Raw genomic sequence first — 215,158 nt, forward strand, 5'->3', positions numbered from 1 at the left:
ATTGTACACTAAATACAGATGGAAATACATTTACATTCTCATCTATAAAATGGTGTTCTGTTTAAACATTTTTATTTATAATACTGAGTATTGTCAAATGTAACTTAAATACTAGGGATGCACCGATACCGATACTGGTATCGGGTATCGGGGCCGATACTGTAAAATGTGTGTGTACTCATACTTGTAAAAGTTAACCGATACCATGAACCGATACTAACTTATTTCATTAATCAGAGGGTGGCTTGTCATTTTTGTTGTAGTTTTTTTAGATTGGCCACTAGGGGGACATCCCGTGCTAAACAGGAACAGGGTTAGACGAGTGAGACTGGCAGCTCCAGATAAAAAAAGAGAAACTGGAGGCTGCTGTAGCTAGGCTAAACAAAATGTCAGCAGTGTGGACCGGAACAGCCAACTTTAACTCAGGTTTTGGAAAAGCGATGAAAAATGTCAAGAGAAAATCCACGGGCAGTTAAAATAACAGAGGCTCTGACTCATTTTGTCGCTCTGAATGACCAGCCAATGCCAGTCGTGGAAAACATAGGATTCTTCTCAGCATACTCGAGCTGCAATATGAAATTCCCAGCTGCCCACACATCAGGGAAATAATGGTGCCAAAACTTTCTAAAGAGGTAAAGACAAGCAGTGTGTGCGCGATGTCAGTCCTTGGTTTAACGGCACAGTGGACTGATGATCCACGGGCAGATGGGGAGTTCATTCGTCAATGCCAAATACTTTCGTTATTTTGTTTGTTTGTTTACAATATGGACACTCTGCAACAATTTAAAAGTTTATTCTCAAACCTAATTTGTATTTATTTTATTCCAAACAGAAGTGTTTATTTATTATTCCGAAAGCTCGAGGCAGTGCCAATAGTTCAGTGATATTTTGTTAAATTACAATCTGGAGACTCTGCAATAATTTAACAGAAGTGCTTATTTTTCACTTGAAATTTTTTTGTGGTAATTTTTATTAAGATATTATTTATTATCGCCAGAAAATAAAATAAAACCTGTCTTCCAATTCATTGCATGTATGTGTGTGTGTGTGTGTGTGTGTGTGGTAGAAGTATCGGTTTTTGTACTCTGTATCGGCAAGTACTCAGATCCAAGTATCGGTATCGTATCAGTTTGAAAAAATTGGTATCGTTGCATTCCTATTAAATACTCATTTGGATATCAACTTTCAAACAAAGTATTGCCAAATAAAATATGTCTGTCCTGAAACCTGTGAAACTCAAATAGGTTTTAATCAGTTTTGGATCACTGAAAACTCTCTCACCACCTGCAACAGTCCCAGGCAGTGTACAAAATATAAGCAGGATAGGTTATAATTATAATGTATTATTATAACAAAATAAATAAGTCTGTAGAATAAAACCCTGTCTCCCAAACCTCTTACCGCTGCTGCTCGGCATCAGCTAGGAGCGCGTGCATCTGGACCAAACCAAATCAGGAAATTAAGAGGGGTGAGGCGGTCGGAGGCCACGTTGTTGCCAAAACCAAAAATAAAAGTAATGCTAGGAAACAAACATGTTTCTAAGGACCTTGAGGCAAACATTATTTTATGGAGACAGGTTAATAATGTTTTTTCTGCTGTTTTCTAGGGCCCCCGTCAGTCATGGGCTCTTAGCCAAAATGATCGTCATCATTTTGATTATACAATTTGAACAATATTAACCTACTAAGCTTCTACCTAAGTAGGATTATAGTCTTTATTCAAGTCGAAAGTCTATTTACTTCTTATTGTTATGTCTAAACTCTTTTGTGGGAGCACTTTTTGAGTGATAAGTCTGTCACAGGACAGATGACTGCACACATGCTAATGCTTACAGCAAATAACTCTTCTCGTTAAAAATGTGAAGTAAATTGCTTTTGGCTGGTAAACTGGATTACAACCTTTCAAACACTTATCTGTATGTGACTTAAGCAACCTCAGCTTGCTGTCTAAGGCCGTGTTCGCACTAATATGTTTTTGTTTGAAAATGCATCTTTTTCTCTCCGTTTTGGCCTTCCGTCCACACTGAGACATTGTTTTTGGTCAAGGAAAACAGACCTTTTTGAAAACGCTCTCCAAAGTGGATACATTTGAAGACACCTTAGCGTTGCAGTCATGTGATCAATTCAACTAAGATGGCGGACGGCATTGTACAGCAGTTGTTTTGTTTGCTCTCAATTTTGACAGCCTTTATAAAGATTAATATCAGTTTGTAAATGCTCCAGATAGCTCCAGATAAAACTCAGCACTTTTCCTTGACATTTTGCGTGACTTTTCAAAGAACCAGAAAGTAAATAAATGGCAGACAGAAATGACCCAGCTCAATCATCTTACTTTTCACGCATGCACAGTATAGGAACGTAGCGTTTTCAGTGTGGAAGAAAACAACTGAAAAAGATAGTGTGGACGCGGAGCGTTATTAGACCAAAATGCAGTTTTCCAATTTACCTGGATTAGTGTAGACGTAGCCTAGGACTCCTGCAACTGGAGTGTTGTTTTTGGTGGAAAAGCCTGGTATTCAGACCCAAAACCTACAGTTCTTCTAGTGAGTCTGGCTCTAAAAACAAATTAGTCCCTAAAGACTCCCAGCATAAAAAACATGACTATGTTATTTACAGCATCTAAAACAAAACAAACAAACAAAAACAAATGGGTGACATCATCATGGGTGATGGCTACCTCTTTCTTTCATATACAGCCTGTAATCATGTGGCAATAATTTGGTTGGTTTGGTTAAGTTTTTTTCATATCGGAGGATAGCCAATGGGAAACAATTAATATTAGCAGAAATGAAGGAAAAAAAGAGGACACACAGGTTATGACAAATAACTCTGATTCCAAACTGTCATCCTTTTTATTTACACAAATCAGAGAAAAAGAGGGAAGACACAGGCCCGTTTAATAATCGCACACGTCTCACATCACAGATTACAGGTTCCATTAATGTGAAAAGTTTAGCACGACACACAGGACACGCATCACTTCACAGCTGCTAATTCTCTTTTCTCCCGTGGATTTAGTATAAAGACATGCTTCATTTTTAGAGCTCAGCTCTAATGCTCTCATAATAGTATAGTTTTCAATCACATCTTTTTTAAACTACCTTCACAAAACCATCACAACAAGCACATTTTAAACAACAAACTGCACAAGTTTGTGTAGAAGTAGCAAAAAGAGGAAATAAACAAAGAAATAAAACTCCGATGACTGTTATGCAAAAGTATTTTTCAGAGAGTCAGTAAAGCTCATTGAAATTAGTTCCATTTAAGTCTCTGAAAGTTTGACTTTATAGTATGATTATGAGTTAAATCACAGTTTTATTTTCAGTGGAAGAAGGGGGCTGGGGGGATTCTACCACCGAAAAGCAACATGAAGTAATTGCACAACAAGACCACACTTTATCTATGTTTCGAACTTTCGAAATCATTCTTTAAAAGATTTGTCACATTATTCAGACTCCACCACAAACACAGTAAAGCATTTGCACCCCCCGCTCATCGTGCGGTGCGTATGTTCTTGTACTGGCACAGAAGCAGCTGCTTGAAGGTGTTCTTGAAGGTGGCGTTGCAGAGGGCATAGCAGGCTGGGTTGATGGTGCTGTTGATGTAGCACAGCCAGTAGCCAATGGTCCACAGCGTGTTGGGGATGCAGGTGGAGCAGAATGTGTTGATAAGCACCATCACGTTGTACGGCGTCCACGTGACGACAAACGCAACCAGGATGGCCATGATGGTGCGTGTGACCTTTTTCTCCCTGGAAGAAATTCCCCTCTTTTTCCACTTTGCCACAGCGTTTTCACTCATAGCGCGCATTGTTACCTGAAAAATGACAGAAGAAGAAGAAAAGAGTTCTATTGCTTCTTTTTAGCGTGTTTGTGTGTGTGTGTGTGTGTGTGTGTGTGTGTGTGTGTGTGTGTGTGTGTGTGTGTGTGTGTGTGTGTGTCACTCCTGTGTAAGTCCAACATAACCTTCCACACCTGTGTTGGTACCAAATGAGCTGTTCTGAGTATTTCACAAACTGCTGGGATTTTCCAGAACAACAACATGGAAGTTTCAACCACACAAAAATGCTTCATAGAGCTGAATGAATGCAGTCATGCTAGCAACTCTGTGAGGCTGCCATCAGGCACAAAGATCACTTAAATTAAATCTAATATCATTTTATTCCTTTTTTTTTCTTCACCACGGTTACCATCTTCATTTTTATGGTTACCAGTTTACTTGAATAAGATGAGTGGTATTTGGTTAGCTGCTACCTATCTGCTAAGTTACATCAACGGACAGAACATATCGACTATGTTTGTGGTGTTTAGTAATTCAATTTTACTAAAATGATCTGACTAATAATATGTCCTGTTGTGCTGTTAATTACACCACCTAACTACTTTGTGCTTATTTGAGTTAAATTCAGTTATTTTGTTAAATTTATGTTTGATGCACCCTCAGCACCTCTTTGTGTGTACATTAGCTAGCATTAGCGTACAACTCAGCACTGGACTCTCTTGTCCTAATACTTAATCAAAAAAAAAAAAAAAAAAAGATTGTGAACTTCTAGATATTTTCTTTATGGTCCAGATTATAAACTGTTCCAGATGTATTCTTTAACCTACTGACACCAAACTTATGATGTCTCTAAAATAAAGACAACTTCTGCTGAGCTAATAAATATGGTGATAAAAAAAACTTTTAATTAACAACAAACTAATTGACATCACCAAACCCATGACTGCTTTAAATTGTAATAAATCTGGCCAATTAAGGATGAATATCTTTTGATTACCTTAAACAGAGTTTTCGTGACTAGCATTTGAGCGTCAGCTGCTGAGTTTTTCCGAGAAGATGGTTGGGCTTCATTTTTCCCAATATTTGAGTTTTTCCGTGACGAAGGTGGAATGTCAGCATCCTTGGATGTCGAAGCCTGAATGCTATCTGATGTGGAGTCCACCTGGTTTGTTTGGTCTTCCTTGCACGGACCGATTCCGTTCTGTTGCTGTTTCTGCTGGAGCATTTCCTTCTCCTTGCCATCTGCAGCCTCCTCCTGAACCTTTTTTGTTGCAGTGGTGTTCTCACCTCCTTCCTCCTGGCTGTTAGAAGGAGCTTCTCCCAAACTAGTGCCTGAGGTCTTCCTGCTGTCTTTCCTCATGCGGCTGCGACTGGCCTTGGAGATGCGCCAGTAAAGGTAGATCATGATGGCCACAGGTAGGTAGAAAGCCGCGATAGCCGTCCCGAAGGTCACCGCTGGGTTGGAGAAGAACTGGATGTAGCACTCATTGGGTTTCACAGTCCTTCCCCCAACTATGAACTGCCAGAACAAAATTGCAGGAGCCCACAGGATGAAGGACAAGACCCATGCTGCTGCAATCATCAGCCCTGCTATTTTGGTGCTGCGCCGCACTGGGTAGCTAAGCGGTTTGGTGACACAAAAGTAACGGTCAAAACTGATGATGAGCAAGTTCATGACTGAGGCGTTGCTCACAACATAGTCGACAGCCAGCCATAGGTCACACACCACTGCTCCTAGGGGCCAGAACCCAATCACAATGTAGACGGTGTAGAGGTTCATGGAGCAGACACCAATAATCAGGTCTGCGCAAGCCAGGCTGAACAGGAAGTAGTTGTTGATGGTCTGCAGGTTCCTGTTTACCTTTAGAGGAACAACATAGAGGAGGCTGTCAGATGCTAATCTTTTTTGTGCAATGTGATGTGTGTTTTCTCGTTTCTATTAAATTACCACTCTGTGCTGGGTTGCACATGTTCAAGTCTTATCTGTAAGTCTGGCTGTGCTGTTCAAGGTGTCCAGAGATGGATGTTTGAATCACACTCATTAATCATGAAGGATCAAAACAGGAAAACCCCAAACCTTTATAGAGAGCATGACCAGGATGTTTCCGATGACAGTGATCAGACTCAGAGATCCTGCAACGAGAATGATGAGCGCTATCTCCAAAGTCGTGTACGGGCTTCGAGAGAAAAGGCCAGTGCCATTGCTGACACTGATGTTGCTAGTGTGGGATGAATTGAGAATCTCCATGCTGTCCAGCATCCCTTGCATGCTTCAAGCTTCGTTCACATATGTGCAAAACCTGAAAAGAAGAGAAATTATAAAACACAAGTTTTTAGCACTATAGGTTTTTTTTTGTTTGTTTGGTTTTTTTTTTTTGGGGGGGGGGGGGGGGGGGGGAATTATTCAGCGTCTTTCTATGTGTAGATGCAAAATCATGCAAATTTGCAGCATAATTTGCAGCATGTAAATGAGTCGCAGGTGTTTTTGTGCTAACAGCTTGCTCCCGGTGAAAAGAACGGACAGGTGTGCAAATAAAGGTCACAGCAGCTTTGTTTACAAAGTCACAGCCACATCTCACAAACAGGAATAACATCTTTGATGCTAATGGAGATGCTGACATGTTGATTCTGAAAAGTGAACAGTTTCAGTAGAATTATTGTGTTCATTAATTTTTTTAAGAACTCTTTCAAATGGATATGCTGCAGTCTTTCCCAGCCCTCACTGGGCGACAAGCTGGGTACATACTGGAGTCAAACATGCTTGTCTTTGGGCTGTAGGAAAAATCTGGACCACACTGAGAAAACACACACTGTCAGCAGGTTTGAAGCCAGAATCCAGATAACAGACCACTGTAACAGATCGCTGTAAAGCACTGCAGCACCACGGAACAATATCAAATCTTTCATGTTGGTTAAACTTTGCTACATTTTATCCTTTGCTAATATTTATTTTATTTTTCTCTTGTATGTTTAAGCTATGTAAATCTCAAAGGATCTAAAAAATAGTGTGTGTGCCCACAAAACAACTTTCAAATGCCACAAAAAGAATGCATATGCAAGTGTGCATGAATCTCCAGCTTTGAGCTTTGTGTGTCTGGCTCCCAGAAATCTTAACCAATCCACTCTTTCCTGGGAGGCTGAACGAGGACATCTACAGTTTACAATTTTCAAAAATGCCCTTAGAGAGTGTCTAATCTTGGCAGGAGAGTTATTTCACAAAGATCAAATTGGTCGCTTCATGCTGCAGGTGTCTTTTTCTGCTCCTGGATATGTAAAAGGGACTGCCTGGCATATTTGGGTAACATCAAACATGTGTGTGTCCACATGAGCTTGTGTGTTTGGCTCTTTCAGACAGATGTCCAAGTAAGTCTTAATAGAAGCTGCGGTTTTTATGTTAAGACAGGACAGATTCTCTGAGGCTAAAGAAGTGTTATCCTCAGACTTGTGTCTGCAGTGAGAAAAAAGGGAGGATGGGGGTCTTTTCTTTGGCACTGGAACTGCTTGTTCTGCGAGTTATGAAAGCCTGTTTGGGTGAGCGTACAAACAGATTTCCACTGGGGCCACCCACGCTCAAGATTCAGGCGCTCGTGGTGCTGTCAGGTGATTTAGATAAAAGCATTCAGTAAATAACAGATGATATGCATATGGGGATACCGCTTCTTTTAAATTACTACCGAGCCGTGTATTTAAAATTACCCCGGGCAGGCAAAACATACCAATTATGTATCTCAATTGTTAAGCATCATTACTGTTACTATTATATTAAAAATGAAGAAACATCAGAAATAGTGGCAAAACAACGTGATTAACTAGTCTGTTCTGATCAGAGAATCAATAAAAAGATACTTAGTTGAGACCACGAGGGTTGGTGCATACTGCTAAAACCCTGTAAGTGACTCCATTAGGCCACATGATAACATCATACTGTACCTGAAAGATGTTTCCTTCCTGCTCTTACAGCCAGATTAAACTTTATTACAGCATCGTAAGCGCCATTGCTTACTCATTAAAGACCCATTCCGGGTCTTTTCGGTCACAGATACAAAAAGAGCGTGTGTGTGTGTGTGTGTGTGTGTTTGTGTGTGTGTGCCTGTGCGTGTGTGTGTGTCTGTGTGTGTGTGTGTGAGAGAGAGAGAGTTCAGAGCCTAACGATGATGATTTGTAAAGTCAGAAAAATTTAAAATTGATGCACATCAAAGGGAGGACAACAAAAGGTAGGATGTTACGTTTGAGTGTTAAGGACTGACTTTGGCTCAAGGTCAAATTTATGATCATATCATTCATCAATCACTTCTCATTAATGAATTGAGAGCAATGAACTGACAGTGGCCCTTTTAAGTAAAAATACTTGTACTACGGTACATAAATATTATCATAAAAGTACAGTTAGCTTTATGGACATGCTGATGGGAGCCTGTTCTTACTTTGTTGTTAAGTCAGTTATATTCATAACAGCACACTGCATTTTAAAAGCAGTTCACGTGTTTTTTTCTTTAAAGAGTTTTTAAAGAAAAATATGAAGTCTCTTATATTTACAGAAAAAGTGCACGAAATGTGATATTTGAAAGTGAAAAAAGAAATGACTGCTTATCTTAAAAAGAAGCTGCAAGCAGCCTGCCCTGACTCAATACTCATTTCTTTATGGGCCCCCATGATAAAGGAGCCCATAAAATTTTTAATAGGTCAGCTGTATTCTATGAACAATAAAGATATCTCTATCTATAAAAAGGTATTTTTGGTTACTGCTTCATTTCCTAAGAATAATAAATTCACATGTTTAATTTGGCACATGCCCTTCCGGATGTGACCCTCTCCTTTGTCCGGGTTTGGGACCAGCATTAGGACACACTAGCTTGTAACACCCCGAGGCTGGTTTTGTGCCTCGTCCCTGTCAAACTGGGGATCTGTTTCTGTAAAGCAGTTGTGTCAACCACTACACCTCGTAGCCACAACAAATGTCCTGTATCTATAGAAGAGCAATAACACGATTCTTGGAGAAGAAACTCTCTCGACATGCCAAGCAACTGGTTGTACAAAGGTTCACAATACTTAAAATAACTGGATGCATTATTTTAAGTAGGTAGGTTTTGACATTAGGTATTCTCTTGAAGTTGTACTTGAATGCAGCACTTATGTGTCAGTCAGATCTGTTTAACTTTATGGTTTTATAGCTTCTAGTGAACAGCTACATAGTGACTCTACTGATTAACCGAGTAAATTAGCTTAATTATCAAGTTGCTCAGTGGGCTTAGCCAGAGATTTTCCACCGTGATGTAGAGTTCGCTAAGGAGATTGTTGCCTCCTCTCAAGGCCATCCTCACTTCTTCTCTCTTCACACTAATAAGACCTACATTACTGGATCTCCCTAATTGGTATGCAGGGCTACTGGAAAGAGTCACAGAGGCAAACCATATTTCTTTGACAGGCACAGAAACATAGTAATTAGATCCAGCAGATGCTGCCTGCAACAGCTGCACCGGTAATATGGTTCTAGGATACAGTCCTCTGACTGGGCGAGCTCGGTTTAAAAAAGTCTTTGATACCATGAACGATACACCGGGCAGCTGCAGACTTACTGCTGGATGAGAAGTGGAAACAGTAGGTTTGTTTGCAGAGAAAAGAGCAGGTATGGAAACACGTCTGCAACTGCAGATGTTTCACAGCGTTTACGGGATTTAATGGCTACAGGGATCAAAGTGTGGTAGCTCCGTTTTATATTGATCTGTGCCATAGTTTTATTGTTCAGTTCTTTAGAAGACAAACAACCGTCTAACTGTAAAATGCAACACCACACTGAATGTTTAAACAGGATTTTAAATTAAATAAATACGTATAGCACAAACATTTTCAGTTAGTTGAATTTGTAAGGTCAACATTTCATGAATTTAAAAAGTGTTTTTTTTTTTTTGTCACCGTCACGTTTCGCAGCAAATGTTCCTTATGTTATGGCACTAATTCATACTTGTTTTTTTCATCTCAGAGAACTGTGTCTTGAATGTGAAAAGTGGGAAATTTCACATCAGCCTGAGTTTCGGCTTCACAGAGCGGTGCAACTGAGAGAAGAGAAAACCACTGAAAGCCCAGTGTAGCACTGAGAGTGAGCCTGGTAGCACTGGTGGGAGAAAACACAAAAATACCACAGCAACTAGAGAGTGAAGGTTTATAAAAATAAAACTGAGAAGTTTCAAGTTGGTGAGTTAGAGGAAATTTCCCATTTAAACAATTTGTTTTTTTGTTGGTTTTTTTTGTAATAAGGGGATTCCTCGGGAGCGCGGAAACCGGGGAATCCAGAGTCTGGATCTGATGCTGAGTGAAGCCTTTTGTGTCAGGAGAGAAATTAAGATTAAACATCTCCTAAAAGGTCTCAGGGGAACAATAGACGCCAGGTTTACTTTGCTCTCAATCCAATCTTTATCAGGAAACTGAACTGAACAACAAGCCATGGATAAAATGTCAATCAATATATTGATGTATCATTATAATGCTTTAACATTTCATGTGAGACTGTTTATTTAAAGAATATCCTCAGCTGACTTTGTTTCCTTTGAATCAAAGTGGTTATAAATTTTTTTTACATCCCAGTAAAGTTCCCGTGGGAATAAAAATTTAGGAAAACATTTCCCATCTATTGACTCTACCGCTGCCTCAGCGAGCAGACATTAAATCTGTTCCATGGAAGTTTTTCCAAGTTTGCATAATTTTTCTAAAAGAGTGTTCTTACCTGCAGCAGTTTGGTAGAAATCTGCAGAAAAATCTTATCTTACCTCATCTGCAGAGAACGACACAGGTGAGCTGTTTTGAAGTCATCCATGTTACTCTCTCTTCTCCCGACACACTGGAGCGGAGAGCAAAGAAGAAAGTAACCTGACATTCATGACGCTCCTCCTCTGACAAGAACCAGTGTGTGTGTGTCTGTGTGAGAGAGACAGAGACAGAGTTTGTTTGTGTGTTAGAAATATAGACGGATAGAGTAGGGAGGGGTTTGTGGGAGCTATTAGTGACTGTGGTGCTGAATCCCTCAAGCTAGGGTTGCAAGTTTCAGTAAGCAGGAGATGGAGACGGACGGAGAGAGAAAGAGAGATGTTTGTTTCAGGACCGTGGAGAGCACTTGCCTCTGTGGCACAAACACATCATATTCTCCAGAGCTGTAGGCAATCAAGTGGAGAGAAGTATGAATGGATCTGGGATGAGATAAAATGGTAAAGCACTATTAAAAAAAGAGGACAAAGAGAGAGGTTCGCTCTGTTACTCTGTTGCTGCAGGACGCTAACCTTTCAGACTGTTGTTTTGACCTTTTAACCAAACTGGTGACGCAGACTGCCCCAGTTGGTAGATGACCTTACTTTGATGGAATTACCACTGAGGATAATGGTCCCTCTCCACAAAACAATACAGTAAATGAAACAAGGACCGTGCTATCAAATAAACCAGAGTCCTGCGTGTAACATAATTGCTATGAGAAAATATCAGATGATTTATTGTGGTTGTCCCATCCAGACTTCGAGCCCAACCACAGAACATTTGAAATTCTGTGTATCATCACAGATGTATTTTTGTTTGTTTGTTTGTTGTTATTTTTACAGTTATATCTTTGAAAACTGCATTGATAAGGACATAAGCGCCACCTCTACTATTTCTTCATTTGTCAAGAACACAAATCAATATCATTGTCTGTCTGTCTGTCTGCAGTTGGGTGTGTTTGTTTCCTGTCTCCTATAAGCCAATTTCTCCGGTTTCCAAGAAACTCTGGCATGTTTTATTATCTTGAGTAATTTTAAATATTAAAAAATATATATATATATGGTGGTAGGTATGGATCATTTCATCTTTCATCTTTTACAGCAATAACAAATTTCCACAAAAAGCTGATCTTAAAGAGGATGTGTAGGCTAATGCTAATTTTTAGCATCATAATTTTATCCTTGGCCTCAACTAGAGCAGCTATGCATGAGTTACAGATCAAAATAATCCTTCTTGCTTGTACAGTGGAGTTTAGTGCACCTGAAACAAGTCATTTGAGTTCCCATCTCATTCCCTTTAAGCTAGCTTGTTTCTAATTAGCTGCCACTGAGAAACAGAAGGTTTGAACAGCAGGTAGGTGAGACTTTGGTTTTCACGGAGTTGTGTGGCTGAGATGACCATACTAGGGATATCTTCACTCTGAATGAATAAATTATAGTTAAGATAGAAAAAAATGGTGAAACAAAGCCTTTAGAGCTCTCTGATAAATGTTTGGCTCATATGGATAGTTAGAAAAAGACACAAGTAAAAGCATGAAATATAAACATTTAACCATTTTTATTATTTTTATTAATTTTTGACAATATTTAATCTTTATTTTAAAAAATGTTATTTTTTCAGTATGACCTGAATACAAGCAGAGACATTATAATAATGATACTTGCAGGAAATTATTATTTGTAACTATAGCTGCATATTTTTAAACAGTGCATTGATTTTTCTGATTTGAAAAAACTGATGAAGACTCAAACATTCAATTCAATTTTATTTATATAGCATCACAAGAACAGTTGCCTCAAGGCACTTTAATTTTATAAGTAAAAGCCCTGGAACAATACAGTGAAAACAGAGAATCATGTAGAAGGAAAAACTCCCTTTTAACAGGAAGAAATCTCCAGCAGAACCAGTCTTAGGGAGGACAGCCATCTGCTGCGACCGTTTGGGGTTAGGTGAGGTAGACAGGACAAAGACATGTTGTGGAAGAGAGACAGAAGTTAAAAATAACTAATAATCAAAAGCAGAGCAGTGTATAAACACAGTGAGTGAAAAAGGTGGCATTTAATGTCATTTACATTGAAAAGATTTTGAGCTATCATCAAATGCTAACTTGATAATATCAACTAATGATTAGAAACTACATGTAATTGAAAACAGCTGATAGACATTTATTGAAAAGCTGGACTTGGAGAACAATACATAAGAAGACAACACTTTCACACATGTGCAGTAAACACACTGCTCAAAAACGTAAACGAACACACCAGATCTCAACAGGGAAAAAAATAATGCTCTATACTGATATGGAGTGGTTGATGTGAATGTGTTTGTAAAGACTTGGCACATTCACATACGCTTGGAACATTGTTCTGTTGGGGCATCTTGGACTAGAACTGGGCTAACTTTAGCTACGTGTTCATGTGTTTTTAACTAAGAGGATCTAACGTTCAGTCCTGTGAAAAACTAAGCACACCCAAGTACATGGTAGAACTGCCTTAAGCACTAATGACTTGAATTAGTGGTTTTCTGGATGACTTTATTAGCCTCTCCAATCACAGTGGACGAATTTTGGTCCACTCTCCTTTTCACTTCAGTTCACTGAGGTTTATGCACAGCGCATCGTTCCAATGAGGTGAATTTATTGTGACGTCAACTCATGGAGCAGTTGTGTCACTTTATTAAAATACGCATTGAGACAATAGGGAGGTATTGGTCTTTTCCCCTAACACTGGGCAAAACTATCCTGGTGTGTGGTTAATTTGGACCTGAAACACAGACTTGAAATCAACCTTAATAAACAGGAAATGAACCTTTATTTGGGTGCAGCAGAAAATCCAACAGGCAGCTGAAAACGTATTCCATATATTTTTTTAAAAAGTGGGAAGGGGGTTTAAACAGAGCACAAAGAAAACAGCAACAACATGACACAATAAGTAATTGATACAAACTGAAGCCTTAAATACATGCATGAGGTAATCAAGGGAAGCAGACACAGGTGGAAAAGAAGACACAGATGAAACTAATTAACACGTCAATGAAGTAAAACCTTACATGCCTGTACATACACATTAAATAAAAATAAATTAATAAATAGAAATATTGGTGTATTTTACTGTTTATAGTAACCATTGGTACATAGTCCAGTATTCTTGCTTGTCTGTCTTCATTCAGCCCAATATTCTTTCATGAAGTATACATGTATGAAAGGAGGACAGAAAGAAACCATAGTGGATCTGCTGCTTTAGGGTATATGATATTACACACATGCTGTTATTATGTAACAGCATGTGTGATAAAAAGCTACATACATTGTCCTCTCGCTCTCCCCTCTCTTGCCAGTTCCCAAACTTCTAAAAATGTGAATCTTGCTATGAACCGCTCATGCATGCAGTGAAAGAACAGAAAACAATGAGGCTCCTCTCCCTCCTCGCCTCCTCACAATATGAAGAAAAGCTCTGAGACAGCAGGAAAACGAGGTCATCTACTTGGAGCCCCAGCAGCTATTTGAATGGAGAAGGGTCACACACAATACCATGCATTTTCTACTGCATTCCGCTCATAGCAAAGATGCAGAATGTATGTTTTAAAAGTCAAACGGACTCGTGATCTCTGGTTAATTGCATGCTGCCTCGTGTGCTAATAGCATAATGTTCATCATGATCCGCGGACATTTACTGTAAGTCTTCACCAAGCCCCGAGCAAATCGTGACTTTCTAATCTCCTCTGCTGATTCATTAAAGAAAGGCTATAATTCATCAGTGCGTTTGAGTGCAGTTGAGATTTGGGCCACTTGGATTATTGTCAAGCGCTGGCACTGATATGACCTGTACATAAATTAGTGCTGGATTGCATATCTTGTTCTTTACCATTAGCGCCAATCACACAAACTACAGCTTGTGTAATTGGCGCTAATGGGACAGACAAACAGCTACACACAAGATGTTCTAAAACAAATAAATGCTTCATGAATTTAGGAGCTCTTCCCTGTCTCCTCAAAGTACGATCAGATCCCTCAAACACGTGCCCATGATTATTTTGTGTGAGACTAGAAAAGAAACAAAATAACAGCAATATGTAATATTTAGAATCACACGTGTCATTCGGTTTTACCGCAGAGATTTCTCTTCTGGCTATAGAATTTTTTGGGGGGTCACGATGGAGGAGCGTGTGACTCTTATTGTACAAAAGCCTTTTATCGTTTCTTGTGTTTGAGAATTCTGGAAATATCTTCTGAAGGCTTTGCACTGTGACGCTGTTATTGTAGCAAGAGAAGCAGAAACTTCTCAGATAAATATCAGTTCAGAACTTCCAACGTGTCAGCAGCATGTAAACACAGAATATATCAAATGAAAGATGGGAATATTCTGGCTCCATGCTCACAGCTGCTGTTGACTTATTCCAACATTAAAGTCTGTCACTGTCCTGTTGTTGAGTTTTGGTTTCTGCTTTGATTTTATTCTTGTATTCTTGTGTTCCCTGTGGTTTGCTTCCCTCTATCTTGTCATCATGTGCTTTTGTCCTCCATTTTCCCGTGTCTTTGTCAACTTGTGTCAGTGTTGGTTAAGGTTTGCCTCATGTGTCTTGTTCTTGTTTTACTCCCGTCATCATATCCGCTGGCCTCCTTAAACCTTTGTTATTTCTCAAATTTGTGCCTCCCATGTCTACTTTGGCCTCCTGAGTGTGAACTGGAAAGGAAACTTTCATATTTGAGGATGTGTCAGTTCCTAAAATGCATCAGGAGGACAGAGGAGTGACGAGGCTTGCCAGAGGAGCTGTAATTGAGGTTGCATAGGTGTATCCTTTGTAGAAGTGTTTTTACCTTCAACGTGTAGAAGAGGTCCTGTACAAATCCCATATTTTATTCACATTAGAAAATACGAAACATACCAAATGTTCAAAAGGAGAAAATGAACAATTTTAAGAAAAATGTGAATTTGATGGTGTAAACACGACTCAAAGCTGTTGGGACAGGGCCACTGTGTATGTGCATCCCCTCTTCTTTTAGCCTGTAAACATCTGGGAACTGAGGAGACCAGCTGCTGGACTTCTGGGAGAGGAATGCGGTCCTATTTTTGTGTGATGTAGGATAATAACTGTCAACAGTCCTGTATCTTCTTTGTCGTGTTTTTTTTATTTCAAGATGGGCCAAGTGTTATCAGTTGGTAAAAGGTCTTGACTCCAGGCAGGTCAGGTTCTAATAGCTCCAGTAGGCAGTTTAGCATTTTCTTGCTGAAATATGCAAGGCCTGAAAAAGACACTGTCTGGATGAGACCGTAATTTGATCCAAAACCTGTATATACCTTTCAGGCACCAATGGTGCCTTTCCAGGTGTGTAAATTGCCAGTTCCATGGGTACTAATACACCCCCATGTCATCAGAGATGCAGGTTTTGAGCTGAGCACTGATAAAAGGTGGATGGTCTCTCTACTCTTTAGTTTAGAGGACACAGCATCCACGTTTTCTAAAAAAAAAAATTTAAATTATGATTCATATGACCAAAGAACAATTTCCACATTGCCTCAGTCCATTATAAATGAACTTTGGCCCAAAGAAGACAGCAGTGTTTCTGGATCATGTTCACATATTGCTTCTTCATTATATGACAGAGGCTTAAACTGTATTTGTAGATGGCACGGTGAACTTTGTTCAAATACAGTGATTTCTGGAACAATCACAGGCATCCAATATTGATTTTGGGTTTTGACCCTTGCACACGCATTTTCTGAAATGTTTGACATTAGTATGTACTGCAGATAATGAGATAATTCATTAAGGAGCATTATTCGGAAATTCTTTGAGGGTTGGTGAACATCTGCCCATCTTTTCTTCAGAAAAACTCTTTCTCTCTAACAGAAACTCTTTCTATAACCAGTCATGTTACTGACCTGTTGCCATTATAACATAATTAGCTGCAAAATCTTCCTCCAATTGTTTCTTTTTTGTATCACCTACTTGTCCAGTCTTTTGTTGTCACTCCTCAACTTTTGTTTTGTTGCTGTCATCAAATATCAAAATGAGCTGATATTTTTCATTGGGTCGTAAAGAAAATCTCAGTTTAAACATTTGATGTTTCCTTTGTTCTACTGTGAATAAAATGGGTTTATAAGACTTGTAAATCATTGTATTATTTCCATTTTAAACAGTGTTCTAATGATTTTGCAATTGGTGTTGTGGATGCTCAACTTCATCATCAAACGTTCTCCCATTTGTTGTGTGTGTATGTGTGCCAAACAACTTTCTAAAGGATCCTGAGTAATCTTCATAAAAACACAGATGAAAGTTTTTCTTTCTATTTAAACATCCCTATCTCCCTCACCAGTTCTGAGCTCCTGCTGATTAGTTGTTTCTTGACTCTGGTGCCACCTGGAGGGCTGATTGTGGAGGGCCAGCAACTCCTGGTCCTGCCCCCTCTGCCTTCTTGATCTGCAGATGACTATCATGTAGAAGTGGGTGAACCATGCTTCACCTTTTAATAATAATAATAATAATAATAATAATAATGGATTGCATTTATATAGCGCTTTTCGAGACCCTTAAAGCACTTTACAATTCCACTATTCATTCACTCTCACACACTGGTGGAGGCAAGCTACAGTTGTAGCCACAGCTGCCCTGGGGCAGACTGACAGAAGCAAGGCTGCCATATTGCGCTATCGGCCCCTCTGGCCATGACCAGTAGGCGGTAGGTGAAGTGTCTTGCCCAAGGACACAACGACCGAGACTGTCCGAGCCGGGGCTCGAGCTGGTAACCTTCCAATTACAAGATAAACTGCCAACTCTTGAGCCACGATCGCCCCAAATTGCCAGCAAAGTCATAACACACAAAGCAAAACCAGAAATATTTGAACATTTAAGTGTGTTGTGGTGTCTTGGGTTTGTGAATTAAACTTTCACAAAACTAATTCATGACTTCCTCCTATTCTGTGGCACAAATATGGGGTTAATAATGTGGTTAGCAAGAGGTGAGGGTCTTTCTTTGGTTGTGTGTGTGTGTGTGTGTGTGTGTGGGGGGGTGGGGAGTTGTACCACCACATGCAGATTTATGACTGCCAATGAAAAGCTTGTGGTGTTTACATAATACCAATGCAATCCGATGTTGTCACCAGTACATTAGGTAGTTACTGATTATTTTGCCATTTATTCTTGATATTTAAGGCTCTTTGTGCAAAAACACAGAAACCTGTTTAACACATATACGCATGCAAACACAATAATAGTCTCCCTCAGAGTCCCTGATCTCTGTGGAGCAAAGTGAACGTGCTGACACGCTCACTTTGCACTCAGTTTAAAAAGTTCAAAGACTTCCTGTTCCTCGCGAGTTACACTGACAGGAAGAAAAAAAACATGCCACACCTTCCTCTGAGAGCCTGACATATGTTTTCTGACGATTATTAAAACAGGGGGGTTTTCCTGTTGATTTTTGCACATTGTACATGCAAAAGGGGAATCTTTCCATGATTACTTAGTGTAGACTGGAAAAATGATGGTTCTAGTTTGCATGACATAGCCATCTCCCAAGGAAATCACATGTAAATTGAGGATATGAATTCTAACCACATCTGTACCCTGTCCCATCCTGTGTATAAACAAAATGATTACGCGTACAATGGTTCACGAAAGGTCGAGCTGACATTAGGAGAGCAGGATTTTGATTTCATCGCCCTCCGTATTCACAGGTCTATGCATGTTTCAAATTATTAAATTCAAAATAATGGCCCATAAAACAAACTCCTAAACACGACTAAAATCCTGTTTTCATACTTTACTCTTTTCCTTTTTTTTTTTTAGCTGCACAGATTTCAGGTGCTTTGGTCACAACACTCATTTGAATTCTTGGATGTGGTCATTGGGAGAGGTCAACCACAGGGTGTAGCCCTCATTTGTGGACCTAAGCTTATCCGTCCACCACCTGACAGCCATGTAAGAGGCCTGACGGTGTCCCAATGATTGTCCCATTGTCCCAATAATTTCTAACTTATTTATGGCGAAATCAAATCGCATTCACAATTCAAATGCTGGTTATTGAGAAATACTTCAGACTGTCATCGACTGTCTCCTCCTTTATCACCTGTAAGACCTATAGAAACTAGTAGGAGGAATTCATATATTGTGTTTTTAGGTTTTTGAAATGTTGTTTTTTTGTTGGAAGAAAAGACTGTAGTCTTTATAAATAGATTTGACATTTTTCACTGTAGACCTTTTTCATTTTGACATGCAGAGTAGGGGAGGCTCAAGTGTGATAATTCAATTTGATTAAGCGTCCTAAAGAGCCATGACCATAAACCACGATGCACAAATCCAGGACCTACCCACGAGTAATATCCCTGTGGGTTCCCTATCATGACCAGTCAAAATATTCGTGGTGAAAATGATCTCTAAGGAATACAACTGATAATAGAAATTATATGGACAAAAGTTTATGAAAGGCAAAAATCTATATCTATATCTATATCTAATCTATTTTTCCCACAAGCTTCATATGCAAACATGTTACTGAATGTCCAGAACTCACGACAGAGGCTTGCAATGCAAAACAGCCCCGACATCACAGGCAAAGTGTGAATTATTCTGCGCTCTCTCACACACAAACACTTCTACATTGCATAGTTCCACAAAACAAACAAGTGCCACCTAATTGCAGCTGATTTGCCTAAATTATCATGTGATTTTCAGACACTACAAATGTTTGCAACACACCAGAAAAACTCTCCAGCTTCTCTTTTTTAAGACCTGACATGAAATCAAGAGCTTTTCTGTCAGCAGTGTAAATGCATGAATTCATTTCTAAGAACATATTTCACTTCATAATACAACGTGAAGTTCTTTGTGTTAGTAAATTAGTATTTGCTAGTTTCATTTGATAGTAATTCAAATTAAGAAATGTTACTGTAAGCATGCTATCAAATTCGTGCAAAGATATTGTGGATGTCACAATCAGAGGACGTTTATTTATAAGTTGTTTATCCTTGCTCATGAAAAATGCACAAGGTCATGGGAGAGTCTGTCATCAACAGTCAGGTCACAGATAAGTGTGACCTCACTAAGAGTGCATCCAAATGTCTGCAAACTCTACATTGCACCTACTCTGGACCCCAGCAACATGACCAACATGCCTCAAGAAGACTGCATGAATGAAGAGCAGCTGCTTGAACATTACCGAGATGCTCTTCATACAGAGTCCTCGTGGCATACAATATGCAGAAATGTTAAGATTTATCTAATAAAACATGTTTCCTAACCAAATTTTAGTCGTTATTTTGACATTTTGTTAATTGAAATATTTGCACTCTATTTGCAATACAAATGGTTGAGCTACAGCTGGTATAAAAAAGTTTACATACACTCATCATAGGCATGAATTTCATGGTAATTTGGAGCTATTTGTGATCTTTAAACAGTTCTTTTTCCAGCGTGGAATGATTGTACAGGAGACATCTTTAATGACTTCAAAAAAACAAGAAGTGAAATTTGAGTTTTCCCTAATCCACATGGTCAAAAATACACAAACAGGCTAATATAATTCCATACACTTTAGATCTGGATGAATGTCCCTTAGCGTTTGCATCTTGCACCAAACACTATCAACAAGCTTCTGCCATAATCCTGGATGGCTATTTGATCACTCCTCTGCTACCAGAATTGGTAGAATTCATTTAAACTGGTTTGTTTCTTTGCACATACCACACTTTTGAAATGTAGTCTACAAATTACCAATAAGATTGAGGTTGAGTTTTTCCGTCTATTTTGTCTTTGTGTGACAGATGCAAAGCAATGGATGGAACCCTTGGTCACCTTTTCTGGTCTTGCCCCACACTCAGGAGTTTCTGGGCAGAGATATTTAATATGTATAACCGGATTTATGACTTAAAATTAGAGCCGGATGGTGTACTTGCAGTGCTAGGCTGCTCCCTAACTTCATTGGCGCTCAGACGTCTTCTTCAGAAAGCCTTAATGTTTGGCATGATTGTAGCTAAAAGACTTATTCTTAGAGCCTGGAAATCACCATCTCCTCCACTGTTCAGGGTTTGGCTACGTGAGATGATTGCTTGTTTGTATATTGAAGAGGTTCGTTATTGTTTGGCTGACACCCATTTTAAGTTTGTTGAAATCTGGGGCCCTTTTCTCAATTATATTAATGGGAATTTAACATAAACTTTAACCCATTTGACTGCACTTTGTGTTTGTGTGAAACTGCACCTCTGCCGGACCCTGATTCCTTCCTGGACATGTTTCCCACATCTTCTGGTCTTGGTGAACTCTCTGTTGCCCTGTCTAAACTCACACAGAAGATCATCTTTTTTGGACAATGGTGTTTCTTTTGAACTTTTGATTCACGTGTGACGTTATGTAACTTTGAACTTAAAATCTTATAAATAAACATTTTTTTTAAAAAAAGAGAGAGATTGAGGTTGAGGCTTTGAAGTAGTAGTAGTAGAAACTTAATGTTAGCCTACTTTATCCATTCCAAAACCAGTTTTTTGTGTGCGTTTGGGACAGGGGCGTAATTTCCAGGGGGGTTATGACCATTTAAATGGAATGTACTAGTATCACTGGCAGCAAAACAACCCCAGAATACAATGCTACCACCATCATGCTTGAAAGATGCCACAGTGTTCTTAGGTTTGCAAAGCTCACCTTTACTTCTCTGAACATGCATCATTGTGGCCAAATAGCTCAATACTTGTCTAACTAACCATAGTACTTTTGCCCAGAAGGAATTTGGCTTGTCCGTGTGGGCAACTGCAAATGTTAGTTAAACTTTAAGGTTCTGATTTTGGAGCAGGAGTTTCTCTCAGTTCACAGTGATGTAAAACTTGCTTTGCTGTGACCAGTGACCCTGGTTTTTCAGCAGTCTCCAGTTCATGGCAGGCTTGAGACATGGTGGTTCCTAAGTTAACTTGAACATCCTAACCCATTTCCTCTCATCTGAGGGTGACAGATTGTCTTTTTTCAGACTTTGGCAAAGTGGTAACACATCTGAACATCTTGTACTTATGTACAGTTGTTTGAACTGATGATGTTAGGATCTGCAGTTGTCTGGAAATGGCTCCTAGAGACTTTTGTGACTTGTTTAAATCTGCTATTGTGTCCAATTAGTGTTGTCAAGCAAATCCTTTTTATGCTGCAATAGAAAATAACAGCTGTAGTCAGTCATAAGCACAAATAAGACACCTTTGAACCTTTAGCCCCACTTATTGAAAGATTTAAGTGAGTGTATAAGCATTTATTTGAGCCTCTATGTATAATTTTGACCCTGTATGGATTAGAACATTTTTTTTAAGTCTTTAAAAATGTCTGCTGTACAATCAATTTACCCTGGAAAAAGAACAATTCAAAGAAATCCCGAAATTGCCATGACATGCATAACCATGATAAGTGTAGACAGATCAGTGGTACATTGACCACAAATGTACCACTGTAATTTATATTTCTACTTTTCTAATTCTAAATAAACGTTTTTTGTTTTCTTTATCTAAATAAAAATTAAGTAAATTACGAATAAAATCTGTAAATTCACATTTTGCCTCAGTACATGTTGAATTAATTGTGTGTAATGTGAATTTAAACTCACTTAGGGAACGTTTCAAAATTGTTAAGCAATAAAGCGTTAATGCTTTCGAGTTTTGACTTTGTCTCGTGGTTTTCTTTCTTTTTCCACAGTGGTCACTTCCCAAAAATAAGCTTTCTGCTTTTTAAAAGAAGAAGCTTGTTGCGTTTCGCGCATGCGTAGTTTGCAGGTATGTGAGCGGAACACAGGAAGCGAACGTTTTTCGGACTGCTCCGCAGATGGTGCCGTCTGTTTTGCTTTAATGTGACTGACTCCACTTGCTTGACCAGTCGACTAATTTAAACCCAAGACGAAGATATCAGAAACGCGACACTTTGCTTTTTAACTGATATCTGAGAAGCCTCGGCTGATAAATCCGGAGCTTGAGTGCGAGGTTAGGGCGTGTTTGACTCTTAACTGTTAGACAGACTGCCCCCTCCTCCTCCTCCTCCTTCTTCTTCTCCTCCTCCCCACTGGATGCTAACTCGGTAGCCTTTGCATGTCGTTGCAGTCGTAGTCAAAAGTTGTGTTTTCGTGTGCGTTTATTGTATTTATTCGGAGGTCCGTTGAGGAGCAGACAAAGATGGGGTGTACGCTGAGCACGGACGACAAGGCGGCGCAGGAGCGGAGCAAGATGATCGACAGGAATCTGCGAGACGACGGCGAAAAGGCTGCCCGGGAGGTCAAGCTGCTCCTGCTTGGTGAGAGAAAGATGGACGGACCGAGGGAGGGACGGGGACTGGGTCTGTGTGTTTCTGTGGGACTCTCGTTGCCCAGGCGTAAAAACAACCCGATGAAGGTTTAAATAAGTTTTTGTAGCTGCTAAAATTCAAGTTTTACCCAGCCCATGAAGCAACAGAGGCAAAGGTGGGGAAATGTCGGGGCTTTATTTGAATGGTACGGTGGTGTTAGCTAAAAAAAGTTTGAGCTAGTGGAGTTCCTATCTTTTATCCCTTGTTGAATTAACTCTAATTGTAACTGTGCTGTTAACTAACACTAGATAAGAGCACACTGATTAGTTGCTTCCACAGAAGCAAACCGCTAATACCCAGCGGTAAGTCGGTAAGCTAATTTAACTAAGCAATTAGCTGCTTAGCTAGTGTAACGCCTCGGTGCTAGCTTGGATTTGTTAGCCGTCAGAAAGCATCAATAACTTTCTGTAAACAAGTGTCTGTGTTGCTGTCTTTCGTGACTCCGACTAATAGCACATCTTTTAATATGGCTTAAAGTGCAATAGCTAGCTAGCTCCCTTCCTGTTTCTTCATGACGTAAATCAAAAAGAAAGTAGACGTGCCCTAGATCGGTTATCTCTACAATCCAGCAAATATTTGAAACTAACACTTGTGAGCAGTGTTAAAGTTGTTATCTGTTGGAACAGCATTAAAGTATGTGCGAGCTTCACTATTCAACAGGTCTCGAATAATACGCCCCCCCCTCCTGCGAGACATGTTTGCTCTGCTGAAGCGTTGTACACACAATTTAAACCCTCTGTATCTATACTTGTTTGTGTATCTCTGTATGACTTGCTCTTATGTCATCCAAAACTGCATTACCCAAATGCTGTGTGTGTGTGTGTGTGTGTGGGGGGGGGGGGGGGCATTAGTGCTGCCATTTGAATATGTTGGCCTACCATGCAAATATGTTCAGAAAATTGCATACTTAAACTACTAATGCTGCTTAAAAAAATGTTATGGCCCAGCTTTCAAATTATGGGATGTAAACCATAGATAAGCTTCCAGTTAACATAACCGCATGTCACATTTCTCCAGGATTATTTCACAGTTTTAAGGAAAGCTGCCACACCTCTCCATTCTTCCCATTACATGACCACTCTCGCCTATCTCAGCATGGATAGATGGGGTAGAGGTTGCATAGCAACCTATGTGCAGCCGGGCTGACAGTAATGCACGCACAACAGAAACGGTTAGTGCGTGCTAATGGGATGCCTGCCACAGCCATGCAGTCTGCAAGCTGTTTTTGAAAATGCAGTCTTATTCTGCGTCTCGCAGCTAATCTCTGCTCAAACAGGGCTGTGGCACCAGCTATTCTCCAGCATGGCTTCGCAATCCCATACGTCCCGTTGTCAAGCCTGTGCGTCATTTGAGATGAAACCTTATTTGAATTTTCATGGTGCTTTTACCTGTCACGATTCCCACAACCACCTGCATGAGATGCAAGTTTGGTTTGTGGATTCATCATCTAATGGTCTGGCTAATCTGTTTAAACACAAAGATGTTTTACATCCACATTTGTGACGTTGAATATCTGGTATAATGTTCACATCTCTGAGGGAGACTGATATGTTCTCACTGCAGTTTGCTGCTCTGTAATGCTTCCCCGCTGGGGATGTATGCAATAATACAGTAATCAGCAAATGACAGGCTCTTGCAATCACTGCTTTGAGTGGGAGGACTGTCTTAATTGTAGAGTTTTTGCAAGCAGCTTAAATGCAAATGTGAGACAGATTTTTATTTTTGTCTAGCATTATTTTTGCAAACAAATGACAGAAAAAGCAGCATAGGTGCAAAAACTGCAGAGATATCTGCATTTTATAAGTGTGTATTTTTTTTCCCCTGTCATCTCGTCTCTGTGGCAAAACATTAACCATTTTACTCCACCAGTTTTTGTCATAATTGGTTTCTATTATCCCTTCAATTTCAGCAGCTCAGTCAGGCGCAAGCGTGTTTGCAAATTAAATTTAAGTGATGTTTTCAGTACTGGTAGCTCTATTGTGTGTTGCTGTTTTCATCTGGGATGATGAAGTGGCAAATCGCTCCAGCCACTGGGGAACTAAAAGTCCCGGGAGGGGTAAGCTAATTAAAATGTTGTGTGCTCATCTTAAAACATGCCTTAATCTCAGATGGAGTTGTTGAGCTTTATGTGAAATGAAACAGCATTGTATTTTCTTATATTTTGATATGTGTCACCTAAAAGGCAGTAGTGGTATCACACTGCCTTATATACCGTAGTGTTGTAGTCATACATAAATCATTGGAGATGCAGAGTCCTGCCAAGCTGGTATGGGATGAATTTCTAACACAAGGAAGTTTAAGCTGTCTATAATCTCATTGACGAGACGATCCAGTTAATTAATCCAATTGCGCTTTGTGACTCAACTAAATCTGACCTCAGACACCGCTGTGGGTGTTCATACACCACAGGCAGAACTCACTTAAAACTTGAAAAAAGTGCATTTAACAGAAGCTAGTCTGGCACCATTAACTTATCTTAGTGTTTTAAATGTAGGGCTGCACAGATACTCGAAATGAATCATGCAGTTTGGTGTTTAAAGGTAAACTATGTGTGTTTATTTCACACTGGTTGGCATTTAATGTAATTTTGTAGGTTTGCACCGTACCTGCTTCTGTTTTGAAATAATTAACACGATTGCTGTAATTTTCTCAAACTTTTGTTCTGTGTTTCAGGTGCTGGGGAGTCTGGGAAGAGTACCATTGTTAAACAGATGAAGTAAGTACGAATGAATCAGTAATACAGTTTAGAATACATCAAGCACTAAGATACTTGATGTATTTTTTTATTAAAAAGGGTAATCACAGTATACCAGTGCCAATCTCAGTGAATTCCCTTATGATGCATTAAGAGTATGGATTATCTAACGCAACTGTGATAATTAGAAATTATCACATGACACTCAGTTTAATGTTTGTGATGGAAATATTTGTTCTTTTTAATGTTAAACATACAGTATAAAATACACCATGTGGTGAATAGGCAATATGTGGAGCACAACCATTTCCTTCCCGCACAGGCAACAAAAAATGTTCAATTTTAATGGGTGTGTCATCCTCATTCTACAACAGGGGTGGGTAATCTCAGTCCACAAGGGCCGGTCTCCCTGCAGGTTTTAGATGTGTCCTCGAACCAACACAGCTGATTTAAATGGCTAAATTAGCTCCTCAACATGTCCTGAAGTTCTCCAGAGACCTGGTAACGAACTAATCATGTGATTCAGGTGTGTTGACCCAAGATGAGATCTAAAACCTGCAGGACACCGGCCCTTGTGGACTGAGATTGCCCACCCCTGTTCTACAACATGAGAGACACACACAGTCAAATCTGAAGAAGAAGAAATAATCTACTCTCTAAATTATTCCCCATTCTTTCAGGGCAAAGATGTTTTAACTCTAGATTTAAATATCTGAGATTTCTTCTTTTTTTTAAAATAAGTGCAGTTTAAATGATACACCTTTGTTTTTCTACACTGTAAGGAAATGCAAGTGTAGCAAATCTAAGGAGCCTTTTTTGACCATAATTTTAAACATAAAACATTAAAAAAATACATAAAAAGCAGCAAGTCATTAACCAGACTGTCCCATAGTTAATTATTTTTAATTCCCCCAAAAACATCCAGTAAAAAGTAATTGAGTAGAGGCTTATTCAAAAAACAATTTAAAGTTGTTCTGTTATTATTTTACCTAATATCTGTCATATATGCTGCCAGAAGCTCAGGCTTCAGACTGTTCCAGACACACAGTTTAAGATATTTTTTCTGCTCTTGGCTCTGTATGATGTCAGAGTGGGTATTCCTAATATTGTCATCTCAAGCACACCACTCTGGCTGTGAATACATAAGCCCCACATACCTGTCGTTTAGACCTTCAGTTTGTGAGGAGCAGCCAATCAGAGATAAATGTCCTCAAAGGGGGAGGAGCTACAATGCTTAAGATGATCTGAGAACCTGCATCATATCTCATCGAAAAATAAATAAGGATTATTTTCAACTGGAAATGATGCGGTACTACTCTAAAAATAGTCTAAGAATAAACACTAAAGAAAATAGAGGCATACGAGCTTGAATTCGAATGTGATTTTAATAAGTACGGTTAATCATTCAAATTATACAAGTGATCAGTAAAAGTATAACTCTCTCTATATTTTTAAGTCTCAGTTTGACAGAGCTTTGGTACCAACTTTCAGCCCATTGTTTAACTGAGAAGGCTGCTCCACTAGGTTAGTTCACACATTGTGTCATTTCTATTAAAATAAAAAAGCAGCCACCAGGCTCACTTAGCTGGTGAGTATTAGGCAACTAATGAGCCAGACATTTCCCTCGGGAGCTGAGGGAGACCTAAAACAGAGCTAGAACAAACGTGACTCCAGATGAGCAGCAGCATTTACTTGTATCTCCTGGATTTCTAAAGCAGTCGATTGCTTGTTTGGCCTTGTTACAGATTTTAATAGCAATCTCTAACATGAAATGTTCCATTATTTAGACATTTTTATAATCTATTTTGATATGTTAACTATCAACCAGTTTACCAGCATTTAAAGAACAGATTGAATCCCATTGTTTGTACTTATTGTATGAAATTAGAATTAACTGTGGCACGCCTGCTAATGTTCTCTCTGTGTTTCAGGATCATCCACGAAGCAGGCTACTCAGAGGAGGAGTGTAAGCAGTACAAGGCTGTGGTCTACAGCAACACCATCCAGTCCATTATTGCCATCATCAGAGCCATGGGACGCCTCAAGATTGACTTTGCTGATCAAGCCAGAGCAGTAAGTGACAGAAAACACAGTGTTTGGTAACAGCGACTTAGTCATTTGCCTTATGGGCAGGGTTCTTTGCATTGCAACCTTCTAGGGGAAAAAAGGATAAAAAAAAAAACTGGTCTGTGCTTAATATCACATTTAAGTCTTCTTAAAGCTAAAGCTCACTGTGATGAGGACTGATTACCTCAGTCCTCATAATGAAGTGAAATGCTGCCTGTCAAAAGTTTCAAATGAGAAATCTGTCCTCATATGATGATGCAAAAAACCCCCAAAACTGTGGTACAGAAATGGAATATATAATATTTACAGTATGTATAATGTATACATTCCTATATAAATATTAATATAAATTCACAAAATAAGAATATATCCCAACTATCTACAGAAATTAAGAAATATTTAAAGATTATGACCAGGACAGTGGGGTGGGTGGGGGGAGTTTAGGAAATTTAAATAGAAGATGTGCAAAGTCCATGTAATACATCCAGTGTGCAAAGTTATTATAGCCTCATTTATAATAAACAGGCAACATTTCTGTTTTTCTCTCTCACTGAAGACTTCGTGGCCATTGTTTTATTTCTGTTTTCACAAGTCTAGTTTATTAATATCTTGTTTGGCAGATATTTTTTTTTAAACAGACTCCTCTTTCTTTTTGCAAATCTGTTTCTCCTTTTTTTTTTTCCTTTTTTTTTTTTTTTTCTTCTTTTTTTCCCCTCTTGGCATAACAAAAGAGCTAGTCATTGTGTCTGCGTGACTGGCCTGGCTCTCTCATCGTGACCAAGTTTAATCCTGAAGCCTTTCTTTTCTGATTTTATGCTCTCTCAAATATCAAGGTTTTTGCCTCTGGCGTTTAGACACTGTGCCCCTTTTGAAATCTAATTTTATGTAAGTATTTAAGTATAACAGGTGAAAGGACTGGGAAAAACACAGTTAATTAATTATTAATTTAGCACTTTAGTTTGCACGGCCCATTCGGGTAAGGACTAACGACCATAGATGAATTGTGATCTTTCTAAATATAGAAAAAAATTAGCAAAACAAGTCTAGTAAATCTTTGTTTCTATTTGATAATGAGTTAACCTTCTTTAGGCTGTTTTCAGTTAAGTGTCTCTGTCTTTAGGATGACGCGCGGCAGCTGTTCGTCCTGGCGGGCTCAGCAGAAGAGGGCTTCATGACCAGTGAACTGGCTGGGGTCATCCAGCGGCTGTGGAAAGATGGAGGAGTTCAAGCCTGCTTCAGCCGCTCCCGAGAGTACCAGCTCAACGACTCTGCAGCATAGTGAGTAGGATGCACGGACACGCATACTTCAAATAGCAGGGGACTGTCCTTGGAAGAATAACTCCCGCTCTTACGTCAGTGCTTTAGCTTGTTGCCAATCTTTCTTTCTCTTGTTGATTTTTCTCTTTCCAAAGTTACCTAAATGACCTGGACAGGATATCCAACAGTGCTTACGTTCCAACCCAGCAGGATGTGCTGAGGACCAGAGTCAAAACTACCGGTATTGTGGAAACACACTTCACTTTCAAGGACCTGCACTTCAAGTGAGTATAGCCACCATCATTGTTTTAGTTTTGTTTAAACACAGCAGTGTCTCGTGGTGCTCCATGTAAAGTCTACACTGACTCACATATGCCTGCCTTTATTTTTCATTTATGACTGTTAACCTTTAGAAGCCAAAACGGCTCATAGCTTTAAAAAAAGATAGAAAAAAACTTCAGATGCACTAATACTAAACAATTTAGACCAAACACTGTGACAGGAGTGCCTCCAAGAACCAAAATGTGACATGTAGTAGGTAATGGTTTATGGCTTTCTTATAGCCATCAATTCTTTCCTCATTTTCATAACTCATAAAATCATTTGGTGTCAAAGGTCTCTCATTTGCATTGTTATAGTTTCGGATAGTATAGGATCAGAATCAGCAAATTCAGGAGTTTGCATTTTGATAGACGATGCCCTGCTGTTCCTATGTGAGGCAACCACTAGTAGTTGATGCCTTGTTCATGAAAGATGAAAAGCTGCGAGTGGCCGGCCAGCGTGTAGTCTTGTCACCTAATATCACACTGAATGCAAGAACACAGTAGCTTCATACTCTTGGAAACTAACTGAAAAAGCGGCTTTTAAAAGCTCTGACAGCTGTCCACAGTATTTTACACATTCTGAAAGATTTGCGTGTGTTTGTGTGAAAATGTCATCACCCAGACCATGTGAGTGTGTGAGAGTTGCAGTTATTTAACAATATCTTTCTGTGATCTCAGAATGTTTGATGTTGGTGGACAGAGATCAGAGAGGAAGAAGTGGATTCATTGTTTTGAGGGCGTCACTGCCATCATCTTCTGCGTGGCTTTAAGTGACTACGACTTAGTGCTGGCTGAGGACGAGGAAATGGTAAGAGCTGTCTGACCCCGGCACACTCTGCCCACTAGTACGTCTCTGATCGGTAATCACTGTGCACTTCTCCTCCCGCTCAGAATCGAATGCACGAGAGCATGAAGCTGTTTGACTCGATCTGCAACAACAAGTGGTTTACAGAGACCTCCATCATCCTCTTCCTCAACAAAAAGGACTTGTTTGAGGAGAAGATCAAAAAGAGCCCCCTTACAATCTGCTTCCCTGAGTACGCAGGTGAGTCATATAAACAAACACTGACATGCAGAGCTGGTACTTTATACATGCAAATAATGTCCTTTGTGTGTTGGCGGGGTATATAAATCATTAAGCCCAACTATGTATGCAGGATTTAGGCTTTTAATCGTGGATTTGTAATGATGTGTAGAAAAATTTAACCTACTTATTTAAACTGTTGTTGTTTTTGTGTAACATGACTAAGTCATATTTGCATTCCTTTATACTGTCAGAATCCTGTGATTATTGCTTTTAGAGCCTAACTTGTTTTGTAGCTACACAAAGGTGTGGCAGGCCCTGTAGATGACACAGATGTTTTATCCCACTGCTGTGCTCTGGAGCTGTGTGGGCTGCTTCATGTTTAAACAATGCATTTTTGTCAGGTTCACAGATACAGATTAAATAGCCATGATTTTGATATGAATCTACACTAGAACACCACATCTGTAACATCATGTCATCATCTATTTATATCGATGTGATGTAAGGATCCAGAGATTCAGTAGAAGATAAGTTTTAACCTTTTCGTCCCTAGGAGGCTCGTTGGGTCACGTTGTATTTATTGTGAAAGGACATTTTATGGTTTCCAAATATGGTACACTCACTCAAGGGACCATTTCTGTGCCTAAAATAGATGTGGGGTTTGTCATGTTTTATTTCTGGTGGTAAAGGTTGAATTTTTAGAACCAGTTCAGTAATATTGGTGTCACACTTCTCATTACTTTGTGGTGGCCGTTTACTTCCTTATTTTACACACTGATAACTCACGTTAACTTGGAAAAAAAAAACAAAAAACACACTCAGCTGTGATACTAAGCGAAGGTTTTTCAATTCATAAAGCCAGATGTTGTTCATTTTGACCTCAGTATTGACTTTTAAGTAAGAAATTTTAAGTAATAACCATAAGCTTAAAGTACAACTTCATTTTTTTTAAAGGGGGCTGTGTAAAATATGAATGAAAACAGAATGCAGCGATTTTCAAATCTCGTGAACTTCTAAAACTGAGAATAGTTATTATTTGAGGAAATATACTGGCTTATTTTAAATTTGAAGGCACATCTCAAAAAAGCTGGGATAAGGCCATGTTTACTACTGTGTGGCATCACCTCTTCTTCTAACAGTGTGTAAATGTCTGGGTACTGAGGAGACCAGATGTCTGTACTGTGAAGCGGAACTTTGGCTTATCCAGTTAAATTGAGTGTTAACGCTGAGTTTCCTGTATTTCAATCAGTTTCCTTATTGCATGTAGTGTATGACATTTCAAGCACACGATGCTCTTCATCAGACCACTGTACTGGGTGCATTGCCATGGTAACTGATGCTGTGAACCATATTAGAGATGGATATGTATGAAATCACCACCTACTGACCAGTCAGTCCTCCAAATAATTGTTGTCATTTCTGGAAGATTCCTTAGATGCCTGTGTACTGAGACTATGAGGGACTAAAGTCTTTATAAATTCTGCAAATAATTTATTTAATGTTAATAATATTATTGTTCCGTAAGCATAAATATTTGTAGGCTGCCTTTTGTACTTTAAATCAAATTTTTCACCTATTGTAGCTTTAAGCCCACGTTTGGATTCTGTTTTTAATATTTGCATGGTACACTCAGAATGTTAATTCTGAGTGTACCAGAAGGCTGCAGCTGAAAGAATAAAAACTAAAACAAACACAGAGTTAAACATTAATCTGATTGAGCACTCGATTATAATCCATCAGGTTCTCCTGTGTTTTATTGATAGAGCTGTGTGTTAACTCACAGTTTGCCTTCCTCCTTTTCTTCAAATATGCAAGACTTTTATTAAAATATAACAGATTTCCCATTTTACCGACCAAAACAGCTAAAGCCCTCACACATACAGTGCTGTTAATACTAACTAGTGTCCAGCGTCTTTCCTCTCACACACGTAATCGCTGATTTGCCTGCAGCAACTGTGCCACTTTCACTTCCAGTTAAACACATCATACTTTCAGTATTGTCTTACCTGTTGGTATTTTACTTGCTGTATAGTTTTATCTGCCTTTGTGAAGTCAGCCACACTGTTGCCAGTCCACTTATCTGTAATTGTGACTTGTGAGACACTGCCAGTGCCAGGGAACTCCAAGGAACTCCAGGGAACTCCCGGGATCCCCCGGATTAACTGCTTAAGCAGGACTTGCGGTCCAACAGAGGTAGCGCATATGCTGTCCTCTCCAGTCTAAGGATGACCTGTCTGCCCGCAGGGAGCTCTGCTGTCAGATGGAGGCATTGTACAGCTTATCTGTGGGACAGTCTTGCTTGTAAAGTTGTCAGGACTTTTAGAAGACCTCTCTCTAAGACTACCTTTTTTTTTTTTTATATACCCAATCATCAAAGTGATTGACTTGTTAGCAAAATTGTAATACACATGTTTGGTTTTGGGGTTTTTTTTGTTTGTTTGTTTTCCCCCGCATTTTGTTACCCTGTCCTAACTTATTCAAGACATGTTGCTGCAATCAAACTCGGAGTGATCCTAGTTTTATCTCATCTGTTTCTATGTTTTGAACAAAATTAAATGTGGGCTTGTGAGATCTGCATTTTCTTTTGGAATTAGCATTATAGTAAAACATGCTGTTGCCCTTCTGTTATTCTCCGTGACCTGTCAGGTGAAACCCTTGCTTGAATAAATGTCAAATTATAAACAAAGTCAGCCGAGAAGTAAATATTCTGCAGCCAGGTTGGAGAAAAACGAGGGCAGCAATAAATCCAAATTGACACTGGAGCAGCATTTTTGGAAAGCATAATTAAATTGCAGCTTGACACCAGGCTGGACCTGCTATTTAACGGCCTTCACGGCCGGGTAGTGCATCCTGTTTATTTGAGACTGAGCTCAGGACAGGTGCCTGTTGAACATTGAACCACACAACACTGACACTCAACCTGTACGTCACTGCAGAGTGAAACAACTGGAGGTCAGAAAGGAACAACTTTCACAGGGCAAGTTTTATAGTTTTAAGTAGAACAGTGTGCACAGTCATATTCAGTTGATGAGAAACTGAAAAATAAGTGCATCTATGCATTATTTTTTTAAACTTATATGATGGCAGTGAAGAAACGGAACAGCTTTAGATTTCATTTCTCCCTCTATTTCCATTTCCTCTTTATCCCCACCCACTTCACAGGCGCCAACACCTACGAGGAGGCCGCAGCATACGTCCAGTGTCAGTTTGAGGACCTAAACAAGAGAAAGGACACCAAGGAGATCTACACCCATTTCACCTGCGCCACCGACACCAAGAACGTGCAGTTTGTGTTCGATGCCGTCACTGACGTTATCATCAAGAACAACCTGAAGGACTGTGGTCTTTTCTAAAAGGTGACGTGTCATGTTTTGTCTGTGAACAGGCCTCCGTATTTTCTGCCACATTTTCTCTTCTAACCAGGTTTTGGTTCGTTTGTTTTTCCCCCTGTTCAGGCAGCTTGGTGTCCGGTTTAATGAGTGACTTTATTCAAGAGGAGTGGAGGAAGCTTGGACTGATGTCACTTTTAACCCCTTATTAACTTATGTTCATCTCTAAAAGTTTAAAAATGGTATGTAGAGAAAACATTTTGTGTAAAATATTTGTACAACTGTCTATGGCCAGGGATTTTTTTCTTCTATTTTTAAAATGTGCTTCTTTTACCTTATTTTTATTTGTATGTAAAAAGGGGGGCCTTTGCTTTTTCTTTTTTTTTTTCCTGTGCATCACATTTTCTTTTCTTTTTTGTAGTTGCTCGTGCCTTGCATGCCTTAGTTGCAGTGTTTTTTCTTCATTGTTTGCTTGTTTATTTAGATGCCACCATTTAACTCTTCTCGAGTCCCTTCAATTCATACTATATTTGTTTTTTAATAATTCTGGCCACTTCACTGTTATATATACATATTTTTGCCTCCTTGTATAAAACAAGCAAGACCAATTCACTCTGATGCTGACATACTGTGAGAGCTGTGTGGAAACTGATGTGTGGTTTGCATGGGTGATACGAGCGAGGGCAAATGCACATGTGAGCGATGGAGTGTGTGTGCGTGCGTGCGTTTGCGTGTGTGTGTGTGTGCACAATATAAAACAAAGGGACTTTATTCCTCTACTTGTCATCCTCTTTCAAAGTTTTATTTTTCTAAGAGACCAAAAAGGAGCTCCTCTCACGAATCAAAAAGTGCACCTTGTCGATGCGCTGCTACAAACATTCCCGATTGAACCATGAAGGAAAGGGAAGCTTTGAAAAGAGGATGCCAATGGTGGCCTTGTAGCAGACAGTAGGACCATATGTAGATCTGTGTTCAGTGCATAGACACAGTTGATTTGGTTACAAGTGCACTGTTACTCATTATGATCTGTGAAGGTTTAAAGTTACATGCCCCGCCCCCTCCTTCTCCTCAGCTCTGTTTCCATGAGATGGGGACTTTAGTGGACTAATCTCCATGATTTTGCTAATAAAAGGGTTGCTATGTTGAAACCATGGCAACTTATGCAAAAAAACATGTTTGCCTCCTGTTTTTGTGTGTGTGTGTGTGTGTGTGTGTGTGTGTGTGTGTGTGTGTGTGTTATTTTATGAAAAGTAAGAAGCATTTTTAAATGCTTTTGAGAAATGTAGACCTTAAAAACCCATAACAGATGTTTTATCTCACTGTTTTGATCATTGTTTAAGGTTTTAAACCCAAGGGGGAAAATACACAAAACACAGTCTGGCTGTGTTTTTTTTTTTGTTTTTTTTTTTTTTCCTCATTTACATTGTAAATTACATGTGTAAGAGTTTTAAACCGTTGACCGTAGTTTTCCAGAATGAGGGGGGGGGAGCACATGCAGTTAAATAAGGCATGAGTGTATTATGAAGCTTCAGCTTATCTGAAATCAATTTGAAAACTGAAGAAAAGGACTCTGGAGCAGAGCTGATTTTCTTAGAGGGAACCTGCAGTGTGGTTTTACACAGGGCAACACTCAGCCCAGGCGTTCACAATCTCTGAGAACATGACCACACCCACTGAGCACCTGCAACACAAAACAGAAGAACAACCTGTCAGCCCAGCAGCCAAAAGATGAGGTTGTCACACTTTCTCACCCTGCCAGTAGAGATGACGCTAACAAAAAGAAAAATTAGCCAGGATAAGATGAGCAGGGGTGTGTCCAGGATTTTTAAAATAGGGTGGACCAGGCAGGGGGGGTACATGAAATCAGAATATTTACCATAAGTATTTAATTGTACAATTTAAGTTTAAAGAGCTAGTGTACAAACCACAATTTTCAAGCTCATATGCAGCCCTGTGTCCTATTGCACATTTATTATGTGAAAAGTTGGGAAAGAATTAAACAACATCCTGTGATAGTTTTGTTTTTTGTATTTAGACTTTTTTACATAAGTCAAAGTTAGAATCCTGCTAAAGTGGCTTAATAGCACCCAGGTTGTATATTGAAATATATTTAGAAAACCTTGTTTGAAATTGCATATCAAATTTCAGGGGGGCTGGTGGCACCCCATGTCCCCCCCCCCCCCCCCCCCCCCCTTTCTAGGCATGCCCCTGTATGGAGAGAAATTTGCCCCAAAAGGGTTGCAAATGCATTCAATATTATACACAAGCGTAAACTAAGATTTACAAATGTCTACAATGATTTGTGTGTAACTTCTGAGGGCTCACGAGGACCTGCTTCAATCCAGACACAAATACAAAGTAATTTGACCACATAAAACTATTTTACAAATGCGCACATCCAAACCCGAACAGACACTACACAGTACCCTATAAAAGGTTACTATATGGTTTAAATAATCTTATGGACTTCTGCTGGGAAACGTGAGCACTCTGCTGCAGATGGGGGGACACCATTACTGTACATTACTGCAGATCATCCTCTGGAGTGAGTATGCTTACTAATCTCTGTATATTTTGAAGATATATTTCAGGTCAAGTGGAATATCACTTTGATGTTAATCTTACCATCCTCTAATGGAAGCAGTCTAACATGTTAGCTTAATGAATAATCCTGAACATTTCAGGATGTGGCAGGCTACTGTGTAGTTTCTGTAATTGGTAAATCTGTGTTTTCTAGTAAAAGGGTTACGAGCTGTTTCGTTTATTTAGAAAGGGAAAAGAACGTATGTAGTGGAAACACAGATGTCCAAGCTTTACACTGGGACATGAATGCATCTTACATTTGTGAGTCTGTGTGAAGTTTGCAGCGATAAATTTACCCCACGTGATCTGTGCGTGTCAGGCGATTCGTGCACACGTATTTAAGGTTTTAAAGCGAGGGGGAGATGCTACGTGTAGTTTTAGACGTTTGTACGCACAGAAAGGTTTTCGAAAGTCAAAATGATCGGATTCGTGAGCTGAACGTAATAAATTATGCGTAAATAATCAGTATTTATTCAGGTTTGAATGTACGCATTTGTAAAATAGTTTTACGTGGAGAAACTGCTTTGCATAGCGTGTGGATTAACGCACACACAAATCATTGTACACATTTGTAAATCTTTGTTTACCCTTGTGGATCATATCCTATACATTTGCAACCCTTTCGAGGCCCATTTCTCTCCATATCCCTGAAGTAGAGAGAAATGAGTACCTCGTCATCTGCTGAGCCACTTCCTTTTTGAGGGTTGTCTTGTTTTTGCTTCTGCAATGTACCTGTCGGTGGTTTCTTCTCAACTGGATAGACTGAAGTTTAACTGACTTTGTGTTACTGTCAGGGTGAGTAGGATCCAAATGCAGACAGGATGTGGCTGATGGAAAAACCAAATTCTAAAACAACTGTGAACCAGGAACAAAGCTAAATATATCAAAGAATACACAATGTTAGTATAAACATTAAACAAACCAGGGATCACAAAGAATATTGCAATAAACTGAACTAGAAAGTCCAAGACTCAGAACAGAAAGATAGATAGATGGATGGATTCCTCCGGGAAATTCAGTTTCCAGTGGCAATAAACAATAATAATAACAATTAGAATAAAAAAATAAAGGGGGAAAAATAAAATATGAATATATGTATAAATATAGCATATATAGAAATATATAAAAACAGCATATAAGCAAATTGTACTGTGAATTTTTAAGCTGTGTATGTTCCCAAAATCACTAAGAATCCATAAAAAGGGGACAATTTAAATTTAAATGTATTTCTTTAAAAGGAACAATGCAGTTTAACATAGTTTCAACATGGAGCATGAAACTGATGTGCTGCGCATATAGTTTATAGATATTTCTAATTTCCAAATCTTGAACCTTGCCGGGCCTTTCACATTCACAATGCATAAACAAAACTACAATATTTAATTAAATTATTAATGGCTTTTATTGCCTTAAAAACATACAGAATATACTACAGAAAACAGCTTCCTTTACAAATATACTAGGCTATCTTTGGCACAGTGATCAGTGAGTCTGTGATAGTAGTTAATCTGTCAGAGATGTGTCTGTTTTATTAAAGAAACGACTATAATATATCCTAATATTAACAGCTCAGCATAGGAAAATAAAAGCAACAACTAGCCCCATCTAGTGTACACTGTTAGTAATAGCATGTAACTAATAGACTGATGGCTGCTTGATGGTTATAAAGGAGACAAGGGGAAAAATTTAATCAGCAGTTTGGATATAATTAACAAAGATTGCTTGTGACAAAGATGCATTGGGCCTTCATATAAAATCTCCACTGGAAAGCCCCCGTGATTAGGGCTAATTAATCTTGAACTAGAGCGAGAAAGTGATTTTCTATCAAGCTGTGGTAATTTAAAGCATGAACTGAAGCCCAAAATTATTTCCAGCATTCACAAGCTGATCAAAGGAATTAGTTTAGAGATAGTGAACGGATTATCAGAACAACTGTCACATTCCAGTCTCTCTCCATATTTATATATTTAATAGACAGCTAGATGATGGCAAGGAACATCCCACAAATGGGTGGCAGCAGCAGCAGTGCCAAGGCTGTCTCCTATCTTGCAGACTTAGCTAAGCCATCGCCACTCAAGCACAATGATAGGACATTAGCTGAGAGGAAACTATTTTTGGGGAGGCATTGTGTGATTTAAAAGCTAATTGCAGGGTCATTTAGCTAATCCCTAAAGTCCTCCCGGAGAGATCAAACGGTGTGAATAACTTACTCAAAAACAAGGTATGTGTTTAAGGAAAAAGAGAAGGAAGGAACAGGGTGCCGGAGCAGACCACGAAGGGATCAAAAACCAGATGAGTGCTATAACCAGCACATTTTATATAAAGTTTGGGAGACTTGGACGTATCAGTGTGAGATTCGTAAAGAAAAAACTTGCATTTAATGTAAAATATTAAGCCCACTAAAGCCAAGGAGAGGTTGTTTGCAGGACCACCTAATCTAAAATAACTGGTGCAGTTTCAAATCTCTGCTTTTGAGTAACATTTCTGCACCGAGCCGACACTGACACCACCACAGATCCACAGAAGCTAATATGATCTTAATCCTGCTGAATTTCCAGCCTCCTTTGTCTGGTTTGGTTTGGATTCAGTCTGGATTTTTTTTTTTTTTTTAACAGGTGTACTCTGGCGTCGCAAGTTTCCCTTCATAATTAAATCTCATTGTGAGCTCGAAGAAAAAGCAAATGTGATTCAGTTGCCAATTCCCTAAAGCCATTCAGTCTAATTAACTTATTCTGTGTGTGTGTGTCTTGCGTTTGACTGTGAGTATGTGTGAAACAGATTTTTAGCTCCACTACTGTTCCTCATAGATGCGATCGTGTCATGTGCATGTGTAATTTTTAAAGTGTAAAATGCATATCCCCAATATTGTTACAGTCTCATGTTTGCAGATGCATGCAGACACCCCTGGTCCCTTTTTTCCTTAATCAGTGGATTGAATAAAGGTGATAAATAGTGGAGGAGACTGTGTGCGAGTGCCTGTGTGAAGGTGACCCCTCTCCCCCTCTGTCCTCGCTGAGCAATAAAAACAACTTAGTGTGCATTTTTTTTCTTTCCCCCGAATAGCAAATGCACAAAGCAGAGTCAATGAGGGAGGCGGTGAACTAAATCCATATAAGCTCTATTGAAATTCCCCCTCTGAGTGCGCAGGCTGCCTCGTGTTATTGTATTTTTGCCTTCTGTTGTTGGCAGTCTGCTTTAGGATGCTCATTACTTTCTGTCTATAATGATGATATAAAGTAATATCCGCATCTTTCTTCTTCCTCCCCCGCCCAGCATGCACAAACACGGCCACAAACGTGTTTACAGGCCGCCTGAGATGGCCTGTGTGGATGCCTTCAGGGTGCTGATTCACTGCTAATTCGACTGTTTTCTTCTGTTATTTGGACAATTCGGAGCAAACATCAGCATCAAAGTGACACTCAAGAAAAAAAAAGGAGTATGTGTTCCTCCTCTTCAACCTCCTCCTAACACTGAAGCTGTGTCATTGTTCTCGAGTGGCCATACAGACACAGAGAGCTCCTGCTCTACTTTAGCATCCTGTCAGTACAAAAAAAAAAATCTTGAAGTGCCAACGAGCTGCCGAAAGTGACTCCAAATTTAGCTGCTCGAGCTCAAAGCTTCGACAGCTGATGGCTTTTCTCTTTGTTCTTCTATCGCACTTCTGTTCACAAAGAGAAGGTCCAAAATAGTGAAAAACTCTGATCCAGATATAGATATATGAGCACAGGGGAAAAATTTAGTGTATGATTTATCCTGCCTGCACAAATATACAACTTATGTAACAAAGAGAGCGCCAGAGCAAGAGACTGCTCCACATTTGTATTCTCTTTGAAGGCAGCGTGAGCTGGTTTCATAATTTAGTGCAACCAGACCCAATAAATGAGCTGGTGTTGGAGTGAAAATGAAGAGTTTCAGTCCAGGCCAGAGGCCTCATGATGCTGCAATTCTGACGTCCACCAGTAGAGCAGAGCAAAAGCAAAACTGGGATTCATTTCCCCCATGGGTGTCTAGTCTACTAATCCAGCCAGTTTTCTGGATTATTCAGTAATATTTCTCTACTGCGATGGAGAAAATGAATCTAGTCTCCATCATCTGCTTAGAATTAGTGTCAGAGGCCATTTGAACATCTGTGTGACCTAAATGCTAAAAGAAACCCAAGTATGTAAAGATAGAGTCCACTGCTCCTTGTGTTTTATTCACTGGCTGCTTTCTGTGTACAGTAATGTTGTTTTGTAGGGAGAATGCTCACATTACACACACACACACACACACACACACACACACCACACGTCCAGAGTGGTAAGTGGGACCATCCTCCTCAGTAGACTCAGACCAGCAGCTCTTGACTCATGCATTAAATATTGAACGCAACTTTACTTCACCCACTTTCAGAAAGTCATGCAAGCCATGAAAAAGTAATGGCAACAAACGGATTTGTCGTTTTGTGTTGAACTTGGATTTATGTCATCATAGTTATGTAACTGTGACCAACACAGAGATGGCGAACTTTTAACAAAACACAAGTCAGGATGCGACGTTTTTTTCTTCGCATTATAACATTTAAACAAACAAAAAACAAAAAAACATAAAAACAAAAACAAAATTTTGTTTCTGCTCAACCACCCATGCAATAAACCTGTTATGTGCTGTGTGGATGAATTACAAAATTCCAACAATGAATCCACGAGGGATGAAAAGCGCTTTTTGAAGCGCAATATTTAGGAATGTATGTTCATGTAATGGACAATTCTGCATGTCAGAACCAGGTTATTGATGCACGAAGGAGGGTGTCTGTATGGATGTGTGAGGGAGGCGGTTACTGACCAACTACAGCAGTTTTACTTTAAACTGCGTATTAGTTTAACCATAGTTTGGCACACCTCTGTGCAGGTTTCCCCGCGTACTGTGTAGATATTATATTTATATTTATTTAGCAGAATAAAATCGGCATTAATAAAGCCTTTTGTTACCCCAAGCCTTATATAAATAAAGCCTTTTATTAATTCTCTCTATTTTTTTTTTTTTACTTAGTGTTAATAAACAACCATTAATCTCGAAATCACCACATCCCAGTGAACCTGCTGTCCCCGGTGTTGTCCCGCGTGGTAATGCAGCCTTTGGGTAGTCTTTACAAGCTTGTTGCATATGTTTTTAGAAAGGGAATATTCTGGCAAAGTCCACAGATATATAAATTTTGCAGCGCGAAACCTGCTGTTTCTCACACTCCCCAAACGCACTTGCGTGTAAATTGCGCGTGAGCAAGTTTATACAGGCTATCACGCAGCGTACCATATTTCGTCCTACATGTGTGCGATCACAGTGAGCCCGAGGAAGCGCCCCTGGCAGTGTAGTAAGAGTGAAGCGCCTCCTGTGCTATTTCCCCTCCTCTCCATCCCTTTACGCCGAACCAGAACCATTCATCTCTCCCCTCCTTCAGGCTTCACATCCGGGTCATCCGCCAGGATCTGTCTCTTGCGTCTGTGTGTCTGACAGAGTGATAATTATTTCAGTCCGCTGCCGTGCTGTACTGCAGCTCTCTGCCCGACTGCGCGACTCGCAGAGCGGACACTGCGCCAGCGTGCACCGGTGATGATGGAGCCACGAGCGCCGTGAAGCTGCAGCCGCTCGCACAAAAGGCAGAGATGAGACGGTAGGAGGCTTTTGCAGGGGCTAGCCCGCGGTGATTAACTCGCCCTAACGATGTCGAAGAGCCTCAAGAAGAAAAACCACTGGACCAACAAAGTCCACGAAGCGGTGATAACCCGGGGGAAAGAAGGCGAGCTGGGGTTCGAGCTGAAGGGGGGCGCGGAGAACGGCCAGTTCCCCTACTTCGGCGAGGTGAAGCAGGGGAAGGGGCTGATCCAGAGCGGCAAACTGGCCCAGGATGAACTGCTGCTGGAGGTCAACGACATGCCAGTAGCCGGGCTCACTACCCGGGACGTGCTGGCCGTGATCAAACACTGCAAAGACCCGGTCCGCTTCAAATGTGTCAAGCAAGGTGAGATATGCGCTGGACGGGAGAGGGGCCAGGAGCGCGGATCCGCGGAGAGGCGTGCGTGTGTGGCGTGTGTGTGTAAATGAGTGTTGCTGGTTTGATTAAGATGTCATTCGTGCAGTCATCTGTCAGTCTGCATTAAAGCGAGAAGCCGGTGTAAACACGGACCTTTGCTAGGCTGCGGGCCTGTTTTGTTGCTGAAATACAATTACGAGCCGTAATGAAGGGCTCAGTCCACCAGGATCAGCAACTATAATGATTACATCGCAGCCAGGAGCAGCCGCGGTCTGTTTATCGCTGGTTCGATGCCTCCAGGCTGGAGGGGGTGTGTCCGTTTAGGCTTGATGCCACAGCCTGCGGTTTTCTCCTTATTTTGGTCGAGGACGCGAGGCCTTCGCTGTGGATCAAATGTTTTTTTTCTTCTTCTTCTTCTTCTTCTTCTCTCTCTTCTCTTTGCTGGCTGCTGTACAGTCTGAGCAGACAGACACGCTTCACACAAACAACTGCTGCATGCCAGCCCAGATCAGTGCTGTTATTCCACGATACCTGCACTCCCATGAAGCTTTCATATTGATCACCCCCTTTAAAATTTCACTGCATGTGCACATGTGGTGCTCATGAAATACTCAATAATTGTGCAGGTCATGCTTAGGGTAGCTTTGAGGGTGTTTTGATTAAAAAAACAAAATCAAAACCAAACTGTAGCCTCTGGAGATGGAGGGTTGTTGTGATGTTCCAGTGGATTTCTGGCAGCAGACTTGACTGAGTGACCTGCTTCTGTCAGCCAGTGTAAGAGCAGTCAGGGTGTCTGCGCAGAGAGAACATTGGATAGAAGTTAAAAGTGGAGGAGATGCTTATCATCGCACCCTCTGAGGTTCAGTTAAGCCCCAGTAAGTGGCTAAAAAGGGCTGCGTTCCCAGCTGCGAAATAAGCCTCAGTGTAGCTTGAAATCCAGCAGTTTTTTAATGTTATTTTTGGACATTGCCGAGCATGTTTACAGAGGATTCGCCTGCTCTGTCTCAGTCCCTGTGTTTCCATGGGTTGCATCAATGTGATTGATTACTGAGTTAGAGCTGCTGACAGAGTGGGAGTGTGGTGTTGTGATGTGTGAGGGGTTAAAATGCTAATGTGCCTCTAACAGACAGGTCTATTCTCTTCCTCCCTCACTTATGCATTTAAACATGAGTCTATGCGTGTATTGAACTTCCCACCTCTCTGCTCTCCAGATGAACGTCGTCTTTGCCGAGAACGTCCTTGAGCCCTCTGCTGTTTGTGCACAGCTTGTTGTCCCCTTCACTACATATATTTTTTCGCTCCCTCTCCCTCTTTCTCTCACTGTCATATTAGTATTTGACTTCCGTCCAGTGGAGAGCGGAGTATATTTATGGCAGACAGTTGCTGACACACTCACGGCCCGCCGAGGAATCATCTAGAAGGAGTCCAGCCGCTCGACTCAGAGGCCACACACAGCCAAAAGAAAAGAAGAAAAAAAATCCGAGATATGGATGTCCCGTCTGAGTGCACAATCACGTCTGCCCGACCGTGCAGACATGCACGCACTTACACGTTTTAACAGGCTATTTCCAGTCAGGTACACTGTAGAAAGCCCCGCTCCAGTCCCAGAGGGAGCACTGCACTGGCAGAGAGGCCTGATGGACCTCCACGTTGAGGTGACTCTGCCGTCACCTCCTTCATGTGCCTACATCACAGTTTTTTAGGAACTACGGCATTCAGACATGTTTTCACTGTGCTCTCATTTAAATCGATGGGACGGGGGAAGCCAGTCATGCAGATTTTACTGGAACAAACATGCATATTTGTTTCCCCCAAAAAATATCTGTGTTGGCAAGTTTTTTTGTGTGCATTGCACCACGCAGGTGTGAGTTGTCATTTAGGACGTATCACTTTCTAAAAGTGTCCATAAACAACATGTGCCAATCAGTCAAACTGCTTTCTTTTATACAGAAATTATTTAAGTGTGATAGCTGGATTGCCAACAAAGAAACAATTTCAAGTGCACATCTCAGGGGAGTTGTTATTTATTCCCCGTCTATGTTTGTGTGTGTGTGTTTAGCTGCTTCAAGATTCTCACCCCTCTGTCTTGTAAATGAATGTGCTGTAAATAAATCTCACCATCAAAGCAACAAACTGCACCACAAAATACCAACAAAGCATAACAATTTCTACATTTTTTTTAAGCAATACTCTGGAACTTCCTGGCTGAACGGATAGCCGAGTGGTTAGGTCAGTCACTGCGTGGGTTCAAATGCTTTGTGTCATCTTCCGCTCTCTCCTAATTCCACCCTCCACCCCCCTAAAAAACCAAAAGCTTAAAACAAAGGGCCTTTTCACTGATGACACTGTGTCGTGTCATAGCTGGAGAGTCACGGATGTTATAAGAAAACGAGTGAGTCCACGCCGGTTCACTGTTGGCGTGACACGAAACGAGGCCTGTTATGACCACTAGTGTGTTGTTGTTGAGCTTAAACTGCTCGTTTGTACATTAGATGTTGCTTGTGCCCGTTTGCACCTAATGATTTTGATGTAGAGCTCTCCTCCATGTTCATCACCTCATCCGGAGCGAGCGTGAGTGAGGTGCAAACGGCTGCTCGACTCAGTGAGGCAGATTTATAGAAGTGCCATGAAGATCACAACCACAGAGGTGTTAGAACAGTATGGAGTGGAGAGAAGTGTGAATAAGTGTGTGTGTGTGTGTGTGTTTTAGTGTTGTGTGTGTGTGTGTGTGACAAAGTGAGAAAGACAAAGGTGGAGTTTTAAGAGAAGAGTGTGGTGGAGATGTGAGAAAAGACACTTGGCAAAATGGACTCAGTTCCCTCTTGTTGTTATAAATGAATGAATGAATGAATTATTTATTTATTTATTTATTTATTTTACAGACGACATCTGGCAGGTTCTTCATTCTTAGGCTACGTACACGGGTATTTTTTGAAAACGGAGATTTTCCGTTTTCGTTTTAAAAAATAATCCCGTCCACACGTAAAGGCAGAAATGAAGGAAAACGCTGCTGGGAACATGCCAAAGCAGCAGGTGGCGCTATATTCCTAACAGTGTAGAAATGCTGGCCAATCAGAAGTCTAGAAGCCTCGTGGGAAATAGTAAACAAGGATGGGGCATAGAAGCAGAACCGAGTTGTATGTTTGTAGGGACAGTAACTGTGTGTGTATATGTAAGCATTTAAACACTGCACAGAGTACAATTAACAGTAATAGTATTGTAGAAATTCATTTCACCGAAACAATAACGTGGCGCACAGTGTGACGTCAAAAAATGCGCCGGAGTTTTTAAAAATCTCCGTTTTCAGTGACCAAAAACGCGGTATACGTGTGGACGAAAGGTGCAAACGCATAGAAAAATCTGCGTTTTCGTTTGAAAACGCATCGTTTTCTCTCCGTTTTGGCCTCCCGTCCACACTCAGGCGGCGTTTTCCTCAAGGTAAAACGCAGCATTTTGAAAACGCTCTCAAAAACGCATACATTTCAAAACGGAGCTGTCCCGTGGCAGTGTGGACACTCCAAAACGCAGACTTTCTAAAACGTTGACGCATTTTATTCATGTGATGCAGTCATGTGACCAATTAAACAAAGATAGCGGAGTGCATTATACAGCAGTTGTGTTGATTGCTCTCAATTTTGACAGCCCTAAAAAAAGATTAATATCACTTTGTACATGCTCCAGATAGCTTTTCTTCAAATTCTTTAATTCTCACTCGCCTTTGCGCATGCGCAGGACTGGAACGTAAGGCGTTTTGGGCCGTTTCAATGTGGACACTGAAAACGCTAGTGTGGACACCGAGCGTTTTCAGAAGAAAACGCAGTTTTCAAATCTATCCGGGCTAGTGTGGACGTAGCCTTAAAAGCAAAATAATGTGTTTAAGTCTATACCTGTGATGTTATCTTTCTCCCCTCACCCCAAATCAGTTGCAACAGATGGCTGCCCCTCCCTGAGCTTGTTTCCTGTTAAAAGGGAGTTTTTCCTCCCCACTGTCACAAGTGCATTGCTCAAAGGGGTCATTTGATTGTTGGGGTTTTCCGTATTACTGCAGAGTCTTTACCTTACATCTTGAGGCGACTGCTGTTCTGATTTAGTAGAAATAAAAATTGACAGCATGCTGAAAATGTTCAGTAATGTTTGGAATCTCATTAATTTTCACTGCTGTTATCAGTTTTTTGGGGAAAAAAGCCCCTGAAAAGTTATATGACTAAAACTTAATATGATAAACTTGGAGACAAACAAGACAAGTGGTAATATCAGCTGTTTTGGGCACCTTTATTCTCTTATTCAGATTCAGGCTGAATCTACAACAAGTCCTGATATAATTTACATACCAATAAGCAGAATATCAGAAATGCCCTTTTCCCTACCTGAAGATTCCTCCATATAAGAAAAGAAACCAACGCTGTCACTGCTTGTCTCTCTGAAATGTAATTTTCTCCCCTCCAAATGCAGTATATGTTTTTGGCTCGCGGAGAAAAGTGTGGAGGTGGAAGACCCCGGGATGTTTTATGCAGTTGGGTTTGTGAGCACAATATGTGTTCCTTCTGAGGGAAAACAACATGAATTCAAAATGTTAACATGGCCTTTAACATCTAAGTGGAGCACAGTCAGCCTCCGTCACACTTTGCAGCACTCGCCCACAGCTTATACGGGGCAGGCCAGCAAGCTCGCAGTTCCTTAATGAAACTGTTAACTGGGATTCTGCAGACAGCAGTAAAAACATATGTTCGTCCTACTGATTGCATAAATTTGACGATCTGCTTTGTGAAGTTGACTGTTTCAAAGCTGCAGTTTACAACAAGAACGCGGGCTCATTTGATCCCGATTTTGCTTCGAATTTGTTAAACATCACATCTTCAGTTTGACACAAATGTTTTATTTTAGATGTTTGGTTGAGATGAGCAAACATTCAAGAAGTCTTAAATGTGCACCTGTTAACTGTGTATGCATAGGCGGAGTGATTATATGGTGCCTAAACAACCTATCAGCAAATAAAAATGATACTTATTGAAGTTTCTGTGTTGTGTTAACATGAATTTTGCACTGCTCAAGTTCAGACATGGTGTGATGAAGACCAAACAATTGACCCATTTCTTAGAATGAAGACTTCTTTGTTTCATAAGAATAATAGGGAAATGAATAACACCAAAATAAAGTAAAATATAGTAGCGTTAGCCTTAAAAATCTTTGTATTAGTAAAAATGTAGTTTTTTAAAAAGATTAACCTTAATTTTTTTTAATCCTTGAAAAAGAAAAACATGCAAAAAGCTGAGACTGTGAGGAAATATCTTTATTTATCAAAAAAAGGGATATTTTCAGGTTTTACAGCTGTGTGCAGACAGGGAGCTAGGCAAACCTTCGATTTGGTGGGTGTACTGGAATTTAGACTTTCCTTGAATAAATGAAGTGTGTAACAAATATTTTATTTTACCCCTAAAATCTTTTATAATAGTATGTTTGTTTTTGTGTAGCGCTATCCATTTCTCCACAAACAAACGCAACAGGCTGTTAAGCTATTAAGGATATTGTTGTATGCGCTAAGCTTTTTAAGCATGTTTTCCAGTTTATTTCAGAGCAGAAAAAAACACACATTTGAATATTTTCATGAGTCTTTTCTGATGTCTTATTGCAATTTTTTTAAGACTCTAAAAAAGATATATTGATCCCAACACAGCACGTGGGAGAAATTGGAAAGCTTGACAGGCTTTCCAGGCATGGTTATGGTTGCTAAGCTCAGACTGAATAATCACTCTTTGGAGGCGTCGATGGTCACAAAGCACAAATCTCAAAGCTACTGTCCAAGCAAGGCCATTTAAAACTGCTTATATAAAAAACTAAACAAAATAGAAAATACAGCCACAGCAGTGTTGCAGCACAAAAAAGCTTAATGGTTGTTCAGTTAGCTTTTAATCTCTCTAAAATCTACACTTTGGGTCATTTTCTGATGTTGTCAAGTTTTCTGACTTGGCTGTCCAAGTGCTGCCAGTCCTCTTAATGATGTAAAGTACAGTATTGGGGGACAGATGGAGCAGAGGGAGAGAAGGCGACCTTCTTCTGCTCTCATGTCGCTTTGTTGATGAGAAGCTTGAAGAATCAGTGCATAACATCCTGTCTGCTCCGTTGGTATTAATAACTCACCAAGAGATGAGTTCTGTCAGAGGCGGAGGATGATTTTATTGAGGCTAGAAGCTGCTGGAGCTCAGCTCAGAGGATCAAACCCGAGCTCAGCCAGCCAATGACCAAATATCTAACTGGTCCAGTTAAGTGAATTAGGTCAATGTAATTCTCCTTAGCGTGGACACGCTGCATGGGACTGCACTGGGACTGTGCTGCAGCGTGTGTTTGTGAGGTGCAGATAGAAGCGGTGTCTTTGTGTGAAAGGCGTGACTGAAAGAAGGTTTTTGTCAAGTGATTTTCCCTAAATGTCATTCGAGTCATGATGTGATCAGAGTTTTTAAGAACCGTGACGCCAGTTCGCCCGCCGTTCGGTTATTCTAATGTCAGGATGTGACTGGTTATGATGCCAGTTTTAGCATTTTTGCAGAATCTGTGACAGCACAGAGATTTTAGTGATGGATCGATGTGGCAATGCGACCATATGATGCTGTGTGAGGCTGCATTTCATACTGGCTGAGATAAACATCAAATTCTTATGATTATTCAGGATGAGTGCGTCTGAGTGCTGGGGGGGGGGGTGAAATATGCTGAGAAAGGAATTAAGTGCGAGTATGTAAAATGTATGCATGCACATATTCATTGTGGGAACAATAGAAAGTTATCTTTGTGTGCAAGATTTCAGCAATGAATCATCTCTTTTGATGAAATAACATGGACACAAAATACAAAGACGAAGTTGATTTTGGGGCATATTTGCTCTGACGGTTGTTTTCCTTGTTTGTTTTGTTTATATGACATATTACTTGACATTATGTTCATTGTTTATTTTACACTGAACTCTGGAAATTGGTTTTAAAAGCATGGCTGTATAAATAAATCTTAATTTGTGGGTGTTTATGTTTTACACCTTACACCGCTGGCCACCTAGTGGAGCTTCTTTATCTTGTGACAACCGCAGTGAAAGTAATGTAATCAGGCTGAGGTGATTTTGCTTCGTAAGAGAAAAATGTTGTGCCTGTGTGAGATTTTTTTTGTTTCCTTTTTGGTCTTTTACTGAATCAGCAACACGCTGCAAAATCCTCAGTAAAAGTAAAAGTTATGAATTACAAATATTGCCTAAATGCAAGTATATTAGGATACAACACCTACAAAACCTAATAATACAAGAAAATATTCTGCTGATTGAATGAACATTATTGCGCAAAGCTTCTAAATAATCCCTGATTTCTTTATATTTTGCTTCCAAGGAGACAAACAGACTTTCTTCTATATCTTCTAAAGAGGCCCTGAGCAATACTTCTCCAGGCTTTCTCAATGTCTTTCAAAGTTTTTGAATATTGGCTCCTTTTTCACTCATTTTCAGTACAGTCCTTGTATCTGCCCATTTTCAGAGGATGTATTGTTTTTTCTACCGTTTAGGGTACGTAACACTGACCTATGAATCGTTCAAGCATAAAAAAGGCACCAAAATCACAGGAAAAAACAGTGTTGTGTCCGTATATAACAGACAACTTAAACTGTATATTTATTACTAGCAGTCTGTGACAACAATGAATTAAAGGATTATTCTATTCTATTCTAGCCTGTGACAAAAAACTCATAATTTGTTCCCATTTCTTTATTTGAATCTATGAAGAATGACAAAAAGAAAACTTGGCATATTTTGGCATGGTGTGCAGTGCGTTCTTAAAGAATTAAAGGAAATTGGACAAGTGGAGGACAAAAGAAGTGGAAAAGCTAAAATCTATCTACAGCAGAAAAACAGCATCTGAATGTCATGTCCTTAAGAAATGATACCGGATCTGAGAGATGCATCTGAATCTTTGGTTGATCGATCTACTAGCAAAGCTTTATCAGAAAAGATGTAAAAATGCCATTCTTATGCTATTCACAAGGAACTGGGCTGAAAATCACTGGTAACAGATCTCTTTTGTTAAAGAATCGAAACAATTTTACATTTTGGCTTCACATTGTCATCAGTATGTACTGAGAAACTCAGGAGAGTAGATACAACAGTGAGTGTTTACAGCCATCTGTAAAACATCATCGAGCCTCTGCCATGTTTTGGGGCTGCATTTCAGGCAGTAGTGTTGGAGAGGTCAAAATTGATGGAATTATGTATGAAGAAAAGTGCAATCAGATCTGCAATTCTGGCGGGCGCTTGTGTATGTGTGTCTGATCCATATTGGTAGCCACTGGTTTAAGCTGTATGAACCAATCCATATGTTTTTCATATGAAGTTTTAGTTGGCTCTCAAATGTTTTGTGGTCTAAAAAGTACACAGAAATACAAAGTGGCATAAAATGGAAGTCCTCGAGTGTTTACATTTGTACTTAGACATGTATACTCACTACACTCTCCTACTGACATTCACGTGCAACCCCTGTCACTTTACTCTTTTTCTCCCACTGTCTCAGTCAGCCGGGAGGTCTGAGGGTTTAATGAGGCGACTGTACAGCTGAGAGACACCACCACCTCTCACCTCCAGAGGTGGAGGCAGACAGCTCATCAGAGCTGCCGCATGTATTTAGAGTCACTCGGTTTGTCTGGCTTTGCGCGTACAATACCTCTCTGTGTGTTTTATAAGTCAGCAGGTCTGCTTTGAAAATGATATCTGCTGTATTTAGAAAACCTTCTCAGGGAGTCAGGTCTGTGGTGAAACAACAGCTTCCCTCCTACTTGCACTGAATCATATCTTATTCAGTCAGGCATGGCAGCACAGAAGGCAGCGCATGGTTTTCATTCATTGACATAGTGTGTATTAGCCAGCAGCGCTAATCTGATAGCTTCACTGTGGGCTTCAGATCTGAATGAGAAGGATTATAAAAGCTGGCGTCAGGAGCTGCTCCGGCTGCTGCACTGAAACTGGTGGATGGCTACCAACAATGGCGTGTGATTTTCTGACTTTCTAAAGAGGCTCACTTTCATTCCCGAGTTGAATAGCTTGAAGTGGAGCCAACTCATACGCAGAGTACTGTGACACGCTTCATGCACTATATATATAATATGTGTAAACGTGTTAAAGCCTGTTTTTCATAACCACACCTCAGCTGTTTTGAAAACCCTCTAATTTTTCTGCTCTGCATCAGTTTATGCATATGATCATGAGTTCATTTCACAGTTGTACCTCCATACAATAAATTAGTGGGGGAAAAATCCCTTTGTGTAAGGCTGCTCTGCTTAAATATGAATTTAAATTCCACCGCTGACTCAATCATGCTCACTGCAGCAGCAGGCAGCTTCCTGTTCTACTGGAAGAAATCTCGGCTGACGTGTTAAAGTGCTTCATTTACATTCTGGATCGTTTCATAACTGTAGCTAATGCTTCCTACCAGTAGAGGACAGCAGCTGTCTAATCAGTTTTCAAAGGAGCAGCTCTCTATCTGCTCTGACACTCTCACAGGAAGTCTAGTTCACTTCATGGTAAAGTTTAATAGTAGCAGACTGAACTCCACTGAGTTCAAAAGTGTTGCATTCAGCTGTTTGAGATGAATGTGCAAGTTTCTATGTATAAAGGTGAGCCTGTCACTGACTAATTCAACATAAAGAGCATCAAAGATAGCTAGAACTGTAAGTTGTGTCCAGTGTTGGTCAAGTTACTTGAAAAAAGTAATCAGTAACTGATTACTGATTACTTCCCCCAAAAAGTAATCCCATGACTTTACTGATTACTTATTTTCAAAAGTAATTAGTTACTTAGTTACTTTTTAAAAACACGATTTACAACCTGAATAGGTGATAAAGCGATAGATCTTTCAGCCCAATTCTACTTTTTCTGCATAATCCATCACACAAAATGTAATCAAATGGAAAAGTCTCTTTTTTTAAACTTGTTTTATCAGTTTTAATCTTTTAACTTTATGCATCAAGTAAAAATGTAATTATATGCACCATTCTCTGACTGGAAGAAATTAGTTTAACATTTAAACCTATTTTCTGCACATTCCAGCACATAAAATAAAATATTTTTTGTGTTTACACTCAGTCTTTCAAATAGATGCAAGTAAAACACAGCAGAAAATAAATAAAGTCAAAGACTAGCGGTCCTTTTGCTCTATTTTCACCTGTAAAGCAGGAGTGGGGGTAGGCGGAGGTTTACCCTGGTGCAGGTGTGCCGCAGCGGTCAGTGGAAGAATCTGCAAGTTTCTCTGTGAATTTCCCATTACGTCTTTGCTCACTCGGTGCTTGTTTAGGGGTTTTTTTTCGCTGCAAAAATTAGTTTTCTTCCCACGCACAATGGACACTAATGTTTTTGTCACTTTTTATGGAATCAAACTCAAAGTAAGGTCAGTACTTTCACGCTTTAAACGCTGCACGCTCATACTCTCTCCCGCACTCGATATATTATCCATTGTTGATCTGCACACAGCTGTTGTCACGAATGTCGCACTCCTTTACTCATTGTCATGAGACATTCTTGCAAAAAAATCACGGTTTTAGTAACACAGTAACGCAGCGTTCCTACAGGAAAGTAACGTTAAGCTAATTACCGTTTTTTCGATAGTAATCCCTTACTTTACTCGTTACGTTACTCGTTACAAGTAACGCGTTACTGCCCATCTCTGGTTGTGTCTTTTAAATTGTAAAAAAGGACCAAAATCATGTTCTTATAGGGTTCAGAGACACAAGTTTCCCACCTGAACTTATTTAGTCTTCTAGTTACGAAAGTTAAATCCTTCTCTGAGCTCAGGGGCCAAGATCCGATCAAACTCATACAGTGCCTTCTGATATCTGAAAAATGCCACTAGACACAAACCTTTTCCCAGAAGAGACATTCTTTTGGTTACCCTGAATGATCCACAACACCCAGCAGAGACAGACATCTGTCTCTTTGTGGGGGATTATTAAGGAAAATTGAAAATGGTTCACATTAAATTCACTGAAGCAGAAACCTAGCCTGCTAAAAAAAATTCTAATAATATCTATTGTGACAGGGCTGAAACCTTATTTGAGAAGATCTTTGAGAATAACTCAAACCTTTGCAAAAAAAAAATTACCTTGGATGACTCAACCTGTCAGTACTTTACTTTGTTATGTGCTTTGTCATTTTCTAATTTTGACTCTTAAAATTGTGCTTATGGGAGAGACTAACAAGGATGCTGTTTATACATGGTGTTTGTAAAGGTTTGATCAATCAGAAGGGAAGATGCACTTTATTGGCAAAAGTATTTGCTCGTCTGCCTTCACATGCATATAATCTTAAGTGACATCTCATTGTTAATCCATAGGGTTTAATACGATGCCAGCTCAACCTATGAGAGCTTCAACTCTTATGGGAAGGCTTTCCACAAGGTTTTGGTGTGTTTACGGGAATTTTTTGACAATTCTTCCAGAAGGGTGTTTGTGAGGTTTGGATGTGAAGGCCCGGCTCACAGTCTCTGCTCTAATTCATCCCAAAGGTGTTCTGTTGTGTTGAAGCCAGACTCACTCATCCATGTCTTTATGGACTTTGCTTTGTGCACCGGTGAGCAGTCATGTTGGAACATGAAGGGGTCATCCCCGAAACCTTCCCACGAAGTTGGGAGCATGAAATTGTCCAAAATGTCTTGGTGTGCTAAGCATCAAGAGTTCCTTTCACTGGAACTAAGGGGCCGAGCCCATCTCTTAAAATATAACCCCACACCATGCTCCCCCTCCACCAAACTTTACACTTGGCACAATGCAGTCAGACAAGTACCGTTCTCCTGGCACCCACAAACCCAGACGATCAGATTGCCAGGCTGAAAAGTGTGACTTGTCACTCCAGAGAACACACCACCACTGCTCTAGATCCAGTGGTGGTGTGCTTTGCATCAGTGGATCCAATGCTTTGCATTGGTGCTTGGTGATGTAAGGCTTGGATGCAGCTGCTCGGTCACTGAAACCCATTTCACGAAGCTCTCCACACACTCATCTTGAGCTCAGCTGAAGGCCACATGAAGTTTGGAGGTTTGTAGCAACCGACTCTGCAGAAAGTTGTTGACCATTAGCATCTTCTGACCCTGCTCTGTGCTTTTAGGTGACTGAGTTGCTGTTGTTTCCGAAAGTGAGGAAACTTCACAACTGGACTTGTTGCAGAGGTGACATCCTATCACCGTACCACGCTGGAATTTACTGAGCTCCTGAGGGGGTCCAATTCTTTCAAAAATGTTTGTAGAAGCTGTTTTCATGCCTAGGTGATTGAGTTTATTCACCTGTTGACATGGAAGCGACTGGAACACCTGAATTCAATGATCTGGATGAGTGAGTGAGTACTTTTGTTAATATAGTGTATGTTGCTGTCCTTTAACATTAGCATTGACAAATGTTCAGTGTAGCCTGGTCAGACCAAGATATTAAGTGTATTATACTTAGCTGTATAATACACTTAATATATCTTTTAGTCCTGAAATCTCATTTGTAGTGTGAGCTTGTTTCCCTTTACAGTGACTCAGAGGTTGTGTCTGGCCTTAAAAGTATTTTCCACCTGACTTGTTAGGGTCAGAGTTATGGCCATTTCTCGCAGACTTTATGAGCATGGTGTCTATTACATTCTTGTTCATATAGTTCATCCTTGCAAGCTGTAATGGAGAAAAGAAAGGAGCAATCAGGTCAGTACAGTGGAGTTGAATTCAATTCATTTTAGTTTAGATTTAGCAGCATGAAGGGCCCCTTAATCACTACAGACAGGGTTTATTAGACTATCAGACCATAGCAGCCAAGTGATGCGTTGGAGAGCAGAATCATTATGATGCTCAGAAGGTGGCCTTCTCTCAGCCACAGTCGCAATTATTAATTTTTTGTATTGACAGGGAACACACCCATGCTGGTTTTAACCCCTCAGGGAATCGACTGCTGCACCCCAAACTGATGAGTTTCTTATTACTCTCCACCGCCTCTGGGGTTTCTTCATATCTCACTCTCTCTGTGTTTTCTACCCATTATTGTTACTCAACTTTCCCACATCTGTGAACCAGCGGATGAAGCGCTTGAGCCGTGCACATTTTACCCTGTTTTTGTCTTTTAATTGGTCTTTCTTTACTTTCCATTAAGAGGCATGCTGCTTGTTTCCGACTGAGTCTTTGGAGCGCTGCTTGAATACAATGAGGAGTGACGGGAGAAAGAAAGCAGTACAAGTCTGACAGAGTTTTTTTTTTTATAGTATACGAATCCAATTGCCATAATTACCACAAATTTGATAGATGTGTATCTGTGGAGTTGTATTAGCTCAACGTCGCCAAGCAAAGAACTGTGAGGATATATTGCGTATTAATGTGTCCACCAAAGAGCTACAGGTGGGTTTGCTGCACCTTTTAAGTGTTGACCGCTATGCATTCTGTTCTTAGGCAGATAATAAACCCCAGCACAAATAGATAAACAATCCTTCAGACATAATTTTCCACACAACGCAGAGTGGAGGGGTGTTTGAGCTAACTGCTAACAGTGAGGTGTAACTGAGCATGGCTACATGAGGAATTAGGAATGGCAATTCCGTTAGCTCTACCTCTTTTAGTCCTGAAATCTCATTTGTAGTGTGAGCTTGTTTCCCTTTACAGTGACTCAGAGGTTGTGTCTGGCCTTGATTATGGCACCGTAGAGAAAGACATTGAGGAACATCATCATTAAGACTAGTCTGAGGATGGGGGGAATCAATATTAAGACCTTTAGGAGAGACGCTCTGTCATTTACTATTAATAATGGGCCCTGCAGCCTGCTGTAATAACGCCATTAGGAGTACTGGAAACTGATGCTTTATCCACAGCTAAATGGCCTTTTTACAATACACCCACATGTGGCGACTATAAATGCATACAGTATCCAGTATCATTCTCACACACACGCACACACTGTATCACCACCTTTTTCTCACACAGCCCTTCCTGTGCCTAATTGGGAGGGTTAGACAAGAAAAAGTGGGCCAAGTCCGATCTTAGTATTCTTTAACTGGACCACAGGAGATGTGGACGAAGACACCATGAAAGTAAAATGTCAGATATGACAAGGAGATAAAAAGAGGTAGAAAAACAGAATGATAGAAATGAATGTAAAGAGGGAAAGAAAAAAAAGGTACTGTATGTTCTTTAAAGAGACAGTAACACACATTTTGGCTTTTTTAAAATTTAGTGTTCACAATGTAATGGACTTACGTTATATGTAGCAAATGAAAAATATACTATAAACAGCCCAAAATAAAAGAGCAATTATTACTAGACCTTAATTGGTTCTTTCTTCTTTCTTTTTTTAATCTGAAGTGTGTAGAATTTGTCATACTAACCCCTTTTTCCGTATATTATTTGGGGGTCTTAGTCTGAAAGGAAACATAAGAACGGAAATTGACTGTATCAAAAGTAAAGACTGTAACTGAAGATCAAAGCTCAACCTTCAGGTCTCTAAAGGTTTGGAAACCATGTATTTGAGTTAATTTCAGTTCCTGCAGTCGAAAGTAAGAGAAAGGTAATAGCATGCTGTGCTAAGCGTGGCCTATGCAGTAGCTGATATTTTACAGGTCAAAGTTTAGGACATTTTGAATGTGATGCAAATAATTGTGGTGGCCTTTTTCAGAAATATACAAATGCACTGTAGCATTTTATGTTATCGCCTTTGTTGCTGTTACTGTCCTTGAAGTTCATCATCTGCTAAATAAAAGCCAGCATCTTCAGTTTAACTTCACATTTAATGCCGTTCAATTCAAGTTTATTTATATAGTAAAAACACTTTATATTGTAAGATAAAGACCCTATAATAATAGAGAGAAAACCTCAACAATCAGACGACCCTCTATAAGGAAGAACAAGACAAGATGTTTTCTGAGCATTCAGTTAGCAAACAAACATGAATAACTTAGGTTTGCTGTTAGCCAAACCTAACTTAATAATATATTTATTACATTGTATTAATTAATAAAGAAAACACTGGACATGTTGTTTGACATATGATCTTTATAAATGGACAACTACACATAGGGCTGTTCGATATATATCGCATGACGATATAAAAACGTCTATTGTTTCATTTTATGCTATCGTTTGTTTCGTGGTGTCGCAAAATAAACTGTTTACGGCAATATTTTCTCATCGTTTTCATGGTCACTGTAGTGGCTATATTAATTCCTTAAAGTTCTCTCTTTCTCTTATATTTAATATAACCACACTACAGACGGACAAGCGCCTGTTTTTATGCGTTGTCGTTAGCAACAACGACGGTAAAACCATGCATGTCCGCTTGTTTATTTTCCACATAAACCTTTCACAATAAAGCTCAAGATCCTGTTGAGACTTTCCAAAATAAACTGAATCACGTGAAAGATGCAGATTGTTTACGGATGAGAAGCAAAAAAGAGTCGTCAGGTGCTCAAAAAATAAACCTTAGACTCAAACGTTAGAACAGGCTTCCCCCCGCAGCACGCCGTGTAATAAATACCCACAAAGAAAACAGCAGCTATATGTCTAAAAATGTGTAGTTTCATGCATCGGTTAACACTCGACTCCAGGTACACGACGCCCAGCTGGAAACACTTCAGCAACCCGAGATTCACAAAATTTACAGAAAATGTTAAATTTTTGTGATTTATATCGTTATCGGATGATAGATGTTTTATATCGGGATATAAGATTTTGGTCATATCGCACAGCCCTACCCACACATGAATATTTAGAATCTGTAGGCAAGGAACAAGACTTCTGATACTAGGAGTTTTCTAGTTTTCATATATAGTCTGTAGTATTGACTAGTCAAATTTAAGCAAGCTTTGGCAGAGCAAAAGACAAAACGCACTAACCTAAAAGCAGTCTCAAATCTCAAGATGTTTCATCTCTTTTAAAAAAGTATAGTTAGGAAGTCTTGGACCAGATATCTCCTGGCCACACGGAAAGCTCCAAAACATTAGCTGTTTGAGTTTAGCTCATTAGATGATAGCTGATGGATTGTCTGGCTTTGATTTTCCTCTTCCATTTTTAAAAAATTTCTTTCTGTTCATGTTGGTTCCTGACTAGAGCTTCATTTGTGCTGTCCCCCCTAAAAAACATTATAGGACTACCTTGACTTTACCCTTAATGACAGATTTTGACACCTCGGTATATATCAATGAAGATGTAAATTGATGACCATTAGAACACGTTCTGGGTTTTTCCAAGGGTATATGGGAAGCTGTATAGGCAGAGATAACCTTCACTAACCTTTATGCACATCTGGCCATTTTTGTTCTGTAAGCAGGCCTGAAATATGACAGAAATTGCTCAGGTCAGAAATAAGAAATAAAGGTTACCTAAAGCAGGCGTCCAAGGGGGAGTGAGTTAAAAGAAACACCTGCAGTGTTTAGTCCGTTTAAGTTTAACTCTGGTTTGTTTTCCACTTTGGTGCGGTTTAGATGTGAACACAGTAATCACACTCAGGTCCAATTGGAGGAGGTTTCGGTCTAGTTTCAAATGAACTCCATAGCAGTATGTTTATGGGGTGAACATAATCTGACCCAGCTCCCAGGTGTACGTTGCAAGTTTAAGCTAAACTCAGGATACCATAGATACCATAGATCAAGAAGGTCAGCATGAGTTAGCGACTAGCTGTGGAAGATGTCCAGAGCACACCATATTTATTCTTCAACACAGCCTGAACTCTCTTAGCTTTCTTTGCATTTCTTTATGCAGTCTTCAGGGATAGTTCTCCAGGCTTCTTGAAGGACATTCAAAGCTCTTCTCTGGATGTTGGCTGCCTTTTTTTTTTTTTACTGTACTCCCTCAAGATGATCCCAAACTGCTTCAATAACGTTAAGGTGTTGGCTCTGGTTACTTGAAAGTCAGGGTCCAACTGAGGTCTCTGTTGATGAACCTTGCATGGTTTTTTCCTGTCAAGGTGGTGCAAGCTGCAGCGCTCAGCTGCTTGGTCAAAGCTTGGATGAGGAAACAGATTTTCTTTTTTCACTCTTTTTATTTATGCATGTTTATGAATGTTCATGTCTCAGAGGTGCAGCCGAATATGCGATTCCTCCTGCCTTACAGTTTTTTACTCCTCTGTGACCTGTATGACCTCTTGTGAGAATAAAGAAGCATTATCGATCAGCACGTCTCTTTTTGGGTTTCGTTCTCCATGACAACCTCTCTGGTGCAGCAGCACCACTTCACCTCAGCTCTCCTTACATTCCTCTGACCATCACAACAGATTTTACCCATTTTACTCAGTGTACTAGTGTGTGTGTCTGTGTGTGTGTGTGTCTTTGCCAGTAGGATTTAATCAGGTGTGGTTTGTCCTTAGCATGAAATATGAGAAATTTCTGTGTTTAAATGTAAACATGTCTCCTTGCATTTGTGTGTGTGTGTGTGTGTGTGGATATACAGTAAGAGTCCGAGTGTGCACGCAGGTGTGAGCTCCTGAAGCATAACTGTAGGGTTGTTTGCAGTTAAGAGTTTAGCAGTTAAACTTTGTGAGGAGAGAAGCTCAGAGAATCAATGTGGCAGGACTGTGCCTGCCTCCTCTCTCAGCCTCCCAGGAAAGTGGGCATGTCGGGTCTAATTATGCCTTCCCAAATCAAACAAAATGGCTCCCATTGGTGTCTGCATCAATATGCTCCCTTCTCCAAGCTCATATTCATACAAACAGTGCAACCCATTAGCTATGCCATGTAAACAAAAGTGGTGCTCAGCAATTTGTGTTGTGCATAACAAAGTCTGAATAAAAATCTTTTTATTATCTGGCCATTTCTTTTAGGCTTTAAAAAAATATTTAAATTTCAGCATGCTGATGTTTAACTGATCCTGACTCACACTATAAGCTTAGACCAATAAAAAATACATTTTTAAGCTTTATTCACAGAGGTCTTTGGACTCTAGATTGAACACATGTTGACATTATCAATAAGCAACCTTTGACTTTGGGAGGTGATGATAGATGTTTAAATTTAAAAAAAAAAAAAAGAAGCTCAGAGATACTGAAATTATTTAAGTTATGCTGATTTTTTTTTTTTTTTTTTTTTTTTTTTTTACATCTAAGATACGTAACACAAACTATGGAAGAGGATATTTTCTCAGAATTCTGAGAAAAAAGTCAGAAGTCTGAGATTAAAGTCAGAATTCTGACTTTTTTCTCAGAAAAATTCAGAATTCTGACTTTTTTCTCAGAAAAAGACAGAACAGAGAGTATTGATAATACCATGTATGGCTTATTCACGTGTGCAGTGGTGCAAAGTCCAAAGACTTTCAACAAATAAAGAAATGATGGGTAACTGTTACCATGTATGGGAAGCTGACAGTGGGTATAACTATATATATTACATGTATTACATAACTGTTTACTAATATATCAGTATATAGATATGTAATGTTAATATTAGTGGGTGTATACACATGGACCAGTCTTTTTTTCACAATTACATTAATACATTAATGTAGAAATGCATCTTCTACAGCATAGGTGTCAAACTCTGGCCCGCGGGCCAAATTTGGCCCGCAGCCTAATTACATTTGGCCTGCGAAGCCATACCAAATTACTATTAGAGCTGGACTACTGGTATTATACAGCTAATATATATATTGTTTAGTATTAAGCTTTGCTTGTTCCACATTCAGTTTTTCAGCAAAACGTGTTTGAGTCCATAAGAAAAGATTCATTCTTATATCTAGAGGAATAAATATATTTCAATAAATATTAACGTTAGCCCGCGACTTTGTTCCAGTTTTGAATTTTGGCCAACTGTGTATTTGAGTTTGACACCCCTGTTCTACAGCATTATAAGGGACACATACAATAATACATCATAGTAATGATTAAACTGTGTTTAATCTGAAATTCTGAGCAAACCTGAAGCTACCTGATTAGTTTAACTTGAACTTGAGGTTGCATTAATATATTAGCTTATGTCAAGTAAGTCCACATCTCTTTAAAAAGCATTTAGCAAAAAGAGGTATTGTTCATGCAAAATATCAAATTTACATCCAGCTATGAAAGAAAGTAATCTCTGTGACCTGTGGTATGCTCTACGTTACAGTATGAGGTAAATCTGAGTCTTTTTCTGGTTTGACTAAAGAATATCTGCCTTCTGATTTTTCTGTAAGCTTGTGGTTTGCATACTTCACTAAAAAGTAGCTGTTGCCTGGAGGAAGACTGCTTATAAAAATGAATAAATGTTGTTTAAGTGTGACCTTAAGGTGCTGAGGGAATCGTGGGCAGGGTTTGCAGTTCATCTATAAGCCTCCGTGACAGAAGTTGTAGTACTCTCAGTTCCACAAAGCCAGAAAGACGAACACACAGAAAGGGTTTTTTGTTTTGTTTTTTTAGTAACTAAGATAAGAGAGATTGGATGGACATTTTGACTAGTGTTGACAAACATCACTAAGTGTATATATGCAGCGACATCTGGGAACTGAATGTGTGGGTACAGAGCTAAGCTATATATAATTAGGAAAATCTTACTCATGAATAAATTGCACTTTTAAAGATTTTAGACTGTGAGAGAAAATGTTCCATCTCACAAGGTCTATCAGGAAAAATGTGACCTTCCTCAGAGAGAGATTAAAAACCTCAGCAGCTGTCCGTAACACTGGTGAGGTGATGTCAGGCATCCTTGTTTCCGTGAAGTGCCGGAATTGAAATCACAACGAGCCTGTGACCTCTGGAATTGGTTGTTCCAGTGTTTACGTCAGTAATTAGTGGAGGAACAGAGCCTTAGGTTTTGCTGTAGCCTGCTGAGCGTTTATTGATCCCCAATTAAATCTTTTTAAGCTTTCATCATATATAAACAACGGCATAAATCCCTACAAATGAAATACTGTTACTACAGAGCTTGGTACAAGTTTAATAAATCATTAATGTCAGTGAACTTAGCTTAATTAACTGTTGTTCCAACTTGGAAATGAGATGAGCAGAGGATATACATTCTTCAATATAAAATATTAGTGAAATAACAATAACAATTTTTATTTTTTATTTTTAATTTGGAGGCTTGGGAAGAGCACATTCAACAGCACGCTAAGATGCTGACTGATATACTTTTAGACCTTTATATGTGTGGGCACTCATAGAACAGTTAATATTTTAGCTGTGTACTAAGACATTCACCTTATAGTCACACGATGAATACACTAAAGAAAAAGGATGCAACAACTATCGAGCCATTATAGTTATTTATAGTCCCAATCCTCTGTACTCGGGGCCTCGCGTGTTATCACGCAGGCTATCACGACAGGTAAACGGTTAAGAGCTGTTTCCAAGTATGTTGTGTACATTTGGTATCACTGCGCTCAAAGGAGCTGTCAGTACAAATGAAAAAAGGGCATCCTGAGGCAGTAAAAACAAAGAAAATCTTCAAAGGGATAACAGAAATATTAGGAAGGGCAAAATCAACAGTTTTGATACAAGAACGCTTGTGAGCTTAGAAACATGGGGGGAAAAAGCTTGGACTTGAAGTAAAGAGCATTGTGAGTGGTCATAATCATGACAGGAAACTTAGTGTTATCAGAACAGGCAGCCAATTTAGGAACACTCCATTAGGAAGGCTTATAATTATCCAAATCTATGATGAAGACATAGAAATACAGAGGGATCACCACAAGATGCAAACGTGTTCAAAGAAGAAAAGGATAAGATTAGAAATAGCCAAAAACAAAAAAACAGCCAGTAAGATAACTGTGGAGAAGAAAGTGTGGAGAAGGCTTTGACAGGTTCTGATCCTGAAGCGTACTACATTTAAAAAAGTACAGCAGAGGCAGTATGATGCAGTATGACGCATGGATCAACATCGCTTCTTTGGCACTGGGTCACGACTCACATTTACACAAGTACATTTTTTGAAGTGAACAGAGTGTCACTTTGTGCAAAGTTCGGGCAAATGCAGCAAACTTCACTGGAGGACACTTGAGAGTACAGAAAGGCAATGACCTGAAACATAATGTGAATGCAGCTCAGGAGTTTTTGAAGGTCTGAAAGTGGAATATTCTGCAGTGACCAGGTCAGTGACCTGATGTCAACCCGATCTTGCTGCATTTCGCTTGCTTAAAAAAAAGAAAAAAGATCCACAAACAACTAAAGACAGCTGCAGCAGTGACCTGCCAAACCCATTTTTTTGCTGCTGTCCGTGGATTAAAGACATCAGATAGTCAAGTTTTAACATTTCTGCCTTTATTTATTACGATGTAAAGCTTTCAAGTTACATTTTAGACCCTGAAAATAGTCTGCTGTTGACCTGTATGACCTCTTGTGAGAATAAAGAAGCATTATTGATCAGCACGTCTCTTTTTGGGTTTCGTTACTGCTGTTGTGATGTGGCACTATATAAATCAAATTGAATTGAATTAATGTTACAAACTGTCTTCCTGGTTCAGTATTTTGACAGTTGCATAGTCCTCTTGTTGTCAGATTTGATATTCATATCCTTAACGTATAGCTGTTGACAGATTTGTTTACTTTTTTTAAAATGCATTTGCAGTGGCAGCCTTGCTTTGATCAGTAAAGACGTTGTATTGTAGGACAGAACATTTGATGGTCTTTCATTTGAACACAGATATGTGAAGGTGGTGTTTTTTTTCCATGTGAAGACACTTATTTAGGCATGTAGAATTAGAAATATTGACGTTTAAACACCGAACAAGCTCTCTAATTTGGGTGTGTGGCGTTAGGTAAATCAACAGCTGTGCGGACAGATCTGGTTCTTTTGTGTTGCTAAGCAACAAAGACATTAGATTATCTGATGTATGTGGCCAACTATCTATACGTCTCTGTGTGTAAAACTGAATTCTGCTCGATTTTCAGGGTTTCTTTAGTAAAACGTGAAGCTGTCTGCATGGTTAAACATGCAGTTGATTCATACTCAGCTGGAGCCATTTAGCTCACCCAGCAGTAGCAGAATAGACATGTTTTAACGAGATATTGAGCACAGGAATTAAGCAGACAAGCCCTTGTGGAATTTTTAAGGGCACTAGTGATTATGAATAAAATGGACAGTAAATTTAGTGCTCTGTACAGTAAACTGGGAGTGATTTTGGACTCGTCTAATCACATAATGAGGCGAAGGCTGCTGTGGTGGAGGTAGTGCCAGCAGCTCCACCAGTAATGACAGATGTGGGCAGAAGGGAGGAATTTGTTTAAATTAACCTTTGTGTTTAAATGTTTGTGCATGATTTTGGGGATCATGTAAAAGAGAATCAATGGGCAGTGTGAGTCTGTGTAGTCCTGCGCTGATTGCTGTCTGCTTTGATTGATGGTGTTGATTGATTGTGCCGTCGTCCTTTCTACCCCGCTTTCATGCTGCAGTTTTTGGAAATCTATAAAAACTGCCTTTCCCAGAATTATTTTCTGCTTTGTTGAAGCAGTCAGGCACCAAACGAGTTCACTGTGATGTTTACAGCATCAAGTTTAACTCTGAGACTGGTAAATTTGTTCTGTTTGAACAGTCACACCAATAAAGCTTCTTCAAATACACCCCTCCTCCACAGTCAGCTGTGCCTCGAGCCAAGCGCTCATATCACGAGCGTGTGTTTCTGTGTTGGTGTTTGTTTACGTCTCGTGTTTTGACCAAACCTTGCTCAAGACGGCGCTCGAGGCATCTTCTGCAGCTGTGAGCTCATCAGCCCTCCGTGTGCGGATGAGTGAGTGTAACCTCGCTGTGACATATGCTGCTGCTGCTGCGCGTCACAGTATTTCTCTCTAGTCTAGGCTACTTTGACACAAGGTCAAACAGAGAGAGCATCTGGTGGACGGGAGATGGAGAGTATTTGAGGAACGTCGGGGAGCATCTGGGTGTGCTCATACACGGAAAAAAATACCGACACACACTCTACAAATGCTTTCACATGCATAAACATTTATCTGATACTACCACGTACTGTCTCTCTCAGTCTTTTGGAGACACACACACAAAACACACACACACACACCAGTGCAGTAATAGCAGCAGCAGATAGGGGCTGCTGCAGGACTGTGGAAGTCATCCGGCCAATCCGCTGGTAGGTTTTTGTGGAGCCCGGCTTCACACTGGTACATCTTTTCCTCTTTTTTTCCTCCCGACGGTCGTCGTCTCTCGCCATCTATCCGTGTCATTTTACATCTCCCATCCCCCCAGTCCTTATCTTCTTCCCTGGGATTAAAATTGGCTGCAGCTGGTTACTGCTGTGTGCTGGAGCAGCAGTGGAGAAGCAGAGGCAGGAGGCGAGTGAGTGTGGTTTCACCAAGGCGGCAGAAGATGTGCGGTGGATGGTTGCAAGGCTAGAGGACGCCTGGGAGGACAGGCTGTCTTTGGATATATACCTGTAGAGAAAGGACCGCATCTGGGCCAGGTACTGATGAGGTGCCCGGCTTGCACAGCTCTTTCTCTCGGATGTCTTTCTCTCTCTGAGCATGTATCGGTGTGTATGTAGAGATATATGTATGCTGGTGTCTGTGCATGTCAGAGATATGGCCTATGCATGAATGCATAGCTGCGTGACATCATGGTAAACCCATCTAGAACAATCACTGTCTAGTAGTAATGCCAATCAAGATTTCATCCTGTCTTCCATCTATTCCTTTGTTTTCCTCTCCTCTCCTCATTTCCCTTCCTTTCCTATCCTCTCCTCCTCTCCTCTCTCCTCTCCTCTGCTCTCCTCTCCTCTCACCTCGCTCTTTTCTATTTGTGAAGCATTTCATGGTGCTTCGTGGCCTTGCTAAAATGGTGTCAGTTTACATAAGATGTTAGACTAAAAGGGTTGATCATTTGAGAATTACAGTGTCACCTGTGTCAGGAACGTGTATGCATGGTTCCAATGTAAAGAGTTTCCTATGAAAGGCAGACACTGCCTGAATCTTAACTGGTATCCTGAACGCTGTCAACTCCATTTGGCAGGAGGTCACTAGAGTATGCATGAGTGAGGAGGGATTTTTGTCATTTGTAAATGCATGGCATGTAACCTCATCCCTCCCGCTGTCGGATGTGATGGTTTTGCATATCGAATGCTGTGTGGAAAATAAGTTCCCCTCCTCTCATCCTCCTGGGCTTCTTTGGTTTCAGATGAAGGGAGGAGAAACTATTCATGGACATTATCACTCACACACACACACTATATGCCGCATAGATATGTTGGCCTGCTCCTTAGCCTTTTGCCCTTATTTTGTTTGTCATTTACTTTTCTTTGTTTCAGCTCAGTGACATAATGAAAAGGATGAAAGCTCAAACAGCACATAATCATCAGAGACAGAGAAGGAGAAATGAGGATGTTTGAGCTTCTGTCCTCTGTAGCCTTTGTCACCCAACCTGCTGACACCGCACATTTAGACCCAAGGGGATCACTGGTTTACACAATTGCTCTAGTAGCCTTTGCTGTTTTGCTTTGTTGTGAAAATCATTGCAAGCCATTTTTTTCTCATGACACTACAAAATTGGGTTTTGTTCTCTCTCCCCCCCTTTAACATGCCGTTTTCTCTTTTATTGCTCCTCAAGGAAGTTTTATACTGTTAAAATATTCCTCAGTGTTTCTCTTTGTTAACAGCTTTGGCAGTCTGTGCATTCTGTATTGGTGCGCTTCGGCTTTTTGTTGGAAAATATTAAAGAAAATTACTCAAACTTGAAGATGAAGAGCTTCTGAAGTAGCTGATATTCATGCATTGATGCTTTGTGTCATTTTAAACTTTCAGTTTTCCGTAACGGGTTTAAAGTTGTGTGTTCTTTTTTGTTTAATAACTGGTGCTTGTTCTTCCGCTGCAGTGGAAATCCTTTTGGTGGTGTTTGAAACAGTCTGACTTGGATCAAGAGAAAAATGTCCTTTGCCAGTTTGTGTGTGTTGTCATCAAGCTCTAACCTCTCTCTCTCTCTCTTGCTCGTTTTGTGTTTTAGGGGGGGTGGTTGACAAGGATTTGCGGCACTACCTCAACCTGCGCTTCTCCAAGGGCTCAGTGGACCACGACCACCAGCAAATCATCAGAGACAACCTCTACCTCCGCACTGTTCCCTGTGAGTCCACATCACCCTTTATCGCTCTCTTCCACCCTCTGGCCTCCATCACTGCTGCACTCCTCTTCTTTTTCTTTTTTTACTCTTCTTTGATCTCATCCTCTCTGCTGCCTCACTGTATGTCTGTAATTGTCTCTTTCATTCTCTAGCACCATTTCTTGGATATCATTGTCAACCCTCCTCCACCAGCTAACACACCTTGTCTTTCTCTCCGCTTGCCCTCGAGATGTTACCCTCTTATTTTACACACACACACTCATTCTCTCTGTCTCTCGCCGTCTATCGCTCCTTCTCTTCCCTCAGTCGTCCGGCTGCCGAGCTTTCAGCCTGAGGTTTCCACGGCAACCACCCTCTTGTCTTGAGGCTTGCGTTGTGGTGCCCTGCCCCCCCTTTAGCACATGCTAGACATGCACAACATACACAGATTTCTTTCTGTGTGTGATGAATTTTACACGCTGACCAAATGAGATGTTACATGTGAATGTTTTTTTTTTTTGTCTGGATTTTTTGTTGTTTCTTTTGTGGGTTGTTGTCTTTTTTGTTTCCCCGGCACGTATGCCTTTGGCCTGTTGGGCGGCGATGTCATTGTGTGATTAATATTGAGGGGATGCAGGGCCCAGCAGGATCTTCCCGTGTCAATACAGGCAGCAGCTCATGAATCAGGCCTGATGCTTGAGTCTGCAGACTGCATGCAGCGTGTGGATCAGCTCGCTTTGCATGCATGTTTGGTGAAGGGTTTTGCACTCATCTGACATGTTTCATTATCTTCTGTTAATAGGCCAATTCATATTGCAGATTCTGGTACAGACGCATGAGGAAACAGAGCTCGGCTTGACGTCAGCGATGGGTGTTTTTGTACTGGCTGCTTCTACTATACTAGATGTCCTCTCTGCCGGTGTGTTGAGCTGCTGACACAGAAGTGATTGTTTAATACGGTCCCACAGCTGCACAGTTCCTGAGCCTCTCTCTCTCACTATCACTCGATCACTCTCTTTTTTTTCTCCTCTTTTTCCCGCCGTCTTCATCTTCTGCTTTCGATCTCTCTCATGTTCCCCCTGCTCCCCTCCCACCCTCCTCTGCCTCTTTGATTTCTTTTGGTCACCACCTCACTTCATCACATTTTCTCTCCCTTTCAATTTTAACTCCAGGCGGCTTTCTCCTTCTCCTTCTCCTTCCCTCTGCCTCTCCGTTCCTCTTTCTTTCTCAGACTGTTGGCTGTGTAATAGTGCAGTGAAGGCAGACTGACAGGGTGACGACAGAGGTAGTGTGGACTGGCTAAGCTTCAACACTTCTGCCCTATTGAGGCTGAAGGGCAGCACGTGTCTGTTTTGGTGGTTTTGTCGCCACATTGCAATTATAGTCCCCTTCCAGGGCTTTATGGGAACAGAAAGATGCTCATTCTGCGTGATGTGTTTGAGCAGTAATGACATCCCCATAATTAACTGCCTATCACTTAACAAAGCTGATACAGTGTAATGAAGATTATAGAAATTCCAACTCATAGACCTCCTGCACTGCGGCTTTGAATTATCATATGCTGATTATTTAAATGTCATTAAAATGCAGTTGTAATACTGCAGGAATCCCCCAAATTTATTTTAATGGTGAGCACTTTGTACTACTTACGCTGTCTCATATACACTAATCAGCCACAACGCTGAAACCAGTGACGGGTGAAGTGAATAACATTGGCTTTAATATCAGTGGCAGCTGTCAAAGAGCAGGCTGATGAACTATCACTTTGTGAAGTTGGTGCGCTGGAAGCAGGAGAAATGGTCGGGCATTAGGATTGGAGTGACTTTGAAAGTTTCCAAAGTATGATGGTTAGAGGAGCAGGTCAGAGCACCTCAGTAGGGAAGTGTTGTGTGGTGTTCCCTGTATGCAGGTGTTAGTACCTGCAGAAGTGGTCCAACATAGGACAGGCAGTGAACCGGTGAGAGGGTCATGGGCTCACAAATTGCTGATTGAAGGGCATCAGAGGGGCACTTCTGTAGCCGGTGCAGCATGCATGCCATGTCCTGAAAGCTGAAGTCCTTACTGCAGCAGCCTCGGTTCGCCTCAGGTCATTTGCTGCGTGACATTCACCCCCTCTCACCCCTTACTTTTTACTATCTTATCGAATTAAGGCATATTTTCTCCACTATATCTCTCTTTTTTTTAAAATAGGGGAACACAAAATTTAGAGGGAGCTGTGTGCTTATTCCCATCTTTCCAAGTTGTGATCAGAACCGGACAGCAGAGCAGTTAAGGAAGGTGTTCTGATGGTCTGATGATGTGTTTGAGGACAAGCTGGCAGAGACAGTTTGATGCTCTAGGTAGCAATTTGCTGGGTAATCTTGGGTCCTGTCATTCATGTGGAAGCTTTTGTACCTAGGTAAACATTTTTTGTTTTGTTTAGTTTTTTTCCTGATGGCAGCGGCCATCTCTTTCAACAGGATAAAGCCACACTGCTGTGCTCCTCAAATCCCTGCTGTAATTTCTGGAATGCGTTCAACCTTCTGTTGACCTGGCCTTGAGGCCCCTCTCTTCACCTGCGCAGGACTTAAATGACCTGCTGCTTATGTCATAAACCTCAGAGGGTTTTTTTGGAGTTCATGCCTCAGAGCTGTTCAAGGAGACCTACAAAATATTTGAAAGGTGGTATTAGTGTGGCTGATCAGTGTATAGTCAACGCACGATTTCCTGGCAGTCTGAGACTCGCATAAGCAGGCGTTGCTCAACCGTCAGTGACACACCATCAGAAGGGCCAAAAACAAGGTTGATGGTCCTGAGTGCTGCACTGCTCGTGCCCTGTGGGCTGTTTGTTGTTGTGGTTTGGAGCGTTATAAAATCAGTGTTTTTTCTCCCTTGTCTGCAGCGCTCTGACCACGCTGTCAGTGCCGGTCTGTCAGCTTGACGAGCAGACGCCACTCTGCATCACAACACGCTGTCAAAGATGTGGGAGGAGGTGTGTCTGTCTGTGTGTGCGTGTGTGTTTGCGTGCGCGTGTTCATACAGCTAGAAGACTCACATGCTGACATCGACTACTGCATCCTGTTACATCATTCAGCTCAAGGATTGTCCATTCTTTCAGCAAAAATAATGAAATGAACATACTCGTTTACTCTCGGTCATTAATAACCGTATACAGATGCTGTATTGTGGCCTGCAGCCTATTGTGTGTGTGTGTCTGTGAGTCTTGCTTTGTTTGCTTGTGGATTTTTACTTATTTCAGGTTTATTTTGCACATGCGTTCACGCTTCAACAGGCACACGAATGGTAGCAGGACGAGCACTTCAAGGACATGTGCATATTTGTTACTAGGACAGGCGATAACAGTCACTGAAGACTGAGAAAGATTAAAAAAATAAGAGTAAACAAGATTTTAAGTGACACAGTAACTGGTAAAAGTGTCAGGCAGTAGAAACAATATTGGCAGAAAAGGAGATTTTTGGACGTGAAGGTAGTAAAACTTGAGAGAGGTATCCCACATTTCAGGTTGAACCATTTGATGAGATTGCTGCTGTTTGACAGTCTAACTTCTCAAGCCTTTTGAGCTTTTGAAAATTTCCAGCGCTATTTTATTTGATTTTGCAGGGCTACGTTGACCACTTCAGAGCCTGAGCTCTTGTCAGAGCGCCTGCTGTTAGGAATTTAGAGAAGAGTTTAAAATGGTTTTGCTCTCTGCATATTAGCAATGTGAGTGCCTCTTTGATACAACTGCAGGTGAGAGCGTAAGACGGGGAAAATTTTCTAAAGGAGTAAAAAATTGGGAAAATACAAGAGGAGAGGAAGGAGAGAGGTGTGGGTACAGTAAATTGAGGGAGCGAGGGGGGGTGAAGGTGATGGATGTGGACACGAGCAAAGAGGCTCTGCGAGAAGATGGAAAATGGGGAGAAGAGGAGGTAAAGAGGAGGAGATCAGCAGGGGAGAGAGGGGAGGGGAGAAGGCAGTGGCAGAAGATGGAAAGTGAGAAACAAGAGTTGATGCAAGTGGATGTTAAGAGGATGGAGGGTAGAGATGTGGGGAGAAGGTCGGACGTGCAAGGAATGAGGGTAGAGGGAGATATGAGGGAGCCTCGTAAGTAATACCCGGGAGAACCATCTCCTTTCCTCCACTCTACTCAGAGGCATCAGTAAAAGGCTCTATAAATAGCTTGAACAGTGAGCAGCACATTCCTCTACTCAGATAGCCTATAAATACATGCAGCTTCTGTCACTTTACATCCACTGTTCTGGACACATGCTCCCCTGCAGCTTCCGACAGGGAATCCTCCTCAGACTGCAGAGGAGGAGCAGATAAAGATGTTGAGCTGAACGGGGCCAAGATGCTTCAGATGGTGATGGTGATAGGGGTGACGGATGTCTGATAATGATCACGGTGATGTGGGAAATTTGTGGAAGATGAAAGACACTTTCTCACCCTAATGCGTGCAGCAGATCTTAATACACACTCGTGGTAATGCACACCATTCAGTGTTTGGTCATAGTACGCAGGAAGTGATATAGCACATGAAATAAAAATGCAGTAGTGTGCAAAAGAGCCACCGCTCATTTCTTTAGATTTTGCTGGGAGGATTGGAAATGGGTGCAGTGATTTAAACATTTTAAGAAACAACATGGAAATACAGCATTTAAAGCAAGCAGCTTAAAAGTCAGTATTTGATATGACCATCTTTATTCTCCCTCAAAGCCTCTTATAAACTCTCTTAGACAAGATTTTTGTAATTTCATTAAGTAGGAATATTTCTCCAGTTGTCTGTTAAGGATGCTGCTTTAATAATGTTAAGGTCCAGGTTCTGGGAATGTGTTTTCTATCCAGGTATGGGATCGTTGTCATGATATGGTGGACGCTCCCTCGTGACCTTCCTTCTCATTTTGGTGACAGTTTGACCCCAAATTTTTAAGTGTAAATTAATGACCCCATAAGACCTGTTGTAACAGATTTTTGGTCCAGTTTTTGTTTAATTTAGAAAGTCTCAGCATTTGCTCCCTGTTTCTTTGGCCTCCACTTTTCCAGTGAGAGCATTTCTAATGAGTCTTCAGTGAATGAACTGAAGGTGTCTTCATTTCTTAAAGACATGAAGACACTGCCCACCGGCTGTAGTTTCCTCAGATTTTAGGAGGACAAAGTGCACACCATGGTAAGATATGTTTTCATATATATGCTTTGTCCCTAGCACAAATGTTACGGTCGCCGGGCCAATGGCTAAAATTAGTTAAATAGGAACTCTAAATGAGCACTTAAAGCATTTTTAACACAACCTCCATTTACCAAATAGCACACACATTCATAAAAGCACTTTTTCTATACCTGGTCTTCTCCACACATGCAGTGACACCACGATGGGGGCGAATCAGGGTTCAGTATCTTGCCCAAGATTTCTTCAACATGTTGACAGGAGGATCCGTGAAGCGAACCACTGACCTTTCGATCAGTAGACAGCCGCTCCACCTCCTGAGGCGCCCGAAAGAAAATCTTTGGGAAAACCTTCATAAAGCCTGGAAAGCTATTCCTCAAGACCATGTTAAAAAATAATTACAAACGCATCTGACCTCTTGGAAGCAAAATATATATATATATAAGCAATTAGGGAGTGAATCAAGACTTTTGCACAGTGCTGTAGTTAAATACAGCTGTTTTAAGAAAAGCTGTTTAAAACTACTGCTCTCATTTTGTGTTACGTAGCTCCAGCCCTGTCCTTCATTTTACTTTTCCTCCTTTTTAACTGTTTGCACACTACTGAGTGTATTTGCAGTGAAGGCACTGAAGAAAGCTAGAGTGCTTTAGTGCTAAGAAGAGCCTCAGAAAAGCTTGGCAACACTTACAAGGATGGTTAAAAATTAAAATCGGTCACCAGTGTGTGTACGACTGGACAGTGTGCGTCTACCAGCTGAAGCCTCATATTGTAGTTTTCTCTGCTTTCCTCACAGTCATTGGTACACTCACACTTCCGCAACCTTTTGGCTCAGACAGCATGCTTTCCAATGTGGCGATGTGTCGAAGTTGGATTTGAATTCATTATCCTGTTGATAATGTGCAGTCAGATGAACAGCACCTATAAATACACAGGAACAAATTCTGCACCTCTAAATGAACACTCAGTCCATTCATCTGAAACGAGTTGCTCGGGAAGGGGAGATGTCGCTGCCGTTATCTACCAAATTCTCCCACTTCCATCTGCGTTTGATTTTTGATTTTTTTTATTTCCCTCGTTTAATTTGAACGACTGAAGAGAAATCGGTGATTTCTGCATCCAGAAATTTGTTCTAAAATTTAATCACGAAGAGGTTTGCGGTTGGAACGCATTCGTTTTACTTACCAAGAGTTAAATCCTGCTTATAGATTGCTGATTAAATTACACTCATATTTACAAATATGAATGTGAATGGGCCTCAGTTCTAATTTAGCACTGCGGCTGATGATGAGGCAGAGGGGGAGGAAGAGGAGTGATGACAGTTATTTCAGGATGTTTGTCATGATGATAATGGCAAAGTTCAGCGAAGTGATAAAGATAAAATTAATTTCTCGTGTGTCGATCTGCGGGAGAATGATTTGCTCATATGTGCACAAAACGTACTGTACTTATGCGTGAGTGTGCATTTGTGGGGTTTCTTTGTACACAGTTACATTGATTATTCTGTTTGTGTCTTGAGATTTAATAGGCTGGTTTAATAAACAAATCATGGGAGTTTTACATGCCATTCTCTGTTAAGGTTTTGTGTGTTTTTTGACTCTTTATATATATATGTGTGTGTGTGTGTGTGTGCGTGTGTGTGTGTGTGTGTGTGTGTGTGTGTGTGTGTGTGTGTGTGCATATGTGAGAGAGAGAGAAAGGGGGGGAGAATACATCATCCCTCAGGGACTCGCTCCTTAAAGGGGTGATTTGCCTGCTGGCTTGCTCTTGTTAAAGAGCTGGCTGACATGCTTTGATGTGGTTCTGTGCTCCCTGCAGTGTGATTGGCACACTGGATTAATGTTGTTCCACAGATGAAAGGAACTGCATGTGAACGATATGAATTTTATGAAATGAAAATGGTAAATATTGAAGATGATTAATGAATTGGTTATGTTTGCAAAGTGTTTTCCATGTTAAGCTCTGGACAGGTGTCGTCTTACCTCCTTTTTTCCTCTCCTCAGTGTGATCCTCTCACTCAGCAGCTAATCACAAAATGAGTTTTCCTGTTTGTTGGTTTGTTTCTTTGTTTTTTTTGGAAGCGTTTTATATTTATGTTCCCGTCTCCACTCCACCACTGTTGCTTTCTCTCTGTAGTAGTTTAAAGATGTGCGTGATAAGCTCTGTTCATTCTGTGATGGTCATCGCACACTTACACCTCAGTGAGTTCACGTGTTTTACACTGGTTAACCTTTACTTTTGGCCATAAGCATACTCACTGGCCACTTTATTAGGTGCATCTTGCTGGTACATTTGCTTTGAGAGTTTAATTCTTTGAGGCACTGAGTCAGCAAGGTGTTTGAAACTTTCCTCCTTTAGTCCATATTTACATGACAGGATCACGCAGTTCCTGCAGATTTGTTGGCTGCTCATCCATCATGTGAATCTCTTGTTCTACCAAATCCCAAAGGTGCTCTAATGGATTGGGATCTGTTGACTGTGGAAGCCATTTGAGTACAATGAGCTCATTGTCATGCTAGAGAAATCAGATGGCCTGAATTTTGTGACACGGTGCCTTTTCCTGCTGGGTGCAGGCATCAGAAGGGATGTGGTCAGCAACAGTTCAGGTAGGCGGTGGCATTAAAACGATGCTAAGTTAAGTGCACCAACAAGATATACTCCACACCATTGCACCACCAGCACCCTATATAGCTAACTGATAGCTAATTCTGACCCTAACATCAAAATGTCACAGCAGAAATTGAGAATAAACAATTTTCTTTTCTGTTGTTCAGTTTTGGTGAGATTGTGCAGTTTCCTTTGTCTTAGTTAACACGAGTGACACCCGGCGTGATCTCCTGCTGCTGTAGCCCATTTGCACGAGGTAGGATGTGTGTTCAGAGATGCTCTTCTGCATACCTTGGTTGTCATAAGTGTCATTCTGATGCTCAGTTTGAACTTCAGCAGATCATCTTGATCATGTCTGCCTGATTTGCTGCCATGTGATTAGCCGATTACATATTCCTATTAACACACAGTTGAACAGGTGTACCTAACAAAGTGGCCAGTGAGTATACCACACACCGCCTCTGTGTGAGGATTATGCTACCCCCCGCTTTCATCCTTCGTCATTCAGATCCGCAGACTAATAAAGGTGCTTTTCAGCCTGTCGCGGTTGATTTCCATCACAGCAGGAAATTCCTCGGTGCAAGGGTAATTTCTCAATGTCACGCAGACACCGACTCCGCCAGACGCTGATACATCTAGCAAGCAGTTGTCTTTGCAGCAGCCTCTGGATCTGACAGACAGACTTATGGAAGGAGCTCCACACCTGCTGCAGTGTTTAATCTGAATGCACACTGCCAGGTATCATTTAAAGAAGGGATTGACTGCCTGCTTTAGTTTACGGAGGAATTTTGAATTCCCTAGAAAACCATATTTTGTCTCAGTCAGCTGCTCTTTCTGATGGAGTAACTGACAGATGCATTGTGATAGTCTTGGGTTTTAATGACAAGCTAAAAACACACAGAATCTCATTTCATTTTTATGTCCAAACATAGAAAATATGTCAAGCTGAAGGAAAAAAAAAAACACATAGAAAAATACTTTAAGGTGTGTTTTGGTGGTATGCAGAGAGTTGCTGAGATTAGAGCTGATTTGAGTTTAACTTATTTGTTTGGTGTCAATATAAGAGCATATTTGTGTTCAGTACATTACCAGATCCCTTTAATAGGAAAGTTTTGCCCCATGGCATAGTCTCCAGGATCTTATTTTAAAACCCCTTCTAAATGAACACACGCGAGCAATCCAAAGATATGGAGTTTGAACCTGCTGTGGCTTTTTTTCTGCGTGGAGTTTATCTTCTGCCTGCTTATCTGTTAAGGTTATTGGTGACTCTGAACTGGCCGTTAATGTGAGTGTGAATGGGTGGCTGTCTCTCTGTGCTAGCCCTGCAAGAGACTGGTGGCCTGTCTGGGGTGTATCCAACCTCTCGCCCTATCACAGCCAGGAAAGGCTCCAGCCACTCCCACCCAATGCTGAATAAGATAAGCGACGGTGACCACTGAGCAATAGCCACATTAAACAATCAAATATTGTTTAAAAAAAAAACAAGCTTTAATATCTTTGCAAGTATTACTATATACAATGAAAGGTCTCTGAAAATGTTCTTCTTATTGATGCTGTTACGTCTTTGCTGCACAGCAGTGAGTAGAGTAAGTAGACATGTCTGCCAACAAGCAGTTAAAACTGCCGTGGTCCTGCACCGCCGGCAGCTGTCAGTGCAGCATTTGCTTGTGAGACCAGGGACAAGACAATCGAATCGTTGGTGTTTCCCTCCTATAACGTCTCTGGCATTATTCTGATTGCAAAGACACTTTCCTCCAATAGGAAAAAAAATTAGATAGAAAATTATCTAATCTACTCAGAAATGACATTTAACCCGGACTGCTTTAAAAGGGAAAGAACACGCATAAAATATTATTTTGATAACTCTACATGTGTGTACATGTGAATGATTATTTGCAGCATGAACACACTGACATTTTTTCCAATACATTAGCGAATAACTGCACTAATTATTCAGATGGTTGATAAGTCAAGGCTGCAAAAATGGCAGACATTAGCTGGTTTTAGAGCATTTGTTTTTATGTGCCGTTAACAATAAAAAAAAATCTTCATAAGAAAAAATGCAAAATAGTCAATCATATAAAAAATGAGCAACACAGTCTCCAAGTGACGCGGCGAGTTTATAATTTGTGCATCCAAATGTTAAAAAGTCAACACGTACAGATAAATAATCACATAAAAAAAAAAAAACTGGAATAAGTCAGTTAACCAGCTAACGTCCCATCGTTTGATTAAAGATGCTGTTAAGGCTCTTTGACATTTTCAGTACTTGGTGCAAGAGACAGGATTAATTTTTTATTGATAAACGATTTATTTAATACGCTGCTCGACATCAGTAATGATGCAACCTTCCTGAAACTGCCAGGTAACGGAATAGTTCACCATTTTAAAGAATTACTGTTAATCACTTTCCAGCACCAAACGGGTCGACATGACTGATGCAGCTTCATGAGCAAGTCAGTGTAATTTAGAATACGTCAAGCCAATTTATCACTGTGTTTGGTCAACATCTGTCTTCTTCAATCTGCTGTACAGCTGAGAGAATCAGATAATAATAACATAAAAAATATTAAAAGAATACAAGTAAGAAAACAAATGTCAGGTTTAAAAGCTCCAAAATAAATAGTTTTTCTGGGAGTTTTAAAAATATCTGGAGAAATCCAGACGTGAAAAGCAATTTTTTTTCTGTTATTTAGGAGCAAATACAGTAAAAGTCTGATATCCAGATGTTGGTTCTGCACCTCAGAGCAACTCAGAGCATCTGCTTAGCAGACCTCGGAGATCTAGTGGAAAGAGATATGGGGCCACTATCCCGTGTAATGACTTAAAAAAACAATATCAAATCTTAAACTGATTGGGAGTTGATGTAGGAGACTGTGGACCCGAGCAGCTGCGGTCGACAAAGAAAGACAGGCTGACACCTGAATGAAAAAAATCTATTACAATAGTCAAGCTGAGACGAAATGAAAGCATCTCTAACCTTTTCAAAGTCTCTAAGGAAGAGAAATGGCTTCAACTTCACAAGTACCAAAGCTGAACTAAGTTAGCTTTGACAGCAATATTTGTTCATAAAAAGTGAGCCTTGTCAAAAGATCACTCCCAGGTTCTTGGTATCCCAGAAGTCTGGAACAATATAACTTATAACAGTTTTCTCAGTCTATCCATTTCCCCTGTTTTCCTGGGCCTGTAACCTATCCTTGCTGTCACAGGCTGAGAAGCAGGGTACACCTCGCACAGGTCACCAGTCTGTTCGCACTCATATTCACACCTACTGCACGGTCACTTTTATAATCACCAATTAACCTTTGGGAGGAAGTCAGAATTCACAAAGACAATGAAGGACCCCAGGTGGGGTTTCAACCCAGTAGCTTCTTGCTGTGAGGCAACAGTGCTAACCACCACACCACTGTGCCATTCCTGTTTTGTGGTGGTTTGAAATGTCTTTTCGTTTCTCCCAATGTCTTCGGTAAGGAAATAAGGAAAAATCAAGGATAAACAGCCAGCCTAACAACAGATCCACCTACTGCACACCCAAAGCTCAATAATTCTGCTTGTTTTAACCTTTATACAGCCTTAAATGTGAAGTGAGATGTCCATATTATGGAGATCCTCTCTTTTTAAGAGCCAAGAATGGAGCAGAATCTGTTTGAAACTGAGCGTTTGGAGCTGTGTGAAGCTGGAGCTTCTGGATCACAGGGATCATGTATAAATGCACAGCCCTCATTATTTGAAGCTTTCTCCACTGCAACAGTATATATGTGACAGGAAATAAGGAAAAGCTTAGAAAGTCCACCTTAAATTTGGTTTGTCTGTAGCAGAATGAGCAGTGAGTCTCACACCTGTCTCTCTTGCTGTCTCACTGCTGATTGCAGCTAGACTGAAATGTGGAGCAGAGCATCCTTCTGCCCTGAGAGAGATTTACACTGAGACATGACATCCAAGTCTCCTAGTCCTCCCAGCCTGCAGTTCCCTTCAGAGTAAAACCTGTCTGCTCAAACAACAGGTAAATTACTCCGAGGTAACCAGGTGTGAGCTCTGGGTAGCCATGCTGCAAAAGTAATTGATTGATGAAGTAAGAGTTGGCAACGAGCACACACCTGCAGCGGTGCAGAGCAGAAAAGGATCAAACTGAAGACCTCTGACACTGTGACTAGTAAAACGGCTCCACATGCAAAGCGGTGTGTCATACCTGACATAAATATTATTTATGAACAGCTCGTGTAGATATTGCTGCTTGTTACCATGGTGAGTCTGTGTTGCCAAGTACTGATGTGTTGTCGTGAGAGCATACGCTCCTGTCAGAGTGTTGCCATGTTGTGTCGCTGCATCTGTAGCCCAGGCTTTGTAGTGTAAATAAGGATGTGTGTGTGTGTGTGTGTGTGTGTGCTCGATCATACTTCTTCTATAGCCCTGCTGTCACACTTCACATCTGTCAACTGGGAAGAAGAAGAAGGAAGGAGGAGAGTGAATGAAAGAGAAGACCAAAGTGTTAGACAGAGCCTGAAGAAGAGACGAGAGGAGTGGAGAATAATCAAGGGAAAGAGGAGCGGATTAAAAAAGACAGGGAGGGAGTAATGGGGACAGAGATCAGCTATAGTGGAACGAAGAGCGACGAGGTAAATTGGAACAAGAATCAGGAGAAAGGATGGATGGATGGACGGATGGATGTGTAACTGAGACAGTCTGTTGTGGTGCTCTGCTTGCTCTCTGCTAGAAACGACTGTGGGTAAACGGGTTCAGGGTTTTGAGGACAGTGCATTGTCTCTCTATTTTTTGATTACACTGTAACAAGATTGTGTCTTCTGACCTCACCTTCTAATAGATGTAGTTTTTTTTAGCATACAGAATTTTGAATATTATATTAATATATACCCACCAAAGGATGTAGCAGGGTTAAACAGATAAGCAGAAAGCACCACGTGCTAATTCAGTTGAAAAGATGTGCAGCATAATAAGGTGAGAATGGACCTACATTTAGTGTGCTATCACTTCTGTACATGCACGTATAAACCTCCTCGTTTAGCCCACTAGAGGATTATCGTGAAAGAGTGTCACAGCTATTCACCTTTTCAGGGAGTATTTTTAGTTACAGTTAGATTTGGTGTTAATTCAGTCTATGTAACAAATTCACTCAGCTCAGAAACGAATATGAGGTCTGTGAGACAAACAGCTGCGCTTTAGTACAGCACAACTGTGGATTTTAAATTAAACAATCAAGACGTGGCTGAAGTACAGACGTTCAGCTCTTCAGCTTTTTTAAAAGAAATATTAAATTAACTGTTTAGTATTTCTGTTTTTTTCCACATTTATATTGACGCACTCCTGTTTTCAGATGCTTCAAGTTATTTGGACAAAATAATTTTGTCATAATTTTACACATAAGGATTGTTTTTAATACTTGGATGAAAATCTTTTGCAGGCAAAGACAAATGAAGTCTAGAAACCACCGAATGCTGTTTCATTTCCTCTGAGATGCTCTGCTAGGCCTTTACTACAGCTTTGTCTTCGATAACGATAAAAGCACGCTCTGCTGTGTTAACATCAGGTGACTGACTAGGCCGGTTTCTTTGTCTTGGGATTCCGTTTTGCAGCGTTTGGCTGAATCTTAGCAGATGATACGGTGCCGTGCGCTTCACTTTCATCCTGTTACTTCTGTCAGCAGCCGCATCATCGATAAACACAAGTGAAACGTTTGCACCTGCATCCATACGTGCCCATGTCATGACATTGCCTCCAACATGTTTGACCTTTAATGTGATAATGTGTTTCTTTCCTTCTCCATACTTTTCTCTTCTCCATCATTCTGGTAGAAGTTATGCCTGGTTTCATCTGTCCAAAGACTTTTTAAAATGGCACGCTGACCTCGTCTTGACTTGATTGGATGTTGTAAAGGGTTTTTCTTAGCTGGGGAAAACAGTCTGTCACCCTATACTTTGTCTCTGTGGTCCCTCGGACCATTTGGTGCTGCTGAGCTCATTGGTGTGTTCTCTCTTTTTAAGAATATACCAAATCGTTGATTCCAACACTCCTAAAGTTTTTGCTGTATCTCTGCTTTGTTTTCGTTTCCAGCCTAATGATGGCTTCCTTCAGTCACACCAACATCTCTTTGGACGTCATACTGTGTAATACAGTCCAGATGTTCTCGGCTTAATTTTAATGAGGAAACTGGCCTCACCTGGCCATGAAACTGCTTGTCAGCCAATTGCCTAATTACTTTTTTTCCTCTGTAAAAAGGGGCCGTGTATAAAAATTATTTAAATTCCAAAACGGTTAATGCAGTGCTTTTGTAAAAACCCCTTGAATTAAAGCTGAAAGTCTGCACTTTAATCACATCTTGATAGCTTTATTTAAAATCCACTGTGCTGGTGTGTAGAGGCAAAATTTACAGTCCAAATACTTATGAGCCTGACTGTATGCACACAGAGATGATTCTGTGGAACTATGCACATCCAGCTTTACTAGTCTGGGTTTGCTGCTCAGTCCTATTATCATATAAATGTTCTTTGCATTATAACCACAAATTTATTAAAATTACAGTGGAGGATAATGAGTATAAGAACTCTGGAGAAAATAATGACATCCCGTGCTGTGTGTCTATAGATTACAGTATTAACTATTAATAAGAGAGACTCGCTTGACACCCCCACTCCACACACACCTCCTTGCTCCCACACATTCTCGCGCAGAGACCGTATCGTTTGCCTGCCTTTCCCCAACCTTTATTATGTTAATCAGTTCATCGATAGTCTATTTTTAGCCCTGAATCTCCACCACTCTGCTTCTCCCTCTTGGTGACTTCCTGTCTAATTATATAAATATGCGAATGAACACAGTTCACATTCTCAAACACACTTGCAAGCTGCTGTGGATGCACTGCGAGGTTAACCAATCAGCCTTTTACCCCCCTCTCTCGGTCTCCTTCTCTGTTGCTGCCTCTCTCTGTGTTTCTCTGCTTGCCACTCTTCCCTCCACTCTATAATTTAGCAAAGGTCTTTGTCCTCTTATAATCTCACACCCAGCTGAGTTATTTCAGTATATCATCTATTTTAGCTTTTGCTCTAAATGGACTTTCCTTGTTGTGTTTCTACATCGTCTCTCTCTGTTCTCTCCCCCCACACACATCCACAGAAAATATTCTGTAGTTCTTCGCTGTCAGGGTTTGAGGCAGACAGTGTCTTTCCCTCCCAGAGTGGCAGCTCCAAGGTTTTCTGTTTTATTGTGGATTTAAGTCATTTAAGCCATAAATCTCGGTGGTGCTTGTGTTCCTGCAGCGTCACCTCTGAGAGGGTTGGATACACTGGCTGATTGTGATGCAAAGACCATTTTTGGCTCACAGCCGATTTTAACCTTTTATTAGCCAAAAGCATGAAACCCAATCAATAGTCAACCGCAGCAGTGTATTTGGCTGTGTGAGAGCATCACTGCCTCCACTTCGTGGAGTCTGCTGCTATTTTTTGTTTTAATTTGAGCACCTGTGCAGTTGCATCATTTATTAACTCTTTCCCCCATAAAGATGACATTTGATGACCCCTCTGCACTCTTAATGACAACGTTTGACACCCGTGTGTGGATATCAGTAAAGATGTAGTTTGATGATCATTAGAATAGTTTCCGGGTTTTTCCAAGGGTAGCTGCACAGGCAGAGACAGCCCTTACTAACTGGAAATATGATAGAAAAGATTTCAAGCGGTAAATATTTAAAGCATTGTTTAGGTCTTTGTGTCTTCACATGAAAAAATATGAAGAGAAAATTGCCAAAACCAAACTGAAGGAATTTCAGGGAAAGAAAAGAGACTGGTTGCTTTTCTTTACATGCTCCTTAGGTTACCATGTCCTGGATGAATGAGAACCTACACAGACAGTTACGGATTAAATTGTTTCTGCCTTCATTTTTAAAGTTTTCCCAGATACGAAAACTAAAGTTGGTAAGGTTAAGTGAAGATGAAGACAGGGGAAATATGGTAACAGAGGCAGAAGGAACAATGCTTGGATTTTTCTGGAAACGATGTTATTTGTAATAAAAACTTCATAGGTATTTACTGGGAAGAAGGAGGAAGAGCACAGGAAAATGGGTAATTCACTCTGAGCAGAAATGTGTAAGGATAAAGGAGAAACGAGGAAAAGTCGGCCTATCTCAAACCCAGATACTCGATCAATATTTCCAGCTCAGATCCAACAAGACGTACTCCCTCCCTCTCTCCCACTCTGCCTCTCTCAGCTCAGTTGGTGTGTCCACTGAAGGAAGCTGTGGGAGAAGGCTATCAGCAGGTCATCAGTATGCCAGCAGGCTCTGCCTACTCTGGTGTGGGCAGAAGAATAATTTCAATCTGATCTTACAGATCAATAGCTGTACTCCGTGGAAGGCGACCAGCACCACCTGGCCAGCTGGGGATATTCAGCGTCGCACTGCACATGCCGTGGTGGTCCTCCTTTTTCTTCTTCTTCTTCTTCTTCTTCTTCTTTGTAATTGTTCTTTTAAAGCGTGTCTTTGCACCCAAGCGTACTGCAGCTATTTGACTGTTTAAACTCGGCTCCACGAAAAAATATAAACACTCTGGTGTATGCATGGTTGCACATCATTTTGACATCAGTCCATGGCTACATGCCTCAACAGCTGAAGGTACCTGTAGTGAAAGAGGTTTATCTTCAGGGGACATGAGGTGGTAGAAAGAGTGTAAGTGGAGAGGATTGCGGTAGATAAATACATCAGACACATGATTTTCGCTCAGGAGACTGGGATTTGTGTCCTCAGTCAAGCCAAGAATCACTATTGAGTCATTATTTTGTAGACCTCTTGCACGTCTTCTTTTCAGTTTGCTTTAGTATATAAAATATTTTTTTTAAAGGAGTAACCACATTAACGCTAAAGACAGCCTCTCTGGTAATCTGCGTCTGTGTGCCTATGGCATTGTTGACATTGGTGTTAATATCATCTGCGTTATTCCTTTAAGTGTAACTACTGAGTGTAGTTCAAGTGGCATTGAAGACCATTTTCGCAGGCGCATGTGAGGCTGCGTTTAGGGGGTGTTTGTGTTTTTGAAATTGTATCTAAAATGGTCACCTGACACTATGATGCAATCTTGTAAAAAAAAAACCCTCAAAAATACGTCATGTTTGTGGAGATTATGATGATAAATGTTTGTACAGACTGAGTCAGAGATGAGTCAGCCAATGGAGGTGGGGAAGATTTTTATTATACCATATGAAATAATGCAATCCAGTATGAAAACATAAAAACTACAGCCTGAAATAAATTCCCATAAATTCCCATCAATACTTCTGAAGTTGGTGGAATATATATAATATAATAGCCGAGGCAGATTTTCCCTTTCCCAAATGCAGAAATACAGAAGCAAATATGCACATTTGCCAAGAATGAGCATATTTGGACCTCTGCTTTTATTTCTTTTTTTTTCTATGTAAGTATAGCTTAACTGTGGTTGAAGATAACAAGGATTATATATACATGTATATTATTGACATTTTTCCTATTAAGTACAACCAAGAAATTGGACATGTGCTCAGTTTTATTGTTACTGCTAGCAGAATGGTGCTAGTTCATTAATATTTATGAGCAGACATGATCTATTTTTCAGGAAAAAAAGCTTAAATTGTGTATTGTTCAATAGCAAAGCCTCTGCCAAAGTTTACATTTCTGTTCAAGCTTAATTATGCAGAAAAACTCAATTTTTGTAAGTTAAGTAAACAAATTAACTGAATGTTTATTTTATGGATCTTAGAGCTCTTTATAAGTCTTATTGCCCTTCACATCATTGTCAACTAATTCAATATTGATCTGAGTCCATCAAGTGATGGGAAGGGTGATGCATACTCACAGCGATGCACACTGCACTCTCATTCCAGTGGGGTTGTGGACCCACGGTGTCCGACTGAGCTGTGATCAGCTTGGAGATGGGATTATTATGGGCACACTGGGCACTTTGCTAACATTCACAGTCAAAAACGCAAGTACACAGTATAATTCACACATTTAGACGCACACAGAGAGAGAAAAGTACAAAAAAGACACCACAGTCTGTGCGCAGTGTGGCCATGTTTTAAAGTTTAATAGATGTCTGCCGATGTCTGATGTTCTTGGTGTTGCTTCCTCACTCATTAGGTGTTGCCAGGCTGCCATCTTTTGCTCCCAGTAGTGAAGTAAATACAGCTGAGAATGTTCAGTGGATGCAGTACAGGAATAAAGCAGTGACAGACGATCAATAGACATCTAATGATTAAGGGGAGAGTTAGAGGATGCTGCAGCCACCCCTCTCTCTCTGCATGCATGAGTGTGTCGTGTATGAGCCCACAGCACCTCATCTACCTGCTGTTTTAATCTCCCACAGCTCACACTTCTGCTGTGATGCCTGTAAGCATTTTATACCCTCTGTTCATACCTGAGGACATGTACCCAATTTTAGCTTTCCCAAAACTTGCTTTTCAGACCTGTAGACTTGGACGTGGCACAAATCGTACACTTTCTGGTAACCCACACAGCCAGATCAATCCGACTTAGCTGTTACACTGTGGACCCGAGTCCTGGGAACAGCTCAGAGCGGTCTCCCTGTCCGCTCCATACCAATGATTGTTTTCAGGCGTGATCGATAGAGAGCAGGCTTCAACGGCAGCATACTTTACTGAGCCCGAACTGTAAGTCCACTTGGCAGAGACACAAACACAGCACCTCATTAAACTCAAAACTCCCATTGCTGCCATCACAGAGCCGAGCCTCGACGCCGCCGCGCTGATGGAGATCTCCAGAGCACTGATGCAGGAAGGCTCTAATTGCTGCATGGTAATGTGGTGCGTCTGCATTCCTGCTGTTTCTACAATAATCCAATCGGCGCTGTATTGTGTGCTGTGTAAGGAGGTTTGAGTTATGCTTCCTAAAACTGTCATATTGATTCACTCATTACTAAAGAAGCATTGGATTGGCTCGTAGGAACTGAATAATGGTGGTTTGCTGTTGGTGTTTTGCTCTCCCTGCTCTTCTCTTGCTGTCTCTCACTGTCACTCACACACACAATTGTGTGAATGGATTTGGCTATCACAAGTGATGACTCCTCAGTCACCCACTTCTGTTCCATTTCCCTTCCCCTCCCACTTCCTCTCGTACACTTTGTAGCCTCAAATCTGCCGTCTTTTCCCATCCAGCCCTTTTTCTGAGCGCTTTCTCTGCCTTCCTGCCTTTTCTTCTCAAGTGCCCCATTTGGTTCTAATGACCTCTCCCTCCCTCCTCTCCCCTCCTCTTCCTCCTCGCCCTCTCTCTCTCTGTCTCTGCAGGTACCACCAGGCAACCTAAGGAGGGGGAGGTGCCAGGGGTGGACTACAACTTTGTGAGTGTGGAGCGTTTTATGGAATTGGAGCAAAGTGGAGCCCTGCTAGAGAGTGGAACCTATGAAGGTGAGCTCTGGGAATGCTGCTGTGCACAAAATAGGCTTCATCTGCAGGACAGGTACAGGTGCACGGGGAGGAAAAATGGGAACGTATGTTTCGGTAGTACCAGTTTTCTATTTTTAAAATGTTTATGTATATACATACACTGCTCAACAACATGTGTATATTTATTTGATTAATTCGAGGCGTCAGGTGATGTTCAAATAAACAAAATGAGTCTTGTGCACTGATTTTATTCAGTATCATAGTTTCCTCCTGTGGTTGTTCAACAGTTTGTGTGTATGTGTGTGCGTGAGCTGGACGAAAGCCATTTCCAAGTCATGTCAAGTCTGTGCATCTCTGCTTTGCTACACTGTCAGGGATATGTCTACAGATGGGGGATTTGCTGGTTCATTTGCCCAGAAGCAGTTTTATTTTTCTCCTCTGTGTGTGCAACTGAACACATGCACACAAATTGTGTGTGTGTGTGTGAATGTAGGGGATATGGGTGCATGTATGGTTATATGTGTGTTCTTGTCTTCATGTTCATGTCACAAGTGTGTGTCTGCAGCGTACATTTCCCTTGACACCGAGCTTAGTTATACCCACTGGGGGGAACTGTCTCTTTCTGGGTGGCTGCAACTCATTTTGTAATGCATAATAAAATAAGAGAGTGGAGACGGAAGAATCAGAGACGGGATGTATGCCGGGTAATATATCGGTGTAATTTGATTATGGAATAATTTATAATTTCATTAACTCAAATTACTGTTTTTCACAATGTGAAAAAAAGCCTAAATTGCATAACTGAGAGATGGGCTTCATTTCTGTCTTATAAATTAAAGCAAGGATAGCAGTGAGTCTGGGTGTTTTGACAGCAGCATACGCGTTCACTGTTTCCTTGGAGATGCACTCACCTGTGAAGTTTGTTAGCGTTACACACTGAAATGGTCTGGTTTTCCAAAGCACATCTCTGAACTGACCACCATGCAGTTTAAGGTTACTAAAGCATGATAAAGTCTTCTAACACCTGAGATAGAAGAATGCAGTAGACTGTGAGATTTAGATTCAGATAGCTCCTGTCCCAGTTTCTAACCACAGCTAAAAAGCAGCACTGGCTGCTTCACTTTCCAGGGTTACCGCGTGTGACATGGTCCCCTTTTACAAAGCCAAAGCTTCCTAAATGTGGAGAACAATTCAAAAACCCCATTGGATATATTTTGTCAAATTATTTTGTTGTCATTGTTGTTGTGTAGCTGCTCCGATTGTTTTTCCTTTCATTGTTTACACTATGTAAAAGGACAGCTTTCTTAATTCTGTGCTTTTCATGTGCAATTGTCTTCTCTTTGTGTAGAGAGAGAAACGAAGACTTTAAAAAAAGCAGACAACAAAAACAAACTCAGTGCCTTTAAGAGAAAAAAAATTAAATGCAGGCAGTGAAGGAGACTAAAATCAGACGCGGAGTCTGGACACTGTATTCCATGTGGGTGTACATGTGAATGCAAGAATTGGTGCACATAGGAGCTTACGTATGTGATCATGTGAGATGAGTCACAGCTGAAGGTGGATATTGAACTGTACAAAAACCACGATGCCTTCAGGCGTCTCAAGCATTCAAGATCAAGGGAAGAGTTTATTTTAAAACTAACGTGGGGCATGAGGAGGGAACTCTGGCCTAAACTTACCCCAGAATGCCTTAAGTTCTTTCAAGGATCTCTTCTTTAACCTTTCACAGGTGGGTGCTTGCTGCCTATGGGGCTTTATACTTGTGTCTTTGTCTACATGTGCCAGCGGGCGCAGATTTATATTTTTCACAGATTGTGGAGGAAGTGGTGGCTGTAATGCCTGTGCTCCTCCTGCTGCTCGTGTTGTCCTTTATTGCTGCCTCCTTCTCCCGTTCTTTGGTTTATGCTCGGTAGACTGGCGCTCATCTGTGATTAGTTTTTATGTAGTTAGCCATGTCAGTCCAAACAGTCAGCTGACTGTCTGGGCAGATGGAGGCAAACTAGATCCACAAAAGTCATAAAAAGCCATGCTGAACAAATTTGCTCAGCTTATAAATCAAAGTTTAGACAACCTGGATTCTTTCACGTTGCCTAATTCTGACTTTTTAACCATAAAATATACTTGCAGTGTCGTATATTATTATAAAATAAAAAGCTCCAGTTCTTTAGAGCTGTTCTTTAGTTGCTTTTCTTTTATGTAATTTTAATCATTTAGAGGTTTAATTAGAAAAAGTACAAGATTTCTTTTATCATATAAAAGGACATGATCTATCCCAGAGGACTTACTTATATCTACATTTGAGGAGAAACTAAAATCTCCCCCCGATTCATTAAGTGCCAGCCTGCTGCTGCAGATGCCGGTGACTATTATTGAAACCCAGCCCAACTTTAACTAATCTGTTATTCCTCCCACTTACACTCTGATAATGATTCTCCAAACATACTTCCACATTTCTGTCCAACATTACAGTTGTAGCTCAGGAAGAATCAGCTTAATTAGTGAGAACAAACAGCTGGTTTGGGCTTTAGGAGCCAGCAAACTAGTGAGTCAAGTAATCTAGTACAGAAGCAATGCAGACGTGTAATTTAACCGTAGGATGCTGTGCCTGAAAATGGATCTATCTTTTGAAACCAAATCCAGGTTTCTCCTTGCAGAAGAATATCTGTGTCTAGGTTTGTCTGCTTTTATTCAATGAAAGGTAATTAAATGCTTCTGCTAACTTGCTGCTGCTGTTCTGTATAAATCTTTCATAGGGGTTGTGTGTTGAGGTTACACAGAGTAACAAAGAAAGTAAAAAAAGAAAAAAGGCTGAGACAGACTAGGAAGTCTAAGCCCTGGAAATAAACTCATCAGCCACTTTCAAGTGCTCGTTAACACAAATATCTAATCAGACAACATGGCAACAACTGAATGCATTTAGGCTTGCAGATGTGGTTTAGACAAACTGCTGAGTGTGGCATGGTTGTTGGTGCCACATCTCTTTGGCTTAACCAAAAGCCTTTTCTTGATTTCTGCTGAAATTTTAAATGGCAAGGTCAGAAATGAGCACTGTTTAAACACCACCACCTACCCGAGTATTGTTGCTGATCATGTGCACCCATCTATGACCACAGTGTGCTAGTCTTCTAGCTGGATAACACACCTGATCACAAAGCTCATTTCATCTCAAACTGGTTTCTTGAACACGACATAGAGTGCACTGTACTCTCGTGGCCTCCACACTCACCTGATCTCAGACAAATCTGCAGCAGCTGTCGACGCCATCACGTCAATGTGGACCAAAATCTACTTTGAATCTGTGCGACAAAGAATTAGGCCAGTTCTGAATGGAAAAGGAGGTGCACGCTGTGAAAGATTGTGTAGTCGGGTCACAAAACAAAGTGACAGTTTAGGATGAACCTCTCTCGCAGTTTTTCTCCTGTATAAAATGTGACGTTTTACAAGTCTGTAGGGCGTTTCCTCTGCCTTTGAGCGATGAAAAAGGGCGCGACAATGATTGGATGATAAATTTAGTGGACGATGCCAGGGGTGCCTCCTTTTCAGGAGATATGTCAGAGTTAGGAAACGCCGCCAATAGTAAAGAAATGTCATCATAGAGCAGAAAATAATTTTGCAAGTTAAATGATAAGGACATTGATGACACTGACTTCTATGTGTGGGGCATTATTTCCTGTCGTCTTAGTGTTGTTGTTGTTTGTTTAGTCATTTTGTGGTGTCCAATTTTCTTTCTAAGCCGGTGTTTTTGTGGAATGGAATGGGAAATTGAGGGAGTTAGAAAATAGACAGCTTGTTGTTTTTTTTCCCTGGGTTATTGTTTTGGGATCCTTGTTATGTTCTCTGTGATTAAAAAGCCTGTGTTCTGACTCCAGTCATGTTTTCAGACTAACGTCTATCAGAAGGCCTCTATTAAATGGAACTGCATATGCTTGTTCCTCGCTGAAACACCAGCCAGTGGGTAAATTGATTAGACTTAATAGAACTGATTTGTTACCAGGCAAAAACATGGCCTAAGTTATTTCTGCGGCACTGTTCAGACAGATGAATCTTTCATTTTGAAAGGCAGTCATCTGTTCAACGCCACAGCTGTCTGCGAGCTGTGGACCTTCACTCCGCCTCCCAGACGGTGTGTTACATCACCTGGGATCCCACTTTGATTGTGCATGTGGCCTCTAACACAAACGCTGCCTCTCTGCCCTCAGATAACTTCTACGGCACACCGAAACCTCCAGCCGAGCCGTCCCCGGCAGCCCCTCCTCTGAATGTGAGTGAGGCCCTGCTGCCCGGAGCCCGGCCAAGCGCCCAGGGCAAGAGAAAGAGGAACCAGTCAGTCAGCAACATGGAGCAGCGCGCCAGTCTGGAGCCGCCTGAGGAGGAGGAAGAGGAGAGCCCAGTTGTCAATGGCAACGGGGTGGCCATCACACCAGGTACTGTAGGATGAGTAAGAAAAATATGAATTTCCTGTTGATGCATGCCACATTTCTCTTTTACTCACAGCCAAAATTACATTCTGTTTCACAAGTGCCCTGGCCACAAAGACTTTATGTACTCATATTTCGGTGAGGAGAAAATAGAGTTTGAAGGCCTGGACTGTCCCCCGGGTTATTTGTTGCCGTCCTACTGGTATATTTGAGTCAAACCACTGACAAAGGCCAGTTGTCACAGCAGGTGATGCATAACCTGTATTGTCCCTTAAGTGGAAAATTAAGAGTGTCTTTTCCCTCTGAGTCCAGACTCATGGCTGCAATAGCCAAGCCAACTTTATTTATATAGCGCTTTAAACAACAAGTGCTGACCAAAGTAAGGACAGAATAAAAATAAAATAACAAAATACTAAAATTAATAAATAAATGATAATAAGTAAATAGTGTATATATATGTATATTTTTTAAAAAAGGAAAAAAAATGTACCTCCATCAGTTATTCCAACACTGCATGAACCAAAACTCTCAGGTTCTCAATAACCTTATGTTACACAACATGTATGCACAAGGGCACCTCTGTGTGCCCACCATTATCACTGTCCACAGTCCCATTTTTGGCATCAGCTCCAATCTCTCTTTCCTCAAGTTTCTTTGTCTCTCCTTCTGTCATCACGCTCCTGGCCTTTGTCCTTGCTTCTATTAATACCGTGACTTTTCTCTCTTCCCCTGCCACCCTCGTCCATCCTACCTCCAAATTGTTTATCTCTGTGGTCCTGTCCCTCCTGCCCTCTCTGCTTCCCTGTCTCTCTTTGTAGACTTTGTTGTTATTGTATATACACAGTACTTATTAAGCTCGTACTACAACCTGCTTACTGTTTCTACTTGAATAAGTTTGCTTTCCTGTCTAGTATACATACTGAAAAAAAATTAACCAAAGACCAAGTGCACGTGACAGATTAAACAAGACTTTAGCAGACAGTGTCATATATGGCTGATTTGGGCCCAAATACATGACTTGGGAGACAGGAAATTAATCCTAAACTCCAACAAATTACAAAATAAAGGCTGTCAAAGAAGAAGGAATCCAAAAACTGGGTGGAAACAGTGCTGAGGACCACACAACCAATAGGAACGAGGGAGGATGCGTCAAAGAGATGAGACAAATTGAGTCGATAAATACACAAGGTGATGTGAGCAAACAGGAAACACCTGCGAGGTCAGCTGAACTTAAGTGAGAAAATGAGACAAGGGATGTAAAACTAAATAGAAACCACAAGAAACAAAGATTAATAAAATAAAACAGGAAGTAACCGAAGGGCAGGAACACAAACTCGGGGAATGAAATCATGAGAAATGAGCTAAAGTATAAACAGACTACGCAGAAAGATAGAGAGGTGAAAATGTTAACCATACACAAAGAAATAAACTGAAGATATTTAACAGACACAAGATCCAGAACCGTGACAGAGGATTGTGAAACACCATTGATTCTTCTTGAACTGTGAAGGTGATATAGTCAGATATTTTAATAATTTGACCTTCTAATATTTTAGCATTTTCGTTGCACCTTCACAAAGTTACAACAGGAATACTTTAGATTTTGTATTTCTCACCTCGATCCTGTGCTTCTTATCGACTGCCTTAGTTGCCACCAGCTTTTCTTGTCACTCTAAAAATCGTCCCTTATTTCTGACTCAGTACTTTGACCCCTCAAGTCTCTGTCTTACCCTGTTTTTCAATTTCTGACATTTCTATGTTGTTGTTTTTTTCCTCGTTCTCATTGTCCTCAGACTCCATCCCCACCACCGCCCTCCCCCTCCTCTCCTGGGGCTTCATAGCTCTGCAGTGGCTTGGCTCTGACTCATGCTTGGCATGTGTAATGTGCATTCAGGTCTGCATGTGTGTACACGGTGTGTGAGAATAACTCTGTGTGTGTGTCTGTGGTCCACAGAGTCCAGTGAACATGAGGACAAGAGCACAGATGCCTCTGGGGAGGTTGCTGTTGAAGCGTCAATCCAGGCCCCAGCATCTGCTGAGCCTCCAACCGAAGGAGAGGAGGCCCCAAAATCTCCCTGCAAGTCCCCAACCAAAGTTCTAGATGCAGATGAGGAAGAGCTGGGTCCCCTGCCTGATAACTGGGAGATGGCCTACACTGAGAAGGGGGAAGTTTACTTCATAGAGTAAGCAATATCTTCTTATTAAATGAGGAGATTTAATTTTTTGTGTGACATCTATACCATTCTAAGCATACAATGTAACTGTAACTGTTACAGGGCTTTACTTATAAAATAAATAAATAAATAAAAGCTTAAAGCACATTCAATGTAAAGTACTTTGCAAAGTGCAGTTACTTTAAATTCATGGTTTATGTATGGCTGTGTGAAAACTTTATAGCTCTGACCTTGTGTTGAATAATTGATGAAACTCCAGTGCTCCTAATCAGACAGGATACACACACACATAAATATATACACACACACACCACACACAAAAGTTTTGCCCTCTCATCACACCCTTCCTAATTAGTGTCTGAGGGCTAATTACCGGATTAATGACTGTTTAGTTTACCTTAGAAATCCCCTTGTTTCGCAGCGTCTCTGCACACGTACAAACACAGGTCATCACCGTTACTCTGCGCTCCGCTCTTTCTCTTATCTCCTCTGTCTGCGTCTCGCTGACCTCGGTTTGCACCGTTCCTCCTTCCGTTGCCATCGTCTACATCTGCCTCTTTCTTCTTCTCCAGTCACAACACCAAAACGACATCATGGCTCGATCCTCGGCTCGCAAAGAAAGCAAAGCCGCCAGAAGAATGCAGGGAAGACGGTGAGTGCGAACAACCTGATTTAGTTACTTTTTTCTCTCTTAAGCTTTAGTTTATCTGAAGTTCATCGCTTGGTGTTTGTGGAAGTGTGTTGTCTCTGCTGTTTGTGTACCACTGTTGTCTGCTCCAGACTCACAGTTGCAGCCTGTTTGCTCCTCTTGAGTAAAAAGAACACAAAACCACTCAAATTGAGATGTTTGTTAGTGTGCACTGCTCCCAGCTTTCTCCACAGGTTTTGTGGGGGTGTACTCGTACAGAAAGGTTGAAACCCAGACAGACTAAACTGGGCAAATAAACTCTCCCGGTTTAGATTTGTTGCTGAGAATGGATCATTAAGCATATGATTGTCTTGCAAGATGTGCAGAGAGGAAGGTAGTTCTTTCATTAAATGTCCTTTTATTGCCTATCGGGCAAATGTTGAGAAAATAATGAACTTTAGAGCAAAACTGTATGTGCCCTCAGCGAGGGGAAAATGTTTAAAGCTAGTTCAAATTCTAATTTAGAAAAAACGGAGATCTCTTCAGACTTTTTCAGCGTGTAGAAGTGAAAAGGTAAAGAATGTGAATATGAGAAAACTCTTTATAAACTGTAATAGGAGAAATATATTATTTGTAAAACTGAGAGAAAAAAAAGTTTGGCTACTAAGGTAGAAATGATCAAACCAGGATGTGTTAAATATTCTGTGTGTCCAAGAGCAGGTGGATGAGAGGTATATATGTGTGTCTGCATCTGTGGCTAGCAGCACATCTGTGTGATCACTGTGTGAAAGGAAAGCACCGCTTGCTTCACAAGGATGTAAACGTTATAATTATAATTAGGACTGCACTGGTACACAGTGCTTAGCCAAAGGTATTTAGGCCACCCTAGTTGAATAGAGTTAGATCCACTAATTTGTTCAACAAAGTCAAAAGTTTGTAGTTTTCAAGTCCGAACTGAGTATTAAGCTGCTGACGGGTTTCGGATTTAAGATTTTCCAGCAACTTGTAGGGGCTGATTTATTATATTTGCATGAAAAAAACAAAAATTCCTGTCACAAGGATTTGATTGAATCTTGAAGCTGAAGAGCAAATGCACTTCAAGGAAAAACAGGCCTTTTGTCATGTGACGGGCTGTGTGGCAGGCAGGATTAGGAGCACAGCACCAGACTCGTGAGAAAGGAACTGAATTTAAACACGACTGTATTGCTGTCAACAGACCGAGTTAACAAAATAATGATGGAGTGGCACATGGACACGAAACGTGTGACTTTCAAAATAAAACGGGAAGTAACACTGAGACCAGGACTAAGAAACACAAACCACACAGACATGAGGACATTACTGGGGAAAGAGGAAGGGACCATTAAAGATAAACTAGAACACAGACTACAAACAGAGGGCAAGACTATGAGAAACTGGACACAGAAGAGAGCCAGAATCACAATCCACACATTCCAAAAGAGCAAATCATGAGACCACATTGAAGATCCAGGTCCATGATGCCTTTACATTGTGTGAGAACTAAAACAGGGACAGATGGGAAAAATGAACTTCATACACGGAGCAGGGCAGGTTGTATTCAGACGGCCTGAGAATGAGTCGAAGGTGCCAAAGGGAAAGAAATGCTTCAGTTATTATTTTTTGTCATCATTAACTGAACAAAACAACTCAATAATTAAAAAAAAATTAAATTAAATTAAGACCTTGAATAAAGATGACTGGCCTGTAACCATAACTGCGTGCTTCAGAATGTATCACTCCAGTATAAAACACAGTTTATTGTGTTTTAAAGTCTGGAGAGTTCAGCTGCTCTAGTAAAGACATAAATCTTTTACAAACAAATTACCTATGGAGATTTATTGTTGGCGAAAGGGCCAATTTGTTACCTTAAAAAAGCTGGGCAGTGCAGTTTTTAGCAAACATTACTCAAACAGGAGCAAAAAGTGTATTTCTTTGGGATTATTTGCCACTGAGGATGAATACGTTTCGGCTGGTCCAGTGTAGCAGCTCCGAAACCTTTTGGTGTGTTTGACCCTCGAGATATGTTCACTGTCAGGGAGCATTGACCTGACCTGTCACTCTCTGTCTTGAATAAATGTTTCGAGGCCAAAGCAGTAACATCTGTCCAGGAAGGACGAAACTAAGGTCTCAAAAACGGTGTGTTATTAGTCCTCTATAATCTGTTTACGATTTCGTGGCCCTCGTGTTTAGAGCACGAGAATGGTGTGTGTGGACGAGAGAAGAATAAGGTACAGTTTATTAGCTGGTCAGATTAGGTAATTTATTGATTTACTGCCTTCTTTTTATACGTGTCAGCATCATTATCTTTGGGGTTTGTTTAGAAGCAGTTTTAATGAAGCAAAGCAAAAATCGACTCTGACAACACAGAAATTTTTAGGAAAGATTTGCATCCATTATTCTGCTACACATTGAAGCGCAGTGGTGATACAACGTGATGAGATGTATGACGATAAAGTGATCTAACGTCCCTGCTGCTGTCACAGCCGGCCACTGAATTAGTTTGTGATGTGATCCGCCAGAGCAAGCTCTAAATCGATAGCTTCTACCTCTCCTCTGTTCTTCATCCCTTCAGTCCTCTCCCTCACCTCACATCTCCCCCTCTCTCCCCTTTCAGTCTCTCTCTTCAGTTTCTCCTGTCTTTCCTTCACTCTCTGCCTCGCTATCGCTCTTCCTCTTCCCAGTAAAGGCCCAGACTGTGACAGGAATTCTAATAACGGCGCTCAGCTCTGCACAAACTGGCTCTTACTCTCTCTCACACACACACAATAAGTTGTTGGTTTAGACTCTTTTCACGAACATGGCTGACAGTACTTTAGCTTTGCTGTGGAGGATGTCTGTAAAGTTTCTGTCAGATCTGATTACGACTTTATCTTTTAGGAAGGCATCAGGTCCCGTTGTGCTTAGCAGCTGCTACAATAGCTTATGGAGCTCCATGTAATCTCTTACTGAAAATTAGTTTCATGCTCTGTATGTAAAAGTGGACGTAGGCAAAGTGGCGCCTCCCAGTGGTTTGGGAGAAACTCTAATGAACCTTCAAGTCTAACATTTCGGTGTCGCCATATTTTTTTTTTTGTCTTTTTTAAAAACATTTACATACATTGCTGTGCAAAAATCTCGAGCCTGCCCCTCAGGGAAGAAGACTTTCTTTTAGTTTTTTTAAAGTCATGAACAATGGTTCTCCAGACTTGCAGGTCTTGCAAGTAGTTCTTTGGACATTGGTTGCTTTTTCACTCATTTTCAGTCCAGTCCTTGTACCTTACCATTTTCAGAGAAATGTTATTTGTTTGTTAAGCCACTTAGCACTGACCTTTGACTCATTCAAGCGTAAAAAAGGCACTTAACTTAACAGTCAGCTTAAAAAATGCAAAACATAACACAGTTTGTTTGACAGGCATAAAATTGTTTGGGTTTTTTGATTCCCCCCAAAAAACCTGTTAGCTGAAAACTTGGTATATCTCAGGATGGTGTGCAGTGTGTCTTTAAAAAAATTAGGAAACTGGACAAGTGGAGGACAAAAGAAGTGCCAGGGATATTAAAAAAGAGCAGAAGAACAGTATCTGAAAGTCATGTTCTTAAAAAATAGGAAAAAATATTGTGCGAAGACCTGACACAGATCTGACCTGCACCTGGACTTTTAGGTACAACAGTGAGTGTAAAACATGGTGCAGGCAATGCAACACTATCTGGAAGCCATTTGATTGGCAATAGCATCATTGTTAGCATAACAATGATCCCAAACATACATGGATAAACCCCACACCCCACACTCACAGAGTGGGTTTTTCTGGACACAAAATGGAACAAAAAGCAGCCGACATCCAAAGACTGCCCTTCAAGAAACCAGCAGAACTTAATTGAAGACACCCATTTTGGCTCAAGACTTTTGCACACTACTATTTTTCGAGAGGATTGACACGCTAGTAGAGTCACCCTCTAGTGGCCATTTAAGAAACTGCAGTTTTTGACACTTTATTTTACTTTTCAGTTTCTTTCTTTTTGCCTTCACTGTGTGAAGTTGAGTTATCGTTTTTCTTTTTTAATCTTTTGCTGTGCCTGTTTCCGTCTTTGGAGGAAGCAGTTGTTAAAGGAATTTAATGCTTAAGTAATCACTACTGGCAGAGGAATTTGGATCAAAGACTGTTAGCAGAGCGTTTGTGAAGGCCCTGGATGACACATCACGTCCTCTCACAGCACCTATGAATTAATGTCTTCCAGAAAACAGGTTTAGATGCCAGGAAATTTTCTTTTTTGGTATATAAACAGCTAAGCAAGCACATGGGATGACAGAAGGATATGTAGTAGTTTAATCCAGCATCCCCATCCTTACATTACTCGCACTGTTCTTTTTTTTTTTGTTATGGTCTCCTGTAGCTCTTGGTTATATACTGTTCTGCCAGATTTTTGATGTTTGTGCAATACCTTGGTGCTCCCGCTGTAAAACATGTGATAATTTAAAAGCATTTTTTTATTTTTGCCCACTTTAATGGACATGTAATTTTCAGATGATGAAATATGCATGAAAGCAAGGATATCAAATTATGCAAGGGGCGTGAATAAAACAATAAATGTGGGATGGGAACATCAAGAAGAGGTGGTGCTGTTTTTAACTGCCCCTCTGCCTGAAGGATTTCCCAGAGTCTCATAGCCTCAGGCAGGAAACAGAAAAATATTCAGACACACTTTCATCAGTGATTTTTTTTTTCTTCCTTCTTCCCTCTTGTTATTCCCTTTCTGTTGCTTCCACGTCTGGTCTTTTTGCTCCACTTTCCTTGAGCATTTCATATCCTCATTCGCTATTCCCTTTCCCTTCACTTAGCCTCTCTGCGTTCTTTTGCTCCCATGCTGCATTTTTGGCTGAGTTTGAGAAGATGCCTGTTTGTGCTGGATGTGTTTGCACAAATTTACAACCATTGTGTGCATTGTAATGTATGTATTTGCTGAGACTCAATCCCAGAGTTCAAAGGCTTGTCACCTCAGATCTGGTTCTTCTTGTCAGTGAGTCTTTTGTTGCATAACTCAAGCCCATATCCCTTCTCTCGCTCAGAGCAGGAAAAAACAGGACAAGCTTCAAGTCCCTCCAAGAGTTGTTTTCAATTCTGCCTTACATACGCACTCAATCCCTGCGTCATTTTCCAAGTAATCCCAGCGCTGTCGACAAAAACATACTGTTTATTGTCATTCAGAGGCGGGATTTCTCACTAAGGCCAACGTCACAGTGTCAAAACCATGTTTGCAGCTAGCAGCGATAGATGGAAATGGGTTCAGGCTTGCATACAAAGAGCGCTGAAGCACGCTCTCAGAGAGCGACGCTAAAAATGTTACCTCAGAGTTTCATCACTGTTATTACACTGAGTCATGTCTGGACCACGACTATTTCTCTGTCTCGAGTTTTTCTCATCATCTCATTCATCTGCAATCACTGTCTTGACAGCGCTTTTGTATTTTCTGTCTATGCTGTCTAGAGCTAGACTGCAAAATGGTTTAAAAAATGCTCACAGTTCTACTTAGTTTTTTTAAGAGGGAGTCTTCATCTGGGAGATTTTTCCAGTTTTTTAGTTTCTGCTGTTGGTCAGATAATTAGTTTTAATATGTCAGGTTTTACTATTTTGCTGATGCTGCAAACCAAATGATTTATCTGTCATTACAAATATAATTTCTAGTTAAAATGATGTTGAAAATCCTTTTTTGCAGCCCTACATGGAAATCTTGTGGAATTTGTATTTCTTTGAGTTTATTCTTGAAGTCACTGTTGGCTTCTTTGCTGTCAGATGAGTCAGATGAGTTCATTGTATCTGCTCATGGCTTCCTGTTGGTCAGAGAGACGTTTTGTGAGAGGGAAGATGAGTCATCTAATGCAGAGGAATCACAATTAGACTTTATGTCAAGAGAGACAGCAATACACATACACACTAATGAGCAAACACAAGTGAGCCCCCTCAATGCTCATGCTATATTCAGACACACGAGGAATTTGATTTAATGTCAGAGATGACGACACATTTCAGCCATTTTTAATACACACACTTCCCCCACATACACGCATGCACACACCGCAAATATAGACTCGATTGAATGCTTAAAAACACACATAAACACACACACACCCCTCGCTCTCTGTATTGCCGCGGCAGGAAATAGAGACAAGACAGAGCCCTCAGCTCGGGCGAGGGGGGGAAAAAAAGAAAGACTTCCACTGGTGGTTTCCATGGAAACTGTCTCCCTTTCAGTTCAGGGGGAGGGAAAGCGACTAGTGGATGACTTAGGCTGACATTTAAGGTGGCTCGTGGACAGGGTGGTAAGGAATTTAAGGTGGTTTGAAGTATGAATCCATCAGGCTTTTTCACCTCGAGGATGAGAAGGGTCATTTAAGGTAATGGCGGTGCGGCACGGGCGGCTTGAGCAAACAGTAAAGCAGAGGAACGATAATTGAGGCGTGCAGCCCTTTCACCTTGGGCTGCACAGTCAGCATGCTCAGCAGCAGGACACACACACACACAGACTGACACATTCACACATGGATTATTTATATCTACATCGCAGATCTGTTCATAATTTTATTACAGCGCGGGGGGATGATGTCGCTGTATCAGTATCACACGGACCAAATAATTGTAAAAATAATAGGACTGATGGTGGGTGTGTGACTCTTTAAGTGGGTCAGGCTGTGTTTTGGATTTGTACTGTTTAAAAAATGTCTCTTTTAATACCTGAATTATGTGCTCTTATGTTGCTTTGAGGAAATCTAAATATGTTGTTTTATGTTCAGTGTTTTCACAACAGTTTCCACAAATTTCCTCCAAATTTAATGAAACGTTCTTCTGCTTAGAGGCAGAATCAATAAATGACCTCACATTATTAATTAATCTATAAAGCAGCATGTACACACATCGACTGATTGGTTTTTGTTATAAAAACTATTGAGTGTGGAAACTCTTGTGCTTCACAGACGTTTTACTACATTACAAACTTCTTTACAGGATAAATAATCTGTAAAATCCTCAGAAAATTTTGATGTTTTGAACTAAGATATTTTATGTTAATACAATTATAACAATTATATTTTTACAGGGGGATTTTTAAAGTTGACCAAAGAACCTGATCACCAAACAAATAAAATTATTATCAGCCCAGGAACTCGTTTTAAACTTTTTGTGCTTTACAGATTTTGATAGTCAGTGCTAGAAATACATTTTGGTCAGTCCTAAAGTTAAAAACCAAGTCTTGAAACTGTTGTGCAAACGATTGAGGTATAAAGCAAAACCGCTAACCCACACACACACCACAGCCACACACCTTTCCATTACAAATGCAACAGCGTTACACACACTAGGCCCATGTTTTTATTCGCCTCCCTCAGTGCTTCTCTTCTAGCCTCATCTGTAATCTGTGTGACAGTAGTTTCGTTCTTTGTTCATCACCTTTGCTTTATTAGTGGCTGAAAGTGACCGTCTACAGTCGTGTGAAAAATGCATTTTTTTCACTAGACTCCATGCAGTCTTCTGAAAAACTAAGTACAACCTTGCTGCTAGAAATTAGGCAGGTAAGCACCAACCAAGCGCTGCTAATCAAATGCACTTGGTTAACTGATCATCAGTAAGTTTTGGCAGTTTGCTGGTTTGGAGCATTCAGGTGTGGACGTCCCAATAAATTTATCCCGAGGTCAGACCATGTAGTGATCAGGGAAACTCAAAATACCCAAGAGCTAAATCTCAGACTCTGCAGGCCTCAGTTAGCATGTTAGATGTTAAACTTCATGACAGCAGAATTAGAAAAAGAGTGAACAAGTATTTAAAATGTAGCCAAAATACAAACCCAAAAGACTTCTGGAACAGTTGTCAGCACGGTGCTGATGACTTGGGCTTGTTAGACGGCAGCTGCACTTTGAGTCATTAAGTCCACCATTCTCATCGCATGTCAAAGTATTATAGAGTCAAATGTGGGACCATCTGGAAAAAAGCTTAAGCTTGGCTCAAAATCGGTTGTGCAACAGAACAGTGCTCACAAGCACAGCAGCAAGTCTACAACAGTGACTGAAAAAGGAAAGAATCAAGGTGTTGCAATGGTCCAGTCAAAAGTCTGTGGTGGGACCTTAAGCGAATGCCTGCAAACCTCAATGAACTGAAGTGATGTTGTAAAGAAGAGTGAGCCAAAATTCCTCCACAATGATGTGAGAGACTGATGAAGTCGTCCAGAAAACGATTACTTAGAGTTATTGCTGCCGAAGCTGGTTGTATAAGCTACTGAATCATGGGGTGTACTTAGTTTTTCACAGGTTTCAGCTATAAATTACACGAATGAGACTATTTAAGACCCGAAGATAAATAATACGAGAAATAGGATGAACACTTCAAGAGCACTAATGCTAATGAGACATGCTATATATCCGGTATATGTCTGAGTGGGAGGGAAACAGATGGAGTGTTGCTGAGTAGGTGTGTGTGTTTTTCTATGTTAGCTCAATCTTATAGTGCAATTTAAACCCACCCTTGTGTTTCTTATAGCCTCCTGCAAGCTGAGTGCTAAACCAGAAAACCAAAACATCTTGAATTTTGCAAAAACCGGCAGAGGGAGCTCACAACAACATGTTGTACAAGGTGTGTTTGGCATGATTGTGCACCACAGTGGAAAGTTAGAAGTAAATTAGAAGAAAACGGCATTGAGTACAGGAGTTTGTGCAGCGCCTCGACCCAGTTCCTTTATAATAGAGAGAGAGAGATAAATCAGCGAAGGGATGGATGAAGTGAGAAGGGAACAGAACCAGAGGAGGGAGAGGAGGAGACAATTAACACAACAGCCATGGAAGCTGTCCAAGGCGAAAACAAGTGGGTGGGTGAAGGAGACAAACATGAAGTAGTATGTTGTTGATATTTGGCCTTGAAGGATTTGTGCTCACGATAACAGGCGGAGAAAGAAAAGAGAAAGAAGGCAGGCCGAGGTGTCAGATGATTTAAATGTTCTTTTCCTCCCACCCTGTTTTGGGCTGACGTCTTTGTTGTGATTCGCGTCTCCATGAAGAAGCCACCACTGCAGATCGAAGTGCTGTCTGTCTATTAAAGGAGCGCTTGGGAGCGTCTAGCTGTGAGCTCGGAGATTCATGCCGTCTCCCCTCAGTGGTTCAATTTAGAGTCTACCTTCCTTCCCTCAGCTCTCAGCATTGACTGACTTCATTTCCCTTATCTGGTTTTTCTTTCCCTCAGAGCTGCCCTACGGCTGGGAGAAGATAGATGACCCCATCTACGGCAGCTACTACGTAGAGTAAGTTTCCCCGTTGTCTTTGGATAAACCAGCCACTCTGGACTAAAACAGGAAATGCATTTCCATGCGCTACAACGCCTCGTTATGAATTATAAATGACTCAATTCCCATTTCTTTTTCATATATTACAGCTATTTTATTAAAGCTTTAAAGTAAAGCGCTTGTTTATGAGGGCTTTCCTGCAGGTTATATGACAAACACACTTTTTTTGTTGCTCTTTTTATTCAGATACAGTTTTAAGAGGCTGCTGTTTTTGTTTTGTCATTAGCTTTACAAAATGTGCTTATTTATATAATTTAATTGCACCTAAGAATTACTAAAGGAATTATATTTTACACCCAAGTCATAACCATAGTCATGAAATTTAATGCATTATTAAATTTTAACAAACTGTAGCTGCAGTTGCCAGTAACGCTGCATTGTGTTTTTACAGATTTGTATCAGAATTACAGACTAGATAAACTAGCTTTGTGTTGTTAAGCTGTTACAGTGATCATGGTTGCAAACACCTGCCAGACATTAGTTTTACATCCAGCAGAAACATGTTCCACAGATATTTTCTGGCAATTTATCTCCACCCTTCTGCTGTTTTTACTTGAGTAGAGTGCTAATATTTACTAGCAACAGCAGCTGAAAATTTGACTAAGAGCTGGGCTGTCAGCAAGACTAACAACCCTTTCCTTCAACAAGGAGTTATTTAACTCGGCAGATTTTTAAATGTTGGTGATTTAAAACGTGGAAAGCTGCTATTTTATTTTTTTATGAATGAGCACTCACTTTTGGCACTTGAATACCTCTGAATACAAGGTTCACAAAAATCTAAAAATAAAAGCACGATTGCTGTGAACACATTTCTAATAAAGCATTGCACTGTGGTATTTCTGTTGGCTTTCAGAGAGGCTTTAATCTGTCCTTGTTCATAATTTGTGACAATGCACTGTATTTACAGTCACATCAATAGAAGGACTCAGTTTGAGAACCCGGTCCTGGAAGCCAAGAGACGCCTGGAGCAGCAGAGGCAGATGCAGAGCCAGGGACTCTCTGCTCTACCGCTGCCTACTATTTACAGAGGTACAATTCCACACCGTGTGCAGTACTTACATGAAAACATGCTGACAGGCTCACGCAGTTGCACAAATATGAAAATGCCATGACTGCAGAAAGAATGTCTGTAGCACATAGCCTTGGTCTTGAGGCCATCTCACACTAATGCATTTTTGAAATAATTACACATTTTCCCTCCAGTGCTGAAATTCTGGATTGAATACTTTGCATTTTCTTCCTCTTTTCACGGCTTATGTCATAGAGTGGGCTGTTTCACGAGTGTTTGATGGGGCAGATTAACAGTGTCACAGTGTACAGGGTCTAATGGAAATCACAGGCAGTGCGGGGGACAGAGAACATGCCAGCCCTAAGGCCCCTAGTGGTCTAAGCCAGGCATGCGTATGATGACATACTACAGCAGGACATTATTACTCCTTCATCTGAGTAAAAACTGCTTTTCTCCAGCGAGATTATCAGGATATTGTATCTTCAAGTTTCGGCATTAAGAAGAAAATTACAATAGATGCATCCAGTGTTGAATAAATCATGTAAAAGCAAAAAAAATGACTTAATAACACAATGTTCAAAATTTCTAGAAATGAAAATATAGTGTAAATTTGTCCCTCACAATTTTGTCCAAATGCAGAGAAGCCATTGTTTACGAGGGACCCAACCCAGCTGAAGGGCACCTTCCTATCGACAGCCCTGCAGAAGAGCAACATGGGATTTGGCTTTACAATTATAGGAGGCGACGAGCCCGACGAGTTCCTGCAAGTGAAGAGCGTAATACCAGATGGACCTGCTGCTCAGGATGGAAAAATGGACACAGGTAATTATATGTAGCGTGCAATTTTGACAACTGGTTTCGAAATAAATTGAGGTTTAAACAAACTGCAAGCTGTCACCGCTGTCACTGCTGATAGTGTAATTCTGTGTTTGTAGAAATGTTTAAGCACTCCCTCATTACTGTGACACCTCAGTGTTATGGACCTTTATGTTTTTTTTCTCATGGCAGATCAAATACAGAGAGCTTTTTGCTGGCAGGAGTTTGAATTTTTACCTGTCTGTTGGCAGGTTCTGTCAACATGTCTGATTCCTAAAAAATCCACAGAAAACAGCAGTGTTAGTATTCGGTGCATTTTTGAGTTACTGTGTAACTTTTAGCAACAAAAGTCAGAACAAATCCAGAGATGTCGTAGCATAAAGAGCAACCATTTAGATCCCGATAGCAGTGCGCTCAGAGATCTTGGACGATTGGGTGAATTACTTTACGTTCTTAAGTATTCAAGTCTTTTCAAAACTCTCTTCAAAAGTCAAAGTCAGTAGTTTTCTGTAACAAGTATTTCAACACCGTATAGCTTCTAAAGTGCGTTAGAGAGATCATTGTTCCTTAAGAAATATTAAAAGATAAAAAAATATTAAGGTTGTGCGTGTGTGCATCTTCATGTAGAAGATACAATACTGAATAAAATATATGTCAGCGTGCAGCTTAAATTCTACAGTCATTAAACTATAGATTAAGAAAATGTTACCATGGCATGAACTTTAAACCTCTACATTGTGTTAATTTCTCAATTTTTCTGTATAACTTTACAATATGTTACAAGGTGGTTGCGATTCACACACAAAAGTTTTAAGTGTCACTGTTTCCATCTCAACAAAAATATAAGTGCCCCCTCCAGTTTGGTTAAGCCTGGTCTAAGTGGGTGATAAATGCATGAATCCATTTTGGCCACAAGTCCTTAAACTTATCTTGCTGTAGTTTTAAAGAAAAGGACAGTCGTTCCATTATGTAGGTGTCATAAATGATTTTTAACCAATTTTCAATTTGTGGTGCATCAGGCTGTGGCGGCTTCAGCGAGTAGTACTCTCATTAAGTATTTGTCTTCTTTAGTTTGAGTGTTCCCGTGTGAATCGAAACCTTATCACAGTGGAGCGGTTTGCGCATTCCAGTGATCCCAGGAGCTATGCTGTAGGGTCTCCCAGGGCAAATTGGTCCTGGATGAGAGAGCAGAGAAAGATTGATTCTGAAAACCCCCATGATGACAAAAAAAGGGTCCGGTTTACCTATCCTGGGGCCAGGCTCGGGTTAGGGGAATGACATGAACCCAGATAAGTAGTAGCTTCATGTAGTGGTAGCTACACTGTCTTGGCATCAAATGGAGTTGTGGTCCTAAATACTGATTCTAAATATTTGTGGATTTTTATCCACAATGACTTCAGTTCTGGAGATTTTCAAAACTAATGGTAATGGTTTGTTCCTCATGATCCACGTACAGTGCATAGAATAAAGCACTATATGAATATGAATGTATGGTGGAGTGGTCGTAAGAGCACAATAATATATGTAGTGGCAATTCCTTTTGTTTGACAAACCAAACATCCCACAATTAAAAGTCCACAAGCCACTGCTGCACTGAGATACTATTTCGTACGCAGGCAAAAGAAGTCCACTGTCCAAACTTGAAAGTTGCGTTTTTATGGTTTATTTTATCCAGTTTGGCAAGCAATAACAAGATCCATTTTTTTGTTACTTCCTGCTGCTTCTCCTGCTCTGGTAAAAAAAACCATAGGCCCACCCCAGTGCATGCTGGTCCTATACCAGTCTCTTTATTTATAGAAACAAAAATGGCCCTACAGCTCTTACTGACTAATTTAACAAAGTAACATCAAACAAACATTGAAACAAAATATTAACCGACAAATAAACTTATAAATAAATCCCAAAATATAAGTAAACTAACAACAAACCTTAACTAATTTCAAAATAATAAAAAATAAGAACAAATAGCTCCAACAATATAAATGTATTTAGTTGTGAGTTGATTCCATACAAAAAGTAGCGCAGGCTATTTTCTTACCATCAACCATACCTGTAACATACCCACATCTAAAAGGACTTTTACAGTCATATACAAAATACCAATAGGAGGCACAGTTTGTCCTCTGTGGCAAAATATACAGCTCTCTGTCTCGGTTTTTTTATACGAGCATGCGTTATTAAGGTCAATGTCGTTTTCTTCCCGTGATTCCTGTGTTTTTCTTTATTAAAGTCTTCTTCAGTTTCTCTCAAATTCAATTCAAGTCCAGTTATCATTTATTATAAGTCCCCTGTGATGTATAATAAATGGTATTAATATAGTGAAAAAAATTGCCTGTGTACCCCAAGATTCCTGGAAATTTAAAACCTATTGCTATCGTTTCCACATCCACACAAATAAGAATTCATGGGCATCATTTGTCCTTGTTGACATATTTGGGATGCCCTATATTTATGCCCTTGGCACTGTACGTCCCAGACAAGGACTCCAGTTCCCTCTCAGTACACCCTGTCCTCTGTCAGTGCACTGTAACATCTTCCTTTTAATAAGATGGAGAGAAAAAAGGTTTGATTGGCCATAACTGACATCAGCCCACACACCACCTACTTTATTAGGAGATTCAATCTGCCTTGATAGCCAAACAGCAGGAGCACAAACAGTGCAGGTAAAATAATTTGTACACAGGTGTACCTGTGTCAGACACCCCCAGACATGTGTTTGTGCTTTGATTCGTAAACACAAACGAGCAGCAATGCTGTCTCACGTGGCTCGCTTGGTGGCTGGAAAGAACCTCCATTGCTGTGTGTGGAGAGGTACAGATTGGATCCTCGCAGCAGCCAGTGTGTGTTTTCATTCCTGGTGTCCTTGAATAAAGTCCTAAATCCAGTTCATTACCAGTATGTTGTTGAGGATGAAAACGCAGATTCCATAGGTTATTTTAAACTTCACACGCAAAAGCCAGTTTTTAGATTTAGGATAAAAAGCCAATGTTAGAAAAAATCACAGTAAGCCACCGTCACAGGATCAGAGGAGGACAAGCTTCATGTGTGCTCTCTTCCGAACCTGCGAGCTGGCCTCATGCCTGGCACGGCCGGTGCCTAAACTGCTCATTTAGAGCTCATTTCAGAGCTGGGATCCCTCCTTCCTGCTTTCAGCTCCTGCTCTGTGCTTTTATGTCTCTCCCTCTGCCTATCAGTTTCTCTTTTATCTGGATTCTATCTCTTTCTGTTTTATCTCCATCTCTCTTTGTCTCTGCAGCTTACCCTTTATTATGCTTCCTTATCTAACCATGTCATCTGACACTTCTCCTCTGTTTTCAGCCTCAGTGTGTTTTCATCCATGTTCTCTTTCTACCTCTCTGGTTTTTCCTCTCTCCATCCCTCTCTCCTGGTCTGTCAGCCTCCCCCCTCCTCTCTCTCTCTCTCTCTGTTCTGATTTCTGTTCTCTCCAACTTGCTCCTCTACGCTCTGTGACATTGCCAGAGCGCACACACATTCACATTCACACTCGCACACAGTTGCACGCAGACACTCCCTGGCTGAGATTAGCTGGCCTATTTGAGCTGTGCAGCATTGCTCTTAGGGATTGTGTACGATTGTGCATGCGACATGTATGGTGTATGTTTGTGTGTGCGCACATGCTCATGGGAATGTGTGCGTGTCTGCATGTGTGACAGAGAGCGCCGCTAGAAGTGTGAAATAGAGGATTTGAGGCAGCTGTATTTGTCATGGGGCTGTGGATTTAAAGCTGAAATCCATAACTTTCCGCACGTTCAAACTACAGCAGAGATGACGGAGTATCTAGTGTCGTATTTGTGAAGTTATTTCACCTCTTTGTTATTGGTGTGCAGGAAAAAATGTTATCAATCAACCAGGCAGAGCAATCTAAAGTTCTCATACTGAGGAGACACCACCAGCCAGGATGGGTGCGCTGAAGGAAACTGAACACACACATATACACACACAATATTTTAAACAATGGTACTCATGCATTTTGGGTTTTCGACTGTGAGATCAGGAGTCGGAGGATTATAATGCGCAGTGCATGAGACTGTAGGTATTTACACATTTGAATTTTTGAGATTTTCTGTCAATTTGCACGAATCATACTCATCAAGACTCTCTGTCTCACACATACACTTTGGTCGCCTGCTGTGGCAGTGGACTGATACCATGATACCTGTGTGGCACTTTTGAGAGGCGAACTTGTTCTGATGCCACAGAGAGATGAGACCTTTATTTTTACTGCACACTATGTCATACATGAGCCGCTGACAACAGATCTTTAGATTTTTTCTGCCGTGTGACTGAGGCTGCTCCTGTCTCCTCCCTCAGGTGATGTCATCGTCTACATTAATGACATTTGCGTGCTCGGCACGACGCACGCCGATGTGGTCAAACTTTTCCAGTCTGTACCGATCGGTCAGAGCGTGACCCTCGTGCTCTGTCGAGGGTATCCCCTGCCCTTCGACCCCGAGGACCCGAGCGGTGCGGCCAGCGCTTCCCTGACGCCCATTGGACTGGAGCACCGCCCGCTGGTGGTGAATGGCCGCGGCAGCTATGACCCGTACCTGGAGTATCTGTCGCTGAGCTCCCAGCTTCCTGGTCAGGCTCTGGCCCAGGCTGGAGCTTCCCATCCCGGAGACACACATCTGGACGGCTCATCCCTGCCGCCCACCACGCCCGGCTCGGCATCGGCGCTCACACCTCACAATGACAACGTGTCAATGGCCTCTTCTGGGACTGGGGCTGTTGCCGGGGCAACAGCACAAGGGGCAGAGCTGCTAACAGTTACCATGGTGAAAGGAGCAGAAGGATTTGGGTTCACCATCGCCGACAGTCCTACCGGTCAGCGAGTTAAACAGGTGAAGTGTCCCAACGCCGCCTCCTCCATCAGTGACCGACTTCAGACCTGTTTAATATTTTAATTGTAATTTTTATTCAGCGTTTCAGGAATTAAATGTGTTCTTTCAAGTGCAAACTCTCCGCAGTCGGCTAAAATAGTCAAGCTGACTTACAAATTAAACTTGAAGTAGAGTTACGACAGCAGGTCAGAGAAAATTTAATTTGGTCAACGCAACGTGGTAGAAAGAGATCGAGATAAGAAGAACAAAGTGAGCTCACCCTGTGTTGGGTTTGCTATCTACTAATGTGGTACGAATCGAGTCTCCGGAAGGTGTGGAGCAAAAAGGGGGGGAAAAATTCCCACCCTGCATACTTAAATACCTGGAAAGAAGGAACAGATATAAATTAGAGTTGCTGATTGGGAATGTGACAGATGCTAATCCTCATCCCAGTTGTATGTGTACAATAAAACATCTGCACCACAATATACATCTGTCTCCACCAACATGACAGCATCTGTGCTTTTCCCCTTTTGTTTTAACAATTTCTTTGTCTTCTTGAATCGAAGTAGCTCAGATGGCTGTTCCTATAAATCTTTAAACAGTACAACATGTGCGGTGAAGATTTTAGAATTTAGGTCCCACTGTGGGCAATTGCAGCTTTCCACTGTAACCCATTTTTATTGATTTTGGTTTACAAAAGCAGTTTTATGTTTGAGATTGGAAGGTACCATGAAGCCAAGTGTAGTAACGGTGGATGATAATGTGGTGCAGGTGCTAGAGCCGGGCTCACAGGGAGCATCGGGGCTGGTAGAAGGAGACCTGATCCTGGAGGTAAACCAGCAGTCAGTGGCTGCAGCTGGACATGGACGAGTGGTGGAGATGCTCAAAGAGTGTCCTGTGGGAGCAGAAGCAACACTCCTCATACAGAGAGGAGGAACAGGTGAGAGAGACAACATTTACCTTATTTCTTTTGACTGTTTCCCACTACAAACACACTCTTTCTGCAAAAACAAATCTAAATAAATATATAGAACAGAACAGTAAGTTAAACTCAGTTTGATTCATATAGTGTCAAATAGCGATAGTAATTTCAAATGTTTTATTAGAAAATAATATGAATATTGTTCAGAGTAAAATTAAAGTCACTCTTAGACTTTGCACAAAGGTTTTATTCTCAATTCAGGAAAGAAGTTGTAATGTCAGTGTAATGTAGGAGAAGCTACTATCAGGTAAATATTGGGAAAAGGTATTAAAGAAACCTTTTTGTTGTTGGGATGAAATAATGAACAACTCTGACATAATAATGAATATGTCAAATTCAGTTATGTCTTTCAAAAGAGACAATATACCAAACTATTTGGGTACATGGGTTCAGGTGTAAATAACTTTTACACTTTTTTTGTTCTTGTTTATTTTTCCTTTTTCCTCCATTTTGGATACTAGGAAAGCTGTAATGAGTAGTGTATGCCAGGCAGATTTCTCTGCCCAGTCTTAATAAAAATAAACTTACTGAACTAACAAATCACTTAATATAATATTAGAGTATAATATAGTAAATTTTATAAAGATAACCCTTTTAACAGCCAGCACCAGGGTCAGGGAGGTGCAGCCATCTGCCACAACGGCTTGGATTTAAGGGAAAAAGAGGCAGCATACGGAGAGAACAACACAATAAAACATGAATTGCAGGGGAGAGAAGACACAAAGTTAATGAAATGCAATAGTGCCATATAAATGCATAAGAGGCCACCCTGCTGCATTTAGCTAACAGATCCTCGCCGAACTATAAGCTGTAAATGAATGGGGAGTGGAAAAGAAGGGCGTGGACGATCCTCTTCTTCTTCATGGGAGCTCCTCAAGCAGCCTGAGACTTGCACAACTGCTATGAGATTTATCAAAAGGATTTTTTAAAACTCTAATCTAAAATCTAGAGAAAGTGTCTGTCTCTTGAATTTACTCTGGACCGAATCAGTTGATGAGTTTGTAAACTGGTAGTATTTTCCCTGTGATTTGCTCTCTTTTCACACAGAAGAAAATCCAGATGAACTTAAAGCAAGCCAAAATGCGTCATTACAAATCACGTGAGAATGTTCAGTCCGCTCATTGGCCGGATGTGTCTGGGGGCAGAAGCAACAAAATAAGTATATAAATAATATAGGACAAGGTGCTCTGTTTTGGACTATAGGAGAACATGGAGAATTTATGTTGATTTCCCAGCTGGTTGCTTGCCCGTACAGACCTTTGCACATCTATTGAACATTCCCGCATTGATCGTCGTCGATCGTTTTTTAGCTCAAACTTGCAATGTACCCCCAGGTAGTTGGTTCTGATCACATTAGCACCATAAACAAACTGCACTGGAGTTCACCATCTCCTCCAAAGAGCCTCAGTGTGGCCGTTTATTATTATTATGTTCACACATGAACAAACGAAGGGAAAAAATGAATGAGAGTTCAGTTTAAACGGAACAAACACTGCAGATGTGAAAGCACCCTTAAACTGGGAATTTTGCCACAGGAAATGTTCTACCTCTGATCCTGCTTTTGGAAACTTTGGGAACCACCTATCCATCAATTTTCTTAACCACCCGTCCATTTTAGGATTGCCAACGGCTGGCACCTGTTCCATCTGAACCCGAACCAGCTGGATTACAACCGAGTTAGGTCGCCAGTCCGTCATAAGGTGCAAACACAGAAGTTTGCACCTTATGACGTATGGGTAGTTTTGACTCACATGCTTGTCTTTGGACTGTAGTAATAAAAACAGGAAGACTGAGCCAAGACCATCGTTGTGTGAGGCAGCAGAGCTAACCACTGCACCACTGTGATTACTGTTTTTAACCAGAATGATCAAATTGGTTATAGTGAAAGTCCAGCAAGTTTCTCCTCTTTTAATGCCCTCTTTGATCTGTTTAAGTTTGCAGTGGTGACAAAAACAATTTCACTCCAATTAATGCAGAATCACATGTGATATTTTGTTACCGTTCATAACTTTATTAACTTAATTAAAGAAGAGTCCAGTGCAAGAGCAGCTTCCCGCTAAATATAAGCTGGTTTCTGGCTTTGACGTGCACAAACATCGTTTTGCTTTGCATCGTCACCTCCAGCTGCAGCTTTGCAATAGAGAAGTCAAGTAGAGTTGACAGTGAGCACTGAAAGAGCTAAAGAGATTTTGATTATGATAATTTCAAGACCTGTTCTATTTTTAAACACGTTCAAGTAACACGGCCTATTTATTCGGATTTTATTCAGGTCTTAAGATGAGATTTTATTTTTGGAATAATAAATACTTTAGAAGCTGGAAGAATAATTTTGTCTGGTGCAAATTATCTGTTGGCAAGGGGGGAAAAAATGTCATAAAAAGTGAAACAATTCAAATGTATTTCACATTGTGTCGGTTAAGAAAATGAAACTTTAATATCCACCGTGGGGAAATTTGATCAATGCAGGTACAAATGGCTGCAGGACAGATTATTAGAAATGATATAACCTAAGGATGCAATGAACAATATGTTGTTTAGTGTATTTCATATGCAGTGACTCATCCAGTGAATACACATCAATATTACAGATCAGGAAAAAAGTGTCAGCAGATGCCACACTAAGTGTTTTGTGCATCGCACCATGTGTTCTCAGCGATTTCCAAGTGCAGCTTTATCACCAACATGTCATCGATGTTTTCCAGTGAAACAGAACAGAGAGGCATGAGGGGGATTTGACATGGAGGGAATTTTAAGATACAGCACATCAAATGTAAAATGAAGTGGGAACTTGGGATGAGAGGTGGCGTTAAACTCACCGTCAGGTGTAGCGCGACTCTCTGGGCACAGATGGCACCGGCACTGTTGTGGGGAAAGCAGTTTCATTCCCACTGAGGCCACTCATCTTCAGAACAAATGCAGTTATTTTACTGCAATGTGCTTTGGACAGAAATTACTGGAGAGTGTCATCGAGCTGGCAAACAGGATGAACTGGATGGTGTGATGCTGTTTGGCTGAATATACTGACTCTGCTCGCATGGGCTGCAAAACCACATTTTTACCGTTTTGCTGAATACAAATCTAGTTTTATGTTATGTTAGGTGAAGGAAAGTGGGGACAAGAAGAGAATATATGGGGTCTTATTACTGGCTGTGATCTGTTTTCCTGTCTATTGCAAAACTTCCATTGCTTTCTCACAATGGCACAGGCTTTTATCCTATTAAACAAGCGTTTAAATTTGACTTATTTGACTGTTGGCTTTTTGTATTTTGACAAATTTCGGGGCTAGTGAGGTTCCACAATACCTGCAATGAGCTGCTGTTTTCCACGTATAATGCTCCTGCACATGTTCAGTGAAGGGAGAAGACAATCGCACACCCTTGGTGTGAGAAAATAAATCAAAATGGAGTTATAAAGGAGGCGAGAAAGGGGGCTGAGGAGAATTTCATGGTGTTGAAGCTTGAAGTGTAGATTCTTGCAGTTCTGCCAGGACCGCATGGAGTGTGGCTATTTTCCCACTTTTTGTAGTTCCTGTATGTTTAGCCACCTGCAAGGAAATAAAATTGCACAGTGGAAGCTGCATTTGTTGACACGTACTCTTGCTCTGATTCTCTCGGAGGTGTTCAGGTCACAGGTCAGCATTTGACTTGATAATTCCCCCCGGCTGCCTATACCATTTGACTGAAACACACACACTAAACTACACGGCAGTTAAATACGGAGCATTGTTGCTCATGAAAGTAAAGAACAACAAAAGTCATCTTCTGTTGTTTAGCCGTTTAAAGAGAAAACCTCATGAGCTCATTGTGTTTTGAATGAGGCGTGCAGCATCTTTGAAGTTCACATTTTAATGCTTGTTTTTGTCATTATGTCTGTAGTTTCTCCAGAGATAATTTGCCAGGAGTTCAGAGTTAATATGCTTTGTTTCTGAGTTGATATCAAAACAATAAAGAGGAATTATGGCGATGCCCTCGTTTGCATTACCCTTTTCGCGAATTGTATTTAATTAGGAATGAAGTCAATCGGTCTCCTATGCATCTAAGGTTTAATTAATTGAAGTGTGGCACGAATTATGATTGCAGACCTGACAAGCCATCAAAGACATTAGTTCTTAGCGATCCTGATACATCAGACTGTCTGATGTAAGTGCTGCTGGGCAGTTTGCTGATTTTCATGCAGGTCCTGATTGCTTTGAATACATTATTGGCAATAATTGGAGATCTATGAGGATGATGTCTGTATGAAATGAGTACAAATGACTAAAGTGCTTTCAGCACGAACACAGAATACACCAGGGTATGCCGCTGCATGTGTGGACGTATATGTGAGCCACTCAGATCAAATGCTGCGATGCTCCCCGTGGCGGCCCAACCGTGCAGAGCCAACACCTGCCACCTGGAGGTCAGCCGTTGCAAAAACACTGCTTCAGATACAACATTTATGCACACGTTAATGCAGAGTCACATGTAGATACACAGTTGCAAAGTATATCCTTCTGAATAGATATCCTTCTAGATGCTAGGCTGAATGTGGCAGATTACCCCCCCCCCCCCCCCCATTCCCCCAAAGATGCCATCTCCTCACAAACTCACCAGTTTCTGTCAAACAACTCAAGACAACAACCCCACAGGGGCTATCAGCCTGACACACCAGGAAGCTCTCCGGCTCTCTCCGTGCCTCTCTCTTCTCTGCAGGGTGAAAGAGGGGACAAGGTCTTTTACAGTGACTCAGATGTGCAAAATGTCAGGAATGTTTAAACATGTTTGAGTTCTCAGATGAAGAATTTTTGGTCAGAGCATCAGTGAGATTTAGGCTGACCACATGATTTTAGATGTGTGACTGAGTGCATTAGAGCCCTCTGTAACGGAGACACAGTGCTAGACTCCCTCTGCATGTATGACTGTGTGTTGTGTGTGTGTTGTGTGTGTGTGTGTTGTCTGACTGCTTGACTGTAGCGTGGGCACACTGCCAGAGTTGCACGGAGCTCTGGTCATGTTCACAGCTCCGTCCCCTGACATCCCAGTTTGAAGCAGAGCCAACCACAGACCAGAGACATGTTGCAGCACCAATGAGGACGCATACCGAGGCTGGAAAGAAAAAGGTGTCGGGCTGCACAAGCCAATCAGGCTAATCTGAAGGCCATCCAGAACTCAGCAGGCTAGTCTGTGATACTAGCCTGCCAGACTGTTTGACCACTGACTTGTGAGAGAGACCATGTGAAGCCTCCTAAAAGTCATTCATTTGTAATTCATCAGCATGCATACGAGTGCGCCACACATGCTGGTGAATTATATTAGCATTTAAATGTGCTTAAATGTGTCTGTAAGGATGATGGTTCTCTGTAATATGAGTGGACAATTGCCTTGTAGCTCATTTCCTTCAGTGGGTCATTAAGGAAAGTTTTCTGAAAAGGACTTATTAGAAGTTCTTAAAGGCTTCCCTTAAGGCCCGTATTCCCTGCAGAACGTGGTTATTAGTCCCAGCCTCCCAAAGAGCCCTCCCTCCACCGCCGCCACTGTGTAGCACCATGGATAGCGCTCATCAGTGTTTATGGGAGCGTTTTAATTCTATTTCCCTCCTCCACACTCTCAGACACAGCTAGGATGGATGACATTTGGTTTTGAAATGGAAAATATTTCCAGGTTGCAAAGATGCTTTTAACTGGGCAAATGGGGGAGGCGGGATTCAAAGTGGGGGAAAAGTGAATGAATTTAAATTTTCATTTTCACTTCATACTGACATGCAGTGATTTATCGTATTTAGTTGTCCTCGGCTCTCTCGCGCTCTCTGATTTATTTTTATTTTGTTTTAATTGAAAGCTCTGCCGTTCTGTTTGTTGGTACGTGTTCTCGGCTTCATCTCACAAATCTAAAAAGCAGACCGATGTAGTGAGACAGTAATTATTTATGGTTACATTTGACTGTTATTATAGTGATATTGTTATTGCATCCTATTCCATTTGTTGTTAAGGAGCACGACCAGAATTATTGAAACCATGTGCGATGAATTTGAATTTTTTTTTTCCCCTCTTTATTTATAAAGTTTTGCACATGTAATTTGACATATCAGGCCCAATACAGCAAGTATATATATACCGATATAAAGACATATATCAAAACAAATTAGGCCATTAAAATTCGGATGATAACAATAAAACAGAAAAAAGAAAGGAAGAAAAAAGGAAGAAAAACAAAAAAACAACAACCCACGCAAAGAAAACAACAACAACAACAAAAAACAAACAAACAAACAAAAAAATAATAATTTAAAAAATCAACTCCCTCCCAAAACCATAACAAAAGGGAACTGAATTTGAAGTTTTGTTGCCTTTTTTAAACGGTCTCTTCGAGAATGAGGACCACGTCTGTGACTACTGGCAGTCGGTTGCTGCTTCAAAGCGACTTAGGTGTGTCAAGATGGCGGCAATAAGAGTCAGTCTTTTATCACTTTGCAGTTTAATGAGGTTGAGTTGGAAATTACATGCAATCTGTTTGTGATGATACGGATTTTACTGCGATAAATCAATGAACAACTGCAAATCTCTGGCTGTCTACATGCGAAGAAATTCATGTTAAAAAAAGAAACTCACATTAACTGCTTACATTCAGCATCGAGCCAGAGCCTCATGGATCTGAAACAGAAATTCAGAAACTCTTCCACAAATACTGACGTAGTTGCTGCAGGACTTCACTTTGGCACTTTGACGGTAATGCTTGATATATAAGCAGCCAGACTATATAAATATAACCAGAAACCAGCTGTTGCAGAGAGACATGTTGCAGACATGTTGCGTTCACTGGTGTAGACTGACTTAGATGTGTTGGCAATCTGTCTGCATTTATAAATGATGGCAATTATTTGCAAACCTTCACCAATCTTTGGAGACAGGTTGCTTCCCACCTGTGTAATCGCCTTGCGATTGACATGGTCACCACGACTGCTTGCAGCCGGTTGCTGAATGTGAAAAATATTCAGTGGAGTGACCATCAAACACCATTCCCTCCACCCCCAGTCACAAGGAGGCTGCTGTCCTATTTTTGCTCTGATGTGACTGAGCCATTACTGAAAAATGGCAGTGCCACCATATGGTGATGAATACTGCAAAATGTTTTGGCTCATATCTTGGGAATTGTGAGATGTGCAGGAAAAAAAACTTTTGTGTGTGTGGATTTAGTTTAATGCACTGAGGAGACTTGTTTATTGGCTACATTTCCGCCAACCATCATCAGACTCATCACGTCTAGGGGGCACTACAGTAGTGTAAACAGGTTTTTAGTGTTAATTGTTTTTTTGTTGTTGTTGTTTTGTTTTTTTTTTTAAATCAGCCCCAGTGAAGTAGTCACATAATCAGGATCCCTTCACATTCTCCTGCGTGCTGTCAGATGCAAAAACACCTGTAATTCTCAGTTACCCAACAGGTTGAAAGCTGCTGCAAGCAAGCATAAATGCAGCATATTCCACCCGGCGCTCCCTGACATTTCTCAGAAGATCTTAGAAACTGTCAGATATTAAGCACGCTTGGATTCTCGAAAGAATACTTTCCAAGCGCCCACATCAGATGAAGGATTTTTTGTTTATGCGTTTCTATCCTCAAGTGTAAAGATTCAGTCTAAATGTTTGTACAAGGCAGCTACTGTACATTTTCTCCATGTATAAATGTATGTATTTGGGTCTTAGCAGCATAAATGTTCTGTATGTCTTTGACTCAGAGGAGTCACAGGGGAGCTGTGGCGATGAGATTGTTGTTGTGATGTAGAGCTCTCCGTGCTTCCTGCGCGTGGATAATACACAACTTTCACAGCAAATAGCGTGTGTTTGCGTGTTCGTGTGGAGGGGCGGGGGCCTGTGCTTTCGCCTGCAGCTAATGATGTAATTATGCTGAAAACAAACGCAACAACCAAACCCGTTTAAGAAGAGTTACACAAACAAAGTCAAAACAGAGAAATATGAAAACAGCAAACTGCGGATTTTTGTCACTCATTAAGGGAAGATTTCTGATTTTTATCTCATCAGTAGAAAGGCTTGTTCTCAGATCTTCGTTGTTTTGTTTTTTCCCGTGTAGTTGTTTTTGTCGATTCTTCTGTTTTTCCTTAAAAATGGAAGAGATTATTTGAGTTTGTTCTGTGTTAACTTTGTTTTTCTTCCTCAGGCCACATCTCTCCATGGAAGGCCTCTAAACAGGTACGGTGATCGAACTAAATGTGTTTCTGGCTGTGTGTTAGGGGTCAGCACTGGTTGCAGAGACTGTGTTACCTCAAAGGTGTTTGGCTTTTACTTTATTGTAAAAAGAGACATCCTCCCCTGAGCTGCTTATTGCTTTGATCACTTCAGAAGGTACATCGCACCAGCTGTGGGGAAAAAAAACCCTCTTCAGGTTGATTTTTAGACTACCTGTTGCTGGCCTAACAATCTGTTCTCCTTTACATTACACAGCACATTCGGGCGTGATGATTGTCACCGCATTTAAGTTTGATATATGATTGTTAATTTAAATTCATAATAGTTATTTTTCTTTACTGGATAATATCATGTGTTCCTTCTCAACATTATTTTGTGCATATCTGCACACACACACTCACATCCTTCAGCGTTTAGAGAAGAACACAGATTTCCTAATTTTGCCTCGACAGTGAATTTGAAATGAGGCAATCAAGACGTGATTGAAGTGTAGACTTTCAGCTTTAATTCAAGGGCTTTAAAGAGTTACAGCCATTTTACGGTCATCCCATTTTCAAAGGCTCCAAAGTTAACTGGACAAACTAATCATAAATAGAAGATTTTTCTTTTTTTTAACACCTAGATGTAAATTCAGAAATGAAAACACTGACTTCATAAAGGCTAAATGCTGCATTTCCTTCACAAAGGAGGACGATGCATTGCTAGCCTGTACTGCAGCTGCTTGTTGGTCCATAGTCTGATCAGTTAATATCTTGTGACTGTCTCTGCCATTAAATAGCATTTTATTTCTTTATATTAATGGGTTTTTAACGTGAGTATATTTTGGGTCATTATTCATCTGTACTGTATTTATCTTCGTGTAACTTCAAATTAATTCTGCTATTTCAGTCAGCAGCCACATCATCAATAAACACTGACTGTGTGTCGATGCCATAACCTTGCCTCCACCATGTTGGATAGATTGAACGAAGGCCTTGGTTTACATTTCGACGCTTCTCTCTTCTTTCATTCTAATAAATCTTTATAGTGTGCAAAAGTCTTGACTAATGTCTAATCTGATCTTCCTGTTGTTAAATGTAGCCAGTAGTTTGCAGCTCGTTGTAAACTCTGTTTACATGCATGAAGGCATGAACATTTGCATATCTACAGCGAAGTAATCTGACTTGGTTACAATGTTTGGAATTCCCTCTGTGATCATGAACTTTAGTTGTCTTCTGTTATCTTTTATGCTTTTTGGCGTTGCTGAGCTGGCTGAGCTTTTAAAATGAACCAGATCGTAGAGTAAGCACTCGACCCCAAGCTAGTGACGGCTTCCTTCACTTACTTTGACACCTTATTAATCAGCATATTGTGAGTGACCACGAACCATCAGAAAATCTAACCCTCATAAACAACATTGGACCTTTTATCTCCTTAAGTTACCATAAAATAACAAAGACTGACATTTAACTGTCTGGTTACTTTTAAGCCTGTTAAAATGAGAAAACTGTCCCAACCATTTAATCTTTTATTTTTATTAAACCCTGTGAATTAAAGCTGAAAGTCTGCACTTCACTCACATCTTGATCATTTCATTTCAAATCTACTGATTTGGTGTCTGTTGTCTTTAATTCTGTTGCTTTGACATAGCATTCATTACTGTTTGAAAGATCATAATGCCCATGTTCAGCCTATTGTGTTTAGATATGGAAAGTTAAACCCGCAATGCAAAAACAGTCTTTTGTGTCCAGTACTTAAACATTTGATGTGTTTAATCCTGAATACTTGGCAGAAGGAGTTTTGAAGTCTTCATAGCGACATATTTGAACTATTATTTATAGTGATAATTAATAATAAAATAAGTAATAAGTAATTTAAGACAAATAGAAATGAATAGGCAAAACTGAGTTAAGTTAAACATCTGTTGTTGGTGCTTCCTTCTAGTTACCTGACCAATGGGATCCACACAGCAGCCCTCAAGCAAATCTGTCTGGTCCAGTATTGCCGCCTGGTACGCCCTTCCCAAACCAGCCACAGCACCGCACTTCTGTGCCTGACTCCACCGAAGGCTTCGACCTTAACAAACCCGACCCGTATGACCTTTATGAGAAGTCGAGGGCCATCTACGAGAGCAGACGTGAGTACAGAAAACTTTATTTTTTAGTTTAAGGCGGAAAATCGAGCATTGTTTTAACCGTAAGCTCCTGTGTGTCAGGCCCGGAGTACGAAGAGGTGGAGGTGCACCTGCTGAGGGAGAAGACTGGATTCGGCTTCCGCATCCTGGGGGGAGACGAGGCCGTGCAGGCTGTGAGTCCGGACGCCCGTGACAAGGCTCGTATGGGACGGGCTGGACCACACTCATATTTTAACCTCATACACACCAGCCTCATCTGACTTGCACTTAATCTTGTCTCACACTCTCCATCCAGTCCCAAACATCTGACCAAAACAGCCTCCAGACACACACACAGACTTGCACACAAGTGGCCTTCTCACACTTTGCTGACCCTCTAACTGCTCAGTGCCTCCCATACTGAAGTAACGCCTTGCTAACTTGTCCACGTTGTACAACAGCATGCAGTCTATGACAGAGAAAGAATGTGACATAAGGATATAAAGAAGGTGAAAAACTGTTACCATGACCCAAAGGTAGTTTACAAGCTAAGTAAAGCAACTGTTGTGTGTTTCCACTTGTCTTCGACTCATCTCCTTCACCCTAATCTATGCTGCTAATATTGATTGTCTTTGAACAGATTGTCATTGGCGCTATAATAGAGAACACTCCCGCTGAGCGCGACGGGCGGCTTCGACCCGGGGATGAGCTCATTTCTGTGGATAAAAATGTGGTTGCTGGGAAACCGCACAAATACGTAATAGACTTGATGCACGCAGCCGCTCGCAATGGTCAAGTCAGCTTGACTGTGAGAAGGAGAGTGCAAATGCCTGGTGAGGACTTGTTTTGTTTGTTGATTTTTTTTTTCTGTTCTTTTTTGTTTTGTGTTTTTGTCTTTTTTTTTCACACTTAACCAAGATTGGAGAACAGGCTGCACATTTCACTGGCATCAAATTAAAAAAACACAGCTTGGACACAGCACACATGCTAACAGTCTGCGCGCAGGATCTCTGTGTACTTCTCACCCACACGTCCTTTCTGTGGTAGTAGATCATACATACATTTATCCTTTGTTCATTGTCAGCTCTGCAGCAGCAGGCTCTGTGGTTTGTGTCTTTCTGGGTGCGCTTCTCCCGCAGGGGGAAGCGGTTACAAAAGAGTCATAAATGACAAGCAGAGAAGCCAAGTTTGACTTTGACACAGAATCCCTGCTGGGATTGAAGAAGACCACTGTTGTTTTCATTTTTGTCAGTGGCTACATCTTTCATCTTTAGCTGCTTTTGTCGGGAAACTGTGAAAACTCAATGACCGCCGTGAGCGGACTCATCTCGCCTGCTCTCATCCTCTCCTTCAGGTGAACCGTGTCCCGTGAACGGCCGCAGCCCCGGCTCAGTGTCCACGCAGCACAGCTCTCCACGTAGCGACGCAGCTTCAGCTTCGGGCCCTCCGGTGGTCGCTGCCCCGGTTGCCACTTCGCCACCGGAGGGATCTTCCCTGCAAACCAGCGACGTGGTTATTAACCGCAAGGAGAACGAGGGCTTCGGCTTTGTCATCATCAGCTCCCTGAACAGACCGGAAAATGCCACCGTCATCAGTGAGTTACACAATGACTTGCATCTGTCAGGATCCCAGAAGGTCATTCCTAAAGATAAATGGTGATTTTTACATCTTGATGAGCAATAATCCTAAAGATGGTGGCTGTGCAGTCGCCTTTTTAGTTTTTGCTGCTGTATCTATTTCATGAGGAAAAATGCAAATGCATAATTTAATCTCAAACCAACACGGGGCTCCTGCTCGACCAGCATAAAAACTTTATGGTATAAAGTTCGAACATATATAATGACTCCTGTGCAAATTTAGCTTCATATCTCAAATATTTTTAGGATATATTTCTTATGATTTATATATATATGTATTTTTTTAAATGAATTCATTTTTTTTAATTTCACAATGCCTCCTGTCTTTAAAGTCGATGCCTGGTAAGAGATTAGGTCATTATCATAGAATCACTTCCACTAAAGTGCTGTTTCTTATCCCGTCCAGTAGCTTCAGAGCTTCTATTAGTCGGGGTCAAGAGAAATTAATTTGTCTTGTAAGACTATAATTTTTGTGGGGATTTTTTTTCCTCTTGATTCAGCCTAAGTAGTATTAAAAGCATCTTTCTGTCTTAAATGAGGCTTTATTAAACATATGATTACGCTTTGGTACAGGGAGCTAATATCTTTCAGCAGACTGTGGGATTCTTCAGTCCGATTGGACTGATGGCACAGTGAAGATGTTTTGTTCTGAAGATTAATGGATTCTTCTCAAATGTCCTACACATTCTGGGAACATCCACTGCAATATTTCTGTACACACCTAAAAATAAACATACCCTCTAAGTGGGTCTGGCATACCCATTTTGGGCATACTGAACTAATTTTAAACATTAGTTCAGGATGTAATGGTGCTTGGTGAATAGTCCCGGAGGGGTTTTCTGTGCGCAGAGTTCAGAGATATTTCATAATGAAGTGAAAATTTTCTGGTTTTTGTTAAGTGTATGTAAAAGCTTAAATTCAAAATTCCATGTGTTTAGTTGGCATACTGTCATCATGAAATTTTAAAACCTACACTTCTGTGTTGCAATTTCAAGGCAACAAAATATTTAAACCTGTCATTTTAAACAGTGGCTGCAGTCCTAACCTGTGAAGCTAAGGCTGTAATACAAACACCACCTTGCTGTTGTCCGTTTCCAGCTGTGCCCCATAAAATAGGACGCATCATCGAGGGCAGCCCGGCCGACAGATGTGGGAAGCTGAAGGTGGGCGACCGGATCCTGGCGGTGAACGGACAATCCATTATCAGCATGCCGCATGCAGACATCGTCAAGCTCATTAAAGATGCTGGACTAACAGTCACTCTGCACATCATACCAGAGGAGAGTAAGTGTTTTGGTGCGGCAAATAAAATCAGCCGTTGTTCTGTGAATGATTATTTGGCTCCTGTTTTACCTTTGCAGGAAACTCCCTGAACTCTGTGCCCTCTATCTCTATCTTTCTATCTGTGTAGAAAGTCTTACACACAAAAAATGTTGCATTTACTGAGGTTAAAAAGTCAAAAGGCTTCTATAGTTAGTCATCTATAAAGAATACAGGGTTTGCGCTTGGTGATGCAGAAACATAAATGTTAGAAGGTTTTTTAGCAAATGGAGCAAATAATTCAGAAGAGTTCTCTTCAGCAATCTTAAACATCCTGAGCATGTTTTATTTGTCAATCCATTCAATTCACTTTTTATTCAGAGCTGAATTTGCCAATCGGGTACAATCTTACCTAACCCTCTGTCCATCGCAGGCTCCCATTCTGGTCCTAGTTCAGAGAAGCAGAGCCCCATGACCCAGAAACACAGCCCACAGACCCAGCCCAGTCCTGTAGCCCAGACAAGCCAAGGAGGCACGCAGTCTGGCCAAATGGCCGCTCAGCCAGGTCAAGCACCCGGACAGACACCAGTCCAACCCGGCCAGACACCAGCTCAGACAAACCAAGCGGTGACTGGTCCTCCTGCACCAGCAGGAACCCAGCAGAGCCCAGTCACGCAGCCATCTGGCCCCCATCCACAGCTCTACCTCCACGATGGCAGGTAAGGCTGGGTTAAGAGGGTGTTTGGTAAGATTTGTTAAAAAGCACACAGAATGACTGAAAGGAGGAGGGGCATGAAGTTCACAGGTGACAGATACCAAATTGTGCATGCTGAAGAGAGTGTCCCAGTCAGTGTAGCAGAAAACCTGTGACTGCAGACAACTGATGTCCCAGTCAGACACTCTGTCTCAGGCTGGTTTCTACCCAGTTGCATAACAGCACTTAGCTTCAACCGTGTGCAGTGAATAATTTACTTTAAAGTATCACCTCTATAATGCAGGATCCTAGCAATCGGACCCTGCTCTGTGTCAAAACTATGAAAGCGTGAGTGTGCGCACACGCGAGTCTCAGATCGCGACACTGTGAGCAGCCCTCCCAGAGCTGTGGGTTGATGCCCATTTCATACTTTTCATTCTCATGGCAGGTCAGAGGTAAAAGCAAGACAGGATGTCAAACCTGACTTCCGCCATCCTCCATTCACTGACTACCGGCAACCGCCGGTAGATTACCGTCACCCACCAGTGACTGATTATCGGCAGCCACCAACACTGGACTACAGACACCCACCTGGTCTGCTGGATTTTAGACAGCACCCTGCAGCTGCACAGTTCCCTCTAGCGATCCCAGCTGACTTCAGACCACAGGTAGAGCTTGACCAAGAGCTGTCCGCTTATGTTGACCGTACATCCTTCATTTGTATGCAGGTTTGTAACTTATTGCAATTATATTTTATCATAATCATTACTTTTCACATAGAAATCACATATTTGATTTTTTTTCTGTTGTAAATCGTCTACATTTTGTTCTGCAGGACTATGATTACTTTACAGTGGAGCTCGAGAAAAGCGCTAAAGGTTTTGGCTTCAGTATTCGAGGAGGCAGAGAGTACAAGATGGACCTGTTTGTGTTGCGCCTTGCAGAGGATGGTCCTGCTATACGAAATGGAAGGATGAGGGTGAGATAAGGAAAACCACGACAAGAGTGAAAGCACTCTTTGGCAGATGGTTGGGATTGCAGTTGGTGAATAGTAATGGCTCTGTTTTATTTTTGAAAATGGAAAAAGTAAGTCTGATTTATCCAAAGTAAGTCAAACACACACACACGCATCCATCTAAATGGTCGTGTCACATAATATCACTCAGCGTCCTTGTTAAAATTTAGTAATGGTGTAAAGTTTAACAGAGCGTGGATTTTTCCTTCTGCTCAAGTGAGTAAGTATGAATGCATTGAGTAAATTGAGTGAATTGAGCAAACCTTTTGCTCACTCTTAACCACTCGTGTTGAAATGTACTTGAACAAGGCTCTTAATGGCGCTCATTCCCAAGTTGTTCAGTGGAGGTTCCCCAAGAGAAGACTGGTGTGTGTGGAAAAATTACTCTGCTGTGAGTAAACCGAGGGTGGCAGAAACTGACCCGGTCCTGTGTGTGTCTCGTCCAGGTTGGAGATCAGATCATAGAGATTAACGGAGACAGCACCAGGGACATGACTCATGCCCGCGCCATTGAACTCATCAAAGCGGGAGGCAGGCGGGTCAGGCTGCTGCTAAAGAGAGGCACAGGACAGGTGCCAGAATATGGTGAGTTTTCCTTACAAAGAGACGGAGTCTCATTGTTTACACTCTTACTAAAGATTTACTGTTTGCTCTTCAACTTAACTCAAGAACACATTAACATGCATTCATATCTGTCCACTTTTTACTCCTCGACTAATATCTGAAAGCCTACTTTGATTAAACAGTAGATGGTAACGAGCGACTCTCAAGCCTTCGTGTGTTTTAACCCCTCTGCTTTAAGTCTAATGATTGGTATAGGCTTTTATTTGCCTTCCCTCAGGAATGGTACCTCCCAACCTCTCCATGTGCATGAAAGGTGACACACTAAGCTCCCCCTATTTCTTCCTAATGGGCCACTCTAAAGACACGGTTTGTGAAAACTGCATGTCTCTCTCTCTCCATACTGATTAATCTGTGTGCTATAACTGTGGTCACGAGTCTTTGCATGGGAAAGTAGCTGACATGTGTGCATCTGTGCTCGTGTGTGCTATAGTAAGAGTGGAAGATGGTTTGTAGTGACCCTTTGGGTCTAATTGTCCTGAAGAGGGCTTTGGAGTAGACTTTGTACTCGAGAGCTGCTCGGGATCAGTCCGTCACACACAGCTGCAAATATGTTAACTGTTTACAAGCACTGAATAAATCCTTACACGTAAGTCTGTTGCTGTGCTGCTTATACACATGTGCATGCAAGTTTGTCTGATATTATAAAAGAACGTGTTTATCTCTGGGGTGTTTTCCCTTTCTTTCTGTCTCTGTATGCATGTGCATGATCGTTTCCACCTCTTTCATATCAGTCCTCTTGAGCATATTGTTTTCCTCCCTGACAGACTGTGCCAGCCCCTGGGATTCCCTTTCTACAGCCCACTCTGCCCTGCAGGAAGTGACCCTGGAAGCTCACCTGAATCCATTGCTCTCATCCCATCCATCGTCAGCCCCAGATTCCCCTCATCAGCTCCCTCTAGAGGCCACAGTGTGCATGGCAGACAAAGCTCCAAAGCTGACAGACCACAGCTCCATTAGAGGGGCTGCAGGTGGCAGGTCCACCGAGCAAAAATGCATCATCAGGGGGCAGGGAACCCCTCAGGGGTCGGGAGAGATGGACTGTGGACCGGGCGACAGACAGCTTCGTGCTTTGCCTTCCAAAGCTATTGTGGGAAAGTGCATTGACAGAAGAGAGAGGCAAAGGGAGACTTGCTCCCCCTGCTGTAAGAGAAAGGATCTGCATACACAAGCGTTGAGCACTATCTGGCCCTGGGACCCATTTGCTGGTGTGAATTTGAACGGAGCCTCTCAGGGCAGTGGAGATGGACATACCAGCCTCCAGGAGAGGCTGGTGTCCCGAGGTCTGTTCTCCAGAGAAGATGAGCGGGCCGGCGGCCACATTGGGCTCTACTGCCCCTCCAAAAACGTGGAAGATCCTCCAACAAGGAGTGCTGCTGCCTCCCCGAGGCCCTGGAATGTCCCTGGGTCTGACAAACTGCCTGGCACCCTGAGGTCCTGGACCTCCACAGTAAGCAGGTAGAAGGGATCTTACTGGTTTGGGCCGAGTCACACTGTATGGCTCCTCATTCGGTTCACCACTGGACCTTTCAGAAAACCAGTAGATCTCCCTTGCCGCCTCTGTCTGCCCTGTTTTCATCGCCATCGACTTCTGAGATCATGTTTTATATTTCAGTTGTTGTTACAAGATGATTATTACACCCACCACCTTAAAGACAAAGAAACTTACACAGCTATTGTAACATATGGTCTAAACCTTTGGGGACCCTTTTATGCGACTTCTGATTTTCTGATCACAGATGGAGCAATGACGCCTGACTCTGAGTGGAGCTGTGCTTTCGATACGTACCTTTAAATGCTCGACTGTATCTGGTTCAGACTGTTTAGTGCAGCGTGGGCTCACACAAGGAAGAGAAACATATGTAGAACCAGGAGATTTCTGTTTTCTTGCCCTGTTTTCTCTGCGCAGTGGGATGAACCAGACTACAGGTGTGTCAGATGGAAGCAGTGACACTGAAACTCCTGGAACACACGGCACTGACCCCAACCACAGCCCAGTTAACCTGACATATGTTAAATCGCACATGCCTACCAATATATCTCATACTATAAATGTAAAGATGTGAAAAATATGTACATTTGGTAAACTCAGAAACATACCTATTGGTGTTTTTGAGGCAGTGTTGTAGTTAGACACATTGTTTAAAAAAAAAACAAACAAACAAAAAAAGAAGCAGGACAGTATTTTAGGATCACTGTTTCCACGGCCTCGTCTATAAACTACATATCAAAGACTGTGCGAGTCACCACACCCGGACCGCCAAGGCAGGCGGCATTTGTGTGCATGGATATAAACCACCATGTCTTTAGACAGGGACTCACGTCTTTTAAAGGCAGAAAATCGAGATGTGGAGCAGACCAGTCGGCACTCATGAGACGAAAAGGATTTTTTTCCCCCACGAAATTGAACAAAATTGAACTTTTGTGTAACTGAAGACAGTTGGCTTAGTAAGAACTCATGATACTCTTCTGAGTTATGTACACAACTTGATCACAGTCAACCATGCAGTCATTGTGCAGAATTATAAGCTGTGTTGTATTCATTTTAATGATCAAAAGGAAAAATTTGTCCAGTCTCTATTTCCCATTTCTATGCCTTTTACTGTGCTAAGTGTACCACATCACTGTGGGAGAGGGGCATCGGTGTGGGGAAGAGGAGGCCGATGGTTATGAGGTGGGGCAGAGTGCCTTACTCGAACTAATGCAGAGCTGTTGCCGTTGTGAAGTATTTTGGGAACTGAATGCAAAACAGATATCAGCGACCATGCACACGCGTCAGCAAACCGCTGAGTTGAGAAATCCGACTTTCGCCGGACGCCAAGCAGTATATATCTTGATGCACTCGGCTGTATAGCTTATCAGTGTCAATGATTGCCCTTTGTCCCCTTGTGTTTTAAAGGGGATAACATGTAGCCCGTAGCATCACATCCTCTTCTTAGAGTCGTCTGGGAGTGTAGAGCTGTGAACGTCTATGGAGACAGGGCTGTATCAAAGAGGACCACGGTTTCTGTGTTTCAGCTTAACGTTAAGTTTGTATTGTTGCCCGCAAATGTCACATCTGTGAAACATACATGCATTTAAATATGACGTCACTGTCCTCCTGCATTTCTCCATTTCGATGTCATCCATTTCTCTCAGCGGGATGTGTGCTCTTTATTAAAACTTTATCACTTAAGCTTTTGAGTACTGGAGGACCAGATTAATTAAAAAAAAAAAAAGATTGCGACTGTTTGACTGAATGCAACATGATGGTACATCCAAGCTGTGCTCGTAAGCTGCTGGGAAAGCCAGGCACCTGCAGACTGGGATACTAGTAAGACTTTGTGCATTGAGAGTCATCGGGCCTGATCCGCGGTGGATTCTGACTGAGCTGTGTTTTCTGTGATTAAAATGGTTGTGGAAAGACGCAGTAGGCTGTAGAAACGTGTTTGCCGTATGTACAAATGTCAAAGTTAGGAAACGCTGAAAGAATACGTCATCCAGCCCTCTGTCTCCATCCAGGCCGCCCCCACCCCCACCCCTTGCCTGCTGTGACCGATTTTTGTATGAAGAAACAAAAAAAAAATCTGCTTATCAGAACCTGTGAAGGATGGCACGCTCATAAACCCCCACTGAGATCAAGTATAACTGTGTAGTGTTAATTGTGTACTATTCACCTTGTACAGCTGTATTCCTACAAATATGGTTTACTGTATCATTGATACTGTAGTTTCAAAGACGTGAACAACTATTTTTATGAAATGCGACAGTACTGATATATTACATTTTGCTAAAAAACAAAACTTGTTTACTGAAAGATATTCTGAAATACTGTCAAATAAACTCTTGACATGGTGTAAAATATTCTTTTCTACAGGTTCTTGCTTGTGAAATTGGGACGATGACAAATAATGGATCAGTTTATTCATCAATGTATAAATAATCGACAGTTTGGGTTACTAAGTAGTTGTTTACCCAAACAAAAAAGCAAATATTCACTGCAGTTAAGCATCGCTGTTGAGGAGTACTAGGTGAGGGCTAGTTCTTTTAGGTTCAGCAGATAACACGATGGTGTATCGGTCAGGATATAGGAAGGAGGACAAGAGGCTTCCACTTTGCTGGATTGTCACCACCAGCTGTTTTATTGCCACCTAGATGGTCAGTGTTGCCAGCAGTTTCCAGTCATGAACTTAACACTCGGAGCATCACCGTGAAGGATGGCAACCAGGAACACAGCTTGATGAGGTAAAACAGACCTAACACGGAAAGACCATCTCCCCTCCTGGAGTAGCAGCACGGTACCCCAAACTTCTGCCTACGTCATTTCCCGCAACTCCACCCCCCACAATATTGCAGAGCATAGACATAAAATCTCAGAGCCTTTTATACAATCGCTTTCACTTTCAGCCATTTTTTATTGCTTAATTGTGTGTGCCGTTTATTTAAAAGGGCAACCAGCAATCACAACACCGCTGGCTCTGAGACTTTTAGCACTTCCAGCCATAGACGGGTCAGATTGTAGCAGGATGTACAAAACAGTTAAATGCAGACAGTGAACTTAAAACTTTTATTTTCCCACATCAGTTTCCTATTTAACCAATGTCACCAACAAACACTCTTATACTTTTCACACAATTCCACTTTAAAAGGGACACACATCCATCCATCAATGCTTCTCTGGTGGAGCCAATCCCAGCTGCCATCGGGTTATAGGCGGGGTATGCCACAGACAGATCACCAGGCTATTGAAGGGCTAATAGTTACATCCATTCACACTCACATATACACCTACGGCCCATTTAGAATCACTGCTTAACCAAACCTGCATGTCCCTGGACACTGGGAGGAAATCACAGGGAAAAGAGCCAGGCTCAGCTCAGTTAGCGGATGGATTTAAACCCAGAACCCCAATACCCATGCACACGTTTCTCCCTTTTTGCACGTGATGAGATGCATTTTAGACCGGGGCACTGAGAAGTTGTTCCATGTCCCTGACAGGTTTAAGTATAACATTCACTTCTGTAAAAAGGCTGAAGTATGAGGAAGGGGCCCCACAGCAGAGGGAAGTGAAAATGTGTTGGCCTGCAGGTATCTTTGCAGTAAATCTAATCAATTCTACAACATTTATCTAAGAATTTCTGCTTTCCGTCTCTCCAGTGATGCTGACACGTGACAAGTGGAGGTACAGACTACAGTCTTTCATAAGTAGATGAATCACTGCTTCTGGTTTGTGGAATTACACAGTTAAAACAGATACAAATACACATTTTTAACAAAAAAGGGAACATTTTATAATAAAACTTGTAAACATCTCCCCAGCATGTCATTGCTGTCTGTGGGTAAGGCCAAGATTGTGAGCATCTGCTGTTACTCTGTGTAGTTTTCAGCAGGAAGCTGAGTCTCACTGCTTTCCTGCGCTGTCAGGTCATCCTTCTGAGGAAGGAGAAAATAAGCAATTAGTACCACTAAAAAAAAAACAAAAACTGAATTGCTCTTGTACTTGTTTTGTTTTGTTCGTTAACTTACAGGTTTGTAGATTCCCATTTGGAAACGACAGCAAACTACATCAACCAAGAATCCCACCAAGCCATGGATCATACCTGCCGGGAGAGAAAAACTTTAAATACTGATGTTCGTGTTCAGGGTTTAGATGAGGTGAAAGCAGCTTGGTCTAAGTTGTTACCTGCTGCTTTTATGCAGTGGCTACATCTGTGAATAATGCATCAAGTTTTTCTCTTCATCCAGGTGGATTAACAGCATTCGTTTAAGAATGATGGTTCACAAACAGAGTCACAGGATCCTCCAGGATTTAGTCTTGGCAGGAACAGCATGTTTGGGATTACAACATTCAGGTACTTCTGCTGTTAAGCTGAAGATTTCTATGAGAATACTTGGATCTACTTTGTTAAATTACATGCAAAGGTCTCACATCCTGTTTTACTGGTTAAAGGGTCACTCTAAAGCTTTTTGTTATAATAGCCAAAGTATCAATGAGGTCAGCCTGTGTACAAATGACTCTTTCAGACTTTACTGAACTGTTTCTGTTCTGCTCTTGACCCTGTACGATATCAGTGAGATCTTAGACACAGAAACTCCACCCACCTGCTCTTTAATCTCTCTGGAGAGGCTGCGAGGTGCAGCCAATTAGAAAAAATGGCTCAAAACTGGATAAGGGAGCTAAAACCACTTAACACAAGTCGACAACATGAGAAGTTCCACAGAGAGGTTCCACTATAAGATAAATAAGTATTCATTTGTACTGTGAATCATGCAAAGCTAAAGTATAAAAGTCTATACATGAGCACAATAAGAGCGCTTTATGATGGGAATTTGTTAGTATGGTTCTTGCATTATAGCATGATTTAATCAGTTAACTTGCAAGGAGCTGTTGTCATGAAATGCTTGTAAGCAGCTCTGACATTCAAAATCTATTTTCAAAGTTTTAAAGGTTAGTGTATCTTTTGACTTTCCCCCCATAAAGATGTGACGACCTCCCCTGTACCCTTGATGACGAGTTTTAACACGTCAGTATACGTCAATAATGTCGTGGCTTGACGATCATTACAATAAATTCCAGGTTTTTCCAAGGGTAGCTGCATAAACAGCACCGCAGTAACCTCTTATCCACATGCAGTGATTTTGTTCTATAAGCAGGCTGAAATATGACCAAAACAGCTCAGGTCAGAAAAGAGCTTCGAGGGTTACTCCTAGTAGGCTTTTCAAGGGGTAAAGGGTTAAAGCTGTTGCTGCTGCTTGATGCCTCCTTGCTCTGAACAAACAATCACTGTGACCTCCAAGTTGGTTTTCAGTCAGGAGAGCAATCTGAAAATGTTACTGCAGCACACTCTTAATGCAGACGGCACTCAAAACAGCATGAGCACGTTAGCTACCTGTGGTGGAGAAAATGCCTCCGATGATGCCGCAGAGTCTGACGAGAAACTGCCACAGAGGCATGTGCTGCTCAGTGACTTTGACCATTAGTGAGCTGATATCATATTTCATAAAGATCCCTGAGACTCCGTGGCTGCCTGCAGCATGGTTTATCACACGTTCCTGTGGGACAGCCAAAGGCATACAAATGCTTTCAGTACAATGATACACTATCTACCGCCCAGCTAAAACAGTACACACCCAGACCTACCCGCTCAGTGACGGAGTACTGATGCGTGTCTGCAGACACTTTGTAGGTGTTCAGTTTGGTTGGCACAATGGTGATGAAGTACTGAAACATGTGGTTAGCTGGAAAGAAGCACCAAGAGCCATCAGTGGAAATAAAAGTTTATCAGAGCACTTTAATAACAAGTAATTCAACAACATCTGAAACACCAACTTACAATCAATAGCAATTTTCTCTGTGCCGTCCAGAGGGCTGATAATTCCAGGAAGTGGCTCTCCGAAGGACAGGTGGTCAATCCGGTGAGAGAAGTTGTAAGCTGTAACAAACAGAAAACAATAAATAATCTTTATAACATATAAAACAGTTTACTTTCCATCTGCTGCTGCCATTTGGTGTCAGAAAGTCTGCAAACCTACAGTCATGGCTGACGAGGGCGGCTAAATGGGCGTGACCTCGAGGATGCGGGATGGACCTGTAAGTGGATGAAAAGGTCAGAGTTAACTTTATATGTAAATCAATGACATGAAAACAGCCAAAGTGTCCCATGCTAGTGATCTAATTTGCAAACAGAGCAGCACAGAGGTGAGCAGAGGTTAGAGCACAGGTATCAAGGCCCCGACTCCAGCTCTTGATAATAAGATGCGAGCAAAACCAACTTCTGTGGGGAAATTTGTATTTGATAATCAATGTGCAAAACTAGAAGCTTGCAGAGAGCATCGCTAACAATCCAATGTCTCCTTTCCATATAGCGGTAGAAGCAAGTCATTTCAGTCTTTGTGTGATTCCCCTCCTCATAGCCACTGATGTCAATGCAACTTTCCGTCTCTCTTGATGGAAATGTGTTGAAATAGTTTTACAAAAGCGACTGGGATTCATCCCGCATCAGCATAAAGAAGTACTGAACAGCAGAGCTGTGCGATAATCAAATTTTAATTTTAGCTTTCAGATTATTAAACCAAGATAACAAAAATCATTACTGTTCCATATTCTATTCATTTATAATTACCACTCCACAAAAGGCCAGATCCACTGCCTACAATCAATTACTTCATTCAGTTAAATTATAATTAAAGTTCGTGGAAATCCCCTTCACTGAAAAAACAAAACAAACTTCTACTGTTTTTCTGTCTTTGTTTTGTAATTGTGTTATAATTTGTGTTGATTTTTGCCAATCCTACTAGACGTGTCTTGCATGCAGCTCAATAATCTAAGTGAGGAACTCCCAGAAAGTTAATTCTGTTCATTTAGATTTTCATCAGGCGAAGAGACTTGGATAAGTGACGAAACTGCATCCAGATGAACAGAATCAACTTTTTGGCAGCCTTACTAGACAGTCCGGACTGTGGTGACTGACACGTGGAGTCCAAAGACGATGCGCGCTCACATTAGGGCCATGCAGGAAGCAGTACCTGCTATGATTGTTTCTGTACAGCGGGAGGACGTTTACAGTCGATGGTTCAAAATAAAAAACTGTGTTAAATAATACATTGTTTTGAGTGTTACCTACTTGCCAACAGTAATGTGGAAATTTCCTGCCACCTTGTTGACATAGAGATGTCCATGGATCCTGCAGGCACTCAGGGAAGCGGTGCTGTCCTCACTGCGGGGGGAAACTTAAGCAATCAGCATAATCGCACTTTCATTCACCTCCCAACAAAACACAGATAATCCTGAGGGTCCTTTACCTTTTCATCTGAGCAGGAGGAGCTCCTTTTATTGCAGCCTTGAAGATGACATCCTGCAGAGCGTGCTCCACTCTCAGACGCTCCTGGACGTGCAGAAGGGTCCTGACAGGCAGGGACAGAAATATTAGGACAAAAAAGACTCACTTGGGATACAATTAACCTTTTTTTTTTTCTTTTCAAATTACATCAACGAATGTGAGGATGCAAACTTTGTCTTAATTATTAGTAAAGCTTCAGTGAGTTAAAGATCTATGCAGCCTAACATTCGCGTGATTTAGTGTTACTAGATTATAGATCATAATACCCAAGTACTGAATGTGAATAAATAACTTACATGTGCCATATTCTTTGCTGTGGTGGGAGCTCAAAGTTGACCTAAATTGTAAAAAAACAAAAACAACAACTGTTGGACATGCCAGAGATTACTTTTTTATTGTTCACTGCATGATAAAATCACAAACCCACCGGTTCATATTGTAATCCATCAGAGGCCACCATGGTCTCTGCTAGATCGAGGACATCTGCTCCTATATCTGCATCCAATCAAACAGGGAAGTTAAAAACCTTTTCCTGCCCTAAACACACACACAAATACACCTGTATCTACTTACATTGGCATCTCATGGCCACCGTAATGTCCACATTTATCCTGAGTTTACTGTTGGTGAAGAACAGGTGCAGTTAGGACACAGCTGAGAGGTTTTTGAGGGCGGTGATGGCATGAACTTGTTCAGCTTTTACCTGCTGAAGTCTCTGTCCACCTCGTATTCGTACTTCATCCATGTGTGTCTGTACACAAAGAACTCCAACAAGGCGAGGACAGCCATGAAAGTGAATGCTATCAGAGACACTGGAGAGAGTTTGAAATGGGATTAGACTGAACTCTCCTCTCAGATTAGCTACAGCTAAAAATGTGCAGTCTGTACCTGTCCCACCGCTGGTTGTGGACTCCACGTAGCTTTCAGGAACTTTAGGAAAAGCGTCTAACTCCTTCATCAGAGTCAGAGCCTTCTTCTTCGTCAGCCTCCTCATCTTGGGACCTGCGGCGGAGCTTAAACTCCAGGTGACTCCCACATGGAGTGGATGTTTTCGGGTTTGATGTGTTTAAAGCGACGACAGCTGAGGTCTAAGTTAGTTTGCTGACGTTGGTCATGACAGCTACCGGGCTAGCGTATAGCATTAGCTAGCTAACTAGCCGAACAACTGGATTAATGCTAAATTAAATGCCCCCCAAAAAAGGAATTATATACAGATAAAGAGCTTGTGTTTACGATGACACAGCAAGAAATATATAATTACAAAAGAAGCTACCCCGGTATAAGTGTGTTATGGAGTATCTGCATTGTCGATTGACCCGCATTGTCTGCACAGAAAAACCGCACTCTTTTGGCCCTAGCGCCCGCTAGTGGTTAAGAGGGGAGTCAGCCTGCATTTCTTCCTGTTTAGTCCTGGTATTTTGCTGCTGCCACAAATCACCTGACTCACAGGTGACACCATGTATTTATTTCTGCTCCGTGCAGCTTCACTGTTACATACGGAAGCGTAGAGCTGCCACCCAGGCAAAAGAAAAATACAAGTGTATCACGTTATAACGTGAAACGTTTATTGTTCTAACAAGATACTTTTCACGTTTGTACAATATACTATCACGTTTGTACAATATACTATCACGTTTGTACAATATACCTTTCACGTTTGTACAATATACCTTTCACGTTTGAACAACATAATATCACGTTATTACAATATACATAATTATCACGTTCGTACAATATAAATATCACGTTCGTACAATATAATTATCACGTTCGTACAATATAATATTTATATTGTACGAACGTGATAATTATATTGTACGAACGTGATAATTATATTGTACGAACGTGATAATTATATTGTACGAACGTGATAATTATGTATATTGTAATAACGTGATATTATGTTGTTCAAACGTGAAAGGTATATTGTACAAACGTGAAAAGTATCTTGTTAGAACAATAAACGTTTCACGTTATAACGTGATACACTTGTATTTTTCTTTTGCCTGGGTGGCAGCTCTACGCTTCCGTAGTTACACCTGCCTTTTTCTTGTATTTACTTTCATTCATCCGCTGCAAACCTCCACCTCTCCAGGATCTTTTCCCCTGCTCACTACTCTCACAACTTAATTTGTCAGTGTGTTCATCTGCACTGCAAACAAGAAGGAGCTCAGAGACGTTATGAGACGGTTGCTGTGTGACATTTCATTTTTTGTGAGAATTATTTAGCAATAACTACTAAGGAGCAGCTCCTACACAGTGTTTAGGTGTTGTGCCACTCTAGTGCCAGGCTAATTATGTGATTATTACATGATTATTACAAGACCCCCAATTGTGGATTACATAGCATCAGTCCTTCTCACCATGGAGACTTTAAGAGTGAATGTCTAGATTATCTGCAGCTATTAAAAGGGTCTAACTGATCTTTTGTTGTGTTGTAGGAGCTTGCACCTAAAGTAGCCTTTTAACCTGCAGCTGCAGATTAGGAGGCCTCCAACTTTCTCCAGTGTTATTCACTTTTGTTGTATATTTTGAATTCAAATTTTTATTTTCTATTGACTTGATTCGTTGTTATTAACATGTAAGAAGTTTAGTATATAAACTGAGTTTTGTTAATGAAGGCTCATACACTGTTCAGCAGAAAAATGCAATTTTATTCAAGTGTAAAATTGCAACAACTAGAACCCTCCAGCGCTTCCATAACCGTGTACCATTACTTATTTTAGCTTTAGCATCTTTGCTTTTCAAATTAATATTGTTATGTAGCAGTATAAAAAAATAAATATATTTAGTTTTACGCTTTTAAACCAAATGATATCTGTAACTAGCAGTAGGACGCACTCATGAAGGTGCTGATAAACAGATTTCCTGGTTTTATGGGAAATAAATTATATAGGGTTAACAGGAGACTGCTGAATAACAATGCTGCAACAGGTGCAATAAACATTTGCAAAAACTAACTACCAATATTCAGAGTGAGACTAGATTTTGTATCTGTTATTTATGTTGACATGATGAGAACTTCTTCGTACACACAGGCTTTTGCTCAGGTTTGCTGTATAGTTATACACATACAGATATACAGTGGTGTATTATACAAGTTCAAGTATTTTCTGCATTATTGTGGTGCTATGCTAGCACAACACAATTATGTATGGCAAAAAAAAAAGCATGTTTCTTATTGACAGTGCAAAGCCACCTCAAAACATCAAACAAACAAATGACCGCAAACATTACAGTGGCAAGTGCACATGCAATTATACAACAAGTCTTCCTGGAAAAAAAAAGAAGTTTAAAGTGACCCATTAACTGTTCGCTATTCTGCAGGGACTGAGTCAGGACCCTCGTCCTGCAGGACAGCTGTCTCTAGGAAGTCAGAGGTGGGCGTGTCAGGTGGCTCCTGAGAGAGCTCTTCAGAGCATCTGCTCACAGTGGGCGAGATCACATCTGGACTTGTGTCACATGACTCTGTGCTCTGCTCTGAGGTGGCTGTGGTAGTAGTTGTGGCAATGCTTGGGGGAACTGGGTCAAATTCATCGTCATCTTCCTCAGAAATGGGCGACTCATGGATGTCTGTCAGGAAAAATACATTGTTTAAAAAATTCAATTTACAGTGCTGTGAAACATATTTAGCTTCTTCCTGATTTCTTAGTTATTTGCATATTTGTTACACATGTTTAAGATCATTAAGCAAACTTTAATATTAGAGCAAGATAATCCAACTAAGTACAAAATGCATGTTTGCCATCTAAACCTACCTGGTCCTGTGTGAATAAATAAACCTGATAAACGTATAAACTGTCACCCTTGGCAGCAAGAACTACAGTCAAGTGCTCTGTTAGTTTTACACCAAATAAAAAGGGACTGCAACCTTTTAAATTTAACTTAAGTCTCATCAAATCTCAGATTATTTTCTTGATGTAAATATTTTTGTGAGAGAAGATGATTTGGTGTTTTCTTTTGGGTCAGCAGTGGTTTTAGCCTTGGAACTCTCCCATAGATGCCATTTTTCTCTAGTCTCTTTCTTATTGTTGATTCATGAACACTGACTATAACTGATCTCAAATGTTGTCCTGGGGCCTTCTCTGATCTGCTGAATGAGTCGTTGATTTACTCTCAAGTAATTTTTGTAGGCCACACTCTCCTGGGAAGGTTCACCATCGTTTTCTCCATTTGCAGATTTTGGTTCTCTTTGTGGTTCGCAGGAAATGGTTTGGTAACCTGAAATATCAGTCAACTGTGTTTCTCAGCTGTTTCTTTATATTGTGGCATGAGCTGCCATTTTTTGAGATCTTTAAGCTTACCTCACGTCAAGTTTAGTAATTTACTGATTCAACAATTCCAGCAGTAATCAGGCCACTAGTGTGGCTAATGAAAGTGAACTTAATCACAGTTAATTCAAGTTTTAAGGGGTGGGTAGGGGGAGGAGGTAATTAAATATCCACAGAGAGCCAGGTGAGATCGGATGGCTTTTTCCCCCCAATAAATGAAATCATCATTTAAAAACTGCATTTTGTATTTATTCTGATTATATTTGTGTAATATTACCATTTACTTGATAATCTGAAACATGCAAGTGTGAAATATGAAAAAAAAAGAAGGAAGAAATCAAGTTGTGATGAATAGAAAGAAAACAACTCACTGCTGAAAGCTTCTGGATACTGCTTAGCTATCTTTCCTTTTAGTGTCCTGGAGAGGCAGAGAAAGCCTGTGATTAAAGGTCTATTTTTTGTTTTTGCACGTTTGCATGGTGGGAGTAGTAGACACTAACCTGATCCTTCTAAAGATGCTGTCCAGATCTTTCTTCATCTCCACAAGAGTGCGAGTGTGAAGTAGGAAACGTTCGTTCATCTGCTGCAGGCGTACATTAGACAGCCCATTAAAGTTGATCAGCATTTCATTGGTTTTCTCAAAACGGTCGAGCCTGTTTTTACAACAGTTAACCAGAGAAACAGAAACCTTAATCTCAGACACAAATGAAACGACCCCAAACAGCAGACATAGTTTATGTTTCATGGCACCACTGGGCTCAGTCTGGTACTCACATGTGTCTCTGAGCCTGGATGATGGCGTTAACATCCTCAGAGTTGACCATGCTCAGCATCCGATTGCAGAACACGTCAGATGCCGTGTGCTCCACCATGATGACGAGCAAGCCGAAAAAACTGCAATTGGAAACATTTATTCATAACTGCATGAGCCAAAAAATATCCAGAAATGTAAACACAGGCATTTAATCAACGAGAAAGAAATAAGCTAGATTTGTAAACGCTAATTAAATCAGAGACAGTCAACTCCAGCTGTGAATTGTTTATTCACCGCATGCTGTGCCGGTGTTTAACTGCCCTCCAGCTCCCTGTTAGCACCCCAAACCAACCACCGCAAGGTTAGTACGCTAGCTACCGAGCCGTAATAATAATAAATGCAACTACAAAGTTTACATTACTTACTTGAGCTCGGACGATGGCTATCTGTAGAGTTTGGACGACTACGCAGCAGATTAAGACTATATTTGACACCTGGCTGTGAGACAAAAACAACCCACTTCCATATGTTTTTCAAGTTCCTGTCACGAGACCAACGCTTCCGGTCTAAGGTTTCGTTTGTTTGTTTGTTTATTTTCGTTGTTTTTTCATTCGTTTTCGTTAATAAGCTATTTATATTCACTTATGTATTTTTCAGTGAATTAAAATTAAATCGATATATTTAATTCTACTCAGCCACGTCATTGTGTTTAATTTCGTTTTTACGTGCCATTCTTCCGCAATTCTATCTGTTTTTTCCCTACTGAGCTAATATGATTCCAGCCAATTTCTTCTGTTTAACTGAGATCATTTTTGACTTTAGTGAAATGTCTTCTTTTGTCATTATAATGTTATTTTATTGAGCTGTTGTGCTTTATTTAAGCTACTTTCTTACAGAGTGTGTTTTGTTTTCGTCGCTGCAGAAGAGAAACTTCTTACTTGCATAATCATTCGCAAGTCATGGACGGAAGCTTCAGTGACAATGAAATACACGACATATTTTGAGACCTGTCCGGGATATATCCCGCCTCTCGCCCGGTGACAATTAGGATAGGCTGCAGCACAACTATGCGAGAAAAAAATGGATGCATGCATGGAATATATTTCGAGTGTATATGACCGTTTTTGTTTAAGCCTTACAGTAAACTTGAAGAGCAGCAACATAATTAGCCTTTGTACATTTGAACTGCTATGTTTCTCTCTCTTAAAAAAAAAGTGTAATCTAGACCGCTTTCGCCTTCAGAACTGCTTTTGCTTCAGAACTGCTTCTTTGTGGCATAGATTCAGCAAGGTGCTTCAATCAATTCTGAGATATTTTGGTTCAGATTGACATTATGGCATCACACAATTTCTGCAGATTTGCCAGCTGCAGATCCATGATGTGAATCTCCTGTTCTACCACATCCCAAAAATTTACTAGATTGTGATCTGATGCATGTGGAGGTCATTTGAGTACAATGAACTCTTTGTCATACTCAAGAAACCAGTCAAAGATTATTTGAGTTTTGTGACATATCCTGTGGAAATCAGCCATTAGATGTGTACACTGTGGTCATAAAGCAATGGACAGGATCGGCAGCAATACCCGCGAAGGCTGTGGTATTTAAACAGTACTCAATTGGTGCTAAGTGGCTCAAAGTGTGTTAAGGAAATAGTCACCACAACACCAGCAGCCTGAATCTTTCATACAAGGCAGAATGGGTTCATGCTGTTTATGCCAAATTCTAACCTTACCACTCTCCACCATTACCACTGCAGCAAAACTAGAGCAACATTTTTTCAAACTTTTTACTGTCAGGTTTTGGTGAGCCTCTGCAAATAGGCTGTTCTTAGCTGACAGGAGTGGCACACGTTGAGGTCTTCTGCTGCTGTAGCCCATCTGCTTTGGTGGTCAACATGTTATGCGCTCAGAGATGCTCTACTGCATACTTTAATAGCAACGATGAGTGGTTATTTGAGTCACTGTTGCCTTCCTATCAGCTCAAGGCAGTCTGACATTTTCACTCACTGGCTATTCTCTTTTTAAGATCATTATCTGTAAACCCTAGAGATGTTTGTGTGGGAAAATCCCAGCAGATCAGCTGAAATGTTCACACTGATACGTAACATGGTGGGAAATGTGCTACATTTGCAATCTGGCTTGCTGATTAGAGATTTGCCTCAGTTAGACAGGAGTATATGTATAATGTAATTATGACATGCACGCCCATATTTAGAAGATAACGTCCCTCTTTCTCTCCCTTTCCGGCTTACACCAATAAATTCAGTCACTCCATACATCCAGAAAGCTCACAAAATTACTTTTTATTAAGGGAAAAGTAAAAAAAAAAGTACATGATGTATAAAAAATACAAAACCATTTTGTCTAACTTGTAAGTTAAGTAAATGCATAGCAACAATACATGCAAGTCTAGAGTTATGTATCCTACTATTGTATCCTACTATTCTGTGACATTTTTAAGCTACAAGGTAAAAAGGGAGAAGTACAGTTTGGTTGCAATCTATCAGCTGTTTCAGTCTACATGATAAAAATCCAAAGTGATGATACAGAATAAGTTAGGTTGCACGCAACTCAACCGATGAGCAAATAAATATTTAACAACATTTCACAAATATTGACAACCAGTAATTGAATGCAATGTTAACCAAAGCCTGCGTGAGAATAACATTCGACTTCTGATGAATAAAACCGTACTATGAGTAAGCTAAAGATGAAAAGAATTCACTTCTCTAAGTAGGGATACAAATAAATATGAAATAAATAAATAATGAAACCTATATAAAGAGCCATATGACTCATCCAACCCCTTATGTACATAACACACCCGCTGCTCCTGACTACAACATCACATGTATGAAATTTCATATTAGTGTTATTTTTAAAACATACATATAAATGACCTCGGACAAGCACAAGTGTCCATAGAAAACCTGCATTGATTTGACATTGGGTGAATTTCAATGTGCTTTGGCTTTCATTTGATAAATAAAGTAATATTAGGCAATATATCACAACACATTTGTGGTATATAAGAGGCAATGGCATAGAATTTTAGCTTGTATAAAGTCTTTTACCGTATACTGACCCGGGAGTAATGGAAATCACTGATACTGATATTGCTAAAATGACTGATAGACCGATTTTTGTGTTTTGCTGTTGTATTGTGTGGTATTATTATGCAAAGACACTTTTATTTGTATTTTTTTTTACATATAAAAATAAGTTAAAACTTCAGAAAAATGGATCCAAAAAAATAAAAGTAGGATTTACAATTTTTTATAAGGCCATGCAATTTTTAGAAGACTCATACATCAGATCAGTCGGTCTTTTGGATGAGTGGGCTTGCCATTCATGCAAAAATGCACTGTGTGTGTTGCTGAGGCCACAATAAATATTTGTACTGTCCCTTTTTGTTCCTTAATACCAATGCAGATTTAACACTAGCGCTGTCTGTAACACATAATTAAGGCTGGTGTATTTGCTGTTGAAGCTGTGAATAGGCCTTATTAAATGGGACCCATACGTATTTACACACAGAAACGCTAATCCAGTCTAAAAACCACAAACTCTTTGTTAGGAGTGGATGTTGTCGTGAGCAGACAGAAAAACAGAGGGTTACTGTACAGGTCTGTGCTCCATCAGTGTAAAGTGTCATTCATTCCAAAACGGGAGATATCCACCATTAAAAAAAAACAAAAAACAACCCAAACAAACCCAGATATCAACTCTGAACAAAGAAACCAAAATTAATTAACCTCATTATATTAGTCATCTTAACATATATGTTTATAAAACATCTTCGCTGAGATGGGTTCGGCTGTGTTTGTGAGCTTTAAGTAGCACCTTTTTTTCTGTAAATAAGTGGATGTATTGCGTTTTGGAATAAAATCTGATAAAAATGTACCAGCAAAGTGGAGCTCCAGCATTTCAAAGTAGATCAATTACACCGAGTATGATGGTCCATCGTCGGGATGGCAAAAATATTAAATACAAAGTAAAGACAGACAACGGAGAAACACAACAGTCCATAAGTTATCATTTAAATGCAATCAACAATCCTCATTATGGAGAAAGGATTTTTCAGCTGCTTTGTAACTGAAGGCAATCTGAGGCCACTTTTTTCTATAAGTGCTTGAGAGAAAAAAAACAGCACCTCAAGATTTCTTCAGAGATGTGTGTGTGTGTGGGGGGGAGTGACTTTACCACCCTTCCTCCCCCACCACCTCACTCCTGACTGGTGGCGATGCAACATGCAGCTGAGCAGACTCTGCACTTTCACCACAAGTTGCCATCTCCTTCACTTCCTCTCCCATCTGGGATTTTTCTACACACACCCGACCCTCCTCTGCCTCCACCTCTTCTTCCTCTTCCTCCTCCTCCTCTTCCTCCTCCTCCTGCTGCTGTTGTTGCTTCTGCTGCTGCTGTTGTTGTTGTTGTCGTTTGTTGCGGCAGCACGGTTTGAACAGGTGGGGGTCGATGAGCACCTCCCCAAAGCGCCCCTTGTAGATTATTCCACAGCACACCTTTTGCCTGCACAGAGCATGAAATGAGACAGAAACCATTATGGCTCTGTGTGTTTACTCTGTTATTTAATTGCATTAAAATGCATTCAGTGTTGAATCTGGGTTATCCTGGATTAGCATGGCACTTCATGTGTTAAAGGTAGTATTGAGTATTTGACAGAAATGAATGCATTTTCCTGTTGTTTCTCTGTCTGACAAACAAAAAAATGTGCATTAGGCTTAATAGATAAAACATCAGGCACCACAAAAAATGCTCTAAGGAAAAACTAAATTTTTAAAAATGTATTGAAAAACAAGTCAAAGATCAAAAGTCAGTTATTAAATCTATTTTAAAAAGGCAACATTTTAGGTTTTTTTGTAAAATATATTTTCATGCTTTGATAGATTACTGGTCTCAAGCAAGTTTCAAAATCTCTACAAACTTTGCCAATAAAACATTACAGATTGTCTAGAAGGTAAAAGTAAACTCAAATCCTAAATACATTTATAACAAACCTGGAAAATTGTCACTAAAAATAAATGCAACTATTAGTTAATGACCCAAAACGAACAAACAAAAATTATTTACATACAGTAATAAGTAACAGTTAGTAATATTAAGCTAAATACATAAAGAAATCCCTTTAATGTCACTGTAATCCGGCAGGGTGGGGCATCGGTGGGAGCTTCACCTGTATATGTAAAGCAGGCGAAGGCTTGAAGGTTTATATACACAGTTAAACCACTTGTAGTAGATTATTCTAAAAATTAAGCCTGTAGATTAAAGAAGTGCTTCACTGTCCGCCTTACCTCTTCCAGTACGTTAGGTCCAGAAATGAGAAAACGGGGGAGCGGCTGGATCCTGGGCTGAGCTCTGTGTCGGACCCCTCGTCTGACAGGTTGCTGTAGCTGGGAGACTGAGCAGGGGAGGCACTGGAGGTGGTGCTGTGGGCATCTGAGTCTAGAGGACAGAATAGGACAAATTATATATATATATATATATATATATATATATATATATATATATATATATATATATATATATTTTTTTTTTTTAAACCTGAAAAAACCTGAATGAAGTAACAGGAGTGCTACTACAATCCATTAACCCAGTGCGCCTGGAAAGGAGAGGTAAAGTAAAACTGAAACGTTGTGGTACAAACAGATGTGTGCTGGTGTATTTTTAATGTCCCGATCCCACAGAAATAAACACCTTTCCAAACCGACCTTTTTTTAGCCATTATTTTGTCATGACTTTACCATTTTCCTCAAATACACATCATAATTACTCACTGTGTCTTTTCAGCTCTTTCTGAAGCCTGTTGATCTGGCTTGGCCGTGCTTTCTTGGAGATGGACTTTATTTTCTTGGGCCTGGAAGTTAACTTTAAGCTGGGACCTCCTCTGGCATCAACAACCTGGATGAGGGACAGGAAACCGGACGAATTAGTATCATTTGGGTTTTTATCATCACCATAAAGTGATAGGCCGGTCATGCTGTCAGCACTGAAACTCACATGGTTCCAGTTCTTCTTGGTTCCCACAGGGAGTTTTTTCCACCGTTTCACAAGGAGCACGCAGGCATTACAGATTTCTCCAGACCGGCTTTCGCTCAGTCTGGAAGACAGTTTCAGTTTGTGATGAGGAGGAAAAAATGGAAAATCTTTAGCATCAATATGACGTGCACAGCCTAAAAACCATGACAGGTATGGTTTGCCTGCAGCCCCGCACATGCTCAGGTGTATCTCTTACCCAAAGCAACTCCTGAAGTCTTTCTCATAGCGCTTGCTGTCTGTGAAACGAGAGCTTGACGACTTTGCACGGCAGATGCAGCAGCCGTCCAAACTCCTGTACATTTTAGGCTTGTGAAAGCCAAACATCTGCATTCAGGGGAGAAAAAAAAAAAAGGGGGGGGGGGGGGGGTTAAATGTTTACATATGATCAGTGTGCACCGCTGCAGCAGCAGGAGGAGGTGGGGGCGGAGGAGAATACTCCCTTCACCCCTACATTTGCAGTGCAGGTCAGAGGTGAAGCACAAATTTCAGTTAAGTCTGCAGTGAGCGGACAAAAATGTGTTTAATCGCCAACAATGTTCACGGAAAGCAGTTTTGCTGGAGCATCTCTCCGCTTTGACCCACATGGAAGGAGAGACAGAGTGGGGGAAGTAGGTCAACAGTCAGACAGCGTGTCAGACAGATAATGTCACCATGCTGCGCTCACAGGATTCACGCTTCGTTTTGGAAACCCAAAATAAGATTTACGCACGCAATCAGTGCGAGCCTCCGGGCCGGACAAGATGCGTTATTCGTCACGAGGTGGAAAGACAAACTGCAAAATGTGTACCGCGTTACTAGAGAAATGCCAGTAAAATATTATACACCACTGCGTCCGGGGGAAATTACTCGAAATGTAATAAGCGTGCACGGGAATTATGATTTATGTTGCTAGGCAAAATTTAATCTCCACGGCACATGTAGACCTGAACTGCGGCAAAAACTGTGAGCCGCGCCCCCCAGACTGGGCTTTTTTTTTCCTCTTGCCATCAGTCCTCGGGGTCTTCTGACAGTGCGGTGCCATAGAGAGTAAAAAAGAGCAGGAAAATGGCGAAGAACTCTCACTCCTCATGATTAAATCAGATACTAAATATTGGGCATTTCTGTGGAGAGGTCCGTTTAAAAAGCAACACAAGCCGACTTGAAGGAAGTTGTATTGAGAAAGGAATACCAACTCTGGCACTTATTCTCACCTGACACAGCTAATATATTAACTGTGGAAAAAATGGGCTATACCTTAATTTATAAACGATTTCACGTGGTATAGTTCCTATATAACAACAGAAGAGATTCAATAGCACTTTGCTGTTGCGCAGTTTTATTTGTAGTGAAGTGCAAACATTGTTTTTCTATATTAAAGTCCTTTTAAACAAGACGTGCACCTAACCTACACTTAGAAAGCTAAGAAAGCAGCATTCATTCAAAAAAGAAAATGTAACCAAGCAATTTAAATAATAAAACTAAATAATAAAGGGTAGAAACTAATTTGTTTCTACCCTTCGCGTGCCTCATCTGTAAATTACAGACGATCTCTGCAGCAAAATACAGTACGTGACGCAACTCAACATGGCAACACACTTCAAAGGCGGAGGCAATGTGGCGAAGGGGGTGTGATGCGATTTTCCGCAAAAACTGCAACATTTAAAACAAACGCTAAAAAGAAAGAAAAATCACCGCGAAAAGCTGCCGAACTCGCACGAATAACACCCTCGCCTTTCAGAATAAAATAAGACACCGTGCAATGTCCTCTTTTTCATCGAGAGAAAAGTGCAAGTCGCCAATTTTCACCGCCCACTCCGCCAGCGAGGAAGCATGGCATGCCACACGACCTGCTTCATGCGCACCCATTTTATGATGACCATCCTCCGCTTCCACGATGCCGAGTTTATCCCTCAACTTTATGCTGAGGGATAAACTCGGACTAACGTGTTTCGAGAGCACAAAAAATAACTAATAAAAGCGGTGGGCTTGGTGTTAAAGGGGAGCTGCTCTGAAATAAATGTGTAATTTGATCTTTACTCTTTGTTATTCCAGAGCCGCGTCACTGCAACAGTCCACAATCGGCTACATGTGCGGCAAGTTCAAAGCGGCGGCTCTCGGAAAGTCGCTTTTCTCTCCTGTTTCTCCCACAAACCACATTTTTTACCCAGCTTGGCTTTCCTGCTTTGGTTGGGGATTACTTTGCGCTTGCAGGAGCGGTTTTGTTGACAGCGGTGGCCGCGTGCTGAGACGCATCTCCGCTCCGGGTGGGCGTGAGAGGTTCAACTTGGCTTGTCTAGCAGGCAGAAAATGTGCGGCACACTGCATCCACGCTTGTCTCCTTCTGTACAAGAACACATTTGCAGCCCAGACGCTCACATTAACCCACTTTACCACGTTTACATTACCGATAAACTGTCGCCGAAATGCGCCGAGCCAACCCATAATAATAACAGCAGGAGCACGAGCACCAGCAGCCATCCCCCCTGCTCCTCTTCATACCCGCACGTGAAAGCCCCTTCAAACGCATTTTAAACGCACATTTGCGCTTTTCCCGCTTTCCTCCCACTTTGCCCGGTTAGTTTCGTTGTTTCTAAGGTGACCTACAAATACCGCTGACCACCAAGTCGGTCCGCGCAGCAGGCCTTAAAAATAAAAAAAGAGCAATTGTTCGTGAGACATCTCGAAGCTTGTTTCTGAATTACGGCCCTGAAAAGCGCGGCGAACACTTTTAAAAGGCTTTTTAAAGACGAGGCCAGACGAACACAGACAGTCGTTACCTTTCTGCGAGTTGTGTGGAGCTGATCCAAAGTAATAACAGTCCGAATACCGCGTCGTTACGCTGTGACTTATGAACATCTACCCTCATCGGTAACCCGCTCTCTTGTTGATGTCTGCGCTTGTGGACGGGACTAGAGTTGTGGACAATTGTGCGCATGCGTGGTATCCACACCTCCATTTCAGAGTAGAGAAGAGGTCTTTTTTTTTCTTTTTCTTCAATCAAACTATTTACATAAACGACGTATGACGTATGCGTGCGTCTGCATTCTACTGGCCTTATAAGGATGGGAACATTGCGCGGGAACAGGGGGCTCGGCCCCGGTTGCTATGGCACATTGGAGAATGTAAGCAAGGGGGCGGCGCCTGTTGTTTTACTACAGGACGCCAGATGGCTTGTCTGGAGGCCTACGGTTTTTCGGGGAGCTTGGCGTCTTGCACGGCAATGGGGCTTTTTGTTGATTTGAACGGATCAGATTAGTAGTAAATAAAAGGTGAGTGAACGTTAGTCTCCATCCAGTGGTCAGTTTAAGGCTAACAGCAATGCAGAAATTAAAAAAATATATTAGCGCCTTGAGTATAAAAAAACAAAACAAAACAAAAAAAATCACATAGTTGTTTTTTTGTTTTTACATTTACCAAGTTTATAAGAGCAAGATTCTTCATCAGCATCAGTGTAATAGTAGTAAAGTCAACCTTTTAATAGCTGGCAATCATTTTAATCCAAGAGTCTCATCAGATATTTCAGATAAGCGTCACAAAAAACACCAACAAATGGCACTTATTTCAATTTTAACTTTAATCTTGACCACACACTTCATAAATAACAGTTCATTATTTATTGCTTTCTCTAATCTGTATTTAAAGGAGAAAAGAGGCTTGGTCATCATAGGTTACATAGTGCTTGCGGGATAGTGCAGGAGACAGCATTTTTCATAATTCCTCAACTGTTTAATTGGATGCAACATCAACATAATACCTAGCGGTTTTGAGAACATGTACTCTATTCATTGTCTGATTTTTTTCCCTGCTCTCCCTTTTTTTTTGCAGACAATTGAAGAGCTTAAAAACAAAACAGCATGACTACTGTCCACATGAGAGAGTGTGTCTGGAGTGGGATCCATTGTTGTTACGCAGACACAAACAAGATGCCTTTGTAGAGGAAAAAAAATATGTCACAAATTCAGTACACCAACAACAAATAGGAACATGGGATGGAAGGATGAAACAATCCTATCAAAGATCTGATGAAGCAAAATATTTACAATCAGAGAGAGGTGAAGGGGAGGGGGGGGCTTTCCTACAAAATGACAAGGACTATTTAAACTGACACAACTAGGACACCAGTTTGGTTCCAGTGTTTTACCAACTGAGGATTTCGTGAGCACAACTCGGCGTCACATGTGACCCCAAACTGAAATAAACAATGAGAAACAGGCCAGACATTACGCAGTATAATAATAGCATAATATATCTATATATATATATATATATAAATTTAACATTATAGAGGGGTAGAATAATTTGTTTTGACTATATTTGCTAAAATATCAAATGAAATCAAAAATAATTATGGTAATAATAGTAATAACAATAAGGCCTGAGAACTGACGTTTGAGAATACAACACCAAAAGACATAAAAAAAACAAACATATTCTGGCCATGCATGTGCTTAGTTTAAAATTCAAGTGCAAACAACACAGCAGTAGGACAGGTATGGTTATCCTAGTGTTAGGTACAGTATAAATGACGTGAGCAGGGAAAATATTGACTGTAGATGTGAGTTTATTAATGACCCTCCAGTTCTCCTCGAGGAAACAGAACTTCACAGTGTAAACAAGCACAGGACTATTTCCTGAAGCAATCAGAGTATATAAGACATTTACATCAGTGAACAAGGCAATATGTTTGGTGCTTGAGTTGCCAGCGGTTTTGTCTAGCTCACTGTCCATTTTGCTGATCGTGATGATATGACAGAGTCACATTTCGCCAAATGTCCAAATGTACCTCCCTTCCCCACTCTTGGGAAGATGAATATCTGAATCTGTCAGCGTAGCTGCTAAACTCAGAGGTCAGAGGTCAACTCCTTTAACCAGTGCTGTCTCCAGAGTGATGGCGAAATCATTTAGTGTGTGCAGCATGCGACAGAGGGAGTGTACAGCAGCGCGGTCCCGCAGCAGAGCACCGTCCTCGTATGTCCGAGCTGTGAGGGGACAGTCTGCCAGCAGGGGGAGCCACAGAGAGAGAAGCCGGTCCCTGCCAAGACGAGAACACCGATGGTCAATAACGGGGTCATAAATAAAGTTTGTAGAACGTGATGAAGCTTTCAAGCACTGCAAGGTCAATTGTATTCAGGGCGTCAACTAGGATTTTTAAACTTTAATAATATTCTTGAGCTACTATACTGTTATCATTGCAACCTGCTATGATGTATGGTTTGAAGGTGGTAGCACAAACGGGAAACAAATGGAGGTGGAGCTGAAGATACTAAGATCTTCAATGGGAGTGACTCAGACAGACAAGATTAAAAATGAGTGCATCTGAAGGACAGCTCAGTTTAAGCAGTTTGAACACAAAGTTAAGAGGCCAGATGATTTAGACATGTCCACGGGAGGGACAGTGGATATGTGGAAGAAAGGACATTAAATTTGGAGATGCCAGGGAAGGAAAAAAAAAGAGGAAGACCACAGAGAAGATTCATGTATGTAGTGAAGGAGGACATGCAGAGGGTTGGTGTGACAGAGGAGAATGCTAGGGACAGGGTGAGATGGATACAGATGATCTGGCCAAAAGCAAAAGAAGAAGAAGACGACGACAACGACGACCGCTTAAATTATTCTGCTTTATATGAAAGAATAGAAAAGAAAAAAAAATAGAAAAGAATCAAGAAAGACAGTATGTTAGCTATCAACCAGACCTGACAGTGCATATTACTGTGTGTTAATCCACATAATCCAACTACGGTCTCATTTTAATAATAATAATAATAATAATAATAAAGTAATTATGCTGTCCAGTAAGGTCTTTCCTTTAAAAAAAAAAAAAAAAAAAAAAAAAAGAGAAGATGATGATTGAATCACATTCAAACATTTAAATCCATCTAATTTGAATGTGTGTCTGCAAACAATGATATTTGTAGGAAGGGTGTTATTAAAATAAACTGCAAAAATTACAGTTCAATTTTTTTTTTAGTGCATTTCACTTGCTTTGATTATTATAAAAAAAATTAAAAAAAAACCTCACTGACCAGAGCTTGTAATTGGTTCAAACACGTTTACTCACTTTATTCTTGCACTATGATAAAAATCAGATATCAATGAGTAAAATTAGGTCCCGATTTCTGCTTAACTATAGATCACAGATCCACATCTCATCTAGCATTGGCTAATTACGTTAGCATTTGACCAGTTATTGTTGGATGATAATCACTTTTAATCTTAATAACCTTCCTGCCTGTGATTGCTTTAACAACATCTTCCACCTGAGGAACGAGGGTGTCTTGCAAAATGTTTTCTTACAACATCAATGCAGATTTCAAAGGGAGTTTCAAAATCTGCTCACCTAATTCCCAGACAGACAAACAGCTGGAATTTGCCCTCTTTTCCAATATTTCTAGGAGAGGCGTTGATGGCACTGACGTAGTGGCACAGCAGGTCGCAGGGCGGGCCCTTTGTCAGTGTTGATCCGTGCAGGTCACCCATCTGATCAGCAGTCTCCATGGAAGCCACGGCCTTTTCTGTGGGAAAGCATTGGTGGCCCTTTTTAGTTTAGTTTGCAACTTGAGATGCAGATTAACTCCCCACTAGATGAAGACAGGAAATAGACGTCACCTCTTTGATTTACACTTACCCACAAAGTCCCAAACGAACACATTCCTCTGAAAAAGCCGGTTGGATTTGAGACCATGGAGGAGGAACTTCTCCAAACAAAGCACCAGACCTCCTTCACCACACAGCAAGACTGTCAGGTTTCCCCTCTGGTGTGATAGAAATGGGAGCAGAGAGTTAATAGACCTACTTCAAACAAAAGCTCATGTTACTGTTTATAACAGTCTCATATTTGTTCAAGTAAACAGAACAGAACGTATGCATGTACATTAAAGCTTGTGTACTAAAGACGTTATTAAAATGAATTAGAAGCCTTTTATAGCCAAACTCAAGTGATGCATCAGGTCTCTGCTGTGCTCTTAACGGAGATGAGAAAGGCTAGCCTGATACACAAGAGAAACAAATGAGGCCCGCGCTGGAGAGGCCGGGGTAATGAACCATGTTATAGATAAAAATAACACAGCGAGAGGCTGACAGTTGCTGCAAATATTCTCCTGTCTGCATTAACTATTTTGTCACCCTTTCAGCTTAGTGAGCCGGCAAGTAAAACGAATATAGCGCTTGTCTCACACACGCATACACGCACCTCTTGTTCAGGTTTGTGGAAATGCTTCACAAGGTTATTTACCGCCTCCCTCATGTCCTCTTGTACTTCAACAAACAGCATCCCTGAGAAGATGAATGAAGTGCAGTTAGCAACAGGAACACGAGGATGAATAATGAAACTTAGAGGGGAACAGAAAGGTGATCCAGGAACAGAATCATCTGCTCGTTCAACAAGTAGGTCAACTATTGTGCTAAAGAATGTGTTCTTTGTCAGGACGTACTGCTACGGCTGCCAAGTGATCCGAGGACTGTCCGCACACTCTGAGAAGGAGAGGCCAGCTCCGGAGGAGGTGTCCCTGTCAACCTTCCAGCATCCTCCTCCGCACCAGGTGACACCAGCTGACCAATGAGGACTCTTTCCAAGCTGCCGTCCCCCACGCCTTTACCAAGCCATCGGCCGCAAGGGAACCTTCCAAGAAACAAAGACAGAGCGTTACATTGTATTCAAGATTTTAAAAACGAATAAAGCCTACATTAAAAAAAAATAAAATGAAGGATTTGGCTGAAGGGAGAGCCTTCTATTATCTGCTACTGTTTTGTGTTTTAACTTGAGGCAGACATTAGGGTCAAAACGAAGAAAAAAAAACATAGATAATGTAACTTAAGCTATCAAAGTGGTTTGAAAATTCAAATTCACAGAGTCTTTTTGCTCTGCATAAAACAGCTACATACTTTCTACATCAGCTTTTCTAAGCAACCTTTGGGTTAAAGTGTTTAGAGAGTTCAGACATCAGATTTTGAACAGCTGGATCATCTAGCCTTTATTATATGTTTAACACATTATCAGCCTGTGAGCTGATGTTCATAAACATAGTCTCAAATGCTGTGCGAGGTCAAACGCAGCTTTCAACGACTGAAGAATATCAGAGGACGAATCTTACTTGTAGGTGTGCCCTGTAATCTCATTGTACACCATCACACAGTCAATGAGACACTTGGCCAGCAGGCCCGAGTTCTCCTGTCCCAGCTGCAGAGTGCTGAGCCTGCCCAGGTTCTTGCACTGAAATCAAAACCACAAATCACAGTAAGAGTAGCTCTCTGTGTTTGTGTCTCCATCGGCTGTGATGTTACAACAGAGGGATGAATACCAACCTGGAAAAATATTTCTTGTGTATTCTTTGGGATCTGTCTAACTCCAGAATCGCCCAACTCTCCTGACACACACACCCAAGGATCAACTGTTGCCATGGCGATGCTCAGCTTCTTCATGGGTATTATAACAACACGATATGGAATACCTAGAGAGAGACACGCAAAATCACGTTTTATGCATTTGTCCCTCTTTTTTTATCCAACTCTTCTTGCAATATATTTTCGCATTAAGTTTCATGTTTTGTCTTTGATGTCTGGAGGGAGGAACACTTTTAATCCGTGTTAACAAGGTTAGTGTGGTTGTCGTAATAAACAGCACAAAAGAAAAAAAATTCTGCTGTTAAAGCTCGCACGACTTACAGACTGAGGTGAAGACGCGTGTAAAGCAGAGGTAGTCCACGGTGTTGAGAGAGAGCAGGTGGAACAAAAACTGCTCCCTTTCTTCCTCGCAGAGCAGGAATGCATGAGGTTTGTACAGCTGCCTGTCAGGGGCCCAAGAGAGAACAATATCAGTGATACTACAAACTAAATTAATAAAAAAGCAATATTTCTGTTTATTTATCAACTGTGAACTCTTACCGGAGCAGCTCCTGATTTGTGAGCAGCTCTTTGAGGTGTTGGGAAAGCATTTTCTTCTCTAGAGCCAGGTGGATCCAGGCTCGGGCCTGACCCACATCAGACAGACCCTCACTCATGGTCTGGATAAACCTGGAAGAACGACAGACCGGCTAAAAGGAGCTGCAATATTCAACTTTTACACTAATAATATCCTCTGAGCTCATCTAGAAAACTAACAGCCCCTTTCATCAACTGCCTCATTACCTCATATCCTGTATTAACGATCCTCTCAGGGGCAAAGCGCCATCATCAACCGTTCTCTGGTCTGAACAGTTAGATCCTGAAAAGGCAGACAAAGCACCAATTATGAGTCCATTCTTATTTCAGTGATTTCCAAAAGTAGCTCAGTACAGACGGGGGGCTGTGCTCTGACCTGGAGACTCAGCTGGTGCCTCCGTCTTACCCTGGGCAGCTTGGTAGTGAAGCAAATGGGACCAAAGAGCAGACTTCCCCTGTTCACAATAAGCAGTAGTTAATTTCCAGCATGCATGCAATCATCTGCCGTTCCAGACATTTTTCTAGGCAGTCTCTTCACATGGAGACATACAGCGCGGTCTTAGCATGCCACGTGAGCTGACCTGTTTCACCTGCAGACCGTGGCCCCACGTTCTCTCCAGCAGGCCACACAGGCCGTGGATGAGTGTGTTTTCCTGCAGGCCTGTGATGCTGGCCTCTCCCTGACCCAGTTCCACACTCTCCTTCCCCATCCTTTCCTTCAGCATCCGTTTGGTCTAAAAAGAAGAAGATTTTTTGCATTAACCTTGAGTAAAATAATTAGGAACATTCCTATTTTAAGCACCTAACGAGAGCGCTTACCTTCAGACGACACTCGCTGAGCAGCCCATCGACAAACTCCCGGTGCATCTGAGTGATAGCTTGAGGCGTCAGGTCAAGTAGTTTAGACTGGCGGAGATTCTTCCTCGCAAAGGTGTATTTCTGTTGAATAAACAGGCAACATATTAGATACACCCCCCTTGAAGCCTGCATGCTAATCTGTGTGTGTGTTTTTTGACACACACACTGTAGGTACCTGTCTCTGCTCGTTGTCCACTCCTGACTGATCAGAAACTGTGGATCTCTTGGGTTCAGACCTACGAGAGGCTGTGACACGACTGGACCACCTGATGACACAGCAAAATAAAATCCATAATTTTACACAAGTCAGAGTAAACCAGTCACGCCTGGAAATAAAGTGTTAATTATTTTCATTACTCACTAGAAACAGATTTTAATTTAATCTTAATAACAGCAGGAAACGAATCTCACTTGTTGGTGTTCTGTGCCTGGGCAAGGACATCCGCCTGCAGCTTAGGGAAGTAGCCTGGGTGATGACGACCCTGGCCAATCCTCATGTCCAGCAGGTGGGGGTGTATGGCTGTGTGGTCAGCCTTCAGCAGCCTCCGCTCGATGGACTGACCTGCAGAGAAAAAAGTGAACAAAAAACATTTATTTATTTTTGTTTGTTTTCATTTGTATTAATGAATTAATTAATTAATTTTTAAAGGGATTTCACATTTCAATTAAATTAGTTATTTCCATGAATGGCTTGTGCATAACACCCTAATACAGTATAAAAGAAAGTAACCATGTTATGTTATTCTGGAGTCTAACATATGGACTTTGTGAATTGTGAACAATGCCACAGACCAGCCACAGAGATGAAAGGCTGGCACCACTTCAAAGCTGCAGCTTTGCAGCAGTTTTCACAGGACACAGAGTCCCGCTGTCCTCTGCTTATATAATGCTCACAGACCAGCATGTGCCTAATTCTTCTCTAATTTACTAGTTCTACCCATCTTTTCCCCCTTACATTTCATTCGATCCCATTGCTTTTTGCGTTCCAATTATCCACCAGATAATTTGGTTTTTATTTCATTTCAGTAATGTTGAATGAATTACAGTTTATATGGCTGCATAACCTGGTGCAAGAATCCCCCTAAGCACAGTTTATGCAAAATCCTCAGTGCTTATCACAAAAGGGAGAGAAAGGCCAAGCAGCATAATCACCATATAAACCCAAACAGACGGGCAGATGGTGTCAGATTTGCAGATTCCCTCTGCGAAATCTGGCATCCAGCTTCATTGCATAATTCTACTTAAAATACAACTAAAATTATGGATATTTATCCAAACCATGTGATCATGCTATTCTACTGAAATAAATGCATTCAGCTGGTTCTCTGAAAGGGTTCCAGATAAAACTCAGACAGTGCCCCCCTTGTATTATTATAGCTTTTCCACAGGGGTCCACTCCTGGTCCTCCTTACCTCCACATGCAATGCATAAACTATACAATTTGTGCTTGTTTTGAAGTCTAGTAAAACACAGTGTATGCAACTCACTCAGTCACCTGAAAGTATCCAGCCTACTTCCAACATCTAAACCCTTGATGTTTATAAAACTGGAACTGTGCTGAGTGTTATAAATACTTCTAAGACCCACCTGGAACGACTTTACATTTTTTTTGCATTTTTTTGTCTGGACTTGATCAAGCTGACATTGTTTATATGCATGCATTTCCCACCTTCTTTGAAGCCTCGGTGCGCCACAGTGCACTAGCACGTTTCACTCTCAGTTTGTCCTATAAGAAATACTACAGTGGTCCTTCCTTCACCCTCTGGGATCAAAGTCTTAACCCTAATCCTACCCCACACTTTGGGAGAGCAGCACTAACCTTTGCTAGCAAATGGTGGTTTGTAATATCAAACTAAAACAAATACCTGAATCTCAAATATGTATTGAGATGATCTAATATAACACTAAATGTGATTCAGAACATTAATTGCTATTCCATCAGTTTACAAGTATCATTTTCATAAAATATCTATTAAAAAAAAAAAAAAAAACAGAAAAAAAAGTCATTATTGTCAGAAAATATGCTGTATATTTATGCTTTGTGTGTGTGTGTGTGTCCTTAAACTGTAGTGTTTTTTCTAATTTAATTTAAATTTTTTAATACACAAGTCCCTCTTTGCAATGACAGTACCCATTTAAATGAAAGATTTATTATTATTATTATTATTATTATTATTATTATTATTATTATTATTAATAATAATAATAATAATAATAATAATAATAATAATAATAATGAATATATGTTACCAGTGGCTTATCACAGGGTTTTAGTAGCATGTCCAGCTTATTTAAATTACTATATGTAATTATTAAAATGAAGATGAGGCTCCTTTATTTGTGTATGTATATATATATTAGCGCTTGTCAGAGCTCCACTAAACTTACAGGAGCTAATAACTTATCTCAGCATATAAACTTTACTGTCTAATTTGCATGAATATCTATGAAAATAAAGTCAGCTCTCATTAGGACGCCAACATCTAAACTGGTGTTTGTATGTGCTCCTTGTTGGACAGTACAGTATTTATAATAATAATAATAATAATAATAATAATAATAATAATAAGACTTATAAGAACATGTAAAATGTTTCATGGCACTTTCCCCCCCCCCCCCCCCCATCCCTTTGTGATCCTGGGCACCTTCACAGTACCTGATTCAAAGAGCGTAGTGCATTTCCTGTAAAGACAACTACAGGAATCCTCGCTCCCCGTGTCATACAGTCGTTCTCGCTCTAAACGGCTGTCAAACAGCTGCTGTAGTGGCTCCCTATCTGCCCAGCGAGATATAACCTTCCCATCCACAAAGGAAGAAAACATGGATGTCTCCAAGAACCGGGACAAGAAGTGCAAGTGGCTCGCTGGCTGAACGGAGAGAAAGGAACCCTAAAACATTGAAAAGCAGGAGTTTACTGAATGAAGATATAGCAATAATATGACTTAATTCAGATAAATGCATTTTTTTAAAAATCTATCAGTCAGTCATCCACTAAAGTACCTTATCAAAGTTGAACATCCCCTCTCGGTTGGTCAACCAAGAGTCCAAATCCAGAGCGCTGTGGATGACGAAGTCATCATATCTGCCAAACATTGCAGCAAAACGTCCTGCAAACACCTCCCGCAGCTGAATATTCAGCTTTGCAGCCTTCAGTTCTTCCTCCTCCTCCTCAAACACGTGTCCCAGTGTCTTCCCTCCATCTGACATCTTTCCTCCTCCACACCTCCTCGCCAGAGCCTGCAGCCTCTCCAGCACCGCCAACTCCTCGCCTCCGAGGTTCCCGTTCCTTCTGTCCTCCATCAGATCCTCCAGCACCAGGCTGCTTAGCCGAGGGGAGGAGGAAGAGGTGGTCGTGGGCTTAGCGATCACACCGCCCTGTGGGGGCAGCCCAAATTGCAACAACACCTCACTCAGTTCCTGAATGAGTTCAGTCTGATCCGGAAACTGGGGAAGGTCTTCAGGAGCTTCGACGCAGTGGTTGTCAATGTCCACGAAGCACAGGTTAGCCTGTGTTAGAATATGAGACAAACCAGACAGTTACAACACGACAAACAATTTTCAGTTTGCCCGTCAATCAGATAATCATAATAGGTTTATCCTGTCACAATGTACAGACAGTTATCTCATCCAGACAGAGTGAGCTGAGCTTTGCCCTCTAATTAAGCTCTGAGATGGAGATTTACACACAATTAATAGATTCTTAGCATTTCACTTTGATAAGCGCAAAAGCGCAAACAGGATATAAGCATTTGAAAGATTATCCGTTATCGTTGCAACAGGAGACAATGTGGAAAGTGCAATATCAGTCGGCGATAGCGATGTGAAACCTTTGCAAAAAAATTAAAAAAACAACTGGACCCATAAAGTTGCCAAGCAACAAACCACAGAAAGATTATTTTTTTAAAACTGCCTCTGTAAGCAGCAGCGGAGCTCAGCAGTGCTCGACTGTCAGCAGCCACACGACCTTCAGCAGTGACCTCCGGCAGTGAGTTTTTAGCCTCAGGGGAGATGAACTGCAGAATGGACTGTTAACGTCGACTCTGTTCAGCTTCATCCTTCCTCCAAGTGCCATCACTTCCAAGTGTTTGGTTTTGTTTTTGTAACACATCTTTAATCCAAACAAGACGAAGAGGAGAAAGAATAGTCGGGCAGGGTTGTTTCACATTCAGAGACTACACAAACATTTATTTCACCAGAATTAAGTTATGCTCTGTTTCCTGATTATTCTCCGGATCAGTGGACACACTGGATTTTTTAATGCATATCAAAATGAAGGACTACTAATTAACTGCAAACACTTAAATATGTATGATTAAGATGTTCCTCATTTTCTTCAAATTGCAGGGCCTTGGGGGAAATAAGTGGTGAGCTCTAATTCTGTTTAATAATTCATCCAACCCCATTATTCTGCATTTTTGGAGCTCTGCACTTTTGCTTTCATCCCCTCAGAGCTGTCTTACCGCTGCCTCTTTTCTGGGGCAGAGAGACTTCAAAGAAGCTTCAGAGGCAAGATATTCATGCAGCATAAAGTGATCTGGGATGCAGGATTGGATTTGAAAGGGGGAGGCAGCTCAGAGGAAATGCATCATCCCAGTTTGACATGCTGGAGGCAAAGGGTGCGCTCCATGAACCATGGAGCGGATAAGCAAAAGGCTGCAAGATCGTCTCAGTTTTACGGTATATTTTTAGATCCTTTTATTTTAGCGTCTATTAAAATGTCTGCATCCTGCAGTTTTGACTGGTACATTCACACGGGAAACGGCAAAGACATATACGCATAATCTTCCCTCTGAGTGATGTACCTCATGTGGCAGATTGAGGGAGGATCGCTGAGCTCCATCTCTGCGCTGGATACCCATCAGGAATGGCACAGGAGCATCGAGCAGGTGATGTAGTGGTGCAGAAATGATGGGCAGGTAGATGTGTTGCCACTGAAACGGGAACAGCAGTGTGTTGATGCCCTCTGCCACGGTCATCAAACGCTGGTAGTCTGTATACAGAGACATCAGAACAAAGCGTTAAGCCGTCTCTGAGCTCATTCATATTCCTGTTACACAGCACAGTTAATGACTACAGAGGTCTCATCACCATATCACTAAGCTGCACTGTCAGAGCTTCCAACATTTACCCACAAAAACCCATCTGTCAAACCCAGCACCTCCTCGATCCTAGAACTATGCACACTTAGGCTGGGCTTTCCCAGTACCTTTTGTTTAAGGACAAACCATTTGCAGGCTTCATGTCATATTATTGTGTTAAATACAAAGAACAGCTGCTTTTCTGTATGTGCAGTCATTATTATTAGAGTTCAAAGGTGTCATTATATATGTTTTTCATATCCAGCATGTGTGCGCTTCAAAAGTTAAATCAATATTTTAATGATGTCAACAAACAGACTTGATATGATCTCTGAGTGACATGTTAACTCTCCACCCTCTTGCCCAAATATGGTCACTTCTGGTTCCTAAACACTAACATGATTGTGACCAAAGCACTAACACAGATGCTTCAAAAATCAAAATACAGAGTTTAGAAACCAGTGGGTGACATCACAGTGATGATGTCCATCTTTTATGTACAGTCTGTAGTCTATCCCTGCAGACACCTGTGTTAAAATGCCAACTTTACAGCAATAAAAGACTTTTTACAACCTGCTTATGGCTTTAGGATCTACAGCGAATTTATGTTGCAGTTATTTTTTTATTGAAATCATCCCTTTAAAAACTACTTAAGCTTGAAGTTACACATTATATTATTTACCTTGTCTGTTACTTACCATGGCAGGTATCTGTCCCCATACAGTCTATGGATGCAGCTATCTAACCAAATTAAATGGCATTAACTGATAAGCAATCCCTATCTAATCCTAACCCTCTTGTCCAAACTTGGCCACTAAGAAAAACCTAACATGGTGGCTGAGCCTCCAAATCACGACTCCTTAATGATGATTATGGTGGTCATAGTATGAAACAACACATTTTATAAACAAGGGCTTTGTTGATTTGACCCAATAAGTCAACACATGGACATAAAGCAAGCACGCACAGCACCAGGAGCTTGAAACTGAAGCAGCTGCGTGGAACTCAGCTGTCATTTATTTTCCTAATTACAGCTTTTCTTTTCCTGCTACATGCCAAAATATCTTGCATGCATAAAATCTGTAATTTCAGTGCTTACCTGAAGAGTAAAGCAGGACTTGTGTCTCCAGAAGTGCACAGGTAAGTAGTTTCACCATGCTGTCCACACCCAGGAGGGAGAACGCATCTCCAAGAGGATACTCCCCCAAAGGAAGCTCACCTGGCCCGGGCCGCTGGCAAAGGATGGGCCCTTGCACGCCGTGGAACCTCAGCGACCTTCCAGGTGGAGGCAACGGCACCTCGTACAAGATGTTATGGATGTAGCTCTCTAGAGGGAGTGGTGGGGCTGTCTGTGACGTCACGGCCTGGTGGAGCTGAACCAGAAACTGTCGTGAAGCTTGAAGAAAAGGGAGCGGCGTGACGAGGCAGAGGGCTTTGGACACATACAGGGTGTCTCGCGTTGGATCGAAGGAGCCTACACAGCCGAGGCAGCCAGACACCCCAGCCAGAGACTCGGCGTCTGACTCATCCAAGCTGCTCGCAAGTGAGTCCATACTGGAGGTGGAGGGTGAGGAGGCAGAGGAAGATGAGGACGAGGGAGAGGATGCCAATGAAGAGGAGTGGTGCTCCACATGGTGCATCTGACAGAGTGTCTGCATGGCAGTGATAATCTGAGGACTGGTCACCTCCTCGTAGAAGGTGTGAACAAAGCCGTAGGAACGCGTGCCATCGTCGAAAGAAATCGTAAACGAGTGAAACTGAGGATCGAGTCTGTCTGCTTGAGTGCGAAAGGACAGCCCTCTGGGCATGCAGAGCTGGAAGACAGAGGAGAGAAAACAAGAGATGTTTTAGTACAGAGTGACAATGTTCAATACCGACCACAAAAAGTATATAAATGGAGGGTTAAACCAAAATATACAACAGCAAACATCAGCATCCTCCAGACACTTCTACCTGATAAAACTGAAGTTTGCCACCATCAAAAATGGCAATTATTTTAAATATTCTTGTGCTAGCATAGGCTTGACTTTGTCCTAAAAATGTAATCAGAGCAAAAATCGACCCATGGCCTGAGGAGTGGGGGGAAAAAAGTGTGGATTAGCTACATAAAATGACATGGCTTAAAAAGACCCCAAAAAGTAAAGCAAAGCCAGAGGAATATATGAAATGGTCTATTTAGAACAAACCAACACTGATTCCACTCCGTCTGATTACTCATGTAACTGTGAGGCTGATGCTGCTCTCATCATCCGGACCTGTTTTGCATGTTTAGATGAAAACAAGACTCTGATGAAAAGGGGCAGAAAATAAGCCAGCACGTAACTCCTATTACACTTTCCTCCAGCTGACTTTGGCTCTTCCATTATTCTCCTTCAATAGCAGCAGAAGAAGAGCAACAAAATCATTTGGCCTTCTAACAGGCACATCTTGTCCTTCAGCTGCGGATGTAACAGAAAATGACCAACACGGTGCAATCCAACATCTCACCATGTTGACAGCATCTTTATTGAAGGGGTTCCTGTCTGTATTTTCAGGGTAATGAGCCAAAACCTTCGATTTGAAGGACCGTCGAACAGGGCTGTGCTCAAAGCCCTCACCTGAAAGACAGACAGACAGACAAATTGAGTTAAGAGGTTATTCTATTAATGCAGGATGACCTTGATCGGTGCTGAACCAGAATTCATAAGAAAGGACAGACCAGAGGGCATCAGAACATGACAGCAGCTTTGATTAATGAAAAACAGCCAGGACAACCTTGACAGATACTAAAAAGAAGTTCATGTGCTGCAGCAAAGTGGGAAAAGCCCCTCCAAGAGTTATGTAACTCAACTCATTAGCATAAAGAAAAGCAATGCAACAATCCTCATCCCTGACACTGCAGGAGGGAACTCTTTAAACTGATAAGAGGTGCTGAATTCAAAGTGCATGCAAGAGAACTATATCCCACATAAATTGCTGCAGTGAACACATGCATTGCCTCGTGTGGTTAAAGTATCTCCTTTTTAAATCTCGGCACCATGTGTCAGCTTCTAGCTCGGGTTACATACAAAATGCTGTCTGTGCGAGTAGATGAAGCTGCAGCAAAAAAATAGCTAAATAAATAAAAAACGGGTGTATGATTCACAGAGGGTAATCACCGAGGTACTTTCATTATTTATCCTCTTTCCAAGGGGGAAGCCCTTGAACAGTATTCCTCTTTGTGTTCCCTGCTTTACTAGTACACCATCAACTCTCAGAGACATTCACTAGAATCGCTGCACAAGAACAAAATCATCTGTAAATGCCAAACCAGCTCTGCAGCACTCATTCGACCCTTCAGGAACATCCACATCACCTGCCCACGAAATGACGCACGCCACCTCAAGAAACTGCGCTGCAGGCAGAGCGAAGAGCGAGCCACTTCAAGTCAAACTGACTCAGACCGGTAGGTGGGAGACAGCTAATAGATGAGAGTGACGCGGGGCGGGAATGGCAGTGTTCTTTACTAAGAATACAAATTAGTGTCGGCGCTGAGAGGCACAGCTGAGCATCGCTGAAGGAGTTGCCATGGTTTCCATTTCCGCCGTGGCCTCGATGATCGCCATCAAGACAAAGCTTTTGTGCTCGTCGCAGGTTACGTCAGCCTGGGTTTTATCAGCTGACCTAATTAAACCGCCATCCCCCGGCTCTCCTCCTGACACGGGTTCCCACCAAACAGCTTTCACAGACGTAAATGCAGCCTGTGTGTGTTTCACGGAGTAACAGAGCAAGGGGAGGTGGAGTGGAGTGGAGTGGAGGGAGGTTTGTTTTAGTGTTCGAATGAAAGCTTAAAGGCCTGTAATTAGCACATTAACAGACTCACTAGATCCAAGAAATGTGCTTTACATCATCTGTAGGCGTGAGAATAACTGTCATTTTCACACCGATTTGTCACAAAAATAGTGACGAATGTCTCATCCAAGTACCCAAATTCATGGTCACTTTAATATCAGCCGTGTCTTGCTTTTAGTGTTTCATATTCATTCCACTATCCCTAAAACAGGCCAACTCCATCAGCCACCAGTGAGCAGCCAATAAAGATAGACATCCATCACTTTCACCAACTAAATTACCTTTGCTGTCCCATTCATCACACCATTACATGAACATGCATAAAAAGTAGAGATATTAAAAACGACAGGCGTGTCAGCTGTTACTGACTGATGACACTTTAAATCACTCCGCCGCTGATGCGCCTGACCACTGAAGGTGACTCGCACGACCAAAAAAAGAAAAGAAATTTTGGTTTTTATCTTAGACTTGAAGCTCAGGAACAAAGTAAGCACCGAGTGCCTAAAAATATGCTGAAAAAACAAATGAATCAAGCAGAATGTCTAATTATATGAGATATAGGCTTTACATCTCCCTGCACAATAAAGCTCGCTCTGTGCGATCAGGGACTACTCCACTGATGTCATATCTGTCCCCTATGTGACCATCATCGTGCCTGCACGGGCGCTGAAGCGTCGGCCATTCAGCATTCCAACAGGCAACGTCATGTGAAATCTGATTCGGCTGCAGAAACACAGTGGCATGTATTGAGAGGCTAACAAGGGCAGATTGTCTCTCGGTGGGCATTCACCAATTACACACTCTCACAGAAAGAGGAACTGTATATAGGACACATTTAGAGCACATAGTGGGCTATAACTTGTGCAATACTTGTGAGTAAAGGAGAAAAACCCTCACACAGGGAGAGCCCCCCTGCAGCGATGGGTCTGCGATGACCTGCTGTTACATAAGTACAATGGTGTAGCTCAGACACAGTAGCCAAGGAGGCAGCTTTCTAACCCAGTGGTTAATTAGAGCTTTAAAACAAAACATAACATGCATGTCTGCTAAAAGCTCTCCCATGTGGAGCTGTTTCACAACAGCTGCTCCAGAGATGAGGAGAATACAGGGTGTGACTGCTGCTCCAGATCTGGAAGTGACGCTCAAGGTATTCAGCACACCTGTGATGTGACCGTTTTTTCACAAACACCGCAGCGCACGTCACACGAGCCTCCTGGGCAGAGTTGTTCTCAGCTCAGTGTCAACAACTGGCTGCAAAAGGAGGTGACGCCACCTGATATTTCTCTATTTCTTAGAGTCCTGTCAACCACAAATAAACCCCAATAAGCACCGGAGATAAGGAGACTTCACCGCAGCCCAAAATATGACATCACATCCCTTTCACCTTCTTGGTTAAAAGAGGAAAATAAGAATGATGGGTCACTTTCTGTTTGAGACCACCCCAAATCACGTGGATTAATCAGTGCTTTTTGATTCACAGAGCAGTGTATTCTGGGAGCAAACAGCCCTGCCTGGATGTTCCAGCTGTGTTCCAGCTTTAACGAGCAGAATTAGGACGCTGCTGTTTTCCCTCGATTCTGCCCTTTCTCTCCTGTGATCCCGAGGCAGGTGTAGCAGTAGATGACTTGCAGAAACCATAAAATAAAATCTAATGTGACACAATACTAGACTGAAAATATGATGAAAACACAATGAACACAGCCGCCAAGTGATGTGTCCTAAACAGGGGTATAATATAAACAGACCGCACCTGGGATACAAAAGACAATATATCAGAAATATTCCTTTCAATGGCTTAAGACTGATTGGGAAATGATACAATGCATATCATTTGTCTTTGCTTTCCTGTCCAACTAATACTACATGCATAGAGACATGTACAAATCCTGCCCAAATATAACCTTATATTTATCACATTTTTTCATATATTTGAGGATATTCTGCACAGGCTGCTCACACATATTATTTAGAGGACTGACAGGGAGAAGAAAAATCATATTTAAATGGCTGTCACCCCTCCCCACACAAACAGAGACACAATTGGGCAACACAGATAGGCCTATATGAATTACTAAATGTATAACCTGGCTAATGCTGTCATCCAACATAACATATCTGTGTATTGGCGGGTGTGTCTTTTTGTCCTTAAATATCATCTACCTGCTCCATCGTCCGGCTCCAGGCCCGTCTCCGTGTCCACTCCACACACAACAAAATAGTGGGCGAAACGGCAAGAAGCCGATCCTGTGGCGGCGGCGGTGTTCATCCTCGACGCGTTGTGTTGACGGTGTGACACAGCTCCGTTTACTTCTGCTTAATGCTGTAGGTGTTCATAGCTGGCGCTGGTTTTTAATCCGAAATGCTCGAAGCTCCCCGCTGCGCGTCCCTATCCGCACCCACTGAACCGCGCTGTGACTCTGATGGAGTCAGGGTGATCCGGGGATGGTCATCCAGTTTGTTCAGAGGGGGAGGAGGCTGTGTGGAGACAGGCAGGCAGGGAGGGAGGGAGACAAAGGCTTAAAAGCATCATCGTCCCCCGCTAAAGTCTGCGTCATTTTCACGTAGATGTTTACGAAATTCATCTGTAGCGCAAAACAATCAGTCTCATAGATCATCAGGGTTCTCCTTTATAATTATTATTTTTGTCGGTGGAGACGATTACAATTATTTATTACACAAATGCAGATCACGGGCGGGAAAACTCTGAAGAAAGAAATTAAAACGACGTTTTCGACATTTTGGATAAAACTCCACTTACCGTTTACTAATTACCGTAATACTATGAAAACGGTCGTGCGCCCTACAGTTGGCTGTGGATTTGCAGGAGCCTCCTAAAATCTGAGAAAAACATTTTAGACCTCAGCGTTTCATTGGAAGTTTTTATGGGAAGTTTGTGTTGCCAACTTTAGGCATGGAGTTTGGAAGTCACGAGCTTATTTTACCAGTCAGGGGATGACTAATGACTAATGCATGATGGGAAGTTTTGTGGGAAATGTAGGATCAAATGGTTCTGGTGCTTGATCCCTGCTATACTAAGTCGAGATACTAACTAACTAATAAATAAATACATAGTTTTATTAAAAATCTATCAACTTAATGCGTTTTTGTTTCTCATGTCCTAAAAATGTGATTTTATGAAAATAAATATAAAAATCCCTTTTCACACAGATCTGTTTTGGTTGGATGGATGCCATCTGAGCCAGACAGTTACAGGAACACTTCTTAATTCATGTTTGATTAACAAATAAACACACTTGCCAAAAGTCATTAATCACTAACTGAGACCCACTGCTAGATAATACTTCACACTCTTCCCTGACACACAGGCACTAAAGACACCATCAGTCATCCACAACATTTAGAGCCTAACCATCAGCAGTCAAAGCTACTGAACTCCAACTCATTATCTCTATTAGTCGCTATGCTTGCCAAATACCTCCCCAGTTATAAAGGATTAAATAGAGTGTGGACTTTATCTTTTGTCTGTGGTGTTTATTTTATTCTGTTTTATTTTTTAACTTGTCTGTTGTGAGATCTCAAACTTTACACTCCATTTACTTTAAGTCAGAGTTGGTAGAGACCATAAAAGTCTTTAAACCTGTGCTGAAGTCAGGGCACACCCTGTGTGCTCCAGCTCTCTGGTGCATATTTACCTCTGTAAAAGATACTGCTATTTCTACATGTTTAGTCTGGAGACCATAAATAAAAAAAAAAGAAAAAGAAAATACGTATTTTGGTTCTTAGCCATTGACAGATTTACAGACAGCATCAATTTCAGCGTCTGGTCAGTGACGCACTAAAAGCCTGAGAAGCAGTGAGTGACGTGATGCATTCAGGTTTCTCCTCAGTGAAAGACTTTAGCAACAGCATTTTTCCTGCGACCTACCAAACTGATGAAAATGAAAACACTGTCAACCTTCGTGCCTGAGCATGAACAATCTGATTTTTACATTCTTTATTCAAAATTTCATCCAAAACAACAACAAGAGGACAGAAAAAAAAAGTTTTTACCATGTTGGGTATTTATTGAACCATTCAAACAGACAAACATGATCCATTTTATAGGCAAAACGCTTAAATAAATAATAATAATAATCATAATCCAGGTCACAAGTAAATCAACCTCCTACTCCACATGTCTGGTAAACCCTATTCGCCTGAGATATATTTAGTTTTGGGTTCAATAAAATCAGTGTCTAAACATAAAATAAAGTGCAGCATTTCAACACACCTGGACTGACCCATGCAGTAAAAATCTTGCATTTATCATTATCTTCTGGGACCACAGTTACATTTTTCATGCACGCTCAACCTCTCAGGTGAATCAGTCTTCTCAGTGCATAGCTTAACATAACAAGGCTTGTATTTAACATTCAATACCATGATTTTTTTTGTAAATGAGAAAGAGCTTTCAGATGATCATTGTGACACTGCTTTGTCAGTCTGACAGCTATTTGTGATACTTGCGGCGTCTGTGGAACAATCGAAGCAGTCCAAACATCCTTTTCCTCTTCTAACTTCCTCCAGCTCCTCCCTCAGGGGGATTTGCAGGTATTTGGAGTCCAGTTCACAGAGTGAGAGAGACATTCAGTGACACCAACACAGCCTGGATCAAACCCTTTCAGGCAGCTGTGGTCAGCACATCATTAAAGATAAAAGTTTTCCTCAAATGGTGTAATTCATAGATGTTTCACATAACTCAGCTAGCACTTCTTAATACTGGCGGGTCAGTGTCTCATCTTGATACACTGAAAACCTCTAAGTTAAATTTACTTTGGCCTGTCTAAGAATCACAACACCCAGCTTCTTAAACTAAAAACACAGCTAAAAGTCTCTCTGAACCACGGTGGGAGGGGGTGGGGGTGCAGTGCACAGGTTCATGCTGTAGGTCATACTAAAACGTTCTCTAGAAAACTTTTGGCAGTGGATTTGGATTAAGAATTTTCACCTGGAAAGTAGCTTCAGAAATTATTTGTGTTTGCTTTTTTTATTCTTAGGGGAAAGTTCTCAGAAGAAAAAAAGGGCACTGTGGATATTTTAGAAGGAAAACAGTCTCTGGCAGCAGGAAAAACAGGAAGAGGTGGCCTGTTTGCACTCCACTGAATGAAAGGGTTCCTCCTGCTTCCTGCTCCCTTATTGCCCACCAATTAATTGTGGTGTTAGACGCTAGAATGAGGGAAGAGTGGCCAGTGAAGTAGAACAAATTATGTAGCTGTGTTTGAAAATACAGATTCAAGGAACGCTGCAGATATGGAAGGAGTGTAAGCAGTGCATCCACACGTACACGTGAATTAAACTTCTACATCCGATCTACGTCATAACTGGAGCCCTATTTTAATCCTTTTTACATGTCGACGCTGCTACGCAAGTTGGGGGACAGATTTCCCAGAGATCTCCAAATCAAGCTTTAGGCTACACATAGCCTACTCTTCTACAAGATTAATGGCAACTTACATACAAGTTAAGAGGGGAAATGCTGGTTGGTGGTTTTGGAAGCATAATGGGATGCAGGGAAGGAGGTCTACGTCAAGATACGGGCGACCTGGGCCTGGATGTCTCCATCCGGGTGTGAAAGCAGCTGAAGCAATCTGCCGTGTAGCTGGGAGGATTCATCTAGCATGACCCGGAAGAGGCAATCTTGTTTGCGCCTCAGTTCATCAGCCACTTGGGCTGATGGCCTCCAGGCCTTCAGGTTCCCTGCAAAGGTCAGCAGACGGAGAAGCACCGCAGGAGCTGTTCGTTCATCAAATAGCAGCACCACGGAAGCTGGCGCCTGGGGTAAGAAAGCAAAGAAAAAGATACAGAAATAGGATTTCTGCTAAAGTCTGCTAGCTGCAATTCTGTTTCTTCTGATGGCCTCTTAACACTAAGCTGCACGGTGCTTTCTCAGTCCCTGTGTATGACAAAAACATGCAAACCTTTTCATGAAGACGGTCAGATAAAGGCTGGATTTTAATTTCCTTTTGGTCTTACCTGAGCTTGAACGATGTCATCCATCATATCTGGGTTCGATGACAAATTCACGAGGACTTTCAGAGTCTGAACCTGAAACAACCAGAGCAGCTTTTACATATGGCACACATTCATGTTAAGATTTAAAGATTATTTCATCCTTATAGCTTTTAACAATTTGCTTATGGGAAGTGATAGAGTTCACGCCCTAAAGTTGCAAACCTGTAAGGCTTCATTGCTCACGACCAGCAAGGACAGTAAAAGAGTAACGGATTCCTTCAGCAAGTGTTGATGTTTGTCTGTTACTGAAAGGTTTGTGAGCAGCCGCAGAGCACCAAGCTGAAGGTCCGAGTTCACTGGTGACATCTCAATGAGTTCCAGCACTTGTGGAACATAAACCTGACAGACAGGATGAAGTTTTCAGTAAAATACATCTTCAAAAAACTCACATCTATATAAACAAATGTAAACAAGAGAGCTGTCTGCCAACAGCTACAGCGAATAATGACTAAATGAAGCAAAATGAAAACAATACCTTGTGGATGTTAAACAGAGTGTAGTAATAATGGCTTCCTACTCTACACGAGCATTCGAAGCACTTTAAACAACATGTCTCATTCACACACACTCTTTTCTACATCAAAAGCATCTTTTTTAGTTGTACCTACTATGCTCGGCCATTTTCCATTACAATTGAGTACTGCTTATGTACAGCATCATGGTCAAAAGTTTTGTGACACGTTTTGTATGCGACACAAACAACACAACAATGAAAGAGAGTTTTAAAGCTCTTGTTGCCAGGCTATAAAAATCGTGGTTTCGATTTTTGTGAAGGAGTCACTCTCATGACTCGTTGAATAATGCCATTGACTGGCCAATTGGTGGCATTCAGTCTTTTGACGCCACATTTTCAGACTGACTCAGCTGACTTGGAACTTCAGCTGAGCAGATGCTAACAAAGTACCTGGTACCAGGTGCTATCACATAATGAAAAACCCTAAAAACTGCATTGAGTTTAACCAAGCCAAGCTGCGGAGGTACTAGTGGAAAAGAGCTATAAGTGTTGATGATTGAGCAACTCAGGGAACAGCATCTTGCCCAAGGATGCTGTGGTATGCAGACTGGAGCAGCCCCACACAACTCTGTTAGGGCAGCAGTTGTGTGGGGCTTCTGTGTTTACAATAAGAGCTGTGTGCTTAAGGTAGCTCTCTCTCAAAAAGTAAAAAATCCCCTACTCTTTGAAATCGATCCAAGAGTAGGAAAAAATGTCTGGAGCCTTTAAAGCTGCCTGAAACCTAAATCTCCCTGTGATGCATTTAATTCTGTCCATCCTGGTCACTCCCAACCAGTGTGACTGCCTGTTCTCATTACTCACCTCACTTGTGTGCTGTCCATTGCTTTTGATGTTTGACCCCAGGTATTTAAACACATCCACATTCACTACCTCTGCTCCCTGCATCTTCATCCTTTCACCGGTCTCTCTCTTTCATTTACGTGCATGCATGGAAAAAACACATCTTAAGAGGAAATGAATATACAACAAACATACCTTTATTTGTTCCTGGTTCTGGATGTTCATACAGAGGTTATTTAAAGCATTCAGAGTCTGCACCCTAACTTCAGGTGCAGGATCAGAAAGGAACCCAGCTATGATATGAATCCCTTCAAATTCCCGTATTAGATTCTGAGGGATTAACAGAGAAGAAAAGAACATTAAAGTCAACCAATAACTGCTCCAATCTATACATTTCTGATACAGTAAATTTACTGTACCTGATTCACAGTGAAGGCAGCACTGTTTCCTAATGTAAGAAGAATCCGACACCTGTCTGTGGGATTATTGCTGGTCTTCAAACAGGACAGGAGCATTTTCAAGTGCTGTGGCTCCAGATTGTCAGGGGACTGGTGGATAATGTCCCCTATAAAGCATAACAACATAAAAATGAGACTATGGATCAGTTGTAACCCTTTTCTTTTTCATTTTGATTCAAAAGCTTATTTTAATTTATCCAAGTCCGAAGATGATGAAATATTCACAAGTTAACAGCGAACAAAAATATTTGAAGATTTTTCTGGAATATTCAGATTTAAATAGCAGCTAGGATTACAGTCCAGCTTTAAGGGCTCTGGGGTCCTTACCTGATGCCGTATCTGCTGGTCGGGGACAGATAACATCCAGTCCGGACACTCTGGCCAGCAGACTCCCCGGTTGTATCTTCACTTCACTTTGCTGACTGCCTTTAACCCCAGGATTCTCACCTGTGGCATTTTTCTTGTTCCTCTTGAAACTAATAAGTTTGTATATGCCATAAGAGGCTCCAGCTCCGGCAACTAATCCTAACAAAGCCTTCATGTTGCCGAACCTGGGAGTTATATCGCCCATGCTGCTAGCTGCTATGTCTTTAGCTAAGCTCTGCTAGCTGGCTAGCGTTAAGCTACACGTTATGGATAAATCATTTACCTTACTTGCGAACAAGTCAGGTTTTTTAGTTAGCTAAAACTAATGACACTCCATCGAAACCACAATGAAGGCAACGCAAATCCGTTTCAACAGATTCATTATTCTAAAAAGTGGAGAAGTTTGCCGACAAGCCACAGTTGTCAACAATTATCCGAGTCGATATTGAGGCCAGCTTGGGGTGGCCAAACAAATCTTTCGCTGCGTGACTGATATGGCTTTGTATGTCATTAAAGAGTGTGGTATAATTTGTCTGAACATAGCGTTTTTATGAAGCTTTTAAAATAACCAGAAAGAAACTGAAAAACCGCGAGCAAACAGATCACATCCGACTCTGAATATTACCGTTAAAAACTTCTGCTGCTCACTAGTTGTCCAACATTTAACCGGACTTAAGGTTTACTTGATCCGTTACTTGGCAACGGTGGATCGTCAAACGAGATTATACACTTAAAAGTCGTAAAGTAAAAGACATAAAAAATAAAATAAAAGGAGCACCAGTGTAGCTTTTCCTCAGATAAGATTTCCAAAGGGGAAAAAAAAAAAAAAAAAAATCAGAATTATACCAAAATAAATAAATAATATTACCTTAAAAAGTATAACGTTTGTGCAAAGAGCACATCAGATTCAATGTTGATTTTGTAAGAAGCTCTCTACTTGTATCAGTTTAGCTTTTTACTTGCTGGTCTATTAGTCATTTTAATCTGAAATATCTCATTTGAGTTTTGGAAATTCAGATTACCCACCAACGAACTTATCAAAGTCATTGTCGCATATGTATATAATCCAGCCTTATAAAGTGAAACAATTCTACCAGCTTATCGTCCTTCATATTTATGACTTTAGAATTTCAGAGACTGGGGCTTTTCAAGATTTTCCTTTGTGTCAGAAGGCAGACATATGCTGGTGAAGAAAATTTATGCATTACTTTCAAAAGGAAGCCATCCTTTCACTGCCAATGATAAACATTGGGCATATCACGCCCACCAACCCCCCGCTGAATGTAAAAGATAAGATCCCAATTTATTTTACTTTTACGGGCTTTAATGACAGCTTCATGTATGCCATGTTGAATCAGTACAGTTGATCATTTCCAGTCTGTGCACTGGCACGTAGACCCCCGGCTTTTCTTGAAACGAACACACGGTGGCTCACTTTCTCTTAATTTTAGCCCTTACTCCTAACCCCTGAAGACATGTTAGGCCACCAGAAGAGGTCCAGAGAAGATCAAGTTCATATTCCCCTGCCCCCTTTCACCCACACTTCAACATGTTTCAAGCACATGCAAACAATGACTCATGCTTTGCTTGTTTGCATTCCCCACCAATGTTCTTTTCATGTGGCTTTTATTAGGTTGTCTTGATGCTTAAGTTACCTTTAAAGTGACTTTCAAAAGAAAGACTTCAACTACAGCCTTGATGGGATCTGTTTTAGAAGCAGGTTCAACAAACTCCAAGTTGATTAATGCTGAGCTGCTGCTTGTGGTTCTAGAAAGTTCAATCAGCTGAATATGTTCAGCTCAAGTTAAGCCTGTGCGTAAGCAGTAAAAAATAGCCATCATCAGCAGAGCTCCAGTACCAGGATTCACCATGGCAACAGGTAAAGAGCAGAGCCTCCATGTATTCACTGGACTGAGTGAATGCATCTTAATGTAGAGGGAGACTTCTCTTTAAAAAACAAACAAAACAACAACAATAACAACAAAAAAGAAAAAACAGTCAGCACCATCCATTCATAAAGCATGAATCCTACCACATTTTAGTTTCGTTATTTACTTGCAGCCTGACGTGAAACAAATACAGATGCAAGCAAACAAATCTGAACTAAAACAAACAAACAAACGAAAAACTGTAGTTCTCCTGTAAATCGGATTACCTTGATTGCTTTTTGAAAATAATCTCAACTTACACATTTCAGGAATCAATTTTTCGTTTAAACATGATGTCTGACTGTGAACCTATTGCAGTATAAATTACAAACAGAATATAATCAGCCTGGATTTAAAAACTCATTTTAAATATTTAATCCTGTTTTGGAACCATAAAGTCAATTCAGACTGATCTTCACACCAATATTTACATCATGTCCAACATGATGTCAACTCTAAAACAAATGCAGATGACCTATTAGACAGTTACAGCTGCTTTTCTGTCCACAAAGTTAAATGGATATAGACTGTAGAATTTATTCTGGACTGCTAATATATCCAGCAAACTGTTTTTATCCTTACACTGGAGAATTATAATAAGGACTACCATCAAATGTGGTAATCAAGACAAGTCAAAATTGTAACACTTTCAGGTTCTTACTGAAATAGTCGATGTAGGTAGAAGAACAGGAAATTGATTTGCAGCTGAAGACCAATCCTATTATAATAAATCTATAAGTTTTTAGGTGTTAAAGAATGGCCATTAAGATTATGAATACTTCTATTTACATAGACCACTTGTCAGTAATGTTACCTGCAAATAAAATCCAGACATTGGAAGAAAAAAAGAAGAAGATAATAATAAAAAATAAAAAAAATCTTAAAAGAGCTTCTGTGGACCTAAAAGCTTGATTTCATTATCAGAGGCACCTGCGCTACTTTAATGCATTTTACATGCAACGTCTTATATTCTGAAGCTGTACCAGCTCACAAAACTTTGCAATATCCAGGAAAGTCTGCAACAGCAGTTTTAGTATTATAGGTCAATATGCTTATGAAATCAAGCCTTCAGGTAAATAAAAAGCTCCCTCATCTGTGGAGCCAGCTCTCAGTTTGTATTCAAGAGACAGACACGCTGTCTACTGTTAAGATTCGGATTAAGACTTCCCTTTTTCATAAAGCATATAGTTAGGGCCTGATCAGGTGACTCTGAATCCTCCCTTAGTTGCACTGCAACAGGCCTAGGCTGCTGGGGGCTTCCCATGATGCACTTCTTCACTCGCTGTGTTTATAGACCATTTTGCATTTAATTATTATTTATCCATCTCTGACTGTCTCCCACAGCGTGTCTTTTGTCCCGTCTTCCCTCTCTCACCCCCAGTTGGAGCAGATGGCCACCCCTCCCTGAAACCAGTTCTGCTGGAGGTTTCTTCCTATTTAAAGGGAGTTTTTCCTTCCCACTGTCTCCAAACGCTCGCTCAAAATGTGGTCGTCTGATTGTTTGGGTTTTCTCTGTATTATTGCAGGGTCTTAATGTTACCGTGTAAATCACCTCAAGGCAACTGCTGTTGTGGTGCTATATAAATAAAATTAATGTTAAAAAAAATCAAATTCAGAAACACAGGGGGAAACTGCCTACTGAATGCATTACACTTCCATACAAGACTGATACAGATGTTTTAAAGTTGAATAAGGTCAGTCCAGTTTCAGTGCTCAGTTTTAGTATTTACTTAGTAATGTGATGCTCTATTTTCTATTTAAAGGACAGATTTCCAGGACAGCAGATGTGTTCACAGACAAAAACACTACAACATTTTGGTTTTCATACCTTCAAAAATGTGTTCATCATTCTTCCCGGTCTTGCACATTGAGTTATCGTGTCCTTTCATTCATGCCATCTTCTGACCAGTCTCCACTGATTGTTACTCTTCCCTTGCACCGTACGGGGTGTGAAACAGACCTTTGACAGATATGCTACGGCCCGTGTGAAGCGGTTTTTGGATTTAACGTATGGCGACGATGGAGATGTATTACGGGACTCTTGAGGAAGAAGACTTTTTGTGTTCCTCTTAATGACACACTTAGGCATCAAACCTGTAGGTCTAGGCTGCTGTTCAGAAGGCCAGTTGTCCAAGTGTCTGGGCCGTCGCCTCACACTGACTCGAGGCATGTGCCTGTTTGAGTGCATGAAAGGCTGTAAACGTTCAGACATCACAGTTTGCCTTTGTGGTTTAGAAAATGAGCCCAGAGTGTTTCTTACTCCATAAGATGTGAGCCCTCTCTGGGTTGGATTTCTCAATCTATTGTAATGTTGTTTCTGAAAGGCAGAAAGGGGTTTTTGATTGTAGAGGTTTGAATTCTCATGTTTTGCATGGGCATTTAGGACGAAGGGAACAGCACTGACTTTCTGGTATCCGGGAACGAAACTCAAGGGTTTGGCGGTAAACATCCAGCGAGCTCTGTCCATCTGTTTTTGCTTATAATGAGGAATTTGCGGGTATTGTGGGCTGCTTTGATAACCCATGTGACCTCTTCTCCATTGGGGTAAGGGGTCATTAAAGCTTAAAGAGACAGAACCACTTGATGGAGGCCAGTGGACGTTGGAAGCATATTTTACAGTCCTTAACTCTTTGCTGTCAGTGGGTTGACCTGCCTGGACTGAAGCACCTATTCTTGTCTTGTATTTGGGCCAATAATGCTGCATGGAGGGGTGATGCTTTTTGCCATAGGAATATACAGATGGTAGGTTTTTTGCAGGTGGGACATCAGTTTGACTTGCTAAGTCTTTAGTGAGTTCAAAGCCACCAGGTGGTCTCCAGTACCCCATTAAAGGATCTCTACTGTAAGAGGCATGTTCTGGTTTTAGCATATCCTTCCAATAAGGTGTTAAATTTGAGGTCTCACTTGAATACTGGCTGAAATCTTGAGATGGGCTTTTTGCTGGGTTCACAGGGGGTGCAGTCACATGTTCACTATAGGAAGAACCGTGCCCGTGAAAGGAGCTGGAGGGAAATTGTGTTTTTTCTGGTGGTTTGTGTCGTTCTGACTCCACACTCACAGATAAGTCATTGTTTCCCCAGGGAAAACTGTGCGCCAAATTTCTTGAAGCAAGACCTGTGGCTGCTAAATGATCGTGTGGGTAGAAAGTGGTGCCCGGCCTAAATTTTTGGTTGTCATAAACATTGGAAGAAATGAGACTTGCAGAGGAGTCGAAAGGATCAGGGAAAGAGAGGCGTTTATTTGGCGTTTGGTAGTTGGCACCTTCTTCAATCCGATTGTTATTTTTCCTGCTGTCACCAGAGGCAGTACCTCCTTTGTCAGGAGTTGGTCCATAGTCCATGGATGTTCCGAGAGTTTTCATTTTTTCCCGTGCAGTTTCAAAATGTCTACTCAAGTCACTTCCTGGTACTAAGAAGGAACGCTTCATGTTTTCTATAAACTCCTTTAAATGACTCATTGTGGGAAAAGCGACACCCTTCACAGGCTCCTGCGTGTGTCCCCTCACTAACAGGTCAAAGGGATGGTGATAACCAGACTGCTCATTTTGCCCTTTAAGAGGAGCAGAAGAGGCCCCGTGAAATTTATCAGGCTGGCTTTGCTTCATCTCAGCGTTAACATCCTGTCCTTTATCGTAAATAAATGCTTCTGGCTGACGGGAAACAAAGCTTTGCCGTCCAACATTCTCATTGTTTGTATTCAAAGATTGTCCAGAATGAAATGCGCTAGAGGTTTGGGGGCTCTCATAGAGATAGTAGCCATGTGCAGTACTGTAACCTATCAGGAAATAAACATCGCATTAAACTCGTGGTCAGTTATGCAAATGAAAGTACTGGAATTCATACCTTCTTGAGGAGGAAAGCACAAGCAGCTCCACAACAGAGTGCAAAGCCAGGAGAGCCTGGAAATGAAAATAAAAATAAAAATTGAAATACTAAAAATCTAAAAGAACAGAGAATAAAATGACATTTATATTTACCTGAATGAAAGAGCCATGAGGGTGAGTTCAACCACAGACTCTACCTGCAGCAGAATAATGATTAAAGCTTCTAACCAGCAAAATAATCACTCATGCTCTGAGTGAAGCCACAGTGGCAGGAAAGGTACCAGAGGGGACACAAAACCTTCTCACATTCTGCTTCCACTGATTGCAATCGAAGTTATTGAAAGCAGCTGCTGAGTTAGTTCTTGCAGGTACTCAGACTGGTGGTGCACAGTGAATTAGTTCTGGTTGCATTTTAACTGCGAAACAGTAACTCAACTTCAGAGAACCTAAAGACTTTCTCTCACTGTTAATAAGTAATAAGTAGGTAAAGTCATCAGGGTGTTCTGTTTCACTCGGCCAGTCTTTGTCAGTTCAGATTTGGCTGAAATTATAATCATAACAAACTGTTTTATAAATTGTGAATTATATAAATTATTATTTTTTTGTTACTTGATTCCCATCCTTTGTTAGTTAAGCCTGGCTCCTGACAGCCTGCCTCCCTGTTTGCTGAATTAATGATGAGCTGTTTCTTGTTGGGTGACAGGAAGTGGAAAAGGTTCATTGCAAAGAGCAAGAGAGAGATACCCTGGAGCTGACTCTGCAGATGGACTTTACAAAAAAGCCTTTTGAGAGGAAATGCCGGCAGGTTGCACTTACCAAACTGTTGAGCTGGGTCAAATTACACAAGAAAGCTGGTAGGTCAACATTTTAGGGTTTTTTTTCTGAAGAAATTATACTGAGGTCTGCTGACTGTTTTTTTTCTCGCTCCCTCATGTAAAAAGCCAGAGAAAACACTCACTGAGGTTAAGAAATTTGCCAGACTAAAAGTCACGCTCCCATGCTGTATCCTCCTACTGCCGTGACTCATTTTGTCCCTGTGCACCTTCTTACTTATATTCTTAACTCAGTTGTCATACTTTTGTGCAGAAATGTACATTTTCCTAAGTTAAAAATGAATGAACACTCCAGCTCTCACTGAGAAACTGGAGACCCCTGTAAAGGCTAGATGCCTCAGCCTTAAGTGTATCACTGCTCCATGGTGTAAAGATAGGACTTGAAAGGGACAGAAGACTACTTCAAAACTGAATGAACACTTTTTATCTTTTGTGTGTGTATGAATTTTCCTCTGATGTTACAAGTGGGATTTACTGAAATGGACAACAAGCATCAGCAGAGTGAAAAAGGATGTGATGCACTCTCTGTGCTCCCAAGCAGCTTCTTACTGAAGGTAGATTCTCTTACAGCGAGCAGCATTCTTGTCTCAGTTTTCTTTGTATTTAGCCTGGAGTTTGTACACAGAAAGATGATGGCAAGTCTGTTTTTTTTTCAGTCTGCAACAGCCCCTTGTTCTCTGAGCAGTCAGCGATGAGCTCAGATTTCAGTTACATAACTCTTTAAATAGAATTCCACTGTAAACATACAGTCCGCTCTCTTTGAGGGTATTTGATTAAAGTCACTTGCAGATCATTTTCCTTTAATCTAAATACATACCAGAGTGTGCGTGTGTATATACACTTACAGGCCACTTCATTAGGTACACCTGTTCAACTATCTTTTAATGCACATGGCAGCAACTCAGTGCATTTATACATGTAGACGTGCTCAGGGCTGAAATTCAAACCGAGCGTCAGAATGGGGAAGAAAAGCGATTAAAATGACTTTGACTGTGGAGTGTTTATGGTGCCACACAGGATAGTCTGAGCATTTCAGGAACTGCTCATGCACTCCAATTTTCCCACACAATAATCTCTAAGGTTTACAGCGAAAGGTCCAAAAAAGAGAAAATATCCAGCATGCGGCAGTTCTCTGTGGGGGAAAAGAAAATGTTTTGTTCATGCCAGAGGTCAGAGGAGACTGGCCAGACTGTTTTGAGCTGATAGGAAGGCAGGAGTATCTCAAACAACCACTCATTACAACCAAGCAGAAAAACATCTCTGAATGCACAACACATGGATCCTTACAGCAGACGATCAGGTGCCACTCCTGTAAGTTGGCAACAGGGACCCGAGGCTGCAATTTGCACAGCCATTGGCTTCTCTGAGTCTCAATTTTGTCTGCAACACTGACTGCTCGGGCTGCTGCTGCTTGGTACACTCTCTGTACTAACACAGCACAGCTTAAACACCACAGCCTACCTGGGTATTGCTGCTCACTGTCCCTTTATGACCACAGTGTACCTATCTTCTGATGGCTGCTTCCAATAGGACAACACACAAAGTTCACATTATCATGTTCAGTTTGAGATGAGTCCACTATGCAGCGTCTTTTGGGATGTAACAGAATGAGACATTTCCAATATTAAGAACATCTTGAAGGCAAAAAGGGGTATAAGCAAGGTGTACCTAATAAACTGACCCGTGTGTCCATGTATGCATATATATATATATATGCATGCATATATGCAATGCATATATATACATTGGAAATGTGTGTATATATATATAATATATATACATACATATACATATATATACATATATATATATATATATATAGCCACTCGCCAACACTGACTCCACTCACCAGTTGTCATCTGTTTGTGTGGAATTTGTTTCTGTCCTCGGTTGATGAACAGTGTTTCAGCATGACTATGTTTGGCTTTGGGTGCTTGTTCACATCTGCAGCCATAAAAAAAATGGGCAGAGGTGCCAGCACACCCTGTCAGAGGGCCAATAACATCAAACAGAAAGTGAGAAAGTTGTATTTATACAAAAAATGGTGTCTGCATCCTATGTCCACATTTGCGTTTTATAAAAAATATTGTTTTTATTTTAAGTATGCTTCAATGTTTGGTTAAAAGTTTACAAACCTAACTGTAATATTTCATCACCTCATGGCAACAACATTATAAACCAGAGTTTTACTGTAACTCCCTTTAAGTATTCAGAGAAAAGTCAAGTGTCATTTGTCTGCTGTTTTTCCATGTGATTAAAAAAAAGATGATTTGTTATTTTAATCCTCAGATCTTTCAGTACTTAGAATTACAAGACCTGCTAAACTGTGCTGAAGTATGCTGCACATGGAAATCTATCATCCAGTCCGGCGTGTTGTGGAGTCAGGTCTGCACTCAGAGATTACTTCTTGTGTTTAATTTATGATGCTGTTAAATTTTTTTTAGTTTAAATAGCAAGAGTCTGAATGTCCCCTAATTGTTGCTCTTATTAGATCAACCTATCTGTGGCCAAAGACTGGATAACAGACAGCACAGTGAAGAACATTCTGCAGAGTTACCGTTTATTTGTGACCCATCTTAACCTGCGTGGCTGCACATCCCTGCAGTGGTCCAGCCTGAGATTTGTCAGTAAGTGTTCAATGCTGGATTTAAGGTGGTTTATATGCAGGTGTGCAATGATCAATGCAATTTGCATTATTATTATTATTATAATAATAATAATTATTATTATTATTATTATTACCACAATAATGAGTCAAACTAATCAAAATGTCGATCTTTATATATTTGAATTACAAACACAACACCGATAACACATAAAAGCAACAAAAAAATAGTTTTTTCATCTGATGCAGACTTTTTGCTTTACAAATTACAGAACAGGTTAATGAAGGCAAAACAAACAGCCTTTAAGGTTCATATTTTAACTTGAGTCATGACAATCTGATGATCTGGTATTTCTGCGGCACCCTCAAGGCACTCGGCTCCAGCTCCTCCTCCTCCAGCTCTGCCTGTGCTTCCATCAGTGTGTTCCAGAGCTCGGGGTCTGTCTGGTCTTGATCTGGCCTGCTTTGCTGCTTTGGACACTCTCTGTTGTAAGCTTTCACATACTCCTCCACGCTGTCCCCAGCGTATTCCAGAGGAGAGTAGCACACCAGGCCTGAAGGACTCACTCCTGGATGGAGGCTTAGCCAGTAAACCATGTATTGAATGCTGAAAAAAGGCAGGGAGTTTTTAGTTAACTTGTCAGCATTTAACATTGAAAAATAGATGCTTATAAAAAATTTGAGCAGAGGAACCCACCTGTAGTCACACACCCAGAGGTTTCCTTCCAGTTTTAAATGTAACAGGAAGTAGAGGTCTTCAAGAACCCCGTGCTGGACAAACGTCAGGTTGTTGTTTGACAAGTCCAGCTCCTGGAGATGCAAGAGCCCAGTCAGGGAGCCTGAGAGTGAGAGAGAGAAAGCAGAGGTTTATGGGCACAGCTTCCGTTAGCTTCTTGACTCTCTCAGTATAAATATATGAAGAGCAAAAGCAGTGCAGTCAGACTTTAATTAAAATTAAATGCTCAGCCTGTCTTCAGTGTGTGTCTGAATAACTTCACCACACTGATCACTTTGTCTTCAACCCCCTAAGCTTTCCCCACCATAAATTAAATTATTACTGTATACAGAACGATGGCAGAACGCCTGCTGTCTCTGAAAACACAAAATGGGAAACAGAAGGCGGCAGGAGTTGTATAACTGTTCTTAACCTTTTGACTTTGCATATCCATATGGTATCCATCACATAAAGAAACTGGCGTATACAAATTTGCAGTTGTGCATGTGGATACAAACCTACTGAGCGCCGTACATGCTGTTGTTTTCCCTGATTATTATAAAATAGGTAATAATAGCATGCTTACCTTTGTCCAGGTGCTCCATGTTGTTATTGCTGAGATTAAGGGTTCGGAGACTCTTCGCAGCATGAAAGTCTCTAGCTTTGAGGTGACTGATCGAATTATGCGACAGGTCGATGTGGACAACGTTGTCGGGGATACCTGAGGGCACCTCAGTTAAACCTGAGCATAAATAAATGCAGAAAAAGCTTTATCTATATGTTCAGCTCAATTTTTTCATGCATTCAATTCAAATTGGTCAAACCCAAGAGTGCTCCAAGAAGTCAGCACAAGTTCCACTACTGGATGATTAGTAACTAAAATGTAGCGCAGAGACAAATTGGAGTTCTGTTTCTGTCCAGAAAATGAGTTAAACACTAAAATCCAGGCTTCGGGCCTGCAGGATGATAGTAGTACATCTAATTTAGTCCTTTTTTGGACGCACTACAAATGGTTTCCTATTTTTAATAGGACTGTTCTCATAAAAAAGCCAGATGTTGGCTTTCTTTTCAAATTTATAAGGTGACAAACTCCTATAAAGTGATAATATAAGCGGTTAAGTAAGCACACGTTTGCAAACCCACACATGCATGTTTGCTTGTTTACGTCAAGCTGTGAAAACGCTTTGAGTGAGTTGTTTAGTCGTCCCAGTCAAGCAACAGCAATATTTAATCATGAGCATACGCGCTCTCTGACAGTCGCAGGTATTTTTCCTAACCCCTCTCTTACATAACAAAAACACATGTGATAAACCTCTCAGGAAATGGCTCAGAGGAGAGGAGGGTAGAGAGAGCTTGCCTCGGTTACTGCAGTCCATCCGTATTTGGGGGTAATGGTAGGTGAAGCAGACTGTAGTAGCATCTGGTTTGCTTTGAATTGAACTGGGCTCTAAAACGCCTGTGTAACCCGTTTCATCACTCTGTTGGTTGTTGGCTGGGTCTGGTTCTTTACAGAGTAACTCAGGATCAATGTGCTTCAACTTCATGTTTTTTAACCAGATGGGCTTGGCACACCTAGCAGAGGGGACAATCGGACACTGAGTAATGACTTAAAAAGTGCACACTACATATTGAGTTTTGTTGGAATCACTTACCTGGCGTGGTTTCCTAGATTACGGTTGCTTGGCACCTGAAGAGTGCGTACAAGACTATCCATTGGGCAGAGACAGTTCCAGGGGTTATCATATAAACGCAAGTAGCCAAGGTTTGGCATGGGGATGAGAGCCTCCTCACTAAGTGTTTGGAGGCGGTTGTGCTGAAGCAGCAGGGTGGTAAGCTTAGTCAGACCCTGGAAGGCCCCATCCTCCACTAGAGAGATCTGGTTCTGCTGCAGGTCCAGACTATCTAAATTCTCGTATCCGAGGAAGGCTCCATCAGGAAGGACTTTAATTCGGTTGCGGGCTAGAAGGAGGTGCTTGGGTTTGTTGGACCATGTGTTTGCGGTGGGAATTAATGAGAGACGCCGTTCTTGGCAGTCTACAAAGACATGCCCAGATTCTGTTGACTCTAAACAGTTGGGTGACACAAGACCAGATGGGCCTGACCTGCTGTGACGGCGAGGACCTCTTTCCCTGACGATTCAAACACAAGCAGCTGATTAATCTGTGAAAAATGGGCTGCAGAAATTAAATTAAATGTAGGAGTAATCCATACCTGTCCCGTGTGAGTTTGTGCCTTGCTCCTTTGAGGCCTCTGCCCTTTCCTGGTTTTTTCATCTCGATGGATGGGAGCAGCAGGAGGAAAAGGCCGAATAAGAGGAGAGGGGGGATTGCACGCATCCTGAACCCTGCAGGGGGGATTGTCTCTTCAGCAAGATGAACTGGAGTCAAATCAGCTTCTGATGAAAGTTTACAAACTGGGAAACGGAAATAACAGGTCAAAGGGCAAATTTGTTATTGTTGATTGTACACAGGAGCTGTCATCCCTGCAGAAGTGAGAGGTAACACACCAATCTGTTATAACATTATGACCAATCACAGGTGAAGTGAATAACACTTATCTCTATGTTATCGAGTGAGTGAACATTTTGTCCTCAAAGTTGGTGTTAGAAGCAGGAAAAACAAGCAAGCGTGAGTATCTGAGCGAGGTTGACAAGGGCCAAATTATGATGGCCAGGACATCTCCAAAACTGCAGCTTGTGGGGTGTTCCTGGTCTTCAGTGGTCAGTACCTATCAAAAGTGGTTCAAGGAATGAATATGGGAGGCCGAGACTCACTGATCCTTGTGGGGAGCGAAGGGTGGCTTGTGTGGTCCGATCCAGCAGACGAGCTACTTCAGCTTAAACTGCCGAAAAAGTTAGCGTAGGTCCTGATAGAAAGGTGTTAGAATACACAGTCCATCGCAGTTTGCTCAAAAATAAACTAACAAGGGGTACATGGGTATCAGAACTGGACCATGGAGCAATGGAAGAAGTGTTCTCGTCTGGTGAATCACGTTTTCTTATAAATCACATGGTTGGCTGGGTGCAGGTGTGTCGCTCACTTGGAGAACACCTGGCACCAGGACGCACTGTAGGAAGAAGGCAAGCTGGTGGAGGCAGTGTGATGCTTTGGGCAATGTTCTGCTGTGTTCTTTCAGCAGGATAATGCACCCTGTCTCAAAGCAAAAATGGTTCAGGAACTTTTTGAAGAGCACAACGATGAGTTTAAGTTGTTGACTTGGTCTCCAAATTCCCCAAATCTCAGTCTAATTGAACATCTGTGGGATGTGCTGAACAAACAAGTCAACTCCACGGATCCCCCAACACACAACTTAGAGGACTTAAAGGATTTGTTGCTAACATCTTGTCTGATACCACAGAAACACCTTCAGGGGTCTGGTAGAGTCCGTGCCTCGATGGTCAGGGCTGTTTTGACAGCAACCAACACAATATTAGGCAGGTGGTCAAAATGTTATTCCTGACTGGTGTATGTACAGCTTCAAAATACAGTGGATTACTATGACAATACTTGTTCATTCATTAAGATACAGACATAAAGTATTTGAAAAAATATTCAGCATAGTACAAGTAAACATGTATCTGTTCTATACTGCTCACTGTTTTATTGCAGGTGAATGCAGAAACCTGCAGGAGCTCAATGTGTCTGAGTGCTTTAATGTTACAGTAAGTGAACATGTTAACAATGAACATCTTAAAGCTACAGAAAAATGCATCTTGCTTTTGTATGTGCACATGTGACTTTGACGTTCTAAACCTTGACAAAACCCTGATTCTAATTGGTTTCATCCACCGATAAATAAACAGGCGATGGTCAGTTTTCCAAATATAGATTCTAGTAACAGGTTCCTTCCTGGTTGGATGGGAAGTAACATTTCAATCTCTCCTTTTGTAGGATATGATGGTCCAGAGAATTTTGGAGGGCTGTCCCTGCCTGCTCTACTTGAACCTTTCTTGCACCCTCTTAACAAACAAAACTCTACAAGAGCTGTCCAGGTAGGTCTCAATTTGTGGTAACACCATCAGTGATTTAGACTTTGTCACCAGAATAGATTTAATAGATGCTACAAACGGTGTATCGGTGTGCATAATGTTTCTTTCTGATGGCATCCCGCCCCTCAGGTTCCAGAATTATCTGCGTGTCTGTTTGTCCAGTCGAAGCCCACAGCTGGCTTGTATTTCATGTCAGAAATGAATGCGGTCTGTGCCAGCAAAATGATTTAGAGAAACAGATGCTACACTGTATAATTGTATGACAGGTTGACCGATTTCCATGATGGTGTTGCTCTCTCACATCTTGTAGTATTATGCAATGCTATCTGATTCACATTTTCCCACAGAATAATGTGAGGATGCTCACCTTTAATTGACAATGACATTTTCCTTTTTTATGCCAAGGCTTTCTTTTCAAATGTAACTTTTTTTGTGCTAAAAACAAACAACCAAACAACCAGCTATGATCTGTACAACGCTCATTAACACAAATAATTTGCCTTCATCATTTCTTACATCTAACAGAAACTGCCTGAGCCTTCAGTATCTGAGTCTGGCCTACTGCGATAGATTCACAGACGAAGGTTTTCTGTACCTGGCCACAGGGAAGGGCTGCCACAATCTCATCCACCTCAACTTGTCCGGCTGCACCCAGGTCAGTTGATGCGTTTCTCTCAGCTGCTCCACTCAAATTCAGCTGAAAACAGCAAATGGCTTTTGACCTCCTCAGTCCGTCTTGAACAAATCCAGTCACTCGTCTGTTTGCATGTGTTCTCTCTTGTCCCTGGCGTTGCTGGGGTTTGCACTCGGGGAGAGCTCCGAGCGAATGAGCAGATATATGAAGTTCAGGGAGAGGAAAAGGCAGCTGTGGCCAAGCAGAGGTTTGGGTTGGCCCACCCACTCAACATGTGTACACTCTGCAACGTAACCCACGTACTGCAACATGAAAGGCACTCTTCTGGGAATGCGTATTAGTTTGCTTCCAGATGTATAGTTTTATGGGGCCCTGAAAATTCTGTGAATGAGGAAAAGTGCATCCAGGAGACTGATTAAGATGATGAAATAGACACAGATTTTCCCCTCTCCTCCTAGTTGACCGTGGCTGGGTTCAGATATATTTCTGCTGGATGTCCTGCACTTGAAGAGATTGTGATCAACGACATGCTCACGCTCTCAGATAGCTGTGTCCTGGTGAGTGTAAATCATGGCACATGAATGTGTCTTGCCTTGTGCATAATTCTTTGTACCCACACCCTTAACCCCATGTTGCTCTTCTCTAACAGGCCCTCCTTACCAGATGTCACTGCTTGTCTGTTATTTCTCTGCTGGATGCACCACATCTTTCCGATATCACTTTCAAAGCTGTTGCTGAAGCAGCCAAACTGAAGTCTTTCAGCATAGAGGGTGCGATCACATCCCACAGTCTTCATTTCAATACACGCACAGTGGGGGAAATAATTATTTGATCCCCTGCTGTATTTGTAAGTTTGCGGCTTATAAAGAAATGATCAGTCTCTAAATTTTATGGTAGTTTCATTTAAAAGGAGAGTCAGAATATCAAGGAAATATCCAGAAAAAACACATTACATCAAAGTTACAAATTGATTTAAGTGCCATTGAGTGAAACAAGTATTTGAATAATTCATGATTCCACAGATTGGTTGTGTGCCCAAGTTGCACACAGATTTCAGTCAGTCAAACAAAGATACTCCTGATCGCAACTCATTATATGTACAAAGCACACCTGTCCACATAATCAGTTTTGTCCATTCCAACCTCTCCACCATCATAGACATGGCCAAAGAGCTGCCACAGGACATCAGGGGCAAGATGGTAGACCTGGAAAAGGTTGAAATGAGGTACAACAACATCAGCAAGAAGCTTGGTGAGAACTATTAGTGCAATTATTCAGAAATAGAAGAACTATAAAATGATCTTTGCTCGTCCTTAATTCTGGAGCTCCATACAAGACGATGCCTCATGGGGAGAAAATTGTGTGTGGATCAGCACAAAACTACACAGGAGGACCTTGTTAATCAGCTTGGCAATAGACTACGCCAAGAGTGGGCAATTCCAGGCCTTGAGGGCCGGTGTCCTGCAGGTTTTAGATCTCACCTTGGGTCAACACACCTGAATCACATGATTAGTTCGTTATCAGGCCTCTGTAGAACTGCAGGAGCTAATTTAGCCATTTAAATCAGCTGTGTTGGTTCAAGGACACATCTAAAACCTGCAGGGACACCGGCCCTCGAGGCCTGGAGTTGCCCACCCCTGGACTACGCCATAATGGATTGAACCCACATGGTCCCCCTGCTCAAGAAGCCACATGTAAGTTTGCCAGTGAACATCTAAATGATTTACAGAAAACTTGGGAGAAAGTTCTGTGGTCAGATGAAACTATAATCAAGCTTTACTGTATTAACTCAACCCGTTACGTTTGAACGAAAGAAAGTACTGAGTATGACTCAAAAAATACCATCCCGATAGTGAAGCATGGACTTGGAAACATTATCCATTGGGACTGTTTTTTTCTGATACTGGTACAGGACAATTCTACAGGACTTGAAGCTTTGAGTGCCCAAGCAGAGGCCAACAAACTGAGGAGGAGTTGGCCAAAGTCTCTCCTAAGATGTGTCCTAACCTGGTGACCTACCTGTGCCTGCCAACACAGGTTTCTCCACCAAGTACTAAGTCATGTTTTGCTTGGGGTGGAAATACTCATTTCACTCAATGACATTCAAATCAATTTATAACTTGCATGTAATATGTTTTGGTTGATTTCTGTCTTTTTCCATTAAAATGGAACTACAATAAAAATTAGAGGCTGTTCATTTGTTTTAAGTGAGCAAACTTAAAATTTCAGCAGGGGATCAAATAATTACTTCCCCATTGTGTGAAGAGTTTTAATACTGCTCCAGTTATTCTCCACTATGTTGTACACAATGCTTGTGCGTTAGGCAACTACCAGCTCACAGACCTGAGCTGGAACGCCCTGTTCAGAAGCTCACAAGGTCTCCGCAGGCTCCACGCTGCAGAATGCCCCGGGATGACTGACGCAAGCCTCAAATCTGTAGCCTCCCTCCAACATCTGCGATATCTTAACATCTCGTATTGCAACAGGTGTGTGCTTGTTTGTGATGACCGAAGTCTCACTTTTCATACCTTTTCTTTACATTTCTTTAAATAATGTGTTTCAGGGTGACTGATGTTGGGGTGCAGTATTTGACTAAAGGCTGCTCAGCGAATGAACTGCAAGAACTGAATGTCAGTCACTGCCGTCACATCACCGACATCTCTGTCATGAGGATTGCACAAAGGTACACACAGTTACGTCTCTGATTATATGACAGTTTTTTTCATGAGTATTTACCCAGAACCGAGCCTAAATACTATCATAAAGCAGCTTTTGTTTGCTGTTTTTCCAACTTGTTAGGTTGTGCAAACTTCTCCATCTCAATCTGAGTTACTGCGAGAGGCTGACGGACTCGGCTGTGGAGTGGCTGGGTGGGAGCTCTCTCTGCTCACTTGACCTCAGCAGCTGCAACATCCAGGATCAAGTACTATTACCATGTTTGCTCTTGTTTTCACGCATTCCTGAAGATTTGAATTTCGGGAATTTGAAGAACAGCCTCTAACTTGGGTATTTGCATTTTTAGGGACTGGCCACTCTTGAGGGAATTCCTTTGAGGAAATTGGTTATTGCCAAGTGCTTCTCTGTCACAGACGCTGGAATTAAGGTGCATATTTATCTGGAATTTCAGCCAAGTGTTCAGCGTCCAAGTTTTCTTCCTCTCACATTGTTTTGTAACATTGACAACTGATGGGAATTACATTTGTATCCAAACCTTTTCCTGGACTAATGGTTTTACAAAATGAAACCCTTCTCTTTATCCACAGCTATTTCAACGAATCTTTTGCTTTCAACAAGCCAACACCATTGAAGAAATGATTTCCAATTTCCTCCATGTTTAGTCCTCATTTATTTTCTAATCAGTAACACTTCATCACACATCTCTCATTTTCTTTGTTTCTCACAATGAGCAGAAGCTGTGCAAGAATGTGACAGACCTGGAACATGTCGATATCTCTCATTGTGTGGCTCTGTCTGACGCAGCCGTCAGAGCCTTTTCGTTTTACTGCAGAGGCCTGGTCGCACTGCGGATGGTCGGCTGTTTTAAGGTATAAACGTGCACATTACTAAGGCATTTAATGTTATCCAGTTGAAGGAACTGCCTTTCTTCTTGTCATTTCATGCCATTTTTTTTTCATTTTTCTCCCCCTGCTTCAGATGACCGATATGGCCGTCCAGTATCTGACAAGTGGATCTCAGTACTTGCGAGAGCTTGATGTGAGTGGCTGTGTTCTTCTCACAGATGTCACACTTCGGTACTTGGAAAGAATTTGTCCTCCACTCAGTTCCATCACGATGGCCTGCTGCAGCGGCATCTCGAGGTACGGCATGCTCTTAAAAGTTCACAGCAAAGCTAAACTCCTGCCCAAAACTTTAACCAATCGATGAAGGTGTGTTTCCTCAGGGCAGCTGCCTCAAAACTTCAGCCACGTGTGACATACTGGGAGCACAGCAGGGACACCCCTCCATACTGGTTTGGATACAACATGGGGCATCTGGTCACAAGTGATGATCCATCAGAAGTAGCAAAGCAGTAATCAGTAATGACAACTGCAATAAGTTCATGGAGGACTTTTACCTGTGTGGGCTTTCTGGTCTGTACCTGTCGGGACAGAAGCCTACAACACAAAGTTTTACCTGCTTTGCTGACACATTTCATCAGTTTCCAACAGCACAGTTGAAGTGCTGTACTAGTTTACTTCAGGAGCCAGTTTGCAGCCCTATCTATTAATAATATAGCAACCTTTTCTCACTGGAAATCATATTTATATGCACAGTTTCTCATGGACTTGATGTTGCCGGCCATCATTGGTCTGCAATGACTGAATTCAAAGTTTGCTTCAAATTCAGAAATGTCTCAACATAATCTTTAGAACAGGGGTCTCAAACTTAAATCAGTCGTGGGCCACTGCTGGCACTGTCATCTTATTGGAGGACCACTTTAGTCTTCAAGTAGTACAAAATCAAACAAGAAAACACCCACAAATATTTCCAAAAATGTAGTGTTTCGTTTTTTGTTTTTAATTTCAAATATTGTATAACAAAACTGCAAACGTGAAGTAGGGGTGAGGTGGGCTGCAAGTGGGCCCCAGGCCGCAAGTTTGAGACCCCTGCTTTAGAAGTTTACTGTTCCAATTTTAGGTGATGTACATTGTATCCCATAGATGGTGAAGCTTTTTTCTACTGCTCCCTTATTCCCATCTTAATTTATTTTAAATGCCAGATGTCCTTCCTGACACAACTCCAAAGGGATTTGGATTTGGACCACACTATAGAGTCACTACTCAATTTGAATTTAATGGCAGAAAAGCATCTCATATTTGACAGAGTGCCATTTTTACCACTGTGTAGCATCTCCTCTTTTAACAACAGTCTGTTAATGTCTCAGAACTGAGGAGACCAGCTGCTGGATGTCTGGGAGAGGAATGTTGTCTCATTCTTGACTGATATAGGATTCTGACTGCTTGGCACTGCTGGGTCTGACGATAATGATGCACCAAATGCTTTTAATAAGTAAAGTCTGGACTTTGGGTCAGTTCAGCACTTTTCTACTATGAAGTCATGCTGTTCTAACAGATGCTGAACTTGCCTTACTGAAATTTGTAGTTCTTCCTGAAAATGAATGGCGGTGCATGTTGTTCGCAAACCTATATGTATCTTTCAGCGTTGACAGTACTTTTCCGTGTGCGAGCTGCCATCAGTCACTAATGGACCCTTATACTGTTAAAGATGCAGGATTTTGAACTGAGCACTGACAACAAGCCAGATGGTTGATCCTCTCTTCAGTTCAGAGGTTACAGCATCCAAAAGTTTTTAAAAACAATTACAAATTTAAATTTGTCTGACCACAGAACAGTATTTCACTTTGCCTCAATCCATGTTTGATGGGCTTTAGTCCAAAGAAGACAGTGGGATTTTTGTATTATGTTCACGACAGAGCTTTAACCTGCATTTTTGGATGGCGCTGCAAACTATGACCTGTTTCTGGAAGGGCTCCCGAGCCCACGTACTGATTTTCATGACAGAACCGTGTCTGTTTTTAATGCGGTGCTATCCAAGAGCCCAAAGACCACGTGCAGCCAGTATCAATTTTTGGCCTTGTCCTTTGCGCAACAGAGATTTCTCCAGATTCTCTTTATAACATTCAAGATATTTACAATTTTATGTTCAGGAACATTATTCTAAAATCGTTCCACAGTTTGCAGATTGGTAAACCTCTGCACGTGTTTACTTCTGGGAAACTGCGTAAAATGTTGTACTTGAACCTAATCATGCTACTACAGTAACAGTGGAGAGGTGCAAGGTATTCAATGGTGCTTTCATAGTTTGAGGTAGCTTCCAGTAACATTCGGTAAACTTGGACAAAAAAAGAAAAAAAAATATGAGCAAAACTTTTTTTTTTTTTTTTAAAACATCCAAAACACCAACAGTTTTGTGCACACATAATCTCACTGCAGTCTGTATGTACAGTGGCTTCTTACACACATAGAACATTTCTAATATACTTCAGATTATAATGCAATATATCCTGTGTTAAATAAGCATTCAGTCTCTTACAGCTGCAGTAATGTTTGGCTCTTTCTTGTACATTTTTTAAGTCCCAGTTCAGCGATGCATCATGATTCTAGGAAAAAAACGGGACATTCAGCTGACTAGCCTCCGGGACTCAAACCAGCTTTGTACGGTCAGTCTGATGGAGCCTCTGTCTGCTTGAGCTTTAACCCACTGATTAGCCGGAGACTCTACATTCATGTAGCCTGTAAGAAACACAGAGTAGGAGGAAAACAAAGCAGAGGCGGATTACGGAAAGAACATTGTGTATGTGATTACTTGTTTTAGGATATGGCATTTTAACTGTGCCAAAGGGAAGCGTTATAAAGAAGGTTACGAGCTTACCAATAACTGTGGTGTGGCCTTCAGACGTGTTGTTTTCTACTCCATGGAGAACAACCTCTGGGCTGATATCCACCGACGTCCCACAAAGCCTCACCCCAGCTCTTAATGAGGACGGCACACGCACGCTCACCGCTCCTACGTAAGACACAGAACGAAGGAGAAAAACAATATGACTCAAAAGATGTAACAAAGAAAGTTGTGTCAAATAAAGTTGTTCTTGTAATGTGTGTTCACCTTGCTGACTGTGAAGCTCAGCACTGCCACCGTCTCCCACGTAGACATCGATGCCTCCGCTGTCAGAGGAAACCTTCAGGAAGCTATTTGAACCATCTGAAAAAGCAAAGCAAAGCCTCGGGTGTTTTGTTTTGCTTCCACTGATGGAGACCATATAAAAGGGCAATGTGCAGTCGGTCGACTTGCTCACCTATAACTGTATCTCCACACACGTTCTTCACAGTAGTCTCACCTTTAATTAATGAAAGCACATAATTAATGATAACACTTATAAGACTGTAGATATCACAAGCCTGCAGCTCTAAGTCAACAAGATAATTGTTTCCATGCATGTGTTGGAGTCTGAGGCTCATCATTATCAGGAAGAAAAGGAAATGTCTGCATCAATGGTGCATTTTTCTTACTACACATCACAAAGCTCTGATCTCATCTTGACTTTGAAGAATTAGTCTTCTTAAAACTACATTGTTTCATAGCTTTTCAGAAATGAGTAACGAGCTGGATAAGCAGATAAATTACAACCACATTGCAGTTAAATCACCTCTGGTCCAAGCCCGGGATTCCAGACATACCAAAGTCCTGCTTTACCAAGCAAGTAACATAAAACAGCTGAGCACAAAATGTACTGTAATGTAATATAGTGTACAAAAAATAGCAACCTCTTTGTGTAGATTTACCCATTTTGTGTTACTTTAGATTATTATTGCCTGTGTGTTAACCTGCCAACAGTATTTTAATACTCAGGTCGGTTGTATTTGTTCCAATTTCACACACTGTTGGGATCAATAGCTGTCAGTGAGATCTTCATTTGATATTTTTATACACTGGCAAAAAAAAAATATATATATTTACTTAAAAACTAAACTATCATAATCTAAACAATCTAATGTGTAGTAGAGTCAAAGTATTTAATTGCTTATTGGCTCACTTTGCATTGGACTCTGGTGGTCGTAATAACCACACATGTAATTTCATTAAGATACAAGTTTTTATTAAAAATGAATGATGGATGCTCGCTTTTGCTCACCGTGCACGTGCCCTAGGTTCACTCTCCCCGAACGGGATGAGATGCAGGTGGACTCCGCGTAGATGGCTTTGACCTTCAGAGGGCCGTGCTCTGTTGACACATTCATCTTGGTGCCCTGGAGCTTCTTGACATCCACTGCCTGTAAACGTACAACTGATCACTACACAGGGATGTACACGATGTATAATCGCAGCTTTTTTGATGTTGTTTGTTTTAAGTAATAGCCTCAAATCAAAAAAAAAAAGAAAGCATGAAACTCAACACTGCTAACGTGTATTTCAGGGTACTGCTGCCCCCTAATGACTGCTGAGTATAAGGACTAACACGTAGAAATAACAGTCATCCTTACACTGTCTCCGCCAGTGCTGATGACCACGTTGCCATTGATTGTGCCCACACCTGTAACATGCCCTTCGTGGGATTGCACCTCAACCTGATGAGCCTGAAATAAGACAGGAAAAGATGAGAAAGGGCGCTCTTTTCAGGATGCTCACAGTTTGCATAGAGAAGACAGATGATTTGAAATAACAGAAAAGGGACAACTGACACTGAACAAAGGTGGTGGCCTACAGCACAAACTGCCAGCCACCTGTGATCCAGTCTTGAGATGTCTTTCCAACAACTTGTACCTTGACCGGTGTGACCTTAATGACTCACAGGACAATTTTCAGGACTACCTCCAAAGGGTGTAACTTCCGGTATTTTAAAGTAAAAAAGACAAATTATACTGTGAGCCATTTCAAGTATTACATTAGTAATTTAAGTAGTGCATAATTTCCAGGATTGTTGAAAAAAACAACAGTCCTCATCACATATTTTATATGTAAGGCAAGTTTATTTATATAGCAATTCAATTCAACAGCAAGGTGATTCAAAGTGCTTTACAGAGACATTAAAAAACAAAAACAAATAAAAAGCATGTAATAAAAGACGACAGCTGAATAGTGGAGCATGCATGATGCACATCAATATAATGGATCATACAAAATGTAAAAAGGCAAGGTGAAGCCACTACAATATAAAGGTGCAGTGCATTTACAGTGTAAGATGGGGAAATTTTGTTTGTCTTTTCACTAAAATACCCAGAAACTACACATTACTTAAAATTGCTTGGAGTATAATTATTTCTTCGTTCCTGTAAAAACTTGAATTTTGAGCCAAGTCTTTGCAAGTAAATATAACTGCATCGTAAATTCAGGTAAAATACATGGAAATTCAGTTTAATTGCTGGGGAATTACAACCTGATTCACAGGCCAGTGAAGATGTCCACTTGCCTTCAGCTCGAGTGTTTAAGGATCAACAGTCACAGTCAGTAAATGTTTTGATAGATGAAGGTCAGGGATGAGCTGTTTTAGCAAAAGAGTGTGTGGTTTGTCTTTGTCTTTGTAAAATAAGCAAGCCTGGGAAAGACATAGTGTGGGTAAATTGTTCCAACAAGTAGGACCGACTAATTGCAGGCCTGACATGTGTTGCCAATACCCACCTTGACAGAGTGCAGCAGGCAGTTCCCCTTTTCTGTTCGCACCTTGCAGATATCACACTCCATATTCTTAACTTGCACGCTTCCCTTTCCTTGAGTAGTAATGAAGAGATCTGACAAAAGTTCACATACAGAAATTATTCAAAGACGCAGAGCGCAGAATCACTTTAGTGCGGATCCCCTGTAATAAACTAGGGTGGGTTTTAATAATCGATTCATCGATTAAAATCGATTCTGGCTTGGATAACGTGATATCATTCATTAAAATCCTGAATCGATTTTTTTATAAAAATGTATTTTGCCCAAAATTCCAGAATCTCAGGTGAAACGTCACAAGATTTTGACAACCACCAAACATTTAAAACAGTAAATGAGAGCAGGTACAGGGCTAATGCACAAAGACGTAAACACAAAGCGCGGACCCGCGGATCAGTGAGATGTCGCCTTTCTCACCCGACGGCACGGACACGGTCGGGGCTGAAAGCCGACAGCTCGCTGATTCTGATGTTTCGGCGGGTCTGCGCTTTGTGTTCACACCCTTTTTGCGCTGATTCTAAAGCTGTTAGTTTTATCTCTCTCCAAACAATATTGACCGAACCAGCAGCAAAAGAAGATCCAAACTAAGCTTCACATAAACATCGTCATGGACTCCCTCTGACTTTTGCTGTTTTGCTTCCAACACAATAAAATCAAACTTCATGCACAGCTCTCTCTCTCTCTGTACTTCAAGAACAGTTTCCCGTCTATCCCGGAAATCTGTTTTCTGCATTATTCGCTTGTTTGTTACGCACAAGACTACCATTGTTTACAGCGCTGTCGGCCGATGTTTTTTTTCCTTTTACTTACTTCTGAAAAGAAAACCTAATTTCCGTTCAATAGGCTTCTGAACAAATTTAAACTTTTTTAAATTATGCAAAATGCAAAACACTCAGCCGTGTCTTTAATAAAACCGCTGTAACTTAAGAGGTAATGTTCATAAGTTGATTAATGGTTTTCTTTCGTTTTTGATGTACTGCAGAATATTTTTATAAAATGCCAGGCCAGGAAAATCACCTTCATGTTTTTCTGTGTTTTATCTTCAGCTACTTTGACACAAAGGCATCTGCTGTGATGCTCACACCTTTGATAAAGTCTGGAATGTGTCAGCTTCCTTTTTATAGATATAAAAATATGTAAATGTACTGATCTGAATTATAATACTTCTGACTGTCTGAGGCAAAATTTTGAATTGAATCAAAACCCATCGAATTGAATCGAATCCTGGATCGAATCGATTCAGGACCTTGTGAATCGGAATAGAATCTAGAAATCAGTGACGATACCCAGCCCTCACATAGACACACTCACTGCTTTTGATGGGTGCAGACATTTCGATGGACAAGTCGCTGCCCACCGTCTCAGCGGATATTAGGAGCTCTTTGCTCCGGTCATCATAGTGGACCTTTAACCGGTCCAGACTGACTTCCTGCTCCTTGTCTGGCCCGTGGACTGTTATGAAGGCTCGATCAGCTTCGGGGTAGGTGTGCGGGTCCAGCGGGTTGATGGATATGTTGCAACCTATCTGTGCGCGCACCGTGGTGAAGGGGCTCACTGACAGATCCCACCGCCTCAGAGGCTGCTTCACCTCTTCATGAGCAGGAGACTTTAGAGGGGCAGAGAACGAAAGCGAGCGTGGAGTGTGCAGAGGACACCGGGTGGGTGTGAGAGTATAGGGGCTGACAGTCAGGGACCAGCAGCGGAGAAGCCCGACAGACGCCCGCTGACCTGCTGATCCCCAAAACATCCCGGTAAATCAAATAATCCACGCCTGACTGTAGCCACAAGACCCACTATAAACACGCGGCCATTCACTCAAGATCCGCGCAAGCACGGTTTCAAGACAAAACGTTTCCGGTATGACATTTCAGATTAAAAGCTTCATGAAAAATATGTGCGCAAGAGATCCTAAAAACTGTATATACTGTGTTTACAGCACCTCAGTAACAACTCTTTCAACACTAAACTCTTATTCATTTACCTTTCTGTGCAATATGTTTATGTTTTAAGCAGAAACACTTGTCCTTAGGTTTGCAGTGAGAAAGTGTTTCCTTATGGGTTCAGAAAAAAAGATTTTATTTCAGGAAGACAGTTTTCTGGGTACATTCGCATTAAATCCTGACTCTGGCATCTGCCAGTCATTTATTGTATGCATTAATTAATCACAAAGATTTCATCACAGGATTGAACTAATTTTCTCGAGGTGGGCGGATCGATCTAGGTAGCAGTATTATCGATACCAATGTTGGTATCATATCATTGTAGCACTGTAGGATCGATACATTGTTTCTATCATCTAAGTTCAGTGTATCCTCCACTGAACAGTGTGAAATTAATGATTTATTTGTTTTAATGAAAAATATACCTCAAACATCCACTATGAAAAGCATCTGAACCTTTTTTGTGTTTACTGTCATGTCTATTTTAGTTATAGTCTATAGCACATAATTAGCACGTTTTGTTAACTAATTATTAATCACAGGGATTTGGTGGTCATTAAAATTTTGGATCATACCAAAATCTACTAGTAATTTCTCAGGTGCTGACACAAAGTCAGCGTAACAGGACCTATTGCCAGGCATCGGCTGACAAACTTTATTGAATATTTCTAAACAATCTTTCAAACAAAACGTCATATTTGCTTTGAACTAAGCTCAAGCTAAATATATACATTTATTTAAGTTTATGATTTTGGCGTGAAGGGAAAGTAATTGACTTCTGGTGTTGCTCCGTGTCACTCTCATACGCTTAACAAACCGGATGTAGAGTCTTGCGTAAACGGCGCAAACTTAGAACCTCCCCTCTACCGGTCCTGTCCAATCAGTAGGATTACGCTATCAGGTCGGAAGTGACGTTAGGTTCGTCGCAAAGGGTGTAGGAAAAAATGAGTTTGGACCATTGACTGTAGAAAACAGAAAACAGGAATTTTTTATTCTCATATTCCTAATTTTTCAGTAATTTTGGAGCATTTCTTTAGGGTCCCCTCATGACATTTTTTTGTTAGACATGTTGAAAATACCACAGTTGAAAACAAAAGAAGACCACTCTAATTGTAGTCATAATTTGATATATTTAGATGACAAGTAATCACCTGATGTTAGTGATGGTGTTACTCTTTATAGCGACAGTGTTCTAGGGTTAAACATGACAGTGAGTTCAGCACACTGTTATTGTATACCCATTAGTTTCTCCCATACTTGAAACATATTTTAATCAAGAAGCATTAAAATTTATAAAAGTGTGTAAGGGCTGGTGTGTTCTGTTACCTTCAGGAAGGTAACAACTTCCATTTTTCCAGTTAAAAAGGGAAAACAAACAAATAAACAACAAGTCCGTTTTTATTCATAAATCATGGAAAACTATTCGCACTGGGTGCATGCACGGTCTCCAAATTGAACACTAGAAAAAACAATATGTCAGAAATAACAAACTGGGACAGAGCACGTTCCCCTTCACTCTGCATCTCTCTGTGAGCGAACAGCCTGTACGCCTTTACAATGTTTTCTTTCTTCCTTATTGGAGTTATTTCTGAACCAGCTGCCTGATCCAGATCTTATTTCACCTAACTTCATATTTACTCCATCTCTCTATCGCTCTCCTGTTTTCTTTAATGAACTGCTGTGATGAAATTTTCAATTCCGTTTTATTTATATAGTGACAAATTACAACCTTTGGCTTTGGAGGGTTGTACTTGGCCTGCTACGCTGGATGTAAGAACAGTGTTGGGAAGTAACGGAATACATGTACCGCCGTTACGTATTTAAAATACAAAATATGAGTAACTGTATTCCGTTACAGGTACCGTTTAAAAAGGTGGTATTTAGAATACAGTTACTTTGTTGAAATAAATGGATTACACAGCAGTACTTCCCTGTTTCATATTGTGGCGGGTCAGGACTCTAAAAACAGTCAGTGATCACTGTTGGCTTCTCTCAGTTTTTATTACTACTAATAATTTTAAAGCTCAGTTTTTAAACCCTTAAGATGTAACTACAGCCCAGCCCATGCAGCAGTATATTAATGACTAACCTTGTATTGTGGATGGATTATCTCGGTGGTTCTCCTGTTTGGTCCGTTTACAGCATCCTGCCATGGGATTGCATTTGCCCCTAATCATTGGGAACCCTCACATTAACTTTTATCGAGTGGAAAAAAAGGTCTCCATTCGTTAGTGTTCCTCCTCCAGCTTTACTGTTTATGTTATGTTAACATAGCTTTGTCGCGCTAGCAATAACGTAGCATTATATAGCAGCTAGCCCAACATCAGTAGCCCTACAAACGTCGCTGCTGTTTAGTTTTCTGTCTTCATTTATGTTGGAAGTGATAGCAGAGCTGTACGTTTAAATTTGTTTCATAAATTGCTCAGTCAGAACATGGTATATTATATTTAGATGGGCGCTAGCGAGCTAACTCCCTGCTAACTTCTAACTCCGTTAAATTGTGTTTTCATGGATGTCTGGATGTTAAACTTAATTGTTACACCTGGTAGAGCAGCCACACTGATCATTTTATTACAGATGAGAGAATTTAGACAGTTTTTAAGTCTCAGTAATGTTGCAGTGATCATTTGACTTAGGGACTTGCAGCGGAGTTTGAGCCCAGACATGAGCAATGACGTCAGACTTAAAGACCGGATAGGAAAACCCGGACATTTTTATTATTCTCGAAAATCCCCCCAGATGCTCCAGACGGAACGAGAAAAGTGGACATGTCCGGGGAAAAGAGGACGGTTGGTCAACCTAATCCAGCGGTCCCCAACCCCCGGGCCTCGGACCGGTACCGGTCGGTAAGTCGTTTGGTACCGGGCCGCGAGAGTTGAGGCTCAGGTGTGAAATGTATAGTTTTCAGGGTTTTTATCAGTTTTCAGTGTTATTTTGTTATTGTTTTTAATCGTTTACTCGGTTTTCCTTGGTCTTTTCACGTGTTTTATGAATAAATTTTCTTTTTTTTCAGTACCGGTACGAGTTTTATTTTGTTGTATTTATCCACGACACCTTAAAGGCCGGTCCATGAAAATATTGTCGGGCATAAACCGGTCCGTGGTGCAAAAAAGGTTGGGGACCGCTGCCCTAATCAACTTACCTATGTCACTAATATGTAGAATTCTAATACCTGGGAATACCTTAAAGCTAGCTGTGGAATGCACAGGGTTCTCAGGGAGAGCAATATTGAGAGACCTGTAGCTTGCTACTGTGAACAACCTTCTACTGCGTAGCAGCATTTCTTATTTAGCTTCCTGTTTTTCTTCTTTTTTTCCACATATAGTGTACATACAGTGTAATGACTGTGAATGCTTGGTGGGATGCTCCTATGCTGGTAAGGAGATTACATTTTAGGACTTAAACCAGACTCTAAGGAATTGCTGTGTCTAATTTTGCGATGCTGCGATTAACAAACTGGGTTCTGTTTGGAGGTTGAAGAGGAACTTTCCCTCACCAGGCCGACAGCTGTCAGTGCCACAGTTTATCTCATGCAGCGCAGTGTTAATTTTAAAATGATCAAATACTTTAGACAATGTATATTCTTCAATGACAAAAAATACAAGTGTTCATTTAAGCAAATAAACAGAGCCGTAAGAGATGTTTTTCAGAAATTGTTTTCTTTATTTTTATTTGCAACTAACAAATTTTTTTAAAATTTGTAGTTTTTGTTGTGCTCTCTATTGTGAACCCCTCACCTAATTTGTTATGTTTTTTAACAAATTAAACCCCAACAATCAAATGATCCCCTGTGAGCAAGCACTAGGCACAGTGGAAAGGAAAAACTCCCTTTTAACAGGAAGAAACCTTTGACAGAACCAGGCTCAGGAAGGGGCAGCCATCTGGCACGACTGGTTGGGGGTGAGAGGCAAAAGAAAAGAAAAATGAGAGCACAAGTTAGCTAAATGTTGCTCATGTTGTCTAACATGAACAACGTATGGTTTACTGGACTGTGGATGAAAAGCAGTCCATCATTACTAGTCTTTAAAAGGGAACTAATCCATCAGCAAGGTAGCAATATGGCAATATGACAGAGTTAAATAGGCAATCACTGCTAAGCATTGAAAAGCCCCAGTAAGCTGCAGGTATAATAAGGCCTACTGCGGCAACACCTAAACCTATTTTAAGTAGGCGTTTGGCACCATGACGCCATGAACCACTAGTCGGAACCACGTCAGGAGATGGTTCTGAGACAGGAGAATCAAGCTCTTCAGGTTGAAGACCAAGATTCTCCTGTGTCGGGACCACATCAGGAGGTGGTTCCAAGGCAAGAAAAAAAAGCTCCTCAGGTTCAGGAGCAAAATTCTCCAGCTGCAGAGCCTCCAGAGATTCCACCTGTGACTGTTTTTCGTCCTGAGCCTGTCTCACCCGATGCTGAAGAGTACATATTTCTTTTTTCAGCTCAACTATCTGTTCTGTCTTGTGATCTATTTCTCTATTCTGTTTTTCTATTATCTCTTCTTTTTTTGTTATTTTATGGTGAGCTTCTCTCACTTGGTGCTCAAGTCTCTGTTCAAGAGTCTCTAAAGTTTTCTCGAGTTTTGCATTCTCTTTCTTTTTTTCGTTTCTCTCACTTTCAATCTGAGACAACTCAGCAGCAATGCTGTTGTTATGCTCGAGGAGATATTCTTCTTTTTCCAGAAAGTCATGGTGCATCGTCTGAATGGTGTTAACCTGTTCCTGCATTTTAGCCTCCAGAGATTCCACCTGTGACTGTTTTTCGTCCTGAGCCTGTCTCACCCGACGCTGAAGAGTACCTATTTCTTTTTTCAGCTCAACTATCTGTTCGGTCTTGTGATCTATTTCTCTATTCTGTTTTTCTATTATCTCTTCTTTTTTTGTTATTTTATGGTGAGCCTCTCCCACTTGGTGCTCAAGTCTCTGTTCAAGAGTCTCTAAAGTTTTCTCGAGTTTTGCATTCTCTTTCTTTTTTTCGTTTCTCTCACTTTCAATCTGAGACAACTCAGCAGCAATGCTGTTGTTATGCTCGAGGAGATATTCTTCTTTTTCCAGAAAGTCATGGTGCATCGTCTGAATGGTGTTAACCTGTTCCTGCATTTTAGCCTCCAGAGATTCCACCTGTGACTGTTTTTCGTCCTGAGCCTGTCTCACCCGACGCTGAAGAGTACATATTTCTTTTTTCAGCTCAACTATCTGTTCTGTCTTGTGATCTATTTCTCTATTCTGTTTTTCTATTATCTCTTCTTTTTTTGTTATTTTATGGTGAGCCTCTCCCACTTGGTGCTCAAGTCTCTCTAACGCTTCCTTGAGATCTGAGTTCTCTTTCTTTTGTTCATTTCTCTCACTTTCAATCAGTGACAGCTGAGCAGCAATGCTGCTGTTCTGCTTGAGGAGATATTCTTCTTTTTCCAGAAAGTCACGGTGCATCGTCTGAACGGTGTTAACCTGTTCCTGCATTTTAGCCTCCAGAGATTCCACCTGTGACTGTTTTTCGACCTGAGCCTGTCTCACCTGACATTGGAGATTGCATATTTCTTGCACCTGCTCAGCTATCAGTTTCTGGTTTTGCACTATTTCCCTATTCTGTTTTTCTATTATCTCATTTTTTGTTGTTGTTTCAATATGAGCATTTTCCCCTTGGCACTCAGGAGTCTCTAAAGTTTTCTTGAGTTTTGCATTCTCTTTCTTTTGTTCATTTCTCTCACTTTCAATCAGTGACAGCTGAGCAGCAATGCTGCTGTTCTGCTTGAGGAGATATTCTTCTTTTTCCAGAAAGTCATGGTGCATCGTCTGAATGGTGTTAACCTGTTCCTGCATTTTAGCCTCCAGAGATTCCACCTGTGACTGTTTTTCATCCAGTGCCTGTCTCACCCTACACTGAAGAATACATATTTCTTTTTTCAGCTCAACTATCTGTTCTGTCTTGTGATCTATTTCTCTGTTCTGTTTTTCTATTATCTCTTCTTTTTTTGTTATTTTATGGTGAGCCTCTCCCACTTGGTGCTCAAGTCTCTCTCTCTCTTCCTTGAGATCTGCGTTCTCTTTCTTTTGTTCATTTCGCTCACTTTCAATTTGAGACAACTCAGCAGCAATGCTCTGTTCACGCTCATTTTTAAAGCGATAGTAATTTTTTTTGTAATAATTCTTTTTGCGCTTTAGGGTGCTTAACTCCAACTGGAGTTCTTGTATTTTCATTTGAAGCTCCCTAGGCTCCGATATTTCTCTCTCCATCATCCCATACAGTATTTGTGATTCCTCTCGAATCTCTCCGTCAGACTGTGAATTATTAAATGTTTCGTGTGACATTTCTTTAAACGTTTAATGCAAAGTGTCGACAAGAAAAAATGTTTGCTTAATTGTTTAAGTTTAAAAATAGTCCCTTTCTGAAAGGTTTCTGGTTTGCAAAATACAACTCGCTGTTTCTGAAAATGTTCCAAGTAAAACTGTGTTTGCGAAGGTGAAGAGGGGGTATTTAAGGACTTTTGTGGCCGCGAATTTGACGTCAGCGCTCTTTGAGCCTTTGATCCTTTGTTCGATCACAGGACAGCTGTGCGTAATTCTGCGCATGCTCAGAATATACCCATTGAGATGCACGGTTTTGTTTTGTTTTGAATTTTTTTAAATACCCTGAAAACAGTCCAAACAGTGTTGCCAACTTAGCGATTTTGTCGCTATATAGGGAGTTTTCAAACCCCCTTAGCGTCGTTTTTTTTCTAAAAAGCGACCAGCGACAAATGGCGACTTTTTCTGGTGTTATTGGAGGCTTTTTTATGACGACTTTTGACGTGAACGCGCTTGTTGCTCTTACTCTCAACCATTGGCTGTGTCCCATTTCAGGGTCTGCACGCTTGAAGTACGCGCACTACGCGTACTACGTACGGTGCGTACTATAAGTACGAGAAGTGCGGAAGTGAGAGGCTTGTGAAATGGGACGGTATATGCTTCGTCGCGCTGTTCAGGTTGTCTAGCAACCATGATACTAACCGCGAGACACGTTACATACAGCTTTGTTTGACAGAAATGAAGGAGAAAATTGTTTTGTTGGTCAATCATTTTTGTCATGACATCACTTTGATTAGTTGAGTATCTGAGGCTGAGACCAATGGACTGTAAAACATGATTGTTGGGCTTCATTTCTGTACTGAACAGTTATTTAAGATTAGCTAGTAAATAATAATTAGTTAATGTTGTTCATGAGACTAAAGTCATCTCACTATGGTAATGTAAATATAATATGGCCAATATTATAGTATTGTCAGATTATTATGATATATATATATATATATATATATATATATATATATATATATATATATATATATGTAATCTATATCACTGACTTTCATCTTGTTGTGTTTGTGGATATATGACTGACTTTAATTATCCATAAAATCATCAGATTCTCTGTAAGATTAAGGTCGACTATATGTATATATAGAAGTAGAGGCTTTAAAACCAAGTTAATGCTGAAAGTACAAACATCACTAGTGTCACATAACTTTGCCGACATGTGGCCAACAGCAATGTTGTAATATTCTTCATTATTAAACATTCGCACATGAATAAGTGACGTCATATTCAGTACTTACTTTTGACAGTTCACTTTTCGGCCGCTCCCTTCTGCCGTATTTTGCGGCAAAATTATCCACACCCACTGCCGCGCTATGAATTGTGGGATATATGGGACCACGAAGCGTGCACCGGACCACGCTTGATATTTGGGGAAATCAACGGCGCATTTGGAGTATGCATTTCAAGTACACTTCGAATTGGGACAGCCGTCGTCGCGTGGCGGTGACGTAACCGCACTTAAAATGCATACTTCAAGCGTGCAGACCCTGAAATGGGACACAGCCAGTGGTCATCCTCCCTAATCACTAAAACCTCTTACTGGAAGTTAAATAGTACCATTCTTGAGCATAAAGAAGTGATTTGTGAAGTTCAGAGATTCATTAAACTTTATTGGAGTAAAGCTCTCACAAATAATACATTTTGTAGTAACTGGGAACTTTTGAAATATGAAATTGGAAAATTCTTTAGAAAATATAGCAGTGATTTAGCAAAAAAAAAGAAGATCTGATGAGACACAAGTGATACAAAAGATCACATGCCTTACTTCCAAACCAATAGACACCCACAGTGAATCTGATAAGATAAAACTGGTTGACCTGCAGCATAGGTTAGATGAGATTTACAAACGCAAAGCTGACGGAGCATTTATTCAGTCTCGCAGGAAATGGCTCGAAGAACGAGAGCAGAATTCAGCCTATTTTTTCAGACTTGAAAAGCATCAATCTAACACCAACTCCATCCTACAACTAAATATTAATGGGACAATTTCTAATGATAAGGATACAATAGCAAAATATTGTTCAAACTTTTATTGCAAACTTTATTCTTCTAGTTATTGCCCTGAAGCTTGTCTGACTTTTTTTTAATTCTTTAGACAAAATTACTCAGCTGAATGAGGAGGATAGTCAGCTTTGCGACAGATCAATTTCTTTGATTGAGGTTGCAGATGCTATAAAACATCTAAAGATTAACAAATCACCTGGAACTGACGGCCTTACTGCCGAGTTTTACAAACAGTTCGCTGACAGTTTAGCCCCGTTTCTTTTAGAAGTTTTTAAGCAAAGTATGGATAGAGGTGCACTCCCTCCCACTTTATGTCAAGGTTTGATCACCCTCATTCCAAAACCAGGAAAGGATCCTTTGCTCTTAGACAATTGGCGACCAATCTCTTTACTGAATAATGATTATAAGATATTGGCACAAATTCTGGCTAATAGAATGAAACCTGTATTAGATAAAGTTATTGATGAGAGTCAGTCTGGTTTCATGCAGAATCGTCATATCTCAAACAACATAAGATTAATTTTAGACATAATAGATTACCCAGAACTTGTACAGGATGATAGTCTTATTCTTTTTTTTAGATTTCTACAAGGCGTTCAACTCCTTAGAGCATGAGTTTATTTTTACTGCTTTAACTAAATTTGGGTTTGGTCAGTCCTTCTGTAATGCCGTTCGGACACTGTATTCCAACAGTAACAGCTCCATAAAGCTTGCCACTGGTATTTCCCCAAGATTCTCTCTAAAGCGTGGAGTGAGGCAGGGTTGCCCCCTATCCGTATATTTATTCCTCCTTTCTGTGCAACTCCTTAATTCACACATTAAACTCAGTTCTTTAAAAGGCCTGGTCATTGCTAACAGAGAAATACTCATAAGTCAGCTGGCAGACGATACAGCTCTCTTCCTCAGAGACGCCTCGCAAGTTTCAGTGGCCATTAACAATATACAGCCATTCTCTAAAGCCTCCGGACTTTCACTCAACCTGCATAAATGTTAACTTTTACCAGTTAAAAGTTGGTTAGCAACTTCAATTCATGGAATACCTGTAAGAAACTCTGTAAGATACCTTGGAATTCAAATAATAAAAAATGAGCAATCCAGATGCTCCACAAACTTCATTCCTATTATAGATAAATCCCAAAAAATCTTTAATCATTGGCTACAGCGAGACCTGTCGTTGAAGGGTAGAGTTCTGCTATCAAAGGCTGAAGGTATCTCCCGTCTAACCTATGCTGCCCAGTCACTACATGTTGATAATACAACCTGTAAGTCAATTAACAAATTATTATACAATTTTTTATGGAAAAATAAAACTCACTACTTGCGTAAATCAGTAGCTTTAAATTCATATGATAAAGGAGGTATAAATTTTATTGATTTTGGTGCTCTTAACAACACCTTTAAAATAAACTGGATTAAAAAGTATTTAAGAAATCCCACTTCTATCTGGAACTTTATCTCACATCATGTGTTCTCTAATTTAGGCGGCCTTAACTTCCTACTGCTCTGCAATTATAGTATTCCAAAAATACCACTGAAACTTTCTCACTTTCATCAACAAATTCTTTTGGCATGGGCGCTGATTTACAAACACAATTTCTCTCCACAAAGCTGTTTTATTTGGAATAACTGCAATATTATTTATAAAAATAAAACTCTTTTTTTAAATAACTGGTTTAAGAATGGAATAATCTTGGTTAGTCAGTTATATAGAGAAGATGGACTCTTATATAATTACTCTGAGTTCCTCAGGTGATACAATGTACCGATAACGCCTAAAGAATTCTCAATAGTGTTCGATGCCATCCCATCTGGTCTGTCCATGTTACACAGATGCTCCCACAGTGCTCCACTACAGGTCACTCCCCCGGATGTGTTACATTCTTCTCTTGGCAATGTTTGCTTTTCTTCTCATAAATCTATAAATACCAAAATAAGATCTCTCTTTCAGGATGCAATGGTCTCTGTTCCATCAGCCATATTTTATTGGGCCAATTTTGTAACAGATATTGAATGGGAAAAAGTTTGGACTTTACCACAAAGGTTTTTCTTAACAAACAAAATTAAAGAGATTTCCTTTAAGTTGATTCATAAGTTTTACCCTACCAAACAATATTTGTCCAAATTGATGGCTGAAATAAATGTAAATTGTACCTTCTGTCAAGAGCAACCTGAAACAGTTTCTCATCTGTTTTGGTCATGTAAATTTACATGTAAATTCTGGAAGGATTTCCACAAGTTTATTACTGACTCTGTTCTCCCTAATCTTCAACTATACTATAAGGATGTTATCTTTGGCTATTATAATTTTAAAGACAAGGACAATGATGCTTTCTTCTTTATAAATTTGGTTTTATTTTTGGCAAAATTTCATATACACAAAAGCAAAGTCCTCGGCAGAAAGCCTGAACTTCTTGTATTAAAAATGGAACTTGCACAATATATAAGGACAATCTCCTCATCAAAAAACACTAAGGCTCTCAAGACTGTTAACATCTATAACCGATTGAAACTGCTAACTTGATTTTGGCTCTTGCAAACTTTTGTTTATTTATGTTCCCCTTAATTTATTTTATTTTTTGTACTCACTTTTGTCTCACTGTCTTTGTCACTCTCTCTGTTCCTCATTGTACTACCACAATGTCATCTTTTATGTGATCCCTGTTTTACTTGACTGTATGTCTAAAATGTGATAAATAAAGTTTAGTAAATAAAGTGTCTGGCTGCAGTATAGGTCATAAACCCCGCCTCCTCCATGTTAGCGGATGGGACTGGGGTCAGACTAAAATAAATTATTTCTCCTCAGATAAATTTTTTCAAGGGATGCAATCTGCCAATTTATGTAGTTCTTATTACATTGATTTGGGTCCAAGGGGTCACTTTTCTCATAAATCTATTATGATTATTAACTAGAGCCTTAAAAATTGGGGAGAAACGTCATGATGAAAGCTTTGATTGACAGCTGCAGTTACGGAGAAACTTGCGCTTCTTGCGTAGAGCAGGTGTATTCGGGAGAGAAGCCAAGAGAAAAAGCTAACATCAAAATATCGACTGGGTTTGAAATTATCAAGATGAGTTGTTCAGCAGTAAACTACTAACCGACCACAGGGCTCTGATGGATCGTTGCAGTTTTTTTCGGTAAGTCTAAATTGTGTTTCATAAGCTAATACATGATATGGTTTGCTAGTTAGCATCGGTATTGCATTGAATATGTATATAAAGCAGCGTTAGCTACCAGTTCTTTGTTCAATTTAAATAAATAGCATTTAAGAAACTGCTAATAAATTTTATTTTAGTCAAGAAATTGTTTGAACCGTGTTAATAGGTTGTGGTCATCTACCCACCACTGTCACACCACAGCCATTTTGCTGCACTGGCTTGCATAAACTGTAATATATTTGCTTGATGTTTTAAAAAATTACAACTTGAGCATTCCTGCTGCATACAAAATACAGTTAGCTAATCATCTTTAGATAATCTTCAGATGAGGCTGTTCTGGCATTTACTTACTACCTGTGATATCACTTCAGCTAATTATCTTGCCCTGTTTTTGTAATGCAAAAGAGTAAAAAAAAAAAAGAAGCTTCTAAATATGAACGCATGGCTTGCCCACATAATAAACGATGCATGTGATTAGCGCCAGAAATACTGTTAGGTTAGAATTATTATTTTATTAATGTACAGTGGGAGTTAGCGGTTGTTACACCACTGGCTACTACCTGGGGCTGCAGGCCCGTTCTCTCTGTTGTTAATTTTTTTTTTTTTTTTTTTTTTAATTTGCACAGAAATGCACAACAATTATGGCAATCTCTACAAAGATTCTATTTTCCAACATGAAATATTATCAGAACAGGCTGAATTCCAGCATATAGAAGATAGGTAATGAACAGGAAGTACAAACAACAACAAATAAATAAATAAAACCAAACCCAAACAGAATCAAAACAAACAAACAACAACAACAAAAAAAAAACAAAAACAAAAAACAAATAAAGAAAAAAAAGACATTATACCTTAGGGGTTTTCTAGCAGATCTAGTTCAATAATCATATGATTCAGAACCAGAGCTTGTTTTTTGTCCATAAATTTAACAGATGAGAGGAAGAGGCAGAGTTCTTTGTGAAAAGTAAAAAAGGACGGCTTTGTTTTCAGAAAACGACATTTGTGAATGAAGAATTTCCCCATAATAATTATTACATTTAAAACATTGTCAAGCTTCTTTTCTTTTCTTAGATAACCAAAAATAATATCATTTTTAGAAAATTCAAGTAAGTTTGGAATCTTTGGAAAGAGCCAGTAGTGCACATCGTTCCACAGGGCTTTACAGAATATACAATCATAAAATAAATGTTCTGTTGATTCAATATCCCCATCACAAAAAGAGCAAGAATTATTATCAATACCAAAGCGACGTCTGAGAAATTCTTTGGAAGGGTAAATACCAGAGAGTATTTTGTAGTGGACCTCCTTAGCTTTGGGAGGAATGGGAAGTTTTAGGTAATTTTTTCTGATCTCTTTCTTTTGATCACCGGAGAACAGATGTGAGATGGAATTTGGATTGCATCTATAAGGGAAAAAAACATTAGTAAATAATTCCCTAATTTGGGAGTTTTTCAGACTGTTAGCTGTAATGTTATGCCCATTTACCAAGAGTTCAGGGAGGTCAGGGGATCTATAGTCAGGGTTTTGAAAAAGATTATATGCTGTACACAGAATGTTTTGAGGGATAGCCTTAGTAATTTTTTGAAATTCTTTGTTATTTATTTGCAGATTATAATTGGTGGTGAAATCTTCTAATAAAATTTTACCTCTATCATTTAACAAATGCATCACTGACCAGATGCCCTTATCGTACCATTTTTTTATAAAGATTGATTTGTTTCCAATGTTTATGTAGCGACAGTTCCATAGGGGAGTGTTGTGTGGGCTATAGTTATGTTTGTATATTAATTTCCAGTATAATAAAACTTGCTGGTGAAAGGAAGAGAGCTTTATGGGGAGTTTTTTTATGTCAAAATCACATCTAAGTAAAAGATTAATTCCGCCTAGATCAGAGAATATTTTGCTTGGAATGTGAAACCAAAGACTATTTTGACTTCTTAAAAATGACCTAAGCCAATTTATTTTTAGGGTGCCATTTAAGCTGTCAAATTCAATAGCTTGCAAACCTCCATCTCCAAATTGTTTGACTAAATTACCTTGCCTGATATAGTGGGTTTTGCGTTTCCAAATAAAATCAAAGTTTAGCTGGTTAATAGATTTGATTGCTGATTTAGGCACTCCTACCGCATATGCAGGATATACTAGCCTGGAGATACTTTCCATTTTGGTGAGAAAAATTCTACCCAGAATCGATAAGTCTCTCTGAGCCCAGTTATTTAACTGTGTTCTACAAATTTGGATTTTCTCCCAAATATTAAGGTTATCTAAATCAGTCTTATTCCTGGTTATATACATACCCAAATATTTGACAGTGGATTTAACAGGAATATTAAAAGTGTTAGAAATAGTACAATCATTTAAGGGTAAGATCTCACACTTGTTTAAATTTAGATTTAACCCTGAAGCTTTTGAGAAAGTTTCAATAATCTGCAGAATTTTGGGGATTTCTTTCAGGTTATTTAGGAAAATAGTTGTATCATCGGCTAACTGGCTGATAGAGAGCTCTTTACCCAGGATAGACATCTTACCAAACTCAGCATTTTTAATCAATATGGAAAGCATTTCTGTTGCTGCAATAAACAGCAATGGTGAGATTGGACATCCTTGTTTTATTCCTTTGCAAATCCTAAATCTTTGTGAGGTGCCACGTGGAAGACACACTGAACTGTTAGTATCTCTGTACAGTAATTTGATTACATTAATGAAGTTACCTCCAAAACCGAACAAATCAAGGGCTTGAAACATAAATTCATGCTCTATCATGTCAAAGGCTTTGTAAAAATCTAAAAATAGAACAAAACCTTGGTTCTCAATTAGGTAGTTGTAGTCAATCAAGTCCAAAATAAGGCGGATATTATTATGAATTGAGCGGCCTTTTATAAATCCAGACTGAGTGTCAGAAATAATTTGATTTATGCCTGATTTTAACCTGTTTGCAAAAATATGTGTTAAAAGTTTATAATCATTATTTAATAGAGTAATTGGTCTTAAATTATCAAGAAGAGTCGGATCTTTCCCAGGTTTTGGTATAAGTGTAATTACCCCTTGTTTCATAGTGTGTGTGAGAGAACCATTTTCTACTATTTCTGTAAGCATTCCAAACACAAGGGTTCTAATATGAACCCAAAAATGTTTGTAAAAGTTACTGGTCAAACCATCACAACCTGGTGCTTTATCTTTGGGTAAAGCACTTAAGGCTTTATCTAACTCTTCAATGGTAATTTTGCCCTCACAAGTCTTTTTAAAATTTTCATCAATTTTTGGAATCAGGTGTTTGATAGATTGAAAAAAAGCCTCAGCCAATGGTCTAGAGTATGAAGAGGAGTACAAATTACTGTAAAAGGTAAAGATTTCTTTAGCTATTAAATGAGGGTCAGTGCATAGCTGACTATCAATTTGTAGACTATTTATGGCGTTTCTTTCTTGTCTTATCTTTTCTAATCTACAGAAATATGCTGTACTTTTTTCGCCATCCTCGATCCACTTGGCTCGGGATCTCAGATATGCTCCTTTAGCCTTTTTAATATAAATATCGTCTAAAGAAGACTGTAGAATACTTCTACGCTGTTTGTCATAATCATTAAAAAAGGGTTTCGAGCAGATGTGATTAAGTTCTCTGATAACTTCAGTTTCTTTTTGCTTGTTCTGATGAGCTATTATTTTACTGTGTTTAATTGAGATTTGACGTACTTTAAATTTAAAGAATTCCCACTTTTCTGTGTAAGAACTTATATTTTCATTAGCTGAAATAAGTTCTAGTTGTTGAAGTATTTCGTTACTAAAATTTTCATTGGTAAGCAGGGATGAGTTAAACTTCCAGTAACCTTTATTATGAGAGTTTTTAAGTTGAGGAGTGACACTGAGATTTATCACACAGTGGTCGGTTAAAGGTGCAGCTGAGACACCCACATCTATACTATTCTGCATTAAACTGTCTGAGATTAGCCAGAAATCGATACGTGATTTCGCCGAACCATCAGGCTTGAACCACGAAAAGGACTGAACAAGTGGGTTTGCTAATCTCCAAGGATCTATTAGGTTAAGATTTAGACAGAAGTTGTGTAAAAATGAATTTATATGATGGGAATGGAATTTAGAGGGTGATCTATCAAGCCATTCGTCATAAACCATATTGAAATCTCCACCTAATATAAGATTGTTTGTGGAGTATTTGTGAGATAGTTCTTTTAGGTGACTGGTAATCTCAGTTAATAAAAGTTTGTTCTGAGCTACATTGTTGTAACCATAAATATTACATAAGATCAAAAAGCTATTATCCACTTTGAGTACACAAATTAGCCAATGGCCCAGACTGTCTTTTCTATGAGTTTCAATTTTATTACCAAAGTTTTTAAATAGTAAGGCCACCCCCGCTGATTTGTTAGTACCATGACAAAGAATTATTCTTTCCCCCCACTGACTAGACCAAAAATTTTCATCTGCCTCCACAGAGTGTGTTTCTTGTAGCAGTATACAGTTCGCCTTTACATTTTTACAGAACAAAAATATTGATTTTCTTTTAACACTGTCTCTTAAGCCCCTAGTATTTAAAGACACACAGTTAACATTGGAACTAAGGAATGACATAAAAGGGAAATGAGAAAGCAAAATAAAAAGAGGTTGACTGTACTTCAGGTACCCAGATAGAAGTAGAACTCTATAAAATTGGGAGCACTTAATCCCTTAAAACTGAATTCACAAAGTGCAAACGACCTCTATGAAAAATCCTTACAGTAACGTACCAAATAGGTAATATAAACAATAAGTATTGAACCTGCCTATTTAAAACTTTTGGCATTCTTAGAATTGGTTAAAGAACGTGACCTAAATAGAATTGTTAGCAAAACGCATTGTACTCAAAGAGTAATATGCTGACTGGTTATTTGGAATAGTTCGACAGTCACCCAGGGAACACCCGAACTCCGTTGATGTAACCGGCATGCCCTCGGTAGTAGACGTTCTTCCCTTCAGCTCTGGCTCGCTCCATTTTGGGCCAAACTGCAGCTCTTGCTTCTCGGTCTAGTTTGCAGAAATCTTGCTTGAAGTAGACGCCTAGCTCCTTGCACACCTGGGAATCCTTAGTCAGTTTCCAGAAAGCGTCTCGGTAGTGCCTCATGGTGAACTGAACTATTATTTGTCGATGTCTACCCGCTTCTTTTTTCCCTAGACGATGGACGGTGTCCACAGCGTCGCCCAGTGAAGAAGCCCAATGTGGCGCGATCTTAGCCAAGATGTCAATAACTTCTTTGCGAGTATCTTCGTCATTTTTTTCTTTCCAGCCCTGGATTTTCAAGTTCCAGCGACGCATGTATCGTTCTAGTTCTAACATTCTCTCTTTCAGCTCAGCGTTTTCTTTGTTTAGAGCAGGAATGTCTTTTTCCAAACCAGACAGTTTAGCCTTACAGTCTTTTATATCGGCTGCGTTCATTTCAGCCAGCTTGGCAATGTTAGCCACCA

The 215,158-nt window shown here is 40.8% G+C and overlaps 13 protein-coding genes across 17 annotated transcripts; 3 read left to right on the forward strand and 10 right to left on the reverse strand.

The window, feature by feature from the left end:
- Window positions 1-3,306: 3,306 nt before the first annotated feature.
- On the reverse strand, window positions 3,307-10,605 carry LOC102797344 (muscarinic acetylcholine receptor M2-like). The gene is made up of 4 exons (XM_087844343.1): window positions 10,544-10,605; window positions 5,857-6,079; window positions 4,777-5,640; window positions 3,307-3,815 (listed from the first exon to the last, which is right to left on the reverse strand). The coding sequence occupies exons 2-4, from the start codon at window positions 6,046-6,048 to the stop codon at window positions 3,492-3,494; spliced, it is 1,380 nt and encodes a 459-aa protein (XP_087700469.1). The 5' UTR covers window positions 6,049-6,079; window positions 10,544-10,605; the 3' UTR covers window positions 3,307-3,491.
- An 11,654-nt stretch (window positions 10,606-22,259) lies between these two features.
- LOC102785689 (guanine nucleotide-binding protein G(i) subunit alpha-1) lies at window positions 22,260-34,686 on the forward strand. Its single transcript, XM_006789514.3, has 9 exons — window positions 22,260-22,766; window positions 25,491-25,533; window positions 27,444-27,585; window positions 28,700-28,857; window positions 28,992-29,120; window positions 29,838-29,967; window positions 30,051-30,204; window positions 33,349-33,542; window positions 33,642-34,686. The coding sequence occupies exons 1-8, from the start codon at window positions 22,649-22,651 to the stop codon at window positions 33,537-33,539; spliced, it is 1,065 nt and encodes a 354-aa protein (XP_006789577.1). The 5' UTR covers window positions 22,260-22,648; the 3' UTR covers window positions 33,540-33,542; window positions 33,642-34,686.
- A 6,746-nt stretch (window positions 34,687-41,432) lies between these two features.
- On the forward strand, window positions 41,433-129,709 carry magi2b (membrane associated guanylate kinase, WW and PDZ domain containing 2b). Of its 3 annotated transcripts, XM_035907110.2 has the most exons (23): window positions 41,433-42,096; window positions 66,974-67,090; window positions 86,097-86,216; window positions 90,395-90,619; window positions 92,568-92,796; window positions 93,360-93,439; window positions 102,634-102,691; window positions 103,641-103,762; window positions 104,382-104,564; window positions 108,891-109,420; window positions 110,174-110,342; window positions 118,531-118,562; window positions 120,483-120,675; window positions 120,754-120,845; window positions 121,292-121,484; window positions 122,006-122,245; window positions 123,387-123,572; window positions 123,982-124,267; window positions 124,691-124,970; window positions 125,078-125,221; window positions 125,704-125,842; window positions 126,099-126,187; window positions 126,646-126,785. In XM_035907110.2, exons 1-23 carry the CDS (start codon window positions 41,799-41,801, stop codon window positions 126,700-126,702), a joined length of 4,062 nt encoding a protein of 1,353 aa, XP_035763003.2. In that variant the 5' UTR covers window positions 41,433-41,798; the 3' UTR covers window positions 126,703-126,785. The 3 variants fall into 3 exon arrangements, with proteins under 3 accessions (XP_035763003.2, XP_006789573.2, XP_006789574.2); XM_006789510.2 differs by lacking the exon at window positions 126,099-126,187 and having other exon boundaries at window positions 120,754-120,869; window positions 126,646-129,709; XM_006789511.2 differs by lacking the exon at window positions 126,099-126,187 and having other exon boundaries at window positions 126,646-129,709.
- Window positions 129,710-130,412: 703 nt separating this feature from the next.
- Window positions 130,413-136,045, reverse strand: LOC102784345 (endoplasmic reticulum-Golgi intermediate compartment protein 2-like). Its single transcript, XM_006789508.2, has 13 exons — window positions 135,586-136,045; window positions 135,401-135,509; window positions 135,271-135,317; window positions 135,125-135,192; window positions 134,994-135,034; window positions 134,660-134,761; window positions 134,482-134,574; window positions 133,391-133,446; window positions 133,192-133,290; window positions 132,999-133,096; window positions 132,748-132,910; window positions 131,384-131,457; window positions 130,413-131,290 (listed from the first exon to the last, which is right to left on the reverse strand). Exons 1-13 carry the CDS (start codon window positions 135,689-135,691, stop codon window positions 131,225-131,227), a joined length of 1,122 nt encoding a protein of 373 aa, XP_006789571.2. The 5' UTR covers window positions 135,692-136,045; the 3' UTR covers window positions 130,413-131,224.
- A 1,295-nt stretch (window positions 136,046-137,340) lies between these two features.
- On the reverse strand, window positions 137,341-140,163 carry kxd1 (KxDL motif containing 1). The gene is made up of 5 exons (XM_006789507.3): window positions 140,148-140,163; window positions 139,743-139,862; window positions 139,469-139,621; window positions 139,340-139,386; window positions 137,341-138,270 (listed from the first exon to the last, which is right to left on the reverse strand). The coding sequence occupies exons 2-5, from the start codon at window positions 139,838-139,840 to the stop codon at window positions 138,014-138,016; spliced, it is 555 nt and encodes a 184-aa protein (XP_006789570.1). The 5' UTR covers window positions 139,841-139,862; window positions 140,148-140,163; the 3' UTR covers window positions 137,341-138,013.
- Window positions 140,164-142,014: 1,851 nt separating this feature from the next.
- sinhcaf (SIN3-HDAC complex associated factor) lies at window positions 142,015-148,695 on the reverse strand. 2 transcript variants are annotated; one of them, XM_006789506.3, is made up of 6 exons: window positions 148,536-148,695; window positions 145,976-146,103; window positions 145,741-145,840; window positions 145,518-145,641; window positions 145,035-145,185; window positions 142,015-144,252 (listed from the first exon to the last, which is right to left on the reverse strand). In XM_006789506.3, exons 2-6 carry the CDS (start codon window positions 146,101-146,103, stop codon window positions 143,922-143,924), a joined length of 834 nt encoding a protein of 277 aa, XP_006789569.1. In that variant the 5' UTR covers window positions 148,536-148,695; the 3' UTR covers window positions 142,015-143,921. The 2 variants fall into 2 exon arrangements, with proteins under 2 accessions (XP_006789569.1, XP_087699173.1); XM_087843047.1 differs by lacking the exon at window positions 148,536-148,695 and having other exon boundaries at window positions 145,976-146,109.
- A 619-nt stretch (window positions 148,696-149,314) lies between these two features.
- Window positions 149,315-166,909, reverse strand: LOC102783494 (DENN domain-containing protein 5B-like). 2 transcript variants are annotated; one of them, XM_087843039.1, is made up of 21 exons: window positions 166,581-166,909; window positions 163,098-163,207; window positions 161,710-162,424; window positions 160,335-160,522; window positions 158,533-159,039; window positions 158,189-158,420; window positions 155,944-156,094; window positions 155,708-155,798; window positions 155,494-155,613; window positions 155,256-155,408; window positions 155,051-155,129; window positions 154,882-154,957; window positions 154,639-154,767; window positions 154,420-154,541; window positions 154,060-154,205; window positions 153,849-153,967; window positions 153,189-153,376; window positions 152,948-153,030; window positions 152,384-152,510; window positions 152,096-152,270; window positions 149,315-150,790 (listed from the first exon to the last, which is right to left on the reverse strand). In XM_087843039.1, exons 1-21 carry the CDS (start codon window positions 166,684-166,686, stop codon window positions 150,607-150,609), a joined length of 3,801 nt encoding a protein of 1,266 aa, XP_087699165.1. In that variant the 5' UTR covers window positions 166,687-166,909; the 3' UTR covers window positions 149,315-150,606. The 2 variants fall into 2 exon arrangements, with proteins under 2 accessions (XP_087699165.1, XP_087699164.1); XM_087843038.1 differs by having other exon boundaries at window positions 155,033-155,129.
- Window positions 166,910-168,424: 1,515 nt separating this feature from the next.
- Window positions 168,425-173,202, reverse strand: armc10 (armadillo repeat containing 10). The gene is made up of 6 exons (XM_006789504.3): window positions 172,512-173,202; window positions 172,146-172,291; window positions 171,922-172,056; window positions 170,595-170,771; window positions 170,394-170,465; window positions 168,425-170,193 (listed from the first exon to the last, which is right to left on the reverse strand). Exons 1-6 carry the CDS (start codon window positions 172,753-172,755, stop codon window positions 169,942-169,944), a joined length of 1,026 nt encoding a protein of 341 aa, XP_006789567.1. The 5' UTR covers window positions 172,756-173,202; the 3' UTR covers window positions 168,425-169,941.
- Window positions 173,203-176,363: 3,161 nt separating this feature from the next.
- On the reverse strand, window positions 176,364-178,471 carry LOC148101964 (uncharacterized). Its single transcript, XM_087843046.1, has 3 exons — window positions 178,455-178,471; window positions 178,321-178,376; window positions 176,364-178,252 (listed from the first exon to the last, which is right to left on the reverse strand). The coding sequence occupies exons 1-3, from the start codon at window positions 178,469-178,471 to the stop codon at window positions 176,364-176,366; spliced, it is 1,962 nt and encodes a 653-aa protein (XP_087699172.1).
- Window positions 178,472-181,897: 3,426 nt separating this feature from the next.
- On the reverse strand, window positions 181,898-187,257 carry LOC102782915 (leucine-rich repeat-containing protein 17-like). Its single transcript, XM_006789503.2, has 7 exons — window positions 187,038-187,257; window positions 184,666-184,867; window positions 184,107-184,583; window positions 183,812-184,026; window positions 183,041-183,196; window positions 182,437-182,578; window positions 181,898-182,346 (listed from the first exon to the last, which is right to left on the reverse strand). Exons 2-7 carry the CDS (start codon window positions 184,788-184,790, stop codon window positions 182,067-182,069), a joined length of 1,395 nt encoding a protein of 464 aa, XP_006789566.2. The 5' UTR covers window positions 184,791-184,867; window positions 187,038-187,257; the 3' UTR covers window positions 181,898-182,066.
- Window positions 187,258-187,603: 346 nt separating this feature from the next.
- On the forward strand, window positions 187,604-191,110 carry fbxl13 (F-box and leucine-rich repeat protein 13). Its single transcript, XM_035907157.2, has 9 exons — window positions 187,604-187,633; window positions 187,726-187,846; window positions 189,400-189,562; window positions 189,640-189,759; window positions 189,876-189,999; window positions 190,099-190,179; window positions 190,487-190,621; window positions 190,731-190,894; window positions 190,978-191,110. Exons 1-9 carry the CDS (start codon window positions 187,604-187,606, stop codon window positions 191,108-191,110), a joined length of 1,071 nt encoding a protein of 356 aa, XP_035763050.2.
- A 1,678-nt stretch (window positions 191,111-192,788) lies between these two features.
- Window positions 192,789-198,084, reverse strand: fam185a (family with sequence similarity 185 member A). The gene is made up of 8 exons (XM_006789502.3): window positions 197,559-198,084; window positions 196,215-196,324; window positions 195,080-195,172; window positions 194,731-194,869; window positions 193,894-193,935; window positions 193,704-193,799; window positions 193,470-193,604; window positions 192,789-193,330 (listed from the first exon to the last, which is right to left on the reverse strand). The coding sequence occupies exons 1-8, from the start codon at window positions 197,992-197,994 to the stop codon at window positions 193,218-193,220; spliced, it is 1,164 nt and encodes a 387-aa protein (XP_006789565.2). The 5' UTR covers window positions 197,995-198,084; the 3' UTR covers window positions 192,789-193,217.
- A 3,743-nt stretch (window positions 198,085-201,827) lies between these two features.
- On the reverse strand, window positions 201,828-205,026 carry LOC148101965 (uncharacterized). The gene has a single exon (XM_087843044.1). It carries the CDS (start codon window positions 204,491-204,493, stop codon window positions 202,211-202,213), a length of 2,283 nt encoding a protein of 760 aa, XP_087699170.1. The 5' UTR covers window positions 204,494-205,026; the 3' UTR covers window positions 201,828-202,210.
- Between the last annotated feature and the right edge of the window lie 10,132 nt (window positions 205,027-215,158).

Source organism: Neolamprologus brichardi, chromosome 7 (genome assembly GCF_056152115.1).
Source record: "Neolamprologus brichardi isolate AB-2024 chromosome 7, ASM5615211v1, whole genome shotgun sequence".
Lineage (NCBI taxonomy): Eukaryota > Metazoa > Chordata > Actinopteri > Cichliformes > Cichlidae > Neolamprologus > Neolamprologus brichardi.

Bases quoted from the DNA above. Each gene is read 5' to 3' on its own strand.
- LOC102797344 (XM_087844343.1), bottom strand. From the start codon at position 6,048: ATGCAAGGGATGCTGGACAGCATGGAGATTCTCAATTCATCCCACACT. The intron at 5,641-5,856 runs GTTTGGGGTTTT...GTTCCTCTAAAG, and splicing joins TGGTCATGCTCTCTATAAAG to GTAAACAGGAACCTGCAGAC. The intron at 3,816-4,776 runs GTAATCAAAAGA...GTCATTTTTCAG, and splicing joins TCACGAAAACTCTGTTTAAG to GTAACAATGCGCGCTATGAG.
- LOC102785689 (XM_006789514.3), top strand. From the start codon at position 22,649: ATGGGGTGTACGCTGAGCACGGACGACAAGGCGGCGCAGGAGCGGAGC. The intron at 28,858-28,991 runs GTGAGTAGGATG...CTCTTTCCAAAG, and splicing joins CTCAACGACTCTGCAGCATA to TTACCTAAATGACCTGGACA. The intron at 29,968-30,050 runs GTAAGAGCTGTC...CCTCCCGCTCAG, and splicing joins TGGCTGAGGACGAGGAAATG to AATCGAATGCACGAGAGCAT.
- magi2b (XM_006789510.2), top strand. From the start codon at position 41,799: ATGTCGAAGAGCCTCAAGAAGAAAAACCACTGGACCAACAAAGTCCAC. The intron at 42,097-66,973 runs GTGAGATATGCG...TTTGTGTTTTAG, and splicing joins CTTCAAATGTGTCAAGCAAG to GGGGGGTGGTTGACAAGGAT. The intron at 67,091-86,096 runs GTGAGTCCACAT...CTGTCTCTGCAG, and splicing joins CTACCTCCGCACTGTTCCCT to GTACCACCAGGCAACCTAAG.
- LOC102784345 (XM_006789508.2), bottom strand. From the start codon at position 135,691: ATGAGGAGGCTGACGAAGAAGAAGGCTCTGACTCTGATGAAGGAGTTA. The intron at 135,193-135,270 runs GTAAGTAGATAC...GATTGGATGCAG, and splicing joins GGTGGCCATGAGATGCCAAT to ATATAGGAGCAGATGTCCTC. The intron at 133,447-134,481 runs GTAGGTAACACT...ATCCACTTACAG, and splicing joins TTCCACATTACTGTTGGCAA to GTCCATCCCGCATCCTCGAG.
- kxd1 (XM_006789507.3), bottom strand. From the start codon at position 139,840: ATGGTGGAGCACACGGCATCTGACGTGTTCTGCAATCGGATGCTGAGC. The intron at 139,387-139,468 runs GTTAGTGTCTAC...CTGCCTCTCCAG, and splicing joins AGCATCTTTAGAAGGATCAG to GACACTAAAAGGAAAGATAG. The intron at 138,271-139,339 runs GTGAGTTGTTTT...TTTTCCTGACAG, and splicing joins GTATCCAGAAGCTTTCAGCA to ACATCCATGAGTCGCCCATT.
- sinhcaf (XM_087843047.1), bottom strand. From the start codon at position 146,109: ATGCAGATGTTTGGCTTTCACAAGCCTAAAATGTACAGGAGTTTGGAC. The intron at 145,642-145,740 runs GTGAGTTTCAGT...TCCCTCATCCAG, and splicing joins CCAAGAAGAACTGGAACCAT to GTTGTTGATGCCAGAGGAGG. The intron at 145,186-145,517 runs GTGAGTAATTAT...TCTGTCCTCTAG, and splicing joins GAAAGAGCTGAAAAGACACA to ACTCAGATGCCCACAGCACC.
- LOC102783494 (XM_087843038.1), bottom strand. From the start codon at position 166,686: ATGAACACCGCCGCCGCCACAGGATCGGCTTCTTGCCGTTTCGCCCAC. The intron at 153,377-153,848 runs GTAAGATTCGTC...GTTTCTTGGAAG, and splicing joins ATTACAGGGCACACCTACAA to GTTCCCTTGCGGCCGATGGC. The intron at 152,271-152,383 runs GTAAGTGTAAAT...GCTTTCCCACAG, and splicing joins GTTCGTTTGGGACTTTGTGG to AAAAGGCCGTGGCTTCCATG.
- armc10 (XM_006789504.3), bottom strand. From the start codon at position 172,755: ATGGGCGATATAACTCCCAGGTTCGGCAACATGAAGGCTTTGTTAGGA. The intron at 172,292-172,511 runs GTAAGGACCCCA...TATGCTTTATAG, and splicing joins ACCAGCAGATACGGCATCAG to GGGACATTATCCACCAGTCC. The intron at 170,772-171,921 runs GTATGTTTGTTG...CCTGTCTGTCAG, and splicing joins AGAACCAGGAACAAATAAAG to GTTTATGTTCCACAAGTGCT.
- LOC148101964 (XM_087843046.1), bottom strand. The intron at 178,253-178,320 runs GTATGAATTCCA...ATTTCCTGATAG, and splicing joins GTGCTTTCCTCCTCAAGAAG to GTTACAGTACTGCACATGGC.
- LOC102782915 (XM_006789503.2), bottom strand. From the start codon at position 184,790: ATGCGTGCAATCCCCCCTCTCCTCTTATTCGGCCTTTTCCTCCTGCTG. The intron at 184,027-184,106 runs GTAAGTGATTCC...CCCCTCTGCTAG, and splicing joins AATCTAGGAAACCACGCCAG to GTGTGCCAAGCCCATCTGGT. The intron at 182,347-182,436 runs GTGGGTTCCTCT...GCCTTTTTTCAG, and splicing joins CTCTGGGTGTGTGACTACAG to CATTCAATACATGGTTTACT.
- fbxl13 (XM_035907157.2), top strand. From the start codon at position 187,604: ATGCTCACGCTCTCAGATAGCTGTGTCCTG. The intron at 187,847-189,399 runs GTGCGATCACAT...CTTGTGCGTTAG, and splicing joins GAAGTCTTTCAGCATAGAGG to GCAACTACCAGCTCACAGAC. The intron at 190,000-190,098 runs GTACTATTACCA...TTGCATTTTTAG, and splicing joins GCTGCAACATCCAGGATCAA to GGACTGGCCACTCTTGAGGG.
- fam185a (XM_006789502.3), bottom strand. From the start codon at position 197,994: ATGTTTTGGGGATCAGCAGGTCAGCGGGCGTCTGTCGGGCTTCTCCGC. The intron at 193,936-194,730 runs GTGAGCAAAAGC...CATTAATTAAAG, and splicing joins GAACCTAGGGCACGTGCACG to GTGAGACTACTGTGAAGAAC. The intron at 193,605-193,703 runs GTGAACACACAT...TGTCTTACGTAG, and splicing joins TGAGCTTCACAGTCAGCAAG to GAGCGGTGAGCGTGCGTGTG.
- LOC148101965 (XM_087843044.1), bottom strand. From the start codon at position 204,493: ATGTCACACGAAACATTTAATAATTCACAGTCTGACGGAGAGATTCGA.